Source organism: Lobosporangium transversale (genome assembly GCF_002105155.1).
Source record: "Lobosporangium transversale strain NRRL 3116 chromosome Unknown BCR41scaffold_59, whole genome shotgun sequence".
NCBI lineage: Eukaryota > Fungi > Mortierellomycota > Mortierellomycetes > Mortierellales > Mortierellaceae > Lobosporangium > Lobosporangium transversale.
This window is the reverse complement of record NW_019029037.1, coordinates 1-245,764: the sequence shown is the minus strand read 5'-3', so window position 1 is coordinate 245,764 and position 245,764 is coordinate 1. Positions and strand designations below refer to the sequence as shown.

Below are 245,764 nucleotides of genomic sequence, written 5' to 3'. Positions count from 1 at the left end.
GACCTGCCCAGGATTCCGGTGTGGAGAAGTATACGCTGTCATTTTGGACACGGTTATGACCTCCAAAACGTGATTCGTCTGTGTTTAGTAAGACCTTGTATTTTCCAGGGGCAGGAACAGCAACGCGATAGTCAGTAAAGGACTTTGAAGGGTGGAAATTAAAGATGAAGACAGCACCCGCGCGGTCAAAGGCCAGGACTTTGTCTTGCTCGTGCTTCCAGGACACGAAGCCCTAATACCATTATGGGATGTACAAGTATGTTAGTAAAAGATCGTCTGCTGAAGTGTATAGTCTTTGGTCCTTGTTGCTATTACCTGTGGGGCGCTGAGCCATCCGACTTGGGATTCGGCATTGTTCATGGCAGCGTCAAAGTCGTTGAGTTGCTTGTATCGAAGCAGGTCGTCGTCAACTACGTTCCATTGCCGACGAGCATAGTGGAATGACGAGTTGTTGCCATCTCGCGGAAAATCGAGCCACTCTGGATGACCAAACTCGTTTCCGATAAAGTTCAAATAACCCTCCCCTCCGAGAGCATGCGTAACCAACCTTTTATTATTATTTAAGAATTTAAGGAGTACTTATAACAGTTAATAAAATGAAAGGCAGGCAAACCATTCCTCTTATTGTCTTATTGCGGATTTTTTTTTAAACATTAAACTCAGTATTGTTAGTTTACCTGATCATCTTATGAAGAGCCAAACCACGGTCAATGATATGTGTGAGTTCAGTTAGAACACTCATGTGAGTGTACATCTCCTTGTCCATGAGCCAGAAAGCAATCGTCTTGTCTCCAACCAGAGCTTGGTCGTGCGACTCACAATAGGCAATGGAGGGCTCCTTGTATCTCCTATTGGTGAGAGTAAAGACAATATTACCAATGTCCCATTCATCGTCAGACTTTTCTTTTAGCAGTTTGATCCACATATCAGGGATTGCCATCGACAGGCGATAGTCAAATCCGATACCGCCCTCCGAGACAGGTCTGCAAAGCGTAGGCATTCCAGAGACATCTATCAATGAAATTGCAGACGCATCGATAAATATGAGGGAGATAGGTAAACTAAGAATCTGTGCCGATTCTATCATCAAGTTGAATTCCTGGAGCACATACCTTCAGCAACTGTGATGCAATTTGGATAGAGCTGATGCAGCATATCATTGGCGACCATCAAATACACGACGGCTTCAATGTCCACCAAGTTACCAAAGTATTCGTGGTAGTTGCCCGAGAATCCGTAACCAATACCGTGATGGACATACATCATGCTAGTCACTCCATCAAATCTGAACCCGTCAAAGGCATATCGGTCCATATAGAATCTCAAATTGCTCAACAGGAATCGCATAGTCTCATAATTGCCATAGTTGAAGAGACGAGAGTCCCAAAGCTCATGGCGTCCCTTTTCTCCCCCATGGAAGTATTGGTGATCACTTCCATCAAACTCGTTAAGTCCATCGAGAACATTCTTGCAGGCGTGGGAATGAACAACGTCCAAGAGGACAGTGATTCCCATACCATGGGCTGTGTCGATGAGCTCCATGAGTTCCTCAGGAGTACCTTTGACGGATCAATGGAAGACATTTGTAAAGATTAGTGCTTTGTTTTAACTTTTCTGAAAAGCCCTATCACGTTAAAAGCACGGTTATTGAGCATTATAGATTTGCTTACCATAACGACTGCTCGCAGCAAAGAAGCTAGTAACCTGATATCCAAAGGAGGCGTAGTAAGCGTGTTCCATAATGGCCATAAGCTGAATTGTGTTGTATCCCAGCTTTTTAATCCTGGGTAGCACATTTGCAGTGAATTCAGTAAATTGGCCAACACGACCCTCCGGAGTCGCAATACCCACTTCAGTGACAACAGAAGGTGGTAAAAAAATAAAAAAATAAAAAAAGTTATTTTCTGTTATCATTTTTCATATCCCAATCTATCTATGCCGTCTGTCTTACCATGAGCTTCGTATACTTTGATGCTCTTTGGCTTGGGTGGCGCCTTGTTTTTCCACTGATACTTCTTTGGTGGATTCCAAAAGACAGCGTCATAAGTAGGTGAAACGCTCAGATCCTGAGTGACGCGGAGAATCCACGCAGGCAAACGGTCAATACGTTCCCCATTAGGCTTGATCATGGTAATCTGTCCAAAAAAGAAGCAAATGTCATATCGCCGTAAAGGATCAAATATGTCAGATTGACATTGAGTTAAGATGAATATTGCTTAATTAAAAAAAAAGAATAAAAAGAATAATAGATAAACAATAGTAATAATAAAAATGTACCTTGACTTTGCTGTTGTGAGCAATTGCTGGTGTTCCGTCAGCCTTGTTTGGCAAAAAGATCTCAAACACGCCATATGCATCCTTCTTCATAGGGTGACTCGAAGGGTTCCATTGGTCTAGAAAGGATTAAAAAAAAAAAAAAAAAAAAAAAAAAAAAAAAAAAACACATAGCGAGGAGCGCGACAGTCAAGGCGTAATATAGTATTTACAATTGCATTTCGGTTCATTGGCCAAGAGGTATTCGAATCGAAATGAGAGAGACCAGCACATTGCATCCATTCATTCATAAATATTAACATTGCGAAAAAAAAAAAAAAAAAAAAAAAAAAAAAAACAATGCAAAGGTCAAAAACAACAACAGCAACAAAAAGCATAGATTAGGCAAGACAAGAAGTATGACACGCAAAGAGTTGATACTAAAGTCGCCAAAGAGAAAAGCTTCTTTCGCATTGGGGGCCCATTCTCTGTAAGTGATCCCTTTATCCGAGATTTGAAATCCAAGGTATTCATAGCCTCGAGTGAACTTTTCGTAACCACCATGCTGGTCGATGATATCCTTCCATTTTTTATATGCGGCATATCTGATCGAAAGAGGGAAAAAAAGTTAGGTCGTTGTTAGTTTGATCTAGGTGCCGTGGGAATCTGTTTAGAGGAGACATGAGTAGAGGAATAAACCAGGTAAAAATCATTACCTTTGCTTCAGAGATTCCTTGTAGGGTTCCAGCCATGGATCCAGCTGGATAACGCCAGTGCCATCCATGACCTGAGTGGCTGCAGCTGAATTGTTGGATAACGCCATATCAAATGCAAATGCTTATGATGAGATTGGAGTGGATGAAGAAAGTAATAGAAGAAAAGAAGAAGAAAAGAATTGAAGAAATGAAAGAAATGGGAAAGATAACAAATTAAACAATGATGATAACAAAAAAAGAAAATAGAAGTGACGATGAGGACGATCGCGCGTCATGGCTCATTTTTGGCAGATACACACATTATCTTAGTCTAACTCATGTCCCAATCTATTCAACGGGACTTGAATATAAAGCTTCGTTCACTTTCATTTTCTCATGCTCACTTCACCACTTTAATAAACTTATTCAAGTTTTAAAAATGAATTCCGATTCATTCTTTTTTTAATAACATATATTATAATACTTGCACGATGGTGGGTTATTGATTGTCATGCACATTGCTCAGCACGGCCCAGCTCTGGGTTTGCTCGACTGCTGTGCATGATTCGTCAAAAAAAAAAAAAAAAAAAAAGAAGAGATAAAGACATCTTATCTGAAAACAACAAAGTTTTGTTGGCCCCAGCAAAAATAAAACAAAACCCAAAAATATAAAGAGCACATTCCATTTAAAAAGTAATATTGGGGTTGGAATACTAACGTGGTCAGTGCTTTCACAAGCATTGGCACAAAAATATTTTTACATGTCTTCCTCACTGTCCACCACTACAAAGCAATCACTAGAGTCCTCCGACTTCTCACTTGGTGTCGCTGATTTTTCCTTTCTACGCTCGTTCGGCATCCTAGCAAGAAGCGCAGCCAGAGAACATTAAAGAAATAAGTAGCTGTCTACTGTGCATGATCCATATGAATAAAATACATAACGGAGAAAGGGTTGACTAACTTCTGCGGGCATGATGATTGGGTCTGAGACTCGGCATCACGCCTAGTTTTGCAGGCAAACGCCTTTTTCCAGACATCTTTATACATATTGGGCAAGATAGGGATTAGAAAGCCGCTGTGGCCAGCGAGAGGCTGCCGAATCTTGAGCATGATATGAGTAGGATCGTGAACAGGCTCTGGTAGAGCCTCACAGTCCCCACATAGGTCATAATCTGCACAGTTTACACACTAGACAACAGAAAAGAAATAGCTTTTTTAGCTCGATGTCTGTGAAACACGTTATATCTGGTAGTAGCGTCCACTAGCAGTGAGCAGCACGACTATATACCTTGTAACGGACGCCATAGACAGTTTCGTTACATCTATCGCATATAATGCTCATATGAGGTGTGCGGTCAACTTTGATTTGGACCTGTCCAGGATAAGTGATGAGGAAAAAGGTATGCCCTTTATGCATGGTGCCTGCTAGCGGGAGACATTCTTCGCACAGATCGTAGTTAGGACACTGAATGCACTTGTGTCTCACGCCCATGATGGTCATCATGCATATATCGCAATATGCGCCATGCTCTTGTTTCTGAGATTGTTTAGAATAGGGCGGAGGCTCAGTAGTAGGTGGTTGTTTTGGAGCTTCAATAGGCATGAAAGAATGGCCAGAGTGACGCCGACTAGCCAATGGGAGACAATTCTGGCACAAGTCGTAGTTGTCACACTCATGGCACTTCCAGCGAGTACCTCGGATATTTTTTAGGCAAATATCACAATAGACACGATCATGAACACCCTCTGCAAGTGTGAATATCCATGAATGGTTAACGATAGTCAGTGCCAAATAATAAAAGGTAAACCTTCTGATTTGGTATCCAGTTGGCAAAATAAAACGTTTCCATACCTTCAGCATGCTTTTGTTTATTGTCCTCACAGTCGGTCATTGGGCTACCTTTCTTTTCCTTTTCCCCCAAGGTTGTACTCATATCCACTAAAGAATAGGCAAAAAAAGTCAGGGTTTTTATAATGGTTGCGGTTGCTCCACAATGCAAGACACAATAAAAATACCTTTCTCACGAGGTTCAACATCAAGACGTATGACTAGCATAGTGGGGCTAGGTTGAGGCTGCTTGATAAAACTCTTGATAGCCTCGAAGACGTCGGTATCGGTTTCGATGTACTTACGAGCGCCATTGTGGTCCTCGTATGAGACGCTCATCGCCTTCTGGTTAAATAAAGTACATATCTATTTTGGCCAATTCACAAGTGTTGGATTCAAATGTGTGTTTTCAAAGATACAGTGTTGTAATACAGCAGTAAAAAGAGAATAAATACATGCCTTCAAATGCAAAGACTCGAAAGAAAGTTTGTCTGAATCCTGCTGTAGGTTATCCAGTTGGACGTTGGCGAGAGTGAAGCGTCTAAACTCCGACTTACAGGTAGCCTTCACAACGCAGAGCATATTAACAAAAAAAGGACGAGAGAAGTAAATTCAGCAAAGCAAAGCCTGCGTTACACGTAATGAAGGAAAGGAAATGAAGGTGAGAGCTTTGGCGAAAAAGGGAAAACAAAGGCGTGTAAATATAAATTACAGCAGTTGGCGGTTGGCGAAGTTGTGAAATGACTTTTTCTTCGTGTAAATGTAGACCATTACCAAGGGCGAGTGAAAAAAAAAAAAAAAAAAAAGAAACCCCGCTGAAGTAAAAGGGGCTCGAGCGAAGCACCACGTGATATGTAGACAGCCCTTAATAATATCTTCTGCCGGCGGCAAACCTAACATCATTTTATTCAACCCTGCATCTTTCTGTCAACAATCCAAGCGGCCTGAAGCCAATCAATAACAATTACAACAATTATAACGGCAACCACAACCACAACCACAACGGCATTACATTAGCTACCATTATTCCAACTTTTTGATATCTCTGTCAATAGCTTCCCAATCATGGATTTGGAGCAGTTTGAAGCACTGGAGCTGGTCAATAAGATCCGTAATGAGCTCTTGAATCACACTGGCATTGATGACAAAACTGTTGGTATGTTCTCAAAAATAAATGAAACACAGGCAATCAGAAAAAAAAAAGTTACTAATTCAACACTCCATGGTAATGTCTAAACATCTTTTCTCTGGACTTGTTGTTAATAGCCGAGTTTGTCATCAATATCCACGAAGAAGCAACAGATTATGCTACATTCAAGCAAAACATGCAGGAGATCGGCGAGTTTTCGGATTCGTTCGTTGGAAACATTGATCGCCTTATTAAGACTATGCATCCAAAATATAAAAAGGCCGCAGAACCCGTTAAAGTTGACAAGATTGCTGAGAAAGACGAAAAAACACATCGCTTCCCTGGGTTGGCGCTACCCAATAATACTGAATGGGTAAGTAATTATAGGTCTTTTTCTTTTCTTAATATGGCTATAATGTGTGTGATATATCATTTTATTTGGACAGTGGTCTTACACACGTCTCTTTATCGACTTCCTTGCTTCTTATAATTCTTGTTCTCTCAGATTGCAAAGTTGGATGAAGACGATGAGCGAACCAAAAAAGAAGGAGGAAAAGGAAAGGCTAGTGAAAGCAATGGGAACGCTACAGATAACTTCTTGTCGGAATTTGAGAGTATGATTGAAAGCGCAAAAAAAGAGTCCAGGAATAGGAGTAGGAGTCGAAGCCCCAAACGCAGAAGAGTTCGTTCAAGATCAAGGGATGGATATGGTCGCGACCGTAGTCGTAGTCGAAGCCGCAGTTATAGTCCTCCTAAGCGAGATCGAGAGCGATTTGACAGGGGTCGATCAGGACTGGATGATGCACCCATTCTTTACAAAATCTATACTGGTAGAGTAACCAACATAAAGCCTTTCGGCGCATTTGTTGCATTAGATGGTATTCGAGGCAAAGTCGAGGGTATGGTTCATATTGGTATGTTACAAGCTGGGCGAGTAAACGAAGTCGCAGATGTGGTCAAGAGAAACGACGTTGTCAAAGTCAAGGTCATGTCTGTAACTTCGACTAGAATATCCTTATCGATGAAGGATGTGGATCAAAAGACGGGAAAAGATCTATCACCTCATTTGCGTGTTAGATCAAAGGAAGAGATGGCTCAGGACGCTGCTCGCAACCCAGACCGCCCTTCCTCGACCTCAGTACCGATCATTGAAGATGCTGATTCGAGAGTCTCAAGACTTAAGCGGATGTCTTCGCCAGAGCGGTTTGAGCTCAAACAACTCATCGCTTCTGGGGCTGTAGATTCCAGAGATTATCCCGAACTCGATGAAGACTATGGTGCTGGTAATATGGAAGCAGAGGAAGACCTGGATATCGAGCTTGTAGAAGATGAACCTTTGTTTTTGAAGGGACAGGCACGCCATGCTCTAGACCTGAGTCCTATCAAGGTTGTTAAAGCGCCTGATGGGACCCTGAACCGTGCGGCCTTGTCAGGGGCAGCACTAGCAAAGGAACGAAAGGAAATGCGTCAGTCTGAGGCGAATGCAGAGTATGACTCAGTACCCAAGGACATCAACAAACCATGGCTTGACCCTATGCCAGAACCAGGAGAGCGTAATTTCGCACAAGATCTTCGAGGAAGTGCTGCCAGCAATAAAGCAGGACAGGTCCCAGAATGGAAGGCGAATACGTTCGGAAAAGCAACGACGTATGGCAGGATTACAGACTTGAGTATACAACAACAACGAGAGTCACTTCCAGTCTTCAAGTTCCGGAAGCAGTTCATAGAGGCCGTAAGGGAAAACCAAATCTTAGTTGTTGTCGGTGACACAGGGTCTGGTAAAACAACACAAATGACGCAGTATCTGGCAGAAGAAGGCTTTACAGCAAACGGGCGCATTGGATGTACGCAGCCTCGCCGCGTCGCCGCTATGTCTGTTGCCAAGCGTGTTGCCGAGGAGGTAGGATGCCGATTGGGCCAGGAGGTTGGATATACGATTCGTTTCGAGGATTGCACTAGTCCTGAGACTAAGATCAAATACATGACAGATGGAATGTTGATGAGAGAATGTCTTGTAGACCCTTACATGTCACAATACTCGATCATCATCTTGGATGAGGCCCACGAACGCACCGTCAGTACAGATGTCTTGTTCGGGCTCTTAAAACAGACAGTCCGGAAAAGAAAGGATTTAAAGATCATTGTCACATCTGCCACTCTTGATGCGGAGAAATTCTCGACATACTTTTATGATTGCCCTATTTTCACTATTCCTGGTCGTACCTATCCGGTCGAAATTCTTTATACCAAGGAGCCTGAATCAGACTATTTGGATGCTTCATTAATCACTATCATGCAGATCCATTTATCAGAGCCTGCTGGTGATATCCTCTTGTTCCTAACGGGTCAAGAAGAGATCGATACTGCGTGTGAAATTCTTTATGAGCGCATGAAGGCGTTGGGACCGATGGTACCAGAGCTGATTATCCTTCCTGTTTACAGTGCATTGCCCTCTGAAATGCAATCCAGGATTTTTGAGCCTACACCACCGGGAGCACGTAAAGTTGTTATCGCCACCAACGTTGCTGAAACCAGTATCACCATCGATGGTATCTACTATGTGGTAGATCCGGGATTTGTAAAACAGAATGCGTATGATGCCAAGCTCGGAATGGACTCTTTGATCGTTACACCTATCTCGCAGGCCCAAGCCCGCCAACGCTCTGGACGAGCAGGACGAACCGGACCTGGAAAATGCTACAGACTGTACACGGAAGCAGCCTATCGTAACGAGATGATGCCCAATCCGGTGCCTGAAATTCAACGTACCAACCTTGCCATGATTGTGCTGACACTAAAGGCTATGGGTATCAACGATTTGATCAACTTTGACTTCATGGACCCGCCTCCAGTACAGACCTTGTTGACAGCTTTGGAACAATTGTTTGCGCTGTCAGCATTGGATTCTGAGGGACTACTGACACGTCTCGGACGTAAGATGGCTGTCTTCCCTATGGAGCCTCCCTTGGCTAAAATGTTGATCTTGTCGGCGGACTTGCATTGTTCGGAAGAAATTTTAACGATCGTCTCAATGTTGAGTGTTCAAAGTGTCTTCCATCGGCCCAAGGACAAACAAGCGCTCGCAGATAGTAAGAAAGCCAAGTTCCATCAACCTGAAGGCGACCATTTGACATTGTTGACAGTATATAACGCATGGAAGGCTTCTAAATTTTCGAACCCATGGTGCTTTGAGAACTTTATTCAGGCAAGAAGCATGAAGCGCGCACAGGATGTCAGGAAACAACTTCTTGGATACATGGACAGATATAATCAGGACGTAGTTTCCTGTGGAAAGAATTACACTCAGGTCAGACGTGCTCTTTGTGGAGGATTTTTCCGCCATGCTGCCAAGAAGGACCCACAGGAAGGATATAAAACGCTTGTAGAGGGTACGCCTGTGTATATCCACCCAAGTAGCTCGCTTTTCAACAAAAATCCTGAATGGTAAGCTTTATCTATTATTATTAATCGAAAATAATAATAATAATAATAATAATAATAAGGACTGCGGGAAGAACTATATACTTCATGTATCATTTGTTAACCAATTGTTTTACAATCTATGGTTTATATCGCTAATGTGTCATTAGGGTGATCTATCACGAATTAGTCATGACAACCAAGGAGTATATGCGAGAGGTCACAGCAATTGAACCAAAGTGGCTAACAGAAGCAGCCCCAACGTTCTTCAAAGTTGCTGACGCAAACAAGATTTCTCGGCGTAAACGTCAAGAGAAGATTGAGCCGCTGTTCAATCGCTACGAGAAGCCAAACGAGTGGCGTCTCAGTCGTCTCAAAACAGGAAGCCGTGTCTCACAAACTTTTTAACTTCGTCTTTTTTATTTTATGTAATGTTCACTCATAAATGACACTAAATTGGTAATAAAATCTCTCCTCGTACACGTGACGAGTTGATCACTTACTAGCATAACCTCAAAGTCAGGGACAAACTTCAACTTCATTCTTTACCTCTTTTGCCGTTTCTCACCATGTCAAACGATCAGGCTGTGAAGGACATTATAGCGTATGTCAAGTTTTTCCAAGCTTAATTTCTCAATGACATGTTCAGCAACCACGATCATTCTAGCTCAACTTTTTTAACCTGTGGATTCACATTTAATTTCAATAGACCTTTGGAGAATGCCTCCATTGCTTCCGAGCAAAAAACTGAGCAAGTTGGTGAGTAGTGAGGAGGATTGAATTTCGATATGTTATGTCCCTTTTCTCACACCTCCCAAGCAATCCAGCATGATATGACTTTAGTGCCTTTTTTTTATTTCTTCTGACGCCTTTTGTTTCTAAAACAAATAATGATCAAAAAACAGTTGATCCCTGGAACGTTCAAGGAGCAATTGTGGATGGCAAGCAAATGGGAATCGACTATGATCGTCTAATCGAATCCTTCGGCACCCGTAAAATTGATGAAGCAATACTGCAGCGTTTGGAAACCTTAACAGGTCGCAAGCCCCATCCTATGCTCAGACGTGGTTTGTTCTTCTCGCATAGGTATTAAAAGAAGAAAAGAAAGAAAAAAAAGATATTGACTTTTTTTTATTCATGACTCGACAACAATGAAAAAAGGAGAGAAATTGTATCGACTTAACAGATGTGGACACATGGCTAACGCTTTGATTTTTTTTTTTTTTTTTTTTTTCCTCTGATTTGTGTAATCTGTAATCCTTTATACTTTATCTTATCGCAGAGAGCTAAACAAAATCTTAGATCGATATGAGCAGAAGCAGCCCTTTTACCTGTACACTGGACGTGGGCCTTCCTCGGACAGTATCCACTTGGGTCATATGATCCCCTTTATGTTTTGTCAATACTTGCAAGAGGTCTTTGACTGTCCTTTAGTTATTCAGTTGACTGGTAATGCTTTTCTTTTCTTTTTTTTCTTTTTTCTTTTTTTTTTTTTTTTTTTTTTTTTTTTTTTTTGACTTGTGCGTACTTTGCTTATAGGCAACATGATATTTTAAAACGAAAAGGCTCCAATCGCCAATTATTAATTTTTGGCCTTCTTTTCCATTTTCATTCAATGTTATGGATACAGATGATGAGAAATTCCTATTTAAGCCCAACCTCAAGCTGGAAGAGTGCATCAAATATTCGGAACAAAATGCCAAGGATATCATTGCTTGTGGTTTCAACCCAAAAAAGACTTTTATCTTTTCTAATCTCCTTTACGTTGGGTAAGTCTTCTATTATTATTTATTTTGGCGATCAGGGATATCAACAAAGAAGATACAACTAAAGCCCTTATATTGACTCGTTGTCTTTATGTCTATTTCTTATTGTTGATACCTTTTATTTCAAATAGCGGTAAATTTTATCACAATGTTGTTCGTATCTCTCGTTGCATCACCTACAGCATGTCCAAGTCAACGTTTGGATTCAATGATAGCGACAACATAGGCAAGTCTCATTTTGTCTCTATCCAGGCAGCACCTTCGTTCTCAAATTCTTTTCCCGAGATTTTCGGAGATCGTTCCGATATCCCCTGCTTGATTCCTTGTGCAATCGATCAGGATCCTTACTTCCGATTGACACGAGATGTCGCTCATAAGCTCAAGTATCCCAAACCTTCATTGATCCATGCAAAGTTTTTCCCTGCCTTGCAAGGTCCCGGTACAAAGATGAGTGCCTCTGTAGATAATTCTGCGATTTTCATGACTGATACGCCAGCTCAGATCAAGAATAAGATTAACCGCCATGCATACTCAGGCGGTGGAGCCACTCTAGAGTTGCACAAGGAGCATGGTGGCAATCCAGACGAGGACGTACCATTCCAATACCTCTCATTCTTCTTGGATGATGATGAGGAAGTGAATACAATTGAGAAAGCCTATCGTGCAGGAACTCTTTCATCTGGAGACCTCAAGAAGCGCTGTATTGAAGTCCTGCAGAAATTTGTTGGCGATTTTCAAGCTGTAAGTTTTTTCTTTCTTCTTAATATTCTTAATATTAGGCTTCAAAAAATTATGCGCTTGTGTTAACATATAGTTTTTATGTGCATATTTGATAATTTTAGCGCAAGGCTGCTGTCACTAACGAGATTTTGAAAGAGTTTATGACTCCCAAGGAGATGGGTATCACTTTTCCGACCAAGTAAACTATGAGTGTACAGATTTTAGTATTTCAGGACTAGTATGACATCTAGTACTAGTACTAGAGTTGAGTACTAAAGTTGGAAAAATTTATTGATTTTAGTACTCCTGCGTACTAATGTTGGAGAATTTAGTACTTCAGTGCGTGGCTGATTTTTTTGTCACTCTTTAGATGCATGTCACGGGAAAGATGTCTAGCAAACATACAAACCCCTTTCCACAATTGCAAAGTGTTCACAAAACCTACCTGTTGTCGAATTCTTCACACATAAACAAATTGTATATACAAACTAACTGAGGACGGTATTAACCGAACTATTTATACTTGCTATAATGATCAGAACCCAGAACCAAGTAAACGTCCGAACAGACCTATCCAAAAACGAGGGAGCTTGTCGCTCTCCTTCAAATATAAATGGTTTACTTAACAAAAATCTTATAATTGAGAAGGACCAACAAAAAAGAGCAACAAGCTGCAAATAATACAAAAAACCACTTTTCTCTCCTGGTCTAAAATTAGAAATTAAGTTTGCCGCACAAAACTAATGTAAAAAAATGGACTTACAAGACTTCGACAGCTAGATTATCGCAAATAGTAAAATAGGCTATTGCTGGATGTATATCGATTATAGAAAAAATGGATGAGGTATCGGGGGATATAAGGCTTTGGTACTTACAAAGCAAGGATTTTTTGGTCTTAATCCTTGAAGTATTTATGGAATTATTGCCGTTTAAAGGTTATAAAATGGTCGAAATGAGGTTCAATGTCAAGCCAAAGTGTCTGCCTTTCCCTCAAAAATACATCAAAGCGCTTTTCCACATAGTATATGATAGATACGTTACATAGCTTTGTATAGAGTCTTAGTTTTCCAAAATCCAAGCATTTTTCATAGACTTTACTTATAGCTGAAGAGAGAAATATATCATTTTTTAGGGATTTTTCGGTTTTATTCATTAAGGAACTTCGGATTCCTTTTATAAGAACACGTATGGTCCCTTAGTACATTATATTATGCACTACATATTCTTACTTTTTGGAAAGTTTGGTCAGTTTTGGAAATATTCTGATGGTTCTGCAATATTTTGTCTAAAAGCTAGACAATTTCCGTAGAAACCTTGACTTCAAGATGCCCTAGTTCTCAAACTTTTGAATATAAACATTTTCAATTTTTACCCAAAATACAATTTCCTGTTTTGAAAGATATATTTTCGGTTGCTTTATCGACTCTAGAAGTTTCAACACGTTTGGGGCCGAAATGAGGGACTTTACTATAGAGTATCTGGTTTTCTATGGATCCTGAGAACGCGAATATGCGTATATGGAGCACTCAGGCACTTTGGGAGATGAACCCCGTAAATGCATATTAGTATTATTTCCATCCCCGCCCCGAGCGCCCATTTTTTTTTGATAGCACATGGAAGTGATACTAGACATTCATAAACAAAGATGCAAGTGATACTAACACAAGAGTTGACATTCATAAATAAACATGCAAGTGATACTAACCTAAAACTTACCCGCACAAACCCCATGGAAAGTGATACTAAGATCTTCTTTCCATGATACTAAAATGTGGCTCGCACAAATCCAATGCAAAATGAGGTTGAATATTTTATGAGTGTACAGATTCTAGTATTTCAGGACTAGTATGACACTAGATGAAGAAGAGGGTCGACTAATAGGCGTTGTAAAATGGGTAGTAGAAGGCACATTTATGGCTCCTGCTATATATATAAAAAAAAATGGATGTTAATGGTCAGAAAAATAAATAAATAGTAAATGAAATAAGCATATGATCGCGTTATACCTGATGCCGCCGCTGCTGGTAGTTGGGCAATGACGTGAATCGTTTTTTTTGAGGAATAGCCTCGAATTTGTCCGAGACGAGGTCATCCGACTCTTCCAGTTTCTGTGGTAGCATGTTCTTCGTGTCATCGCTCGTTCGATTGTTGAGTCTAATTGTTCTTGCCGGGGAAGAAGGGGTAGCGATACGCCAGAGGATGAGGTCGCTTGCGTCTATGTCACTTAAAGTCTTTGACTTCTCCTTCTTGATGGCCTTTTGAGATCATCTACATCGTCATCTAGTGCAATTGTGACTTTAAACGCGGTTGAATCGCCGTCGAGAATGCAAAAAAGCTTAATTTCTTTGCTTGTCATCTGATGTAATTGTACGCTTATAAATTGATTTAGGTGTTATAGGCAGTGATCTGGTTATTAAATGTGGAGAGTGGAGGTACCAATGTTATTGTGATGAAGAAGAGCGAGTAGAGGAGAGAGAGAGAAGAGAGAGAAAAAAAAAAAAAAAAGGCCACAGGAATATGTTTATTTTTTTTGATTAACACGTACATCGCCTGTTACGTACGGGGCAAATTTACGTCATCATTTTGCTTTTGTCTTCACCTTTTCCATCCATCCCCTCACAGTATCTCTCTCTCTCTCTCTCTCTCTACAAAGAAAATGGCCAGTTAGGGTAAAGTAATTTGATGGTCTTCTAGTTCTTTCCAATTTGGCGTCGTACAGAGGGTAAATATACTGTGAGGCCCCGCTTCATTCACTCCAGCTGTGTACCGCTGGTCTCAGCCGAGCGGTTGAAGTGGCTGCAGCAGTGCCCATTAGTTTTTACAGGAATATTTATTATCACAATGCTTTATTACATGTACTTACTACTTTTTTACGATTAGCTACATCTTCAATTCCACAAGAACACCTGGAATGGCTCATGGAAAAATCTGAGGGCATCGAGCATGTCTCATTGGAAAACTTCGTTAATAAGTTCGAACTTAGTCATCAAGAGTCAACGACGGATGCATATCAAATACTCATATCCTATCATAATATCCGTAAAAACAGAAAACAAAGACTGCAAGAGGCCTTTGAAATTTTTCGCCAACATCACGAAGAAAGGTTTTGGGCCAAACTGGAAGTTACAGTTAACTCAGAGGTCGTAGCTAATCGGGCATTAGTCTCGGCACAAACTTTTGGTCAACGACAGTCGAAGACCATTCTTGACCAATATATATCATCATCAACAAACGACATTAAGACAAAGAGTGATTTATCAGGTATTATTATTATTATTATTATTATTATTATGTTATTATTATTATGTTATTACTATCATGTTATACATGTACTATTATGTTATTAAGTTTTTTCCTATACTTCAAATATTCTAGGTATTAATAGTAACAGCGAAAGGAAGCGCAAAACAGGTTAGTTAAATGTTTTTATCATCGTATTCTCAGTACAGCAATCAAACTAATAGTAAAAATGAACTAATATAGACAAGCTAGGAGATGATTTAGTGGCAAAGAGCGCTACAGATAGCTGTCTTGAACATTGTTCTCACAATCCTGTTATTTTCCTTTTGTAGATAATTCTGGGTCAACCACAGATCAAACGATGGGTCGTGCTCACAAGGAATCAAGAAGGGGTGAGTAACATAGTTAGCATTGTTAAGCAATCCATTGTTAGAGGTACAGATATATTAACAAGCCTTCAACGAAATTCGCCAACTTTTTATATTAGTATCCTTTGGTCGTAGTCTCACACTGGCAGATCGTAAGTAACTCTAAACTATTTTCTGATTGGATTATGTTTTTCTACTTTATGCTAATATCTGTGATTTTTATTATTTAGTTTCCACCAACAATAACTCAGCGATCAATGGTGATGAACGTTCGGAAAGATCTCTCCAGTCAACCTTTTCTCCTCGGTCCTCTTTAGCATCACACCTCATCTCCTCCGATTCCGGGGATCTAAGCTTCAGCACCCAAGAATCTACCCAATCATCATCTAGGATATTTTCGTGGGATTTTTTGGATGGTGGAGGGTGGATTGACTCAAAAGTCGACAGCCACTGGGTCCACAAGGGGATATCCATTAGTACCGACTTGATGAAGTTCAGGATACGGACTGTCCAGGACAATGGTGGGTTGACAGAGCCACACCAAAAGTTGTAAGTAAGACTGTTTTTGAAATCTCAGGGTGCTTAGGATAATTTCACTCAAGCTACCCAATTGAATACAACTAACAACCTTGTATCATTATAAACCTCTTTTAATTCTTTTTTGTAGAGCTGTAAACTTCATTTTCTTAGTTGGAGAGGAATATCAGACTGATGGTTTACAAGGGGAAGTCAAAGATAGCACTTGGGAGGCTATGTGTGATGCTATAAAAGATCCCATCCAACCACTTTCAGAGGACGTTTCTATGGAGGCCCTTAAATGGTTCCATAGGATGGCAAATAATAAGATGGAGTCATTTGAGCAGATGTTGGAAGCTTCCCTGCCTTCAGATCCTAATCTCAAGTCTGTTCTAAGAAACATTGCCAGTAATACCCAGTACTGGAGCACCCAAGCACGGAATGAAAACACATATTTGAAAGCGTTGCTTGGACCCCTCCTTGAAGCCTATTTTGGAAAAATAAAATATGCCAGAAGTGACTGGTAAGATTCTTGACTTTCATGCAGGTGACCGACAGTGTACAGGATTAAACTAATCGTGAACAATTCTTTAGGACTCCAACCCAAGATGACACAAGGGATGCAGAGACATCCACACTCATCCCAGATTATGGGACTGCTACGTCGATCGGAAAAGAGCAATATTATGCTCTGTTGCTGGAAGGAAAGATCGCAAGGAACAGTGGACAGCATCAGATGTGGGATGATCTCACAAAGTTGGGGAATGAGATGAAGCTTGCACTCAACTCAATCCTGAAGCTATCTCCTTCTGGGGAAGTTTGTGTTGTGGGGATCCTTGTACGAGGTATGCGTATCATTGTTTCTTGGTGTTTTTAAGTATCTTGTCTATTATTAATTCTCTCTGATTTATTTTTATTAATAGAACCATACATTGAGTTCTTTTCGATGCAAATTTGTGCAGAAGGTACATGTACATATATTATGCACAAATTTGCATCAGCCTTCATTCCCTCAGGGGCATCTAACCCATTCCCTCTTTTGCGTCTCATGGAGATTTGTGAGCATGCAAAGAAGAAGGTCGAGTGGTGTATCCACCAGATCCGCTTGGTCAAGTTCGAAGAAAGCTTGAATCCAAAGGTGGACCTGTCGTGGCTTCGACCCTCCTTTAACAAGCCTAAGCGCTATCAGGTCACCGACAGAGCATAGGGTCTTTTGCATGTTGTCCAGTGTCATTGTAGGTTGGTAATAGAGTGTAAGTCCTGTTCTAATATGAGATATTTTATTAAAGCATAGCAAAATTCAAAGGCATGCATTAAGCGGAGTGATTACCCTGGGTTCTTGAGTGTGATGAATACCGTGTAGACGTCATCAAGGAATATTGTATATAATAAAATATCTTTTTAATTAATACGAGCCGGAGACCGTGGCGAAGCCACGGTCGGCTCTTGCCTCGTTAGAAAATTTAATGCTTAGCCTCGTAAGACAACAAAAAGAAACATTGTCTACAGCAGCAAAAGGTTTATATTTTGACATAGGAATGAAGACAATAAACTCACGTAGGCCTTTGGCCTTTTACTACTGTAAAAATTATGTGTAAACTGCATGTTTTTTTTATTACAAAACTAAAATACAAAGCTAAAATACAGAACCAAAATACAGTAGATAAAACGCAATAAAGTAGAATACAAAATATACAAAATATACAAAATAAAATACAGACGAAACTACAATCAAGAGGGAGAATATCTGATAATCACAACATTTGATAGATTAACGACGGCGAAGAGGTAACGCAGTAAATGGCAATCAAAAGACAATGTGGCTATAAAGCATCATTGAAGACAATGTTCCGTGTGTATGTTCCTAGCCTATCTCTTACCTTGCCGTTCGCGATAAGTACCTTAAGATTATTTGGGTCTGTACACCGTGACAAAGCAACGTAGAGATGACCATGACTGAAAACATCTTGAGGAAGATAAACACCAATATGTTTGAGTGTCTGTCCCTGGGACTTGTTGATGGTCATGGCGAAGGCAGGCTTGACTGGAAATTGTCGTCTGCAGAACATGATCGGAGAAGAATGATCATCAAGTGTCGTAAGCGGTATGTGAGGAATGAAGACACACTCTCCTTGAAATTGTCCTTTCATAATGTCGACCTGGATCATTAATGCACGTACAATCATGCGAGTACCATTACATAGTCCACGCTTTGGGTTCAAATTGCGAAGAAGGATGACGGGCTGACCAACCTTTAGCTCCAGTTTAAACGGAGGCAAGCCTGGCGGGGAGAGGTTGTTCAGGTATTCCACAGGATAGTGAGCCGTAGCTGCTGCTTCGGGGTCTTGAAGGCTATCTTGACCAATATAACTGACTGACTGCTGGGTGCTACAGAGCATACTGGTGGCTAGTTGATTCAGTTTATCGACATCCTCATTAGGGGGACTTAAGATAGCGCGCTCAATGAGCATCTCAGGAAAGTGACAACAGAGACAGGGATAGTAGAGGGGCGGCAGGGACTGAAGATGTCAGCGACTTTTTTTTTTTTTTTTTTTTTTCAATCTTGAAGGACTTCTTGGTACACAATATTTCGCGTGTATTTACAAAGATCCCTTGAATCACCTTTGATAAGTACCTTCAAATGCTTGGGGTCTGTACAGCGAGAAAGAGCCACATAGAGCTGGCCATGACTAAAAACAGACCGTGGGAGGGAGGTATATGCCAACATTCTGAAGAGTTTGTCCCTGAGCCTTATTGATGGTCATGGCGAAGGCAGGTTTCAAAGGGAAATGGCGCCGCTGGAATATGACTGGAGACGATCTATCATCAGTTGCATTGATATTGATTCGAGGGATGTAATGGATCGCTCCTTTGAATATTCCCGTCATTACTTCAGCTTCGATGACTTTGTTTCCAAGTTTATGCACAATGAGACGCGTACCGTTACAGAGACCTTCCTTTGGGCTCAGGTTCCTTATGCGAATGATGGGCTGACCGATCTTTAATTGCAGTATACTGGGAGGCATTCCGGGAGGATTTAAAGAATTAAGAAATTCCACAGTGTATGTTGCTGCTGCTACTGGGTCGTCAATATCAGGGATGGAATCTTGCCCATGATAGACCTTTGGAATGGTATGACTTGAAAATATCTCTGTTGCCCAAGCATTTCGCAGAGCGTAGGCCATGTATATATGTGTTTCTCTACATTATTATTTTAGAAAACTAACACGATATGCAATGGTCCTCTTGACTTGATTATAGTCATGTTTCTTAGCACTCATGGCACAAGTTAGATTTGTCTGTAAGGGAAGAGGAGCTAAAGTGGAGAAGGAAGGTTTCTTATAGAAAAAAAGCGCGTTCCATATGAAATATCAAACATTTCACAGGAGCATTGTCATTGTCATTGCACAGACCATGTTTCTCTATGAAAATTAATTTGTTAAAAAATAAATCTCTTTGTTTTCTAACAGTCATGTTTCTGTCATATATTTTTATCATGCCACATGAATGTATCGACACTTGAAGGAATTCATGTTTGAGGTTAAAGCATATGATATGATCAAGGCTTATAGGTAGTGTTTGAAGGAGCTCAATTGTTGTTTTATTATTATTACTATTATTATTATTATTATTATTATATAAAATAAAATTCTTATTATTATTTTTATGCATCAATGGTTCAATGGCTGATGGTAGAAGCAGGCCATGATTGAAGGCTGATTATTTTTTTTTTCAATGCATCATGATTGAGATGATTGAGATGATTGAGATGATTGAGATCTGGTTGGTTATTATTTGTAATGTAAAGCCCAAAGTTGCGCTCTCATGATGATCGCTCATAATCATGATTGAGGTCACATGATGATTGGGTCACATGATTGAGGTCCGATGATTGAAGTATGTATGCTCATTTCCTGAAGGGCACATGAAAATGGAATGATATGAAATGAAAATGGAATGACATGAAATGAAAATGGAATGACATGAAATGAAAATGGAATGACATGAAATGAAATGAAATGAAATGGAATGGAATGGAATGGAATGGAATGGAATGGAATTTATTTTAGATTTATGGACGGACGTATCATAGAGCAAGAATTATGAAACTATGAAATGAAATATATCATATAATAGAGCAAGATCTATGAAATATATCATATAATAGAGCAAAGATCTATGAAACGAGTTATTACGATAAGGGAGAAACCATTTCGACTTTAGTATAAAGATACTCATACTGCGTCTAGTATCACTTCATCAGAAAAAAGAGCGCTCGGGACGAGGGTGAAATTGATATTAATATGCATTCATGGGATCCATCCCTGCAATGCTCTCAGAGTGCCTGAGTACTCTATATACGTACATCCGCGTTCTCAGGAATCATAGAGACCAGATGGTCTATACGACAGGTTTTGTGAAGAGGGATGGTGAGTTTGGATACTTTGCAGCTGTGGAAGCGGGATTGTTTTTGTTATTTTGGTACGCAGTACGAGTATGTCATACTAAATTTTCGTTATTTTGGTACGAAGTACTAGTATGCCATACTAGACACCTGATACTAAAATCAATACGATCGTAAACTATTAAAAGATTGACAGAGAAAAACAAATACGCAAGCTATTTTTTTTTTTTTTTTTTTTTTTTTTGTCTATCCATTTGTAGACGTGTAGACTAAGAGTAACAGAAGAACAGATAAACAAATAAACGTTTTAAGCATGCCCTATGATAATTTTTTTTTGTTTTTTTTTTAAAAAAAAAAAAAAAAAAGTAAAAATATTCGGTCTACTACACATCAATAGCCTTCTATTTTATTACTTCTATCCCATGCTTCCTTTTTTTTTATTTTTTTCATCCAATGGTTCTACAGACAATTTTCAACTTCCTGTTTTCGTTTCTTTACTTCTGCAACTCGCCAGCAGCAAATAGCTTTCCTAACGTTGGTCCAGCGAATTGGTTGATCTGTTTGCAGTAAGTGTCGATCTGTCCCGAAATCAGGAGATGATCCAAGCGGCTAGGCTCAGCTGGGAGCTTGAACATCGCATCCACATCCTCATTAGGAAGAGGAGCCTGACCAGCCTGAGCGCGACGTACGTTTTCAGTTTTCTTTTTTTTTTTTTTTTTTGTTAAAGTTGAAAATAGGTCATATCAAAATAAAAAGAAAGGATATTGTCAGAAGCAATAGAATAAAATTAAAAAGAATATAAATATGATAGATGTGAAAGTAATGCAATAAAAAAAAAATACATACTCTGTTGGCGAGATAAGCAGCCTTCTTCTTGTTCTCACGCTCAACACTGCGTTGCCAGTAAGCATAATTGCCCTGTTCCTGTTGATGATCTTCAATCGTATCCATCAAGTTTTCCAAGTTCTTGGCCACATAAGGATCCAAACTCAAGTCGAGCATATCGAAGCTAGGTGTCAGTACTGACTTGTTCTTCTTCTTGGTGGCGTTGGTTAGGGTGCTATTTTTGTAAGTGGTCAAGTGTGATGTTGAGATCTCTGCAGTCTCATTCGGAGTCTCAAGTTCAAAGAGGAGAGCGTTCAAGAGAGCGGTGTTGCGGATTGTAATAGGAAGTTCCTCAAAGATGTTGGAGAACGTCAACTTGGCCTTTGCAAGAGCTTCAGTGGTGAATTTCTTTTCCTTGTAAAGCTTCATGAACGAGGGAGTCAGACGAAGTGCACGAAGGTTAAGGTTACCCATGGATGAGCGAGCAACATCTATGGCATATTAATAACGATAACAGTAATAAAGGTATGATGAAAATCAGATATAAAAAAAAAAGCTATGCCTCTGAATTGCTACACTGTCGTGCCGGCGTTTTTCGTTTGTCGCTTTGTTGCTTTATCGTTTGTTGCTTGTCACTTGTTGTTTTTTTTTTTTTCTTTTTTTTTTTTGCCTACCGTGAATAATAAGGACAGACTTGTTCAAAGCCTGTTGGAACTCAAACTGATGCTCGATCAAGGATTGGTTCATAAAGTTACCCAGATGAGCCGATTGGTACCAACCAACCGAATTATCATCAACATTGACCTCACGGAGACAGCGCATCATCTGCAACTGATATTGAGATCCTTCATAAAAAAATAAAAAAAAGGGGGAAGGTCAGTCGTTCAGCTTTGCTCTCTCGCAACTAATATACATCTAATCGACTTGATCGATGCCGTTGCCCCCATTATTTTCATACCCTCAAAATCCTCGGACTCTTGGTTCTTAGGCATGGGGAACGAGTGAGTGACCTCGAGGACGCCATTGACATCCAAACCCATCAGCTGACCAGTGACAGTTGAAGGGGCAAACTCACGACAGTGCTTGACAATCTTGAGAACGACCTGAGGTTGATATGAAGTTGTATACACATTATCCGCGTAGAATAAAGCGCGTTATTGATTAGCTAAGGTTTTGTCGACAAACACAAAGTGAACAAGATCCAGCGCAAGTCCTAGCACGGATTAAATTTGCAACTCCTGATGTGGACGTGTCACTTTTTTTTCAGATCCGATCGCTAACGATTTAAAGGTGTCATCTGTCGTCACTCCCTCTGCGTTGAACTATCAAGGTTGAGATTGACGTTCGAATCCAGTAACAAAGTGGGCGAAGTATTGATTACATGCGATCGTATGACATGTCCTGTCCAGTATCGACTTTTTCTTTTTTTATTTTTTATTTTTTTTTTTTTTTTTGTTGTGATTATTATAACTGTAGAGGTCATCAAGAATCGCTCATGAAAAGCTGCTCCAGTGTAAATAATCGATTTTTTTTTTTTATTTTTTTTATTTATTTCTTTTTACCATAGCATCGAGTTGGACGCTTTGGATAGGGACGGTGCCCTCAATATCCAGGGCAGCAGACAACTCCTTGTTGGTAGGCATGGTCGATGGATGCGTGTGGAGGATGGAGAAGAGAAAGGGGTTATGAAAAAAAAAAAAAAAAAAAAAAAATCAGGACATGCAATTTGAGTTGCCCTATTAATCATCTCTCCTCTGTCTGTGCATAATGTGAAAAAATAATAACAATTGGAACGCCACGCTTTCTATATAGTCACGTTATGCATATAAAGAGGATGAACCCTTATGCAGTCACATTTGTTTGTTTTCTTAAAAAAAAAAAAAAAGTATAGACAAAGAAAGCTTCAACAAAAAAGAGACAAAGAGAACAGGTCCAAGTTAGTTTTTACACCCATCTCCTCTCCTCGCCCTCTTCCATCCTCACTTTTTTTTTTTTTCTTTCGTCTTTTCATTTTATATAATACTGATCATGGATGTCTCTGGAGTACTTGAAGCTCACAAGCAAAAGTTTAAGTCAGTGACAGTAGAAGGAAAGATCATTCCTGTCGAATATGATCTCGGTCTTCTTGCTGCATATGACCAAAACCCTGTTGATGAAGGAGAGCTCAAGTAAAGCAAAAAAAAAAAAAAAAAAAAAAAAAAATAGACGACAAAGTGGAACGTTTCGTTACTTCGCTATTGAGGATTAACTACATAATGAACTATAGAAATAACCATATCCTTTTTCACGTCTCAAAATCACCAATATTCATACATTCATAGTAAGAACAAGGATGAATATCTTCAATCCCTCTCCCGCGACAACGCTCAACTTCTTTTCAATGAGATCTTTCAACTTCCAACAATATCCGATGACAATGGCGTGATGGCAATGCTTCCAACGCCTACAACTCTCTTACCCCGTGAAAAACCCTTGCCCAAACCCAAACCCGAGACCCGTTGGGAGAAGTTTGCTAAAGCTAAAGGAATTGTCAAGCGCAAGAAAGAAAGAATGGTCTTTGATGAAACTTCAGGAGAATATAAGCCTCGATGGGGATATAAAGCCATCAATGATGACGGAACCAAGGATTGGCTTATTGAGGTCCCTGCAGGAGCCAACCCAATGGATGATCAATACGAAGCTAGGAGAGAAGCCAAAAAGGAGCGGATTGATCGGAATGAGAAGCGTCACCAACGTAATATGGAGGAGGCTGCTGTGGCTTCGAAACTGGATCGAAAAACTGTCAACAAGGGTGAGCGTCCCAACATGGACAATGCTCGCGCCATGAAACGTAAAGAGTTGGAGAGCCAGATCTTGATCACTAAAAATTCAACTGCCAGTGTTGGAAAGTTTGACAAGGCCATCGAAGGTGACTTGAAACCCAGAGGTATCAAACGTCAGTTTGCTCCTACGATCACGGATCTATCAAAGGAGAAGGCTGGAAATATGAACATTCTTGATAAGATCGTCGGTAAAAATGGCGAAGATTTGGTGAATGTTCGCAAAGTAAGCTCTTTTTTTTAATATTATAAGGTTGGCATCTTTAGTGATATGATTTCTAACTTCTGGCATGTTCTCATTTTTCTTTGTCTTAACTCAAATTTCCCAGGCAATCAAGGCAACAAAGCGTCAGTAGAAATCAGGAACCCAACTCACCATTTCATATCATTTATTTTCATTGTAATAAATATATATCACATTGCATTGCTACCATACAATTCCCGATGATCCTTTTCTGTAACCGGACAAAAAAAAATTAAATGCAAGTAACGAAGCTTTCTTTATTTCATGATGATGCAGAAAGGTCACAGGAGATGTCAATCAAAGATCAAGCACTTTTTTTTTTTTGCCTTTTTTCAGATCATGGATGATCCTGCAATTAATGCGCCTCCCAACACTACAGAAAGGCTTACAAAGGCAACATAACGCCAGTTCTGTGATTGACTTGAATCACCAACTTCGAACGTATGATCTTCTACTCTTTCTCTTGCATGTGGTTGTTTAGAACCTTGCTGTTGGTGTAAGGTCTCGGTATTATTGTTATCTGTATGATCTGGTTGTATTTGTAGAACGCTTGGCCCCTCGACTTCAGTGCCTATTTCTACTTGCTGTGTAGATACTGAGTCACCTTCCGTCGCTAGAGTTGACGATGAATGATCCTTAGGTTCTGTCAACTCAATATTTTGTACATTGCCAAAAAAGTCGGTAAGCAGTGCCTATCATATTTTGTTTGAGATCACATTTTAGCATGTATGATTTCCTCCTAGAAAAAAGAAAAAAAAAAAAAAAAAAAAAAAAATACCTGATCTAGTGGCCGGTGAAAGAGGTCGGAACGCACGCCAGGGTTCGAATAAAGCAGTTTAGGATTATAAGTATCAAACTAAGCAAGGAAAAAAAAAAAGTGTAATTAAGAGATTAATATCTCAACTTGTTAGTCTTCAATGCCTTCCTTTCATCTACCTATTACATACTAGATCTTTAAGTGTCGCCTTCGACTGCATATCGATTTTTTCAAGGACTTCCAGGACGTAATAGGTGAATCTATCAACAACTGCTACTCCAATATCTGGGTCATCGTGATGCTAAAAGATAAGAAGATGGGATCAAGTCAGCTTTTTTGAAATACCCATCCTTGTCAAAGGGGGTTTTTTTTTCCGGGAAAGTCTTTATTTTTTTTTTTTACCGAGTAAGAACTTTGGCTGAGCTCACTACTACCGGTGGCCAAAATGTTGGGAGAGTGAATCTTGGTATACATAGTATTCGCCTGGCAGGTATCGATCATAAACAAAATCTCGTTGTAGCGCTTCTTCTCGTACATCTGTTGAAAAGCATCGCCTAGATCATAAGAGCTGATTTCCTCCGCATCTTGGAACTTCAAAAAATCTTCTCCTCCATGACCGGTCATGTAGACCAAGATATTGGATTGATCATCCGTCAAAAGACGTTTTGATCGTGGAGTTTCTTTTGCAACACGACCTATTCATAATAGATGCACATTAAATATAAAAAGAGGACAGCGAATTAATGACATGAAAGCTGTTTTTCTTTTTAACTCCTAAAAAAAAAAAAAAGCTACCTGTTAATAAACGAATGAAGTTCTCGACAGTGACTTCATAACCTCGATAGTCAACTTCAACATTTTCGCCATATAAATCCAAGTATCGACCTCGATTGTTGTAGACAGTAGCGGGGAAAATGTTGCGAGAGTTGCAGGCGACATCATCTGCAAGCATCATGATAATATTTGAGTCTGGGATCCCCAGTCGTTTCACTGTCCTGTACATGGCAAGTGTGTTGGCAATGTGGCGGTAATTGAACCAAAAGCGAGAAGTACAGACCTAAGAAAGATTAAAAGTCTTAGAATTATATTGGAAAGGATCGTGGACATACTAGTTTTTTTCTTTTTTTTTTTTTTCTTCAATATGAGCTAAATATTGAAGTAAGGCTGCGCATTTCTTTCTTCATACCAAAACTGCCCAGTTATTGGTGTGTCCACTCCTGGTTTTGTTGAAGAAACCTTCTACATTTTCCGTGCTGGTGTCAGTGGTGACTGATGCTGCCAATACTGAGGTGATGAATGCACCTATAACGGTTGTGATTGTGAGATGCTTGAGTATCGCCCTGGGTCGCATTTTTTAAAAAAATGAAAAGGTGTCAAAGATGAGATGTGCACATCTCCCTGTACTTCATTTGCCCAAAATGTGGCTTTGTTTCTACTTCAACCAAAGTGTGGCAAAGCAAAGAATGCTCTTTCTACTCTGTAGGATCAGCATTGAGACCAGCAGCGGCATCAACGCCAACCATCAACATCATGAACAGGGGAATAGGATTAGTCTCGTATGGCGGTGATTCAGACTCGGAGAGCTCGGACGAGGACACCCTCATGACCCCATCGTCATCATCAACAGCAATTACTACTACTACTGCTACTACTACGGCTGGTACGACTACTTTTTTCTCTACATTAACGCGATGAAATGTTAGGCAAGTTTTTAAACCCGATAGTTTCTTTACTCATTTATCACTCGGCCAATAGCATCAAGCAATAATTCACAAAAAGGTCAAGAAACAGCAGAATCCTCAGATAAGGTGTGTATCTTGGCGGATGTATTTTCCGATCTAGGAAAAAAAAAAAAAAAAAAAAAAAAAAAAAAGGCGGCCAGTGATCTTTCGTGGGTTTGCGGTACATCTAAACTAAAGACTTGTCGGACACTTTTTTTTTATCAATTCATTTCATTTTTACCTTCTCTCATAATTATGGGGCCATTTATTTACTTTAGAACTCTGGTAAAGATAATTTACAGAAAATTAAGATCATGAATTAGCACATAGTTATGAAAGACTGATCAATGGATGTTTACCAAAGGAAAAGAAAAAAGAAAAAAATACATACTTACCATATTTCCTTATTTTGTCTCTCTGTCTGCTTTAGAACGGCCGACACTGCAAGACACTATATCAGCACGATCTCTCGTTGGATCGCGATCTTCTGGAAGTGAATCCTTAAACAAAATTGCCTCTACCAATCTTTTACGTCAAGGACTAGTTTCATTATCTTCGGAAAGCAAGCAAGGCGACGATGTATCGGCGGCGACTACAGAAGAATCTGGAGCTACATTACCTCATTCATCATTCATTAAGTCACAATCAGGGACGCCGCTTCCAGCAGACCACAGTGCAGCTGCAGATGTCTTGAATACACCGACAAATGGAATGAGTCCACAGATGTCTCAGATGGAGCGGATTCCTATCACTGGCGAAGCGCATGGTACAGAACAAAGCAAATATTCAGGTGATAATGGCGAGGATGTAGATATGGATGATCAGCAAGATATCCGCCTGGACCGAGCTGCGTTAATGAGGTCGTTGCTTCGACCAAAGCCAATCCCAGGTATTGAAAACTATGGTATTCCTCCTGAACCTGAAGGTGAAGTCAATCCAGATGTTCAGGTAAAAAAAAAAAAAAAAAAAAAAAAAAGATTTATAATGCTAAATGAAGTACCTTTACGTTATCAGCTAATTTCTTTTATATATATATATATATATATAGAGTAAAATAGAACAATATCAACATGTTAAAATGACTCGTGGGATCACCTTTAACCATTCACTGATGAAAAACAAAAACTTTCGGAACCCACATATCTATGCGACATTGGTTGATGTGGTGGCTCTGAACGAGGTTGGATCCAATTTTGACAAGGATATGGAGTTCTTTGGCTTCGAAAGTTATCCACCCGAATCATATGCCACTGGAATTGGTAAGTAAAATATCACTTATAGGTGGATTTTTTTTTTTTTTTCCCAGTTCCAAAATTTGGTCCGTTCATGGATCTTTTTTTTTTTTTTTTTTTTTTTTTGTAAAACCAATTATACTTTTGAGATTACTTTTGATTAGAGTCCTGACACTGGTGCTGGCGCTGGTGCTGGTGAAAATGTACCATCGCTCTTTGACTCGAGGAGAAACACTGGGCATCACATGGACTGCTTTATGTTTCTGCTGTGCAAAAAACTATTTTTATTTTTGTGTGTGACAAAAAAAAAGTTCCTGAAGTGCAATTGAGAGCAATGTCAGTGTTGAGAAGGGAGTCTGTCTTGTTTATGCTAAGGTTTATTTGATGTTTAAGATTGTTTTGACCGCGCATGCGCAACGCGTTTTTCCACATGGGGGTCGGGCATAAGGAGAAAACTTTAGGAAGATTTGGTAGGACACAGTGTGTATTGTTGTTAAAAGAGAGGCAGATGGGATGGCTCCCCTTTTTATTCAAGGACAAAAATAGAAAGACGATCCTTATTCTAATTATTATTATTATTATTATTATTATTTATTTTTTAATGTAACATGATAGCTGAAACACAGAAGACAGCGATGGATAAGCTGGCTCAGCAACAGGCTGCAGGGATGCGATCGCATCTTCAATTTGTATCTGGAGGAGGAGGCGGAGAAGGAGGCGGGACCAGTAGTGCAGTGGGGGGAATGATCAGGTCACAATCCAATAATGCGAACGCCCCGATATCCACAGCATCTGCTATGGCATCTGCTGCTGCTGCTGCTGCTGCATTAGCAGCGGGAATGCAGCAACGAGCACGGAAGAGCAAATGGGATGTTGCTCAGTCCAGTGGGGCGGACGATTCGAATAGTAAACGACCCCGTCATTAAAATAAACAAAAGTAACAGTACTAATAATTACAATAAAAATGTAGTAGAGTTGGGAGAGTACATGAAGGCATGTAGCGTGTAAAATGTAAAATGTATTAACGCCATTAACATGACTCTGATATGAATATGAAACAGGCGTTCGTGCCTTAATATGTAAATCTTAATTCTCTTAATTATGTGATCCAGAACAGCAAAAGATCCGATGCATCACCATCTTTGTAAATTACCTTTTTACTGGAATGCTTGGGCTTGGTGGTTTACTTGTCTGATTAATGTGCAAAAGAAGGTTGTTGAATGCTCTCTGTCTTTTTTATTTTTTATTTTCATGAGCATGATCACAAGTATGAGCACATGCAACCGTGCTTACTTGAAAACATGCTTCTATTGACCCCAATATGCTCGCAATACTGTTTCAAGGAACATTGACCTAAGAGCGCGCTTCTTTTTCTTTGTTCTTGAGAGATTACTAAGAAACCGAAAGAAAGAGGACAATGTAACAAGCACTGTTGCTATTATTGGTCGCTTTGATGCCGTGCCACATAAACCAAAACAGGATTATCGCGAATGTGTAATGATCGTATATGTACATGGTTTTTCTTTTGTCATCGAGGGCTTGCCTATGTAGAAATGTGACCCTTTTGTCTAAAATTTTAAAAATTGATAGAATTCAAAAATTCAGGAGTAAATCGTAGAGAGGTGGTACACGATCAAACATAAAATGTACTCTTTCAGCATAGCATTGCCGCCGCTTGTTGAAATATAATTAAATAGATTGCAATTACGGCTAATATGAAGGAATGGAATGGTCTTTTTTTTTTTTTTTTTGCATTTCGGGGAAACAGGACAGGGGCTTTTGAAAAGTTAAAAAGAAAGAAAAAGGTTTTGGGCCCCTCTTTTCGAATACTCACCTCCCAAACAAAGGGGAGAGTAGCATAAAGTAAGAAAGAAAGATATTTACAAATGGTTGATATAACTATTCAATATCATTGGCATAAATATCATTGGCATATAATTGCTCTGAACATCGTTCTCAAACCACATTTCATTTGAAGCACCGAATCATATCTGAATGAAAAAAGTGCAGGGAACTAGAAAAATAGAGCACGATGACCATTTCACACATTTCAGATCTATTTTTGAGGTGGTAAGACATGGATTTATTAAAAGTTAATGGAAATGATCACGTAAAACTTTTAATAAATACATTAGCATCCTAGACTGGCTCTGATGCAAATGTACATGTATATACATGGTATTTTATAATCTATACATGTTTCATCAGTCTACATGTAACTTCCAGAAGCCATGAACCTCCCAAAGTAGCCGTTGATCAAAATAAAAGCTTTGCTTGTCCTCTGTTTCCATTATAAGACCATGTAGTAGCGAAATCAAGGGCTAATCTAAGATCCACATTGAAATCTGTTCATGATCCCAAGCCCTAAAGGACTATAGGGCTACAGCGTTAAAAGGAGAAGGAAAAAGACAAAGGGGATAGGTATAATGATGAATGTATATTATCGAAAAGATAAAACTGTAAACAAACAGGACATTGACCATCAGACAAGGCCAAGAGCTGAAGAGATCATAATGAAAATGGGGAAATGGGACTACAATTAAGAGCAACGACTTGAATGTATTGTTTTCAAACAAGTACATATCATTCATTCAGTAGAGCTTTATATCCACAACAGAGTATATTAAACACAACAGAGTGTTGTAACGTTGATAATGTCTTCCACACTCTTCTCGAGAGGTAGACAGCAATAAAGATAAAAACCACCATCCGTTTCCTTCGTTTTCTTTTTTTCCATCCTTCCTTGAACTTTTCCACCTTGTCGTCTTTCTTCGATCGCTTGCCTTTTCTTCAAAACTCCCATACTTCTTCTTTGTTTCGGTGATTTAGTATTTTATTATATTTTTATAATTTGCTTTATTTTGCTATTTGTCTATTTCAAGAGCTTGTCCCCTGCCTATCCATCTCCGATTTTTCTTCCCATTTCCATTTAAAAAAAAAAAAAAAAAAAAAAAAAAGGGGGCCCATTCATATTGGTCCATACATTCATTTTACGCCCATCGAACAACCTCCTCTCTTTTTGACCTTATCAGCACATCATGCTTCACGTAGCTACACCGATTACGAGTCATCTCCAACCGGAGACTGAGCACACCTCTGCAATCGCTCATGTCTCTGCTGCTCCTGTCCCTGTCCCTGTCCCTGCCCCTGCCCCTGCCCCTGCCCCTGTCTCTGTCCCTGTGTCTATTCCTGCTACTGTTTCTAGTACCTCTAGCATCGTGACCGGGTTCACGTCTGTTTACACAACAGTTGATACTAGCAGCATATTCCAGGGCCAGGATCAGCAGCAACTTTTTCCGCATAATGTGCAAAACATGATTGCACACGATCTAGGAAATATCTTGGCACAGCATCAGCGTACCATTGCTTCCTATTTTGTCAACAAGGAATCATCCACTCTAGCTTCGACCCTAAGCAAGGATCAGAATGCAAAACTATCAGATTTTTATTCCAGTTTTAAAATTGACGCTCCAACGGTCGTTTCCCTGCCCACCGCGCCGGCCTCCCCTTCAGACTCTGATTCTTCCTTACAACTTCAGGTTGATATCGACAATAAACTATCTCTCTCCGCCGAGCTTGGATCGTTTCTTCTGGAATCTGAACCTGCTCCTTCCTCATCTTCAAGCCCAAGCCCAAGCTCAAGCCCAAGCCCAAGCTCAAGTTCAAGCCCAAGCTCAAGTTCAAGCACAGGCACAAGCTCAAGCCCAAGCTCAAGCGCGTGTCCTACGCTTTCTTCCCAGAGGTATGAAGTCTTATGATGCTTTTTGTCCTACACAATGTCTCTATTTCTAACAAAAACAAAAACACAAACACAAAAAGCACATGCACAAAAAGAGAAACAAAAAGTCAGTTTGCCACTTTGATCTCGACTCAATTGAGCACCACCACAACAATACCACAATCCAATCGCCTGTGCATGCGTGTGTGTCTGTGCCTGAAAAAAAAAAAAAAAAAAAAAAAAAAAAACTAGTATTAATAGCTAATACAAATTATATATATAATCATAATCATATAATAATAGCGACAATGTCACTCCTTCCAATCTCGGCATTGCGACAAATCCCATCTCCACTATCAGTCCTTCCGCTACCGCTGCTACCGCTATCACCGTCACTGCCACTGCTACTCTTGAAGTTTCTGCGGCCACATCGATACCAACTACGTCCGCCACTACAGCCACAGTAGCAACAACAACAGCAGCAGTTCAACCAATTTATAATGCCTTGTCCGAATCCAAAGGAATCTCTCTTTCTTCTGTTTCTCCTCAGATCGAACAAAAAAACCAGCGTCAAATTAAATTTCAACACCATCAGCTTCAACAACGCTCATTATCCTTCTCTCATATTCCGATTGTCCCAAAAGCGATTCGTAGAACTTCTCGAGCTTCTACTCACACCGCCAAAGTATATCCATCTCCACCCCTTCTTCCCACCGTGCTCTCAGATTCCTCTTCTTCTACTTCTTCCGCAATTTATACAATGACCAGCACAGCCCAACAACAACAGCAGCATCAGCAACTCATGACCCCAGTCGTTTCCTACACCACTACGACCACAATAATTACAAACAGTACTGTGACTACTGACGGTGTTGATGACAGTAACCATACTTTCAACAGCGGTCCTTCCGAACCCTCTTCTTCTTCATCCTCTACTTCTTCACCCATATCTGCCATTACTTCATCCATGGCTACTGCTACTAGTTCACCTATGGCTACAGCTACTTCGTCTATGCCAACTGCCTCAGAACCCCATAAAACTTATCAACTCTATGACAACCCATTGCCAACATCACAAAGAGCATCAACTATGACACCGCCCTTGAGTATTACTCCCGTCAGTTATGATGAGCGACTTTCTTTGAAACCGATCCCACAAAAGTCTGAGGACTGGGGTGCACTAGTTGATACTCCAGAATCTCCTGTTCAGTTGCATCATCCTCGCTCCCATCATCAACATCATCGTAGCATTTCTGCGGCATTCGCTCCTTATCAACAGCAATTTCCTAGAGGACAGATCTTTAATCAAGAAGCCTATACGGCCTCCCCAGCTCCTGATGTATCGATGCCCTCGGGCGATTACATGCAGTATCAGCCTCAATCGTATTTCCCACAGTCATTGCAGCAGCAGCAACGACCACCTATGCCTATGCATTCCCAAACAGACCCTATCGCTGTAGCCCATCAACGTCAACCATATCAGTATCATCAACAACATAACTCAATGTCGGCTGTCCCTTTGAGTAACAATGGTAAGTCGAAATCTCGGAATCCTGTTGCCGTTCCTTTTTCCTTGTTCACTCATCCAATCCGATCTCTTTTTCTGTTTCATTTCAAAATTGACCCTTATGCCTATTTTTTTTTTTTTTTTTTTTTTTTTTTTTTTTTCGCTCAATAGGAACGATGGGAGCAAATGGGGGCTCTAACAATTTGGACGCGGACTCACGCAAGGTGTTCCGCAAGTCTTGGTCTGCAAGCGAATCGCCCGCCAACAATAGCTCTGGTGGCGGTGCCATGAATTCCCACGGATATATGACACCGCCACGCATGATGAGTGATAACTATTCAAGACCAGGCCAACCTTTGAAACACTCCTCTTCGTCTAATGTAGCAACATCGGTCTCACTCTTGACAGACGCAGCCATCCTGGCCAAATACCGTGAGACAGCGAACAAGACCAATGACCCTTCTATCCAATTGTCCTTTGCGAAATACTTGCTTGAGATTGGAGAGTCTCCTAGTGCAGGAGATCACCCAAGGCCATCCTCTGCAGCATCTGATGATACCCCTCCTTCGTCCTCGCCTCCTAGTCCCACACCCGGACAGCAGGACACAGAGACGGGTAAGAAGCAGTTGACTCAAGAAGGCATCTACTGGATTGATCGATTGGCAAAGGAAGGACAACCTGAAGCCCAGTTCATCCGTGGATCATGGTATGAAGAAGGGTTGTATGGGTGCAAGCAGAGCACAGACAAGGCATTGAGATGGTATCAATCAGCGTCAAAAGGCGATTATGGCCCTGCACATTATAAAGTGGGTTACTATTGCGAGAAGAAGAAGGATAACAACAAAGCTGTGATGGTTTATAAAAAGGCAGCCGTCCATAATGATGCCCCTGCCAACCACGTAAGTTTATATATATATATCTGTATTTGTTATTTCATTTATCAGCCGAGGGCTGAGATTTTCACTAGCTCAACTCTAACTCTTTTTTTATTTTATTTTTTTTTATATAGCGCTTGGCTATGATTTACCTGTACGGAGAATTGGGTCAGGCCAAGAACATGAAGGCAGGTCTTGAATATCTCAAGCGTGCCGCAACCTATGCTACTGAATCTGCACCAATGGCACCCTATGTTTTAGGTCAGATCCTCTCGCGCGAATACACTCAGTTGGAGATCCCAGATGACATTGCTTTCCCTGACGATGGTGAAGCTCTGGAGTGGTTCCGAAAATCTGCTCAACTCGGATATGGACCAGCGAACTATAAGCTCGGATACTGCTATGAGTATGGTAGCCTGGGTTGTAAAGTCGATCCTTATCTGTCGATCCAACATTACGAACGAGCTGTTCAGGCAGGTAACAGCAATGGCGAGGCTGAGATGGCTCTAAGTGGCTGGTATTTGTCAGGAGCCGAGAACTGTTTCCCACCAAATGATCATTTAGCATTCAAATATGCATCCATGGCCGCGGAGAAGAAATTGTCCAAGGCTCAGTATGCGATGGGATATTACTATGAGACAGGTATCTCTGTCCCCTCAGACATGAACAAGGCCATGGAGTATTACAATATGGCAGCAGCGAATGGAAACAAGGATGCGGCCAAGAGAGTGGAGGAATTGAAGAGGGCTTCGGGTACGAGGTATGACAAGTTGGCTCATAAAAAGAGTATCAAAAAAATCAAGCAAAATCGAAAGGCAAAAAACCAGAGTTGCACCGTCATGTAAACCACGAAAACAAGGAAGCAAGGGTGGGGGGGAAGATCATTCCCATCCTTCCAATATTGTAGATATATACCTCTTTTTCTTTTTTCTTTTTCTTCGTAGTACAGTTAAATAAATGGAACATTAATTCTATAGTTTATTTTTTGTTTATCCTGTTTCTTATTTTTGTCCACGTATCTTCTTCCTCTTTTCGGGTGCCAAAATATATGCTCCTCGTCCTGTCCAGAACTTCTCGCCAATGATATCGATATGTTCAATGACTACGCCCTTTTTCATCCGTTTAAGTACTGGCGTATCCGTATCTAGGTTCTCTTTGTCAGTCATAGGTTTGTTTCCAACCTCATTGTCATCCTTTGCTTCGTGGTTACCATTATCACATCCTTCTTCTTCTTCTTCTTCTTCTTCTTCTTCTTCTTCTTTTCCTGTAGCTGTAGGCTTCACAGGTACTATGTTTCCATCTATATTTCGTTTTTGATGTTTAATATCACTCTCATCATTATCGTTGTCCATACTAGATCGTTTCCTTCCATTATTGGGCTCTGCTGTGGTCAAGGATATTAATGTATTGCTTGTAGCTTGTTGTTGTTGTTGTTGTTGTTGTTGTTGTTGTGATATTGATGCTGATATTGAGGTTGATAACGACGATGATGATGGTGACAATGATTCGTTTGTTGTAGAAAAAGGATCAGCAGCTAATCCTGATACTGGTATTGCATTTGCGATTGTTGATCCTGGAAGAGTCTCTGGTAATGTAGGAATGATACCATCCTTTTCTTGATCCTTGGGGATCTGTCCTCGTAAAAGTACACTCCCCTTCCTGAAAATAGCGGGTATCTTGCTATAATTTGTATTGAATTCCGTAAAAAGTATCTCATTCTTGTCCTTTGAATCCGTTCCCTAGTTTGTTTTTTAAAAAAAAAAAAAAAAAAAAAAAAAAAAAAGGCAAGCTTCAAGTATTAGTTTTGATTATATTGAGATACAACACCTAAACATCTTTTTTTTTTTTTTTTTTTTTTTATTACCGCCAGTCGATTTTCAGCGGCCTTGGGAGACAAGCCACCCTTTTCGACCAAAGCCCAAAAGGAAGTGTTGAACAAATTATTGATATGAGTATCTGCTTGGCGCCATGCGAAATAATCCTTGACTTCGATTTCAGAAGGGTAAAGTACGGCGCGTCCATCAAAGACAGGGGGATAAAGAGGCCGTTTCATCTCTGGGAAATAATCATTCCAATAATAGACAAAAGCAGAAGTGAAAAGTGACACCACTGTGGAGACAATCTTGGCTTCTCGTCGTTGATAGAGATCAGTGGATCGACGGAATAAGAATGAATATTCATCGGATTCACCAAAAGCTAACAAGATATCGTCCAGTTCATGCATAACAGCTCTTGCGGCATGGTTCATCAAGTTGAGAGCGCGAACGTCGTTTGGTTTATGAAATTCATGGGCTGCTGAAAACCTTTAGTTGGGAATTATTTTAATTGAAAACTGATCAGGGCCATGCAAGTAAAAAAAAAAAGAAAAAAAAAAAAGGTCACTATTGTTCATCATTTTAAGATCTTTTTACCTGTGGAAACCCTTTCCATCGATGCGCACGAGAATGAATACATTCCTTAGCAAGGTGTCGTCCTTTTCAAACTCCTTGACATACTCATACTTTGATTTTGCCATGCTTTCATTGAGAAGGATTTGGTTAGTTTTTTTTTTAATGCATTGTGTTTAAAAGCTCAAAATAAAACGTGATTTAAGGAATTCTATTTTCAAGTTCATGTGGCAAGCAGGTAAACAGGAGTCTCGAATGGCTTCATTTTAATTTAGTATCAGCAAAGTGCCCTTGCTGTGCCCTTGCTGTGCCCCTAGCGCTCTAGATGATGACAGTAGCCTTCTGAATGCGTGAAGTATGCATAGGATCATGTGTAATAAGTAACAAGGCGAAAGACATATGTGCTTAGTACGATAATGAAATAAAAAAGGAATTGAAGTAAAAAAAAAAAAAGGTTCAAATTGATCTGAGACAATCCCTTGCAGTAAACTGCTCTTAACAGCGCTCTCGACCGAAGACTGACTTGGTTATGTCTAAATTTCCAGTATAAGGTCAACTAAACTCCCAACTAAACGGCCCACAACAAGCCAAGCGTTGGCGTCAACATCTCCAAAGAATTTAATGGACGAAGGCAACACTTCAAGGTCTAATGACAGAAGGTCGGAAACCCTCTGGGCCAACTTATTGAAAAGAGTCATGGATATGTTGTCCAGCAGGTGCTCAGGTAAGATGGCGACCATTGGAAGAGTGATGCACCGCTTACAAGTCCTCAAGGTGTAAGCCTGAAAAAAAGCAATGGCAAAGGGTCTCGAGATGCAGATGATGTCGTATTAGTCACAACACCTGCAGATCTTTACAGAGAAGGATCATATTATTTACTCCCTGACACTGTGGACTAGAACACCATTGATAAACTCTTGATCAACGTATCTGTCTAAAAGGATTACAAAATAAGAACAGGAATCTACTTTTGTTGGATATCCGAGCAGATGCAATCAACACTTTTGACGTAATAAACAAACAAACAAACAAAAACTCGTACCTGATTCAGAAGAATGGCCTTTAACCTCCAGAAGCTCTAGGGGTGGATTTCTGCTGAATGATATTGGGTCCTAGTTAAAATGCCGCCGAGGACTCTTCAAGGACATACTGAAGGAAAACAAGGCAATGCATAGAGCAGAATGTATGCATACAAATCCTTAAAGCAATTAATGTTCAATCTCCCCGTCAATTGATAGCGACAGATTGCAACCGCGATTAGTAGTGGTGTTAGTAGTTGATATTAAATGAGAAGCAAAGACAGCAGGAAGAACTATTTCTTGTTCCTTCATCAAGAACACCAACATGAGACCGTTTTGCCAACATTTTAACGACGTATTTCAATCACCTTTGTGCTATATCAGTAACTAGTCTCAATGATTGCTTTTTCTTCCTGTTTCACGCAGCAAAAAAAGATGTCTTTACAATTACCATACCATTTTGTAAACCAGGAGTGCATTAAACCGGCGCAGGAACAAGCAAAAAAAAAAAAAAAAAAAAAAAAGGGGGGGGCGAGGATGACTGGAAAAAAAAAAATAAAAAAAAGGGGTGAACATGGTAATGTGCAGCTGTTATGTCAAAGAACAAACTGTGTGTACCTGGTTCTGCAACGAAAGCAATGAGGCGGTGAGTATGTCATGGTTTGAATGATATTCATGTTCAAAAAGATGTAGCTCCTATGTCAACTGACGGGTGACATTGGACCTCTCCCCCTTTTTTTTTCTTTACCTTGCTAATCATAGGAAGAGAGGAGTGACCTTCACACGCTCACACTCTAAACTCGTTTTCGTTATTCAAGAAGAAGAGACATTCGGATCTGCCACTTTTTTTTTTTTTTTTTTTTTTTTCTTTTTGTTGTCTTACTCCTTCCTTTGCCATATTTCCCTACCCATCTCAATCTCTAACTTTCTGCTACCCGATCTATTGTTATTCAATCTTTTTCTCTTCAAATTCTTTCCTTTCTCTTCACGTCCTAATGTTTCTCTATTCATATCAACAACGGCTGTTAATAATTGTATAACATTGCACATTAGGAAATCATTCTGTTGCCCTTCCATTTATATTTTATTTTTATTTTTTTTTCGTTTCATCAAAAACGCCCTTTTCCTCTTCCTTAAAACTTTCCTTCTCTTATATTCGTTATGAACCACAACTCACACACTTACTATCAAAACCATCACGACGACGACGAAGGGTACGACCAACTAGTTGTTGATGAAGATGAAGAATATCAAGAAGACTTATTCCTCCAGAAACACTACGGTCCTCCTCGAACCATTGGAGGGCTCGGACTCGTCCATGATGATGATGACGATGAATCTGATGAAGATGAAGATGTTTATAACGCCAACCACAGCTATCATGCCGCCCAGAATCCCTACCATGGCAATGCTCAATCCAATAACTTCCATCATGGTCAAAGTGCATTGAGCGACAGTGGAGAGGAAGAGGTAGAAATTTATATTGAGGATGAGTATAATGAGATGGATATGGATCATCACAATATCCAGCTTTTGAATGGATCCTTGTCTGTTCGGAGTCCCTTCCTGGATGCAATTCGTGAAGAAGAGGATGAAGAACCTGTGTTCGCAAATCCATCAAGTTACCCTAGTCTTGGTTCAGGACGACACTTCCAGCGTCTTAGCAATGGTGGGCTCAAAAATGGTCAGATAAACGATGGAAGTGGTGGTTTTAATCCATGGAACAATAATAATAGTCGCCAAAGCTCTTTAAGCATGGCGCTTGCAGAGAAACACTTGCAACAGAAACAGGAACAACAACAGCAGCAGCAACAACAACAACAAAAACAAGTGCGAGAACAAGGGGCGATGATGATCGAGCAGCAGCAAGCAAATTTCAACAGTATGAACCAAAACGACGACAGCAAACCACGAGGCCCAAGGCCGCCCCTAATGTTAGGAAGACCACGGTCGAACACCTCATCTCTGCCAAGGCTCACGACTGGATTTGATGTGCCTTCATCTACAACGTCGACGGCAGCAGTGGCCTCCAGTACTATTGACCAAGATACTATGGATGTAACCACTATGGACTTGGTAGCCAAGCAGAACAAGGCCAAAGATGCATTGCGTGAGAGCCAGATGTCTCCAGAGAATGCGATTCAAGACTTGGAGGTCAAGCGTGTACTCGAAGGTTCTGCAGCTTTAGCTTCCGCAACCGCAGCTGCGTCGCTGTCTAAAACGGCGGTGCCAGCAGTAGCAGCTTCCTTCTCCTCCTCCTCTTCTTCTCCAAGTCACGGTGGTCCCCAATCCACAGATTCCACTCCGCTACCATCATCTGCCGCGCTAGCTGTAAACGCTGCTACGATTACCTCCACATCGGATAGTAAACCATTTTCCTCTTCCAACGGTGCAGATGATAAACAAGTCGCTACAGCTTCGTTCGGTCAAGATACCCAAAGGTCTATTGATGACTTTTTTGGAATGGTAAAGTCTGATTTGGACAAACGTATCCAAGAGGCTATTCAAGAGGTTGAGCAAAAGTTCCTGAATCGTGTTCAAAGATTGGAACAGCATACTGCAACCCTTACGGGTATGCCACCACCTAACATTAACGGCGATACTACGGGCGATGGCAGTAACAATGGTGATATTATTGATTTGGCATCCTTGCCCAAGTCGACTATGGATGTCATGACCCAAAATCCAAAAGGGTCATTGGCACTGAGGAAAGAGATCCTGTCTCATGTGACCGAGAAAGTTGGAGACCTTGATCTTCGAGTGAATCAGATGGAAGTTTTAGTCTCGTACAAGTTAGTTGACATTGAATCAAAGGTAAATAATAACAATGACAAAAAGAGGCGCGTGAGGTATGGAAAAGAAGAAGAAGAAGAAAAAAAAAAAAAAAAAAAAAAAAACTCATGATACAATTCTTTTTTAGGTCCAAGATCTACATGGTGCCCACAATTCAATTGCTCAAAAGGTGCATCAAGTGGCAAAGTCCCACAAATCCAACATGCAAGGCGTGCGCGCAGGCGATGGTGTCGGTGAGGACACGATCGCTGCAGAAGAGGCCCGTATCAGTGCTGCGATGCAACCCTATCGTGAGATTGATGCTCAAGGTAACGAGGCAGAAGCCTTCTTGGAGCCAATTGACAGTGATGTCGACGAGAATAGTAGCAACAGTCATGAGGGCGTTGTTAGCATTCGAGAACGATCCGCAAGAGCCGGTGGCAGCGCAAATGGCTCAAGTGAGCTTGTGGACGCCTCTACAGCAATAGTAGATCTTCGAAAAGAACTGCGGGAGTTGGGAATGCGGTATCAGGAGCTTAATGACGGATTGCTTACGGACTTGATGGGCCAGATGAGAGATGCCAAGCTGATGCTTTTCCAGACTGTGGACGAGGTGGATGGTCGGATCAGTAAAAGAGTGGACCGGATCGAAGCCGAAATGCATTCAAAGCTGCTAAGTGAAATTGAAGGTCGGATGCAAGAGCGCGTGCGTGCTATGGAACAGACATCGGCGAGATTAGAAAAGTGTTTTGATCGAATGGAAGGCCGTTTAGGAGCTTTGGAGACTGTCCTAGCATCACGACGACCAAGACCAGAGAGCATGTACCAGCTCATGCAGCAACAGTTTCAACAACATCAGCATCAGCACCAGCATCAGTCAGATAGTGGCGTAAGCGGCAGTTTTCCTCAACGTGCGGGCACATTCTCGGGATTCCCATCCAGTCCCCCATCCTCGGGTCATATGTCTGTAACTTCAGTGCTATTTTCAGCGGAAGCAGATATTAATGGTGATCAGGGAGCTTTATCAACGACTTTAACAAACGGCTACAACCCAAGCAGAGGGGCGATTGTATCGAGTCCTACGGAGAGCATTTATAATTCTTCACAAGTCAAGCCTATTTGGATGCCTTCACATAATACTTCAACATCCTCATCATCTTCCTATGCTTACAAGAATCTTAGTACCAGTGTTCCTCTGGTGGCATCCCCCTTGGAACGTGGCACGGTGATTGGGGACAGGATAGGCACCATTCATCCAGAGAATATCTCCAAGGTAAATCATACGCCCACGACACCTGTCAAGGATAAGTTCCAGAACAGTATACCCATTACACCGATTAAAGAGAGGTTTCAGAACCTACTTGCTGCTTCCTCGTCATCAATGACAACACCGTCAGGATCAACGCCTTCGTCCTCAGCAGCAGCAGCAGCAGTAACAACAACAACAACAACAGCAGACCAAAGATCGGTCGGTCAGGCATCAAGGCTACGCCGAGTGTCATTGTCGAGTTTTGATGCTAATAGTCTTTCGGCATTGAAGCCAGTTCGACCGACGACGGCAACTTGCTCAACAACGGCGACAGCAGTTACAGCAACGCCTGCAGCGCTGTCGATCATTACAACTACGACCGCAAATACTACATCATCCCATACACCACGCAGCAGCAACGGTAGCAGCGCTAGCACAAGAAGTAATAGCAGTAGTAGTATTAGTAGTAAGGGCACAAGTGTTTCTGAAAGTAGTCGAAGCAAGAGTCCTGAGGTTAAGAGACCTTCATCTGCGTCCTCTACAAGATCTACATCCTCGTTGTTGACTGCAAAGTTGAACAGTGTTGGCAGCAACGCAGGCATTGGTTCTGGTTCTGGTTCTGGTTCTAGTGCTGGCCATAGTACAACGAGGACAATGCAACGTGCCATGACCTTTGATACATTGCAGTCCAAATCATCGATAAGCAATTCATTATCATCATCTGTATCATCGTCAATGTCATCACCGGTGATGATCAAGACCAATGGCAATAGCAGTAATAGTAAACCAACACAAGGACCATCCTCATATAGAGATTTGCTCCACTTTTGGAAAGCAGGTGGCAGTGCCAATGCTAAAGTTAGTCAAGGAGCAGCAGCTTAAGAGGAAAGAAGAGAGAGAGAGTACAGTACATGTAGCATATACATTGATAAAGTAAAAATACTTGAACTATTAATGAAAAAAATGATATACCTCATTGTGTCTCTTTACCAATTATGAGTGTCGTGTGTAATAATAATAAATATAAAAGGATCTACAAACAAGAGCGAGAGCAGGTGTAAGGTAAGGAGGAAAAGGAAGAGGAATAGGTCTCAATGTTTCGGATAATTGCCATGAAAAAGGGCTTCTTTCTATCTCTATCCATCTCCTCTGTCTCTCTCTGTTTTTCATGAGCAAACTCCTTGTTGTCTTTGCTCAAGAATGATCTCTATCGTAAAGGATAAATAGACATTCTTGGATGAATGAGTATAAAAGTCTTACATTATGGTTCGGCAGGCAAAAAAAAAAAAAAAAGCTCATTTTTTAAAAAAAAAAGCGCGCGTTTTTAGTGTGTGACCATGTACGAGGTATGAAGTACTTTTTTTTTTTTTTTTTTTTTTTGGCATTTCTTTTCACTAGGTGAGGTTTGCTCATGAATAGGTCGAGTGACATGGACAAAGTATGAACAGTTTTAATGTCGCTCTGTCGCTTTATGATCTGCCTTTTCTAAAGAGCAAACGACATCACGATACTTGTCCGTCCTCAGTCTTATTTTTATATATTTTATACAGGAAGTCTATGTCTACAACGACAAGAACAAGAACCATATATACCATGCAATGCAATGCAACAACAAAAAAAAAAAAAAAAAAAAAAAAAAAAAACATGCGCTGTCTCCTATTGAACAAAAAGGAGAGAGAGAGAGAATGCTGACGAAATGGGCAGTTGGATCAGTATCAGTTTGGGGAATACAGTTTACGGTTAGACTACAAGAGTAAATCATTAGTGTCGTTGGTTTAGCATTAATGTTTTGAATGCAATTCAGTCATGTTGAGGAAGCAGCCAAAAGAGGCTCTTCTCTATGCTGCCCTGCCCTCGCCCTTTGTTGCCTGTTGTCTTGTTCTTTTAAACATGTATGCATGTATAGATATATACATGTTATATAGATTTATGTATGGGTTACTCTGTCCTCTGTCCTCTGATCTGGATCTGGTCAATCATTTTAAGCATGTACATGTGCAAGTACTCTTTCTTTTTTTCCCCCCCTTTTTATTTAAACTTTTACTTTCTTTATTTGCCCTTTTATATTTCAATAAGATTAAAAAGAAAAAAAAGGCACTAAGGCTTTTTTCCGATTCATTGTTTCTCTCTCTCTCTTCTCCTTCGTTTTTTTATACCCCACTCTTTTTTCCCTTTTTGTGTGTGTACGCTTTCTCTTTCCATTCAGATTCATGGTCATTCCTTCATCCCTCCATTCTCCATTCTCCCCTCTCCCTTCACTCTGATTAATTTATACAACCCTCCCCCAAAGTCTGTGCGGCGTCCGACCGCTCATTGTCCTCTCTCTTCTTTCTCCACATCCCCCCCTGTCACACACATCAACATCCTTTGTATCTCGTCCTTTTCCATTCTCTCTCTCTCTCTCTCTCTCCTCTCTCTCTCTCTCCTTCCTTCATGACTTGCTCATTGACCGGGCCATACGCTTGATTCTACTTTAATTCATTCACAATTCATTTCTCCATTCTATTCTATTTCCATTTCATTCCATTCCATTCATTTTTATTTCTATTTTTATTCTATTTTTTTCCTCATTCATTTATACTATTCCATATATTAATTCTCCATAATCATGAGCACGTTTGACGGAAAAGCTCCCATGAAGTACATGCCCGACACTGTCGAGTCATTATCACTCTTCTTCTCGCTTTCATGTATCACCCTTATGTCAGCACTCTTTGGCCGCAAGACTGCAGGAACTCAATTTAGTAATATCAACTATGCACGTGGTCTCGTCGTCAGTCTATATCTGGTCTCATGGCTGTTCTCAATCATGGCAGCCATGTTAGTCCAGACCAACAATTTCAACCTATTATCCTGTCAAATGTCCATCTTCATCTGTATTATCCTCTACGGATCATGCAAACTCGTGATCTACTTGTTCCTGATCGAGCGTGTACATATTGTTACCGCTGTAGGGATCAGGCGATGGAATTGCCCCATGTTTAAATTCAACATGTTCCTACTCACTCCCTACGCGGTTGTCTTTGTATTGGCCGTCCTATTCCGTGTCGCTGTTATCACAGACGAAGGCGAATGTCAGGTAAATTTTTTTTTTTTTTTTTTTTTTTTTTTTTTTGGATCAGTGGACAGGCCAGGAGGCGAGACACACACAGACCCTGCACAATATGTCACACAGCATCTGTTCAAAAAAAAAAAAAAAAAAAAAATAGTAAACTCATCATGCCTTTTTTGTTTTACTACTTCCAACTGCCTCTGCCTACTTCTACAACTACCATAGATTGGACTACAGGGTGCAGCAGCGATCCCTTATATCATTTATGATGTCCTCTTGTCTTGCTGGCTCACAGCGCTCTTTTTACGGTCCTTGGTTTCCTCTACTTCCATGCTTCAGGGTCCTACAAAGAGCAAGCTTCGAGATGTAGCCCGCAGGACCTTAATTGGATCAGTTTTTGCTCTGATCCTCTCCTGTGCCAACATTTCAACCCTTGTCTATTTTCAAGGCACTGAACGAGGGCTGTTCTGTCTAGCCTCTTGTACCTTGGATGTCACACTCAATGCAATCACAATCCATTGGGTGACATCAAGTGGTAAAAGTAAAAGATATGCAAGAGTCGGTGGAGGTTATCGAGGTGGTTCAAGTAGTAATGGTGAGCAAAGACTCTCCAGGGTTGGAGCTCAATTTGCAATGCCCGGCTTTGGAGCTTACCGTAAAGATTTGTCACCACGCGACTCACATATCTCAGTATCGATTGAGTCTTATGTAGAAGAATATCATCAAATGCACATTGCCAGCAAAGTACAACCACCCGAACCAGCGCGATACGAATAATAGCATAATAAATATACAATAGCATTTTTTTTCAACTGAACCAAAAAAGCCAAAAAAGCCAAAAAAGCCAAAAAAAAAAAAAAAAAAAGTACAAAACCTTCCTCTGCCCAATCAAAAGGTACTAAAATCATCAAGTGAGATAGTGAAGAAGGGGGGGACACTCTCCACCAATCGAAGGTTAGGGGACTACGTCTCGACCAGTGCTTCTATTCGAACTGAAATTTTGTCAATTATGATGTTTCAGATTAAAAAAATAAATGTCAATTGACAAAATTTCAGCTCGAATAGGAGCACTGGTCTCGACTGACTAAAAAAGTAAAAGTACAGTCCAAACACTTTCTAGATGTTCCAGTGTGTTCATCTCGTAACTGTCAATGGATCAATTAGTGGAAAAAAACGTGTTTTATTGATTTGTTCTACCATATTCATGAATGTGGTAAAAATTTCACTTCCTTGGAAAATAAAAAAAATATATATACAAAAAGGAGAAAAAAAAGAAAGTCCCGACCGTAGAAGCAAAAAAACTGATTATCTTGGGATGCAGCAACGTTGGCCTCTGCAGCAAGGAAAAGGATCATCATAGAAAACGGCACGGTAACCGCTGGGGCAAGGAGTTCTGATAGTGGTACAGTAGACATGCCTGTGGGACTGGGCTCCACAAGTAATGGCCTCGACAGACGTCATGGCAACGAGAGCAAAGACAGCGAGAGCGACAAGTTGGCGAAGCATGTTTGTTTGTTGTTGTTTTTTTTTTCTTAAATCTGGAGTAGAGAAACTTGAGATGGAATGAAGTGGAGTGGGGTCAGAAAATGATCCTTCCTTTTTATAACCAATTTTTTTGAAGCGAGTTTTTGATTGTTCTCTAACAGAACATAGCAGAGAAGGTTAAAGATAGGTCTATAGTAAAATTAGCAAGACTTCTTTGGCACGTTTGCAAGTAGTTAGTCAAGTAAAAACAACAACAACAAGTAACAACATTCAACAGCAAGAAGAATAAAGAAACTCACAACTTCATTGACCCTTTGTTCCAACAGTTGCCCATCCATCTTTCGACTTTCCTTGTTTCAGCTATATTAATAGCACTTTGTTGATGTTCCCAAAATTTTCCCCTCCCAAATGATTTGTTGAAGCATGATCGGTAGCCCTTACTCGTTGATATGAATAGAGTGGAGTAAGCTGATGATGGCATATAACGGAAATCAGGCATGATGCATGATACAACGTCAAAAGTAAAAACGTCTGCCGTGCAGAAATGATAAACAACGCCAAGGAAACCAAAAAAAAAAAAAAAAAAAAAAAAAAAGAGAGGGGAAAAACAGGAAAAGGAAAGCGCCGCATATGCGTGACAAGCCAATCAGAGCACTACGAGAGTGCGAGAGACGTGTTGAGCTTTTTCCTGCACAGCCCACGCGAACAACAATGATAGATTTCAGATCAAAGCATTGGCCACTTTCATCCTTTATAAAATCCAGAAAAAGTCGAGGCCCAAAAATGCTTAAATGTTCATTGCACTTTACACTTTCCTACTCTTCTATATCCATGATCCACTAAACGGCGCTTCATTTTTCTCTTTCCATGTCTCTCTCTCGCTCCCATGACTTTTTTTGGTTGACCAGTCCCTTTCAGGAGATATTACCTGGTAAAGGAAGGGGGAAAAAAAATCTAGCTCTTAGGAGAGTATTTTTCTTTATTTATTTACGCGTTTGTCATCATGGTCAGACTATGTCTCCAAAGATGGTTCAAACCAAAACATTCAAATAATGAGCGAGACCATCGATACGACATTCGTTCCAAAAGATTATTTACCACTGCGAACAATCATTGGTCTGGGTCTGTTTTCTCTGTGGGCATTTATGTCCATTAGTGTTATGCAGCCTTGGTATGAATAGTCGCTGACCCTTGACATCATGCCCGTCATGCCACCATTACTAACGCGACCATCAATTACCACCATACCATGCTCAAGGAAAAAAAAAAAAAAAAAAAAAAAAAAAAAAAAAGAAAGTTCATCATGCAGCTCTAGCATTGACTCTGTATTTGTCCTGCAAGTGTTGTCAATGTTCTGTACAGGCCTTATTTGTCTCTTCTGTACGCAGTTATGTAGGTGATGCGATGTATACTTCGGGACAAACTGATGACCTGTTAATTCCCCTTTCGTGCTACTGCTACCACTGCTTGATAGAATGCGATGGGAGAGCTTCATTTGGGCCTGGGCTTAGTATATCGGACACGGGCATGCATATACTTATACCCATACCTATACTCACACACATACTCATACTCATACTCATGATGGTAGCCATCACACATACGACTATAGAGTTAATCGAGAATACTGAAGTGAACATATTGCGGGCTTCATACTTTTATGTTTTCATTTTTATACGACTGGATCCTTTTGAGGCAACTATAGAGAAAAATGAATGTGAAGAAAAAAGGAAAAGAAAAAGAGGATGTCCCCACAGATACCTTAATGCCACTTCAAGTACTGCCTTTGACGATATCCAAGTTAGTGACTATTGTCGATTCATAGTTGTCGACACCATCCTCGTCTCTCTTTGGTTCCTCAAAAGACTCGAGACGACGTTGCTTCCATAGCTCTTACGTGTTGTCAAAATCCATTTTTATTGCAATATCACTTGAAAATAATGGTCGGTTTACAGCAGCCATAGTTCTTATCATTATTCATACTGCATCACCCTGATCAACTGAAGAGAAACAGTAATAATAATAATAATAAAAAAGTCGTATATGGATGGATGGACGGTCAGAGCTCTGCACAACCCAATCTTTGGTTTACTGACTTTAAAAAAATCAATCATCTTTAATAATGGTAAAACAGACATCAATCTATGATGGTTCTTATATGTCTATCAACTCTAAAAATGGCTTTGATGTAAATCGACGAAAGCTTGAGTGCAATACTTAGCAACCGCTAGGCTTGGGAGAGATTCCACTACGTAACATGGAATCCAAAATGATTAGAATACATATGCATAATTAAGAGAAAGTAAACTCGTCCGATTCAAGAGAGGAACAGCGAAGAAGGTAAAAGTTAAAAGAAAGAAAGAAAGAAAGAAGAGAAGAAGAAAAAAAAAAAAAAAAGTGACTTACGTGCATTTAGGCGATGCTCCAGTAATGTTAATCTTTTGGAAATTGAACTTGTCGCACTTGGCACAGAGGATGTAGACATTGTTTCTTCCTTTCTTGCTCATGGTACCACGGATGTTGTTGAGGTTCACATTGGTGATAGGAGCGGCCCCACCAGGCTTTCCAGTGGGTCCTTCATTGGTGTAATCCTGTTGGATAATAACACCATACTTGTGAATGTTGGACATTGTAATGTCTGTATAGGTAATATTGTTGACTTTACCGCCCGTCGCGTTGGCATAGGCCTTGATACGGACAGCGTTGTCAGAGTTCACAATGTTACAGCGAGCGATTGAAACACCATCAACCACTCCACCAGCCTTGATAGAACCCTGTTTTTTTAATGGCGATGTTTTTTTTGTAAAAGAGGTAGGAGCGTATGAGTAAAAAAAAAAAAAAAAAAAAAAAAAAAGAAGCTCTGTTTGCATATTCACAGACAGCAATACTCTCTTAAAGTCTTTCTTTTTCTTTTTTTTTTTACTGCTTATACGTACAATTGAAACACCATGACCACCATCGCAAAGATTGTCGTTGAAGACGATGTTGGAGCCGCTGTTGACAGCAAGGCAATCGTCGTTATTGTACACTTTGGCACCTACAATTGTGATACCTTTGGAGTCACCAGAGATATCAAAGCCATCTGTATTGTGGCCAAGACTATAGCTGGGTCCGCCTTTTTTTTTTTTTTTTTTTTTTTTTTTCGTGAATTCAAAAGAAATAAAAAAAAAAAAAAAAAGGAAATAAAAGCATCGTAAGAAAAAAAAAAAAGATTGAGTCATATCCAGAAACCACCATATTGAAAGTGCGTAAGGATTAACAGATCCCTCCTGAAAATATATGTAACGATACAAGGCATTTGAGCAACTTACGGTTATCAATGGTAATGTCCTTAAGAATAAGTCCATTACAGTTATTGACAGAGAAGGTGTGGACAGGCGATCTAAGGATAGTCAGTCCAGTAATTGAACCACTCATTTTGCGGAGTCTGACAAACTTGGGCTTATTGACACCACCATTGCCTCCTTTGCCATCCCAATATGCCTTTGTCAGGAGTAGTAGTAAAAAAAAAAAAAAAAAAAAAAAAAAAGGGTTAACGGTTAAGACGATGTTTCATTCGTGCCACTCAATAAACTAAAATGAAGTAGCAAAAAAAGAAAAAAAAAAAAAAAAAAGACACTTACTGGACCGTTGCCATCGAAAACTCCCTTGGTGCCATCAATGTTAATGTTCGAACCACCAATGGTGACGAGGTCGTGGTCCTTTCCAAGATTCCCTTTGGCGAACGTGATAGTGCCAGCTAATGAAGATCAGAGTGGTTGTTGTAAGCTTCGACGTTGACCTCTGTTGAGAGCAGGAACAATTATGAGACTGAGGAAAACAAAGAAAAAAAAAAAGTGTGGGATAAAGAAAAACATACTAATCTTGATTGTGGTGCCGGTCTTGAGTCCAGTGAGATCAATCTTTTTGTTAGCAGGCACGGTAAATGGGCCTTGGATGACAATCGCACTACAACCTTTGGTCCCTGCGATTTGCTCGTAAGATGTAGCGGTGCATCCGGCACGTGTCTAAAGGGTGCAAAAGAATAGTATGAGACAGTTCGAAGGTTAAGTTGGTAAGGAAGGTCTCACAGCCATGTTCTTCTCGTTCACTTAGCGACCCTCACCTGGACAGGCCCAGCAATGACGGTAGTGGCCAAAATGGCGGGAACGATAAGAGAAATTCTCATGATGGAGAGTAGGAAGCAATTCTGAGTAAGGGTTGAGGATTTGGAGTGCTTGTTGTTTTGGATGGGTGTTTTGTTTCCTACAACGGCAGACATATCGCCCTTTTTATACTGTCGAGAGTCCTTTGTCGAGGATGATGGCATGTGCATGCCTATAGTCTTCTGTTTGTGGAGTAGCGATGCTATTCAGCTCTAGAAGACAGCAATCCTCAATTGGATATAATATGGATCCAAGAAGCTGCCATTACACAAATTAACATTTCAATGAAATTATTACCTTGTGCAACCGCCAGAGCCATGGACGTTGTACTAGAAGAAAAGTACCAAAGACAGGGCATATGTTATGAAAAGGATCCCCACGGTCAATTGTGGAGCAGTTTATTTAAGGGAAGGTACTGACATGCAGCTAGAGTTTAGGGTCCAGGTTCTCAAACATAGTGGCGGGTAATAGCATGGGAAATTAGGAAATTAACATGGTCAATGTGTCACAGTCATTTGTTTGTATCTCATGGAATTTATTTTAAATTGCCTGAACCTTGTCATATTAAATGCAGGAAGGTGTACACCCGTGGGATACATCCACATTGAATAAAAAAAAAAGCTCTTCTTGATCGAAGTTTGGCAGCCTATAGTTTATAAGACCGATCCAAGAGAGGAATGGTATCTGGCTGTTATGGTCAATTAACAACACGAGTCGCGTAATGTTGCTTTGTCTGCAAGTGTGAATGTGAATGTGAATGTGAGCACAGGCATAAATGGGATATTTGAAGCCAATTGGGATGACCGTGGCTTGTGCTTATCATCTGCAAATAAACCTTAAGAGCTTTTTATTAATGACCTAACCATTGTTCTAACATCAATTACAATGAAAGGAACAAATTTAATAGAGTCCGATAAGCGCTCTTAATCTTCTGAATTCTGAGGCACATTTGCATCAAATAATGGATAATTTTGACTTTGGATACGTCAGCTAAATCATTTTCAGTTTCCGCCCGTAGGCGCCTAGGACAAAGCAGCACGAAAGCTCAAACTGAAAACCGAATATGCGTTTGAGAGGAACGGTGGGACCACAGACTGCCACATTGATATCAGATTCAAGCTTGGGGTCTTTTATTATTATTATTATTAACCCTTTTTCCATGGTAGAATTATACAATAAATGGTAGAAACAAGGTCCGTAAAAGATTAAATATATCTATTGCAGGTGACGCCTCCAAGTGATAGAGATGAACCAAACAGTTTGCTCCATCTAAGGTAGTCTAGGTGCAGCAGTGCTGAATGTCAAGTCACAAGGAGATGGCACGGGCTACTATAAATGGCGGAGCGGTAACTAGTAGAACGGAAAATTGGAGTGTTGACGTAGCGGACGCGTTCATGACGTCTACTCCATGAAATTAACCGTAGCAGGAAACTCAAGGTGTCTCCTTTTTCCTCAACTGCGGACTTTGTGAGTTATGCATCACATCACGTCTAGAGCTTTAGTTGCTGAAACTGGAGTTAAAGATAAAGTGGTAACACAGAGGTCAATGATGTCAATTGACAGATATGGTGAATACAGTAAGTGCTGTAAGTCGACATGGATTGCTCATGTAGAGTTCATTTAGGATTTTAATCTTTGTCTTTACTCTTCTCATGACTTGAGAAACAAACGCTATCAGTATATCGTTTCCCTAGAGATATGGCTGCTATTGGGCCATGGTAGTGTAACAGCAGCATAACAATGGTTTTATGTATAAAGATATTTTGAACCAAAGGTTGACCTCGATTTCAGGCTAACCCGAATTACTAAGTGAGGGAAGGAGGTTCACAAGGAGCAGTGGGTATATTGTGAAAGAAGCAAAACAAAGGGCATTGAAAAATTTACTAGAAGGCATAACAAGAGAATAACAAGATATCCAAAAAAAAAAAAAAAAAAAAAAAAAAAGATCCTTCTGGAGCAAGCAAATGACCCCTCAATTTTGCAATCCTCTCAAAACTGAATTCTGGACCCATACCAACAGTAAAAGCACTCATATTCAAAAAAATTTAATTATGGGGACTATGCCATTGAGAGACCAGAATTTGTATATAGACTTTTTTTTCTCCCAACGCATAGACCAATGCCAAAAGAGATCCTCCCCAAAATCTCTTTTTTTAGATTTATTCCAGTGGCAAGCGACGCATCTGAAAATCAAGCCTTTTTTTGGTTGCTCAACACCAAAATGGCTCTTTTTTTACTATAAAAAAGAACTTCTTTCCTTAACAAAAAAAAAAAAAAGATTGAAATCACTTACACATTCACCTCTGCCTCCATCTCCACCTAATTCAAGACAAAGCCAACTTTTCAAGCCATGCGATCCGCCGTGTCAGCTGTCATCCTTCTTATTTCTCTCGTGGCCATGACTATGGTTATCTCGGTATCAGCAAGTCCGCTTCCTGTTGTTAAGATGGATCTCCTGTCTCGCGCCGATCCTGTATACCCTGGCTCTAACTCGTCGGGATGCCCCCAGGCGTGTGGTATGGTCCACGACCCACGTTGCGCTACTTCCCAAAATGGCACACCAAGGACATTTAGCAACCAATGTGAAATGGATAAGCACAACTGCGAGAACCCAGAAGATACCTACGCGCCCACAAAGAAGGGCTGCTAAATAATCCATATTCCTTTGTACAACAAAAATAAATAACCTTTTAATACACATAATGTACATAAACATGCCTTCCTTCCTTCCTTTACCCTAAGTAACGAAGATGTGTTTTTTTATTTATTTTTTATTTGTATACATGGATGCACGCAGAAAATCATTACAAAACATAATTCAGTGGGCTTTCAGGTAGGTAAGATTAATTAAGGTACTGAGAGGTGTTGGCACCAGATGAGGATTATTACAAGGATGTCCATTTATAATTACTCTCAAAATGCGATACAAAATAACGCCTTAAGACACTTCAATAGAATTACGGTAGCTACTGAGAGGCAGAGTAGATATTCTCGTCTCTGAGCTAAGCTTTTTGAAGTTACGCCAGTTATCAGTAGATACACATATTGTCCCGCTTTTCACATATCCCCTCCACTCTCTCGATGCAAGGACTGTGACATAGCCATTAAGGGATACATATTTGTCAAAGCACTGATACATTCCTTGGGATAGTGCAGGAATATGTTAAAAGTATTATTCAAGGAGCGCAGTGAAGCTAATAGCATGCATGTGGTAGTATTTAGATGTTTATACGGTTTCATAGTGGGCCCGAAGAGTCGCCTACATAAAAATCGAAGAGTCCGTGGAGCCTTCAGCAGTCTGGGCATTGAAGGTAAGTCTATTAATTGAGAGCAGTTAAAGTGACGAGCCCAATATGAGGAAATAGGTAGCAGAGTCCTCGCCAGAAAGTCGTCGACAAATATTTTTAAAATACTGTCTTTGAATCAAAAAGCGATGATTTGGTGGCTGATTGGCTGATTGGCTGAAATGGAGGACATTTTATCCAATTTAAAATTTGAAAATACATTTGTTGACGGTGTTATTCATATTGATGCCAACCTATGCAATACATTTACATACTTGTATTTGAGACGGAATTGTCATACACATCTTCTTCGAGCGCTATTTTGGTCATACCGTTTGAGCAAATGTCAACAAAGCTTAAAATAAATATCAAAACTCGGCACCACTCATTTTCCTAAATACGAAATGTTTGTGTGTGCGAGCGATTATAAGAAACCACATTTTAATAAATGCAAATAGCGTAAACATTATTAAATTATTACTGTTGGCTTTTACGAGTCATGAGTTGATCCTGGTGAGAGTACTCCGAGCGTTTGAAAATGAGAACTGTGGTAGTTCTTAGAACATACAACTTTATACGCTGAAATTCAGACTCCTTCATGCAATCCAGAAGAAAAGGCGCATATTCAGCCTTCGGGCGAGATGACTTCCTGCCAGCATTTGTAGTTTGTAATATGTCCGCTTTCATATAGTTAATTAGTAGCGCAGAGTTTAATCTCGTACAAAAAAAAAAAGATTCTCTTTATAACGTTAGGCTGTAGCGCAAGGGAGAGAGACAGAAATAAAAGAGAATTTTCTTGGATGCGAATCTACCATTTTGTGACAGTTTTTATTTCATCGCTTATATCCATAAAAAGGCCCCATGTCATCTTCGTACATCGAATGATTAATGAGCTTAGACCCAGGTATATTTGCGTAAAGTCCGAAATACATTCGATGGCTACTTAGCGCATATTATCGATTATGCTTGAGAATAGGAAAATGGATTGAATCATTGATCAGCAGGTAGGGGTTTACACATGGGTTTCACCCTCTTGTTTATTCCAAGGAAGATACGGAAGGAAGATTGCCTCCTTCCTACTGCTGGCTTTCATCAGCTTCCTGACTGCTTCTAGAGACCTTAAGCAACCAACAAAGACTTTCATAATTCATTGCTTTGCTCTTAGGTTCTCGCCGCAACGCTCGAGCCCTTTGCCTTCCCAACTATCGCTCTATTTTCTATGTCAGTCCGCATCTTCGCCTCCCTCAGCAGCGCTACTGCAAATTCAAGCATAAAACATCTTGGAAACTAAATGTGTCCGCTTTTATTTTATTTTTTTCTTCCTCAGTCCAACTAATGAACACATCACCCCCCTTTTGAATTATCTTTTGTAGCCTCATTTAGATAAAAGCTTTGAGAGAATCCGCAATACACTTACTTTGGTGGGACAGATGTTGTCCTAATACCTTCAATGGCCCCAATCAAATAAATGGAGCCTCCAACATTCATTCTTTTGATCTGCCTGTTTGACATCCGCTCGTTGTTCCAAATGAACGTCCGTTGCCCATACACGAAAAGACAAAAGTCAGTCCACATTCTTCCTGACAAGAAGACCAAGGTACCACGTAAGTAAATTGCTTGGAAAGATGATAGGATCGGAACACCTATCAGGGCAAATATTCATTATCACAAAAATTAAGCGTGCTGCAGGAAAAAAAAAAAAAAAAAAAAAAAAAAAAAAACGTTACCATAACACTCCATAGTTGTGTTTGTGGCCATGAGCAACAACATGAGTATGAGTATGAGCATGGTATAAGTATGCCTGCAAACTTTATCCCAGCCGATGCTCTTTATCAATTAGCGCTATAGCAATACGAAAATGGAGTCATCAAATTAGCAGTTTGCCCCCGAAGTATCCATTAGACACTATGTCACTGACTCTGTGCGGCAAAGGCAGAAGAGTCAAGTACAAAGTCATCACCAGTGCTACACACTGAACAATGTTTTTGAATACACTATAGTGGTGAAGAGATGGTCCTGATAGTGGCATAGTGTTTAAGATTTCAAGGAGCAATGATTATTCATATCAGGATTGCATAAGCCAAGAGAGTACAAATATCCAACGCGAAGGCTGCTCAAAAAAAGCAATCTCTGTCCAGCTTTGCCTTAATAGTTCCAACAGGTATATCTTGCTATCGTGTGAGTGTTGGATTATATGTCTGTTACTGTGTAATTGGATGAATGGCATACTGGTGGCCCGATTTAATTTGGAGGCCATCTCTCTTCTGCAGTAACAGTGTAGGAAGCAATTTGTTCATGTGGGGAAAAGCCAGTAGACTGAGCCTCTTACTGACTTTGTCAATCACAGAGACATGCGTGAGAGGAAGTACCGTTATAAAGGCGCTGAAAATCTATTTGATTGGCGGTGTATCTCAGAGGACTTGTCAGATTGGCCATAGTCCACAATACAGGACTAGAACGGCCTGAAACACAAGGACGCCACTTTCTACTTCATACCGTTGCCCGAAACCCATGCCCATAGACAATAGATGTTTACTTCTGAACAGAGATATTTAACATTATATCAATCATCACGTAATTCGCACTTTTCATTTCTTCCCTTACTGGATTAATAATAAAGCAAAAGCCAACACCTTAACCAAAGTCGCTCCGTTCATGCTTATGAGCACAGATAAGGAAATAAAGACCAAGACTAAGGCCAAAAACGTAGCTAAACAGTAAGGAGAGAATAAGACATGTTAGTAGTGGGACAAACCATGGCCCTCGTGACTGACGTACTGACGTACTGATGTAGTTCTGTTTTCATGTTCTAAAGACAGAGCAGCAGTCCTCTTCTGTATGCCGAAACTCGCTAGTTGTCCCTTCACTCACTATGAAAGGAGGTTCGCACTCATTCCAGACAACTATAAATGGTTATCTCCATCTTCCATTGATCTATTCAAGTCCACCAAGAACTACAAGCAAATACCACCCAAGCCAAAAATGTTTCGCCAACTCGTTACTCTCGTTATCGTCGCGGCTGCCGCTATGACCTCTGTTGAAGCCCTCACCTGTGGAGGGTCTGCTATCAAGGGTATCCACTGCGTCGGTGGCGCTACCCCTTGCCCTGCTGGTTACCAGTCCATTTTCCGCGAAGACACCTCTCCATGCTCCTATACCGAACGCTGCTGCATTTAAAGCGCCGCACAGCGAAGGTATGCTACAGATACTTCTTGTGGTGCTTTGGGGAAATCCCTATCGCCTACTAGAGCTTGCTTATTAGCAGTGTACAAACATTCCAAGCAATAAACCTACAGATCGAAAAATGAGCTTTAGAATGAATCATCCTTGAATAACGAGCCGAGCCAATATAAGATTGCTTTGTCAGCAAATGTTTAAATACCCATCCTTAATAATCTAAACCCCTTCATATACTTTCGCCATCAAAAACACTCAAGGAGAAAGCTTGTACTATAATACATATATGGAGCATCTTTGGAACAAGAGCTTTTATATAGGCGAGCCAGACTGTTAGAATCCAAAGGTCCGATTTGTCCGATTTGCACTTCCAGAACTAAGTAAGTATACTTTTCTCACTAATATCACAATAACGATGATAGACCATACCCTCCTAAGCTAGCGGTCCTTCTACCAAGATCAAAGGATACCATACAGCCAACATCCATTGTGATGAGGCAAGCCCTCGTTGAGATATTAAAGTAAAGTATGAACAAAATTAAAACATTCACTTACTGTATTGTTGTGGCTGGTGGACATCCTGTCAAGCCACAGTTTATGGAATCTTTGCGCAAAGCCTTTTAAGTCTAGAGAGCACCAGAGTCAGACCTGTAGGCTAGATTATAAAAGCCAAAGAAACTTCCTTTTCAATAAAGCCTTCAGTTTGTTCTTCACCTACAGTTCATCTTGCCATTTATCTTTTTTCCCTTTTTCACAACAAGTATTTATCTTCCAGTAACTCAGTTTGTGAGCTCACCAATAAAGCTTCCACCTTTTCTTTTGGTATCCTATGGTGCTGTTTGTCGTCAAGGTTATTTTTGCCTCCATTTTCTCTTTTTGACACTCTTTGTCCTTGATTTTGTGTCTATCTTTTGGCCCCTTAAGCAAGATATACCTATTATTAACAACTAAGGACATGCATGTCTTTGCAAGTAAATGACTAATAATTAAAAACTGGTAAAAACCCTAGTAAATATTATTTAACAAGGAAAATCTACAGCAAATGTTGATACAAAATTAAAACAGACTGAAACAAGGACGCAGAGTAAAGGGCATGTGAGCGTGTCAAGTAAGTTTGGTATAGATAGTATTTATTCAGGCCCAAGGTGCTAAAAGATTCAGCAAGTTCCTACTCAGACTTGTATATATACTCTATATGCCTTGGATGTACTCAAGTGGACTATAGGCCTCCAGGAGAGACGCTATCAAGCGATAGAAAACGTCTCATCTTGTCTTGCCTCGTGTCCTGTCTCGAGGACACTTTAGATGCAGCAGCGCTGACCAGAGCGGCAGGGGTAGGGGGTATCGTAGAAGACGGGACGGAAGCCAGAGGGGCAGCTTGTGCCTTTGGCGACGCAGCGGACGCCCTTGCTGCCGGCTTGGTCCTGGCAGGAGATGGCCTCAACAGAGGTCATGGCGACGACAGCGACGAGAGCGAGAGCAACGAGTTGGCGGAACATGTTTGGCTTGAGTGGTTTGCTTGAGTGGTTCTTGAAGAGAAACTGAAGAGCGAATGAAGGTCAATGGAGGAGGGGAAACGACTCTCTTTTATACTAGAGAAGACAGGACAAACAGCCTCTCACTCAACTCTTGGCTGCAACCACCAATGAAGGATAAGTCTTTGTTCTTCAACAATTGCCAATGACATACAGATACTTCAATCATATCCGGTTACTAATGCGATCGAAGTCACTGTAGCCAGCAAAAAGAAAAAAAGAAAGCGGCGTCTTTGCGCCACAGTGCACACAAGCCGTTAGTAGTCATTATAATATAATAGAAATACTATACATCCATCAGATCAAAGAGTCAAAGAAGCACACATGTTTATTCAGATAGCGGTAAAAGCAGAGTAATGGGCTTGAGGGGAAAGAAAGCCAAGGGTTCAGTCAATGGTATGATGATGACATATTACGCTAGTCTACAGTGGCAATATTGTCTCGCACTACGATCGTTGCAACGGTCAAGTCATAGAATGGCGTGGGTGCACACAATAAAGTGCGGCGTCTCTGATTTTACTGAGATGTGCATGTGCGCTACATGCTATCACAGGGAGAGAGGAGAGAGCAACAGAAAGGTCAAGCCAATCATGATGCTATGCAGGACAGGGACAGGTAGAGAGAGACAGGGACAAACTATATTGGGCAAGGGAAAAAGTAAAAAAAAATTCAGTGCACGCTGTACCGTACACAGACGGCGCAAACATACAAACATGCATCTAATTTATCAAGTACGCCTTTCACATCGAGGGAATAAAATGATAGAGCGCAACCGATTCACTGGCCGGATAGTGTCACACTAAATGGTTAGGTTGCATGAATGAGAAGATAAATAAAATAAACTATGATTGTGTATGTTTACATCCTGTTAAGCATATTAACGGTCGCAGGCCTAACGCCTCCTGCCCGCGGATCATTTCTCTAGACAGACAAGCAAGGGCGAAGGACTAATATATCTTTTATACCTGTATCTTATTCTAATTACTCAACTAACTTATACTATTTATAATACACATACTACAACGATAAGTATATATATATATATATTTATCTATATGGTCTTGGCCCATCTGCATGATCGTATCAGATGGAAAAGCAGCATGAGAAGAAAAAACAAAAAAAGAAATGGCTCTTGTGTGCAGACGAAGCATAATCCTTTCTAGTGCGCAGAATACATGCACGAACGAAACGCACTATGTAATTCCCAGAAACCTATCGTTGACCAACTCGATGCATTATGCATCGATCATTCTTTCCCTCTTCTCCCTCAACCGAGCATTAAAATATCCATTCACTTTCTGGTCTGGCTCCTGGCATTGAACCAATTAAATCTTTGCTCTCCTTCTCGAGCACTATACAACTATAGCACCACTCTCCATGATCCGGTTAAGTGTCAACTCTAGTGATATTTGTACACATTAGTTTACGCCCATAGATGTGAGGTGGATCTGGCGTAGCATTACTCAGTTTATCGATGTCGGAGTATGTTCTCTCGTTTCTAATGTCTCATGTTCTGTTCCAAGGCTGCCACGCTAAACAGTAGGGACATGCAAAGAGAGAGGGGGAGAAGAGGGAAAAGAAGGAAATAAAGGCTAGTGCAGTGGACGATGTTCACATCTGTCCCCTCCTATTTCCTGTCCCCTAGGTTCTTGCTCTTGCAGTTAGGCTGGACTAAGCACTGTTCAGCTGAACATTATCTGTTTGCTCCCTAACATACCATAACAACTGTTGAAAGAAAGAGTGGTCTCCTTTTTTCTAGCATTACGCTGGTGAGAGAAAACAACTAATTGTGTGTACTCAGCGGGTAAAAAGGGAAAAATGGAAAAAAAGAAAACAGAAATAATACGGAAATAAAAGAATAATGATAAGATCGAGTTAACCGCCATCAATGCCTTGGAGCGCATGAAGAAAAGGTCGCTTGAGCAACGAACATCGCAGCAATGTGTTCATATAAAATCGCACGAACCACATTTTAACCTTAAAAAAACCTTAAAGCTTGATTCAAATGTTTTCGCTACAGAGATGAGCCAGGTAAACATAGAATGAGGAAGGCTCTTTTTTCTTTCCCTTGCTGCCGATACTATGGCGAGCTATTGCATGGCATACTGAAAGTTTATGGGGGTGTATGGTACTTAGTATATACTTGTGCGGTGGAGGTAGAGCTGTGGGAGGGTGGAGCAATGGGAGAGTAAGATGGCAATACAAGCTGCTTAATAGCAAGGCGAGAAAAGAGAGAGAGAGAGAAAGGGAGGTGAGTAGAGGGAGAGAGGGAGAAGGAGAAGGAAAGAGGAAGAAAAAAAGCAAGAGCAGAGGATCGTGAGAAAAGCAACCAGGTATGAGGGCATAGAGAGGTTCTCATCATACACTGCACACACAGCTGAGTAAAATTCGAACTTCCTACAATGCTCCATCTTCTCACTCACCATTTCCAAGTCAGATATCCATCCCAATCATCTTCATAACAAGCCATATTGTATAACTACTATATCCGGGCAGGCAAGTAAAAAGGCTGCAGCAGAAGAAAAGCAGAGTAGTTTTTGTTTATAGTATTTCTTTTATTTCAAATGAGATATCAACTGTCTTGTACTTTCTCAGCCTTGCTTAGGGTATGTGCATATACACTAAGTGATCTGGCGAGGCCTTGAGTCTTGCTCATTCCAGTAACCAGCACTGGAGCTCTTTAGATGCAGCAGCGCTGGCCAGAGCGGCAGGGGTAGGGGGTATCGTAGAAGACGGGACGGTAGCCAGAGGGGCAGCTTGTGCCTCTGGCGACGCAGCGGACGCCCCTGCTGCCGGCTTGGTCCTGGCAGGAGATGGCCTCAACAGAGGTCATGGCGACGACAGCGACGAGAGCGAGAGCAACGAGTTGGCGGAACATGTTTGGCTTGAGTGATGTTTGTTTGTAGTTCTTGAAGTGACACTTGAGAGCGGATGGGGACCAACGAAGATAGAGAAACGAGCTTCTTATATATTTGTCGAAGCGTAGGAGATGACAAGGTATTAAGGTATTAACATAGTATATTCTTGCCTGACTGGCAGTGTTATCAACTGCGTGTATGAAGCTTGATCGCCACTTACTGTCTTCTAAAAGCAGTGCCCTAAACAGTTAAGTTGACACGAGTCGTCACTACTCTATTCTTGATCTTTTTCTGCATGCATACCCGAACTGATACAGGTATCTCACTTGGATATGCTCACATAGCTGATTTGATTTGGTGTCGGCCAGTGCATTGAGTTACTCAAATATATAATATATGGAGTCGTGACTAAAAGACTGGAACTAGTATGAACTACACCCGTGACTAAAAGACTGGAACTAGTATGAACTACGATAACCATAGCATTTAACACCAACGGTTGAAATCTAGCTTTGAAACAGACCCGTTTCCCTGATATAGGAGCTAAAATCTACGATTAAGTCAAATAGGGTGTGATATCTACTTATCCTCTGCTATACAGGGACAGGTGGCGTGTTCTTTTGTCTCTCATACGCACACATGTACAGGCATGGATGATGCGTGTTATATATACATATACATATATGTTTATTAGTATATGTCTATTCTACAAATCTATTGGAGCATACAACCAAGCGATATCTGTACCTGATACAGCCTACTAAACAGGCAAGCAATCCTTTCTTTGTTCCATGAGTGGACACGATTTATTCTATTACTATTATAGCTATTGGCACAATTGTCGTTATTACTTGTATTATTTGCTGTCATTAAGTATTTACTAGAGACTTTGTTCCTCCGTAAAATTTGGGCTCCAGATTGTTCCTTGTAGAAAGGCTACATCTAGTAGAGATATATATTCCTGTTCGTAGTTCTAGTCCTTCATTTCCAACAATAAAAAACCTACTATCACAACTTAGTTCCATCAGAGCATTCACAAATATTAGAGCCTTAATGTTTTCAGTAATAGCCTGCTTCCAAGATGAAGTTACACGTTAAAAATGCATGTCTCTAATAAATAAATTCTCTTAATGTCCGTTAATCAAAGCCAGAAAACCCTTTATGCTGTTCTACGTTCACTTAAGTACTGGTCATGACTTTGGAGCAGGCAAACCTAAATAGAAATGCATAAACACTGTGAATAGAGACAACTTCTAAGTCATGACCCCCTTTTTTTTCTTAGGCACCTCCTATCCTCATAGGACATGATATTATTGCACCCACTATATTAATGTATGGATTGGCACAATCATCTTTTTCTAGAATCCCTTCAGGCCGCTCAGCAAAGCCCACAAGTGGCATTACAGGAGTCGCCCTACAAATACAGCTTTTTCGTATTAAGCAAAGAAAATAATATCTTTAATTTCTACAAAGGGTCTATAATGCATTCCAATGTAAGGATGTGATATCAAGAGGCCAATGGGTCGACTGCACGCGCGTTAGCTCACTCATGAGGATTGCTTGCCTGTTTAGTAGGCTGTATCAGGTACAGATATCGCTTGGTTGTATGCTCCAATAGATTTGTAGAATAGACATATACTAATAAACATATATGTATATGTATATATAACACGCATCATCCATGCCTGTACATGTGTGCGTATGAGAGACAAAAGAACACGCCACCTGTCCCTGTATAGCAGAGGATAAGTAGATATCACACCCTATTTGACTTAATCGTAGATTTTAGCTCCTATATCAGGGAAACGGGTCTGTTTCAAAGCTAGATTTCAACCGTTGGTGTTAAATGCTATGGTTATCGTAGTTCATACTAGTTCCAGTCTTTTAGTCACGGGTGTAGTTCATACTAGTTCCAGTCTTTTAGTCACGACTCCATATATTATATATTTGAGTAACTCAATGCACTGGCCGACACCAAATCAAATCAGCTATGTGAGCATATCCAAGTGAGATACCTGTATCAGTTCGGGTATGCATGCAGAAAAAGATCAAGAATAGAGTAGTGACGACTCGTGTCAACTTAACTGTTTAGGGCACTGCTTTTAGAAGACAGTAAGTGGCGATCAAGCTTCATACACGCAGTTGATAACACTGCCAGTCAGGCAAGAATATACTATGTTAATACCTTAATACCTTGTCATCTCCTACGCTTCGACAAATATATAAGAAGCTCGTTTCTCTATCTTCGTTGGTCCCCATCCGCTCTCAAGTGTCACTTCAAGAACTACAAACAAACATCACTCAAGCCAAACATGTTCCGCCAACTCGTTGCTCTCGCTCTCGTCGCTGTCGTCGCCATGACCTCTGTTGAGGCCATCTCCTGCCAGGACCAAGCCGGCAGCAGGGGCGTCCGCTGCGTCGCCAGAGGCACAAGCTGCCCCTCTGGCTACCGTCCCGTCTTCTACGATACCCCCTACCCCTGCCGCTCTGGCCAGCGCTGCTGCATCTAAAGAGCTCCAGTGCTGGTTACTGGAATGAGCAAGACTCAAGGCCTCGCCAGATCACTTAGTGTATATGCACATACCCTAAGCAAGGCTGAGAAAGTACAAGACAGTTGATATCTCATTTGAAATAAAAGAAATACTATAAACAAAAACTACTCTGCTTTTCTTCTGCTGCAGCCTTTTTACTTGCCTGCCCGGATATAGTAGTTATACAATATGGCTTGTTATGAAGATGATTGGGATGGATATCTGACTTGGAAATGGTGAGTGAGAAGATGGAGCATTGTAGGAAGTTCGAATTTTACTCAGCTGTGTGTGCAGTGTATGATGAGAACCTCTCTATGCCCTCATACCTGGTTGCTTTTCTCACGATCCTCTGCTCTTGCTTTTTTTCTTCCTCTTTCCTTCTCCTTCTCCCTCTCTCCCTCTACTCACCTCCCTTTCTCTCTCTCTCTCTTTTCTCGCCTTGCTATTAAGCAGCTTGTATTGCCATCTTACTCTCCCATTGCTCCACCCTCCCACAGCTCTACCTCCACCGCACAAGTATATACTAAGTACCATACACCCCCATAAACTTTCAGTATGCCATGCAATAGCTCGCCATAGTATCGGCAGCAAGGGAAAGAAAAAAGAGCCTTCCTCATTCTATGTTTACCTGGCTCATCTCTGTAGCGAAAACATTTGAATCAAGCTTTAAGGTTTTTTTAAGGTTAAAATGTGGTTCGTGCGATTTTATATGAACACATTGCTGCGATGTTCGTTGCTCAAGCGACCTTTTCTTCATGCGCTCCAAGGCATTGATGGCGGTTAACTCGATCTTATCATTATTCTTTTATTTCCGTATTATTTCTGTTTTCTTTTTTTCCATTTTTCCCTTTTTACCCGCTGAGTACACACAATTAGTTGTTTTCTCTCACCAGCGTAATGCTAGAAAAAAGGAGACCACTCTTTCTTTCAACAGTTGTTATGGTATGTTAGGGAGCAAACAGATAATGTTCAGCTGAACAGTGCTTAGTCCAGCCTAACTGCAAGAGCAAGAACCTAGGGGACAGGAAATAGGAGGGGACAGATGTGAACATCGTCCACTGCACTAGCCTTTATTTCCTTCTTTTCCCTCTTCTCCCCCTCTCTCTTTGCATGTCCCTACTGTTTAGCGTGGCAGCCTTGGAACAGAACATGAGACATTAGAAACGAGAGAACATACTCCGACATCGATAAACTGAGTAATGCTACGCCAGATCCACCTCACATCTATGGGCGTAAACTAATGTGTACAAATATCACTAGAGTTGACACTTAACCGGATCATGGAGAGTGGTGCTATAGTTGTATAGTGCTCGAGAAGGAGAGCAAAGATTTAATTGGTTCAATGCCAGGAGCCAGACCAGAAAGTGAATGGATATTTTAATGCTCGGTTGAGGGAGAAGAGGGAAAGAATGATCGATGCATAATGCATCGAGTTGGTCAACGATAGGTTTCTGGGAATTACATAGTGCGTTTCGTTCGTGCATGTATTCTGCGCACTAGAAAGGATTATGCTTCGTCTGCACACAAGAGCCATTTCTTTTTTTGTTTTTTCTTCTCATGCTGCTTTTCCATCTGATACGATCATGCAGATGGGCCAAGACCATATAGATAAATATATATATATATATACTTATCGTTGTAGTATGTGTATTATAAATAGTATAAGTTAGTTGAGTAATTAGAATAAGATACAGGTATAAAAGATATATTAGTCCTTCGCCCTTGCTTGTCTGTCTAGAGAAATGATCCGCGGGCAGGAGGCGTTAGGCCTGCGACCGTTAATATGCTTAACAGGATGTAAACATACACAATCATAGTTTATTTTATTTATCTTCTCATTCATGCAACCTAACCATTTAGTGTGACACTATCCGGCCAGTGAATCGGTTGCGCTCTATCATTTTATTCCCTCGATGTGAAAGGCGTACTTGATAAATTAGATGCATGTTTGTATGTTTGCGCCGTCTGTGTACGGTACAGCGTGCACTGAATTTTTTTTTACTTTTTCCCTTGCCCAATATAGTTTGTCCCTGTCTCTCTCTACCTGTCCCTGTCCTGCATAGCATCATGATTGGCTTGACCTTTCTGTTGCTCTCTCCTCTCTCCCTGTGATAGCATGTAGCGCACATGCACATCTCAGTAAAATCAGAGACGCCGCACTTTATTGTGTGCACCCACGCCATTCTATGACTTGACCGTTGCAACGATCGTAGTGCGAGACAATATTGCCACTGTAGACTAGCGTAATATGTCATCATCATACCATTGACTGAACCCTTGGCTTTCTTTCCCCTCAAGCCCATTACTCTGCTTTTACCGCTATCTGAATAAACATGTGTGCTTCTTTGACTCTTTGATCTGATGGATGTATAGTATTTCTATTATATTATAATGACTACTAACGGCTTGTGTGCACTGTGGCGCAAAGACGCCGCTTTCTTTTTTTCTTTTTGCTGGCTACAGTGACTTCGATCGCATTAGTAACCGGATATGATTGAAGTATCTGTATGTCATTGGCAATTGTTGAAGAACAAAGACTTATCCTTCATTGGTGGTTGCAGCCAAGAGTTGAGTGAGAGGCTGTTTGTCCTGTCTTCTCTAGTATAAAAGAGAGTCGTTTCCCCTCCTCCATTGACCTTCATTCGCTCTTCAGTTTCTCTTCAAGAACCACTCAAGCAAACCACTCAAGCCAAACATGTTCCGCCAACTCGTTGCTCTCGCTCTCGTCGCTGTCGTCGCCATGACCTCTGTTGAGGCCATCTCCTGCCAGGACCAAGCCGGCAGCAAGGGCGTCCGCTGCGTCGCCAAAGGCACAAGCTGCCCCTCTGGCTTCCGTCCCGTCTTCTACGATACCCCCTACCCCTGCCGCTCTGGTCAGCGCTGCTGCATCTAAAGTGTCCTCGAGACAGGACACGAGGCAAGACAAGATGAGACGTTTTCTATCGCTTGATAGCGTCTCTCCTGGAGGCCTATAGTCCACTTGAGTACATCCAAGGCATATAGAGTATATATACAAGTCTGAGCAGGAATCCGCTGAATCTTTTAGCATCTTAGGCCTGAATAAATACTACATATATCACTATAATTTTTTTTTTTTTTACGCGAGACTTGTGCTTATCTGCAACGAAGTATCGATATACATTTATTTCATTTTATTCTTACGCTTCGTCTTCGTTTTCATCATTATCCAAAGACAGTACGATTTTTCCTGTTTATCGCCACTGCATTACGCCAATGGCCTTCTAAATAGAACGACTAGGGGGATGCGAAGATGGGAACAGTGTTTTTCCCCATGCCCATCATGTATCTGCTTTATTTTCCTCTGTATAAATAGAAGACAAGGAGATGCAAGCCATTTTTCTTTCCTTAATCCCAACACCTATTTATCTCAAACCCGTTGATACCCTTCAAGTGCTTCAACCAATTCAAGCAAAGAGCCGAGGAAGCCTACAAATTTTCGATTTTCCTTTCCACACTTTACATCGACGTAAAAATGTTCAGTAACAATACTATCACCGTTGTTATCATCATCGCCCTGACTGCCATGACTTCTGTTTCATCCATCTCTTGTCAAGATCAAGCATCTCCTAGCCGTGGTGTATTCTGCGTCGGCGCCTCAGATCCCTGCCCACGTGGATATCGTACCATAGCTATTGATTATGATGACCCATCGCCTTGCCTTAAGGGGGAACGTTGCTGCATATAAGAAAGACTGATCAGGAGGAGGGATGCAACATCGTCACATCTTAGCAGTATCGAAGCTATTGTTTAATCTATTTAGCTTGATAATGCACTTCAAGTTGATGAATAAAATAAGACAGAAAGTCAACCCAATTTAAACATATCGCATACACTTCCTACACCCTACCCATGTTTCTGGGAACCCAAAAAACAGTTCTGCTGATTCCATTAATCTCATTCGGTTCTGATCAGAGACAATCAATGGTATTATATTGCCTTCTGTCCAAGTACTATGGAATTGGCGCGTTCCATCTTGGAAATGAGGGTAGAACACCAGCTTCCCTCTCTTTCGCTCTCTTTTGCTCTACTTCCTTAGAATTTATGATGACCCTGGTCTTGCTTAGAATGTGGTTAAAATAGATGAACTGGTAACTATCGTGCCCTAGATCAAAGTCGTATTTATAATTGATACCAAGCTGCCTGATGAAAACAAGATTTTTTCTTGTTTGTATTTAATCATAACAAGCTGCCCATTTGTTAAGCAAAAGAAATAGCTAATTAACGACGACATTGGGAGCGATGAATCAATCTTTCTTGAATAGAGTGCAACAAGACTACAAGACTTATAAGAAATGTAGGAATGGCTCAGAACCGGCAAGTGAAATAGCAGAATAGACTCGTCCTTACGGCTCTTATTTATTTTGCAAAAAAGTCATCTCATCCCTTCCTTTACCCTCAGAACTGTATTGTATTAAAGGCGAACCAGGTCTTTAATAGGTTGGCAGGTTTTGTTTCCACTTTGTGCTAAGCTGTAGCACACACGACTGTATTTTTTTAATTTCTTTTCTCCTTAACATTCCTCGGACAATAAAGGCTCTCCAGGTGGTCGAAAGGGGGTGTCATTGGCTGTAAGCCTGCCTCACCATCAACAATGTCTTAATTTCCCGCAAACCATTCACTGTGGGACGCAGGCTAAGGTTTCGATCAGAACATTTCTTCAGAAGTTCATTAAAGTACTTCGACAATTGGTAGGTTGTAAGCAGATGTGATTATAGTTAATACTGACAAAAAGCACCTCCCCATATCTCACATCAACAGAAGCCATGCGATGATTGATATTGCCCACGTGCTATTGCCATGCTTTTCCAGCTCATACCAGCCTCGCTCATCGCTATTCAATATTTTGGTTCCCGATAGTCTAAAAGACGCTCGTTTCTGTCTTCATTGATCCTTATTCACTCACAAGTCCCACTACAAGGATCATAGGCAAATATCACTATATCATTCAAATCAAACATGATCCGTCAACTCATTGCTCTTACCCTTGTCGCCTATCGCTGCCATATCCTCTGTTGAGGCCGTCACCCGCGGACGCATCACCTGCGGAGCCCAGGCCAGCAAGGACAAGGGCGTCCGCTGAGTCAGCCCGAATGATCCTTGCCCTTACCGTTATCGCCCCGTCTTCTACGATAACCCCTACCCCTGCCGCTTTGGTCAGCGCTGCTGCACCTAAAGTGTACTTCAGACGGGACAGGACACAAGACAAGATATCGTTCTCCTACCCTTTGTTGACCTCTCCTTGAGTATATATATACTTGTCTGAGCAGGAACCAGCTAAATATTTTAGCATCTTAGACCTGAATAAATAAATACTACATGTCAACTTTTTTAATTACAAAAAAAAAAATGTAGGGAAAGACATGGTGAACTCCTATGCAATTTAAGTCATGTGTGTGCTAAGGCGAGGTTTGTTGTCAGCCTTGGGAATGTGCTCCAGACTAGGCTCGTCACCAGCCTGCACATGCATGTGCTGAAAGGCAAATGTGGCTTGCTCTCGCCGCCGGACACACTTTTTTTTCTATGAATGTCCAAACTTTTTTCTAAGTCATTTTTCCTACAGATCACAGGAAAATGGTCTACGTGTGAAGCATGCTACTGTTTTTCTTGCTCTCATTTCACAATTCATTTATTCATCCGATTACCACTACGAAATATACCTCTCACCACTCTCATCCTAAAAACTAAACGAAATTATATATAAAAAAAAAAATGTCTGCACAAAACCTTTTAACCTCTGGTTACAAGAGAAAAAAGTGTGATACCAAGCGAATGGTATTAGAGAGGCAGGGATTTCTTACGATAGAAGATCAAACAACTCCCATGTCCCTCGAGATTATCAACCGAAAGGCCTATGAAGCTTTTAGGTTTTATCCGAAACCAGAGCAGCTCCAGATCGTAACGAGGATCGGGGAGCGCCAAGATTGCATCCTAATTGCTGGTACTAGCTGAGGGAAGACAATGGTCTATTTTCTGCCCCTGATACTTTGGCCACATACCTATATACTCATTATTACGCTACTGAAGGTGTTGGGTAACGAGCAGGTCGAAAAACTGGCGTCAGTAGGCATTCGAAGGGTGCTATCGAGCTGTATTCGTTTCACCAGAGCTCTTTGCGAGTACGAAGCTGAGTTTAATTTAGGCCCGTCCGGGCTGGAGATACCAGTTGATCGCGGTGGTTGTGGATGAAGCGCACTGTATTGGAGCATGGGTGGCAAGTTCAGAAAGGGCTATAAGAAACTTGGCTACCTCCGCTCTTATGTTAGTCCAGACACCTGCTTTGTCGCAGTATCTGCCACCTTGCCTCCTCCGCTTCTATTGGAGGTTATTAGTGTGATGCGCTTCAAAGACGTGAAGGAAATGAACATTGGCAACGATAGGAAAAATGTCGAATACGTTGTGAGGCGGTTGAAACATGCGGTAACGTTATTTAAGGATCTCCACTTTTTAATAGACAGGAAGAAAACGATCGTGTATTTTCAGACGAGAGATGAAGCCGACTCTGCTGCTATCTACCTCAGGAACATAATTGGTCCCAACAAAGTCGCCTTGTATCATTCTAACAAGTCAAGTGATAGAAAGAAGGAACTAATGGAGCAATTCAAAAGTGGCGACATCGACGTTCTGATGTCAACCGAGGCGGTGGGCATGGGGTGTGATATCAGTGACGTTCTGCGCGTGGTGCAGTACGGCTATCCTGACAATATATCATCTCTGGTCCAGCGCCTTGGTCGAGCGGTGCGTAACCCAGAGCTTCACGGCGAAGGTATAGTCCCTATCTCATCCAGAGCTTTAGGTAAAGTTGACAAAGATATCAAGGCCTTTGTCAACACTCAGTGCTGTCGTCGAGCATTTTAAAATTAATTTTTCGGAAATGTCCACCAAAATGTTGAAAGACGCTGCGACAATTGTAATCCCGAAATGCATGAGTCTTCACCACCAGATACTGCACAAGACAAGGAGACGGGCAGATGCAAGATCCAATGCAGGTGTTAATCAACGCGGAATGTGGCGAACGGCGGCTGAAAAAGAGAGCATGTTACAAGCGATCACTGAATGAAAAGATCATACATTCCACACCGAGGTCAGTGACATATACTTTATGTGTGATCAAGATGCTGTAATGTCAGACAATATGATAAAGAAGATTGTCAGTAAGAGCGTTTGGATTACAACGCCCGAATCGATCTCGTCCTCTATTGATTGGACACCTCTTATACCGAAGCATGCATCAGACTTGTGCAAGATCTTAGTAAATTTGAACGCCGACATCATGTAAAAGAGGCAGCAGCCAAGTGATCACCAGATGTCCAAGGGATAAATATTACAATAATTAATGATGCAGTTACACCGGAATCCAAGCCTTCATTTAACACAGCCGAGGGAAGTCCAATCATTGCAACACTCTATAAAGCTGCTACTAGAAGCTTCTCCGTCAGTGCAAAATCGACTTCAACAGTCATCGCTGCAAGAGCTACTACCACAAGCTCCAGAACCACTGGCATGGCAAGATTCAGAACCACTGACGAGACGAGCACCACAGGGTCAACAGCCACGGGCACAGCTAATACTATCAAGGATTCGCCAAAATTTAGCAGTGTCATGTCAACTGAACCATAACATAGAGATGGAGAGGCTGGAAAGCATGCAGCGGAAAGTGGTAGAGCTGGAGTTAGAGGAACAGAAGAGGGAGTTTCTACAAAGCTTCGGAACGCCGCAAGTAAATCAACAGCAGCAAGTCAACCATGCATAGACAATAGTTTTAGAATCTCCTTTGAGGAACCCTTTGGTAAATGTGTTGTTACAGCAGCCATCATTGCAGGAGATGCTGCCGAGGCTGTCGAAGCAGTAGTGTTATAAAGCATACGATTTATAACTTAAGTAGTGATTGTGGTTTGTACACGCTTGACTAAGCTTCTCAATAGAGAAAAAGGAACGGCTATAGAGGCAGCATTTGAGCTATATATAAATCACTTATTGCAGCATCCATTAGGGCTTCATAAGCCATTCTCTTATCTTTTGCACTTCGCCAGCCCAGAGGCGAAGAAGAATTCTTTTTGCAAGGCATTTTACTCGATTTTAAGTCTATACGGGGTTTTAGGAAAGGTGCATGCACAGCAACTGGATTGTAGCAGCCAAAAAGCGACCTTGCTTTTGATTCTTCGATATCAATCTCCCTCTGTTTTTATTTGTCTTGAATTATTTTTTGGGCCTTCGCTGCATTCGCTGTTCCACGACTGGATTTTTTTTTTTTTTTTTTTTTTTTTTTTTTGATAACAAGGACCCACAGGGTCATGGAATGGAGGGATTGGATTGATGATTTGATTTGATGATTAGAAAAAATGTTCGCGCGAAACCAAGGGGCTCCGTTAGGCTCGTCACCAGCCTGAGAGAGAAGTGTCTGCAAGAGCAAACCACATTTGCCTTTCAGCACGTACATGTGCACATGAACTTCGTCCTCAGGCTGGTGACGAGCCTACTCCAGATATCAGCTTTTGCTGGAGAGGAAAAAAGAAAAAATGCTATGGCCATTAGCTAGGTAGAAATCATCAATAAGTTTGTGTATTTCGCGGTGGCTCAAAGTCTTGTCTTTTCCCATATATTAGCAATGTCAACATGCTTGCAGATCATAAAAACGACTGTGTCTAACTCTAAACCAACACTATCATACTATCATAGTTCTTTTTCTCATTGTGCGGCACTGGGATGTAAAATGGTGTAGGCTTACCGTGGCATTATATTGTGTTGAGAAGAACTGGACAATAGCTGATTTACGGACTTGCAGCCTGATCAGTCAATCGGTTGCGCCAACCTCTGGTTTTGCTCCGGCCCCCAACTCATTGGCTCAGTGGACTGTAGCGTTTGTAGCGTGATTATGGCTAGAAACAGATATATCGCTTTTCTGATCGCAAAGAATGATCGTTTATATCACAAGATATATATGAGTTTCGGACAGAACGACCTTCGTTGCCATGGCACTTATTCTCAAAAAGCCGCCACATCCATTGAAATTTCGCCTCAGAACGTACATCATCTGAACGTTGAAAGCATAGTTTGCATCATCAGCGAAAGATAGAATGTCTTATACGAGAAGAGAGCAAGTATTAATTTTTCCCTCGTATATCAACTAAGCCAATTCCGGTGAATACTTTCGAGTGTCCAAGACCGGGCAAGGTTTTAGGAAGAGATATTTATATAACTTGTCCTGACCTGCAGAACCTGAACCAAAATTTTTTGTATTGACCCTCTCCCCACATCTGTTTCTTCATCAACATGCCTTTAATGAAAAGTGCCTTTGTCCCGCACATACCGCTCACCACCATGCTCATTGTCATTTTCATAATCACGATCATGACCATGAAAATGGCTGTTAAGGCAAGTCCTACACCAATCAATGCCCTCGACTCCCAGCGCCAGGCAGAGCAGTGGCGCCACCAACACGAGGGTATAGTCAAGCGTCGAATTTGCCCAGAGGCATGTACTCGAATCTACCAGCCTGTGTGTGGTCAGCAGAGAAGCGGTCGTCGCCGGACATTTGGCAACAGATGTGAATTGACCATTTTCAATTGCAAGAACCCTAGTAACAGGTATAATGTTGTCGCCAATAGACCATGCTAAGCAGGAATGCTTAATCAGAAAACATCGTTTGGTGTAATCAACAAATATGGACGTGATTTTACAAATAAGATTTGCAATGCCAGCAGAGCTTGCACATTGCCTTAGCACAATAAAGGAACAAGAACTATATCCATTTCCTTAATTTAGTACTTTTCTAATCTTTACCAAGGCGGCATATTTATCTTGCTCTCTTTTACAAAAGATACAAAGCATAAGCTTCATCTGAGCGAAGTGCAAAAGGGTGAATACGCCTTTCCTGCTCAAAAAATATATTGCCACACATTCGTCCTCTCTTCTTTCAAGTGTACAAACTTCTCGAGTGCTATCATTAGCCCTAGAAAATTAAGCAATAGAAGGCCAGTTCTGCAGATACACCAATGAATAATCATGTTTATGCCTCGCGAGAGCGTTTATATTATTGTTAGTTCAAATTCGGCTACATTTGGTTGCGCGGGGATATACGAAAATTAACATCATATACGAATGCCTATTTTGGTCGTTTTACGTGAAATGCTAACATCAATTAAAACAAACAAAAAAATAAGCCTCCATCGCGCAAGTATTCCTTTTATTGAGATCTTGCTGGTGCACTCGTTGCACAGCTCCTGTCGTTCGTGTTCTATACTGAAAAGATCCAAGATTGTGTTGTTGAGAGAGACCAAGAATGGCCAATAACTGCACCCATGGGGTTCAGCTGTAGGAAAATATGATATTGGTCCTAGACATACTACCCTCGTCTATTTTAAAACTGGGCATATTATTTTAACCTGTCGCTATAACCTGAACCGAAGCTCCTTCATGTCAGGACTAGCCTAGTATGGGCCCCAGCTGCATCAGTATCTCGAATTGTTATCCTTCTGGGTGCTGTCCCATCCTCTGTAATAATTGATATCTCTTTCGCCCTGTCTAGCGCTGTTGCTTGACTAGAACGAGTCGCTGAATGCCTGAAAGCGTCTATAGAGGCTTTCAAGAGAATCCAAAATAAGTTGAGCCAATGATTTCTTGAGATAAGCTGCATTCTCCAGACAACGCAATTAACAAGAACGAATAACAGGCCATTGTTTATTTATTTCTATCATACTGTTACTTTATTAAACTCATGAGTCTAAAGATGAATACCAATGTAAATTTATTTTATCTTCTCTTAATCTGTTTTTCTATCTGATACTGAGCGGACACCAAAGTAGCGACTTCCAAAGCAGCCGAGATAAAGTAAACTTTTCTGTGAGGTGGAAGTTAGTAAAGCAGGGGTTGACAGAAGACATAACAATTTACATGATATGCTATATGCGTCTTCTGAAGCTAGCTTAGCAACTAAAACGGTGCTGCAGTGAAGAGTTACAGCAGGGTTTTATTTTATTTTATTTTTTTGGAGAGTGCATATTTTACTTAGATCACGTAGCCAATAATGTGCTCCGCTCCGACCGCTCCGACCGCTCCTTTGTCTTTTTTTATTGTTTTGTGCAGCTACATCCCAATAGCTTTTATCTGCGGTAATACTAAGTATAATATCATAAAAATCATAATATATCACTGCAACTAGCATAGAATTAGAATAGGAACTCTCTCACTGATATTGAGCATAAACGTGAGAAAAAAAGAAGAGATGAGTTCAATCCTAGTATGAAGTTGAGGCAAAGCTTTACTCACTCTCCCTTCATTTTACTACAACTACAGTGCTTGGTTTAGACTTTTTGACAGGAGCACATCAACCGATCACTCGTCTACTTTCACCAAACCATGGGGCTAGGGTAATCATTTCTTTGTATATACATGTTGATGGCACACAATCATATTTCGACTACTCATATAGAGCAAAGAGAAACAGCTATCATAAAAAGCGGCGCGTTTATTGTTTCTAGAGTAGCAAGGATGTTTGTAGGGTGTCAACAAAAAAATCTCCTAACCAATCATTCTCCATGACAATGTTTGTATTTAAAAAAAAAAAGAGCAAGGTGATGTGCTTATAGGACATTGACATTGACAATTATCAAGGCTCAAGCCGGCTTAGCTGCAAGCATCTATTAGCAATGACGGCGTCAACGGCATTGTTGCCTTAGTAGCGTGGCCCTCGCAGGTGTTTTGATTCTGTCCCTAGAGTGTTTTGCTTCGGACAAGATGAGTAATCATCAATTGGTCGAGAGGCTTTCTTTCAAGTATAAAAAGATTAACTCTGATGGGTCAATACCTTCTTTTTACCTATTGCATTTTAGAACCCATTACTCTACTCCTCCGACCTTTACGAAAAACGCAACAAAAATGCACTTCTCCCTCCCAACTGCTACTGTATTCCTAGCCTCTACTGTGGCTATAATCATGACCATGATCGAGTCTGTCGTTGCAAGCCCACTTCCTCCTTCTGAGCAACCCGAGGCAGCAGTTGAATGTCCTGTTGGCTGCCCTACACTCTATGATCCTGTCTGTGCAGCCGGCATGAGCGGCAGGCAAAAAACATTTGAAAACTCGTGCTATTTGGATTTACATAACTGCAAGTACCCATACGATCCCTATCAGTTCATCCGTGATGGAGCCTGTTAATAAGGGCAATGATTACAAAGGCATCTGCTTTACAAGCGCAAGCGCTAGTTAGCTTGATTTTATCACTGAATTAATAAAAATAAAAGCTAAGCAGTTGTTTTTTATTCCATTCGCTTCTGCGAGAGCTTCCAAAACATGAGAAATATGAAAAATGGATAATTGAGATTAGTCTAGTTAGGACCTTGCATCCTTTGAGTATTTGTCTCATGAGTCTTATAGAAATATATGCTACTATTGCATTCTCTCTTTGAATAGCTTTCCGCGCTAGCTGCTAAGGTTTTATGCATGATTCATGTCAATGCACCCAAGTATCGTATGAAGCTGGAAGCTTTGGGGTTACTCCATCTTGGATTGGCATTGTCCCTTCGGAGGGTCGGTATTCATTAAGGACCAATGGGCTGTCAGCAGTTTACTTCGCTCGAATACTGAGGATGTGAGCTTCCTCGTTGTATCAGCCACTTCAAGGGCTAAAAGCAATTACCAATTAAATTAGGAACTTGGCGCTGTGGTCACCATAATCTCTGATGAGGCCGCTGCATGTCAGCGCCAGTCAGGAAATATACCTGTCGCGTCAGCATCTCAATTGCCTATCCTATTAGTTACCGGCCCATCTCCTACGGAAATCTATGTTCTCTTTTCCAACATTCAGCGCTACTGCGCCTGGACCACTCTACATGAGACAGATCACTTGATCCACTTCAATCATCTGGAGATATGTCTGGTCTTATATGAAATTTATTCTTACCATTTTATTTTTTGTTGCCACTGTGAAAAAGATTTCCGGTTAACTTTACTTGTTAAATCTGTTGTCGACCTGGTAGTGTGTGCCCCCATTGTACTGTAACTCAGTCAGAAGGTCTCTCTTGAATGCGCATTCGGCCTTCAGTTTGGGCTCTCGTGTTGCTTAATCCTGGGTGTCTATGAGTGCTAATTAAAAACGATTTAACAAGCCAAGACCATCCATATTTTATTTGCAGATAATAAGCACAAGCCACGGTCATCCCAATTGGCTTCAAATATCCCATTTATGCCTGTGCTCACATTCACATTCACATTCACACTTGCAGACAAAGCAACATTACGCGACTCGTGTTGTTAATTGACCATAACAGCCAGATACCATTCCTCTCTTGGATCGGTCTTATAAACTATAGGCTGCCAAACTTCGATCAAGAAGAGCTTTTTTTTTTATTCAATGTGGATGTATCCCACGGGTGTACACCTTCCTGCATTTAATATGACAAGGTTCAGGCAATTTAAAATAAATTCCATGAGATACAAACAAATGACTGTGACACATTGACCATGTTAATTTCCTAATTTCCCATGCTATTACCCGCCACTATGTTTGAGAACCTGGACCCTAAACTCTAGCTGCATGTCAGTACCTTCCCTTAAATAAACTGCTCCACAATTGACCGTGGGGATCCTTTTCATAACATATGCCCTGTCTTTGGTACTTTTCTTCTAGTACAACGTCCATGGCTCTGGCGGTTGCACAAGGTAATAATTTCATTGAAATGTTAATTTGTGTAATGGCAGCTTCTTGGATCCATATTATATCCAATTGAGGATTGCTGTCTTCTAGAGCTGAATAGCATCGCTACTCCACAAACAGAAGACTATAGGCATGCACATGCCATCATCCTCGACAAAGGACTCTCGACAGTATAAAAAGGGCGATATGTCTGCCGTTGTAGGAAACAAAACACCCATCCAAAACAACAAGCACTCCAAATCCTCAACCCTTACTCAGAATTGCTTCCTACTCTCCATCATGAGAATTTCTCTTATCGTTCCCGCCATTTTGGCCACTACCGTCATTGCTGGGCCTGTCCAGGTGAGGGTCGCTAAGTGAACGAGAAGAACATGGCTGTGAGACCTTCCTTACCAACTTAACCTTCGAACTGTCTCATACTATTCTTTTGCACCCTTTAGACACGTGCCGGATGCACCGCTACATCTTACGAGCAAATCGCAGGGACCAAAGGTTGTAGTGCGATTGTCATCCAAGGCCCATTTACCGTGCCTGCTAACAAAAAGATTGATCTCACTGGACTCAAGACCGGCACCACAATCAAGATTAGTATGTTTTTCTTTATCCCACACTTTTTTTTTTTCTTTGTTTTCCTCAGTCTCATAATTGTTCCTGCTCTCAACAGAGGTCAACGTCGAAGCTTACAACAACCACTCTGATCTTCATTAGCTGGCACTATCACGTTCGCCAAAGGGAATCTTGGAAAGGACCACGACCTCGTCACCATTGGTGGTTCGAACATTAACATTGATGGCACCAAGGGAGTTTTCGATGGCAACGGTCCAGTAAGTGTCTTTTTTTTTTTTTTTTTTCTTTTTTTGCTACTTCATTTTAGTTTATTGAGTGGCACGAATGAAACATCGTCTTAACCGTTAACCCTTTTTTTTTTTTTTTTTTTTTTTTTTTTACTACTACTCCTGACAAAGGCATATTGGGATGGCAAAGGAGGCAATGGTGGTGTCAATAAGCCCAAGTTTGTCAGACTCCGCAAAATGAGTGGTTCAATTACTGGACTGACTATCCTTAGATCGCCTGTCCACACCTTCTCTGTCAATAACTGTAATGGACTTATTCTTAAGGACATTACCATTGATAACCGTAAGTTGCTCAAATGCCTTGTATCGTTACATATATTTTCAGGAGGGATCTGTTAATCCTTACGCACTTTCAATATGGTGGTTTCTGGATATGACTCAATCTTTTTTTTTTTTCTTACGATGCTTTTATTTCCTTTTTTTTTTTTTTTTTATTTCTTTTGAATTCACGAAAAAAAAAAAAAAAAAAAAAAAAAAAAGGCGGACCCAGCTATAGTCTTGGCCACAATACAGATGGCTTTGATATCTCTGGTGACTCCAAAGGTATCACAATTGTAGGTGCCAAAGTGTACAATAACGACGATTGCCTTGCTGTCAACAGCGGCTCCAACATCGTCTTCAACGACAATCTTTGCGATGGTGGTCATGGTGTTTCAATTGTACGTATAAGCAGTAAAAAAAAAAAGAAAAAGAAAGACTTTAAGAGAGTATTGCTGTCTGTGAATATGCAAACAGAGCTTCTTTTTTTTTTTTTTTTTTTTTTACTCATACGCTCCTACCTCTTTTACAAAAAAAACATCGCCATTAAAAAAACAGGGTTCTATCAAGGCTGGTGGAGTGGTTGATGGTGTTTCAATCGCTCGCTGTAACATTGTGAACTCTGACAACGCTGTCCGTATCAAGGCCTATGCCAACGCGACGGGCGGTAAAGTCAACAATATTACCTATACAGACATTACAATGTCCAACATTCACAAGTATGGTGTTATTATCCAACAGGATTACACCAATGAAGGACCCACTGGAAAGCCTGGTGGGGCCGCTCCTATCACCAATGTGAACCTCAACAACATCCGTGGTACCATGAGCAAGAAAGGAAGAAACAATGTCTACATCCTCTGTGCCAAGTGCGACAAGTTCAATTTCCAAAAGATTAACATTACTGGAGCATCGCCTAAATGCACGTAAGTCACTTTTTTTTTTTTTTTTCTTCTTCTCTTCTTTCTTTCTTTCTTTCTTTTAACTTTTACCTTCTTCGCTGTTCCTCTCTTGAATCGGACGAGTTTACTTTCTCTTAATTATGCATATGTATTCTAATCATTTTGGATTCCATGTTACGTAGTGGAATCTCTCCCAAGCCTAGCGGTTGCTAAGTATTGCACTCAAGCTTTCGTCGATTTACATCAAAGCCATTTTTAGAGTTGATAGACATATAAGAATTATGATAGACTGGTGGTATACCACCATTAAAAAGTATTGAAATAATCAATATGTTATATTGTTATTTCTCTTTTACCTTGAGTTACCACACCATCGCTGATGTAGTGATGTGCGAGCGAAAAGTCAACCCTCTAAACACAGGAATGTCTATGCAATCCTACAGGACACCGTGTCTAATTAGAGCAGTTTTTTTTTTCAGTGTTTTTATTTTGTGCATAACAGAATCGGTGGAATAACAAAAATGAACGACTCTTCTTTTTATTAATGTCTATTCAAACTGATAGAAAGAAACATCTGTAAAAATAGTTATGGCTGCAATGTGTGTGATCCCTGAGGCGCCAACATTTTCAAAAAAAAAAAAAAAAAAAAAAAGAAACGCCGTGAATACGGAGACAGACTTTCTGGACCAACAGTGTTCAACCTATTTTTGACACGCATTCGCCGACGTGCATCGGTTTCAAGATGCTTCGTTACTTTTTTTTTTTTGTTTTTGTTTTTGTTTTTTGGTCACCCGTCATTCTAGACACCAAATCTTGCACTGTCGTCTGTTCTTGCGGCTGTGAAAGGCAGTTATTTCAAGAACGACAAAGATATGGCTGAAACTCGATGGGTCCTTTCTTTTTTGTATAAAAGCCTTTCATTTCTTCATCAAAACCTGTTCGTCATCAAGCAATCACCTCGTCTTTAAAATCCTCTCGCTCTGTCAAAATGCAACCTTTTCCCTCAAGCACTGTTGCTCTTCTTGTCGCTCTTGTGGCATTGATTATGCCCTCCTCTGTGCAAACTGCACCAACCAAGTGCCCTCATTCTTGTATAACGATATATGATCCTGTCTGTGCAAAATCTACGTTAACTGGAGTCATGCGAACATTTGGAAACCCTTGTGAGCTGAACAAGTATAACTGCATGCACCCGAACTCCTACGTGTTCGTTTACAAGGGAGTCTGCTTCGAACCTTGATAACGCTCTGGAGCTTTTTTCCAAGACCATGTCGTTCTCCTTTGTTTAATAACGATGTAATAAATAAATAAAAAATAAAATACTGATAGAAGAGTAGACACTAGCGTACTGCAATTTGATTTGCATTGATTCAATTTTATTGATAAAGCGATTTACACTGTTGTATTCCTAAAGCATCAAGAAAAATGGACTGATATTGTAAATGTACAAAAAAGATGTTTGCTTGTTGCGGTTGGATGATTTTTTGATGTGTCATGATAGCAAACTCCTTGACTCTGTCTTCTCTCTTTCTTTCCTTTAAGAATAAAGGTCATCGTCTGCAGTGTTGTCTTGACCAAATGCTTGGTTCGACTCGGACTGTGCAGGTGCTGATCCACCGACACCTCCTTCTGGGAACTTGAACGTCCCAAATCCACGTGAGTTCTGCAAGTTCTGTGCAAACATCTCATACCGACGAATGTCACTATCCTGCACTGATCGACGTGCAAACTTCATCGCCTCCTCAAAGTGGGCACGCGTGATTTCAGGGACAAGATCGTCTTCATCCTCATCCATCGCTGCATCCTCTCCACGTTCCTTACGCTCACGCTCCCTGCGCATGTCTGCTTCAATATTCTCACGAATAGCAAGCTTGCAAGCACGTTGGCAAATCTCTGTCAAATCAGCACCAGAGAATCCGTGCGTTGATTTTGCAATGAAGCTGAGGTCAATCTCGGTTGAAACTGGTGACTTGCGCAATGTTGACTTCAACACTGCAAGACGCGATGCTTCATCAGGCAGAGGAATATAAATCAGTTGATCCAAACGTCCAGGACGCAACAATGCTCCATCAATCTGATCAGGTCTGTTAGTAGCACCAATCACAAACACGTTCTTCTTGGCGTTCATTCCATCCATCTCAGTCAAAATTTGATTGAGAACTCGGTCCCCTGCACCACCTGCGTCTCCACCACCGCCACCACGAGCCTTGGCAATTGAGTCCAGCTCGTCAAAGAACATTACACAGGGTGCAGCAGCACGAGCCTTGTCAAATACATCACGAACGTTGGCCTCAGACTCTCCAAACCACATGGTGAGCAATTCAGGTCCTTTGATCGAAATAAAGTTAGCTTGGCACTCGTTGGCAATAGCCTTTGCCAACAAGGTCTTGCCGCATCCAGGAGGACCATAGAACAAGACTCCACGTGAAGGTGACATACCGAACTTGAGGAACTTTTCGGGATGCTCGACAGGGTATTGAACAGTCTCCTGGAGCTCTTGCTTGACCTTTTCCAAACCACCAATGTCGTTCCAAGTAATAGTAGGAACCTCGACGACAGTCTCGCGAAGCGCTGATGGGTTTGAGATACCCAAAGCATATCGGAAGTTCTCCATTGTAACTGCCAATGAATCGAGGACCTCCGCATCAATAGTTTCGTCGTCTAAATCAAAGAGATCCATCTTTTCACGAATTTGCTGCATGGCAGCTTCAGAACACAAGCTAGCAACATCAGATCCGACGTAACCGTGAGTTTCGGAAGCAATCTGCTCCAAATCAACATCGTCGTCCAACTTCATATTTTTAGTGTGAATGCGGAGGATCTCGAGACGGCCTGTTGGATCGGGGATACCAATATCAATCTCGCGATCAAAGCGTCCGAAACGACGAAGGGCAGGGTCAATAGAGTTGGGACGATTTGTGGCAGCCATGACAACAATATTGGAGCGAGCTTTCAGTCCATCCATAAGAGTCAACAACTGTGAGACAACACGTCTCTCAACCTCTCCGTTTGTCTTTTCACGCTTGGGCGCGATCGAATCGATCTCATCGATGAAAATGATGGCAGGACTGTTCTTTTCAGCTTCCTCAAAGGCCTTGCGCAGGTTACTCTCACTCTCTCCGGCCATCTTGGACATGATTTCAGGTCCATTAATGAGGAAGAAGAAGGCGCCAGTTTCATTGGCAACAGCACGGGCCATCAAAGTCTTTCCTGTTCCTGGAGGCCCAAACATCAAAATACCACGTGGAGGCTTGATACCAATCGACTTGAAGAGCTGAGGGTGACGAAGAGGAAGCTCGACCAATTCACGGATCTGAGCCATCTGCTTTCTGCATCCTCCGATATCATCATAACCAACATCAGCCAGATTGGACTCCTCATCCTCACGTTTGATGGGCTCACCCTCGCAATGGATCACAGTGTCTTGCGCAACCTATTTATAATGGAAGATGGAAGAAGTCAGATAATTGTCATTAAAGCATTTAATCTGCAATCGAATGAAGAAAAAAAAAAAAAAAAAACTTACAATACAGTATTCTGCAGGATCAGTCTCGACGACCTTGAACTCGACAGCTCTCATACCTCCACGAACAAGGAATAGATCGCCCTTGCGGACAGGTCTGTATGCTTCGAGGAAGTAAGGCTTGAGATAAACCTCAAACAAATTGCCAGTAACGCCCTCGACAGTGTCATCCACAGGGAGGACATGAATGCGCTTGCCGTACTTGATGTCTGTGCAGGTGTGAAGCGAAACGACATCACCAAGGCGAACACGCAAGTTGTTGCGGACGACTGCGGCAAGGAAAGTATAAAAAAAATAATGATAATAATGAAGTGGTGGCCATAAAGAACAATGAGGTTAGCATCTTTGATCGACTTTTTACTTCTTCAGCCAAAGCATAGCCCCCCTCTCTTTTTTTATTATCCGATCAAATCCTTCGTTAGTTTACTTACCCTTGTTGATACGAACTTTCGAGTCTTCGATACTATCATCAGCCAAGACAATCAAAACGGTGTCACGACGCTTCTTTCCTTTGACGAGAACCATATCTCCACGGAAGAACTGGAGCCTCTCCATGGTGGCAGTCGAGAGAGCAAGAACTGAGTTGTCGTCATTGGTGGCATCGTCGACAATGAGCTTGTTGGGAGCAGCCTTCTTTCTCAGAATGGCGGTGGCGGGGTCATGCTCAGGGTCAACATTAGGTGCAGAAATCGAGGCATTCTCGCTTCATTATTTGAAGGTAAGAAAGCAAAATGTAATAAAAAAAAGTCAGTTTCTAGGTGCAAATAAATGAAAGTAATGGAAAATGTTGCTTTTGCGAAGCAGCTTTATGACTATAAACTTACACAAGCTTTGCTTTGCCCTTTCCGTCAGCCATAGTTATAATAGTAGTTGTAGTGGTAAATACGAGACTTGGATGTAAGTAAAACTAAGAGTGTACAGGCGAATATACAACAAGAATGAGTAAAAAAAAAAAGGAAAAGGAAAAGGATGCGTAATGGATTGAGAAGCGAGTACAAGACACTTTGTGTTCAATGCTGGTAGAAACGACGCGTAATCACGTACATTGTGTGATCACGGGCCTGATCATGTGACATAAACAAGTTAAGGGTAGTGCACAATCCCCACATTCTATTCTGGTCTACTGGTTTCATCTTCCGCGTTTCTGTGGACTCTTCCTCTCTGACCATATCAACATGATGCTATCCATTCCGTGAAACACCATCAAGTGGCCCCAGGGGATATTTCAATCCGCACTTGAACAAGATCAGATGGATGTCGTCAGGCATATCAGTTGCGAAGACTATCCTTGTTGCTTGGGGAATTCAATGATGGCATTCGCTTAGACGATAGGGATGAAATGTGGCATCAAAAACATCGAATATATCGCTCAATATGCATTCTTAATACAATGATTCAATGTCATGGGCATGTAGTTCGCACAACGGTTGCTAAATTCTGACTTTTCACAAAGAATTGTCACGGAGATGTTCCGAATAAAGCAATCGGTAACGAACATCAGGGAAACAGAGACTTTTACAGTCATTACCTTAAAGCGCCAGAGATGGCCTATTACTGTCAGGTACAGCTTTCAAAAAGGTTTGTAGCGATGTGGCGCTAGGGAATCTGATTCCAACATGCATACCACCATAGAAAGAATGCGCCAAGAAGACAACATGAGTTGGGGTAGAACCTACTTTTTTTTTTTTTGTTCCTAAACATACTGTAGCACAGGTTTTTTTGTTGGTCAACTTTGCATTTGTCGTCTCGTTAAAAATATATATACATATATTAAATGGGGTTAATATGGGGAAGCAAGTTGTTCGTTTCAAGTAGGACATCTTTATTTTTCTTGGCAGAATGTAACTATCTTTTGTCATATAATTTTAATTGTTGCTTAACATGCTTGTGTTAAAATGATTTAGAGATCGAAACGCGTTGAAACATACTTTAATGAAGTCAAAAAAAAAGTGTTTGTTACTACTGCAAACAAGAAGAAGCAAATTTCAATTTCAGGGACCAGACCTTATTCTTCTATTTCATATTTCATATTTCATGTGCAAATCCATAAACAAATGATACACACTACGGCAATGCTCTTTTTTTATGATTACTTTCACGTTGAACTTTGCGGGGAATATGGTGCTCTCTTTTCTTGTAATCGAATCTCAAATGTCAATTTGAAATTGCATCCTCCTCATCTTTCAATTACCTTCTTCACACACACCCTCTCCTCTTCAATTTATTTTATTTTTATTTTTTATTTTTATTTTTTATTTTTTATTTTTTATTTTTTATTTTTTTGCATCAATCCAATGACACTATGAAGTCATTTCACCACCACCACACTCTTAACGCCAACGACAGCAATGATAATACCGACAATAACGACAACAACGTCAACAACGACAGCAAACACAGCATCAATAACATCAATACCACTAACCCTTGGTCTTTTCAACAGTCTAATGCCTATGATACAGATAACGATAGCGACCATGAATTAAAACAAACCCTTGCACATCAATTGCGCTTCAGACGCAACTCTGCCGACCGACGTCATTATTCCTACGCAAGCTCAACCACCATTGCGCCCGAGTCCTTTGACTTTGATGATAATGATTATGATCAAAACCACAGTGGTGAAGATAGTGTCACCTCTAATCAAACCTCATATGCAGAGAGTAAACAGCATCGTTTCGCATATCTGGCTATCAGTCCACCCAATACGGAAACCACAACAGTACCAGCAGAAGTAGCAGAAACGATAGTATCAACAGATCCTGAATTATCAGAGCTAGGCACAAATAACGATACACACGATACTGATCCATCCTTATCCAATGATCACAGCACAATGATCAATACTCAACAGTCAACGACTCCTATCACAACGCAGTCTGTTGCTGAGGAGCACATTCATAATCATGTTGAGCCATCCTCACAATTAGCATCAATGACAGAAGTAGCAATAAGGTCTCTTTCCGACTCTGGATTCGGGCCGGAGGTAAAAAGCAAAAAAAAAAAAAAAAAAAAAAAAATACGCATACTCCTTCCTCCGATCGGAAAAATTTGTATCTTTATCTTGCCATTTCCTGTAATCTTGAACCCTTGTTCTTTTTTTTTTTTTCGCCCGAACCGTGTCTTTTTTTTTTTTTTTTTTTTTTTTTTTTTTTCCTTTCTCCACTTTCTCCACACTCGACTTCCGGCCCCGTGCGTCATCATTTTTCTTTTTCCAAGCGAAGAAAAAAAAAGTTTTTTTTTTTTTTTTTTTTTTTTTAGTTTTCGTGCAGATGTACATTTTATTGGGCGGAGTCATAAGCTATTGGGCCATTTTTTTCAATTTGCTCTCTACATACTATGGGCCATAGACACTCCCAAAGCATCTTCATGAACATGACATTCTTCTTTCTCATATCCCCCTATTTATCCTCTCAGTTGCTCCACATCTTTTTCTCCTTCTTCTCATTTTACAACTCACATGTTATTCTATTCTTATGGCAACATCACATTACCTTAAAAAAAAATACTCGTGTCTTATTTAGGGCGATGTACTTGAGCATCTTGTACAACGATTGCAATCCGAGGTTGCTGATACTCGCGCCATTGTCTTTGACCTAGAAAACAGACTTAACGCGTAAGGAGAAGGAGTTTTTTTTTGTTATTGTTATTGTTGTTATTGAAAACCAAGTCATATGCTTAGCAAGAGATGTCCTGACCCGACTTGGCTCTATTTTGTCTGTTTATTTGTTTGTATTTTCTATTGTAGGGCAGAGAGTTCGAACAGGCATATTGTGGACGAACTCAAGGTCTTGTTGGCAGAGTAAGATTACGGTTTAAGTGACCACATGAGAATTCTTGGCTTTGGAATGAAACGCGTATACCCTTCCCACTCACCCCGAGAGACAGTAAATTTTGATTTGGTGGAACAATCTTGAGCAGCTCAAAAAAAAAAAGGAAAATGCTATGACAAATCAGCAATCCACTTTAAATAATTATGGGAGATATCGTGGTCTTGGCACGAAGCATCTGAACGGAACGACCAGTTATCTACTACAATGTTCCAACTAAAATACTTGTCAAACTGACACTAGTTCGCCTTTTTTTTTTTTTTTTTTTTTTTTGATATAGTGCTGAAGAAACATTGGTTGACTCTGATGAATCGGATAGTGAGCAGGAATCTGTAGCTCCTAGCTCAAAACCTGGATCTGGATCTGGCAGCGAAGAGGATTCAAATATTGTTTACAATCGGATATGCGGCGCCCTTCAAACCCTCATCACAGAGGCGCAATCCGCTCTTTCACGCACAAGCACTGCTCCTTCCGTCTCGTCCTCCATTATCCCTAATTTAGATAGAAGACGGCCTTGTCGCCATCTTATGCCTCGTTTACTCTTACAATCTTCAGCAGGACAACAACAATCATCCACTGATTCAGTAGCAGAGTTCACAGACGATGGCGAATGCAGCTGTAGCTGTATCAGCCATTCCTCCCCTCGAACTTCTCGTAGAAGCTCTATCTCACATACAAGACCCGATAGAGATAAGGCAGGGCCGTATCAGTCATTATCATCATCAGCACCCTTACCATCATCATCCTATATGACGAAGTGGCAGCAGCCCCGTCCTGGAAGAAATGTATATTCGAAAATGATGTGGAGAGAGAAGCAATCAGAGCAATATGAACGCTACAGAAGGTCGTGTGATCGAGTCTCGCTGGAGCTGGAGATGCTCTTTAATGACACTATTCTGGACACCGAAGAACCAATGGACGACTGCCTATTTCTATCCCCTATATCAACAACAGCAACGTCATCAGTGCCCCTCAATTCTGCCTCATCGATAGCTGATCAAGATGCCTCGCAGCCAACAGTACCATTCACAGGAAGCAATTTAAGATCCACTGTTGGCGCAGATAGGATTTCGTCATCATCACATCCAAGGAGCAGGGCGGAGCGATTTCAGAGGATATATCAGACACAGCTGTTAGGTCCGCAGGTCCGGACACAGCAGCTACAATTTCACCAGCAACAACGACAACGACTGGGTGGAAGAACTAACTCCTACACAAGGTCACGGCTTTCCCCTTCATCTCCACGCTCAATGACAATATCTTCATCACACAGAACCTTATCATCGTCATCTCAGTCCCGTCGATTCAGGAGTCAGGGAGTAGGTTCCAGTCGGCCACAGAGCATTTTCATGCAGTTGTACTCACTCTGGAAGCATACATGGCTCCGAAGACGGATGATGCATGTGTTGACAGAGTCTCTGGAGCTAATGTTGATCCTATGGGTAGTCCTTAAGCTCAGTGAGGCATCTCTGGCATGGATGGGCATTCAAATGACGAAGGGTGGTCCTCGAGTTTGGTTAACATACATTTATGGCGATCGTGAAAGCGCAGGCGCTTCGGTCGCTAAAGAATTGTACGAGAAAATCAAGCGAGATGGTTTCCGTCTGAAACAATCTCAATTACAGGATCGGCGAGAAAAACAGGTTGTTAGCAATGAGTTTGCAACAACTGAAGCGGCCATGAAGGCCGTAGGACTCTTGCCGAGCACACCATTCACTCCAGCAGGGATGGTATGGGCTCCTGTCGGGAAGATGCTTGAGCATGCTGTCTCTGGACTGGTACTTGCCTATTTATCAGACTATGTCCGACGCATAGTCAAAAAACTGTAGTATTATCTTTCATTTCGATTTCTCCATCTCACATACTCTCCCAATCTCGAAGCTTTTTTTTTTTTTTTTTTTTTTTTTTTTATCTTTTTCATACTCACCTTTGTTGTTATATCTTTTTGATCCCATGTTGCATCAACCCTTTCCGACCTTCATCTTGTTAATTAATACAATGCATCTTTTCGTCCTTCAGGCTTCTTAACAGCTTCATATACCCTCGCTACTACCCATTATCTTTTTTTTTATTTTTTATTTTACTTTGCACACAAAAAAGTACACTAACATGTTAATGGTTCTCACTATGAGACACAATTATGGACAAAAGAATTGAACAAAAACTTTTTAATTATTATTACTATTTGTAAAATAAAATACACCTGCATTCCCATGCATCTACCCAATTACTTTTCCAACAAACTAAAATCCTGCGCTCTTCATCAACTCTGCTCCACTGGCAGCGGGCTTTGGAGGCTTCATCTTGGACAATAGCCCTTTTTTCTTGTCCTTATCACTGCCCTGGCTCTTGACACTCATAGCTTTACCGCTGCTGTTACTGGATTTCTGAGATGTGACCGTTTCACTCGTTGTCTCGACTGTCATGTGGCTAGGCGCATATCCACTGCTACCCTTTGATGATTTATAACTAGACATTCCTCCTGCATGATACTCCAATGCTCCCATGGTCGCTGCTGCAGAATTATGATACACAACCGGCTGTTCTACGTCCGCTATTTTGGGTTGCTGTTGCTGTCGCTGTTGCTGTTGCTGTTGTTGTTGCTGTTGCTGTTGCTGTTGCTGTTGCTGCTGTCTCATCCGCTGTTGATGTTGTTGCAACATAATTTCTTCATCTCTCATTTGCTGTTGCTCTAACAATATCTGCTGCTGTCTCGTGAATTCGACTTGTTGAGGATCAACAGAAGCATCAGAATACATCTGCATCTGCATCTGAAGCCGTCTCTTTGCTTGCTGAGCCCGTAGTTGATGCTGTTGATTTTGTCCTTGGTATCCTGAATACATGGATGATCCATCGTCTTGATCCTCAAAGCCTAAAACACTGTGGGCACCAACATCAAAGCCACGAAGATTTACTCCCTGTGAAGCGAAGGATGAGATCGAATGGCTATTAGGGGATAACGGTGAAGGATAAGCTAGCTGATGTTGTTGCTGTTGCTGTTGCTGTTGATACTGTTGGTAAAGTTGCTGTCCACTACCTACACCTCTGAGGTGAATTGGAGACGAAACTGGGCTCTCATAGGATCCTCCAGAACCTGTACTGATCACTGACAGTGGATGAGGATGACCCAAGGATGTAGGATGTTGTAAATGGGGTGGAAGAGGTGGCGATCGCACCTTACGTTGTCTAGATGCGGAACGAGAAGGAGTATACGGCGAAACATCTTGGGATGACGACACATTGGCTGTCCCTGATGGTTGGCTGTTGTTGCTGACGTTGCTGCCATCTATTACGTTAGCCGCGTCGGGATTATACTGCTGTAGGAGAGTCTCGCCCACAACGCTGAAGCCACCATCGGTGCTCATGCTATCTCGAGGGCCTTCATGCCGCTCCGGTGCCTGAGGAGGTCGAATTGATGGTGGTGGGACTCGATTACTATAGCCCCTGCTCAAGCTGGTATCAACTAACTGGCGAGGTTGCGTAGATGGCCTTCTTCTGGGTGGTATTGCCAGTCTAGGATCTGAGAATGACAATCCCGGCATATCTGAGTTCTGAGGTGCTGCATTAGATGATGATGGTGGTCGTGGTGGGGCTATAGTGGGGCCATTCGTAGGCAATGCAGCCATTGCTAACCCAATTGCTCTTGCTTGAAGTCCAAGTTCCCCTGCCATCAACGCAGAGCTGTATATCCGTACAGGGTTATGGACAACGCTTTGGTGCAAAAGATCAACTGTCAATGCATGGAGCCCATTGAGCTGATACCGTCTTGCAAGAATAAGCAAGTAATCAGCCATACCTGGAGTGATCACCGTTTTGGCAGGTAACGCTCCTGTATAAAGGTAATGTAAGAAAACCGGCACTACCTCGTCAGGTACTGGCAAGGTCAGGATTAGCGGCGTTACATACGGTGGAGACAGCAGCATGGATGAGAATTCAGGCCATCTGGCTCCTAGAATGGTCGAATTGGCGTCAAAGAGTGTACCAGATATTGAAGCAACATGCATATCGTTCAATCCAGGTCCCCGTAACAAATCCTGGCCTAAGTCCTGTGCTGGGACAGAAAACGAAGGGATGGGTCGCTCATATAATCCAAACGCTTGCAAATTGATCATCATCAGATGTTCATGGTGCTGGATTCGACTCGTATAATCTGTCTCTGCATCAGAATCACGGCGACCAAAAATAAGCAGTGTTCCCGTGGCAGGATGGAGGACTGTCCTACTCCATGAACCCGTCAGCAATGTTTTATCCATGTCCAGTGGCTCCCATTTTTCTAACAACAAGTTGTAGGAATAGATGGCGAGCGTAGGAGCCTTTCCTGGGACAATTAACGTTCCTGTGAGGATGAGCTGGTTCTGGTATATATGCCCTTGAGGGAACCTTAGACCTGAGGGGAGTTCAGATTGCATCTTGTCTAGTGTTTGTGTTTTATCGACCAAGGTGAATACAGGTGTTGAGGACGATGGAATGTATCGAGGCAGGATGACCTTGAATTCCCTTTGCAGATTTTGAAAGTTGTAATTAGAGTAGAGATAGATGGAAGGTAAATCTTTTCCAGCTTTAAATGCTGGTGTCAGTTCACTGCTCTTTAGTCGTTCAGACGTCTTCCTGCTACTGCTGCTGCTGGTGTTGCTCTTTTTAATCTGCTCTTCTGTCTCAACGTGATTAATATCTGACGATGTAGTAGAGCTAGGAGCAGATATACGGCCGCTATTAAGGACTAATGAAATACTGGCCATAGCGTCTATCAGTGTACCTTCTTCTTCTGCTATTGATGATGATGATGATGATGATGTTGATGTGGTTGTTGCTACGGGCCACGAAAGATTAGATGAGAAGAACTGAGGAGAATTAAACGCATCTACAGATGGGAATGAATGAGTCGATGGTGTATATTCATTATAGGATTCCGTACTAGGACCTGTTGCTGCCACGGTTCGATAAGTCCCACATTGCCCAATGTTTTGGACCGACGCAACCCACTCCCAGGTATGAAGATCAAGGACGCATGCATCCTCGACATAGGCCTTGTTCGTGTCCGTTCCACCAATGACTACCAAGAAATGGTCCAGAATCGTCGCCATGTGGGCCCAACGTGCACGGGGTGAATGCTGATTGACAGGTGGATGTTTTTGTTGCCACCGTTGTGTCACAATATCAAACACATGCAGATCGTCCAATGCAGCTAAATGTGAGGTTGACTGTTGCTCTTGTCTCATATTTCCCTCATTGTCACTATCTTCGCCCTCTGTCCGTGTTCGTAAACCCATGCCGCCAAAGAGAATTAAGGACGTCCCATATGCATTTAAGGTGTGAAAGTAGCGAGGGCACGGTGAAATTGAGAGGGCGTCAGATAAGGAACCGGAGTTAGTATCGACGGGATCAGTGGTAAGCGAGAGCGACATGAGAGCCGCTGTGGGATCGATTGTGTTTTTGATACTGCTGTTGTTGTGAGTTGTGTTATTAGAGTTGCTTGAAGGGCTAGATGCCAGTTGGATTGCCTGCCAGTACCCAGTATTGATATCGAATACATAGTGACAGTTGACAAGTTCCCGGGTTTCAAGACGCCCACCAAATAAATGCAGTGCAGAGTTATTGACAAGGACAGTTGCAGGGCCCATCAAAGGAGGGGGATGTGTACCTCGTGTTGCCCGAGAAGTTGTGGCGAGGGACTTTGTGGAGGGTTGCTGAGTCTGACCACTCTGTATCTTTGAAGCCTGGACTATCTCATCTTTTAGTGTAGACTGATGTTGATTAAGATCTGTGTTTTGTAAGTGTGAGATGGGAGTTGTCATTTTCGATGTCTCTTTTTTTCTTTTCCTTTCTTTCTTTCTTTTTTTTTTTTTTTTTTTATATATATATGTTACAAGGGAAGTGTTGCTGTTGTTGCCAGATGGGTTGTTTTGACAGATGAATGAATGTTAATGGCGAATCTTTTTTTTTTTTTTTTTTTTTTTTTTTTTTCGGTACGATGATGATCCCGATCTGATTTTTGTTTTTCCCCTTTGAAAAGGACAAAAGGGATAAAGTAAAATAATGTGAATGAATTACAAAGGAAATCTGATTATGAAGAATTAAAAAGCGTAAATTTAACGTTTGAATTATATGTAACAACCCCCAAAATGAGTAAAAAAAAAAATATTGAGTGTTAAAAGATAAAAAACCAGAGATGGACGTCGGGACGGACGGACGGACAGACTTGGATCGATGACTCCTTTTTAAGGTTCGCCTCAACCGGTCGAGATGCTGTTAGACAATTATATTAAAAATGGCACGATTACCCAATGCGTCTTTTTTAGTCCTTAGTGGTCGACATGATATGATATTTAAAAAAAAAAAATAAAAAAAAAAAGGAAAACTGAAGAGCAAAAAGAGCAAGAAAACTTGTAGAGAGTAAGTCTTCTTTCTTATTTGTTTTTCATTACCCTGAAAGTGCGTTGTGATTGTAATATACAAAAGTACGCCGGAGAGAGATAGAGTAAGCGAAAACAAGGGGAAGTTGAAGATGTAGTGAAAGGAGAGAGGGTTGAAAGAGGTCGACTTAAAAAGGTACTCGAGTACAATGACAGGAGTTACACATGCGAAGAATTTTTCCGATTTGCGGGGAAGGATTTGTACAAAGTCGGTGTAGAGAGTTTTAGTGAAAGGAAGAAAGGGGAAAGAGAGGGGAGAGAGAGTTGAGGATGTACAATTGAATTAAATGTGGAGAAAGAGAAAGAAAGAGAGAGGGAAAGAGGGAAAAGGAAGATACAAAGGACGGGAAATGAAAGACAAAAAAGAAAAAGAGGAAACGAAGGAAAAGAGAGCCGAAAGAACGGGTTTTTTTTTTATTACTTGTTTTGGTTGGCTACTTTGCTCGCATGGTCATTGTTCATTGGATCCCCCCAAGTACAAAAACTTAAAGTTGAATGGAAAACACCCCTCTCTTTCATTTCCACTTCTTCACAGCTTAATAAACCTGTGCTACGTTCTGGAGACATGGGGCTGCACTCTAGCAACATGGGGCTATAGAAGATATGAATCAAATAACACCCAGGCGAACATCTGTATGTGTGTTTTTTTTTAACATTCATATATACTTTAGCTGCGGGTTCAAAGAGGGACAATAGATCTTTCGCACAGGCATTAATAAGTGAAGTATAATCAATATTCAGTTAATTACTGGATGCAGCTAGCAAGCCCCACAATTGTCCCAACCAACAGAACTGACTATTTGAATGATTAGGCATTTAAAATGACAAAATTAGATTTATTTTACGTCTTTCTAGACCATGGATCGTACAAACTTTTTTTTTTTTTTTTTTTTTTTTTTTTTTTTTTTTTTTTTTAATTCTCTTATCCTTCCGCACTTTCTTCACAAAGTGGATTACAACTGAAAGCAGAGTGGATGTTCATTTCAAGAAATACTGCAGTCAGTTTATGTATATCGGATCATGTACAATTCATTGTCCTCCATTGCTCTATTAAAAAAAAAAAAAAAAAAAAAAAGAGCAGGCTTGCATGACAAACTTGTCAAAGAAAAAAAACGCTCTACATGTACTCTTTAGCAGTGCCCAATATGAAAAGCTGGTTTGTTGTTGTTTATCGTTTATTCTTGAAGGTAGGACTCTTTAAAATGTTAAATATATATATAAAAACCAAAGAAAAGGAATTGATCATCAGTGTGGCATCACAATATTCAACTACAGTGGCAATTTCAGTAACAGCTTCATGGTTACATGGTTACATGGTTACATGGATCCATATATTAGGGTCACAACGGTATTGATATATCATCTGCGTGCAATGTACTTTATTATTTTTCTCCGAGGAGATTTGTTGGAATGTTGCAATTGCTGCAGCTTCATTCTTGTTTGACCTGATTGACTGGTCTGTATCACCTTCGACATTAATGCTGTTCATTTAATGTATAACTTCTTGTTTATCTGTTCACTTCACATGCATCTTCCTGTGCAACCTTGCATCAAACTCATACTTCTTCCAACAAAGCCCCTCTCTTTCTCATGCAACCTTGCAACCTTGATGTTCTGGGCGCAAACAGGTTCTGAAGAACAACAATACCAACAAAAAAAAAAAAAAAAAAAAAAAAAAAAGAGTGAGCAAATAAGATGAGCCTCCGCTTTCCTTAATCGAATGCATGCCAGAGACTTGGAAATATGATTATAGATATGCAAAACATAGCCGCTACACTTATTTCTAATTCAATCGCCGTTGCAAAACTTTAAGATTTAATGGCCAGCGCGTATGAGAAACTCAGCATCCATTTTTCTTTCTTTTTTTGATTTTTTTATTTTCGTTATAACCACGCGTTTGATGTTTTACTGGCTATGGCCACATTGCTCATTATCCATCATTCATCATCTATGTCCTCATCCTCTTCCTCCTCCACATAATCTTCATCTTCATCATTATCCTGTCCGTCATTCTCTTCCGCCTTCACTTCCCACTTTCCTTGCAGCCTTTTCCTTTCTTCCTCTCTTCCCTCCTCCTCTTCAAAGCCCTTCATCTTCTCCCTGACTTTTCTCTCTTCCGTTAACGCGTTTACTGCCGCCTGTGCAGCCTCACGCTCTCGTTTGATCGTAATTTGCACCCATCGTGTTCGACATTGTCGTTGTGTCCGACCTGGAATCCCATCCGCAATCCAGATCCAACACTTTTGATGCTTTTCCACCCCTTCCATTAACTTTGTATCCTCCTCAGCCGTCCAAGGCTCCTTCTTCACTCTTGGATCCAGCGCTTCAGACCATCTTGCCTGGGCTTGCACTCCATTCCGTCCAGGGATGGCCTTTTGAGTGATATAGCTCCAGGGGCAAGTCGTCATCGCTCGAGAGATAGCAAGGCTGTAGGCTTCACGTGTCTTGAGAGGAGGTCTATCACCCAAATGTGGTTGAGGTTTGTTTCGTGCCGAAGCTGTTGGGAATTGGGGGACAGAAGATGTTGATGTTGATGTTGATTGAGAGTTAGATTCTGTTGTTGTATTCATGGCAGTATTAATATTGTCGGTGTTGGTGATGCTATTAGTTTTGTTTGTAAAAGTACTAGTATTAGAGGTACCACTAGAGGTAGTATTAGCAGCAGTTATGGCGTCGTCTCTGATATCGTTCATAAGTGGACTAAAGATGCCCTTTGTAATGGAGTCGTTAAGAAATTCATTATTGATCGTGAAAAAGTTGATACCGTCCAAGTCGATATCACCAGGGAAGCCATTACTGGCCATAATGTCGTCGAATGAAAAGAATGGAGCCCTACTGTCGAAAGCTCCCTCCTTTTCCTTCATGTCCTCCAGGTTGCTCTTGGGATCCTTGGTGCTGATATTGAAATTGATGTTGGTGATGGTGTTGTTGATAATGCTGTCGGTAGTATTGTTGGTAACACTGTTCATGGTATTGCAGTTGCTGTTGGAACTGATGCTGGAGCTGCTGCTTGAGTTTGAGCTTGAGCTTAATTTTGAGTCGCGTAGCCTGTTGTAGGACCTGCTGCTGCTGCTGCTGCTGATGTTATTATGGAATAGACAAGGATGATCGGAAACAAAAAGAGAATGAGATGATGAAAAGGATGCAGGAGTAAACATGTCAAATAAAGCCAATGGTTCGAATCCAAGCAATGTGGAATCAAATGTAGAATGCATAGAAGACATAGTAAACGGGGTTAAAGGTTGACCAGGATCAGCTATTAAAGGAGGCTGAGAATCACAAAGGGTGCCAGAATGAGCCTGGGCCTGAGGATAGGGAATCAAAGAAGGATCCAATTTCTCGAGTCCAAGAATATAATCAAGACCGGTGTGCGTCCAAGGTGTCAAAGATCCACCTTTCTCGCCATCCAAAAAAGTCCAATCCCAATTCCATATAAAATCATCATCGCTTAGTCCAGTATCGCCATTCTTGTCATTGTCACCACCATCAGCATCGAGCCATGGTCCAAGAGGATGGTGATGCCATTCCTGGTTCTGCTGTTGCTGGTTTAATGCGTTCATATCCTGGGACGTATCATTGCTCATAAGCGGAAGCTTTACCTCGATGTTGACCATCTCTTCGTTCCTGTCAGGCTCGCGAGGCATATTGCTACCATTGTGGTTACTCTCTACAGTGGCCAGTTGGCTGTTCATCTGAGCCCGGTGGAAAGGAATCGCTGATGCAGCGTGAGAAAACACTAATGTATTACTTGATGCTTGATTCTGATGCTCCACAGAATAGGTCGCCATAGCCTGGGATGCGTTATCAAAGTACAAAGTTGAGCCTGTTGCGGAAATATTGTCACTCTGGGGAAGCATAAATTGCTGCTCGAGAAGGAGACCAGTCGATGGTGTTGGTATACCCTCTGATACAATCGCTTGAGGGTTCGCTGCTGGGGTCGATTGATGGTTCGCAAGTACCTTTGTGGCTGGCAGGAACGGGGAAGCCGCCGTAGTGTGGAAACCACCGTCGTACCTCAAGTGATAGCCTTGTGTCTGATATTCCTTGTAGTAGTCTTGATGAGCTTGCTGCGGCACCTGGTTGTCATCTCTAGTTTCGACGAAGGGCTGAGTTAGATCGTTGCTTGAGGATCTAGCTACTAAATGTGGGCTCTGTTCACAGCTGGTGCCATTGACTTCTTGTGGGCTGTAAAATTGACGCGGCTCCCCTGCCATTGACAGGGCCTCGCAAAGCGCTTCCGCTAAATCAGTGTCACACTTGGCGCCTGACCCGCTGCTTGGATTAACTGATGCATTATTGGATGATGAAGCACTTGCAATGGATATTGGAGTGTTAGACAAGCTCTGATAAGAAGAAGCACTTGAATAATATTCGTCGTCGTTATGGACGTAATGAGATGACCGCATGTTCCTGTAAATGCGTGAACCGACGACTGTAGTCCCCGTGCGTGTACTCGTATTAGAAGAAGTATCCTGGGCGGATACAGCAGCCGTAAGGGAGCCCAAAGAGGATGGCGAGCTCTCAACAGCATTAGCAGCCTCATTGCCGAGTCCTCCATTGCCGTTGCTGGCTTTATATGACAGATCAACCATAGAATTGAACAGCTCCGCCTCCTCTGCAGGACCAAGTCCGCTTCCGCTCCAAGGCTGCTGATACTGTGCCAAAAGCTGTATTCGTTGCTGTGCCTGGTATTGCGCATGGAGCTGGAGCTGCTGATAGTGATGCAGCTCGAGCTGTAGCATTAACTGTTGCTGTTGATGCAGCAGCTGTGGTTGCTGGGACTGTTGGCTCCGCTGAAGCATGAGATGCTGCTGTTGCAAATGCTGATGCTGGTACTGATGCGTCTGTTGCATCGTGTACGCAGGCTGATTTTGTACGGAGGTGATAGGGTAGGCATTAGCGCCCTGTCTTTGAATGGCTGCCAAGATGGTGGTTGCATCTCGTTGATTCTGCTCTTCTTGTAGCTGTCTCTTCTGCAGCTGGAGCTCTTGTTCTGTTGGGAGATGGGCTGGGGGCTGGGCCTCCAAGCCGCGCGATGCCAGGTAAGCGTTAACTCCTTCCATTAGGGCCTTATCTTCACCTGCTCTCCAACGGCCAGAAGCCGCATTATGTTTTTTTGGACGTGACCCTTGGTCAGGTTGGCGTCCGGTGCTTTGGAGAGACTTCTGGATCGAAGGCCCAGTCGAAGGCCCAGGCAGTGCTTCGATGACAGCAACCAGGTCTGAGTTTGCAGCTGGGCCCTTAGCTGGACTAATGGCTAGACTTGTACCCGAATTTTCAATTGGCGGCAAGGGCACGGTCTGGATCATGGTTGGGTGTGAAAATGGAATGATGGCCACGTCCTTGGGCATTTCCTTGGTCGAGGCTGCAATTAGATTTGAAGCTACACCCGAAACCATGCTCGAGACTGTAGGTGGAGTCATGGTAGGGGCCATAGTTGCGTCCTTGGCTCGAGCTTCGATTAGGGCTGGAGCCGTAGGTGGAGCCATGGTGATGATCATGTTGGGCGGAAGGTTTTCAATGACGGTTGCTGCTGCGGCAAGTGTAAACAAAGGATCTGCAAATCTGTCGCTGGCTCTCTCTTTGCCTTTACTCTGGCCTCGGGGAAAAGCAACTACGTCCGAACTGGTATGCTGCTGCTGTCGTTGTTTTTCGGCCTTGTACCGTACCCACCGCAGCTTGCAGCTTTGGGTAGATCGGCCAGGCATGCGACTTGCCACGGAGTGCCAGTCATCTTCACCATACTGCTCCACAAGGCGGTGCAAGGACTTGGTTTCACATGAGGACCAATGCTTCAAATGCTCATCGTAGGCAAAGACTGGGGACGATGGTGGACTAGGTGACCCCCCTCGATCAAGATAAGAGTCAGCGGAAGGGCGAAAGGGTCCAGCAGTGGTGGCAGGGGTGGCCCAGTGGGCTCGTTCCCCAGGCTCATGAACGTCAACGGTCTGTTGAGCCTGGCGAACTGAAAGGATAGGCTGATTCGCAGCAACCTTTTGACGCTTCTCATGAGGTTGAAGCTCGGAAGCGTCTCGCGTTAGGCCTATCAAGTCCAAAGAGGCCCTTCTCACAGAAACAGGTGAAGGAGCATCGGACCTCTATCGAGCGGGACATTATTTTTTTTTTTTAAAAAAAAAAAAAAAAAAAAAAAAAAAAAGAAAGAAAGAAAGAGAGACCATACTTTTTAATATACAAGGTTGAAGACTCTAGATGCAACTGCTAATACCATCTTGATATAGTTGAATAGGCTTATATTACCTTTCGGCGGCTACGGGGGTACTGCTGTTGTTCAGGTACGCGAACCAGAGGGGGACGCCCACGTCTGGCAGATCTAGGTGCAGTAAGCTGAGTTGGGCCAGCATCGGTCTCCATGATCGGGCTGTAGTGACCAGGAAGATGGTCAACACCACGGTAGTCTCGACTGTTGGAGGTTCCAGAGCCAGTACGCGTTTTCACCTTTGTCATTTCCCTGTTTCTAAGCCTGGTTGACACAAAGGAAGTGGCGGTTAAAAAAATAAAAATAAAAAAAAATAAAGTGGGGAAAAAGGTTAATGCTGTATCAATGTGATTTTCACCATACTAAAAGAGGAATCAGGGTGCGTGTTCTACTGATAGGAAGCGTAATACATGATAATACGTATAACATAGGCATAACCCCCAACAGAAAAAAAAAGGGTAGAGTACTTAATTGATTGTTGATGGTTTTATGAGACCTCGAATGAGCGCTTTGGGTGATGCCTCACTTTAAAAAAAAAAAAAAAAAAAAAAAAAAAAGGAAAAGAAAAGTGTATCAAGAATAACGGGTTCGTCATCGACAATTATCCTCCAGTGGATAAGCTGCCAAGCGAGACTTCCCAATTGATGCAAGCAGAAAAAAAGCAACAGATCAGTAATGCCAACGATAGTAAAAAAAACTTGCTTTCTCCTTTAATGTATCTATTTATTATTCTCTTAAAAGGCATTCACCCTCTAGGACGGCCTATGTCCTCTTTGACAATATGAATGATGAGTCATTCAATCGAGTACCATTGCCATGGAAGCGACTAAAGTATCAAGGGAGATTGGTACTTTCAAGCAATGCCTTCATGGCTTTTTTTTGCCTTTTCTTTTCTTTTTTTTTTTAACATTACGGATCATAACCAGCCAAAGGCGCTGGCAACAACGCTATCAGCCATGCCCAGATATCTTTCCTCACTTCCCTTTACTCTCGGGATCCATGCTTTTTTTTCATTTTTTTTTTTTTTTTTTTTTTTTTGTCCAATATTTCGTAGGATATCTGAAAATGACAAAGAAAGAGAAGCTAATATAGTATAGCGTGATGTAAAATAAACCTGATAGACTAGGAAACCCCTTCTCTCTCCCATCTCTCGCTCTCTTTCTCTCTCTTCCCTTCTCTTTCGCTTCTTTCTCTTTCTCTTTAATAGATAGTGCCTAATTCTTTAGCTCAGTCTTTGAAAGTAGAAGAAAACATGACGCGTAAAAATAAAAAGAGGGATGCCTCGAAAATAAAGGAAGAATGGAGGAAAAAAAAAAAAAAAAGCCAGGAACCATCAAGAAAAAAAAAAATACTGTGAAGTACAGGGGTGACATAGATAGCAAGAAAAAGCAAAACGTTGGGGGAGAGACAGAGTGAGGGATTGCTAGATCTTTTTTCAATTCACTCCTAACATTACCTGAAATATAGAAAAAAACCCTTTTTTTTTTTTGTTACTGTAAAACGCCTGTTTTACGCGCCTTAATCTTTTTTTTTGTGTGTGTGTGTGTTATATCCCCCTTTTGATTTATCGAAGGGCTCGCGAAGGCCTTTGTGAGTGAGAGATAAAGAAAGAAAGGAGGGAGAACGAGTGATAAGTACGAAGAGATTAGTTTGAAAGAGTAAAAGCGAAAGGAAGGTGAGAGAGAGACACAAGAGCCTTGAAAGGTGCGGATCAAAAACAGAAGAGAGAAAAGAAAGAAAAAAACATCTCAAGGAAGCTTTTCGAGCCTCATTTTAAATTGGTGGAAGAAGCTGAAAAAGCAGAGGATATTCGAAAGTGGAGTCATTGGACTACTCACCATCACTCTTTTCCTGTGCCTTGAGGATCGACTAGCTGCATATCCCAGCTAGGGGTTATGACTGATTTGGAAAATAAATAAAGCCGTTGCATTTTTTTTGTATGCTTTATTACCAACACTATTATTACTTGTCTGCTTCTAACTTAAACGCCCGATGCCAAAGAGGATAAAACTACAAAAGGTGTGTAGAATGGAGGGAGAGGAGGGGATGGGTAAGAAGATAAATAGGATATATGATGTCCTCTATTTGTATATGTAGCTGCTATCCTTGTACTGTAGTCTACTATATCCGTTTGTCGATGTGGTTTATGATCTATTCCATCGTCCCTCGAAGCATTCGTACCATTTGCTTTATCCTTTAGCGCACTCGATAGTGTTGCCGCCAAAGCTGGCTGAGGGACAAGCGGACAAAAAGAAAAAAGTGGTAACCTGTCTATATCAAGCCAAAAATTTACTCTAAAGGTACGCTTTCTTATTTTCCTCCGCTCATACGACCACAAAGGCATGTCCTTAGATACTTTCTATATATATTGACCATTACTACAGATTTTCAAGACTATATATATATATATATTATGTTGAAATAATAATAATAATAATAATAATAATAATAATAATAATAATAATAATAATAATTATAAATAAATAAATAAAAGTCTATGACCTCGCTTGAGAACCAGCCAGCATCGCCTTTGTCTTTCGAAGACTTGGTTGATCAATAACTGGAACCGTTCCCTTATCCTCTGCTGGAGGCAAAAACGATACTTGAGGTCGATTGCTAATCATCCTCATCATAGCAAACTTCTGGAACCAATCTGGCATATATCTTGCAAACAGTCTGCTCACTGTTCCCACCCAGTTCTAGAAAAACAAAGTCCCCCAGATATTCAATATGCAATGTCCGTGTTGAAGTATTAGTTAAAAAAAAAAATAAACTAAAATAAAATAAAATAAATAAATAAATAGATAAACAAGCTTTGCCATATCTTCACTTTCATTTTAATAGAGTACCATTTCCTTCCTTTAACAAAGAAAAAAAAAAAAAAAAAAAGTTCACTTACCCCAAGTGTCTGTTTGCCCATGAACTGGCTCACCTCAAAAGACTGTGTAGCTAATGGATGGCGTTCATCTTGGTATTCTTTCCACGCAGATTGATAACCATCCTTAGAGGAGGTCTTTTCCAAAACACTGATCCAGTTAGCTAACGCTACAGCATCCTGCATCGCATTCACCGCTCCCTGAGCCCCTGATGGAATCATCTTGTGGCATGCGTCTCCCAATAGGACCACTCGTCCGCCGTACCATGTATCAAAAACTTTTTCTTCCAACATCACTTTGGAAATTAACTCTTTAGGTGTACGATCGATCATGTCGCCTATTGTCAGAGTGTTATGGAGTCCACCTCGGATAGGGAAATCGCGCGAAAGGTTGCACATCGCCTCTGCTCCTTTGGGGCCCCAATCCTTATCAGAACTAGTTGCCTCTTGCTTTGTAGAATACTCGTTCAAATATTCTGTCACGCCCCAGCAAAACGTATTTCCCTTCATGGGGAACACTATCCACTGATAAAAATGTGCCAAAGACAGGAAAGTTCTTTAGAAAAGATATAAAAAAAATCAATGAATGACCATATTGATGGGATAGCTTACAGTGTATGGTACGCCATTGATATGCTTCAGAAAAATCTGTGGGTTGCTCTCATCGCTGTTCAGTTCTGGAAACTCTTCAGGACTCAATTCGTTAGTTGTACCCAATACCAAAACGCTATTGAACGGCAATGGCTCTGAATCGCCCTTGGGTAATGTGCCCTGCGCTTCCAACTCCTTGTACAGGCACTCTCTCACAGTGCTATAGGCACCATCGGCACCCACTAGGATATCTCCTACATAGGAGGATCCATCTGCACATTGGACCGTGACCACATTGGAGTCTGTAGTTTGATCAAACGAGATCATTTTTTTCGAAAGGTGAACTTTGGAAGAGGGTATTTGACGAAGTAACAGATCATAGAGATCCTTGCGCGTACAGATAGTACCATGGAATCCACCCCTATCATTTAAAATCAGAAATGTGTGTTTCAGGTCAATAGATCCGCTCTACCTGGCAAAAACGTAGGCTTAAAAAAGGAAAGCAATAAAAAGGCGAGAGGAGAAAGAGCAGGACGTACATGTCTTTGACAAATCCTTGCTCAAGAACATAATCAACCCCTCGTTCTTGGTTGCACATGAAAATACGAACAGAGGGTTTAGAAAATGCCAAAAACTCATCCAACAAACCCAGCTGGTTGAACACATGCAAGATATTGGAGCCTAGTGAAATAGCCGCTCCTAGGAAAAATACAAATTGTTTATTGTCAGTTGCTTGCTTGACTCTTAAAAAATATTTTTTTTTCTCTAAAACTTACCTAATGGCTTGATGGCAGCAGCCCGCTCTAGGACTTCATAAGGTACGCCAGCGCGCTCGAGCAGAATCGCAAGTAAGAGTCCACCCAAGCCTGCGCCCACAATAAGTACCTTTGGTTTATTTGTATCAGGCTCTGTCATGACGTTGTCCAAGTATTTTTTTTTTTTTTTTTTTTTTTTTTTTCAATTTGTTTACTGTAACTCTTTACAACTGGTACAGTGGTGAATGTACACTGTTGCTTGTGTGCTTAGGAAAGATCAATGAAGAAAGACAAAAAGAGAATGAATGGAGAAAAAGATGAAATGAGGTTTGTAGGACCGCACTTTTGGATCAAAAAGTGCTCATGGGCGCAACACTTTATTTCATTTTGTGGGTGCATGTTTTTCTTGCGGCTACTTTTAGTTCCGAAAGGTTATAAAAAAAGGATAATAAAACTTCCTAGGATTGCTTGCAAAAAAACAAGTTATCTGTGTGGTAGGGCAATTCTCGGGCACCACATTGAATCAACTCATCCACACCTTCTCCCTTGGCTGCTTTTTCTAATGGTAGTAGCATAACAAAAATAAGATTTTTTTAAATCGGTCTTTTTCTTTTTTAGAATAAAAATACAAGTTTTATGAACAAAAAGGTATAAAGAAAAAGGAGTATAAAGGAATCAAATGAAAAAGAGATGTGGATAATCTAGTCTAGCTCTTCTTTTTCGTTGCTACTGCTTAAATGCTCATGTTGGAAGGGATAGATATCATGTGTCTCATCCTTTCGACCTTGACCTTCAAGTATCTATCCAGCTCTTTGCCCTTCACTACCTTGTTCTCTACTGCACCTTCTTTGACCTCAAATTCCATTTCTCTGCCTAGCTCAATCGCCTCCCAGGACTTGGGCATCATTGGCACACGCTCAACCACTCTGATCTGGCTGTCTTTCTCAATCTGCTCAATCTTATCAGGGTTATTTGTCAATAGCCGGATCTGGTTTAGTCCCAAATCCTCAAGAATCGCCTGAGCAACATCATAGGTACGTTCATCTGCTCCACGGTCCAACATCAAGTTTGCCATTACTGTATCATATCCTAGATCTTGAAGATTGTATGCCCTAGATTGATATTGATTAGTTTTCAAGAAAGAAAAAGGAGGTCAGAGCACAGCACATGGGCAAATGCACACAAAGTGACTAATCGAATTTTTTTTTAAAGATATCGGCATTTGTCGGTTGATCGGTTAAGGGAAAATTTCCCAGAAAGAAAAAAAAAAAAAAAAACTCTCAAAGCTCAGAAATATCACATGTGGAGTAAAGGTGGGGAAGGTGGAAAGAGAGATATTGGCTTTCGCAAATGTTTTTTTTTTTTTTTTATTTTTTTTTTTTACCTTAATTTTTCCGCAAGACCAATGCCGCGACCTTCCTGACGAAGATAGACCACAACACCGGATCCTTCGGCCTTCATCAATCGGATGGCCTCGTCCAATTGCTCTCCACAGTCGCAACGGGCCGAGTGCCCGATCTCACCTGTGAAGCATTCAGAATGAATACGTACTAAGGGAATCAAAGATGCTGTTGATCCTGTTGTCTCAGTTGAGGCTGTGGTGAACTCAGTGCCCAATGAAGAAGAGTCCTTTTGTTGTTGCTGTTGCTGTTGCTGTTCTTCTTCTGCCACTGTGTTGCGCAAACGCCCGGTATATGCCCCACGCTTGATCCTATCCATCTCTGTCTCGTTCCAGCGAACCTTGTCTAAACTCTTGCTTCGGATCGCATCCCCAAAGACAAAGGCCAGATGCTCTTTCTTGTCCTTGGAGTTTTCATAGATATGCAAGAAATATTCAGATCCATCGGGTGTAGGGATTCTAGCCCTAGCGGTGCACCAAGCAATGCCAGTAGGTTCTTCGTCTTTTGCCAATGGCGGAGTGGCAGGAGGAGTGTTGTATGAAACGATTGTTGGAACGGCGGATGTTGAAAGGGACGAAGCCATTGGTACTGGCTTTGAAGGAGAAGGATTGTCGATCTGGATTGATGGTCGACGAGGAACAGGAGTCTGTAGGCTGTCAGAAGTATCAGGGTAAGCATGGTGAGCATGTTTGCTTCCATGATGGCGAGAGTGAGAGTGAGAGTGAGCATGGGCATGGCTTCTAAAGAAGAATGGGTTCATATGGTCGATAGCATTTCTAGGAACATAGCGACTCTGTGCAGCGGCAGGAAGGGCTTCAGTCATGGAGATATCACAAGCCATTTGTTATACAAAAGAGGGAGAAAAAGAAAGAAAGAGAGAGAGACTGTGAGAGAAATAGTAAGAGAAAAAGAGAAAGAGAGAGAAGGGTGAGTGGAGAGGAATGTGGTTGAACCAGAATGAGGAAGAAAGACAAGAAAGTCTAGGAGGGGAAGGAAAGGTTGGAAGGACAAGAGAGAACGATTGAAGAAGAGGGAGAAAGAGAAAGAGAAAGAGAAAAGAAGGGAAAGGAAAAGAAAAAAAAAGAAAAAAGAAAAAAGAAAAGTGCGATAAGGAATGTACAACGCTATGCAAAGTAGACAAATCAATCAGGACAAACATTTGTCAGACTGTGGCTCAAAATGGAGTTTTAGTCATCGTTAATTTCTAACTTCTTTACTTTTACACAATACAGTTACATGTTCATATTTATGCATTCTCATTACATGTCAAAGCCGATTCACTACCAACCACCAAAAAAAATAAAAATAAAATAAAATAAAATAAAACTGCCTTTGAGAGAAAGCGAGATTTCGCCATGTTGTCCATGTTGTCTTGCAATTGAACTCGAGATACAGTGTATACATCCCGCAGCCGCATCTTGTTTGTCGCTGATTTGTGTTGGAGATATACTTTTTTTTGCCCAGGCACTCGCACAATTGCCTGCTTTTCTTTTCCACCTTCGCAATTCGTTTGCTCTAGAGTTCTGTGATTCAGACTTGTATCATTATACTCATTACATGTACGCACTTGCACATGAAAGAAATATGACCGATCAAATAGCCAAAGCACCTGTATGCACTTCAAGCTTGTTCCTTGAACTTTACACCCACTCTAATCAGGCACAAAATAACCAAATATAAAAAAAGCCGTCTTCTCCCCTTACTCTCCTCTCTCTTCATTTATTTATTTATCTTTCTCCTTTTTCCTTTTGACCAAGACACTTGGCCAACCAAATGAGTCTTTTGGGCATTAATCTTTTAGTCTGTATGAATAAATAAATACACATAAAACTTTTAGTTCACTTAGACTGAACAATTGATGAATACACATGTGGCTTTGGACTCAGAAGACGAAAATCAAATTCGCAACTTGCACGTGATTCCAAACTGCTCAACCTTTATGTCAACCAAGTAATCCTTTTGGGCGCGACACTCCCTCCGAAAAGAGAAAACTTTTTACATTTCCTCTTCCAACATACATTAACTTCAACTGACATCATAATTACCATGAACCGCATTACTGCCATTTCTCGTCCTCTTGCTGCTGCTGCTCGCATTCAGGTTGCTCGCTCTGCTGTTGCCACCCGCTCTGCTATCCAGAGTATGTTTATTCTTTTATTTATCTATTTTAAATTTTTTCCGCGATCTCGGATCGATTCACTCGGAAAGAAAAGGAAAAAAGAAATATTCATTCATCCATCCATTGAAGCAAAAAAAAAAAAAAAAAAAAGAAAGAAAAAACATGAACATACACCTGTAAAATAAAAAAAAAAAAAAAAAAAAAAAAAAAAAAAAAAAGCATTTTTATGTCTTTGCATTTTACAACACGCTCATCTCTTTACGGGAAAAAGTCTGGCATTATTGCTCTTGAAGGAAATTTAAAGATGATCATCCTATGGATCCGAGAAATACGTCACAAATCTGATCCAGTACATTGGAAAGTGGGCAAACAACCAGGACAACACGAGTGCAGATCGAAAAACAGGTCAACAAGGAAGACTAGAGAATATTACGATAAACAACAACAGCAACAAAAAAAAAAAAAAAAAAAAAAAAAAAAAAAGTTGATTCAGATGAAGGAACCAAAGGAGCTAAAATACCATACGCTCGTTTATTTTTAATTATCGATGGACCAAGTTTTTAATGAACTTGTTTTTTTTTTTTTTTTTTTTTTTTTTTTTGCTTGGAGTTTTTCTCAGCATGCAGAGGATAAATTTGCAGGGATAGTAACAATGGTTAAGAGACGAACAGTTGAGTAAAGAGAGAGGCGAACAATTGGGAAAGGAATCATCAGACACTTTCAGCAGATTCCTCCTCCCTCACTTATCTCGACTAATCTTAACAATACGTTATTATTTTCTATGGCTAACTAATTTTTCTCCTTTCATATCTAGTTCGCAACTACTCCTCAGAGCACGGCGAGGAATCCTTTGAGCACTTCACGGAACGTTTTGTCAAGTTCTTTGACAATGTGGATGATGTCTTTGAGCTTCAACGTGGATTGAACAACGCCTTTGGTTACGATTTGGTCCCTTCGCCCTCCGTCATTGCCGCAGCCCTCAAGGCTTCTAGACGTGTCGATGACTATGCCACTGCTGTCCGTGTCTTTGAAGGCTTGAAGGTCAAGACTGGATCTGATGCCCTTTACAAGCAGTACTTGGATGAGCTTGCCCCTCTCAAGGCCGAGCTGGGTGTCCAGACCAAGGAGGAATTGGGACTTTAAACCTCTTGATCATTAAAACATTTTAGAAAACATGGGCAAGATGCAAAGATATAGATCATTCATGTTTGTTCATAAATTAAAACGAAGTTTGAGGAATCGATCAAAACGGAAAAGAAAAAAAAATAAAAAAAAATAAAATAAAGACTGGGGAGAGAGAGATAATTGATAGAAGAGGTATTATTGAATTAAACATAATTTATCTTCATAAAAAAAAAAAAAAAAAAAAAAAAAGTCCTTATTTGTTTAATGCAATCAATCGAGTGTTGCCTTTTGAACCTACAGACTCGTACTAAATATTGACTGGGATAGGGATGCTGTGTTTGTGCTTTGTTGATCCATCGGAATTTTCTGCACCCTCCCACAAGATCTCCTTGGTTTTCCTCACCCCAAAAAAAAAAAAAAAAAAAAAAAAAAAACACAGTCCACTTCTGGAGGCATCCAAATCCAAATTCAAAATCAAATTCGAGCAGAAATCAAATTAGTCCCCATAGGCAACTCTCTGTCGACATAGCCAGTCCCATTTTGTCTCTCGTACCCTTGAAGTTGCTTAAAAGGAATGGCAGTCCGAGAGCCTTGTTGGCTTCTTCAGAATCAAAAGAGACCCGAGTATATATGTCTGAGTTCCTCCCGTTTAATCCATGGGTGTGTTCGTCTACTTCCATTCGGAAGAAAGAAGCTTTTCTTGAAAACAATCCCTCTTCCACACCAAGTTCGTAGATTCTGATGCGAGCGAGGTACTATATGGGGGCAACATCTTCTCTACTTCACAAATCAAATCAAATTAAAAAAAAAAAGCGTAGCATTGCATGCAACAATCATCAACAACCGCACATCTCTACTATTGTAAAAGTGAGAGAGAGGTTTTTTTTTTTTTTTTTTTTGTATATTTTTTTTTATTGCGCAAAAGGCAAAATGCAAGAAATATGTATGAATGCAAAAAAAAAATAAAAAAAATAAAATTAAACAAAAACTAATGGAAAGATAGATAGATAATATAATAAATATGTGAAACTTATGAGAGATCGTGGAAGGTCTTGCCGCTCAAAGTTGCTTTGATAATGCCAACACGAATCACAAAGTCACCAAAGTGTTCACCCTCAAGACGCTCTGCTGCCCACCTACGCAACATTGGCGTGATTTCTGCAACAATTTCTGGTTCTGTCAACGACTCCTTGTACAACTTGTTCAAACGCTCTCCGTGATGTCCTCCTCCCAGGTAGACATTGTAAGCTCCATAGGCCTTACCCACAAATGCAATCTCAGCCACATATGGACGAGCACATCCGTTAGGACATCCTGTCATACGAATCGTCACCGCATCATCCCTCAATCCGACCTCCTCCAACGTTGACTCAAACTTCTCGACCAACGAAGGCAAGTATCGCTCAGACTCTGCCATAGCCAATGAGCAAGTTGGGAAGGCTACACAGGCCATCGAATTGAGCATAGCACCAGTGTAGTTGAGCTTGTCCAACTTATACTTCTCCAACAACTCCTGGATACGTGCCTTCTCAGACTCCTTGACGTTAGCAATAATCAAATGCTGGTTAGGTGTCAATCTGAACTCTCCATTATGGACCTTCGCAATCTCGCGCAGTCCAGTCTTGTGAGGCTCAGCTGGAGTGTCCTTCACACGACCGTTCTCAATGTAGCAGCAGTAGTGCCACAACTTGTCCTGACCCTGGGTCCATCCATAACGGTCTGCATTATCCAGGAACTTGAAGGGACGGGGCTCTTGAAGCTGGAAGGGCAAGCGGGATTGAACTTCAGTCTTGAACCACTCAATACCACGGTCATCGATGGTGTACTTCAGACGGGCGTGCTTACGGTTCATACGGTCACCAAAGTCACGTTGCACCAACATGACCTTCTCACCAGTCTCAATGGCCTGCTCGGGAGTACAGAAACCAATGATATCTGCAAGACGAGGATAGGTCTTCTTGTTACCGTGAGTCATACCCATACCACCCCCAACAGTGACGTTGAATCCAGCGAGGGAACCATCCTTGTTGGTGATGGCAATGAAGCCGAGATCGTGAGCAAATACATCAACATCGTTGTTAGGAGGAACAGCAACAACTATTTAAGAGAATAAAGAGAAAAAAAAAAAGTTAGGGTTGGTTGATGTTAAAAGACTAGTAGAAAAAAAAAAAAAAAGAATGAAAGAAAAAGAAAAGACATACCAATCTTGAACTTGCGTGGCAAGTAAGTAGGTCCATAAAGGGGCTCGTGATCAACTACAGCTTCTCCCTTGACAAGCTTCTGATCAAGCCAAATCTCACGATAAGCGGAGGTCTTGGGCAGCAAATGAGCCGAAAGATTGGTTGCAAAGTCATTGACCTGCTTATGAAGATCCGACTGATGAGGATTGGGGTTGCACATGATGTTACGGTTGACATCACCGCAAGCTGCAATAGTGTCTAAGAGTGACTTGTTAATAAGTTGAATGTTCTTCTTGAGGTTGCGCTTCAAAACTCCATGGAACTGGAAGGCCTGACGGGTAGTCAACTTCAAGGTACCGTTGGCAGTGACATCCGAAATACTGTCCATTGCCAACCATTGAGCAGGTGTGGCCACACCTCCTGGAACACGGACACGAACCATGAACGAGAAGGCCTTCTCCAACCCCTGTGCCTTGCGCTCTTCACGGAGGTCACGATCGTCTTGCTGGTAGATACCGTGGAACTTTGTCAACTTTGTGTCAGCCTCCGCACGAAGTTGGCCAGTGGTGGTGTCCAAGAGACCCTCGGCAATGGTACCACGAAGGTAGTTGGAGGCAATCTTCATAGCATCATCAGCAGATTGCTTAGGCTCCTCAACAACGCCCTCTAAAGGCTTGCATCCGAGAGACTCCCAGAGAAGAGGCTCCCACACAGCCCAAGCGGTCTCGAACGAATCGGCATCTTGATCGTTGCCTTGACCGAGTTCGAGTAAGGGTTGAGCACCAAGATCGACCAGCTTGGCATGAAGATCTCTCGAAGGACGATTGTAAAAGATAGCATCCTCCTCGCGCGGCCAGTAGTGTGAATCACCAAGACCAAAGATACCAAACTTGGTCTCCGACACAGCCAGCTCTGTAGCTGCATCCAAAGATTTCCAGAACTCACGAGCATTGACAGGGAATTCTCCTTGACCGGCAGTACTGACAATAAAGATGACATGCTTCTCCAGTGTCAAATCCTCGATCGAAACATCATCCATGGCGCAGTAACGGGCAGAGAGATTGCGCAGCTTTGCGCCCTTGATTAAGCGCTTGCAGAGACCTTCGGCATTGCTTCCATCGGAACCAAAGAGGATCAACAGTGGTGGGCCTCCAAGGCCACCCATCAGCTTTGCAAAGTCATCCTTGGCCTTTCTCTTGAGAGCGGAATCACGGGCTTTGGCCTCAGATTCGACGGAGTGAGTCAAGGTACGAGCAATGTCAGGGTTCTGCTTGATGATCAAGGACAAGTGATTCTCACGCTCGAGGAACTGCTGAAGATCCAACTTGATGCGCTCGGAATCCAGGCGGAAAGGCTCCTCGCCCTTCTCTTCGAGCGAAGGGTTCCAGCGGTACAAGGGCCAGTAACCAGAGTCGACTGCAAGCTTGGTTTCTTTTAAAACTGTAATGGGTGAAACCTTCTCCTCGTCAGGATGAGGCAAGTATGCAAGAACGATCGAAGGCCCCTGGAACTGGTCAGCCTCAATCAAAGCGTGGAGGACATGAGAATAGCTAGAGTAGACAGCGACTGAGGCAACGAAAACAGAGCCGTAATTCATGGCATAGAGACCAATGTCCTTCTTGCGGTTCTCAGGGTTCTTAGTACGGGCAGTGTAGGGCTCAGTATCAAGGATCAAGAGGTTGATGTCAGCATCAGAAGAGATGACATGATGGACACCAGAGTCGGCAATATCAAAGGCCCAAGAATCAGCACCCACTAACCAGTGCGAAGGCTTGGCAAAGTGAGCAGATTGAGACGCAATCTCAGCAAGGGATCCGACAAGACCATCTTTGACCTCTTGGAGCAATGCAATGGCCTCATCACCATATCGCTTGGCTGATTTGCTATCTGCACGGTTCAAATGCCACTGAGTCAGAGCCTTGCGGAGAGGCTCAGAGATCTTGAGGGAAGAGTCCTGAACAGTCTTGGAGACAAGCTCAGCAAAACGAGCACGAGCATTTACCTTGGTGATCAATGAACCGTAACCAAACTCGGGCAATTGTTGCGAAGATCCCCAGACAGAGTTCGACTTGACGCCGTTCTCAATATTCAATCGATCCTGGAAGACTTGGTTCAACATCTGAATGTAGGGCGTATCAATGTCCGAGTCTTGAAGAGGAGTAGCATGAGAGGTAGCATGAGCGACATAATTGGGGTTGATGACAAACGAAGGTTGCTCGGAGGCCAGGGCACCCTTGATATCGCCCTCTGAGAGGTCAGCTCCAGATCCACGGTAACGGGCGCTGATAATCTTGGGGACCTGACCTTCCCAAGCAGCCTCAGTGCTGTGGAAGGAAGCAGAAACATCGAGGAAGAGAGGAGTCCAGGCAGTGTGGGCAGCAGGGGCCTGCTCAAAGACAATGACACGCTCGACAGACTTTGGCAAAGCCTGAATGAAGTGACGTTCAGACCAGGGGCGGTAAAGATAGACCTTGATGATGCCGACATCCTTGCTGTGATGCTTCTCGAGAATTTGCTCAAGAGTTGAAGCACCAATAGCTAGGGTGACAAAGACAGTCTTTGGATTGGCAGAGCCTATCAAGATCAGATCACACAATTTTTGCACAACGTTAGTAAGCAATTTAAAGGTGACTTTTTTTTTTTTTTTTTTTTTTTTTTTTTGGAAACAGCGGACCGAGAGGAAAAAGAAAAAGCGAAATCCTCAGTGCAAATGACGAATCGCTCGCCATCAAAATCTTATTTTGAAATCTGTTAAAGTTCCCCTCTCGAATTTACTTACCATGATACTCAATAGGGCGATACGAGCGGCCAGTTTGCTTCTGGAACACAGACAAGAGCTCCTCGACCTTGGTGTAGACTTCCTCAGGTGATGCCGAAGTCTGTACATTACTGTTGGCAGAGTCTTTAGGATTCAAGTAGAGCGAGGAGAGCGAGATCTCGCTTACGGCCTGCTGACGCTCCTTGTGTGCTGTCAGATCTTTCTCAGACAACAATGTAGGGGCAACCTTCTGATGATCCAATACAATCTGTTGCTTCTGCTGCTCTGAAATATTAGCATTGTTCACGGCATTCAAGAAGGGGGTGCTTGTCTGGACTGCAGCTGCCTGTGCCACCAAAGCCAGATCAAAGGCCGTTTGAGCATTGTCCGAGGTCAAGACTGCGAATCCTGTTTGACGGACAGCCATCAAATCAGAATATGAGGGGACAACGCCACCATTGCTTCCCTTATGCTCTTTGCCATTGGCATGACCATTAGCATGGTTATGATTGTTGGAATCCCGTTCCTTAGTCTCCACATGAACAACAACTGCGGATCGCTGAGCAGCCACCTTGAAGAGATGAGGAATTGCAGGCAAGAGTGCGTCCGAGGTAGTGAGGACCGATGTCAGGTCCTTGTTGGCAGCAGCCGACTCTTGGACCTTTTGAAATGGATCAGCATTGGCCTGGAGAGTTGTGATTTCAGGCGATGTGTTGTTAATGTTGTACCTGTCCGAGAGGCGATCCAAGGCGTGAGCGGGCTGTGACGAAGGTGAGTTGACAGCAAAGATGGACTCTGCGGAAGCAAAGGCAGCCTGTGCTAAGAAATCAAAGGTAGACGAAACCATTTTTCTACTTTCTTTCTTTCTCTTTCTTTGATATACAACAAAATGGAATGACAAAGATTACAAAGGCAACAAAAAACAGCAAAGAAATGAAAATGAGAATGAACAATAAAATTATGATACAGGATATATATTAAAAAGAGAGTAGACGAAAGGGGAGAAAAAGAAAGAAAGAAAAAGGATTGCGGGTAAAAGGAAGAGGAAGAGAGGAAGTAAAGAACCAATGTCTACTGAAAAGAGAAAGAGAAAAGAAAGGGAGAAAAGATAGAAAGAGAAAAAAAAAAAATGGATGAAGGGTCCGCGTTTAAATGTTGTTTCTCCGAGATCAAAAAGAGTCAACCAGGCACAGTGCACACTCTTTATTTTTTAATTGCATGCACTATCTGCCCAATTCACCCAGTGCGCGTCTGCTCCACCCAGTGTGCTCCGCAATGGCGAAATGCATTCGATTTGTGTAGGATAGATAGAGTCTCAAAAATATGTTTCCATGCATTTAACACTGAAACAGTCACACAAAAGCACACAAATTGCACCATCGATCGCATCAGCACCGATCCACGCGCCTTGATTGGACATGTTATCTCAATATCCATCAATAAAAAAAAAAAAAAAAAAAAAAATCAATGTTCTTAATCTCATAGATACTCAAATGTTGTTGTTAATGACAACAGTTGAATGAAAGTAAGGGTCTTGGATGATGAAGAATATCATCCTTCCCTTGCTAATTCTGGCTTCACCATCCTTTAGAGATAACTGTAGAGTTACAAAGATGATAGTGATCTTGGAATGTTTTTTTCAGTCAGTTTGCCGCTTAAGAGAGTTTGAGAGGAAAAAAGATCCTCACCCGTCAACCATCGTCAGATCGCGCCATCCGATCTGCAGTCCAGTCTGCCTGCGTCTTTTCCGGCTTTTTCTCTCGGAGCTCTCCATCCTCCTATTTTCTTGTACTCCAATCAGTCAGCTTTTTATATTTCCACGCTCATACCTTCCTTATTTTCCGAAATCTCCTTATTTTTTTTTTTTTTTTTTTTTTTTTTTTTTCATATTTTAATCGTACTGTCGATCTTCACACGCTAAAACCAAACGAAGCATAAAAAACAATGCTGATAAATCTCTTTAATACTAAACATTACAGTTATCAAAGAAGGCATTTCCTATAACTAATTCTATCTGAGACCTAGAAATAGCTATATAAGAAGGAAAAAAAGGGCTCTAGATCTTGAACATGCTCACGTTAAATTGGTCGCCGGCCCACTTGGAAACCTCTATCATCATCTGCTGTTTCCTCCGGAGTGAACCCTCTGTCCGGAGTTCATAAAGTGTAGCCATATTAAACACCAATGGCTCACTTGTGCCTGCAGATGTGGGGTATGCAAACATGAGTCTCTCAAGCCTTGGAATAGCCTCATTTAGTTGGCCAGCATACAACTCACAGACAGCCAAGTTGTTGGCAGCCTAAAACGAAAAGAAAGAGAAGGAAATTAGGAAATTAACGACAATAATAAAGACGAGAAAAAAAGAAAAAAAAAAAAAAAAAAAAAAAAAAAACAACTAACCACAAGATTTTCAGGCTCTTGAGTAAGTACTTCTTCGAAAGCAGCCTTTGCTACAGCCCATTGTCCTTGAGCTACAGCAAGCAACGCTCTATTTGTCGTCACTTGAAGTTTCAAGTGGGTCAATGCTGGGATCTGCTCCTTTGGCGTCTCTGTTTCTTCTGATGATTGACTCGAATGGCAATTCGTCTTCTTTGCAACCATTTCCTCTACTTCCTTAAACACTTTCTCTGCTCTCTCGAGATCCCCGAGTTGCAAGTACAGTCGGCCCAACCCAGAGTGGAAATTAATGTCTTGCGGATACGCCCTGGCCAAGTCACGCCCATACCGTGTTGCTGCGGAATAATCCTTGAGCTCAATCAAGTAATTTAACACAATAAGATGTAACTGGCCTGTCAAACTATGCCATTGCCTTGCGCCAACAGTATCTTTCCCCACATGGCAGATTGCCTCGAACTATGAAACCAATAAAAACCATTTAGACATCAGGCCATCCTATTTTGCCATTTTCATCTCTCAGAAATGACAAATGTATCTTTTTGTTCGTTTTTACCTTTTTACAGTTCATGATCAGATCATAGAGCTGATCGATTGCCTCATACACATCTCCAAGATATCCCTGCAATCGCGCCTTTAGGACAAACAATTCAAATGGTACCATGCTACCTGTCCTGGATGCGCCATTCCGTAGCTGCTCTTGCGTTTGAAACTCATTATCCACGAACATATCTGCAGGATAACTTTCATAACGATACTGTGCTCCTCGCAAATCACCCAATTGATCTAGTTCTGCCTGTGCCATTTCATATTGTCCCAACTTGGTCAATGCTAGCAATCGTGCATACCACAACTAGAAAAAAAAAAAAAAAAAAAAAAAAAAAAAATTGAGATTTAGTACCATCTTCATTCTCACAGCTTTTCAACTTTTTTTTTTTTTTTTTTTTTTTTAATTTCGCAGTCTCTAATGGTTACATTGATCAACTCTGGGATACGTTCCGGTGGGCTATTGAGGATCTGTGATCGGGTATATCTCGCCATTGCCCTCCAAGAATTATTGACGGTAAGCTCATGCAAAATTTCTGGCCTCGACGCCTGTTGTTGTTCCGCCTTGGTCAATGCATTCCAATCTCTCAGCACACGCTGTTCCGCAGGAATATGTCTGATCATCAAGTCATTCAACGCATCCGACTTTTCTTATCATGATCCAATATTGTAAAAATAATAACAATAATAACAATAATAATAATAATAATAATAATAATAATAATAATAATAACAGTCAATTGGTTACTTTTGGAATGAAAAGAAAAAAAAGAAAAAGAGAAATAAAAGGTTAAATACAAACTTGAAGCGAAATGACTCTGGGCCATAACAGGCGTGAGCATACCATCGTAATCTCATGAAACATGCTTGGGGTATTCAATACGGGGAACCCTTCCTGTCGCATAGGTCTCTGAGGTACTGCAAAAACTGGAGATCGGATGCTATTAGATAAGTTTAGTAGTTAAAATAACAATAATAATAATATGATTATGTCAGTCTCCAGATCCTTCCATGACTTATCCTCTGTCTCTGCCTCTTTCCCTTGTTTTCCTTTTTTTGCTGTCCTTCTGCCACTCTATCTCCCTGTCTTCCTGTTTCTCTGCCTTCCTATCTTTTCCTTACCCAACATATTGCTCCCGGCCTTGCTCAACCAACTTAATAGTCATTTGGCTGTTACGTTCAGTGCGATGCTGTGGTTGTTGTTGTTGGTGCTGTTGCTGCTGTTGTTCCTGCTGCTGCTCTAATGCATGATGCTGCTGTTCAGGACTCCTTAATTCTTGGTGCACCATATCCGACTGATCCTGAATACTACCTATTCCAGTCCCTGCAATGTTGGCGGTGGATATCCCGATGGGGTTCTGCTTCGCCCGTTGCTGCTGCTGTGCTGCAGTAGTTGTAGAAGTATCATTCCTGGCCTTGTCCTTTGCTTCATCTCCTTGTTGACTTTCCTTAAAACTGAGTCCAATACTTCCGCCAACTATTGAGCCTAATCCTGAACTCAGATCAGTTGAAACTGGAGCCTCTGACGCTGAAGGAGGCTGTAGAGCTGATGAAAAACTCTGGAAGGCTGCAAATGGTGTTCCTCCTCTCGAAGATGGTCGTTGAGGTAATGGCGGAGATGCTAAATGTGTAGGATATTCTGTTGGGATGTTGTTATGACCAGTCGGGATACTGATATTGGGCAGCGGTGCTGATCCCTGTGTAGATGGAGATGAGGGAACTGAAGCTATGCTCGTGTTCATAGTCGTAGTCTCGGTCGTAGCGGCCTTATTCACAGTACTCTCAATGCTGCCAGTACCTTCAATGTTCTGTTCAAGAGCTGCTGCTGTTAAAGGATCAACAAATTTAGGTAGCGAGGCAGCTTCGGTTTCGGATGCGTTGCCAACAGCGCTTGCCTTTACAGGAACAGTATTGGGCTTGCTTAATGGTTGTGCTTGTATAGGCGCAAAGATGGATGTGTTCTTTGCGGTCGCCTCTGTTGAAGAAGTGGTTTGAAAAGGGATGGGGCCATCATCAAATTGAAGCGATGACCTTGGTTGTTCAGTCCTATCCTGTTTTTGTTCTGTCTGTTCCGCTTGGATGGGCGGTGTTGGTGGATGTAGTAATGGATCTTCAATAGGCACACTTCGAGACATGATTGGATCAATTTAAGGAAATGAGTTTACAATTAACATCACTTTTTTTTCGGCAAAGCGCGCTTTAAGGACGTGCTATCCGTCACGTTTTTTTTTTTTTTTTTTTTTTTTTTTGCCTCCACGGCAATGAAAGTTTGAATTTTATATTACATGTTGAAAAAATGCTGGATATGAAATCTATATGATGATCTTATGCAAAACGACGTGAAAGCAGTTCCTATGAAAATAAAAAATAAAATAAATCGGTTGTTAGGATCCAGAATAGCATGACAACCTCCGATTGAACATAAAAAGATAACTGCCATTAAAAAGCTTACATAGGTCATGAAAATGATGGCACTAGAAGGCGCCGATCGAGCCACAGTGATACCGCAGCCACGGTACAACCCCCGAATTCCTTCTGAGCGGAAAATCTCTTTGCCAGTGGCGATGAAACCCTTATTAGCTGCTGTACTACCGCCACTACCACCAACTCCCGAACCGGATCGTTGATGACTCCGAAGAACATCCTGGGTCTGCATATGACTCTTGATACAGTCTGCTGGGAATAGAATAAAGTTGTATGCCATGCCTGCTAGCGCGCCAGCGAACATCAAATGGGGCGCCTGCAGATCTGCCTGGGTTATGATCTTGCCCTCGGGTGCAGCCAATTGTTCACGCGTGATAAGGAAGCGACAGACTGCTTCATATGATCCGAACCAAGCGGCACCACCACCCGTCTCACGCAAAAATGTTGGGAAATGGCCCAAATAAAATCCACGAAGGCCGTGCTGGGTATAGATTTGTTTGATGACACTGAGAGGTCCACTGTGAAGGGCTTTGGGGACGGGACCAGTCTTGGAGTCCTTAGTGTAGAGGTGACCAATCTGTTGCACCTGCAATTTACACTTGACAAGCTCGACGGGAGTTAACACCATCGAGGCAAACACACCAGAGATACCTCCTGAGAGACACAGCATTGGGATACTGAGGGGAGCTGGGGTAGAGCCATGAGTATCAGGAACAGCGACCAAATCTCGCAGCATGTCCTGTGCACGCCTGTAACCAACAAAGAGTACAGCGTTCTCAAGCATGGCACCAACGAGTGGAGACGAAAGGCCCTATTACAAATTTGGGAATGATCGAGAGAATTAATTTCCGACCATTCACATCGACTCATGATGTATAAACAAATCAAAATTTTTTGTTTGGTAAAGAAGGGACTGAATGGAGGGTAAGTGCACGCCATAGGTTGCTTTACTTACATTATAAAGACCGAGGAAACCTTCGTTCCTGACTGTTTGCCTGAAGCAATCGAATGGACCCTTGAAAATTGGATGATCTAAGGGCTGAGTTTGTAGGCGAACCTTGACAGTGTCAAAGGGAAATTCCACAAACTTGCCTGCTACTCCAGCAAGCTTAAATAGGGAAAAAAATAAAAATAAAAAAAAAGGAACGTGTGAGCTGGTAGTGAATATACAACATAGTCCAAAGAGGAACCTCCAATGTTGAAGAAAACAGGGTGAGTCAAGTAAGAAAGGTGAAAGGGACAAGACACCTACAGAGCCAAAGGCAAGGTCTTTAAGGGATTGTTCGTTCTTCTCCGAGATAACCACTTTGGTCTCTTGGGCGGTTGCTGCCAGATCAGAAAGCTTTCCTTCTGAGAAAGGGCTGTAAGAATGAGCCATTACGATATATGTTTTACAAGTATGGAATAAGGGAAGAGTGGGGAATGGAGAGTGGGGAGTGGTGGTAGAAAGAGCTTTCAAAGATAAACGGCAAGAATAATTTTATTTTGATAAAAAAAATATGTTTTCAACAGAGTACGCCACAGTGAGGCAATTTAAAAAAAAAAATAAAAAAAAAAAAAAAAAAAAAAAAAGACGCAGAGGTTGAGAAACGATAGAACGAGAAAAGGGGGGAAGGACTGTCAACTTTCTGACCACATGGTAGGCCGAGTAAGGGGAAAAGGGTGAATGAAGAAGGTGAAGGAGAAGGTGAATGAGAATGATTGAGGTTCATTTAAAAAAATATTGTCTAAACTCTTTTTTGTGGCATGCAGACATTTTTTGGATAATCTTTTTTTTTTTTTTTTTTGCAGGTGCGAATGAGATCAGCTCGGGACCATCCCACTAATTTACACCCAACAGCATTGTGCGGAATGGATGATAATGCCCAAAAAAGATGAGTTCCAATTTCAGACATGGTCCTCAAAAGAAAGATCAATAACCAAGGGGCATCTCTTTTGATCACTACGACTATAAGATACTTGGTCGTTGTCGATATAGGCTATCAGTAGGAGTCTTTGTCTCTTGATCAATTGCATTTCATAGTATTCTTGATCATCACTGCTCCAACGGGTGCATCGCATCAATTGTGCCCATAGCCATTAAGCATACTTTTTTTTTGTCCCCACATGTTAAAGGCTCAAATGGCACCAAAAGATTTGATTACTTTTGCCAGTCACTCATCATGTTTTTTTTTTTTTTGTTTTTTGGATCAATGCATGAACAAGTGGACCGAGCGTCGATGCAGTTTTTTTTCTGACTCTGGACCTTTTTGCACAGACTGGCCCGACAATTTATATACACAACAACACAAACAACACAAACAATAAACACAACCCTTTTCTAAGATCTCATTTTCTAAACATGTCTGATTCAGATTCATCAGAAGGAGAGATGGGTGGAATGTTTGACTTGCCTAAAGACTACAGTCCACCTCCTCCAGAGCCCTCCTTTGAAACCTTTACCCGTGCTTGCAATGATAAAGAACCACAAGCGATCAAACTTCGTCTAGTTGGCTCTCACCCACTTTGGGGACATCATCTGTGGAACGCTGCAAAAATGTTTGCAAATTGGTTAGATAACCGTCCAGAACACTGCCTTGGCAAGAATGTGCTCGAATTGGGTGCCGGAGCTGCCTTACCAAGCTTTGTCGCAGCTGTCAATGGCGCTTCCAAGGTATATCAAAAGGAAGAAGATGGCTTTTTTTTTTTTATTTTATTTTATTTTATTTTATTTTATTTTATTTTACACTTTTATCCTGTAAAGAAAAATTGCGTATCGATCATTATCAAAACGAACAAAATCCACAATACATTTTTAATCGAGGTTTCATAATTAAATGTGATTTTTTATTTTAGGTGGTCATTACGGACTATCCAGATAGCGACCTCATTTCCAACATCCAATACAATGCTGAACAAAATGTACCAAAGCAAATTCAGGAAGGCAAAGTGATTGTTCAAGGATACCTATGGGGATCCAATACTCGCCCCTTGCTCGCCCATCTTAACCCGTCCTCGTCTTCTACTTCTACATCAGCGACCACAGAACCAGCAACATCATCATCAACACCAGTGGCACCATTAGCTGAACCCAAAGAACTCTTTGACACAATCATTTTGTCCGATCTTCTCTTCAACCACTCACAACATCGCTCTATGCTCAAGACCTGTAAAGAAACTCTCAAACCAGTCACGGGACGCGTCTTTGTGTTCTTCACGCATCATCGCCCTTGGCTTGCACATGCAGACAACAAGTTCTTTGAGATCGCAGCTGCACCAGTGATTGACCCCAAAGAAGGAGCAGAGTCTTCAGATGATGAAAAAGATCTTGGTGGATTCGGTTTCAAGGTTGAGAAGGTGTTGGAAGAGAAGATGACTCCCATGTTCTTGGAAGACCCGGGTAGTGAGGAAGTGCGCGCTACAGTACATGGATACGTTATGTGGTTGGAATAAGCTTTTTTCTTCCTTTATTCTCATATAGACTGGATTATTTTGCATAAAAAAATGTACTATGTATTATTATAATCTAATATTTATTGTTCTAAAGACGTTTACAAACTTATGAGCAAGCATTATGAGACCCACTCACTCACTCGTCCATCGAATATTCCTCTTCAATTCGCTTCACAAATTCGACCATGAGGTCATGGCGCTTCTCAACCATCTTGATAGCTGAAGGTGTCTTCATCATGTCCTTGAGACGAAACAGCTTTTCATGAAAGTGACTAATAGCACATCCAGTGTTGGCCTTTGTCTGCGCTTGGTACTGTTCATACGTCATGTCCAATTGAGCCTTCTCCGCTGGATCATATAACGGACGGTTCTTATAACCGCTGTAAGCTGCACAGCGCATGATACCTGTATCAAAAATGAGGGTTAAAGTCCAATAAATAAAAGATTACTTTTTTTTTTTTTTTTTTTTTTTTTTTTTTTAGCTTAATGCTTCATTTGAATCAAATGTCAAATGAAGCTTATTCATCCTTTCTTGCTTCCTTTTCTTTTTTCAATCTTATTTCTTTTACCAAATGCTCCAATGGCATCCAACTTATCTGCATCTTGAACACTATGATCATTAAGGAGAATAATTTACATTTAGGAGGAGATCTTACAAAAAAAAAAAAAAAAAAAAAAACGGATGTAAACCGAGAAATGGTCTCTGATTCCTTTTTGCATGTTATAAATCAAAAATATTACATGTGTAATTCAATACAAGATTGAGTCCATTCGTCCTTGTTCCCTGCAAGCTCCTTTCTGAAGGACACATTCTCAACGATCCTAGCAACAAGATCAGCTTTCTCGTACTTGTACTTGGACAAGAATCCCATTACAATCTCGCGTCCTGAAGGTTGGCCCTCCTTCTGGAACTTGGCATCACCAATGTCATGGAACAGCGCAGCAAGCTCAACAAGCTCCACATCAATTGATTTGCCTTGACTACTTTCCTCTTTTGCAATCTTTAATGCTGTTGATTAAAACATTGAACATGACATATAAAGAGATAAAATAAAAATGACAAGAAGAAATGTGTTTTAGCACAACATAAACAGACTCGCTATAATGAAAACTGAATAAGACAACCTAAATGTCCGAGATGTCCAAACCTTGTCTACGAACACGATCGACATGCAACCAATCATGAGAGGGATCGTAGGCTGCCATTTGCTCCTTAACGAGCTCCTCAGCCTCTTTACGAAATGTTGGATCGAGTGACATGTTGAATTGGCTTGCGCTGTGAATGCTAGGGAAAGAATCAAGATGTGTGTGGGTTTGCTGCAAACATTTCAAACAAAAAAAAAAAGAAAAAATGTAAAAAACGCCACCAAAAATAATACAATATCACTTTGCTTTCTCCGCCAATCAGAATGTGCTGTAACGGAATTTTTCCGAGCCTAAACTTTCAGGAACAGTCCATAACGTTCTTTAATCAACTAGCTTTTTCATTTTATTTCGCTTTTGCTCGGATATCAGAATAAAAAAAAAAAAAAAAAAAAAAAAAAAAAAAATTACATCCTTTTACTGGAAACCAGCACGCACATTGTCATAGACGCTGGTTGGGTAGTTCAGATGATTTGGACTACTGTCCAAGGGAGCATGTCTTCTGAGTCCTTTGCTAACAGCTCCAATCAATGATCGATCGTGATCATGTGGGTGATCTCCACTCGACTCCCAAAACATAGCTCCCCCCAGTTGATGCTTCGCAATATACTCAGCCTTACGATCAATCACCAACGGCGAGTCATAGGTGATCAACTCACGCTTGACAGGATCGTATGAATAGCTTGACACTGCTTCAGAGTCATAGTACTCCACAGCTCCTTGCAAAGGCAACTTCTTAAAGTCATAAACACCTTGCTCCCAAGTACCCTCTCCAATTCCCTGGAATGGATGCCCAATACCATTGGTGTTTTGGAAAGCTCGCCCATAGATGGGCATCCCCACAACAATCTTATGAGAGGGAATACCCTGTGAAAGATAGTGCTTCACAGCCTTACTGACACTGAGCTGACCTCCATGCAAATTACTTTGATGTCCTGCCACATCTGACCATGATCCAGCCAAGTCGTAGGCCATCAAGTAGAATGCATCCATGTATTGATTCATCTCACTCAAACGCAACAGCGAGTACTGAGTCTCGCCGCAAGGCATGGCACCTGTAAGAAGATAAGGGATGGGATCTCCTTTTGCAGCCGCATACTGATCCAATCCCTGACGTAATTCGCGAAGCAAGGACACATAGTTGACAGCATCCTCAGATGTCTTGGGGTATTCCTAACCAAGGGAAGATTATGAATATCTCCTTTCAGTGATTTGTGTTTTATTTTCTTCAAGCATAACTATTAATTATGGACGAGTAAAAAAAAAAAACATTTACCCAATCGATATCTAGTCCATCCAGACCCAAGTTATTCAATAATTCAATCGAAGTCTTGACAAAGTTCTAAAGTGGGAGAATGACATAAACATTGATCAGTTTGAGGGTGATTTTTATCTTAATAATAATAATAATAATAATAATAATAATAAAGGACACTACCGCACGCTTTTGAGGACAAGCAGCCACGCCGGCAAAATTGGTTGACCAAGTCCATCCACCAATACTAAGCGATACTTTCAAATGACGATTTCGCCTCTTCAAAAGTCCGAGTCGCTTGAAATTACCGTACAAATTATTTCCAGTATCATTCCAAGAGTCGTCTTCATAATGCTGAAGATGGGCAATTATGAAAAAGAATAACAAGTCAATGATTTATTTGTAGGACAAGAATGGAATAACATGAAGGTAAAAAAAAAAAAAAAAAAAAAAAAAAGTTTTTTCTTACCTTGTCGGTATCTGCCCAGGGGTCACCAAGGAATACGCGACCATCAGCATCGAGATTTGCAAACGCGTACAGAACATGGGTCAAATTTTGGACTGGCAGGTCAAAGACATTATGGTTCCTGGCATAGATAGCCCAGGCCACAAAATAAGAGCACACAATAAATGTGCCAGGATGAGAATATGTCATGAGCGACGTTTGAGGATTATAATTGGAGTCATGAATAAGAACGTCCATTTCAGAGTCTTTTTATGTTACTTTTTTTTTAAGAGTGAATTGAATTGGTTGAATGGAATTGAAAGGAAATGTGGAACAAATAAAGAGAGATGAGAAACATGTCCAACACAGCTTGGCTTTGTCTTCGCCAAGGCCATCTATTTTTGGTGGTAGGAAATTAAAAAATGACACAGGGGACACCATACCATTTAGTAGATACATGCACATATTTGAAATAGACTAGGCGTTGGTATAGCTCAAGCTTAAATAAAAGACATGGAAGTATAGAGGCAAGTCTTGGAGAACTGTGTTTATTACTACTATCTGTATTATTATCAAACAAAGATTCAAATAAGGACATGGTCATAGCTTCATGTCCTTTGGATAGACTTGAGAATTAAAACTTAAAAAATAAACGGCATTGAGAAATAGATAACAACTACAACAGAGTGGAAAAGTGAAGGAATAAGAATCATAAAATTACGGATAAAAGGAATGGAATGATTGAACGGCGTCTAGTTGGTCGTGCAGCTTATACCATTCATATCTCATTGGCTTGTCAAGTTTAAAAGAAACCTGTTCAAGAAAAATAAGGGAGGACCTGAGGTATGACCGTGGCAGCTGCAAGACCCACTGCAACAGTGACCAGGCCTCGCAACTTCTTCTTGTCTCTCGAAACTTGGTTCTCTAGTTCCTCAATTCGACGCTTCATCCCTGCGACATCTTCGGCTGTCAGACCCTCCGAATCGTCTGTCATTTTCCTCTTTCCTAAAGCAACAGCCTCTAAATCTTCAATCTCACTATCCGCTGTAGTAGTAGTTTGCACTGTCGTGACCTCGGTGACAACGACTTTCTCAATAACCTCCTCTCCCTCTGATAGAGACGCAATCTTGGCGATAGGTGCTTCCAACAGTGGACGCATAAATTGATCAATTCCGTACTCCTTGGCAAGTTCCTTGGCTGTTAAAACAAAAAAAAAAGGTTCAACTTTCATGAACTTTACAACATAACTGTTTTAATCATGCAATTACAATATCGAAAAACATGAATGGAATGCACCCTTACCTTGCGCAACGGTAATCCTACAGAATTACAAAATATAGTATCTCAATGAATTAGCCACATGGCACATGAAATTTTTTTTTTTTTTTTCTCACTTCTCGAGGTCACACAGTCGCTCTAATTTCTGTTGCACACTCCCCCACAGATTTTTCTTTATTCGTTCAGGAACCAGAAATGACTACTCGAGAAATAAAGAAAAAAAAAGGTTTTCCCCGATTGAAAGTCATAACCCATCTGTTTTCTGCGCCCTCTTCTCTCTGTCCCTCTTCATATTCGAATACATGAGAAAGATAAATCCCACCTGGAGGGAGATATTGAATGACTCTACTTACCAGACCCCACTCAGAGCTCCTGACTTCTCCATATGCCCTTGATATTTACGCATAATAAATTGATTTTCCTTGCTATTCATCTTTTCAGAAATAGCAGGGTAGGCGGCGTTGAACATTGATGTAGCATTAACCAGGTCCTGGTCCAGCCTACGCATCACCACAACATAACCATCGACCTTGGGCGCATTAATCCTGAGGACAGAAATGGCTTTGCCTCCAGAAGACTTCACGCGGCCTGCCTTGGGCTTCACAGGAACTGAGTTTGCCTGTGTAGCATTTGCCAAAAGTGGATTGCTGAAAATGGGAAGTGTACGATGTTGATTGGCTCCATCAGAAGTGGCGCCGTTGGCTTTGGCAATGGCCTTTCTAGGGGATGCTGTTGGAGTGACAGGAGTAGACTTTGTAGATTCTTCTGTAAACTCTAACGTCGCAACTGTTTCCTCGACTGAAACAGACGTGGTGGATGTGGTGAAATTCTCGATGTTCTTTTCGAGAACAATTCCTTTAGCGCTAATTTCGGACACGGTGATTTGATTAGACATGGGTGCGATTGTGTAAAGGAAAGTAAAAAAAAGTTGTGAATTTTTTTTTTCGAGCTGAATGAACGAAAAAAAAAAAAAAAAAAAGAAAAAAAAAAAAAAAGCAAACCGTTGACACGCATTCGTACTCAAAATAAAAAAGAGCCAGGAGCTCGTTTCGCTCTTGTCGTTGTGCTCTCTTACTGCATGTGCCTTTTTTGCAGCCAATTAAAATTTAGGAAATGCCATCCTTCATTCTTTCCTTCACTCTCTTTGACTCAGAAATTCCTCCACACTCACAAGCACCCGTGACACAATCAGCATTTTCATTTATACAAATGAGCAACTATACACTTTAACTACGCTTCATTGAAATCAATAAACTATAGTACATATCCGTGGTCGCGCTTTGACTTTTTGCTTGGAAGGATCCCCTGCGCTCCACTCATGCTTTTTTTTTTTTTATTCTATCCCCTGTGGTATTTTTTGAATTAAAACCCAGGAGGAACAATACCAGCCTGCTTCTTCTGCTGCTGTGTTTGTTGACCACTAGGTTGAGAAAGCAACTGTATAAAAATAATAAAAAAAAAAAAACGTTAAGAAGAAGTTGATGATCTTGACCACTGAATATCGAATGAGAGATTTATAGTAGCAAACATGCATAGCATTTCAATAAAAATATATGAGATTAAAAAAAAAAAAAAAAAAAAAAAAGACTTGCCTGACTACCCTGTTGTTGCATTTTCTCATATTCGATCAGCCCTTGCTCGTGTTCAAGCTCAATCATGAGTGGTAAGACAAGAAGCAATGCGCTCGTGGTAAGAACCCAGGCTGAATTGCCCAAGAACTTTGCGCCATACTTGCCCCAAGAATAAATAGACGAACACCTCTCCGAGATCGACTTGCGAGTCTTTGCAGGAATGACATCTTGCAATGCCCAGATTCTGTCCATGATCGACTCAATGTTGTCAACATCGTCCTCGTCCTCATCAGAAGAATAAACAGAGGAAGAGTCGGTATCAGTGTATTCTTCCTCGACGTGATCAAGACCAACTTCTTCCAGTTTAACCATGATTGCTGTCTTTTTTTTTCTTTTTCTTTTTCTTTTTTTTTTTTTTGTAAGGTTGTAATGAGAAGACAAGATTAGGGGGAAAAAAAAGAAAAAAAACTCTCAGATAAAACCCATTATGACTTCATTACGATCGTCGGGACAAAGCGTCTCAGTCTTTCATCTCGGACTGCTTTTTTTCAAGTTGGGAATGATCGACAGTTTATTCAATGTTCATCTAACAGAGCTAATAAGATCGCTTCAATAAATTGCCACTACTTGAGCTATTACTACTCCTAGCTATTGAAGCTGTATTACACGCGTAACTATGTACGCTTACTCTGACTTTTTAGACTTAATAGATCTAAGATAACGCTTACGCTGGCCGATCATGTGAGTATACATCACAAAGAAACCTTTGTTAAAAAAAAAAAAAAAAAGGTTAACAAACAAAGCACTCGATATCAATACATAAAAAAAAAAAAGAAAGGCTCAATGATCATACCTGGAGGGTAAATGCAAAGTATAGCAGCCAAAACATAGTAGTATGCGGGATTGACATTGCTTGCAAAAGGAAGAGCCTGGTAGATCTCAATAGCCTCGCTACCAGCACCAACAATATAAAGGACATAGAAGAAAGTATAACTGAAAAGAATAAAAATATATATAAATAAGCTGAGTTGCTCGGTCCGACAATCCATTGGGTGTGATGTGCAACATTTTGTTGCTCCACCCTTTCAAATCCAATATGCAAGCGTTAAAAATGACACATACCGGCACCAGGTTAACCATGAGGGACCCATGTTGGTGAGATTAAGGGCATAGTAAGCATAGCGGATGCACTCCGTAATGCTCCAGGCGATGGTCATGGTAGTGAAAGCCCAGTGTTGGCGAACCTTTTTTTTTTCATTACAAGTAGAAAATAAGGCTTTTTGTTAGTTGCAACCTTTAGAAAGTAATTGGAACAATCGACTCTAAAGCATGCTTACCTCTGGGATTGGGAACATGGTGCAAATACCCCAGACGAGCAAAAGACGTGAAGCGACCTGCATAGTAGTGGTACCAACAGGCGACTTGACAAACCCAAAGAGAGAATGGAAAACCTCGAGAAGTGCAGCAGTTTGGACCCAGACGAGCTGATCACCCACGGCAGCATAGACTTTGGTGTAATCATTTCCAGTAGCAAGTAGAGCTCTGATAGTTTGGACAAGTACCCAGGACCAACCAGCGAAGGAGGCCCAGTTATAAGCAATCAAATACAGATTGACAACTGGGTTGACAGGTTTAACAGCCTTCACTTTTTTACCCGGAGCTGGTTAAAGTGAAATCAAAAGAATCGGTTAGTGAACTAGCCGATAAGCAAACACTAAAAAAAAAAAAAAACAGGAGACGATGAATCCTATGTGGTCCATAAAGTGGAAGTGATGAAGAACATACTGGTAGCGGGGACTTGCTTGGTTGCGGTAGTCATGAGGAAAAGTGAAGAGAAAGAATGAAAGAGATCAATTCGGTGGGTTTCCCTCTCTACCCCCCAACAACCAATTTATTCAAATCGTCTAAACAATTTGAAATTAAAATTAAAATCATAAACCCATTGGATCAAACACGTCAACAAAAAATCCCCAACTCTTTTATTATCACCATGTCTATGAAGTTCTGATTTCTACCAAGCGATAGAATGGTAGCTGAATAACTTGGGCGGTAGATAGTGGACGTAACCATATAACATCGGGAGTATGAATGCTACATGTTCTGCGATTGATATTTTGTATAAAACACTTGTATGTTTGCCTGCCTGTTTACGACTTCACCAGCCAACGGGAACTCGAGAATATTTTAGACGCGAAGCATGTGTGAAGCGTAAAAGACACGAAAAAAAAAAAAAAAAAAAAAAAAAAAAAGTCACCCTTTCCTGTGAGAAGTTGGTTCCCCTGCTCCTCTCATCGGTCTCGTGTGTCTCTTTGCGTGTATATGTGAATGTGTATGCACCTTTCCTTCTTTCCCTCTTTCTTTCATTCCCAGTTCCTTTCTTCCTACGCGCATCATCTTTCGACATCGCCCAAGGAAGTAGACGACTGCGACGTCCCTTTCCTCTCTTTCCTTTTTACACTTCACCCTCCCCACTCTACTCCTTGCAACAATCAGTAACCAACCATGTACCGGATCACTCCTCAGCTTTCCGAAAGGATCAAGCACTTTGCAACATTTCCTCAAACAGGCGTCTCATTAAGACAGATGGTCATGTTTGGTAAGAGCCACTCCCCCTCCCTTTCGAATACGAAATGCAATTTAAAATAGACATGACTTGCTCAAGCTTTATAACTCCATTATGTTTTCTTAGGTCAAAATCCAACTCAGGGGACATTGTTTAAAGCCAGCCAATTCTTATCAGAGGAACTACCTATCCGTCTTGCCCACAGAGTCAAGGAACTCGAAAACCTTCCTTATAACCTCAGTGATATGCCCTCAATCGTCCGTGTCAAGAACTGGTATGCCCAATCTTTCCAGGTACCATTCTTCATCATCTACAAATAGCTTTTTCATGAACAATACCCTTTAATTTGTTTTCAGAGGCTGGGAAATTTGCGGAACTAACACTTGCCATCTTTTTAAATTTGCTTATTCCATGGATATACAGGACATTGTTGAATTCCCTAACCGTGAGATGTCCTCTTCACTCAAGGATTTGGCCAAAAATATGAATAAGCAGGCAGACATGCAGGCCTTACCAGGGAATTCTCCAAATTTGGCCATGCCCAATGGCAGCAACCAGAACGGCCGTCGAGCAGTTTCGTTATCGCACAGGTAAAGAAAGACTTTTTTTTTTTTTCCTTCTCCTTCCGCATGTCCGTATGATGTGATGTTTGAGAAAGATTAAATTAGTAAAAGCTACATGATCTTATCTGATCTCATGGAAATGGAACCCATTGGACATGGATGGGCAATCTTTTTGTTTTCATCGCTAAAGATATCATAGTGCTATGGACGGAACTGAGTGGCCTGCAGAAATGCATGCATACAACGAAAAGTTTACAAAGATGATTGAAGCCGTAAAGCGTAGACACGATCCTGTCGTCACTACAGTTGGTAAGTAAGGGATACTAAAGATCTATGGATCACAAGTCTATGCCTAAAATGGTCGGTGAGCAAGGCGGGAGGAACTTTACTCAAGCAGTGGCGCAACCTTGTCTTCATTTCGGTCTTTGGTTTTTTAAGGCTATCATATTCAATCGGGCATTGATTTTATTTTATTTTTATTTTTTTTCCTTCTCGAAAAGCTGTCTAATTCTCGTTAATTGCATATCAATCGCTTATAGCTCAAGGAATTCTCGAATTCAAACAGCAAAAAACATCACCTACTGTTGACACGGACGTACAGGCGTTCCTGGATCGATTCTATATGTCTCGTATTGGAATCCGTATGCTGATTGGTATGTTCTTTGATCTCTTACCGCCGACCAGTTGATTGTTAAACAGCAGTAAGGCACCAACACTTCTTTACTATGGTATATATAGGTCAGCATATTGCTCTGAACAAAGGACCATCACGTAAAGATTATGTGGGCATTATTTGTACGAGGACAAACCTTGCGGATATGGCGCAGGAGGCTATCGATAATGCCAAATTCATCTGTGAGGATTACTATGGTTTGTTCCGTGGGCCAGAAGTCCACCTTCATTGCAAGAAGGACCTTGAGTTTATGTATGTTCCTTCCCATTTGAGCCACATGCTCTTTGAACTGCTTAAGAACTCCCTCCGTGCAGTCGTGGAGCAATATGGAACAGAATGCGAGGAATTTCCACCCATTAAACTTATTGTTGCGCAAGGAAAAGAAGTAGGCTGTTTGTCATTTTGAAAAAAAAAGAAAAAATAACAAAAGAAAAAGCAAAAAAAGAAAAGAAAGGAAAAAAAAAAAAAAAAAAAAAAAAAAAAAAGTCTCATGTTTTATTGGTCTTTTTACAACAGGATATTGCGATCAAGATTTCTGATGAAGGAGGTGGGATCCCTAGAAGCGGCGTCCCATTAGTCTGGACATATATGTATACAACTGCACCGTCGCAGCATCTGGATCCAACTTTCGATAAGTCAGACTTCAAGGCCCCTATGGCAGGCTTTGGTTACGGACTTCCTATTAGTCGTCTGTATGCAAGATACTTTGGAGGCGACTTGAAGCTGATTTCTATGGAGGGGTATGCACAAACCTAATGGCCTTTTTTAGGAGATGACTCTCCAATAGTTCTATATTCTTACTACAGTAATGCTAATGAAAACTAACTTTTAATCCGTATACTTTCACTTGATCATCTTTTGGTTTGTTTAGATACGGCACAGATGTCTATTTGCATTTGAACAGAATCTCTAACAGCGATGAGCCATTGCCATAAGCGTGGAATATCTTCTGACTAGGCACTTTTTTTTCGGACTAAATCTCGTTAATAAAAAAATGTATTTTATTATTATAGAATAGTCACAAGTAAACAGTGTGGCTTAACAGAAAGGGTTCTCTGTTGTAGACAGACAAGGGAGCCCGCACCCATTCATGCGCTTGCACTGTCCCTGCTTGTCCATCACTGCAGCCTTCAACCTGAAACTTCAAGTAATATAAAAACAGACAGTCATGCTTCAGAGAGTATCCGTTATTAAGCCAACTCGATTGGTCACCAATGTCAATCGATGTAAGCAATTGAAATGTTGGCACAAGGAGCTTATAAAGATCAGCTCGGAAGCTTTTATTTTTATTTTTCTATTGACGAGAGAATAAAAAGAGAGGGGCAAATTTGTCATGCTAAGTCGACCATAGGAGTGAAGCGCCAGCAAAGACGACTAAAGAGTGGGCTTTAAGAGGCGATATGAAAATGAGGGGAAGATGTAGATGCAAATAGGAACAGAACAGGAAACAGGAACATCATTGGATCGAAAGACATCAGTTCTAAAGGCTATGGCGTCTTTCTACCTCCCAATATAATGTTTAGACATCAATCATGAGGCTCGTGCTTATCTCTCTACTAAACCAACTTCTCAGGAGGATACCGTAAAAGCTAGTGCAGTCTATAAGCGTCTCGGCATTGAACTTTCGGACCCAGAACTTATGACCCAATCTATTACACATAAATCATTTGCTCACGCCACTGTACCCACGAATGAGAGACTTGGGGCCCTAGGTAAGGGATATATACGGCATAAATATTGCTGTACCTCATAAAAATAAATAAACAAAAAAAAAAAAAAAGATCTGTCAGAAGCAAACGAAGGACTCGAAAGAAAGTATGCTAGACCTTGAATAGGTTTGGACTAATACTCATCATTACTGCTATCTCTTTCTTTCTTAGGGCGTACATTTTTGGAGCTTCATGTCACTGAACAGAACTGGGACAAGACTAAGTCTAACGACACGTTGAAAGCATCAGTCTCACATTCACTTAGGATGGACACATTAGCCAAGATTGCACGGTCGATGGGTGTGGATGAAGCAATGCGCTGGAAATCACCGTCGGTAAAGAAGCAACGCAGGATATATCTCATAATTTTGCATCATCTTTTTATTGAACTTTTCCTCCTATTACTTTTTTTTTTTTTTTTTTTTTTTTTTTTTGGTGGTTTTGTGGCGTTTAATTTACTGATTATGATTTATTTCTATTCTGATTTTTTCTATCTTGTCTTTCTTTTTGTTTTTGTTATTTTAGTCAGCACCAGGGGCAAAAGTCGGAGAAACTACAGTCTTGGCGCAAACGATGGAAGCCATTGTCGGGGCAGTATACCACGACCAGGGATCAAAGGCAGCAAGAGAGTTTGTGTCGAAACACATTTATACTTATTAGAAAGTGAAAGGAGGATAAGGGCAAGGCAGGGGGAGAGGTAATCGAATCGAGTAAAGGATTAAAAAAAAAAAAAAAAAAAAAAAAAAAAACTGGCGTGATTTTGATTTCCAAATATTTTAGACATTAAACAAGAATTATTAAAATTTGGCGTAGAGCAAACTTTTTCAGCTGAACATTGAACTCAAAAGTAGGACGTATGCGCTGCATGGCGTAAAATAAACATTATAGTCGCGCCATGTCGCATTATAGGGCTATATACTGAGAATGTGCATCCTATCCGATCCACGGATGGTGCCATATGTAAACTAGGGAGAAGGACAAGGGGAAAGTGAGGGAATATGAAGAGATGTTTATATCCATTATTCATCGTTTCGACAGACGCGTCTATAGTCACTTTAGGATATAGAAAAAGACGTGAATAAGCCATTTTGAGGGTCATCAGAATTATTAACAAAAAAAATTTGATGGATCTCGCCGCCTCTCTTGCTTGGATGCATGTATTGCAACCGTGGAATACACGATTAGAAATGATGTTTACTGCTCTCAACTTTTTTATCGGATGACTCCCTCTTTTTCTTTCTCCACATTTGCCACATTTGCTTGTGTCCAGAAAGACATTGAGTAATGGTACGAAAGAGAGACGGGGGGAAAGCTGATTACTGATGAATATGCGAGAAAGCAGATTCAGATTAATTGCCTCCACAACTTGAACAGAGCTATAGTATAGTAATGAGTGATGACTCTGCTTCATTTTTTATTTTACTTCTTTTCTCTTTTTTTTTAAATATTCGCTTTTATCAACTTTGCCATCTATACTGACGTCCCTGCATCATGGAGGGGGAGGCTGAAGTCATCTGTGGCTCTCTGTCAGGATCCCTGGGAAGCACGAAACTATAAAATGCACGCAAATGCCACAAACTATGCTCAGCATGGTGCAAGCGCTGCTCTCGCTGCTGTCAAGACGTGTGTGTCTTGTGGTTGATGCATGTATGGTGTGGAGCATAGATAACAGGAAACGCAAGCATGTGTTGAGAGCCATTGAATTTCATTTGATTCTGCCATGGCCTGAACTTTGGGACTTTGGAATGTTTGTATTTCAATGGCTATTGTTTTTGTTTGTACTCTCTGTCGACTTCCCTTTGTAACAAAAGCTAAATTAGTGAGAATGCAACATGCAAATCAGATATCTCCAAAACTCTGTGCTGATGCTTGGACCCCATCTCCTACTCCAGAGCGGTGTAGATCCCACCTCCCATTTTTCACAAACACTACAACGCAATATCGTACAAATCACAAAACAGGCTTTCACGTTCGTTTCTTTGTATAGACACACAGATACAAAGAGTCAAGTTGCTGCTAAACAGTATAAAAACGAGGCAATGTTCCAACCGGATTTCTACTTTCCTCAGATCTTTACATCTCTCAGCCTCGCTTCCCTACATTCATCTTCATCCCCCTTTTATCCACTCCTTTCTGCCCCTACTCTGGTACAATCATGAAGCTCTCTTTGAAAGCTGTCGTCGCAGTAAGCGCACTCTTGGCCACAGCTGCCGTCGCCGCCCCAATCGAGAAACGTGATGCCACTTCTGATCGCATTGCCGCGTGCTTTGTTGGGTATTTACCCCCTTTTATCTGAACTAATCCGTCGCGAAAGCTTACTTTGTGTCTCATCGGAACAAACGCTCATGATCCTATCTTTTCTCGATCATTCAACATAGCCTTCTCCTTACTGGAGCCTGGCCAGGATCCTGTCAAGCAGCCGTTGCTGTATGCCCTTTTATGATTTGCGACTATTTTACTTGTCATTACCTAGCTTTATTCCTCTCGAAATACGTACAACTAACACGGGATGCATATATATATATATATATTTTTTTTTTAAAAAAATGTATTAGGTGGATATGGGTTTGATTAAAAGCATTGAGGTCAATCAAATGTCTATGGATTTCACACCATCTAACCCATGGGCACCTACTACGTCCTCCAGCAGCATTGTCGCCACAATGCTTGGTATCCCTGGTATTTCTCTCCCTATTACCTCTATCCGCCAGCACATTATTATCGTTGTATGTGTGTTTTATTTTTTATTTTTATTTTTATTTTTTTTTATTTTTTCCCTCTTATTGCCGCTATAAAATTTGCTCTAAATGTTTTTTTTTTTTTTTTTTTGTGCCATTGCTAGGACAATGGTGTTGAGATTGGCAACATCGAAACCCCATGGTCCCCTGCCAGCGTCAGTGGCTCTAAGCTGACGAGCTCCTTCGCTTCCTCAACCCTGAATGTTTTCTCATCGTCACACGCGGCCTTCTCGGGCTTTATTAGCTCCCTGTCTACCAAGGCGTCCCATCCCGTGACACTCAAAGGATCCGTGGATGCTCAAATGAACTTGGGTCCCCTTGGCAAAAGAACTATTTCAGGCATTGGCTTCAAGGCAACTGTCCCATTCTTAGGCCTCGATAACTTGAAGCAGGTCAAGTACGTCTACATGGTTGATACAGATATGGCGACCCAGCCTGGCTTCATGCGTTTGTCCTCCATCATCAACATCGTAAACCCCAGCAAGCTGACCTTGTCACTCGGTGACGTTGGATTCAGTACTTCCTATAAAGGCCAACCTGCTGGTATTTCAACCGTCAGCGGCTTGACTTTGAAACCTGGTGACAATTATTTGCTCTCGCTCACCTCCTTGGATACAAAACTTTCCGCTGCTCAGCAACTTATGCTTGATCTCCCCAATGCTGATGTCCCACTCACTTTGACAGGTTATGCATCATCTTCTCAGAACCCTGCTCTCAATGCGGGCTTGGCTACTGTGTCGAGCCAGATGGTCGTGCCTCAGAACTTCCAAGGTTTAACCATGTCGCAACCACCCCATAAGGACTGGTCTCTGAAGACGCTCCCAAACACTAACACTGATGGTGTGGTCCAAGTCACTGCCACCTTCCAGTCACCCTACTATGGACTCCCTCTGGAATTCAAGGATGCTCAAACTGTAGGTTATGATAGCATGGCAATAATCGGCAGCGCCGCCGGTATCAGTGGAGTCAACCTGTTCCGTTTCATGGACAATTTGACCTTCTCAGTCTCAGGTACTGGCTCGACTACAATTTCATTCAATGTAGGCCTTGTCACTGATTTTGGTGCCGGTTCTAAAGCTCAGTGGACTGATATTGTGAACTATGCTAAGGCCAATGGACACCTCCCCATCCAATTCGACTGGATTGCCGGCATTGTCCTCAACAACGACAGCACCTATCGCTACGTTGACTGGGGCAGCATCGGTACTGGCTTGGGTGATGTCAACATTGCCGTCGGTCGTGACTTTGAATCTATCCTTGGTGCCTTCCCTTAAATACAAATGTAGTCAAAGATGTTGGATAAAGAACGAAAGAAGCCCAAAATATATATCTATCTATCAGCAATAAATAGTAAAACGACCTGTTTCATAAAACTACTCCTGCCAGCTTCTTATTTTGTTTATTTTGTTGCTTTTCAGTACATCTTTGTTAAAGCTTTATGCTGATTTGACTATCGATGACAAAGATTGAGAAGGGCCACGCCAAAAAAGAACGCGGTTCATACCTTCAAAATTTAACCATGTCGTTTCGATATTAGGATGGAGCATCGATAGCCAAGCTACAAAATCATCATAAGATGTCACTGGGCGGGTCAAACGTCTGTAGGTATCACTTTGGCCTTCGTCTTCATTCTTTGTCCGCTCAGTGCGAAGAGAAGGCGTATCTGCATCTATTGGAGGCTCGGGTAGCCGACGATGAGGATTATCACGTCCAAAGACACAACAAGGGATAACCGCAAAAGGTTTACCAAGCTTGAGCGCTACTCTTACGATCGGCTCTGTTGCCTGATCAGGATGGAGGCCAATCATGATGGAGGCTTCCGTGACCAGCTGCTGGTGAGTCTCCAGGAATTCGTCGTTTAACATCGCTTGAATCCGTGAAGGCTCTGTCAACTGAAGAGGAGGATATACTAATGTGGTAGGAATGAAGTCACCTAAGTTCTCTAGGGCTTTCCCGCCGTCTGGCTCCTTCTCGTCCGCATCGTTGTTTTCGTCTTCAAGTATTTCTTTCTTGGTCCTAACTACCTTAGAACCTGACACATCTTTCTCTGTTACCGTTGATTCAGCTCCTGTGATATGTTGCTGTTGCTGTTGTTGTAATGGTGATGTTGGCGACATAGACGGTATGCTATTTGCCTTAAAATTTTCCAACCACTTGCGCTGCCATTTGCGCATTCCTTTCCCTCGTCGAGGCTCAACGATAGTGGACTTGATGCCTTGTCTCGTTTGGAGTTCCCAGGATAAATCGCCTCTGCCTCCAGCAATGTCCAGTACACCAGTTCCAGAGTTCAAAAATTCACGAGAAAAAGTCTTGATGAGCCAGTGAGCAAAATACAACGCTCTTTCGCGATGTTGGTTTTTGGTTGTTTTTTGATGCGGATCAGAGATATGATGCGAGATCTGACGTTTAGCTTGGATGCGCTGTTTGTAGTAGTAAACGTTATTTTCTCAGCGGATATGTCAGTAAAAAATTAATAAAAAAAAATTCACTAGTCTACGATTATTATTATTTTTTACCTCTTCAACCCATCTCCGTCGCTCAGCTTTGAGTTTCACTGGATTGGTCTCATGCCAGAATAAGCACTGTTCCTTATTGCATTTGCCAGAATTGAGCCAGAATTTACAATGTGGCTGTGATTCATCACCCCTTTGTTGCTGTTTTTCCACTGTCTCTCCAGCTGCACCTTTGGGCCGAGATGCCTTCATATCTCGCTCTCTCAATAATTCATCCCCCTTTCGCTTCCGTCCTTCTTGTTCTAAAGCACTTGAACTACTGCTATTTTCACGGTGACCACTGTCTTTAACATTAGATGACGATGAGGGCGGTGAACCAGAGATCGGCTCGAATGACATGCTGCCTTGCCAAAGCTCTAATACCTCAAATTCTAAGCAATGTAAAATTGCAGACCACTTCTTTTTCCATCCATCGTGCGCCTCCCGACTGTCTTGTGCATGAGTACTATCATTCATATTATTGTGATGTCTTCCTGAAAGCTCAATATCACCAATGACTCTGACAACTGATCCTAACTGAACTCTACGCCATAAATCGTCCAGTCCTTTCAACGAGTGGACAGGAAAGCGTGCAATCACTTCCATTCTGATACGGCCTTTGCTGTCGCTGCGATAATGATCCACAACTTCAATATCCTCCCATTCGCTCAGGGCGAATCCATCTGTTTTCGAATCACTTGATGCTGTCGTTTCACCTGCTACAATATCTAATTTTCTTGACGTTGGAGACTGCTCTGGTTCGTTGGCCATGATATCTATGATCGGATCGTCATTCTCTTGGCCTTCTTTCTTATTTCCATTCAGGTCTACAGTCTTTTCTTTACGACGTACTAATGATACATCCAAGAAAAATAGCTTTCGTGAGAGCTTTCTCTTGTGGATAACCCGAGCTTCCAAATAGTATTTCGGTTGTGGTTCAAAGGCCAGTTTAGTAAATGTTTTTTTGTCGTGAGTGCTATTACTCGGAACTACTATCAATTCATCTTTATTTTGTGATGTTGAATGAGGATCCTGTTCACCATGCTCGCTGGTTGTTGATGTCTCCGCTTGCATCAGCATCTCGAGGAGCGCTGGATCGATTTTGATTGGACCTTCAGTAGGCATAGTGGAATAGAAGCACAAGAACAAAAAAAAAAAAAAAAAAAAATAGAATTAGTAAAATAATAATAGCTTATTTGCCTGGTATTTTCTTGGTTGGTGCTTCTAATCTATTGATATCCATAGCGAGAAACGATAGTCTCCTTCACTATTGGCCCTATAGGGCTTCGTTCCACGCTTAGGTCTTCTTTTTTAGTACATTGCAACTGAATACACAAAAGAACAATATATACTTCTATTTTTTAGCATTCTCTATCGCACATTTCAAAGCAAGGGCGTGAACTATAAAACTAACATGGATGATGGAGGTTAATGTCTGTTTCGCCTAGCGTTCGGTCGTTCTTTCGAGGTCGTTCCACGCGCATTCCGTGAGACTCATCACCTCTAGACCATAGAGCAAGCCCCATCACCCAACTTCTTCCCTCGAGGTATTGGCTCAATTTTGGAGTAGTAAACTTGCCCTTTCGCAGGGAATTGAGCCGAAAACCTTCAGTTGTTAGTCTGGAAGCCTTTTTTTTTTTTTTTTTTTTTTTTTTTTTGATAACAAGGACCCACGAGGTCATGTAGGATTTATTTTGATGTTAGCTCTATAAATGGGTTGCCCCATTACTGGGGTCGCAAATAAAGCGGTATCCAATAATCGGCCGAAGCCGCATCGTTATACTGCCACAGTACTACATCCTGTTCATAAACCACGTCAGCATTGAGTAGACTTCCTTGGTCCCAGAGGACCTGTGGCACGGCTCTACTCCCTACTTGGCCTGTTGTGCGCGAAGGTCATCCTTTAGCCGCTGTCCTCAATCATCAAAAATTTACAGCTTTCCAGGCGCTCCATAATCGCCAATTCCACCTGCTGCCGGTAGCTTGCCACCACTCGCCGGTCTGCCTCAGTCCTGATCGCCTTCACATCTGCTGTTCGTCGTTGTCCCTGGTGAGAGCCAAAGAATTCACCTCTGCTACGTCTGTGCCTCCCAACACAGTTGCGTCCCCTGGCGCGTTTGCTCACAGAGGTGATACCATTTTCTCTTTCCCAGTTGACGGTGACTTTGCAGCGTCTGTTCCAGATTTCAGTCCTGCCGAGTTCCTCGATTGACTTGACAAAGCGGCAAACAATGTACCTTGAGATCGATGCTGTGGTTCTGAAGATCGTCTTCCATTTTTGTATCAGTTCCTTCGGCACCAAACCGTGGTACAAGTCTTGGACAGTCCAGTGGGCATCCTCACCCTCGTTCCTCCGTCCCATATCCACATCTTCCTCACCAAACAGAGTGCTCGCATGTCGAATCTCTCTGACGCCCTTGAACATCGCTTCCAAAGAGCCCCAAATCACGTTGTCGGCTACAGGTGTAAACGAGGGGCCTCCTTTATTCAGGTTTGGCTCCTGTGTTTTCCCTTGTTTGTCTTCCCAGAGTTTCTTCTCCTTCACTAATGCTCTTTTGCCATCCTTCGTGATGAGTTCTATGGCCTGCTTCCAACCTTTCAATTGCTCGTCCAGTGTCATGGGACATCGCCAGAGGTGTTCTATGTCCTCCTGCTCCTGTTCACACATCCTGCAGATGTCAGTCTCATACAGGTCCGGTCGCCACTGCCTCATATAAGTGAGTGTAGGAAGCATACCATGGACCTTCTTTATTCTGTGCGCTCTCTTGTGACAATCTGCTGGGCTGGTGAAGAGGCCTCTAGGCGTGTTGCCATCGTGAAGAATATGCAGGCTTGCTTTCCATTCTACTTCTCGCCAGTCTGCAATATAATTCCTGACTCTGTTCTGAGACGCCCACAAGTAATGTGTTCTCACTGCTGATTGGAGTTTTAGCAGGTGTCTAAGATCATCCTCCACCACCTCGTTCTCGAAAATAGCGTGGCAGCGCAGATCGTTGTGTTCCAGTACTTTGATTGTCCACATTTCGCTAAAATGAGCATCTTTGGCGGCTTGGTCTGCCCTTATATTGCCTCTATTCCCAGCATGGCCCTTGACCCATTTCACAGTTACCTTCCCGCCCTGCTTAAAGAGCGCTCTCGAAATGGCTGCCCACCACACTGCGTACTTGGATCGCAATCGCTGCCGTTCAGTGCTTGCTTCTCGCTTTTGAGCAAGGTCCTTGAACTGAACCACTACCGCCATGTTGTCTATGTAGACAGTCGTTGGAACGTTACGGGGACTGACTAGAATGGCTGCGTACAGTCCTACTAGCTCTGCCTTGGTGGATGAAGCATACCCATCGACTCTACCTGAAACTACATTTGAGAAGCTTTCTGGGCCTATCTGAGCCACCACCCCGAAAGCCATCCGCGCCGCCCTTCTTCCTGCCTCTTCAAGGGACCCATCGGAGTAAAGTGTTAGCTGACTCATCGTTGATAGTTTCTCTCTTTGACGCAGTATATTGTCCATGTCAACCTGTGGGATCTCTACACCTAGGCACTCAGAGGAGCCAAACCACCGATGATGACCCTCTGGGATTTTATTATTCCTTGTTCTTGAGGAGTCCATCTCTTCTTGCGCTTTCGTCCTGAGCCTCCTATCGAGAGCTTGTTCATCGAGTTCATGGCGTCCACGTATCTTGTTTCGCTCTTGTGCTCTACGTCTTGCTCGGTTGAAAGCCGCTCGTCGTCGCTGTTCTCTTCTTCCTTGTTCATCGAGCCTTTGAAACCTAGCCTGTAACCGTAGGCGTTCTTGACGGCGAGCTCTTTCGATAGCCTTCGAGTGTGCGGCTTCTTGCTTGGCTTGCACCCACTGTTCACGTCGCCACACTCTCCTTCTCTCCACCTCTTCTTTTTTCCTCTCTTGCTCTATTTTTCTTAGCAACCATTGCTCCCTCTTCCCTCTTTCCAAACGGTCGCGAAATTGTAACATTTTCCTTCCTTGAGGATCTTTCCACAGCCTATGCCTCTCGTTAGCTTCGCGCTCTTTTTCTCTCAAACGCTCTCTTTTTTCAAAATTTTCTCGCAAGTATTCTTTTTGGAGTTCGCGATCAGACTCAGTGTATCCTTCATACTCCTGCATACCCTCTTGTATGTAACACTGTGCTCTTCTTTCTCTTTCCTCCCGCTGTTCTACACTTAGGGGATCAAGTGGCTCTCTGGGGTCTTCTTCCACGTCACTGAGGTAACTTATATATCCAACGTCATCATCCTCATCATCCTCAGTGGGCTGCTCCTCCAACATATTGTCTTCTGTGAGTAGTTCATCTGCTCTCTCATTGTTTTCAGCCTCATTTAGCTGTTGGAGCTCCCTTAAATCTCTCTCTTCCTCTTCGTCTAGTCTCTGAAGAATGTTCTTTTTGTCTCTACACCATACTTCGATAAAGTTGTGTGTGTAAAGGGACTCATGAAGGGCATTTTGAACATTGTGGAACCATGCTGGAGATGCCTTTGGGTCTCTCCTTTTCGTACGTACCTCATTCCAGGATTTGAGTGACGAATCCTCGTCTAGAGTTTGCTCAGCATAATATATTCCTCTTGCTGCTAATTCCCGCACAGGCTGGTCATCCACAATGCCATGAAGCATGTCTGCTATATTGAGAGCATTTCCAGGGAGCCCAAAATCGTTTGCTAGTTGCAAGTCAAACTTCACTTGTCGATCGGCCATTAGTTTACAGACGCTTGATGCGAAGTTGTGTTTGTATGCTTTTATTTTGTGTGGCTCTGCAGTTGGGAGCTTGCTCGTCCTAAGGCGCTTCTGGAGGGCAATGAGACGTGCTCTACAGATACGTCCCATCAACCCATTGTCATTTAGGCGTAGGAACAGGGTTGATATCTGCTCCTCTGTCTGTGCGTCTTCTAAGTTTTTAATTGCATAGAATCTAGGGTGATGCATTATGCTGTTGGGTGTGGTTGACGGCATACGTGCTTTGCTCTTACATAGCTTCATATACTTACCTGTCATTCGTCTCACAAAAGAAGGGGGAAGTATCTGTGCCGAAATCCTATAAAGCACCTTGGGTATGAGGACGTTATTGATGAGATATGCTGTCTGTTTGTCGGTTACTGCTTTTGAGGAGAGAATACTACACATTGACGTGACTTCTCTTTCTACAATGTTCTCTGTTGTCTTCACCGACCCTCTGGCTGTTACCCAGACACCTAGTATCCGGACAGGGTCATCTTTGCCCAGCGGGCGGATTTCTTCTGCCGGTGTACCAAAATGGAGATTACTGTTATCGTTGAGCTTGCTGTTTAGTGTTAGCACCTGCGTCTTTTTCGCATTGATTTCGACCCCGTTAAGAACAAAAAAGGACGTGGCGACATCTAGTATATCCTGTACATGTTGCTTGGAGTCAGATATCCATGTCGTGTCGTCCACAAAAGCCAGACATGCGAGCTGAGGTGTATCTGGAGGGCCCTCTATTCTGTATCCCTTCATGTGGTCCATAACTTCACATAGTAGTGGATCATAAGCTATTCGCCAGAGTAAAGGGCACTCTACGCCTCCTTGATCCAGACCGCATTCTGGGCGGTACTCTTTCGTAAGCCCGTATTCTGTAATAACTCTATTGACCTTGGTAACAGCGATGTTCTCACACAACCTGATAAATGCCTCTGGAACTCGTAAGCGACGTAGTCCTCTGGACAACATACCATCGGAAGCACAATTGACCGAATCAAAACACCTTTTCATATCTTGGAACACTATCCATTGCTCCTTGCGAAACTCTCTAGCATCTTCCATTGCTGCTTGGAGGATATGAATTGGGTCCTTTGTCGTCGTTCCTTTTAAGACAGAAAAGTTAGGCCCCCGCAAGATGTTATGACGCCGCATCATTTCACTAAGTCTATTGGTTAGAACTGTGAACATGATTTTTCTTGCATGTTCTAGAAGCGCAATCGGCCTGACTTCCGCCATGCTTCCTGACCATTCTGCTGCCTTTGGGATGCAATACAATAGTCCAGTTTTCCAATCCTTTGGTATTGTTTCTTGGACTATTGTGGCACCAACAATCTGGAAAAGAATGTTATGTCCGACTTGGCCTTGATGTTGAAATAAATCGTTCGTGGTGCCTGATACTCCTGGTGCTTTGTTCTTTGGTGTCTCTTGGATCACTACCATAAATTCCTCCCATGAAGGTGGGCTCATGAGCCCATCATACCATTCTTCCTTGATCCTTTCGTGTGGTGCGTATTGTCTTTCCCAGCGTGTTCCTTGTTCCAGAGGTTTTGCAGGCCTGGGACCGTGCCACTTTTGAAACCATTCTCTGACGTGCCTTTTAATACCTTCTGGCTCAAGAATGTTGAAAGTGTCACCGTCCTCCTGTACTTGAATCCTGTCCAGTATGACTCTTCCATGTCCTCTACCTAACAACTTATCAATCATCCGACCTGTCGCCGTAAGCAGCTGTCCGCATCTCTGTTCAATCCACTCTGTCATCTTCGATGCTTTTTCTAAACGCCTCTCTGTCTGCATCTCCGATATTGCCTGTACCCATCTTTTCTTGATACCCTTGCTCCATGTCTCCCATTCTTCTTCATCTGCGTTCCACCCAGGCACCTCGCCTAGATCCTCCATTCCTCTTTCCGTTTCTTCCCTCATCCATTTCGCGTGGTTGTTGAATTTGATCCGCTCCGCCTCTAGATATTCTCTTGCACTATCCTCTAGATCGGTTCGTCTTCTCCGTCTAATTGCCACCGTTGCTTGCTTGATCTTGCTTAGGTCCCGCACTAAGTGTAAGATCGAGAGTTCTGCTTGAGGTTTCACCCCTGATCTACCTACTGTTTTACCTGGTAGGGTCGCTTTTGCACAGCGAAGCACTGTTTTTGAGTACCAGCGCCACGCTTGTTCCACCTTTACCTTCTCTAATTCTTCTGGAGTTATTCTGCCTTCATTTTGGTTCTCATATTTGAGTCCAAGATTCCTCATTTTCTCCTGATCGTCGAGAGCCATGTTTAAGGCATTTTCAAAATCATCCCACTGTGTCTTGTTAATGTCTCGAAATTGAAAGCGGAAGCCTTTGGGTTTCTTGTACTTAAGAGGATCTGCCTTGTGGATGAGTGCTTGGATTGTGATATTGGCCGTCACCATTTTATGGTCCGACGAGACTCCATCAACCGAACTGTGATCAACATACACAAGCTTGCCCACCAACAAGCTATCTGTAAAGATCATGTCAATTCGGCTGACACCTTGGCATGTAAAGTCTTGTGTTGTTGGGTGTAACGCCCTGTAGGTGTCGTAGAATTGCTCTGTTTGTAGCCATTTTAGGATATCGGTTTCTGGATTGGTGCTGGTCCTTGTGCAGTTTTTTCTGTCAATCCTGGGATTGCATACCCCATTGAAATCTCCCATAATAATTACCTCCCTGCGTTCTGCTCTTGCACTAATACATTCTCCTTTGAGCCACTCGCTTAATTCTCTGCGCTGCTTTTCCTTTTCACGATTCGTTCTATCTTCACTGGGTACATAACAATTAATCACCCGAAGCTTTAATTGTCCTTTGAAATTAAAATCTCTAGACTGCCCTCTGCTTCCACATGAGGATATTCTCCCAGCATGTACCCATAGCCACTTGTGGATAATGAGGCCGACTCCCGTACCTCGCGTTTTCCCTTCCTCACCTGTTAACCACCAAAATTTATAACTTTCTTGTTTTATATAGTCTGCTGCTATTTTCGCACCATGATTCATATTTGTCTCTTGTAACGCAATAACATCATACTCTTCTGACTCTCCCCAATGACAAAGTGTTTCCAATTTTCCAGCTGTTAAAATTCCCTGTGTATTGAAGGTTCCTAACTTCAATCTATCATTCTTTCCATCTCTATTTACTGTCCTACATGTTACTATGTTAGGCGTATTACTCATTTAAGGAAGGTTTTGAGGATTGTCCAATTATCACTACAGGCTTTGATGGCAATGGTACTGTTTTTTCAGCAGCCCTGGGTGGGCCCATTAGCGCCATAATAGCGGCCAAAGTCTCGTTCGTGTCTGGGATAGCTAGTCCACTGGAGTTCTGGCCTTTCTTTGACTTCATCGCGCTGCGACTTGTGTCTGCGCTCAGACCGACTGCCATTAGCTGTTCCTTAGGGACAGTGATGCCCATATTCTTTGAGAGCATTTGAATCACTATAGACATCAACATCTGATTGGTCTGCGCAAGCTGTAATTGCTCCTGTTGCATTCTAACGATAGTCTCTTGAAGCTGTCCAATCTTCTTTTCCAATACATTTTGCATAGCTTTATTTTGTCCATTATGCTGCTGTCCAGGCTGTTGTTGCTTATTTTGTTGTGGTCCGCTGTTTTGTCCATTCTGCAGTCCATTTTGCGGTCCATTTTGCGGTCCATTTTGCAATTCGCTTTGTCTCTGTGTCTGTTCTCCATTTTGGCTGCTACTTCCAATGATCTGTGCAAATGTACGGTTAGCCGTGACCTTAAGCGCTCCACCTCTTTGGTACTCTTTCACTGCCTGGATGTGGGCCTTAGTCTTCATTCTTTCAATGTAAATTGTGCACACCCTTTGAATATGGCCTAGTTCACCGCACTCTCTACATCTTTTGTCTTCTTTATCTCCCCACATAGTTTCTTTCCCACCTACTTTAATGGAAATCTCCATGCAGCTAACCATGTCTGCTTCTGATGAGAAATAAACGAATGCTTCACGTAACGTCTTTGTGTATTTACCCTCTTTCGAGAAAATCCTTGGGATAATTAAAAACTCAGCCTTATTTTCGCCCAGGATCTCTTTCAAGTCCAAAGGCGTTGTTCCCATAGGGAGTTGAGACAGCTTTGCGACATAACGCAGTTCCCACACTACTTTCTCCTTTCCAATTGTACTTAAACGAGCAAGATCTCTACCAACGAAAACCCACTTTTTCTTTTCCGCTTGGATTTTCTTTACACTCTCCTCTTGTCTAAAGAGAACTCTTGCCACAATTTTGATACCATTTTTGCATGGACGAGTTACAATTTTTTCCACTTCGCCAAACTGAGCCATCGCTGATTTGATCCTGAAATCATCAGTCCTGGGATGAAGACCGTAAATTTCAACTGATCTATCCTGTTCTGTGATGCGTTGGTCCTGATCGACTCTGGTGAAGATAGGCTGCTCCGAAGATGTTCCGTTTTCTTCGTCTTCTTTATGGTGAGTGAGTTCCAGCAGGTTCTCTAGGTCACCCAGCGTTTCAACGGCGACGCGAAAAACTTTTTGTCCGTCCTTATTCTTGATACGGGTTGGTCCCTCCGTGCAGTGGATGCCTTGGTGAATGAGGATCTGCTGGAGTTCATCTCTTTTCATAGCGTAGGTGTCGCCATAGATCAGATCCACAGGAGCCGTGGCCACGAAAAACCTTTCCTTAGTTCTTTGAACTTCGATCCACTCTGTTTCGTCATCCATTTCTTCGTCGTCTTCGTCAATTGCTGTCTCGGTAGCAGCGCGCTCTTGATCAACTTGCATTTGTTTTAGTCCCTTTTTGGGATTATAAGAACAGCGTTGAGTGGAATTCATTGCAATTGGGGTGGTAGCCCCAATACTTTGGCTTGGTTTTTGCGCGTCTTGGCCGTCAAGGGGAAGTTTTTGTTTTTTGAAATTGTTCATTCTGCTTGATTCTCCATCATCTTGTCGATGATGGAGTTGAATTTTTTCAGCCCCAGACATCTTGGGTTGATAAATACTTTTGCACTCTTGTGCGCTAACGTAGGGTGTGTAAGGGGTGTTAAGAGAGGGGCAGTGTTAATGTAGCGTCCGACTTGATGGATCGGAGAAGAGTTTTTTGCCTTTTTTTTTTTTTTTTTTTTTTTTTTTTTGATAGCTGAAAAGGTCGTTGTAGTCTGGAAGCTTTGAGTTCGATCACCTACTTTATCAAATTTTGATTGCTCTTAGTATCATGTGAGTTAGCTCACGTGACTGTAGATAATTTATCTAGTATTAAATCCAATGCCTCCGGCAAGGAAGGTTTCGTGTTGTAATTGGTTAGCAATCAAGACTCTGAATCTTGCAATCCGAGTTCGAGTCTCGGCGAGACCTCTTTTTGAATGTTGATCATATTTTTTTTACCCAAGTGACAAGTGATAAACACCAACAATGGTACTATTTTTTCTTTAAAAATTTGATGAATAGATAGACTATGTATATATATATATATATAATATTAATACATATATTTTATATAAGGAGCTCAATGATATTTGTATAATATATACGTATTATATATATATAAATATAAATAAATATATATATTTGTCTATATTTTTTTTTTTGCTGTGCATTATATGGAAGAACAAAAAAAAAAAAAAAAAAGAAAGTGTGCTCTCCCCCCCCATTCTCCTTTTCTTTTGCTCTCAGACTGATATACATGACATGTGTTCATGCATGCAATGAATAGCTATCCATGGAAAGTGGTCGCAGAACAGTACACCATATTAATAGAATCGATTATGTTACTGATAAAATTGTACCTGAACTAAAAGACTAAAAGGAGAATAGGGGAAAAGAACATGTCTTTGCGTTGCATTGTAGATCCACAAATTCGAGTAATTAAATGAGCTCAGTAACAAAAAAAGAAAGAAAAGAAAGTGGGGGGGGAGATAGGGATATATTTGTGTATACATTTATATATATTTATATTTATATCTCTTGTTTGACCAGGGTAGGGAACCAAAGGTTCATGTACAAGGTATACTTTTGAGGGCAAAGAAGGGATGTGTTAGTTCAGACACTACAATTACCACCTCTGTTTTCTTTTTTGGACATTGAAAGATGTAAAGAGATGAATGTACGTTATGTATACAGTATACATGTTCAAAGATAACACAACGTTGATAACCCTGTGTGTTTCGTTGGATGAGTTGATCCGGACAGAACACAGAGATTTTCTTCAATGTCAAACTATGAAAGAAAAAAAAAAAATCCCTCACTCTTCTTTCACAAGGGTTCAAAACAATAAACAAAATGACATGACATATGACATGTCTGTGGCTGGCTTCTAGTGTGGAACTGTAACTGAAAAGGTCTTTAAGCTTGTCCATGATAATTCAATGATGGTAAGGTAAAGAAGAAAGAAGAGAATGCACATGTGTATGTTGTACATGTATATCATGTATATGCTTGAGTGCATCGATCAGTCTAGCCTGCCTTGATTGTGGCCCCTACTTTGTGTAATCTTATCCACGTTTTCGGTGTTTGCTCTTTGAACATGCCACAAACAAACAAAAAAAAAAAAAAAACTAAACGCCGATAAAAAAAAAAATCCCTCACAGGACTCACAGACAGAAAATGCTCCGTGCTTTTTTTTTTATCTTTTTCATTTATATATGCTTCTTTCCTTCCTTCCTTCTTTCTTTTCTTTTGCTCATTCTCTTCTTCATCTCTCTTCGATCCTCTCTCCTCTCTCTTTTTCTTCCTTCTTCATCTGCTTGTCCGTCCATTTATTCTGCTCTTATTAGCAATCACCTAAAAGCGACTCAAACCTCAACTCCCAAAAAAAAAAATTCATCATATTCTCCACACATTCACATCCTCGGTTTAGCATGTTGGGTCGCAAGGAATAACATTACGCCCCCTTTTTTCTCTCTTTCTCTGTCTTTCTCGTTTCTATCGCTATTGCTGATCCATTCGATCTGTTCAGCAAGGCATTAAAAGAAATAAGAAAATTATTCTTACAAAAAAAACCTTTATAGCCAACTGTATCAACAATTTTTTTTTGTTCTCTTTTGTATCACATCCTATTTTTATTGCTTTTTTTTTTTTTTTGCTTTGCCCATTTATCTTTGTACATTTATTTAGCCATAGTCTTCTTGCTACATTAGAAAGAACAAACTCCTTTTGTACTGTACACTATTATATTCTTATATTCTTCATCTCCATTCAAAAAAAAAAACATCCTATCATGGTCACTTTCTCCACTGATTATTGGGCCCCTGCCATGGAGTCCAACGTTCGACGACGTCAAGACATGATCAAAGATTCAAAGAGTCATTCGCTTCATAATGACGACCACTGGAACACTCTCCGTCAAGTCCCAACAGTCGACTCCTCCTCTGTTTCTTCCGCCTCCTCCTCTGAATCTCAGGTGGCTGCATTAAAGAAAGCCTCGTATCTCCGACCTCCGCCTATGGCCATCACCAACAAGAAACAAACCCTAATTCACAAGATCTTCCACCATGAACCCAAGTCTGCCTCAATTAGCCCCCCTACCTCTCCCATCTTCATCAATAGCCCTAACCCAGAGCAGGACCCTTACCTTTCGAACCCTGTCACCCCCTCGCTAGAAAAGAAAACCATCTTCAACTTTGCAAACGTCCTCGGACGTGCCTCCTCCTTCACAGGACTCAACAGTAGCAGCGATCGTCATAGCGAGAGTAAAAAACCCGAGTGTACCTTGTTGAAAAAGTATGGCGTTTGTGAGAAGGGTAGCATTGGACAGGGCGCTACCGCCGTTGTTCGATTGGCACATAAGCTCTCGGCTGAATCCGAATCTGGTGAGAAGCTCTTTGCTGTCAAGGAGTTCAGGAAACGAAGAAAGGACGAGACTGAGAAGGAATATGTAAAGAAGTTGACAAGCGAGTTCTGTATCTCTTCCACCCTTCATCATGAGAACATTGTCGAGACCGTCGATCTGGTACAAGATGAACATCAACACTGGTGCGAGGTCATGGTATGTTTTTTTCTATTTTATGCCCTCTTCTCCTTCTCATTCCACTCATTTCGCTTGCTGCCAATTTTTTTTTTATATTTATTTATTACCATACGCAACACCGAGGGAATTGGTATTACAAAACATTCCTCTGAATGGCATATAGAATACTAATCAATCTAAAATTTCCTCACATCGCATCGTTTTTCAACTAATCATAGGAATATTGCTCTGGAGGAGATCTATACAACATTATTAAGCAAGGCCACATGTCAAGGGTTGAGATCAACTGCTGCTTCAAGCAGCTCATCCACGGTGTAGCCTACTTACACTCCATGGGTGTGGCCCATCGTGATATCAAGCCCGAAAATCTTCTTCTCGACGATCAATCTCGCCTCAAAATCACAGACTTCGGAGTCTCGGATGTCTTCCGTATGTGCTGGGAGAAAACCACTCATTTATCCAAGGGTCTCTGCGGGTCGGAGCCCTACATTGCCCCAGAAGAGTTCACCCAAAAGGAGTACGATGCGCGCCGAGTCGATGTCTGGGCCTGTGGTATCGTTTATTACTGCATGGTCTATCAAGGCATTCCTTTCCGTGCCGCAACAAAACAAGATCCCAACTACCAACACTTTCTGGAAATGAGAGCTGTGAACGCCTATGAGCCATTCGAGAAGCTATCCCTTGGAACCAGAAATCTGCTAAAGAATATCTTGGATCCCAATCCAGAGACTCGTATTACTATCGAGGGGATATTGGAGGATGAATGGTTCAAGAGCATTGAAACATGCATCCATGGCGAAAATCAGGACCCCCATCGTCACTTTGAGCCCAGCCTTTAAGGAGAGATTCTTACATACACATACACAAGCATAGGATCATCAATCGTCCATTATAAAAAAAAAAAAATAAAAAAAAAAATGCATAGTCAAATTTTTTTGTGTCAGAATTTTGTTGTTTGTTTTGTTTGTTTGTTTACTTGTGAAAATGATAGAAGGATCTGCATCTTGCGTCGTGCATCGTGCACCGCGCATCGTGCATGGTATAACTGCGACAACCGATTCTTTTTTTTTTTCTTTTTTTTATTATTTTCAATTAGTCACAATTTCGAACACTCAGCGGAGACAAAGCTCTTCCACCATGATCGCAGCCTCAATAATGTTCTCAAGGAGCCCCCATCGGATTTTCAATGTTCCTCCAATCTTATCCAACAGATTAGACATCGCCACCCATCCTGAAATCGACTTTTCCTGATCCCTAGTTAATCTTTGACTCTCGCGAGGCTCGTTTGGATAGAGCACCTGCTCCAATCCAGTACCTTCGATCTCATCTCGCCTAATTCCTCGAGCCTCGATCCAGGACTCCACAAGTACCTCGATCATCATCACTGTCCACTCAATCTGCTCTAGATCCTTTGCATTCCATTGTTCATGCCCCTCCGGCTCAGTATCCATTGTGGGTGAAATAATACTTGCCAATAACAATTCTGCCTCTTCCTCTTCTGATATTAAAGATGCTTTACGCCGTCTCACCGAGCTTCGCGTCCCTGCTTTTTTTCCCTTTTCAGTCTTATTGCTTGATGTCAATCCTATAGATGTATTAGAAGATGAGGTACCAGCCGGACGCACACGAATTGGCATCGCATATTCCTCTATGACTCGTCGGAAACTTAGCTGTGCTCCCCCACCACTCATTGCCGATCCCCCACCACTATAAATTGTCTTGGACCGGAACCAAAAGTCAACCAGTACCATCACAAATGCACTTGATCCCATGCATATCCCAGTCTGACTTTTGAAGATTGTGTTGTAATCATCTGCTTCATCAAAATTGAACGAAATATCCATTCCCCCCTCCTCTGCTCCTGGCGATATGTTATCCAATATGAGAGAAGCCAGAGCATTTTTCTTTTCTCTCTTCATTTTTACACCAGCCCCAGACCCTGTCCCTGAATCCAATAGACATGGTCCTTGAATCAGAGCTTTCAAAAAAATCTCTGTCTGATCCAAACTATACCTCTCGAGCGTAAACGGCATGGCTGTCGATGTGGCAGTAGAAGGTCGGCTTGATGACGATCCAGTCGATACTTTAGAACCATGGCTCAGAAGCTTTCTATCCTTATTCATTTTACTTAACCTAGATAAGACCTCGCGCGCTAGTTCTTCCAGGCCCTTGCCTGGTAAGAGCACTCCACCTTCTGTAAAACGGATTAAAAGTAACAGAAGTTGTTGGCCAAGCTGCAAGATCTCCATTCCTGACGAGTTCAATGTGCACCGTATATTTAGCGGCCATGAGCCCCCTGCCCGAGATCCAGTCGTTACAGCTGGAGCAGGAGCCGGATAGACAGGTAACTCCAAGTACCTTGAGCTCATAGCAAGAGAAATAATTTGGAAAATAACATCAAGTGCCTGTCGCACAGTCTGAGCTGGTGAAAACGGATCAAGCATGAGGACGTTTCGGCAAAAAAATGTTTCCGCGGAAACTAACTCAATGACACAGAAAAGCAAAACTAATAAGAACCTACAGGCTTGGTTTACCATAGATTGAGTACCAACTGGGAATGGGTTCATCTAAGCATACCATTCTTTAGGACCGCATCCTGTTCCAAGACCCTTAAAAGAAACCCTACAATAGCTCGTCCAATCTCGTCTCGCACTTCTCGCTCCTCTCTGATCCCCTGGATCTCGTCTCCCACGCCATCATCTTCTCCGACACCCTGGATAGTTGTGTCTCCTTGAAGCCTTGTACGGATCTGATGCTCCTGGAGTGCAATATGTTGCCTAGATTCAGGCTTCGTATCCAATCCAAATTCAGCCCTAATCAAATCCCAGATGTTGTTCCAGCTGGGCAGACGGCCTGTGAAAACTGGTGTTGTAGATAATTTACTGAAAGTAGTATCTCCACTGCTGCCTTCATTAATACAGGCTCTTATGTTTGATTCTATTTCTGATCCTGATCCTGAAGATGTTGGAAAGAATTGTCGTGAAAATGGGCTAGTCCCGTCTGCAAATTCGCGTCGCCGCTTTTGTACATCCCAAATATCTTGAAAAGGCTCTGGTCCATGAAGAGTGAATGTACGGTCGAGGACATGGATAGCAGCTTCGATGGTTGCGGGCTCCGTCAGCGGCGAGAGGACAACCGCGTAAAAGAAAGAAGCTATGAACTCTCTTGAAAGAAAAAAAAACAAAAAAACAAAAAATGCATTTTTAAAGGTATGAGAATCTCAACTGTCCAAGCGTCAACACAATTAATAGTTTAGAGTCAAGCATGTTTACTTTGTGGGTCGACGGTAAGGTCCCAGTAGAGTATCAAACATCTCGACACCAGAAGCATCTGTAGAAATGGATGGACAATAAGGTTTTTAATACTTCGAGTAGCGCTTGTTATAACAAGTTTATTTCAGCGATGACACCTGCTTCTTACCCATTCCTTCTTTGAAATAGACTTCAATCATCTGCTCTGTATTCCTGTTGAACTCCTTCAGAAGTTGCTTTTCTTCGTCCCTAGATTTAATTCCAGCATCCTCTAGTATCGTAGTAAATTCATTCAGGCTCGATGACTCTGTTTTTATAGGTACTATTCGTTCGGAATGTGGCTGTGAAATGGACAATTGATCCAATTTGTCCTCGACAAAGCTTCCATCTAAACGTTGCTTCTTAATTCTTCCATGACCATCCTCCTCCTGAGGCTCATCCTTAATTTTAGGAGCATCGTTATTCCTTGATATTCCAGCACTCTCTGGAGTTTCTTTTTTTACCAGTGTATCATCATTACAGTCATTAGCATTTTTATTTGTATTCGATGTTGATATTGACGTCTCTGCCGTTATTTCTGTTGCCGGATATGACGTAGTCGCTATCGACGATGTCGACGACGATTGCTGTCGTTTCCTTGTGCTCTTAATGGATGTAACATGTGATTTGTAGGTCGTGGCAAAAACACTGGTGCCCTCACGGTATCCAGAATTGAGGAGCCATTCATAAAGTTCAACAAGTTCTGGGTTAATGAGCCGGCTAGTGGATGATAAGACCCATTCTTGTGTGGTTGAAATCAGATATTCCGTCGTCCCACTCTATTTTTTCGTGTAGTGTTTGATGATAAGGCCCAGTGCCATCAATATATCGTACGTCAAAGCTTTACTTATTTTATCGAACAGAGGTATGCAGGCGATGATAAAATACTTTACGATGGTCTTTCGCTTATCGACAATCCTGGGTTGCTCTAGCCTCAGAGACATGAGAAATGAAAGGAATGAATTTGAAAGTGTTTAGAGGAATGAAAAAAAAAAAAAAAAAAAAAAAAAAAAAAAAAAAAAAATGGTGGCGCTTTTTGTATTGAGCAGCCACCATTTTTTTAATGATCTTTTTAGAATGCTTTACTTCTGTCTCCAATCCAACTTGGTCAAGGAATTTCACAAATCAACCCTAATCTTTAAAATCATGGAAGACATACAAATGGAGACATCAAAGTCATTGCCTATGTTGACGGATCCATTAGCCGTGACCTCACAAACAGAATCGATATCGGGAAACGAAACTATTCGGAGCAGTCTAGGGGTTTCTATCGCGAACGACTTTAGCATTTATCGCGATATTCTAGAGGCTCACGTATGTCATTGTCGCATGTTCAACTTTGAGTCATTTAATAACGCGTGCTATCCTATTTGACGGTAGAGATATCATTAATCAATTTCAATCACACCGTTAGCACGATAGAAGGGAGCGAATCATTAAAGTATCAAGGTAAAAAGAGAATGCGCCAAACAAGAGTTTGTTGGATGGACAAGGCTCTTTAACGAAAAGTGCCTTTTTTTTAAAAAAAAAAAAAAAAAAAAAAAAGAGATATCACCAACGTTAGCAAGAAAATGATCTTTGCTCTTCACCGTGCAGAGCCCAAAGACTTCCTTTCTCAAGACTCAAGCACATCTGAGGCATTAATGGAGTTTAAGGAAAAGCATGCTACAGTATTGAAGCTTTTCCACCGGGCTGCTGTTGATCTTCAAGGTTCCAATTATTATCGCTATCAACGAAGCATTTCTGGCGCTATGCAGGAATATGTAAATATATGCTTGTATATTTTCAACGGTAACTTGGATCTAGCACTGGCATGATTCGTCATGCGAGACGCCATACGCGCCTAACTCTCCCTGTTTTCTCTGGTCCATGGCTTGTATGACTAGATCGAGGCTATGACACTACAGTACTATATGGTCCATGGAAAGCTAATCCCAAAGGAAACTCTTGAAGCGGATCTTGTTTTCATGACTAGCCAAGAACAGCTAAATAATCTTGATTCAATCATTACTATCGGTCAAACAGGACTGCCTGGTAGCGGCGGCAGTGGTGGGGGACAGCGAGGAAAATTCATCAAAGATAATCGAAAAGTATCATACAACAGAGATGACAAAAAGCTAGGAAAGAAGATAGCTCCAGCATCAGAATCACTGACAACAACGACCCCTGCTGCGTCAACCAACCCCATATCAGCACCGCCTGTGCCGATCAACATAGATGAGCCTGCTAATAGAGCAACGATAGCACCACCATCAACAACTACAACGATGCAAATGGATGATCCATTAGTAGTAATACCGGTAGTACTAGAGACCAAGTTGATCAGACATACATTAGAGATCACAGATGAGGACTACCTCCTTGGTATTGCAGACCTAACAGGTGAGCTAATGCGCCTTGCTATCAACACATTGGGTCAATCTTTAATGACACCAGCTACTCAGGACACGAATATTGCTACAGGAGCTTCATATTCCTTATCAACGCCAGAGAAACGTGTCCAGCATATCTTGTCGTTTTTGCGGGATATCAAGAGTGGCTTTGATGGCCTGTCTCTCACAAAAATGTCACCTATCTCGAAAAAAATGGGGACATTAAAGCAGTCTCTTAACAAGATTGAAATGGCGTGCTATAATGTCAAAGTGCGCGGCGCTGAGTACCCTCCAGAGATCTTGAGACAGATGCTCATGAGTGGGGGTGCTAGTGGGCAGGACGTTGGGGGCGTGGAAGCTGGAAATGGTGAGGAGGAACAGTAGCTTAAAACAAAAGACAAATATTGATTTTATTATACTATTGACAGATTTTGGGAAATATAATGTCAATTATGGTAAAGCCTATCTGTCAGCATTCTCCATCTCTATCCATCCGCTTTCTTTTTTTGTTTTTAATTCCCTTCTTGGTACATTCGCTCAATTTCTACATTGAATTTCTCCTTTGCAGTATGTCTCTTCAGCTTGAATGTTGGTGTCAAGAGGTCGTTCTCAATCGTGAACTGCTCCGAGGTGACATGAATGTTCTTTGGGATCTCAAAGCCCTTCAGATCTACCTCACGTCCAAATGCATTTAATTCCTTGAGAAGTGTCTCTCTAACCTTGGGCAGGGCGCAAAGTTCCTCGAAGCTCTTATTACCCAGTCCATTATCATTCGCCCATGTCTTGAGTGTTTCTGCATCAGGAACAACAATGGCTACCAATGTTGATTTGAGCGAATGACCATAGACAAAGATTTGAGCAACCAAGTAATGCTTAGCAAGGGCGGACTCGATCTTCTCTGGTGCGATGTACTCGCCCTGAGCCAACTTGAAAATATTCTTTACACGATCAATCACAACCAAACGTCCACGATCATCCCATTGACCGACATCTCCAGTGCTAAAAGTTTGTGAACAGGGAGAGATGTTGATGAGACTATAGTTTAGTACCAGCTATATAACCATCGTATCATGCGTTTTATATAATATAAACCATTAAAAATCACCTGGCCCATCCATCTGCATCTAAGACCTCTGCAGTTTGCTCCGGATTCTTATAGTATCCAGTGAAGACAGAATAGCCGCGGAGCATGATCTCACCACGAGGGAATGGCTTGTCCTGACTAGTGTAATTCATAGAGGGGATATCTCTCAGTTTGACTTCAACACACAATTGCGGAGGGCCAACCTGACCGGGAGTCAGGTCGCCACGATAGCTTATGGCCAAGCCGGCGGCCTGTTCAGTTTGACCGTAGCCTTCGTAGACATCAGCGCTAAAGCAGATACGTAGGAAATCAATGACATCGGGAGCGATAGGAGCAGAGCCGGAAACAATATGCTTGACCTTGCCCCCGAGGCGAGCCCGGATTGCACCAAAGACCAGGCGGTCCCATAGAGGGTGCTCTACAGTGCCGCGTTTCATATTGGCCTTTTTAGCTTGATATGCACGGTTGAAGAGAAAAGCCGCAATACCTCCCTTGGCTTTAACGCCCGACAATACTTTGTCATAAATTCTGTTGAAAAGACGGGGCACAGATATAAAAATAGTTGGCTGTAAGACAGCAACATCGTCCAAGAGTTTGAGGGTATCACCTTGATAATATCCAATACGTGCTGCCCCCGAGATCATAATGCTTTGACTGATGCGCTCAAAAACGTGAGCCAATGGGAGGTATGAGATATGGGTGTCAGCGGTAGAAGGTATAAAGAACTTTTGATGCTTGGACAACAGTTGGAATGAGCTTAAGGCCGCAACAAAGTTTCTGTGAGTCAAAACCGCGCCCCTATCATAAACAATAAAATATATACAAATGTCAGTTGAATAAACGAGTGATAGGATGCAACGATGTGTTTGTCAAGAAGAGCACCCGTTGTATGTACAACCTTTATTGGTAAGGTTCTTGCTTTGTTTTATCTACAAAGCATGTCAATCATATGCTCCACTTTCTCCGGAAGAAGGGAAGAATTGCGGTTGTGATTATGTTTGGTGGAAGCAAGGACCAACTGACACCCCAAAGAAAAATCTTAACGCTCGAGCATCTTTTTTTTTCCTTTTTTTTTTTTTTTTTTTTTTTTTTGTACGCCCTCATAAATGAAACTCTAGATAGTCTACAAACACATTTCTCCAAAATAAAATAAAATAAAATAAAATAAAACAAAGAGCAAATGCAGGCAATATCCAACAACTTACTTTGGTACGCCAGTGGTGCCAGAGGTGTAACAGATGGTCGCAATATCATCGGCCGTAGGAGGGTTGACGGGAACGGGTTTCTCTCGTCCGTTTCGCTCCACATCGGTCCAGACCACTATTTGAACACCCAACTCCTTGCCTTCGGCCACGAGAGCATCGTCAATTGCGCCCATGACCACAATATTCTTGAGGGTGGGAAGAGACGACTTGATATGCAGGAGGATCGAGGCCTTGTCGGCGGATGCAATGATGGTCTCCATCTCAGTCTGATTGACAATGAATTCAATGGCTGCAACCCCAAGGGTGTCATAAAGTGGAACAGACTTGTAGTTGTACATGTATCCTGCAAGCTCACTCATCGTCTATGAAAAACATGCATACATGTCCATAGGAGGTGATTTTATGTTAAGAGAAAATTCTTTATCTGTGCGAGAAACTGGAGACAGGACAGGATAGTCGTCAAAGGAAAGAGAGATTCTAGATCTTCTTTCTTTTTTTTGTGTTCACCCACCCATTCAGCTCGATTGATAGAAAAGATGCCGAAATTCGACTGGCTGGTCACTCCCAGGTGGGCCAGGCCTGCCCCAAAATGCGTCACGCGCTCCTGCACGCGAGTATAGGACATCCATTCGTATGGTTTAGCGACACCATCAACAATAGGGCGCGTTCCCAAAAAGGAGCCACCCTCTAATGACCAAGCATGGTAACCATACAACCAAAGTAAATGACAATACCAACGTTATTAGATTATGCTACAAAAGGACAGATGTTGAATATTGTTGCCCATTGAAAGGTATACAAAGCAAATCACTGCGCCCACAATAACCTAAAAACTCAGCAATTCAGCAGTTTTAAGCATTGAAGTAAAACCATGAAATATTTATTTTAAACTTAGATAGGTACCTGAACGCTGGACGCCTTCCAGGAAATTCTCATAAAGAGTAGTGATCTGGTTGGTGCCTTTGTGAGACTGATAGCTCTGAACTAACTTTTCAGGACAGAGGATGCTACGTCTGGGCTTTCCTTCCCCAGGAATATCCGGACTGTTTGGCACCTCGGCGGAGTACATCTGTGCAGTCATAGCTATTATGGTAGAGGAAGGATGAATGAGATGAGAGAATTAAGAAAAGAAAAGATTGATGTCGTTTGGAATGAAGAAGCGAATGAAAAGAGTAATAAAATAGCAAAAGGGATTTTGCAGGAAGATTAAGCTTAAATAAAAAAATGAATGAAGAGTAAGGCATGGTGACTTGGCAGTGAACTTTCTTTTTTTGATCGTCGTACTGTATTTCATGTAACTTTCTTACTTATTGATCCCTTCAGAATCTGCTGCTCCCCTACTTGACCTGTTGTGCACTAGGTTCATCTTGCCGTATCAAAAAACCATCTCGAATTACTGCTAATAACTCTCTGCCCGGTCCTAATCGGCTGTGCGTCGCTGTCTTGGGATAGGCCCTTAGAAACCATCTCTACTGCATCTGTGCTGCATAGCACAGCACAGCTGCGTCCCCTGGCGTGTTTACTCAAGGAGATGATGCATCTAGTTCTTTCCTAGTTGATTGTCTGTTCTGGATCTTAGCTCCTCCGATTCCCTCGATAATCTTGAAAAATCTGAAGACCACATTTCTTGGGATTGATGCGGATGACTCGCACATTCTGGTGCTTGTGTCTATATATATGCCAGCGTTGGGAGTATACTATAGCTTCGTCATTGGGATGATGTGCGGAATCCTTTCCAATCGACCTATTGCCACTTGTGATGTAACCGTTGGTTCTGTTCTGTACATGTAAACCCCCACTATGTAGTACAGGTAGAGCGGAGCCGTTGTCGTTCCTCTCTTCCACTCACCAAGGTGTAACTGTCATATTGTCAATTGATAGGCGAAATAAAGATACATTTGACTCCAGGACGAGAGACCAATCAATATTGAGTAAAATTGAGTATCATCCTTGGTGTTGGCCTATCAAATGTCGAACCCAAATTTCTATCAACGCCCACAGCTTATAACTTAACTTGTATATGTATTAACTTCTTTTTAACAAGATATCCCTCCCTAGTTGAATAACGCATATAGCACTGAAAAATATCTAGAGATATCTGACTTTATTGAATCGAATTCTGAGTTGAAACAACATTGTATGCGCATTGTAATACTGAAATATATGTTGGGGAATAACGATTCTTTGACTAGTGTCCGATCCCTTTAGGATCCGCTCCGCGCGGTACTTAGAGAGGCTGACCACGTCTAGATCATGTAGCAGGCCACACTCACTGTGATGCATTGTGTCAAGGTTACCTTTTTTTTTTTTTTTTTTTTTTTTTTTTGAGGCGAGGACTAGCTCTGCTGTGTAGTAAACTGCTCGATTATGCTGCGGAAGCTTTGTTGGTAATAAATCAGACAATTAGACAAATTAGCTAACTAGCTCTTTTTTTTTATGTCACAATTTGTCTTTCTAAACGAACAACGCTATAAAACTGATGAACTATCCAGTCCACAGTCTACTTGATGTCACATCCCCCGGAGAGGATCGCTTCACAGTCGCCATAAGTCTAGTCACATCCCCTCGGTAAGCCCTTCGGATGCCGTGCGACTATTGCCACAGCTTATTACTGTGCTTAACGTCGAAAACATACTGTTACAAGAAAAAATCATCCCATCTTTTCCATGATTGTCAACTGCCGCTTTCCTAACAAGCTCTGCAACAAAGTCTTGTTTATGCGGATGGGCCTAGCGTTGATTCTGGACAGCATCTGTCGCGATGTGCATCCATTGCCGTATCACAAGGACATAAGCCATCTATTGTCATAAATCCATATGCGCTGCTCCAGTTACCTCTTGGTCCAGTGTGTGGCGCACACCTCTGCCTCTGTTTCACACCTCGATCCTTCTCTTTGTCGATGGTTTTCTTATAGCGTGGCTTCCAATCAACTCCGTAGCCTACTGCTCAAGGTAGCCAACGAACTTGGGGATCACTTTACGAGCGATAGATCGCGCTGTGCGGAATACAGGACCCCCTTCGTTGATCAAACTAAGCGGTGCAATACCTCGGTAGAGATCACTGAAGCTCTATTTGAGACCAGGAGCACGATTGATTTTGTTGTCTATGCTTAAAACCGTACGCACTCCACTGATGCATGTGAATGCAGTTCTCGATCAAGGCTGACCCAACTCAGGCTCGTGCTCCTGTGGTTCTTGTTGTATTTGGTGGTGGCTGCGCCACCCCAGCGATCTATGGCGACAGAGCCTCCTCCAAATGTTACTGTGGGTCTCACCAAGGGCACTACAAGTCCATACATGGCTGTTATCTTCGACTTTGACCTCACAGACGCAGTAAATTCGACCTAGGTAAAGAAGGAGTTGTCTAGCTTGCATGACATTGAGGATAGGTAACATAACATGTAGCTTCTTGAGGCTGCAGTATCCTTGGCATTAATGTAAAAAGAGCGCACAGGGCGTTTATTATGGATATGACCCAGCGTTGATCATCACTCCACATCGACAAGGGCACAGATCGCTCTCTTTGTCGTCATTGGGTTATCCATGCTTGGTGCCATCGAATGGTTAACTTTAGTTCTACCTGTTGTAAATAGTAGATGTATCTTTGCTTAAGGGCAAAAAGATAGACATGAGTCAGAACAGGATGGGACAGGACAAAAAGTGTACCAAGAATAACAAAAGAAAATAGAGGCAAATAACCTTGCCAACAAATAGCACCATAGGATGCCAAAAGGAATGAAGGGAGCTTTATAGGTGAGCTCACAAACTAAGTTACCCAAAGTCAAAGGCTTGCTGTAAAAAGGGTAAGATGTGAAAACTGAAGACTTTATTGAGAGAGAAGTTTCTTTAGCATTTATAGTACTAGCCTACTGGCCTGGCTGTGGTAGTTTCTAGGCGAGGCCTCAAGAGGTGGATTCGCCTTCGACTATTAAAACGCTTTACACAAAGAATCATCCTAACCATGGATCAACAAAATATCCCGATTAGTGGATACTGAATGAAATGAAAATTAAATAATTAATCTCTAAACGAACAACGCTATAAAACTAAAGAACTATCTAGTCTCGAATGTACTCAATGCCTCATCCTCCGAAGAAGATTGCTTTACAGTCGCCACCCTTCGGATGCCGCGCAACTATTGTCACGGCTCGTCACCGTGTTTAATTTTTTTTTTTTTTTTTTTTTTTTTTTTGATAACAAGGACCCTCAGGGCTTTTCGCTCGTTACCATGTTTAATGTCGAAACATACACTCAGTAGTCAACCACTGCATATCAGTATAGTGTGGATGACTGCATGTGATAATAATCACAATATGTAGCTTCAAATCCCAGGCTTCAACTGACGTGGAAAGATCCGTCAATGATCCCAAAGATTGACAGAAAATGAACAAAATGATAATAAAAAATTGGACGAAGTGCCAAAAGATAAATTCATAAATGGACAAAGTGCCAAAGGAGGATAATCTGACAAATAGATCACTAAAGGATCATAAATCAACAATGATAGTCCTGGAGAATGCTGCAAAATAGCATCAAAAGTGAAAAGAGGATCTTTAATAAATACTGATAAGAACGAGCTTGACTTAGTAAAACTACAAATAATAATAAAAGTCGCTCACCTGCAAAATAGCATCAAAAGTGAAAAGAGGGATGCTGTTTTGCAAAGAAGCCAAAGTGATTTAAATACTAGGATTGATAAAGGAAATAATGATAAAAGTACTGAATGATGATGGAAATAATGAAGAAGAGGATACGTAAATAGCAGATTTACGACACAACTGTCGTAGAGCATCTACTAGTGATCTCTGGAAACTAGTAGGTAATGATGAAAAATGAAGAATTGGGCAAGAGCCTCGTGGTTTTGGGATACGATAGTGATCCTAAGTAATGCTTTGAATGATTTTGAGGATGCTGCAAAAGGGCATCGATAATAAGAAGAGAGATCTTTAATAACTGCTAATTTTCTGAGAATTCATAATGAGAATAATGAAGATAAACTCACCTGCAAAAGGGCATCGATAATAAGAAGAGAGATCTTTAATAACTGCTAATTTTCTGAGAATTCATAATGAGAATAATGAAGATAAACTCACCTGCAAAAGGGCATCGATAATAAGAAGAGAGATGCCGTTTTTGCAGTGAAGGAAAAAGCTACTTAAATACTATTTAAAAATGGTAGAAAATAGGATGATAGGAAATAAATAAATTGAAAGGAAATACATATTTAGGTAAATGAATAGGCGTCATTTACGACACAACGAAGAAAGGTTTCGTGTTGTAATTGGTTAGCAATCAAGACTCTGAATCTTGCAATCCGAGTTCGAGTCTCGGCGAGACCTCTTCTTTTGTATTTTTCGAGAACATGAACTGTGTTGCAGTCAGAATCTTGAGCAAGGATTCAAGTATGATTTAATTGGCATCCCAGGTGCCATATATTATTTGGCAGCCCATACTAAGTATACTAAGGAAAAAGATGAAGTTATTTGCACGGGCCCGTATACCCCTTATTTGTACGGCCCCGTGCAAATAAATTTTAACTTATAATAAAAAAAATTATTTGCACTGCCCCATACACGCCTTATTTACACTGCTCTACCCGTGCAAATAAAAAAAAATTATTTGCATGGGGTCTCTATTTCAGCAACGTGTATCCTACAGATTACCTGATTCTAGCTTTTTATTTCGAAGGAGATAAGCGAAGCAGTGCTCCTATTCGACTGAAACTCTGTCAATTGATATTTATTTTTTAATTTGAAACATCATAATTGACAAAGTTTCAGTTCGAATAGGAGCACTGAAGCGAAGGTCAGTCTAGAGTAGAGGGGAGTCTGGAATTATTACTTTTGGGAGTTGCAGCGCCGTGGGAGCTGTAATACTCATCGCGCCCTGTTGCATATTCCACAGTATGCAATATTATGATTCTACAGATAGGTACGTAGTTACCTGGTATGTCCCTCTAGTAGAAAATGAACAAATACTCTATGGATGTGGTGTGGGCCCATATCTTATTCTCACTTACTTTTCTACTGCTTACTATCTATCTACAAAATATTTTTCACGCTCTATTCCGCTCTACAGTCACTCAAAAGAAAGTTTGGTCAAAGTGGGCTATTTATTATTTTTTATTTTGAATCTCTGACAAACAGCTCATTTGTGACATACAAAAATACTTCATCAACCAAGATGGAAATTTACGTTTTTATTAATGAGGCCAATGTGGATAATCACTGAAGTTTTTGGACAGTACATGCTGATGGAAAACAGCAAGAAATAGGATTGAAGGCAGTGCTTCTCTTCATAACCATTTGAAAATTTTATTTTTTTGACCTAACTTTCTTTCAGGTGGTTGTACAATATGAAGCTAGTCCCTAGACGCAGTGAGCATCTACATACGCTGCTGAGTATGCGGCACTGCGTGCTAAAGACGACTCGAGGTAAGTTCTGGCTATTATTGGTGAAAAATCAACCCTGATTGAACATGGTAACAAACTTGAAATGCAATGAGACAAAAATAAGGATCTTTATCAATGTAACAGAAAAGAGTATTTATGCCTCTTTTCTATCACTATAAGTCACGGCTATGCTATTAAAGTATTTTAGCTATTTAGATATGGGTATGGTAGTATGATTGTTTGAATATCTACCAAAACAAATTACACATTAGAGGTTCCTAATAACTGAACTCATCGTTGTGTGCTTAATAGTGTACGGAAATACTAGAGATGTATGCACGCGCTAAATGAAAGAAAGTATCGGGGAACCATCCACAATCTATAGTAACACGGCCAACAAAAGTTCAAAGTAGAGTGGCATAGTATGTTTCAATTATAGATAAATCATTTGTAATTCTGTATTTAGTCCCAGAGTCGCATAAAGAATGCCAACATCTACTCTGAGCTACATACGAACTTGATAAGATATTCTGGTCAGTATTTGATGCTTAGGCAGAGGCTCTAGATCTAAGCCTGTGTCGTGTTATGGTATTTAGGGCTGAAATAAAGACCCCGTACAAATAAAAAAAAGACCCCCGTGCAATAAGGTGTGTACGGGGCAGTGCAAATAAGAGGTGCACGGCCCCGTACACACCTTATTTACACTGCTCCCCAGGGGAGATTAAGCGCAGGAAGGGTATAGTGGAGGCATGAATGAAGTAGAGAATGGACTCAACGACTAGCTTTAAGATGAACTGTCTCGAATGCTCAAGTGGATGAGCTCATGAGTGCAATGATTGGTAATTAATCCTTACTTTGTGCGGAATTCAGCTAATGACCAATGTGGCAACATTTTGCGTACTTTCTTTTGGGGTATATAGATGGAGAGATGACTAATAATTTAAAAAACATAGAAAAAATCACTTCCTAGCAAATTTTGCCAGATGGACCAAAGAATATTGTGGTATTTATCTTCTGGGTGATGGTCGGAGAAATGTGTTACTTGTGGGGATCCGTAAATCAGATTTGAAATAAGGAAAGACAAGTTCGAGAATAGTAAGTGTGGACAGCATTTAAGAAGTTTGTAAGTGCAATTGATGATGCTTGTTCAGGGAATTCTTTAGACCTACGACCAAGAGCATCTCGCTAACCGTTACCGTCGCGTGTCGAACACTGAATGTAGTTTAACAAGTCTTTTTTTTTTTTTTTTTTTTTTTTTCAGCACTACTAACAAACAACACTTTGATGCGTGGACTATTTTTTCTACCAATAATAAATGCCCATGTATTTTATTAATTAATCCGTCTATTTTATTAATCCGCCCAAATATTTTAGGACTTTTCTTTTTGGTGGTGATAGTAGACTGGTTGCATCCCACTGGAGCGCTCATGTCGTGGAGGGATTCAAGGGATATTACACACAGCACTGACGTGTTTAAGGCAGTGTCTATTTAGGACAAATCCAAGTTTCAAATTAATCGTCTCGTTACTTCCCCTGTTTCATTTTCAGACGCTTGTCGCATTAGCTTAAATAAATACTCCGAGAGACGACAAAAGGACGAAAAGTTAAAAGATTGTTTCCTCAATGCTTTATGTAGCTTTAGAAATAAAAAAGTAGCTAAGCGTCCAGCACGTCGCTACTAGTTCTATATAGTCTCTTTTTTTTCTTTTTTTTTTTTTTTTTTTTTTTTTTACTTGGCGATGGCAGCATAGACGGCCTTGTAGATACGGGCACGGTCTGGGATGGTTTCGAGGCCTCCATTAATGCAACCCTTCTCCCAAGCAACAAAGCTATCTTCGGAGGCACGAAGTCCAGCAGCGACCTTGGCACAACCAGGACCAGCGACGGTCCACCAAGCACCGGGCTCAAAGTCGAGTTTCCTCTTGATCAAGACACCAACGATGGAGTCATTGTTAATGTTGGGATAGCCAGGGAAGAGCTTTTGAACAGGCTTATTGGCGTCAACAAAAATTCGTAGTGAGACCGCAGGCATAATTGAGCGGGCTTTAATTGTTTGATGATCAAATCAGGAAAAAAAGATATTATTGCATAAGTCCTCTAATAACGGTATTGTAATAACTTCTGATTCGAGAGCATTCTTTTTTTTCTTTTTTTTTTTTTTCCTGAATGTTATCACTTACTGCCTTGGGTAGGGTTGACAAGATTGTGGTTGTATTTCAAATAGCCACCCTCATATGCCATGTTAGCGATATAAGCAGCCTGTTGACCCTTGGTCTTAAGCTTATACTTCTTGATAGCAGCATTGATATAAGGGAGGGCATCTTTGCAAGTGATCGCATCGCCGACAGTCTTGGGAGGGCAATTGCCAGCAAAGGCTTTTGTTAGCTGCTTAAGAGTGATGAGGCCACGAGCTGGTTTAGGCTTGGGGGTGGGCTTTTTAGTTGGAGCAGAGGAGACAGTTTCTGAGAGGAAAAGAGTCACAATGAAGGCGACGAGGACCATCAGGACCGAGAAAGAAGAACGTCCACGCATAGTTGAAGTTAAGGTGAATGTAGTAGGAGGGGGTGTTGTGGGGAAGACGAAATGATGAAGTGAAAGAGGTAAAAGAAAAGAGTTGCGTAAAAAAAGGACACTTTTATACTATTTCAAAAAAATCCTTAGCTCTTTACTTAGTTGCTGAAGCATGGCTCATCTTTGCACTGATTTGGATCAGGGTTTATCTCTCCCGTCCCTGTTTGTCCATCAAATGCCATAAATGCCCTCATTTATTTGTGTTATTGTGACACAAGCAATCATGATTGACAAAGGATGAAACGTTAATTCCCTTAATTTGTCACACTGGGGAGTTTACTTACCATTCATTGCCACAAATCATTAAAGAGGCGAGTGCAAGTGGCCCCTACATCTGCCATTCAGTTGTCTGTTAAAGCCACCATCTTTTGCAATCAATGTTAGACTACCAATGGTGGGGGCTTGGGAAATTAGTTGATTGGGTCTATTTTCCCGGAGACTCGGAGACTTACATGTAATAGACTTAAGTATTCAATATAAACATGGATGATAATCACCACACATTGAACTCATATATATAGTCAACCTCGACCTCTCTTTCATGGTCTCAACAATCTATTGAGAAGCATTGAATGTATTGTACTGTTCATGTATAATGTTTATGCGTGTGCATAAAAAATTGCTCGGCGCAGCGACAGAGCGAATTATTAGTTCAATACATTTAAGCGTTGGGAGGACACACAGTCGATCTCCAAATTGTCTTCCTGAAATAGTTCTTTATACATAAATGAATTGTATTGTCCTCGTCATTTGGTCACGAACATATTCTAAAAGCATATAATTATTCGCTGGCTCCGAATTTTGAATAATCCTAAATGAGCTGGTGGCCAAATTCAGCCACCGATTCAATACTCAAACTCCATTCAATGTGGCGCGCTTTCCTGGGACCAATTCAATCAATATATTTTTACAATACGTTCGTGACCAAATGACGAGGACAATATATATTGGTTGATCTTTCTTTTCATGGCCACTGTTTTCCAAGAAGATTATCTGGATACGGAGTTACATCTGGCTTGCTGTGATGGTAAGAGCTACAAAGGGTTTCATTCCTTTCTAGTTTGCCTTTAGACAAAAACTTTTTTTTTGATATGTAGGAGTGAACATGGGCTCATGTATAGATGATGACGGCTATTTATGTCGCAGATACCTTCGGCCTACTCAGTGTATATTTTGAGCAGTCTTTTTGCTCATGCTCAATTAGACTGGCAGAAGTTTGCCCAACGTGAATAAGTGAGATTGAGAGGAGTATTGGACACAAAAATAAACACAAGGAAATGGGTCTGAATGCCTCCATTTCTCGTGTGATCATTTCCAAGTTGAACATAAACAAGGGGAGTTTGAAATAATAGGCGATGAAATCTGACTGGACACCCCTGCACGCGACGGGACATGGTGCGTAGAATACTCCATAGAATATGCGGCCAAAGATACACACACATGCAAAAGAAAAACATACAGAACTTGACGCAGGGGAGTGTTTATTCATCACTTTCTATTTATTTATTGTTTTCAATTGGTTAGCTGCTGTTTTGTAAACCCTCCCAGTCATCTTGCTGCATTCTCCCCAATAAGGACACCAAACCTCGGAGGACACGCGACTTTTGGATAAAAAAGGCAGGGAAATAAACACAAAATAAATGTGGTCATCTGGCGTGATTACTGGGCTTGCTTCCACACACTGCAAATGATATTTTGCTATTCATATTTTCGGTTATGATGTTTGTATATTTTGTTGGGAAATGTAATGCGACCCTGCTGTTGAGCAACGAACAAATGGTCTGATGGATTTGATGCGCCCTCATTTTTGCTCTGTAAGGGTTATGGGCGCTATCCACGATGCTCACCGATCTCCGACTTTAGCGTCAACAATCTCATGTTTCTTTTTTTGAAAGTGATGATGAAAAACCAGATTCTGCGCCGTTTAGACTTGATCGCATGTGCCTTGTGTAATGTTGGTGTCTCCGAGATCCATGGTCAGCAATTAATTCAGTTATTGTTGTTAATAAAAGTAATCAGGATATTCATTTCCAAGAAAGAGACAGTGCCTTTGCTCTCGTTGTTGGCATACCCTTGGGGGTCGTTCTTTTCATTCCACGCCAAGGAGCCTTCAAGATGTCACTTCTTCATCATCGCTTTTAAAACCCCTTTTTATATCTTCACCTTCTCTCCCTTCTCGCTCAGTCTTTTTCTCCCTTTCGCATTACTTCTGTTGTTTGCCGTTATTTTGACCACATCAAAGATCGCACTGGATACCCTTATTTCTGTTACTCACAAACAAAGAGTTATAAAAAAGGCGGTTTCTTTTTTTTCTTTTTTTTTTTCTTGTTTCTCATTTCACATTTGCTTTCCTCTTTCCTCTTTTGGACCTCGCTGTCATCACTGCTATCATTACCCATCACACATATTACAAGCTGCCATCACTAACAGCACCAACATTCAAACGTCCGAGAGCACCTTTGAATTTTCCCGTGCTTCCATTTAGTCTTATTACTCCTTTTATTACCTTTTTTTTTTGTCATTTTTCTTTTCTCCTCATTCTTAGTGTGGACACCTGCATCCTTTCTGCAGCTCCTTATTCCTTTCTACCACAACCTGCAATTCAAAAAGGAATACTTTTTTTTTTTCTTTCTTTCTTTCTTCTTTTCCTTTTTTCTTTCTTTTGTTTCCTCTTGATAACTGTCTGTTACCAACTGCCACTTTATATATATATATATATTTTTTTTTACCTATTTTCCCGTTTGGTTGAAGGGCTCACAGACCCTCCATCTAACACTTCTCTTTTGTTATTCCTGCCCATCTTTACTCCGGGGCAACGTTTTTTTCGTTGCGTTTATATTTACCCAAAATCCTAAAATGGTATTCCTGCAACAGCAGCCAGACAAACTGAACCTGTTATTATGCAGTTGTTGCGGTTATGGCTGCGGCGAATGCAGATCCACAAAGATCAACACGTCGCCGAAGTCCCACATACCCTTTCTGGCCACACCTACCCAGTTTCTCGATGATAGTTTTGTGGATGCTGCGCCCTTGACCATCTCACGCACACATTTGTCCACGAACCTCTCGAGCGCAGAGGAATATTTAGCAAGTATTACATTTGTGAACACAATCTCAGACAATAAACGTCCAAAGAGCAAACGAGTCAGCGGAGCGGATACAAATGTGGTCATAGCTGAGAGCGCAATGGCCATGGAGGATCGGCTCCGTCGTCCTCCTAATTCCGCCAAGAACCGTTTTGATAATGGTTCGACGTCAGACTGCGCGCAGAAACAGTTGAGTATGACCCCTGCTGACGAGGCAGCAGACGATGCCAAGCATTCAGAGTCGACAGCTAAAAACAGTTTCACTTCCAGTCCTAGTCCACCTTCTTCATCATCTTCTTTATCCTCCTTGACTTCCACTTCTTCCTCAACTTCATCCACTTTTTCTTCCTCTTCTCTTCCTGCACTCTCATCCTCGGCTTCGTCAGATTCGTCATCATCATCCTCTTCTGCTGTTTCCTCTCCTCAATCCTCTGTTCCTGGTGCTCATTCTCTACATTGTCATTCTTCGCCTCAGAAGCCACAGGACCAGAACCAGGACCAGCACTTGAACCAAAATTATCCAGCTCCTTCACATAATCATCATTCACGTTACGCGAGCTGTCCACGTCTCTGTATAGTTCTCCCTGATAAGCACTACTCTTCACCACAGCCTGCGTCTGCTAATAATCTCCACAGCCAGCGTCAAAGATCATTGACATCGTCGAAACCATCCTCTCCCATAGTCCTCTATCGTTCAAAGTCTATAGTTGACCTCTCTACCGCTCCTTCGTCTGCCCTCAACATCTCACCTGCTGAGTGTATCTCGCTCTCGCCCTCGACTGCTAGTCCTGCAGACGCTGCTTACTTTGCGACCCGTGCACCCCGTGCTTCCAGCTATAGGCCTGCTGCACTCAAAAAGCGTTCGTCCTTGTTCTTTGCTTCGCTTTCCCCATCTTCTGCTTCACTCTCTCCGCCTGCCTCCACTACTATCGTCAGAAGTCGTCCTAGTACCCCGCCTGCGCAGGAACCCAGTAGAACTTACCAGGCGCCTGACTACCTTACTGCATTTTTTGCAGAGACAACAGCACCGCCTGTCCCTATCCATCCGCCTTCGTCAGCGGTATCTCCCTCAAAGGCGGCGGTCCGTCGTGCATTCGCTTTTGCGAAACAAGACAGGTTTCGCCCATTGACTATTGCTCGCGCAACTATTACTGCATCTGTGTCTGCTCCCACTTCGCCGCTCGCCCGTGATCCGTCATTCCCGCAGTCAGAATCTACTGTGGTCAGTGCATCAACCTCATTGGAATCGTCATTTGACTCCACAAGTACCAGAGCCGACAATAACATTGGCAGCAATCATAACAGTAACAACAGCGGCTCATTACGATCGACCATCAGTCACCCTCACTACCAACACCATTCTCGTCACATTTCGCTTGATCCAAAAAGTCAAGCTTCCTGTGCTACTGGAACTCGATACCGTTCACGACATAACACTTCTTCATCAATTTATCAGCCTATTATGATCCCTCGAAAAGCAAAGCAGGCGGTCCTCTCGCTTGTGACCACCGAGCAACCCAAGTACGGACCGCCTCGATCCACACAATCAACAGTCAACGGCGGAGACTGGGGAGAATCCATGTCTTCAGCCGTAAGCGATGATCACCATCATACGCACGACATTGAGCCCAACTCGGCAAGTTCAGGCCAAGATCCGTGGATGCTGGTTAATGCATCTGGAGTGAGTAATGCCAGCAACGTTAGCCATATAAACAACACAGATTCTCTGCCAGCCAATGTGACAGCCCCCATTTTGGCACGCGATGATCAGATGAGCGCGCTGCCCCCTCTTTTATTATTGGACCGATATGATGATACAGATCCAGTGCTTGAACCGGAGATTGCTCAGCAGGTAGGAATTCCTCCCTTTTTTTAACCGTTTTGTCATGCTGAATATGACACTAAGCAGAAAGAGGTCATATGAAGTTATCCTGGAATGATTTCGCCCTAATTTAACATGAATATCATCTTAACTTGCTAGATTCGCATGCAACTGCCGCGGAAATTGAGAAACGCGACAAAGTGGAACCTCGTCTACTCATCGGATCAGCATGGAATCAGTATGACAACGCTTTTCCACCGCTGTCGTGGCAAGGGTCCTATGGTTATGGCTATCAAGGATAGCACAGGTTGTGTAAGTTTCTTAGCTTACGACGACTGTAAAGATGGTTTCAGTTTTTGATTATGCAAATCATGTTTCTTATTTTAACACTCGCAAATGTTCGTTTTTGTCGCTCTATTACTAGGTCTTTGGTGCGTTCATCACCGAGGAATTAAAGCCAAATCTGTCATACTATGGAACTGGGGAGTGGTATGTAGACTTGTGCAGTATCTCTGTGGTTGACATCAGTTTGATGTATACCATTTGTTAACCCTCTTTTTTTTTTTTTTTTTTTTTGGTTTAGCTTCCTTTGGAGTGTGACAACGTTAGCCAACCTACAAGCGCCATCTTCGCCCTCTCCTCTGGCATCACCTTCGCCTCTGCAGCTTTCCACACCGCAGATTGCCCGTTCACCTTCACCAACACCCAGTAGCAACGCTGAAGGTCGTCACCGTGATCTCTATGCTGCCATGAATGATCGTCTAACCGCTGGAGAAAGACGTTCACCGTCACCACTGTTAATTTCTACGCATCAGCACTTAGAAAATTCGCCATCGAATTCACCATCGCTGCGACCGATAAACTCTGCGCCTGCTTCTTCAATACCAAGTTCTGGGCCGTCTAGCGGCCGGAGGAAACGGAAGCAAAAAGTGGTTCAATTCTGGAAATGGACAGGAAAGAACGATTATATGGTGTTGTCCGAGCCTGGATTTATTGGTCTAGGCGGTGGTGATGGCAAGTTTGGACTTTGGTTACATTCTGACTTAGAGATGGGGCATTCAGCAAAGTGCGCGACATTTGATAACGAGCCTCTCGCTGCTGCCTGCCGACATCCTATCATCATTGGCCCTAATGGCGAACAGCAGCGTGCACCGACGCTGATCAAGCCGTCAGTAGCAGCTGATAGACCATATAGTCGAAGCAGCAGCCCCAAGAATGACAAGGAAGAGTTTTATTGCCAAACCGTTGAGATTTGGGCCATGGCTTTGTAAGACCGCTAAAGTCACAATGAACTACGTACTATCATTATCATATCAACATCGCAAAGAAAAAAAAAAAAAATGCATGCCACCTTTTCAACATTATTTTTAATATTTTGTAGTAACATTAGTATAGCTATTTCATTGTATTTTTCTTATAAATTTGCACCCTTAATTAAAACATACTGATTTTTGTTACGATTGTTAGTACCTTGCTTTCATTGAGGTACAAAAAGAGGGTTAAAGACAGGAGGGTCGAGGTTCTGAAGTACTTTAAGGTCTATCTCAAGTCCGTTCTGTGCATCCTCTGCGATTTTAGGTTGACATATCTGTTTGATGAGCCCCATTGCATCGACAAGACTTTGATCCAGACGAGCTTGAGCATCTTTAAGAGATTCTGAGGAAAGAGCATCAGAATAAGTACGAGAGTTGGCCCAACAGCTCGCAAGAGCCGCTAAAATCTTGCCACGATACCGCGGGATTCTATCATTATTAAAAAAAAAAAAAAAAAAAAAAAAAAAAAAAGTTGTCAAGCAAGCCCCTCTGGAACACCCATAGTTAATCATACTATCTTCTTGGGAGGAGCTTTACCTTGACTTTGAAACTAGCATGATCATATACAAGGCCTTTGAAGATATCCAAGCCAGATCCAAGCTCTTAATGCGTTCCTCAGGAGGTGAGGACGGGAAATAAAGATCCAAAATGCCACAAATGTATGGGATTAATGTTGGGAGGTACTTGATTGTTATAATACCCATGCCATATATTCCCTGGAAACTCTGTTGCGGAATATCCGAATTTGACACTTCGAGGCTGAAAGAACCCTTTTCCGGGTTAGTCCTCTGTTGATTTTGCGTTTTATGTTTTTTCTGATCATTTCTCTGCCGAGAGTATCCATCCTTTGATACAAGCTCTTCCCGAATAAAATCAAATGAAATAATTGGTTGGATCAAAACAGTTGCCCATCGCAACACCACGGTTTTGTATTCTCTGGAAGGGTTCGCTCTACGGAAACTCGCTAACACTGCATGAACAAACAAGTTCTCAACCGTCAGTCCGCCCTTATTCGATTCTTTGAGAGATACTGTATAGGAATCATCAGTGACTGATACGGGCTTGTAAGCTGGCTCAGTGTTCACGAGGATTAAAGTTAAATACGCCCTAAAGGCTGCCGAAATCGCTTCTAATTCCTCACTGTCTCCAATCGGGAGTAAACTATCCTGTTGCTGCTGTTGTGGCGTCAACGTGAGCCCTGCTTGTATAGGGACCAGTAGTGGCTTCAAGGAGCGTTCCAAAACCTGGTCTAAACCTGTACGAGTAAAAATCTTGATCCAAATCTTGGAATCCATTTGTGGTGTCCCTGTTTTTGCTTTTGCCGCGGTTGAAGGCTGCTTCTGATGGTAGTCCTGATCATGATACTGGATTAAGAATCTTGTCAACATATCTAACCCTCTTATTCGGTATTGGTATTGTAATGAGTCTGTCATGGCTAAGATAGGTCCAACAAGGAGCATAAACACCTCATGAATTCGATTCATATCTTGAATCGGCTGCTGGGCGCACCATTCCACAACAGGAACGGATCCCAAAAACGTTTTGTCCCAGCGCCTAGATTGAGATGGCAAGCCGCTTGAGCCGCTCACACAAGTTATTGAAGGGCCTTCATCTTCGCCGGTATCCATAGCCGCCCAGTTTTCCTCTTCATCATTTGGTGTGTCTGTCACAGGAGCGATCAAAATACGGTTTTGGTTGGCAGCGATGGGTTGCCTTGATCGCTGTTGTGAATGGGGAATGAGCAATTCTCTATTTTCACCAGCTGTTATATAGCCATTCCCATTCTTTGAACTTGGTATAACACTGTTATTGCTAATGTCCTCAACCATTCGTCCTGATTCTTTCCTTATTTTATCCTGATGTAAAGTGATTGTAGTTTTGGCACGATCAACTAGTTTTTGTGCTTTGACATGCGTAAAGCAAGGTCTGAGTTCTTTCTCGATAATCTGGATGATATGATCTGAGAAGCTTCCCGGGACCATAACCCTATTGATGCGATGGTTGTTTCTGTCTCCAGATAAAGAATTCGGCTCCGTTGCAGGGATGATAGAACCATCGGAGCTAATGGACCAAGGTGTTTTTTCACGAATGATCGTCAGATTGTTCCAGGCCTCGGTAATTGTTTGCTTTGAGATAGATTTACTCAGCCTATTCCAAAGGTCATTGTCGTTGGTATGAGAGGCACAAGCAATAATTAAGCGATGAATAGTGTATGTATTATCGACCTACACACATAAGCAGTATGAAAAAGTGAGGGTGACAGTAGTTAGTTGCCTAGCTGTTAGCTAAATGTGCCGTTCCGTTTGTAAAAAAAAAAAAAAAAAAAAAGCGCGCCTTACGGTTTGAATCCTCAGTATATAACCGATACATTTCATGATCAATGCCGCTGCCTCTACAAATGCTTTCGCGATTGTCTGACTTGCCGAGGATTCCCTGACGGATTCCACAGATGCAAATACTGACGGTATCCAGAGTTGATCACACATCCAGTGCGTTAGCACCCAATCCTTAGTGCTGGGGATTTCACAGCCTTGGAGATAGATCACCGAATGGTCCATATCTTCCGTAATGTCCACCCATTGCAATATCGTTTCACAAAACTCCGCGAATTGGTATATCTATGTGCAATGTTTGAGGTAGGGTTAGCTTTGTGCTTTATATTAACGTTTTGAAAGCATAATGTAAAATTACAACCATTCATTTGATGATTACCTGCTGAGGACTAGTTAGTTGAGGTGTAGCCAGTACTCCTAATGCTTTAATGACCTGTAAGCCCGTGAACGATTCTGCCAATAGTTTCGAGAGACTTAGATGTCATAAAAAGCGATAAATATTTCGTGTGTTAGGTATATCTGTTGGTCAATCGCTTGAGACTTGCAACATCATTGACTGTGATATGTACCTCGTTTTCTGCACCTCCTCTTGAGTACTCGTCCATATGCTCTTTGCAATCTTAATAACAGTTATAACGCTCTTCATATCCCAAGTGTTGCTTGGTGCTACTTTTATTTCTGTACCATCCGCTTCCTTGAATATGATGCCTGTCAAGGATAGTACACCTGACAAGGTACGTATCCTATCCTTGATTTCGGTCTGGCGTCTTTCGATATCTAACAAGATCTACAAAAGCGTTAATGTTAAGGCAATACTTAAAAGCCATGTCTAGCGTCCCATTTCTTAGTGCCTCTGGCATTTTTACCTGATCTATGAATCCTGGTTGCTGGAAGACCTTTCTAAGAGTGTCGGATCCTTGAAGTGTTTTCACGAGTTGCTCCTGAAATGTTTCCCTTACAAGCGGCCATTCATCCGTCAAACTGCGTGTAATGCAGTCCCATACATCGTCCCAGAGTTGCAGATCATTAGTGCTGTTTTTGGTGTTGCCTAGATCCTCGATTTTAATAATTGTACTCTAAATAGAAATCAATGTTTATTTAAAATCAAACGGTTTAATAGGATCATATACTAAGGAAAGCAATGAGCCTTGGGCAAGGAATGTTTAACAGAGGCCTTTACCAGCTCGGAGACAACGGACAGGAGACCTATGGAGCTTTTTGCGCGGATTTCTGGTCGATCTGAGCGCTGGCTCTCAGATATAAGCACGTTGATATGCTCTACTGGAAGTATTCGAATAAGAGTAACAATAAAAACTAGTGGTTATCCTTTCTGCTACAAGCTCAGGAAGAGTTCGTTCATTATGCTTTAGCCAAGGCACATGTGCTGGCATTCCACGGCACTTTTCTTCTACCTCGAGGATCCATTTCGCTTTTATAAAACATTGCATTGCAGCCAGGCTAAAGATCATTGATGTTCCTTCACATAGTATAACCCTTAAGGATTTTGCCTCATTTTGGCGGCGCAGCACAGAGGCGCAGAAGCGCATCAATACATTTATGCCCTGAACCTGAACGTTGACATCTTGGAAGAAAAAAAGCCATGGTAGACAACATGACCACTGATGCAGTTGCAACCAGTACTTCTGGTAATTCACAATACAGCATTCCAACAAGTCTCCAAAAGCAAGAATGGGCCAAGTAGGATTTTCTAAGCGGACTTTGTACTTTAAGAAAATAATATTTTCTAACTGAACAATCCTTTGTCTAACTTTAAAATTGGGGATAGACAGCAATCCATCCTCAAGCAGAATCTGATTGAGACAGACGACCATCCGGACTGGACACTTGAACTCAGCCCTGATGATACGTATCATATTGAAAGCACAGAGGGATTAAAGTACATTGGCGGTGTTGATCTAAGTTTTATTGTTGGCAACAATGAAGACGCTATTGCATCCTTGATTGTTCTTTCATATCCTGAACTTGAAGTAAGTTTTGAAAAGAATCAGGACAGAAATGATTGGCGTCAACCGTTCAAGTTACCTAAAAAAGTCTGATTTCTCTCTTTTTATTTTGAACTCACAGGTTGTGTATGAGGATCATGCAAAAGTCAAATTAACGCTTCCATACATAGCAGGTTACCTCGCTTTCCGTGAAGTAGAGCCTCTTCTGTCTTTGATCCAAACTCTTCGTAGTAACCATCCAGAACTGGTGCCTCAAATCATTTTGGTTGATGGCTGTGGTATCCTTCATCCCCGTGGTTTCGGTCTAGCCTCTCATTTGGGCCTTGTCTCTCATATCCCAACTATTGGCTGTTCCAAAAACTACCTTGTCATCGATAATGATGGCCCCATCCTGGGGGCTCAACCGACAGCGCTAAAGTACATTTTCAGGGATTATGTCCAGCAACATCCAGAAACTAAGGGCATGATGTTGTTGAAGGGTACAGTCACAGGGAAGACATATGGAGCAGCTCTTTCTGCAGCTACTCGTGCAAATGACAAAAAGATTATAGAAGCGGGAATACAGAATCCTATTTTTGTGTCTATTGGACATAAAGTCTCATTAGCGACCGCAGTAGCCTTGGTCAGACAGTGTTCGTTATATAGAGTACCAGAGCCGATTCGACAAGCGGATCTGAAGAGTCGGACTGAAATCAAAAAATGGATTCGCCAGCAAAATGAAGATAAGCAAGCAGACAATCTTCAATAGACTAGATCGCATGTCTTCAATACAAATATCATCTGTCCAAGTCAAAATAGCTTTCTCCATTACTCCTTAGCATGTGTAAGAACTGTCAAAAAGCGCGTATATTTGTCAAGGACATAGAAGTGCCCACTAACACTACAGATGAAAATGTGCTGATTTGTGTCGCCTCTATCTCATCTCAGAGCCATGACTGTGGTAAGCACATCAGCCTCTTGTCTTGAGTAAGCATTTGAAAGATCCAAATTTGGAAAAATATAATCTCTTTCTTCTTTCACAAAAAAGAATTAAAATTCTCATCAACATCCCAACTATGATCTCCAAGATTGTCCACTACACTGCCGACGCTGTCCTTGTTTCTGCTGTACTTGCGGGCATCAAGCGTAGCACTGTAAGGAGGGACGGAAGGAAGAATGCTTATGCTTATGTTTATGTTTATGCTCATGCTCAAAAAAAGATAAAGAAAAGAAAGTTGACAACCTCATTTCTTGGACTTCAGGAAAGGAGCTTAACTGATGAAGGATGGTTCAGATCCAGATGCCATTGATTCGTTTGCTCATTCATATACTTATTTCTCTTTTTTTTTTTCTTCCTTCTTTTCTATCATTCCAGGGTTTGAGGTAAGGTATTTTTTTTATAACAGTCTTTTTTTTGTGAATTGAGCTAGATAATTGTGCAATCAAGGAGGTTTCATTCATAGCAATTGCATTGACATAATATATTTGATATACAACAGTGTCGCCACACACAAGATTGAGAGCGAGGATGTTCGTACCTACGTTGATAAATACCTGACAGTTGGCGAGTGGGTCGTTGACCAAGGAGCTGCATTTTTGTCCACTTCTCAGTACTTTGAGCGCAAGCGGTAGAAAAGCGAAATAGATACAAGACTAAATGTAATTTTTCAATGAGATAAAGAACTTTTTTTTTTTCTTCGTGTGCTTGTATTGGATGGAAAGAATGGTATATTCTGGGTACCTGTGACCTTGTCCTGTTAAGCTTTCCTATTAAGATTCTACCCAGTTCTTGATCCTTGAATACATTAAGTTAGAGATATATATTCGCTACCTACCACTCTCCTGTAGCAGCAAACACGACTCTTGCACGTTCGGAATCCACAAATCGTCAATAAACAATAGAGAATGGCTCCATTAGAAGTAAAGTGTATATAAATATCTCTTTTTTTTCTTTTCTTCGTGCTAAATATTTCAGCGAAAGCATGTTCGCAGTAGTATATGTCAGTTACAAATAAATATTTTGTCTGGCCTCACATCGGGAGGTCTCGTCTTAGAATATCGAGCACAAATTTACTTCTTCGTCAGATCAGGCTATCCCTGTTTAACGTATGGGCCTCCATCGTCTTGCTCAAAGGGCCTCTTAAATTTATTAGAAACTTTGCAAGATCAACTCCTTTTCAACACTGAGTGTTTACTTTGTCACTTTTCCTTGTTCTTTTGACTGAAACAACAGGCATCCCTAAATCCTTTGAAGCTTTCCCGGAGGGGTCTTCCCTGATGAATCTGAAAGGTGCATTTTGGCTAGTTGATTTGTGTAATGGCTTCATATTAGGAGTACGCCAAGATTTTAGAACGTTGCTCGAGCCTGCTGATCTTGCAACTGCTGCCTAACCTGAACCATCTCAAATTGTACTTTATAGGATAGTGAAATAGAATAATAAGTTATTGTTTTAACCGCACGATCTATTCTTCAAAACACGTGAAGCGCTTCACTAAAAGCAAATACATCACTGTTTAAAGGTTCGTTTGCTTCAGCAATCATCAGGAATATTTCTTTTCTTTCTTTCCTTTAATTTATCTGAGGATGAAGTTTTTTTTTTTTTTTTTTTTTTTTATTCTCTGGAACCTGCAGAAAATTCGTGACAGCGCTGGGCCTGCCGAGTGGTGCCACTTTTTTTTTTTTTTTTTTTTTTTTTATAAATCAATCAATCAATAAAAAAAAGGCCACAAAATGACAAAGCAAATATGGCTCCTTTACTTCTGGCACTGAGCTGCAATGACAATGTCAAAGCTAGCCAGAGATGGATTTTCGTCTGAATCTCCCTGGAGCTTGATAGTGAACACGTACGGCGCGCTTCCTTCAACACCGTTAGGAATCTTTACAGCTAGTGTAGGGGTAGCTGCCGAGACCTTGATCGTTGTGGTCAATGCAGGGACAGGTGCTTGGGCTCCGCGCATGGGAACCTTAGGGAGAGTCCAAGCAGGCTTGGCCACAGTAGAGAGTTTCACGTTGGATGGAGTGAGACTTGGGGCATCGGCTCTAGGTGCAAGTTCCGATTTTCTAGGCTCAATAGCAGCAGCAACTAAAGACCCATGTAGGTACTGAGCAGCAGCGGCAGCTAGACCAGACTTGAAAGCTACGCCAGCATCCCACATCATGACACCACCAAAGTTGGAATAGGTACGGATGCTGGCCAAGATTGTTTTAAGCCTGTTGGCATCGATCACGCCAGATCCTGCGGCGTCAGGGCCCCCAGGGACACCGAGGAGAATGCGGACGTTCTTGTTCTGCGAGACAGTCGTGGCCCAATTATTCCATGTGTTAAAATTGAAGTTGCTGGTGCCGAAACTCTGAACACCGCAGTAATTGTTATAGAACTGGACCCAGACCAGATCAAACCAGGACTGCGCCAAAGCTTCCTTAGTCGCTTGATCAGGATAGGGGCATTGAGGAGCGGCAGTGATGTAGAAGCGCTTGGATGAGCTAGCAAACTTTTGACGCAATGTCGCAATGAAAGCTACGTAACCTGCATTCTGACCGGATTCCAAATCTAGGTCAACGCCATCGAGGATTGCATCACCAAATGGGCGTGTTGTGGACGATCCACCTAAAAACATGTCCCAGACCTTTTCAGCAAATGCACGGCCAGATGTGGCATCGGGTAAGGAGTATGAGCCTGAGGCGCCACCAATCGAGATCACTACAGCTTTACCCCTAGCTTGGCAAGCTTTAATGTCACGACCAATCTTGGGACAGTTAAGGAGGTTCGAACCAGGGAACTTATCCCAACAGTGATTTGCAAGGTTCAGCACTGGAGCACCGTTCTGGATCGAAGAGATGAAGGCGACAGCGAAGACATCCACCGTATTATCTTGACAGTAATCAATCAGATCAGTCTCTGTGCCTCCGGTAAATGATACTGAGCTAGCAGATCCCGCGAAAAAGATAGGAGAATGTCACGGTCAGTATATAGGAGCAGAGATTGCCAATTCGGGTCGGTGATATCTTTTATAGCTCGCACTCACTTTTGGCCCCAGTAGTTGACAACATTGTTCTTGGCGAGAGGGTTAAAGGCGGAGACTACATGCTGGGTAGATAGGGTTGCGCCCAAAAGAGCAGAGACTAGGATATGGAGGGGCTTCATTACGCGGAGCAAAACTTGATCTATATCTGAGGACTTAAAGGACTACTTGAGGTTTGGCTGAAACACCGGAAAGGCAAGGATCGTTAATTATGGAAGGCTAAAGTATGTCAATAAAGGAATGGGTCATAAAATGCGTGGTGAAATAGAAAGAGAAGACGATCGAGGCAATAAGGGCCTGGAGCTGGGTTTTTATACCATGTCCTTGGAGCCTTTCAACTCCCTGACTTTTTCTCCCTCTTTAGATTGTACAAGTGCTGAGAATGAATAAATGAGTCTCCCTGGAGGAAGGAGGATAGCAGCACGGAGTAGGATAAGTGAAATAACATTGATAGTAAGAACAAGGCTCATGTTTTGATGCCTTTAATCGATTCTGAAAGCGCTTTGCATGCAAAAACTCTCTTTAACAGTTTAACAGAGCCTTAATTCCTTAATTATTTCACTTTAATCCATCTTGGGTGCCCTATCTTTTTTTGTCCAATGAAGAGTCATCCTTATTTTCGGCGTAATGCTTCAGCACCAAGTGATGTTCATTGGTTTGTGAAACCATTGAAGTAATGAGCAGATGAAATGCATTATAGGCTCGTCCAGGACTCCTAGTACTATGCTGTTATGTTGGCGCCAAATCTCTGGTAAGTTCATAGGGATTGATTAATCCTTAAGCCATATTTTCTACAAGACCCGGAGCTTTGCTTTTATCATTTTCAGGAGCATTTCAAGCCAATTGTTTGTTTAGCTTCATCGTCCTGTGCGTTAGGCGTGGTGTGTGTGCCTGAAAAAAAGAAAAAAGTGAAGGGGAAAGAGAATCTAACCTCGTGCGCATCTTGCTTTAATTGCTCAAAAAATTAAGGAGCGCTCGGAATGAAATTCACGGGGACGTACTTTCTAACCCGCAGAGTAAGAGGAAAAAGGGTATGTGTACAACATGAGGAAGTAAAGTCGCTTAGAGATAGCAGTTGAAATCAGTTCTGAATGAGGTCTTCTCAATAAACATGATTTGTGATCCTATGGAGTATATGCTCTTCCGATTAATCTTATCTAATGTTAGTCCTGAGCAAATCAAGGGTTCAACCTGTGTCTGAGCGCCGTTATAGGGGCTCTCAGTCTCCTTCACTCTCAAATTGTTGTAAACAACTCAAGACGTAAAATCTTGGATGAACACAATCGATGTTCTATATTTTTTTCCTCCTTTATAGAGCAAGGAACGGTACGTTTCCAGTGTGCTCTTTGTAACCTTTGTTCTTGTCCTGCAAAAAGAAAGGAAAAGGAGGGAAATGGGAGATAGAAAGTATAACGATGATACTTGTTTTATTGAGTTATCGATCTTAATGGACATTGATCGATAAAACAAAAAAAGTACAAGAGTGTTCATGCCATGCTTTATTCTAATATCAAGAGATCTTTATCTAGTAAAAACTGGTAGGATGGATGCAAATGAAAATTTTATGATGCCGTTTTTTTTTTTTCGCTTTTTCGCCTTGACAAGAAATCAATTCAAACATGTTCTTCCTTTCTGCCAATTTATTTTTTGCGATCAAGGACCTTCTCCGTTAATTGAATGAGTGCCACCTTGGCCAAGGAGTCTGGCAATTGATTGACAGCGGCAATTGCTTTTTGACAATGACTTTGAGCCAACATACGGGTCTGAGCTAGACCCCGACTCTTCAAAACCAAGTCCCATGCTGTCTCGACATCTCCCTCCTGATCAAAATTCCGTTTGATCAACTTGCCCAACTCAGGATATTCTTCCCATGCAAATAGCACAGGCGCTGTAGCTAGACCAAGCTTCAAATCTGCACCAGCAGGCTTGCCAAACTCATCTGAGCTTACTGTGAAATCTAACATGTCGTCGACAAGCTATTTTGCGTGAAACAAGTATGCGAATGAGCCAAAGAGGGTTGCATAACAACAACAACAACAACAAAAAAGAATAATATATATATTGATCAGGATACTGCACAAATAAAAGAAGCAGTAAGAAATAAAGAGCATAGTCTTTACCTGGAAAGCCATTCCAATGTTTTTGCCATATGTGTAGGCGATGTCACATACTTCATCCGACGCGCCTCCCAGAACCGCAGAGGATCGACAGCTTTTGGAGATCAGACTTGCAGTTTTCATGTAAGTCTTCTCCATGTAGTATTCAAATGTCGTCATCCTACCATTGCCATTTTTACGTTGCCTGCCATTTTCAACCTGCCCGTTGCGAAGCTGCATAAACTCGCCCTCTACCAGATTGGCAATGACAGTTGAAATTAGCTCTGTGACTTCGTGGTTCCTAAGTCTTGCCAATGCAATGGAGGCACGTGCCAGCAAGAAATCACCTCCCAAGACAGCCATCTTGTTGCCGAAACTCTCATTAGCGGAGAGCAGATTTCTACGCTTGTCCGCCATATCGATCACATCATCGTGCAGTAATGAGGCAGTATGAATCATCTCTACAATCTCACCCAGACGACGCTGTGATGGAAGGATAAAGGTCTGATCTGCATCGTTATATTTAGGAGCGTAGACACCGTTACTGATAGTGGCTTTACTGTCGCCAATGCTGCCTAATGTTGGGATAGGAAAGCTGCTCAATTCTGAAATGGGCGTGTCAATCTCCTCATATGAGTCTTTGACGCTGACATGAACTTTTTTGGGAGCTAAAGACGTAGCCTGAGCAATCAGCAAGATGATCAGTGGACGAATATGCTTGCCATCAGCTTGGAAATAGTATTTGCTGACAGTGTCCAGCATGGGATGCCCACTTCCCAAGAGATTCATGATGTTGTGTTTGAGGTCTTTGAGATCATCACCGACCAATTGCTTTGTATCAACAACAGGTCCGCCTCTCTTTTCTACTACCAAGGCTTCTGCTTCCTTGAGGGCTTCATTCCATGTTGTTGCTTTTCCAAAGTCTGCGGCTGGTGTGGAGTACGATCCTGGCGTGAAAGTTGATTTAACAGCATTGGCAACTCGTGTTAGGACGCCAACAGTTGGCGGGTCCTTATCAGCAGCGGTTTGAACAGAGGAGTAGAGGCGTGCTGTGGCAGGGTAATAGAATTGTTGCAATGTGCGCTTTGACAGCATATTCCTTCTGAGCCCAGTCGATGTGTTCCATGCCGTTCGTGAGAGTAGGAGTGATGCCATTCTTATTTGTCTGCTTATCGCTTCTGGAATATGAGGAAAGAAGTGAAAAATTTCGTTCATCTGTTATTTATTTTATTAACCAAGATCCAATGGCAGCAAGGCAATTCAAAGATACAGATGATGCGTAAAGTTTAAAAGAGTACATATCTCTTGTCCTCCTTTCCAAAAAAAAAAGAAAAAAAAGAAAAAAAAAGAAAAAGAAAACTAAAAAGCCTGAGTCTGCGAGTGATTATTTACCAAAAGTGTCAGAGTGATATGAGGTGTTGCTTTGAGGAAAGTTCAAAAAAAAAGAGGAATTACCAAGAATGAAGAAAAATGGAGCAGAGTCGTGCTGAATTGTTGAAATCAAAATGCTTTTAATGAAAAGAGGAAAAGCAACTCACTCAGCAAAAAGGTACCTGTGAAGGAAAAAAGGGGGCAGCGGACGGAAGGGCACGGACGAAGAAGGTAGCGCAGAACATTACCATTACCACATTCAGAATGTTTACCTAGGTCCGATCATATTCACGTGACTATCGGGTCTTTAATCTGTAGGCAATATCCGAGCCACATTGGCTGGTAAACTTATTATAAATTTTGATTATGAATTCCTGATTCCATCACTGCCATCACTGTATAGCCAACTGCAAGCGTGGCGTGGTTTTTCTAATTAGCTTCCCATCATCTCTTCTCATAAAGTTCATCCATCAAAAGCGCTCCAATACCAAGTCCAAATCATGGCTGTACAACAATCACCTAGCTATTTTGGGAAACTTGCGTGTCTCTTTGGATTTCTTCTCTTGTTCCATTCAGGATATTCAACCTTTGAGCGTAAGCGTTGCTCATTAAACAATTGTCCATATATTTATTACGAAGAGAGACTCCATGACCTCTCAACAGAGCCTTGTTATATCTCCATCTGATATATAGCTTGAAATGTTCATTTTTTTATATCTAGACCTGTCATATCTTAAGGCAGTTGATGGACACGAAAGTGGCTTGCCTACTGATGTAAGTCAATCAAAGTAGAGATGGAAAGGAGTCGCGACAGTTATTTTTACTCGAAATAACGCCTTTTTTTTTTTTTTTTTTTTTTTTTTTCCGGGTTAGATCGTAGTTGAACTACTTGTGTCTGTAGCCATTTTTGGGTTGGGCATTGTACTAGTAGCAGACAACTTCAAGGAGATTCTCATGGAGACAGAGATGGCAAAACAGTATGGATATTCCAATGAAATCTCGTTTCTCGTTATAAGCCTTAGAACCTCAAAAATGTACAAAGTGGCTGACCAAGTTATTCTCATTGTTATAATTATAGGTCCATTGAGTCACTTGACGCACGCCCTTCATTTTATTCATTTAATCATCGTGGAAGAGCGGTATTCAGGAATGTCGTTTTGAAGAAATAGGACGAAGGGAGCAGTAGGAAAAGAAAAAAAAAAAAAAAAAAAAAAAAAAACGAGGGCCATGTACGATATCAGAGCTTAGAAGATGGAGACAGCCTATGGCTTTTTATGAGCTCCTATCATACTTTCAATAAATTCTGTACGCGAAAAAAAAAGGACATAAAGTCAGTCAATCAAGACCGCCTTCGATTATGCTTCATTACTATTCTGGCTAGTGTTGTTGTTTTTCAAGATTATTAAAGAGATGATACATATATACGGTGCTAGATCTGCAGGAGAGGGATATTAGTAGTTAGATTTAGCGGCTAAAAGTTTAAAGATGAGATGGGATAATGTACAAGGCCTCAAAAGGTTGATAATTTACAAACAAAAAGGGAGCGTGGCATGGATAAATTATTCAGCCAAGAGTATTGAAGCTCTTACGCGCCAGTGAATGTGGTGGGCGGCTTATTATGGTAGTGGCTGTATGCGTGCTTGAGCCTTGATCCTGATTAGATTCAGTATCCTTTTCATCGACCGTATCTAGTCGACAGGATGGATTCAAGTCCAGAGAACGCATGATCGAGTCTTTGGAGGGTGACCACTGTGTGAAGTCAATGTCTAATCCAGTTGGATTCGTCCGATGAAGCTCAAAGAGATAGGAATCGCTAATGGGACGATTGGGTCGTATGTTTGGTACATGTACCATCGGCGGTCGAGGCACAGAATACACTTCACGCAATCGAGGAGGACCAGTGTTGATATGGTACAGAATGGAGAAGATGAAGTAGGCAAAGATCGTGGGTGTACCTGGGTCCAGATTGAAGACGACACAGAAGAGGACATTCCAGGCAACATGTGTATGGATCAAGGGCCGTGTTATACCATAGATTAGGTAGATTACGGTGTAGAAGCATAGCATTATGGTTCCTGCGTTGCGAATGTTGATGAGCTATTTATGTGAGCGATGGTCGAGAGAAGGAGATAAACGTTGAGATCGACAGATATTAGATTAAGACTTTTTTTTTTTTTTTTTTTTTTTTTTTTGTTAGACACATCAACGATTGGTTTATCCCCATACACTATTAAACGTACTCTGTGACGGACTTTGGCCAAACTGTTGTCCCACAGCTCGCTATCTTCCTTCTCAGCTTCTGAAAGTGGACTCAATGTGAATGTCTGACCACCAGCAATGTCTGCTGTAGGGGAAACACCGACATGAACCAAGGTTAGGTCAGATGGTACTGTATATTCTTCAATTGCCTTTGCCAGTTGATTCAGAGTGAAATAAAAGATAGCTGTAGCAAAAGTAAGGACGGCTCCCAGAGTGGTGAAATGGACTGCAATGGCAATATTGGTTTTCGTATACTGTCGACGTGCAAGAAACGTTCCGGAGCTGATCACACTGGGTAGGTCGAGAAAGAAAGGTCCAAAGAATAGAAAGAAGAAGATGACATTGATTATCCTGGGTCGTGGTACCCTGATTTTCAAGTTATCTCCAGGCACAGACTGTGGATTGTTAAAGCAAGGGCCAAGAAACACTGAAGTAAGCATTAAATATTATTTTTCACTCCCTTGCCTTTTTATTTTAAAAGATAAGGAACTTACAAGTTTCGGCGTTGCATACCATACACCGATCACAAAGCAGGCCCAGCATGGAAAGCTACAACACACTGCTATTTCGGACTAAAAAGCGATGGAAAACAGAAAACCATAATTTAAGTTTGAGCTTTTTTTTTTTTTTTTTTTTTTTTTCTAAAAAAAATTTTATGGCATATCGTCTTAACAACTCACAATCAGTTCCTGAACAGTCGTCGAGTGTGGGAAAGCATCAATGATGACAAGGAAGATGGAAATTGAGCGAACTAGTTTTGAGCAGACCAAAAGAATGTTGATTAATAAAAGAGACTTGGGATGAAAAATATAAAATGTTGCTTTTGTTATTGATCGTTGTCTGGATATCACATTGGGCCTACTCGAAGGTAGGCAGTCTTCATTGATAGGTTTGGAGTGGAGTGTGTGCTAACTATCCTGACCAAATTTTAGATCAAAGTTAGGCCGCCATCAAAGATACATCAGCTTGATCTAGTCGCAGCTGGCGAGGTGTCCAATACCAAGTCATATGATGGAAAGATGGCTCATGTCACACCCGGACCGTCAAGGTTGGCGAAATATTGATTCTGATAATTCTAAAGAAGCCCAAGTAGCTTAAGCTGAGTGACCTTAAAATGAGACAGTCTGAATGGTCGACTGCCAGCCAAAGAGGTTGTTTAGATGCGTGAACGTGTTTATTTTCTGAATGTGTGTGGGCAAAAAAAAAAGAAGAACAAACGTAGGTAGCACGAGATCGCGTGGATCGAGTGATGGGTTTGTGGACTTTGGGTAGATCGGTGTGTTGAGGAACATTTGTGTCTCCTGCCTTTACACAGATACTGCGGGTAATATGCAGTGATATGCGTCTTGAGATAGCCTTTTTTCTCTGTTGTTTGTGAGCGATTGCATGCCTTTCCCAACGGTCAACAAAAGGAAAAATAGCAATGATAACGACAAGCATGCAGCTTATGATGTTCACAAGTTTTTTTTTTGTGATCCCAAAGGGCTCGGACTGTAGCAATAGGACGGGAGTATTGATGCGTCTGTTTGTTTGTCAAACAGTCCACATTTTCATCTTGGTCTTCCTCATTTCCCATGCAGGTTCCCTCCTCTATTCCTTCTTTGTACATCTCTGCCCCTCATCACGCATTTCTCAGCAGCCAATGAGCTGTAGCTTACATCCGAGAATAAAACGTTATGAGGAGGCTTCAAACCCTGTAATCATTTCAGTTTTTGATTCCCCTGCTTAAAAATTGCAACCAGTCAACGGTTTTCTATTAAACCAGGGACGATATTGTTTTTTTTTTTTTTTTTTTTTTTTTTTTACATACCAATAAGACCTGCGATTGAAAGAGCGCAGAAAGATTCGATTGGTTTTGGACGAATGCCTCCGTCCGGATGATGGAAATCAATGATGGGGCCTGGAGGACTGAGCTTATACCGATTACGTGCCCAGAGAATGCCATAGCCCACGACTGCAAGGACAAGATAGCAACACACACATACGATCAGCACGATCTTGATCACCATCCTTTCATGGTCTGTTCTGCACGATGTGATATCAACTCTCCAGTCGCAATCGACCAGCCCATCCGCCACATCCATAGAAATAAATTATATAAAATGTGTTTTCTGTCGAATTGTAGTCGTCCGTTAAGAAAATAATTAAGGATATGTAGAAAAGAAGAGATGGCAGAGATAGAGGAGTGGAGTCTATTTAAAGTAAAAAAAAAAAAAAAAAAAGATGTGCAGAAGAAAGAGGAGAAAGCAAAGTGGAAAGCGTATGTTTTTTTATTTTTTTTTTTTTTGAGATAAGGAACGGAGGCTGCTGGGTGTGGAGCAATAGAAAGTGGATGATTTAGTCCCTTGGCCTCATTGCTTTGATATTGAGAAGGATAGGACGATAAGCAGATTGTGGAGAAGGTGCGGATGAATGAATGAATGTTTGTTTGTCTGTGTGTATTTATGTGTCTCCTGAGAAGAAGAAGGATCGATCAAGAGCAAGAGAATTTGAAAAAGAAGTTTGCTTTCTAATGAACAGGATAGGGGTTAGAAGGCAAAAGGCTCAAAAGAAGTAAAGCAAAGAAAGAAAGAAAGAAAGAAAGAAAGAAAGAAAGAATGAAAGAATGAATGAATGAAGCAAGAAAGAAAAAAGGAAAGGAAGAAAGAATGATTTTTGGGGTGATCCAAAAGAAAAAGTAAACTGTTTGGGCATGCGTTGTTTATTTTACTCTTTGATTAACATTTTGTAAAAGATTATTAGCATTCTTAGCCTATCTTGTGTTCTCCAGTGAACACTAATTGTCTGTTAGTTCCTGTACATGTACACGCGAAAGGTATTCCGGATGATGTTATAGTGGCGAGCAATTGGACAGGGACTTATCAACATTGACAATCAACAGGACAGCTTTTATGGAAAAAAGGAGTTGTCATCCAGAAGAACATTGAATATGAAATAAGAACCACTTTTCCTTTTCTTACACATGTAGCACACGCCGTCGGCTTATTTGTTCTTTCAAAATTTTACTATCCTCAACATAGTCAACAGAGCACCCTGGTTTCATTAAACTTGCAGCACAAATGAAAGAAGTATTTTTTTTTTTTTTTTTCTTTATAAAAAAAAAGAGCGCACTAGCCTCGAAGATTCTTCAAATCATTGAATGAAATGATTTTATCTACTTGTCATTTACGATTGTAACCGCAGAGGTATAGATACTTCTCATGTTTATAAATTATAGACATTATGAGGATAGAAGGTAAGGAAACGAGATGAATAGATGAAGTAAAGTAAAATAAATAATACGTCTTTATTGAATAGTTTGCAGTGCCACCGACATTACTACGACTATGACTGTCATTATGACCGCTTCCAACTTTGGCTGACTAACACAGTCGATCATCAGTCTTCTTTGTCTCACTCTCCCGCCTTTGACTCCCTCCCCTCGGAATGAAAAAGCGTGAGAAGAAACAAGGCAAATGATGTAAAAACATAGCATGTTTTCCTAGCCCTGAAAACAATTATTTTCAGAGACGGAAAACTCTGCTTCAAACCCTTATAGCATCTTCTACAGCTCGTTGTGGAAGTTTGAGTGCTTGCCAGTCCTTGACTCTACCACAAACCTGGCCTTAATCCAAAGCCATGAGCATTGTACCTTCTCATTGGCGGCGAAGGAATCAAGAACTCAATTACAAAAATTCTCCGGCACAGAGTTCTTTGTATGTAACTGAAGGATGATAGACACCCGCCAAAAATCAATCAGTCTTGGCCGATCTCCCATAAATTGGACTGTGGCGTGTGAATCTTTATGTATATACCATATCCAAACCAAGTACGCGAAAGATGATGCTGCGTGACCTCAATAGTTATTGTTTATTTGCTTTGAAGAACAATAAAGTGACCAACTTTAGAGAGATTAGATGGTCGGATGTATTATTTACATTGTCCTCCATCCTTTTTCTTTATATTCGCGTCCGAAGCACCTCCATCTTCGATATACTACGGGCAGCAATCAATGAGTATTCGAGCAACAGAATATCTATTCGGCAGTTTCAAGAGTTAATGTGTTACTAACACTAGGATGTTCAACTTTAGAGCAAAATCACCTTTATTAAGATGTTTAATTCTAGTGTGTTTATGAAAGATATGTGAACTAGTAAACTAGTAAAGTTCAATCATTAAGATGCTTTTCTATGCCCTTAGAGCCAATTCTCAGTCGTGATCTCCTTGGGTGGAAAAGTACCGAATATAAAAAATCATAAGGTCCACCAAAAGTAGTTCATGGCAAAAAAAAAAAAAGTGAGAGTGAGTTTATTCAAATATTCTAACACATTCTTGAAATGATTATGAGGTAGGTACGGAAAAGAACGTTGCATGCTTAAGCCTTAGGAGTTTCGGGTTCAGGAAGAGCAGGCTTGTCATCACGACCAGGTCTATATGTATATAAAATAAGCATTAGTGAAGATTCATATGGAATTAAATCATTCATGATATCTGTCAAAAAGTAAGTCTTTTTTTTTTTTTTTTTTTTTTATAGCATACCCGACTTGCTCCCAAGGAGAAGCAGCGCCCTCAAAGTTACGGAAAGCCTGTGCCAACTCCACGGGCTCAACGATAACACGCTTCTTTTCGTCATCATATCTGACCTCGACATAGCCGGTCAGAGGGAAATCTTTCCTGAGAGGATGACCTTCAAATCCATAGTCGGTCAAGATACGTCTAAGATCAGGGTGTCCAGTGAAAAAGATTCCGTACATGTCCCAAGCCTCACGCTCAAACCAGTTGACGCCGTTGAACAATCCAGTCAGCGAGGGGACAGGCGAGACCTCGTTGGCGTAAGTCTTCACGCGAATGCGAGAGTTATATCGGATTGAAAGGCAGTTGTAAACGACCTCGAATCGGTTAGGACGTGAAGGATAATCAACACCACAGACGTCCATAACCTGTTTGAATTGAGAATTGGTGTGATCGCGCAAAAACTCCATGACAGGCAAGAGTGCATTGGGAGCGACATAGATAGTAAGCTCATCCTTGTAGACAGAGAACTGCTGAATGTATTTGGGGAGGACTGAGGTCAAGTATTTACCGTACTCATGCAGTTCAGTAACAGTGGTTTTGACGCCGGGATTCGCCTTCTCGAAAATCCTTGGTCCTTTAGCTACATTGTGTGTATTACAGGTGGTAAGAGTGGGCAACGTTAGAGCGAAAAGTCGGGGGAGATAAAATAGGATGTAATGAACAATGTGTTGAGTAAAGTAAAAGACATAATTCATGCTTATTTATCTTGAGTGGTTTTTGCCATTGAAAAAGCTTGTCCTTTCTTACCAGTGTGGGCTACAGAGGAAGTATGAAAGGTGGAGCGAGCTATCAAAGTAGTGGGGACCCTGGCAGAGATCGCTATAAAAGCATAGTTGGAAAAAATGGAAAAAGATACGAAAACCGTATTTAAAAATAAAGATGTGGAATTCCAACGCGATATTGTCATTGTTGAAGTTTAGTAGGTGCAAGAGATTTTGCGTGATTTTTTTGAAAACATGTTGATCCAGTGCATGATTTCCGAGAATGTTTTATGTGTGTTTTCGAACGCTTCCTGTCCTTTCTATGATAAATAAGAGATCACTATGTGAAAGTACCTCTTGTAGAAGCGATACGAAGTGCAGCCGGAGCGATGCGCGAGGTCATCATGGTTCTAATATATGTATAAGAAGACAAAGGAGTGGAGAAGGGCCAAAAGAAAAATGGAATAAGAGATGAGAGGAAACTTTTTTTTTCCTGCTCGGGAATTCCGATCTTGCTTACATGCTTTCGTGGAAGGAAGAATTGCAGAAAAGGAAGTACAAGTCCATCTGTGGCTTCTACAGCACGTGATTTGACGCAATGGCAAAGCAACTTCTTGTTTGACGGCCCTACATCGTCTAATGTCGTCTTGTCTGGGTCTGAATGTCCTACTTTACACACATTGGACCATTCTTCTTACGCGCATTCTCCTTACGCCCATTCTTCTTCAGAGTACCTGTCCTTAGTGTTTCTAGTAGAGTTCCATTGAGACCTTATCCTTCACGATCGCTTTATACTTCCTCTGTCCAACTTGCTAAACGCGCGAACGCAACTTCTACTGTCTCTATAGTCATAAGGACGACATTTACTAGAACAAACAAGAGAAAAACTAAGTGTTCGATGGCTGAAAAATCCCTTTCTTCAACTCAGCCCGTCCTCGGAAGGCGTCGAAGCGGATCGATTCAGGATACATCAGGATCTTCTGCGCCTCCTACGAAAAAGGCATTGTTCTCTATCTTTGAAAAGAAGCATGGGCCGTTGCAACCAGCTAGTATTTGTTGGGAAACATACGGGTCAAGCTTCATCGTGGGCAGAGCGTTTGAACCCAAAGCAGGAGCGAAAGTCGCGGCATTTGATTTGGTACGACGTTTGAAACTTAAATTAGTCAGTTTCCATCAAAGATGAAAACAGCCTACTATTATTATTATTGTTTTTATTACTTTCTGAACCACATTAAGGATCACACGCTTATTAAGGTCAATGGAAAGCATAAATGGCCCAAGAATGCGGACGACTGGGTCTGGTGGACGCCTTGTGTTCCGACACAATTGAAAGAAGTGGCAGATGCTGGGTAAGGCTTTTAAATCGGTATTCATATACATAAAGTAGAGTGCTGCTCGATCAATAGCATGAACTGACCTGAGATATATAATTATTAGGTACATACTTGTTGTGATCACTAACCAAAATGGTCTTGATGGAAATGTACAAAAGCAGAATGAGATGCGGAGCAAATTTGAGAAAATCTGTGCTTGCCTGGGTCTGCCCATGTGGGTCCTGATCAGTATGCAAAAGGATCAAAATAGGAAACCTATGACCGGACTGTGGCACTGGCTCGAATCTAGATTTTTAGGAGATGGAGTTGAGATTGGTAAGAGTCTTTCCTGGCTTAGAGCTCAGTAGTAGGTTGACTAAAAAAACAGCAAATCTTGAATACTAATACTTAAATAACTGCTGCTGCTTCGGATCTCAGATTACACTGTTAGCTATTACGTGGGAGATGCCGCAGGGCGCCATGATGGATGGAAGGCTGGGGCCATTAAGGATTTCAACAATACCGACCGGTAAGGCTTTTTTTTTTTGCCCTTTTTTTTCTAGAGGAGCGGAGGATTATATCATGTTAACATTATAGAGCCTAATTGCAACCAAGTTACTAATCGTATCTATCAATACTCTAACAGCAAATTCGCAGCGACGCTCGGTATTCAGTTTCATACACCAGAACACTTCTTTTTGGGCCAAGCTTGTCCGGATAATAAATGGTCATACGGTTCATTTGATCCCAAGGCTTGGCCCAAGGACGGTACTGCCAGTATTTGTTTTAACTATTATATTTTATCGTTATCGTAAAAATGTTTTCTGATACTGATTACTTGCTCCATACTATAGCCCCATTGTTCTCGCCGTCATCGACGCCTCTTCTACCGAATCCGGGGACTGTTGAGGTGATTGTCTTCTGTGGGTACCCTGCATCTGGCAAATCATCCTTTGCGCGCAAGTACATCCTTTCCACTGGACAATATGACTATATAAACCAAGATACACTTAAAACCAAAGAAAAATGCATAAAGGCAACAGAGGAGAGCTTACAAAAGAACAGGGCGGTTGTTGTAGACAACACTAACCCAGATAGGCCTACTCGAGAGTCCTACATCAATTTAGCCAAGAAGTATAATGTGCCCGTTAGATGCTTTTTATTTATGGCAAACAAGGATCTTGCAATGCACAACAATTACTTTAGAGCGTTTCACCGTCCATTGCTTGAAGCTATGAGAAACGTAGAAGACAAAAAGTCGCTGATTACGACCCAAAGCACGGCTACACCTGTGGCGGATTCTTCTACGGAGATGACTTCGTCGAATGACAATGATGGAGGGCAAACACACAACCCCAGTTCAGTAACCGTGACACTAACAAAAGTCAGAGAGGAACCAGTTCGTGAGCGACTACCCGATATGGTCTTTTCATCATACGCAAAGCGATATCAAGAACCAACAGTGGCAGAGGGCTTTTCTGAGATAAAGAAAATCAATTTTATCCCAGATAAGGATATTAAAGATGCTTGGGAGCGATGGTACTTTTAAGTCATAGATGTGTATATTAAATAAATTATAAATAATATATTGCTAAAAATGTGCGTACACTCGCGATGGTAATAGCAGAAATCGCCATTAACGGGCAGGGTTTTTTCCTTTGTCTGAAGAAGAGGTGGAGTGGCGGCTACGCAAGCGATTAAAGAAAGATTTGGAACTGGAACTGCTATGGCGTCTAGAGGTATGGTCCTGTGTCTCCGATGGCACTGCGGTATCTTCTGGCTCGTCATATATTTCAGTCTGGGTAGTCTTCTTCACCCAGACAACCTGCTCACCCGGTCCCGCCTGCGGAATAGGACCTTCGTAGCCAGCTGGAACATCGGTCGAAAGCTCTGACGGCAAGGCTGTGCTGTTTACTATGTCTGGAGCTCTACCTTTGCCCTTACCAGCGCTGATAGAGCTTTGTGTAGCAGGGATGTCTGAACTCTTGACAGAACTACGCCTGTGGAAGACGCCCTTGACTTTGTCAAAGATACTTTCATGGTCACCATCAAGGTAGTGCCTCTCACTCGAGGCAACAGACGTGCTATCTCTCGCCATGTTTTTAGTCTCACCAGCGTGTGTGTTTTTGGATCCAAAACAAACGGAGGACGCTATTTCATGGGAAGCGAGAGCAGGGGCGTCAACACCCATGCCGCAATGCTTACGGTCAAGCGACCCCGCTCTGTCGACATTAATAGCAGAATTACGCACACCTTCGGGCCTATCGTGGTTTGTATTATCAGTTGATCCCGATCCAGCCAAGTTAGCGGTTGGGATGGCAGGGTAATCCACGTTCAATCCAGAGGAATATGAGGCACGACGATGACTCATATGAGCCTCAAACGGGTTTTTGCGAATAGCGGCCACTGCCTCTGGAAGAGTATTCTGGGTCCTATGATGTACATTACCATGGATCACCTTGCTATTGTCTCTAGATGTCTGAATGGGGGCACCTAGCTTTGTACCTTGCGTGAGCGAATCATGGTTATAGTGGGGGACGTGAATAGAGTGGCCGTGATAGTCAGGGTGATGAGGGTCTCGTATTAAGTCATCTTTGCCATCGACATGGAGGCTTCCTCTGCGGTAATTAATGGGATGCTCGGAATGACCCACAATGCGAGGGATATCTACACCGAGTGCAGAATAGTTGGTCTCGGGATTTTCGATATGAGATATCGCTGGCTTATCTACGTGCATGGCGTGATGACGGGCGCTTTCGGGTCCGTGGCCTGTAACATATAGAGTACGAAGAGTTGTATTTCGAGGCTCCATATTAGTGGTAGTGGGCCCCTGTAGGGGGCCATTCTCTGCAGGAGGCCGCTGTTTGTCTTCATTAATGATTACATTAGTACTGTTGGGAGGCGTGCTAGTGCTGGCTGTATTAACTCGGGTCTTCTCATGGCTGTTGAGATCATTGATTCCAGATAAGGGTTCGTCCTGTTACCAAAGACAAATGCAAGGCAAAATAAGCACGTTGGTCATAAAAAACAAAAAAATCGTGCATGAATGATATTCGATGATAAACATACCGAATGTTTTGAGTCTTCCTGCGAGTTGGATGGCCGTATTGCGCCGGAGAAATCCTCATTGTATGGCTTTGTGGTACCTACGGAAGTGGTGGAGACTGTCGCAGGGAGATGTTCAGACTGAACTTTTTCTTTATTGGGCCCGGTCAATGGAAGCGACATCTTGCGGTGTGAAAATTCAAGGCCGTGATGATCCGTGGCTGATATACCCTTTGAACTGCTCAACGACTCTTCGTCTCCGTCACGGATGACTAATTTCCTTGCAGCTTCGACTACTGAGGATGCAGCCGTTGCGGCTGTGTGAGCTGCTGTAGCTGCACCTGCCAGGACTGCTTCAGCGATCGAAGTTCTTCGACCTACATTCGATGTTATAGCATCGGTATCCTTGGTAGTAGAGGCGTTATTAAAGTCTTTGATGGACTCTTTGGCATGATTGTTGGGAGCGATATTGTTGTTTGAAGGATTGTGCACTTGTGAAGGCAAAGGCAAAGGCATTCTGCCGATGATAGGCCCGGCCACATTACTAACGGAGCCATCGTGGACATTATTAGGGACAGCTGTGGCTGCTACCTTCAAAGGTGTAGCACTGGATGAATTTGATTGATATGAAGGCTGGAGAGCAACTTCAGGATGGATGTTGCAGGCATTTTCGCTGTTGTTGATATTCTGTAGTCGCTCTGGCAATTGCTTTGTATTGAGATATGAGTCCGTACTGCTAATCTGATCCATAGCTGTAGTAACAAATCGAATGCGTAGAGTTAGGTTGGAAATGGGTCAAGGCGTTGAGAGAAAGAGAGACTTTTTTCGTTTTATCCTGTGGAGGAAATGAGATCATGGCTTTTTGAGTTTAATATTTTTAGCAATTGCATTATTTCATGTGTTCAGATGATTCCGTTTCACCAAATGTCTCTGTTGCGTTGTTGCGTTCAATGAGAAGAATGTCTGATAATTAAAAGGCCAGCATCAGAGGTATTCATCGTCGAATACCAGATTGGGAATTATGGTAACCACGAACGAGTTGTTTTATACATGATTGTACCTTAAGGTCCGAAAAGGACTTGCTTTAAAACTCAAGATCACATATTTATCATCCATAATACAAAAGCAGAGATGTATACTAGAGTTGGGACGAGGCACTTGGTCAATATGGCATCATCGAATGATATGGAAGAACAGTAACTTAGGCTGCAAATAATTGCGAGTAGAATCCAGTGCACAAGGCTGTTCAGCGGGATTAGTGCTACGTTTGTTTCGATCGTTTTACCTCCACTTAATGTTTAAAGACACGTCCTAATGGACTTTGGGATATAAAAAAATATAATTGGTAATAGAAAAGTTGGTAGAACGAATTGTCATAACCTTGAAATTGATATGAAACCCGGATACCGAGAGATGAACTTGATTGTTGTAGACTTTCAACATGAAGTCTAGGTTACCTGGTAGGATGCTCCAACCTTTCTACCTTGCAAATCTGGCCATGTTTAGTTTAGTAAGGTAAAGCTCTATTCGCATTCACTCAAAAACTGGGATAATCGGTATTCGGGCTCGCCTGCAGATAGTGATGACCTGAAAGTATTATTTCATCAGCAGGGGTAAAGTGGTAAAATTAACTCGTCTCATGTCAAAAATACAAATGCAGTGCAGTGGAAGAGCCGTCTTTACTTTGTGTGGCATCATCATCCTTTCTTACTTTTTCACCCACCATCCACCATCCATTCAACTTTCCCTCTCATCAATACTACTAACTTTATTGGGTTTCCATCTTTCATACTTATTTTACATATTTGATTTCCCATCCCTTTTATTCTCGTTCTTTTTCTCTCATTCCCACACAACATCTCGTTCTTACAATGACGGTCAGCCTCGAAACCGCTAGGCCTATTGAGGAAGCCCCAAAGCAACTCTCAGTTGACACTGCCTCCACCAACCCCTCTTCTTCGCCTGACCATATAATATCGCCGGTATCCTCTCCCCTCTCTAATAAGGCTGTTGCCCTGGCTGTCGACAAATTCAAGGGCTTGAAGACAAAGTCGCCAACACGCACAGAGTTTCCTTCTATTCACCAGCCTGAGCAACATTTTCAATCTCATCATGAAGAGACGGACCATCCTTCACCTGTGGATAATAATGACTTTGATATCAAAAGGCCAACGACGTGGTTTCTTAATGGATACCGAAAGAGTCTTGACCAACGAAATTCGGGTGTCCCGACTAATTCTCCCACTGCAGGTGTTGAAGCTTTGACAGACGAAGACAGGCGTATGATGCATATCAAGACCGTATTCAACAAACTATTCAAACGCAAGAAAGACAAGAAGGGCAAAGACACTGACCAGATTGCTCTTGACGCCGAAGAATTACAACTCTGGAGGAATATCGCCCCCTTGGTTCACCAACCGTCTGCAGTTTTCATGGGACTCTCGTTTATTAGTGAAGACAAAGGAAGTGCATTGAGTGGCAGGAGCGATGTTGATTGGAATATGAATGTGATTCTTGCCCTTGTAAAGGTAAACCAGCAACCAGGCTATCGGTGTAGGGAATAAAATGTCGATGATCTCCTTGGTTGTGACAATTGTTGAATTGCTTTTCCACAGCCCATACGCCCATTCAATAAAAAAAGGCCATGATCTTTCATATCGGTTTGAAAGTGTGGAAATGAATAGGGAGCAAAAGGACGGAGAGCGGTAGAAGCCTTGCGATCTCGAGCTACGAGAAGCCGGCTGTCCTCTATTGTCTTTGTCATTTCGCAATTCGCCCAATGTCTTACAAATGTATTTGTACTCACTTTTAATCTTTTTGGTCATTAGGTCGTCATTCTACCATATACTTATACTTCCAAGGATACCAAAATTAGAAACAGGGAAAAGAAGGAAAGTAAGGCGCCTAAGGACAAGCTTTCTGCCAAAGAAAAAGAGGAGAAAGATGCTAAAGAACAGAAACGGTTCCTAGTCATCAAGGTTCAATACGGAGACTTTTTACCCAGCTGGTTGATTGAGCGCAGCCTTGACGATTTTGTAAATCTTTACGAATCATATCACCCTCCAATCCCAGAGACTCCTCTCTTATCTAAATCAATTAAAGTACCTAAACCCCCAGCTTGTATCCGCTCTCGCTTCAGAATTAGTAGCAGTAGCAGCAAATCTGCAGCGGCTTTGGCGGACGGCACGGATGCGGTTGATCCAGCGGATGGAAGCGATCCGACAGCTGAGGATGGGGGTTTAGTTGATGCTTTTGATCCAAAGTCGGCACGCAAATTGACACGTGAGCTGCAGACATTCCTTCAAGACATGATCCGATATGCAATGTATCTTCCAGATGCGGAGCGAATGTGTAATTTCTTGGAGCTTTCTGCATTGACCTTGGCCCATGTCCCTGATGGAGGTTATCAAGGCAAAGAGGGTTACTTAACCGTATTGAAGCAAAAGCGACTGATGGATGAAGGCCCATTGACTAATGCCGTCAAGAAAGTCTACCGTAAACCTGTTTCAAAGTATTTTGTAGTCCGCGATTCGTTCATTATCGTTGCTATGAGCCATAAGAATGTAAGAAGACGATGGTCCTTCATAACTATTTTTAAAACAATTGGATGCCTTTCTTTTTCTTTTTTAATTCTTTTAATTAACTCTACCATTTCTTTCTTCTTATTCTCGATCCATCGTCGCTCAGACTGAGATTCAGGACGTCATTTTACTAGACTCATCTTTTAAGGCCGCTAAATCTCCTCGCCATCTCCATGCACCCCACACGTTCGATATCATTAACTCGGAACTAAAGTTTCATGTCATGGCTAAATCTGACCATCGACGACGTCAGTTCATTGATAGTATCCGTAAGATGCCGGCTCTGTGGAAAGAACCAAAGCGATTTAACAGTTTTGCGCCTGTACGGAAGAACGTCAGTGCTCAGTGGTTGGTAGATGGCCGTGATTACTTTTGGAATGTCAGTAAGGCGCTTGACATGGCCAGAGAAAGCATCTACATTCTGGACTGGATGCTCTCACCCGAAATTCTGCTCCGTCGTCTGCAGCATGATGGAATGGAGTGGTGTCTGAAGGACCTCCTGGGTCGTAAGGCCAAGGAAGGTGTGAAGATTTACATTGTCATGTATAGTGAGGTAGACGCGGCATTACATCTTGCCTCGCTACGAGCCAAGAGACTCCTTCGCAAGATATGTCCGGAGAACATTCTAATTCAGCGTCATGGACCTAATTTAAAGACTGCTTGGTGGGCACATCATGAAAAACTTATTGTAGTCGATAACATGATCGCTTTTATCGGAGGACTTGATTTATGCTTCGGTCGTTGGGATACTGCAGAACACACACTGACTGACCTCAATGAAAGTGAGCTAGGACACTGCTGGCCAGGCCAAGACTATTCTAATCCTCGCATCAAGGATTTTTGTGATCTCTCAAAGCCTGAAGTGGATATGATTGATCGCTCTGAGAACCCCCGCATGCCCTGGCACGATGTTGGTCTTCAGATATTAGGTCAGCCCGCTAGAGATGTGGCTCGTCATTTTATACAACGATGGAACTTTTTGTGCAGGACCAAGCCCAAGCAAAAGAAGATTCCTTTCTTGTTGCCAAAACCAGACATTCCATTGTCAAAACTTAAGGAGATGGGTTTGGAGGGTACATGTGAACTCCAAATCTTACGGTCTGTGTCATCCTGGTCCATGGGCCTCAAAGATCCTGAGTGTAGTATTTTGACTGCGTATATTGCTGCCATTGAGCGTGCAGAGCACTTTATTTACATTGGTAAGTCTATAGAATGGGTATATGCGCATTCGCAGTTTTGTTCTCATACCGTTTGTCACTGTGACTAATATAATACACCATTTTTGCCGTGTTTTCATACTTTTTTTTTTTTTTTTTTTTTTTTTTAAAAAAAAAAAGAGAACCAATTCTTTATCACTTCAACTAATGTTAACAAGACCATTGTCCATAACGGTATCGGTCGCGCTTTAACAGACAGGATCATCAGGGCTCATAAGGCTAACGAAAAGTTCCGTGTGATCGTGGTGCTACCTCTTGTGCCTGGATTTGAAGGGGGTATCAACACTCCTGCAGCTACATCGGTGCGCATGGTTATGTTGAGTATCTATGAGACGATTTGCCACGGCAAGAACTCCATCTACGGGCGTCTAGCCACTGCTGGTGTAGTCAAGCCCCACAAGTACATTTCATTTTATGGGCTTCGAAATTGGGCCAAGATCGGAGAGAAGTTTATTACGGAACAAGTTTATATCCATGCCAAAATGATGATTGTGGACGATCGCATCGCCATCATTGGTTCTGGTGAGTTTTAGTTATTTCTAGTAAAAGTCTTTATACTTTCGATTCTGATTTACTAACAGTACGTATTATATATGAGTGTAGCCAACATTAATGAGCGTTCGATGCTGGGCAATCGTGACTCTGAGATTGCCGCGGTGGTACGAGACTTAGATTACATTGACTCTACTATGAACGGTATTCCATACAAGGTGTCTCGATTTGCACACACGTTGCGCATGAACCTGATGATGGAGCATCTAGGCCTTCCAGTGGGCCATGGCCATGATCATGATCATGACCAAACGGTTAGTCAATTGAGAGATGCGCCGTTTACAGAGCTTGATTTTGTGGACCCGGTGCATCCTGCGTTCTATGACGATATCTGGAAACACTATGCAGAAGCCAACACTGTTATTTTCCGAGAGATGTTCAAATGTATTCCAGATAGTACAGTCAGGTCGTGGTCACAATACATGAAGTTTAATGCAGAATCAAACGTGGATGACCCTCGCATGAAGGAGGAGAGGACGCTCAAAGATAAAGCCATGGACAAGATTTTAGGGCCGGCTATGGCTGAGCATTTCAAGCATACAGGGGATAATAGCGATGAAGAAGACGAGGAAAACGATCTGAACAAAGGAGTAACGAGCAATCTAGGCCGACGTCTTCGCAGCCATGGGGAGAAGCACAGCGTTGCAGACAAGGCAGCTGCTAGAAAGGCGCTGGCAGAAGATGATTCTGGTGATGATGAGGACCCAGTCCGAGATAGAGTCAAGGATGAGTACATTATTCAACATGACTTTTCAAGCGAGGATCTCCGAAAGCAGCGCAAGAGCAATAACAGTAGCCAAAAACGCCATGCAAATAGGCGTGATAACAACAATGATATGCAAAGCTTGTCTCAATCTGCGAAGGAGCTACGCACAAACGAGGAGATGACGCCTCAAGACAAAGCCATTGAAAAGGAGTTAGAGGAGGATGAGCGACTGGTCAGTCACGATAAGCAGAAAGAGAAGATGGGAGAGCAATCTCCTCAGGAGACCGAGGCTTTATCCGCTCAACGCCAGAGGAACGCTGTTAAACGTACTGCCAGTGCAATGGCGAAGTCCAAAGATGTGAGGATGGCGATGGAAAATGATTTGAGCAAAGTGCGGGGTCATCTTGTTGAGTGGCCTCTCGATTTTTTGAGAGATGAGATTGAAAATCACAACTTTTGCTATCCAAAGGATTACAATCATCCCATCGATCTTTACACGTGAAAAAATATACCCAATATTTAACGTATTTGATTAATGGAATAACTTATTCTATGAAGTAATAAAACGATGTCTATGAATGTGATCTCTGCTCTGCGACAGAGATTCGGATCATGTCTTGGACCTCCTTGCAGAGGCCTATAACATTTTCGCTGTTGATGACCTTGGTCTGTTGCATCTTTTTGTCTAGCGTACCTATCAAATCTAAGGTACTCAGCAACTCAATGCCCGAAAAGCTTTCTTCTTTGTATATGAAGTTAGCCACAGATGCTATAAGACGATGCAGAATATCCTCCGAGCCCTCCTTCTCAATGGCATTTACAATAGCACTCAAGCATTCTATGGTCCAATCCCCCTCTAGTCCCTCCAAAAGAAGGCCACCCCCGAAGACAGGCGGATTATGAGAAGCTTCCTTTACGTTCGTAATCTTGTCTCTAGCTTCCGCAATCTTGACTCCGATATTAAACGCCAATGATGCTGCAGTCTGACGGTGCTGATCCACAGAGGACAGAAGCATGTTGACCAACAGATGCTTGAGAGACTCGCGTGTTTTTGAAGAGAGAACATAGGTTCCGAGGAGGGGATCGCCAAAGGCGTTACAGGCAAGCCGAAGCGTAAGAGTGAGAGTAGATTTCGATAGCTCTGCTGATTGAGTTGCAGCAGCATCAAAGGCCTTGACTAATGTCAAGTTTCCATCCTTGGAATACACCTCTGCCACACGATCGTGAATAATCAGCATGCGGATGATATCCAGAACTGGGAATTGATTTTCATAGGGTAATAGTCCGATGATCTTCGTCAATAATGGTTTCCATGTTGCACCCAGCTCTCCTAATGAAGGCTCTGTAGTGTTATTCTTTTTCGCCTCGGCCAGTTTCTTAAGCCAAGCTTGGATCTTGTCCAGCTGCTTGAGCTCTGACTCTGAAAGACCGTTCCCTGAGGTCAAAAGTGATCTAAGCTTTGTAAACGGTGGATCCAAGTTATCGAGTGAGAGGAAAAGAATAGGTGTTCCTGAGAGATTATTGTAATTTTTGAATTCACGACGAGCATGCGGATGAGCTATTATTATGGATTTTCATGGTATAAGAAGAGGAAAAAAAAAAAAAACGAGCATAGATCAGCATCATGTCAAAATGTCAATATGAACTTTTTTTTTTTTTTTTTTTTTTTTTTACCTGGATGAACAGCATAGATCAGTGAGTCGATACTACTCCTCAACTCTGCCTGATTTGCGCCCGAAAACTCTGAATCCTTATCCCCTTTCAAGAAGAACATAAATGTTGGTGTCAATTGAATTCCATACGCTCTTTTAATCTCCTGAGTCATGGGCATACTAACATCCACTTTAACGCCCTTGATCTGACCATTCTTCAATAAGATCATCTCGTCAAAAATGGGAGCAATAGTATGACAAGGAGGGCATGTTGCTGAAGTAAAAAAGACTGCTACTGCGGCGTTATCTCGAATCAAGTTTTGAAGCTGCGTTAAATCTGTTGCGTAAGAGAGGATGGCGGTTCCTGATGCTCCTGCAGATGCAATGTTTGCTGCCAATGCATTAGCAGCAGGAGACCCAGAGGCTGCTGCAGCAACAGCTGCAGCTACAGAAAGAGGAGCTTGTTGATGTCGACTTGGACCAAACATATTTTCAATCATCGGTCTCAAGGACTGTCCAAAGGGGGTGCTCAAAAAGTCTGTTGGAAGAGATGTAATATGAGCTGGAATAGATTTCCCTACTAAAAATTGGCATACATCATTCGAGAAGTTGTTGCAATTGTTATCTACTCGTCATCATAAAAATTACAAGTGTAAAAAACATGAAAGTTATTACTTCATAATCGACTAGAACTTTAACAGTATTATGAAAGATGTTTTTTTTTTTTGCCATGACCCTTTCTTGAAAGAGAGCTTTGAGTACCAAGGAGATGATAGGCATCTGCAGTATAGGTTTGTCGCATCTCATCCATGAACTCCATAAAGACTTCCTGAGGAATCTCGGTTGTGCCCATATCAATACGCTCCATGGGCTGTCCATGATGTGTTGTTCCAGGAATAGCGCTCATGATGCCCTGGCCATAAAAGAATTCATGTCCGAATACAACAACAGAGGTATGATAAATGGCATCTAATTGAAAAGCATGGAAAATTTTGATTAATGTGCGTCAATTTTTTATATTTTATTAAAGAGACATTTGATATATATGAAAAAAAAGGAGAAGAGTAATACCGATCTGTCGACCCATAAGACCCATGGACATGGCTCGAGCCATGCCCTGAGACAGGTCATATACAAAAAGAGTAACTTTCTCGGGCATAGTATAAAGTGATATGACAGTCGAGTGTGGTCTACAATGAGTATGAACGTGCACAAAAAAAAAAAAAAAAAAAAAAAAGAGAAGGGAAATGAGGAGAAAGAGAGAAGGAGAGATTGGATTTTGGAAAAAAAGAAAAGAGGTTCAGTAGGATGCAAAAGCATGGAATGAAATGGAACGAAATGACGACCCGAAAAAGGGAAATAAATAAAAATTGTGCACAGCAAAATGGATACACGTATGCACCCACATGCCTGCCTGTGCATGTCCCGATCGCAAACAAACATTTCGCCCAATCCATAACACAGTTAATTGACTCTACAAAGTAAAGCTCATAGTCTCGAATTGGTATTGTTATATTTAATAATATCAAGCTATCATTGTCATCATACATTTATCGCTATCTTTTGTGGCATCTACCCTTTTTTCTTTTTCTTTTTCTTTTTTTAAGCAGCGCCTTTCTTCTTGCCCTTCTTCGACACTACCTTGAACGAAGTGTCAGATGAACCTCCAGCTCCGGTGCCGGATGTTGTAGCCGTGTTCATCGATGCAGGCGCCCCATTCGGATAAGCATCGGCTTTGCGACGCTTGATGAACTCGTCTGCGAATTGACGGCCATTCATCGACTTGGAGTTGGCATAAATTGATTCCGAAATGATCTCCACTGTCAATGGATCATGATTCAAAGGAAATGTCAACAGCATCTGGATAAAATCTTCCAATACAACATTTTGAAGATCTTTCAAGGCCTGTCGACACCAGCGCAAAAACTCCTCAGAAGGAGGGCGAGGCTCGTTCGAGTTAGAAGAGGTTGGCTTTACGGAAGTCGAGGCACTGACAGTCGGGGCAGCGGCGCGATTAATAGCTGCTGATGAAGAAGGGTTGCTTGAATGTTTAGATCCAACTTCGATCCAACTGTCCGAGTTTCTCGAGGCAGAGTGAGTAGGTGAGTTAAGCGAGGGATTTGAAGCAAAAACAGCCGAGCTGCGTGTCATCAGAGTGGGTTTGGATGCAGTAGCTCCTGAAGAAACTGTACCCCATGCTCCAGCTGAAGCCGGCACAGTAGCAGGCTAAAATCATTTAAAAAAATTTTAGTTGGTATATAAACTTGAAAACAACCGTCACTATCGTTCAAAGAAAGAAAGAAAGAAAAAAAAAAAGTCACCTTGGGGCTGATAGTATCGGCATATCGTCTGCCGATGGATCCGGTACCCGATGCAATAATTGCAGCTAATCCAGTGCTCTGGTTTCCGCTAGGAGTAGCAGAGACATTCGACTGCTGAGTAGCGGCACGAGCACGCTTCAGAGCAGCCTCTTCCTCTTGTTGAATCTCTTTCAAAGTCTTCTTCTTGGGGGTATTTGTGGCACCGCTACTCCAGGCTGGGGCACCAAGCATGCCCTTGGTGAAATCTAAGACATTGCTGCCAGTAGTAGTAACAGTACTTAACTGAGCTTGGCGTTCAGCCTTAGCTTCCTCAGCCTTCTTAGCTTCCATCTCCTGAATCTCGCGCAGTGTAGGGCCGCGTCTCTCTGGTGCATCATCATCAGCATTAATAGGCTTTGCCCAAGGCGCGGGACTGGCTTTGGTAATGCGATGTGTCGACTCTGTACCAGTAGAAAACGACGTTGCCTCGGACGAATTATCTTCGGCATACTCCTGGTCTTGACGTTCTTCTTCCTGATCAGCCTGATGGTGCCATTGTTCTTGCTCAGGCTCAACAGTAGCGACGGGCTCTGGTTCCTCTTCCTTCATGACTTCTTTAACAGGTTTGACAACATGGTTATCCATCTCTTTCTCCTCAACGTCAATTTGTTCGGCTGCGGCATTGCTGGTTTCAATGGACTGCTTTTCTTCTACCGCACTCTCAACAAGCTGCTGTTCCTTTTTATTATTATCATGAATCTCAAGACTTTCAAGGCGTTCTGCAAGAGATTGGGCAGCGGCACTGTCGTGTTGCGAAGGCAAACCATCCTGGGAGATAGGATGGTCATTGGAAACAGCTAAATTATCGTGATGTTGTTGATGTAGGGGTTGTTGTAGAGAGTCCTGCTGGAAGGGTTGGAACTGTTGTTGTTGCATCTGCATCTGAGGTAGCTGTTGCTGCTGTTGCTGAGGTTGCTGTTGCTGTGGTTGAGCTTGCAAGGGGTGAGAAGTCTGACTTCCATCTGTTTTATTAAAGTCAAAGTAGTTGTCAGAACTAGAGGGGATAATCGTAGTTGTCCAGGGACTCGAAGGTTGACCCATGCCCACCCCCATTCCTCCCCAAGGGATCGCAGTGCCTCCAGGTGTAGACGCCGTCTGTGCATGGAGCCCTGCAAATTGAATCTGTTGGTAACGCAGCTGTAACTGACGCTGTTGTGCCTGCTGTCGAGCAAGTAGCGCGGCAAGTGCATGTGGATCATTTCCAAGCTGTTGAGCTGCCATAAACTGTTGTTGATGCAATATTGCCTGCATCTGGCTTTGGCGTTGCAAAAGTTGCATGTACTGCTGCCGCTCAAGCTCTTGACTGTGCAAGCGTTGCTGCTGATCCATGTAATGAGGCCCTCCTAAAGGAGTATGGACGGCAGGCATGCTGGATGCAGATGATCTAGAGAAGGAATCAATACCCCAACCGCCACCTGACTCAACGTTTTGACCTCGACCACCGAAAAAGTTGGAACTCCATCTGGACTCTAACCCAGCTATATTGCCAGAAGGATCTTGGGTTGAATTTAACCCACTTCGTTGTTGATTAAGGCTGCTGGTGCTGCTAAACAGGTCCCCAGACGAATGTTGTTGTTGCTGCTGAAGTTGTTGCTGCATCAGCAGACGATCAACACCAAAGTTAGGGGTGCTGGGTGTTGTGGGAGCGCTCATGCCAACCCATCCAGAGCTCAGATTCATTTGCGATCCAGGTTGGCGAGTTTGAGCAAGCGAGGGAATGGAAGGTCGTAACGAGGTAGCAGAATGCACAGGTTGTTCCTGGCGAATTGCACCTGCTAACAAAAATGGCTTATCTTCTGACCCAACCATCCTGATCAAGGACCCAAGCGGCTCAAATGTTGGATCATGTTCACGCTTGACCAAAAGATCTGGTGTGAAAAAGCCTCCTTTATACCACTCATGCATCTCCTCGCTGGAAAAAGGGCCTTGGATGCTCCCGCTTGGATCTCTGTATAACCATTTGCTCAATTCAATTGGCCCGGATTCGAAGGGAGGTTCAGAAATTGCGGTCGGATTCGAATTTGAGGATTGATTGTTATCAAATGGCGCAAATTCAGCATCCTCTCGCACAGGACCAGTTCCTAAACCCTTGCCCGAGAGCAATGAGCTGGGGAAGAAAATGTCTGCAGACGATTCTTGGGGCTTTTGTTGCTGTGGCGTTGGCGAAGATTGGTCTACCTTGGCAGAGCTAGCTTCAGAAATAGAATCTTGAAGTCGTGAGGAAGAAGTAGTATTGCCTCCTGGTTGCGGTTCCTCTGTGGTCTTTAAACTTATGCTTTGGATATCATCAGAAGGGCGCTTTGAAGTCGAATCCTGTAGTCCTGCTAATGGTTGGAGCTCGTCTCCGTCACCAATGATACGAAAAACACCATTGGCATCGAATGACCCTACGGAGTTGCCGATAGGTGAGTTCCAAAGACCGTCGTCTTCTGGTTCGCGTTCGCGTTCGCGCTCACGTTCAATTTGCTCTGTGCGTCTGAAGGAATGACTACGACCTTCGCTGTTCAAATCTGTAGAATCGAAAAAGCAACATCATGGTTTTTTTTAGAGCTTCCTTTTTTTAAAAGAAATTCAATGGACGAGGTGCGCTAGAAAAATATATCAAACTCTGTTCTTACTTCTTGGCCTTGCACTTGCACCATGGCTCCTAGACTCATAATTGCGAGAATGGGAAGTCGCTTTATCAGACCGATCATAGCGACCACTGGAATGCTCACCTGCGTTAGAGAAGCTCTCGCGCCGTTGTCCGGGTGTTCTTTCTTGACCACCCTCTGCTGGTTGCGCGGTCCGGCGTGCCACTTCGCTGTTCACACTTCCAGCAAGAAGCTAATGCAGATCATAACAGCAAAAATGGGTTCTGTAAGCCTAACAAATTACATGTCATATAATAGAGCCCCAAATTAGAAAGAATTAACTTAATCCATTGTTTACCTTAATCTCCTGTTCAGAAAATGGAAGTGAGGACATTGGTGGTAAGGACTCTTCGCTGGTCATGTACTCGTGCCTTTCAAATTCGATTGGAAGTCCCGTGGGACGATACAGTGACAACATCAATTCCTTTGAATACTTAAAAGGGTTCAAAGAGTCCGCTGCGAAGGCACCAGTATTTGCGCCGCTATTGCTGCCACTTGCACCATCAAGCACGGTGGCCTCGAGGGCGGAACTCTGACTAGAGGATCCGTTTTGAGAGCGGACGTTGCTAGCAGCAATGGATGAATAACTAAAGACAGGCATAGCAGCCGTAGAAGTGGTGGCGGGCGTAGACTGATTCCAGTCCTGAAGAGGAGAAGCAGGAGGAGAAGATGCCTTAGCACTCTGGTCGGTGTTAGATTGGTTCGACTTTGGAAAGCGTCTCATCCTACGAGCGAGAACATGTGGGGATTAGCACCAGGAGATTCCATGATCGAAATGGATGCATTTAGCACGTGTGGATCAATGCCGTCAAAAGAGTCGCGTGTGTACCATTCAGGACCAAAGTTCATTGTATTAGAAGCCATGGTTGTTCAATTACTTGTTAGAGGGGATATGTGTATGTTTCTTGTTACTTTTTGCCGTTTGCCGAGTTGCGAATGCAAATTTAGCCAAAAGCAATACGTTTTCTGCGTGCTTTTCTGAAGGAGGATTTATATATTTCTTCTCGACGAAGGATGATTCAATGGCAGGATTGAAGCAGAAGGAAAAAGAAAAAAGAAGAGAAAAGATTTCAGAAAAGCAACGTTTGTTATTGTGTTTGTATTTTACGAAACCGAGTCAAGTGACGTCTTGAGGCTCCTTTTTTTGGTTCCTCAATCAACCTCATCTCACTTCCATTTACCTTCCATGTCTCTGCAGTCAAGATGTCGCGGGCAGGGATGATACGGAAAACTGCAGACACTGCCGCAAGAACTCTCGATGCTCCAGTGAATTCACAAAGCAGCTCGCCTTTATTGGCTCCACATTCTGACAGTCGAGATCTACGAATGGATCAGTCAACAGCTTTAGCCGGGAATACATCTGATCAAGGCTATCAACAGGACCAGGACCGGGAGCGTGAAGACCGAGAGCACACTGAAGCGCGGCGATTGAAACTAGCCTCAATCATTCTTTTCATCTGCATCATCTCATTTGTGCTCCAAACAGTACGTGTCAAATCCTGTTGAATCGCAGCTTTTTTTTTTATGAATGCTTCTGGAAGTCTATGATAACATTTCTCATCTCACAATTGCGCATAATGAATAGGAGCTTACAAAATTTGTGCAAACATCCATGGGCTATCAGAAGCCATACTTTATCCTTTATATATCCCATTCCTTTTGGGCTATTGCTCTCCCACTACAGTTCATATATTCTACCTATCTTTCACCCGGCGCTCCAGGATCGCATCTGACATTGCAAGAGCGCATCAGCTATTTTGCGAAACTAGTACGGCATTCCACACACGATCTCTATCACAGGAAGTCTGAGTACATTTTAGTTGGACAAGCAACAGTAACAGACCCTACAATACCGTCATCAACACCCTTTTCTCATGCAGGGCAAGAGGCAAAGAGTTTATGGAAATACCTCTTTTATGTCACATTTGGGATGACTATTCTATTCATGGTTCCTTCGTATCTGTGGTACTCATGTGTGGCTATGACCTCAATGGCGAATTTAACTGCTATCTACAACACAGCCTGTTTCTTTGCCTACTTGTTCTCAGTCGTGCTATTGAATGAAAAGATTGTGGTAAACAAAGTTATTGCTGTCATCCTTTCCTTGCTTGGAGTCGCCATTATCAGCTTAACCGTTGAGGATACCACTGTCCCAGATGACCAAGGAAAAAAACATTCGACTGTCGCCCTTGTGGGAGATTTTCTAGCTCTTATTGGTGCAGCTCTCTATGGCTTTGAAGAGGTACATTCATAAAAATAGAAGATAGCGATGATGACAAGGCGCCGCATACTAATTTGTCGTTTCTATATCCCATATATCGACTAGGTTGTCTACAAAAAATACGCATCCTCAAAGATTCAACCAGTTGTTTTTGCTAATACATTGACAGGGCTAATGGGTGTAGTCACATGCACAATGCTTTGGATACCAATCCCTCTACTCCACTGGATGGGCCATGAAGTTTTCGAGTTGCCGACACTGAACGAATTTTCATCAATTCTAATGATTGCAACACTGGGACTAGTTTACAATGGTTGCTTTATGATTGTGGTCTCGCAGACAAGTCCGGTGTTTGCTGCAGTAGGTGTGATGGCTACAATCCCTTTGGTGGCACTTACAGACTGGTTACTTTTTAATGAGACCATTGGTTGGGGTGATATCGTCGGTGGGTTAAGCATCATTGCAGGATTTGCTATCCTAATGCGCGAGAATCACAAGGCTCTTTAAATTTGTACGTATTATTTGTATGTTTATATTTATTTTTAAAGCATAGAACTTTAGAGGGATAGTTCCGTTATAAACGCCACTAATAAACGCACTCCATAGAAAAAATTAAGGAACTTGTTTGCCACCGTATTTTCAATCTAATCTGTCTTTTTCTGATCCTCTTGGAGCATGAAATGTTCAGGGTAGAATAATGTTTGAGGCAAGCGCATCGTTTTACTTCATTTTCCGTAAGCTGCGATCGTCGTTGTACGGAATTTTGCTAAACATTGCCTCTTTTTAACCATTTAGACTCTTGCACCAAAACTCGGTAGTAAGCCTCCGTTGCAGCAAGGCGCGTTAGGCAACAACAGCAGCGCAAATAATACCGATCAGGGTCGCAGGAACATCAATGCAACACCATCTACAGTTGCAAACCTTCATTCAACTGTAAATAACATTACCATTCCACATGTAGTCAGACCTGGCGATGTTTCGCAGACAGGGCAGGGATCTTCCCTATCACGCCAAACCAACCCTTTTGCTAAAGGATTCATAGGGACACGTTCCACCAACTCACCCTCCACAAAATCTTCTACAGCCCCTATCAATAACACAGTACATCAACCAGTGATTGAGATGGCTAGAAACACCTCTAGCGATCGCAGAAATCAACAAGTTACTATTGCAGTGAAAGGTGGACATGTGTCAAGTGTACAACAGAAACCAGAAAATCTTACCAAGCAGTCTATGGGCTCGAAAACTCCACCTTCAGATCCGGATGCCTCCTTTAATGCTGATGACTTCCTTTTAGGAAGCGATGGATTGGCACTGACAGACCTTATAGATGGTTTGCATGAAAATAAAGATGAGGTATCATTAAGCTGGACACCCACACCTCCTCGGATCCAGAAACCATCACTCTCCGGAACAATACAACCATTGTCGATACCAAAAGGTGACATAGTCCTCCGGTCCTCTACCTCGCCAACAAGTACTGGAGCATCTGTCAGGAGTGCAAACCTCATGGGATCGACTTCTGATATTGTGCCAGAGAAAGAAAATCACACATCAACAGGTTCCTCTTCTACTCACTCACTGTCTTCACCATCAGGATCTGTTGGGCTACCTATTATTAGCGATATTGGCAGACGGACAACATACTCTAATCGATCCAGCACACCACGGGTTTTGGCTCCTAATTCACAGGAGCATCCAAGTAATCGGCCGAACGAGGAAGATACAATTGATCATCGATTAGTACAAAAAAATGAGAGACAGTTAGTCCTTGCTGCCAGGAACCTTCAGGACCACGAACGACGTGGGCTCATGAGGAGCCAAAGCTCGCCATCAACTGGAAGTAATCCTTCTCCTCTTCCTATGCGTAGCAGGCGGAGATTGCCTGGTCCTGCTGGAGAGCTTCCTGTGTTGGTACGTAGCGATTATCCATGGTAGTTTTTAAGGATTTTCATGAAACGCACTCCCAATTATGTTAAGTCCTTGTAACCCATACATGTCGCCTCCAAGTAGAGTGAAGAGGAAAAAAGGCAGTTATTTCAGTCCCGCGGGACACCTTTTAATAAGGAGGCTTCGACGACTGCTGCTGGAAGCATCAGTCCAAATTCTTCGATCAAGAAAAAGATGAAAGCTGCTGTATACAATGGGCCTGTCGATAGTATGTTTACCACTGCCGCGTGGGAACAGATGTTGAGGACTTATGGCCTTCCGGACTATAAACGTAAATATTCTCGGATAAACCTCTATCAAATTAAATTCCAAAATACTGATGTTTCAATACGATCGATCAAGTTGGCCTTTTGACAAATTTTTTATTTTTTTTTCCTGCCATAACACAGCATCAACGCTAGCGAAGTTTAAAGGGATTACACCATTAGTGGAACACACTTTATCAGACATCGAGAACCGCCAAGAACTCCATCGTGGCAAGATATCATCACTTGTAGTCATGATTAAGGATGTGGTGCTTACAGAAATTGATGCGTCAGTGACGCTGCTTGACCCCTCGGGCGAGATGCGAGGTACTGTGCATCGGACAGTCCTTGAACAATACAAAAACAATGAGATCAGAGCAGGCACAGTTTTGGCATTGAAAAATGTAGGTCTTCTAATGGATACCATCGAATTCCTTGGAATAAAAATAGCTATAATAACTTGCATTTTTAATCAACTTTTATAGGTATCTGTATTCTCGCCAACGCCGATATCGCACTACTTGATTATCACTTCCCGAAATATAGTTGGGATGTTTTTACCGCAGCCAGCCGCAATCATCCTTTCACAAGGCTCAACACAGGAACGGTTTTCACAGAAGAGAAAAAGAGGGCAAGGCAGTCAGGAATCCGATAGCAGTAGGGGCTCTTGGGTTGGAAGCTCTCCGGGGATCCTCAATGGCAATGGTATTTCGCAGTCGTTGGGAGGGAAAAATGACACGCAGCAACCATTGACTATAAACTCTTCATCAGCATCGAATGCCTCGAATCTGTCAAGTGCCTCTCTTTCACTCCAAATATCTACAGCTGAGTCTATGAGTCAGCGAAGTATTTCATGGTCTGCAACTCCAGAGGATACTGGTACGGTTCTTGAGAATGCTGGTAGTATGAATTCAGTCCCACTGGGGCAGAATAGAACCATAGTGAAAGCAGAAGGTACAATATCTGTGGCAACAAGACGAGCTACGGATATCATTGCGGCTTCATCTCTGCCCACTGCTCAGGAGCAAACGAAGGATGAATCATCCTTGTCGTCACCACGAGTGTCGCAAACTCAAGAGGTTCAATTTCAGAGTTTACGACAGACAATTGGTGATGCGAGTGCGCAACCTGTGGTACATGGTCAGACTCAATCGGAGGATATTACGGCCACGCCTTTGATTTCATTAGGCGTTATGACGCCAAACGTATTGAGAGCTGAAACTCCAAATATAGCAAAGGGGGAGAGCCGAAGGGTTTTGTCATCTTTCGCAGCGCCACCAAGTCTAAGGAAACGATCCTCGCATTCGAATGCAAGTCAAAAGTCGGATTCTGCAACCTCAAGCAGTTCAACTTCAGCAGTAGTTGCAGATGTGAGTGCATCTACCAACGCGTCCAAAAAATCTATCCGATCTAAAAGTCACTTGACGCCAACACCATCCAGAAAGGCAATATTGAGGCGTCAACCTAGTTCATCTGATTGGTTAGATGATCTTGGCGAAGATGATTTAGCGGGAGCTCTTGATGATGATCGTAATTTGAGCTTAACAGAACCGCCGGCGCCTGTCGTCCACCGTGTACAGGAAACTGCATCGGTCGTAGCTACTACAACAACTACTACTATTAATGCTACCGCTACTACTGCAGCTAAACCCTCCATTGAGCAAGATGAGGATGATGACGATGATTTGGATAATTTGCTAGATGGCCTAGATGATTATGAATTGTTTGATATTTAGTTTTTCTCTAAGTAATAAAGTACCACTCTTGATTATGTCTGCTCTGGAAGAAAGAGGAGGTTGGAGAATAGGAAGGAGAGGAGAAACACGCCCAGGGTCCATGACTTGCAACCTGAAGGCATGTCATGAAAAGTATAGAGTGAGCGGATTTTAAATAATTTGCTCCAAGGTGGATCGACAAAAGTCCCTGTTCCTAGGCAATGGTGATTTAAAATTTTAGATTCTCGATGCAGATGTCATGATGCACAAAAGTTGTGCTATACACATTCTCCTCAAGAAGTATCTTATAGCAGACCAAAAGCCAAAAAAAAAAAAAAAAAAAAAAAAAAAAAAGTTTCATTGCTTTCCTTTCACTTTATGTTACTCCGTCGACTATGTCCCTGGGCTCGATATTCCGATGATCAAACTCATTCTTGCTCAACCACTCAAACTAAAGTAACTTCGAGCTGCGTTTTACATACTTTAAATATCCCTTTTTTTTGTTTTTATTTAAAAATAGAAATAAAAGTATGACGTTACCATATCCCGCAGTGGAAAGCCCTGTCAAAGCTCCAAGGTAAAGGAAACATGCCTATGAAGAAATAAATCGTCAGTGTTTTATCAAAGACACTATTGATTCCGCATATTTGAATATTCTTCCTGTAGGTGTCGAAAGGCCCGATGTCTTTTTTGAGAAACAGAAAGTCATTACTGAATCATTTATTCTGTCGGAGATAATCTTATTTTACATACATCTACGCTGTGTGTGTTAACGGAAGAAGAAAAAGTTGAAAGACTTCTCGGTCACCCGGGATCGATATCGCTATTCAAAAGACCGACAAGACTTTCAACGTCACTTCAGATTAAACCAGGGCCTTCTTCAGTGAACGATGCCTTTTTACCATGCGCACACACATACACTATTTATATATATATATATATATATATATATATATATATATATTAAGCAATAAAATAGCTATTATTTATTACTTTAAAGTGAGACTTGATCGTGGCTGAGTTCCTCTCCGAAGGGATGGATAACATTGATCCATGTATACTGCACTGCGCACAGACCAGATCAAGCTTCCCCCTTTCCAAAGAAAGTTTTAGGCTAAAATAATTTTTCACTAAGGACAAACAGATCATACACAGACCTTGTACACAGACATATCAAAATTCTTGGTGGACGTCACCTGAGTCTCCAAGGTCGCCAACGTTACCGAAAATTTATAATCATGAAGACCTCACCTGAGTTTTCTTGGTCGCCAACGTTGCAACCTTGGAAAAGCTGGCTTTTTTATTTTATTTTTTTTTTATCCTTCGTAAAAAAGAAATTCCATTCCAAGAAAAGTAAAGATTCATACCGCTGGCTTCTGGTCCATATGCGGCTAGATTTCATCTTTTTTTTTTTTTTTTTTCTTTTTTTTTACTTTTGCGGAAACCATGCACAACAGATTAACATTTATACATACAAACATTCAGGTAGAACTTTACCATATTAGAATAGGATAACGTTCCGGAGGAAAAAAAATAAGAACATTTATTCAATTGCTACCTTGTTTAAGCTATGAAAACAATAACGAGTGTTACATTTATTTGATACATACAAAGATACAAATTGAAAGAGGTGGGGCAGGATCTGAGATCGTAAATCAAGCGATATAAGGCATGAACAAGGTCTCAACAGATACAATACATCAACTGGCGAGGTTCCCTTCGGATATTGATATCCAGATAGTCAAAGGCAGCATGGCTAATAGGCATCTAAAACGTGCCAATGGAATCCCACAGAAAGAAAAAAAAACTCAGATTGGCTCTCTATACATGACTATTGTTCGGTTTTATTTGAGCTTCCGCCCATGTCCCCTTTGGAAACTTTTCTTCTCCGCTCTCACACATTTGTAATTCACTTTGTGACAACAATATACATGTACCTTACAATAACTCGATTGTCTACCAGATTAAGGCGAATGAACAAACCTATAAAATGATGCGCATCTCCACTTTTCACTTTCTTTCTCTCTTTTCTTCCACAACACTCAGTATCCTTTCTCAAAAAAAAAAAAAAAAAAAAAACTCCATCTACACGAAATTTATCGTTATGGACAATACCTTTACCCTCTTCCACATCTAGAATTATCCCTCCACCTTTGTTTTCCTCTCCAAGAAGAACAAATTAACCTCACATGCAACCAGTTGCTGCCCATGAAAACGCCGTAAATCTTTCCACAGGAAACCCTTGTGACGCAGATCGTGCAATTCATTCCACAGGCAACACCAACAACACTACCACACTCACACTCACACCCACCAACTCTTTAGCTTTCAACCCCAAACACGAGTCTGGTATCATTAACAATGATGACAACAACGATGTCGACTCCCTAAACATCCTTGAAAGGGGTCCTGTCCCCAGTACTCTCGGCGCTCCCGACCAGGTCTCACCATATACTGAACCGGTGACTGAAATGCCGAATAGGCCTTTTTTGTTTGGACTTCGTACCTCGAAGAACTTCATTACTCTGACCATCCTCCTTGCTCTCTTCACGGACATGGTCACTTATGGCATCATCATCCCTATTATGCCTTCTATTATCAAGGAAATGAATGGTGACTCGACTATGACCGGTGTCCTTGTTGCCGTTTATGCTGCTGGTATCATGTCCGCTTCACCTCTCTTTGGTACTCTCTCCGATAAGATGGCCTCGCGTCGTCTACCTATGATAATTGGCCTTTCTGGTATGCTGATTGCAACTATTATTTTCATGTTGGCCAGAACTTACTGGCTCTTGATCATCGCTCGTTTCTGTCAAGGCGTTTCTGGAGGCGCTGTCTGGACCTTGGGGCTGGCTTTGATGACGGACTCGTTCCCGGCCAACCAGATGGGCGTTCAAATGGGCAAATCACTTATTGGACATACAATGGGCCTCCTAGGTGGGCCCCCAATTGGTGGAGTTCTTCACGATGCATTCGGAGCCAAGGCACCATTTTACTTCTGCATCGCCTTTGCAGCCCTGGACATCTTTTGCCTCTCCATACTGATCGAAATGCGCGCAGATGAAGTACTCTTAATCCGCCAATTTGAACCCGAGCTCCGGGAACGTGCCATAGCTAGAGGCGAGGAGATCGAGGAACCCAAACAGACCTCTATTTGGAGGCTGATAATCACTCCTCGTTTGCTTGCCGCTGTATGTGTCACCACGCTCGAAGCCTTTGATCTAGCTTCTCTCGAACCCACACTCCCTTACTACCTTAATGCTCGTTTTGGCATGACTGAAGGTCAGATTGGTCTTGTCTTTATTGCTTTTACTATGCCGACCATTGTTTCTCCCTTGGCTGGATGGATATCGGACCGCTATGGTGCTCGCTATCTCTGCGCTGGCGCCGTGGCTTGTTGTGCCAGCTTTATGCTTATCCTCAGTATCGAAAGTAAGCCGCTGTGGGGTATTATCCTAAATCTGATCTGTATTGGTCTTTCAACCTCCAGTTTCATTGCCCCAGTTTTGGGCGAGATTTCAGCCGTGGTACGACGAACGGGAGACAAGAATGCATATGCGAGAGCGTTCGCGATCTTCAATATAGCGTTCAGTTTTGGAATGTTGATCGGACCGATCTTGGCAGGGTTTGTTTATCAAAAGCATGGCTTCAAATGGAATTGCATCGTCATTGCCTGTGTTCTGTACTTTTTTGTGCCCATGCTGTTGCTTTGGATGGGCGATCGTAAGGCGAAGATGGAGGACGTGGCTTTGTATGAGCGTGAAGAGCAGGAACGCAAGAGGCAGCTTCATGAAATCGAAATCATCAAAGCAGAGAGAAAGGCTGCTGAAGAACTCAACCAGAAAACATTAGTTTAAAAGGCATGTCAAACAGTTGTTCCTTCATTTGACACTCAGTATTAGTTCCTTGGATTCAACTTCTTTGCCATATACATATATATATTTTTAATAAAAGATCAGAGACCTGGCTTCATGATTATTGTCGTGAAGATTTTGCCTTTGAACTTGAGTCGTTCTGTTCTTCAATAATGGCCTTCCATTCATTCATCTGATCAAGGATCTTGCGCTCTTTACGTCTCATCTTTTTTTTTTTTTTTTTTTTTTTTTTTAGTGAAAGTAGTTGTAGATATAATAAAAAAGAAGTTAAGCTTGTATACATGCTTGAAGTTCGCGATTTTAATGGTAATGAGGAAAAAATAATAAAAAACATGCCTTCAAGTAATCCTTTTTGTTCTCATGATCGTATCCAAGCAAATGGCATATTCCATGAGCATAGAGGACTGGTAGTCGATCATTAATGTCAACACCGTGTTCTCCACACCAGCGATCGAGATAGCGCATTGATATAACAATATCGCCCAAATTTCTTTCATCAACCGACTGTGGTTTTGGTAGCTTTCCCGGTTTTAGTGCCTATCCACAATAGACGAGAAAATAAAAATCTCCACAAGCTCAATATGACAATACTCATACATAATCTCATGTTAACATATTCGAAGAGTGTAGTATTGTACCTCTACAAAAGGAAACGATAGAATGTCTGTAGGTTTATCTTTCCCTCTGTACTCTCTATTCAACTTGCGTATTGTCTTGTCAACAGTAAACATGACGCCAATGTCATAATTGGGATATCCTGCTGCAGTTATGAGCATCTGAATTGTCTTTTTGATACTCGGCTTGTCCAAACGGAATATGTATTGTTTGTTTATCAATCGAATCATAGCGATGAGTCAGGTTTAACATGAAGCCATGTCTCATTCTTTTTGAAGATTCATTTATTGTTTATTGCCTTCATTTTGGAATCAACGCTCCGCCACGCGTTCAGCCACACAAAAACTCACCACGGCAATTTAGAGGCATTTGTTATTTAAAGGCATTTGTTATTTAAAGGCAGTTCTATGACAACTAACCTATGACATGCCTGTAAAATCAAGCCGGCGAGCGAGTCTCTTGCCATCTTCTGATGTTAAATCATATGCGTCTAGTATTTCAAAATCATATTTGCATAGAAGGAAAGAATAACGTTTTGAATTTGAGGCAATAAAAGAGTTAGATTGGATTGTACTCACTCTCTCCATGGAGCCCTTTTTTTTCGCCATGTTCATAGCACGTACCGAGAGCTTCTGCTTTTCGCTTGAGTTTAGCTGCTTCTGGGGTCTCACGTACATGTTTGGGTAAATTTTCCAAGGGTGTTGGCCTTGGCTTGTTGAAGAAGTAAGGATGAAGCAGTGCCTAAAGATTGTGAAAAAGGTGGTGAATATTACAATAGTTGCGAGCTATTTCTCTCAATGCAGCTGTATATATGGACATATTGGTTGGTTATAACCACATACTTCTCGTGCTGATATACGGCGGTTAGGATCATAAATTAACATGCTTTCTAAGAGTTCAAGTGTATCCGCTCCTGCCGCTGTGAATAAAAGCCTAAGAGGCGTTTTTGGATATTGTTTAAACTTAATGTAGTTAGGTAAGGACTCCATTCCCTGAAGAAGAAGATATTTAGATGAAATGATATAGGCGGTTTAGTGGGGTATTCGCTTCTCTGATCATGCCATTAGATAACATATTGCAAAGCTATAGTCACTCAGCATACAGGCCAATCTGCTTCTGTAGGAGTTCCCAATGCCCTGAACATCGTATCCAGCTGATCCATATCGGTATTACCAGGTAAGTATGGGTTTCGAAGCAAAAGTTCAGCAAAAATGCACCCAATAGCCCAAATATCTACACCGTATCCGTATTCCCTAGCACCGAAAAGTAGCTCTGGCGCTCGATACCATCTATTAAATAAAAGAAAAGATGAAAGAATAGAACATTTAATCCAAGGTTGGGCTGAAGCCACAAAGTTACTTAGTAATCAATTCCTTAACTGTCATTCTAACCTGGTGACAACTTGTGCGGTTAATTGCCGATTGCGATCTCCAAAGTCTCGAGCTAAACCAAAATCTGCAAGTTTGAGCTGTCCATCTCGCCCCAAAAGCAAGTTGTTTGGTTTCATATCCTATATTGAAATAATAAGAAGAACAAATGAAAACAGCATAAGTATTTTTCTTCTTCTTCCGCGATAGGCCTTCACTTTAAACCGTAATGCGCTTCATACCCTATGAAGGATCCAATTTCTGTGACAGTGGTCAAGGCCACGGAGAGTCATGAGCATCCAGTGCTTAACATCTCCCGGCATGAACACGATGCTTTTATCTTTGATGATCATCTCCAGATCAGATTCCAAGAATTCAAGGACAAGGTTGAGATTTGTCTTGTGAAAGTAAACTTCCATCAGCTATAAATCATTCATATTACAAAGGGTTTATTCCAAGGTTAATGGCTCATAATTTCATGTAAGGTTTTGAAGGGAAAAAAAATAGTTATAATAAACGTGCCTCAATCACATTTGGATGCCGCAGTTCCTGTAAGGTCTTGACCTCACGAATAGCACTCATATCAAGCCCATCTTTAAACTGACCAATCTTGATCTTTTTGATAGCTACTACCTTCTTTGTTGATAGTTGTCGCCCTATGAGTACATTTTTTTAAATGTTGTTTTGCGTATGTTGATGAGTTCACTGTTATCGATAGTACATGTCCTATTCTCCTGATATGCCATTTTTTTTTCTCAACATAGTCATCGACCACGTTGTTGCATAGAGCTATGGTCATACCAACATATACAACGGCATAAGCACCCTCTCCAACCTTCTTATCTTTCTTGTAGTCCCTGTAGATGTCTGCATTATGTTGTTCTGCGTGATTTCTGATGGATGCCATTGCGGAAGAGAAGGCGTGGTGTGAATGAATGCAGAAAGGTCTTGCCACCATTTCACTCCTATAGCCACAAGCCACATTCCAACAGCAATGTCAAAAAGAAAAGAAAAACTCCACACTCCGAACTCTTTTCTTCTTTTTCATTCCATTGACCTCGCTTTCCATTCAGCTTAGATCACTGTTCAATTTGCATAGTATAACATGAGCAATGAAGGCGAGTGGACCACTGTTACTTCCAAGCACTCGACAGGTCATAAACCACAGCGCCCCTTTTCCACTGCTGGAGGCTCTGCTACACCCTTGTCCTCCAAACCCGAGTCGTTGCGAAGCGCTGCAGCAGACAAATATGCAGGGAGCAGTAGCAACAGGACCGGACACCACAACCATCACCATCACAGCAACAAGAAGGCAACTAGAAAGGATGCGTCTTCTACATCTACTAATGTAGCCACAACAAAGGCAAACGTTGGTGGTGGTGGTAATGGTAGTAGTAGCAAGCAAATGAGCCGCTCTCGCTCCAGTTCTATCTCTAGTGGCTCTGATTCTTCTCAATCAGACGATTTGGCCTCTGCTTCAGGATCTGGATCGAACCGTCTTCCATACCATATTACGATCATGATCCATTGCCCTTTCCAATCCTGTGATATGACAGATCCTCTTACAGACTCGACCTCGCTCGTTCTCCATTTGAAGGAAGCACACAAGATTGTGTTCAAGAACATTCATCATATGTTTATTATGCTAGATCGATATCTGAACCATTGGGCTAATGAGATCGAAGCCAAGGGTATTGAGAATGTGGCGGCGAAAGAGAATGAGGCGGACGAATTTTATACAATTGATCCGTTGGTTTTGGCTTCGGATCGAGTTTTGAGAGATGTGATTCAACGCGAAAAGTTGAATGAAATTTTAAAACTCCAGGAGAAGGAGCGACATGAGGATGCTAAACTGAAACGAAAGTGTCTCTTCTGCAAGAACATCTGCGATAACAGGCAAGTCTCTGTTCTAGTTATTTTTTTTTTCTCCTATTCTTTTCTTTTTCTAATTGCTTGCTTTTGCTTTCCCCTATCTTTTTTCTTTCTTCTATTTAGATCGATTTTGTTTAAACATATGTTTGCTGAACATAATTTCAACATTGGTCTACCAGATAATCTTGTCAATGTGAATGAGTTTCTGGATATGCTAGAAGCCAAGCTGACTAGGTGAGACCTATACTCAGCAACATGTCTCATAGCCATTTAATTTCTTTTAAATGAATGACACAACTAACTTTTTTTTCTTTATTTTTTTTTATTTTTATTTTTTTTTTACAAGCCTTCAATGCCTTTACTGCGAAAAGACATTTACATCGCCAGCGGTTCTCCGGAAGCACATGCGTAAGAAGAAGCACTTCAAAATCAGCGCCCGCAATCGTCTCTATGACCAGTTTTACGTGATTAATTATTTGGAACCTGGCAAAAACTGGGAGAACTTTGAGCATGATCGGTACGACTCGGATGATGACCGTAGAGATGACTCATGGGCTGACTGGGACGATGCATTAGAGGAGGAAAAGACAAAGTGTTTGTTTGAAGATCAATATTTCGACTCAGCACAACAGGCACGTGAACATATGAAGGTGGCCCATGGGTTTGATCTGGAAGGAGAGAGGCGCCGGCTAGGACTGGACTTTTATCAGACCATCACACTGATCAACTACATCCGTCGTCAAACAATGTTGGGTTTATGCTTCTACTGTTTAACAAAGGATCCTCGGAATATGGACAATAATAATCAACAGGCAGATCTCCAGAGTGAGAGGGAAGAGGATCAGGATAGTGGGGATTGGTTGGTAAAGCATTTGCAGGAGGCAGGTTGTGGAAGCAAGGTACCAAGCATGGATGCAGATTTCTGGAAGGATGCGCAGTTCCTGCTGCCTATGCTTGAGAACGATCCTCTGCTAATGATTTTTGGAGAGGAAGATTCGGAGGACGATATTGCAGAGTCGAATCCTGGAGTGATATCTTCTGAAGAAAATGACAGCGATGAGGGTGATGACTAATATAATTTAGATAATTAAAGTTTTTCTTTTAAACAATTTTTATTGCAGGTACTTTGGGCACTTTTGTCTATTCTTGTTTGCTATGTGAATTTTTACGCTTGGAAGAAGAGGCCTTGGGCTTGATAACTGGTGGTGGTGGCGGATCGGCGAGTGATTGGAGAACGAATGCAGAAGATGCTTGAGCCAGACCATAGATGGCTACACCAATGAGAGGGATACTGCATCCAATATAGAACACGACACCAAATCCTAGGAGAACACTCTTTCTGTAATTGAACCACTTCCGTTTCTGGTAATGTGACATTCCCACACGAATGAAGTAAGGATCCAATAGCTCGCGTGTCAGAGCCCTGCATGCAAAGAAACCTTTCAAGATATAGATAGAGACGCTTCGCGGCAACATGAATGACATGAGTGCAAAGACAATGGCCAAAGGTTTCGAACCGATGGATTGGATAGTCGACAGAAAGGAAGCAATAGGGAATGCAAAACGACCCACGACAGGTACCCAAGATAGAACCAAGAATAATAATGCCCATTTGAGACGTCTCCAGGTTCGGCGGACATATCGCCACATTTCCTGCCAATGTCGTACACGATAAGGATAGGCTAATAAAGCTGGTGTGAAGGGTCCACGATGATCCATGATGTAAATCGACGGGGAGGTAGGGTCAACTGCTGTGGGGTCCCTGGCCTGTTGCTGCTTTGCATGCTCATGTTCCTGTATCAATAAATGATCCGAATACATCAATGCATCCACAAAGATGTCATCAAGATACTGTGGATACAGGTATCTCAAAAATAACAAGCCAAGTAATGGGATTGAGCTCATCAACTCGTGTGCCTTATTTGAAAAAACCTCTATTCCTCGCTGAGATTCCGTCGTATCCGTATCCGCTGCAAAGCTGAAGACTCGCAGTAGTGCTCCCATTGCGGCCATGGGCAAGAAGAACAAGATTTGTGTCACAAGATGAGCCACCATTGTAAAGACCAGCAATCGAAGAAGAGTCTTGTAGAGACGCCCATTCTTGAAATCAGGGTTGGTTAAGGCGATAAAACAACCTTGGAGGGCCAAGCGAACACCTCTGATAAACTCTTTTGGTTGAATCGGTAAACGAAGCTTGTAGCTTTGAGTAGATTTTGATCCAATCTTGTTCCCAAGTTTGACGGGTGTTTGCGAGGCGTTGACACCTTGAATGTGTTGTTTATGCGCCTTTGTGCTTGGACGAAAGCCGCCAATCATTGGGTTTTCCTCCTCTTGGTTCTGGTATGAGTCCTGCTGTTCCTGTAAGGCACTATTTTCTACTTTGTCCTCTTGAGCTTCCTCCAAGTCAGAAATATCACCAATGTCGGGTGCTGTGCCTGTTCGTACACGCGAGGGTGGAGGGTATTGTAGAGGATTGTAGTCGTCAGGCAGGCAAAGTTGAGTGGAGGAGGAGGAGGAAGAAGCAGTTGATGACCTGCGTGAGACATGAGAAGACAATGGTGACGATGGAGATGTCGGCCATGTCGGTGAACCAGGTGTTGGCCGCGAATGAGTTGTAGACTGATGTTGGAACTGCTGGTAAGGTGGTGGTTGCGTTGGCGGTATATTATTCTGCATGGTGAGCTTGATAGTCTGTAATCTATTGAAACTGCAAGCTTTTATAGGCCTTCGATATCAAGAATGTGAAAAAAAAGTTGTGAAGTGACATCAATGCAGTATAAATACGCACAGCTGCCAAGCCATGAGCACACACATCGATGTTTAATAGCTTATTACACAAAGTTTAATTCCAACATTCATTTTATATCTGCCAAGGAATGACACTTTATGAAGTGCTAAATGAAATATCAAAGTTTCATATTTCATATGTCTATGTTTTGAAATTGAGTGCCAAGGAAGCCAAGCTGCAAATCTTCATGCTTTTCTTGATAAGAAGCCTTTCGAGGCTTCTAACCTTCATGTTTCAGGTTCCTTGCTTGTACTTTTTGGCCTTCTTGGTCGTTCGTTTTCTTACCTTCGTTTTTTGGCAGCAAATGTCACTTTTGAGAAATTTGTCAGATGCCTTTGACGCTCCTTTCATCAAGCCTAACTTTATTTCTAGTTGATCTATTGACAAAAAGAAGTACTTTCGATGGCCTTCGTGTGCCGCATGTTCTTAGCCCTCTGCTGGCTGCTGTGATCTGTATTGATTTTGCATTATATGGTACATATTGTAAAGAAATTGGGTCGGCCATCCAGGGATGTCACCTTTGCAATGAACTTGTCGCGTGGGGAAGGAGGGGAGCTTGGTCTTCTCTTTCCCCTGCTATTGCCTGTGATGATGTTGTCTGCTTGACCACAATTATCTCTTTATCTTGTTCAAGTAAGGTAGCAGTGTTAACTCCGAAAAATCCTGCTAGCACTAATCCTGCTCCAATCCAGTAGCCGGTACCGAGGATGCGGCCACGGCCAATAGTATCACCCAGCAATGCTAACGGAATGGTCAGGGATAACCCAAGAGTGACGACTAAAGGCGAAGTCATTAGCATACTCAACAACCAGAGATAGTCAGATCTAAAGAAGATGAGAAAAAGAGGAGACATTACAGTGTTTATGAGTCCAAAGTACAGATAAACGCGCAGGTCTTTACATCATCACACACACTATCTGCCGAAGAGACATACACAAATGTTCCAACGAAAGCATTGACCACAATCATTAGTATAATGCGCGGGTCACTTGGAAGTTCGAACGACTCAACCCCTGTCCAATGCAGCACAGCAAATATCGGCCAAAGGAGCAGCAAGTTGAATAATCCAACAAACCCAAAGAAAAGTGACATGTTGATCCGGTTCTCATTCTGGATCTTGAGTTTGAGCAAGACAATATAACATCCATAGAAGAAGGCAGACATGAGAGCTAAGAAATCTCCAAATAACGGCGCTGCAGGGGCTGTGGGCTCAATATTAGAACTACCACGGTCAGATCCGCTTACGAGCGCTACACCCAGTACGCTCCCGCAGACTGCAACAAACTTGATAATACTGAAGGATTCGGTCTTTAAAAGCGCTCCTATCGCGAGTGTGAAGAAACCAGACATGGAGGCGAGGATGGTCGAGCTGGCGACAGTGGTATACGCTAATGAGGCATTTGTAGCCCAATTGGCTGCAAACCAAAGAATACAGAAAGCAAAGCTGAGCTGAGCTATTTCGCGATGTGAAAGAGGAATATTAGCAGAGTCAATGGCTCTTGGTCCCTGTTCCATTGTAGAGTCAGTCGACATAGTCGTGTCTACAGATCCTGAGCCGAGACTTCCATAAGAGTAATCCCTACTGAAGGGTATTATAGAATTGTGATAGATGTAAAAGAGAAATGGGTCAGATCATACCATGAAGAAATGTCCCTGTGCGAAAACAACAGATCTAGACTGGGATTATGCACCTTTTGATAACCGCTTTATTAGCACTTGGTCCTGCCAGAGCTTTATCTTTCTCATCTGTACACTGTCTCCACCATCGCTTGAAGAGCGGCCTCAGCAGGTAGAGTGAAAAACTGGCGGTATTGACGTAGGTAACAAAGAAGGGCTTGTTATAATTTTTATCAGCAAAGATGTTCTACAAATTTGAAGCGAGTCAGGAAACATTGGATGTCAGTATGTGGTATATGCTGAATGTGTGTAATGCATATAATTAGCACCATCCGTTGTAATGATGGCGTGATAGAGTCAGGCGCAGCAAGGGATGGGAGGTGTCAAAAGGGGCGAGGAAATATTGGGTGATTTAATCAAAACGCGACATGAAGACTAAAGGGGGGATTAATTTAAAATGAATACATGCTTTGCATCAGTCACACAATAAGGGGTGGATCACACAATATCTGAACGCCTGGACAAGCACAGGAATAGATCAAGTGTTCACCAGTTCATTAAATGACAAAAAAAATCTTCTGATTACGAGTTCATCCTTGAAGCTTGTTAATCTTTTTAGAAAATAGGTGGTTATTGCTTACATTCATCAAGAAGCTGGAAGACACCCAAATGCAGACTACAGATAACAAAGCAAAAATTCCGATAGTGTATCGAGTTACTTCCATGGTTGCGCCCATGATTACTCTAAAGCAGAGCCGTTGGCTCAGATTGGGTTAGCTGTGTGTCTTGAAAGAGTTCAATATTGGAAGGTTAACGGAAAGATGAGATGGAGTGTATTGAGCAGACTAGTACGATGATCAGTAAGAAACGGGAAGTATCAAACAGCTTATCAATTATTTGGCTGTAATCATGAAGCGTTGCTGCTGTTATAACTATTGCTATCTATGAAATCAATTGCTAGGGCGAATGAGTGCTCAAAGTGACTGAGAATATCTTGCTGTAGCAGTAGGATCAAAAAGTAAAGTGGAATAGAGTGGAGTGGAGGTGTGAAAAGGAAGAAGTTATGAAGTCAATGATATTACACGTGACTCGAACTTCCCATGACGTTTGGTTTTTTTTTTTCGGCGGTTTGAGTATTTTCGGAGAAGGGAATTTGTTTCCATATCTGATTCCGTTCATCTGCATTTACTCTCCACTCTTCTTTCTAATCAAACTATGTCTTCTCTTCCACGTACAATCAAGGGCTTCTTTGCCCTTGGGCCTTCTCGTTTCATGCGCCAGCTCAACAACATTGGCGATACCAAAGTCGGAACGCTCGTCGGCACTGACCAATTCGGCAACAAATATTATGAGAATCTTGACGAGAGTTATGGTACGGATGCAACTGAATGATGAATACGCACTCATCAAACATACATTTATCTTATTTACTCTAGCATCCTCTATTTATGAGATGTTGATTCAGTGGCAAATTTCGCCTATCTTACCCAACCCGAGGACCACTTTTTTTTGTTTTTTTTTACAGAGGACACTTCAGCAATAACATCTATGATCTCAGGATTTGGCGCACAATCTTGGCAGTGACCAATTTGGTGTATCAGGAAAACTTGGATAGATCATAGAGGAACTTGAGTTGATACAAAACGCCACCTTCAACACTCTTATTCTTTATCTGAAGAGTAGTCTTTTTTTTTAAATGTCTACCAACAATGCCTAAATTCCGGCTCTTATCGTATTATAATTAGGTCGTAACCGCTGGGTTCAGTTTGCAAAGGAGGACACATACTTCTCAAGGGCCGAGATGAACGCCTCGCAGGTTCCAGCTGAATGGTAGACTTCATAATTCGTTTGGCTCATCATCAACAGGAACTTACGATAGGAGTAGAACTATATTGAAATCAACTCGACTTGTAATCTAAAATTTAGGCACGGCTGGCTGCACAGAATGTTGGATGCCCCCCCTACTGTCGACAAGACTATGGCCGCTCCAAAGTGGGGTGTAGAATTCACAGAGAATTTAACTGGTGGTTCAAAGGGTAATTGTTTTTGTTGAAATTTTTTGATAATCGCCAGTCAAATGAAGGTACGTTAAATTCACATATTAATTAAATCGCTTGCTTTTCAATGAAATAGCCTATAAGACCTACAATACTACCCGTGTTAAAGTCCAGGCTTGGGAACCTAAGGTTGCTCCTCGCGGTTAGAGAATACAGAAAATTGGAAAAAAAGGTCTTTTTTTTTTTTAGTAGCAAGCAAGGAAAGAGTAGCATAGACATCCATCAATGAATAAAAATAAATATTTCTTCCCCTATTTTGACTTATTTTGACTGCAAGATTCATATCTAAATAACCCACACTATTTTTCAATAAAAGACTTTCATGGAGATAGTGCGCCTTCCTTTTCTGGGTTACATTTTATTTTATTATAAAAAATTACCAACATTTAGATTTACATACTCGTTCATTCCTAACAACATCTCCATAGTAGCCTGAAGTCATGTCTGAAATATCAGCATCCATCGAAGAGACCAAGTAAGTTTACCGATAATGAATCTGAAGGATGTGCATGCTCCTAATCGATTGTCCCTTCGAAATTACAATTCTGATCATATTACTTCCTTTGATGTCAACAACCTCAAATAGTGCGATGCGTGCAAGGCTGGGTCTTGCGCCTCTTAAAGAAGGCCGAGACACAAGTAGCAGCAAAATTGCAGAAGATAATTTGAAACGACAGCGTGAAGAAGAGGCGAGGAAGGCGCGCGACGAAGAGGTCAAAAGCAGGATCGCAAAGTCACGAAACAAAAGGGAACTTAACAAAGCTAGAGTAGGAAAGGGACTTGGCGAAGCCAGCGATGAAGATGTGGATGATGTTTACAAATGGACTATGAAATCTAGAAGCAAGGAAAAAGAACGACAGGCTGCAGAGGCTGCCAGACGTGAAAAGGAACTTCAGGAATTAGATGAGGCTTATCAAGCAGAATATGGAGAAGATCAACTTGCGGGACTTCGTGTTGGCCATGATATAGCAGATTTTCAAGAAGGAGAAGAGCGTATTTTGACACTTAAGGACAGCACTATTCTCGGGAATGAGGAAGAAGGCGACGAGCTGATCAACATTCAGCTGAGCGAACGGCAAAGGCTTGAGAAGAATCAGGAAAACAAAAAGAAAGTTAAGCAGCCTGTATATTCTGGATACGACGACGACGAATTTACACTCGGGAAAAAGAAGAGTATTTTATCTCAATATGATGAAGTCTTAGGGCTAGAAGCAGGGCACGAGACCTTTGTCCTTGGGGAGACCAATCGGTTAAAGCGTGGTGGAGGACAAGATGGATCAGGCTCACATTCTGTTCAAGGAGGATTTAGCACCAAAGACAAAATGAGTCAGAAGCTGAAAGAAGCAGCGATTGCATTGACCTATAACAGTATGTAGTCCATTTGCATTTTTTTTTTTTTTTTTTTTTTTTTTTTAAAAAAAAAGAGAGCATCTTGTATTTTCATTTATACTGATCTCCCTTTTTGCTCATTTCTCTTATTAGAAACCCTGCAAGCGCAAGACTACTATACCAAAGAGGAGGCGGAGGTTACATTTAAGAAATCAAAAGTAAGAGGAAAAGTGCTGTCTACTGTCACTCGGTTTAATTTGATATGAGGCGATATTTCTATAAGATGTTGACTTAGTTACGTATATATAATTATGCCCTTACGAACTTTAGAAGAAGAAGAAATCGAGATCCAGAAAACCCGATAGCTGGGAAGAAGATGGAAATCAAGAAGAAAGTGCAATGGAGGTAGAAAGACCGGAACCTACCGACATTTCCGAGCTCAACTTTGTAGATGATGAGGATCTCCAAGCTTCACTTGCAAAGGCACGTCGACTCGCAACCAAGAAGGCTGTAAAAACGTTAACACCGGAACAAATTGCCAAAAACCGTAAGTGATATCGGCCTAACTCATTAACTTTTGCATTCAATCAATAAGACGTGCTCGACTCTGTCTAAACTTGTTTCCACTATTTCGTTTGTCATGGACTTTAGTTGCAGAAAGTAAGGCGATGGAAGTGGAAGAGGATCTCACTCAGAAAGGCGGATTAATCATTTCGGATGTATCAGAGTTTGTGTCAAATCTTTCATCTTCCGCAATTCATATCCCTTCTTCACGGGCAAAGGGAAAAGAACAAAGCTCTGAAGCAGCAGGCACTTCGACATCCACATCTATAAATGTTTCCAAAGAGGACACCGACATGGAAAATGCTAAAGATGCTGAGGAAGAAAACGAAACCCATGATCTCAAATCCAGAACTCGGGCAGAGTCAGAAGCAGCTGAGGATCAAGATGTAGACATGAATGAATCTAAATCGGAGGAGCACAAACCGACAGTAATTTTACCCTTGCGCGTGAAACATGCCTTCATTTCCCAAGTACATTTAGAGCAGTCCGACATGATACTTTTTAACCTACTAACTTGCGGCTTCATGTTTTTATGTATCTCATTTATTCTTATAGGATAATCCTCTTGAAGATGAACCATTAGTTAGTAGAGGATTGGGATCAACTCTTGCCTTGCTAAAGCAAAAAGGCGCATACAAAGTAGGGTCAGCAGAGCAGGAGGAAAGAGCCAGAATTCAGGCTGAAAGAGCCAATTGGCTTGCCGAGGCCAGGCTCAGAGAGGCAAAACTGGCAAGAGAATTGGCTAGAGAGAAGGAGCGTGAAAAGGAGAAATCTAGAGACAAAAATTATTCCATTAGAGACCGTGAGAAGGATCGCGAATATGAGAACCAGAGGCGGGAGCAGATGCTTATGGACGAACGTGAAGCCCGAATGAAGAACTACAAGCCTGATATCAAGTTGGAATACATCGATGAAAGCGGCAACCGCCTTAGTACGAAGGAAGCCTTCCGTCAATTAAGCCATGCTTTTCATGGGAAGACATCAGGCAAGATGAAAACAGAAAAACGTATGAAGAAATTGGAGGATGAAAAGCGCTTGCTGGGTATGAGCAGTACCGATACGCCTCTAAACATGGTCTCGGCCTTTCAAGAACGTCAGAAAGCTGCAGGGTCTGCTCACCTTGTGCTAGCTGTCGGAAACCGCAAGTATGTATTAAATGCCTGTAAACGTACATGTGAATACTATCAATGAAGCATTGATACTAACCTATTTACTCTGGGCTTTTCTTCCTTGTGCTCTAGCACTGTTCCTTCTACTTTAACGTCTACCATGGTTGGCGGTACCATTTCGACGATCGCAACAGGGGGGAGATCAGGAACAACATCGACCAGCAGTGCAGCGGCGCATACGTCAACATTTGCAGCTCCTAACCATACAGTGCAGACAAACCTGTCAATTTCAGGTGTACATGCCCCGAATCGTGAGAAAGTTGCTTTTGGTTTGAAGCGCAAGGCAGATCCTGCACCCGGTGCAACGCAGGACGAAACGGTGACGAAAAAGAGTCGAAATGACGCGTAGACTGACATTATTTGAATTGAAGCAGGAAATAAAAATCATAAAAAAAAATGCACCAATGACGCGCTGCGGTGGCTCAGTAAATGCCATCAAAAATGAATGAGGGAGACATTTCCTATTCGTTTGCTCACACACTTGCACTTCCATCTCTTATACTTCATTCACCCCTACTTCTCTCTCCGAATAATCAATAAGCTACATTTTTTTTTTTTTTTTTTTTATTTTTTTTTTATTAAATATGGCAGCAAGATTCCTTGACATGGCGTTGGACGATATCGCCAAGTCTCGTTCCTCCAACAATGGAAGTCCTAATCCCCGCCGTGGAGGCCGTAGTGGTGGGCCAACTGGACGGGACAGTCCCAGCCGCTCTAACCGCGCATCACCCTACGGAGTAAGCAAGGATTGTATACACTAGCCATAAGATCCAGGAATGACGAAACATAGCGGAACCCAATGTTCATGTCCATCCAACCTGCAAAATAGCGCAATTCAGCCGATGATCGCTGGACTCATGACAAGTATGACGAAGGAGCTCAGAACAATGGTACTGAAGGGCGTGGTGGTGCTGGCCCCCGCCCCCAGAGTAACGAAGGAAACGCAAAGATCACTGTCGAAAACTTGCACTATGCTGTCACGTTGGAAGATATTAAGGTGCGTCTAAATTTGGGTCATAACCTTACTGAAAAGTGGAGGAGATTGTTGAAGGCTGAAAAAGCAATATGACCTAGGATATCTTTTACTTATTATTACCCTTTTTTTTTTTTTTTTTTTTTTTTTTTTTGATATCGGTTATCTATTGCAGGAATTATTCGAGACACACGCAGGCCCTGTCAAGGTACAAGCATGATATAAGCTCATATCAACTATTCTTATTGTGTTACCGTCTGTGATGGATATATCAGCATTTCGGCAGAATTGATGAGGATATGCCTGGAGCAAAAAAAAAAAAAAAAAAAAAAAAAAAAAAAAGAAAAAAAAGAAAGAAAGAAAGAAAGAAAAGGATCCTATATATTAGTGGGGAAGAATACGGATGGCCATGACCGACTCTTGCCTCTATCCTCTCCTACTGTGTTGTGGTTGCTCAAATTTTCCCCCCCACTTTTCCGGTTTTATTTTATTTTTTATTGCTTTTATTATTTATTACCTCTTATCATCTCGCCATCCATGGGAATTAAATTAAATATGTAATTAGTTGGCGAACCTCAAGTACGATCTATCTGGAAGATCTACCGGCGTGGCTACAGTACTATTCAATTCAGCAGACGATGCCGCATCGGCTATCAAGAAACTGCATGGAATCCCTCTTGATGGTAAGTTTCTATTTAGTGTTTTTTTTTTTTTTTTTTTTTTTTTTTTCCTCATAATATAATATTTTACATTGCTAATGCACGTTATCACGTTCTGTTTAGGTCAACCCATGAAGATTACATACGCTCCACTTCCTCCATCTCGTTTTAATCGTGGCCAGGAGAAGCGATCAAAGGAAGCACCCAAGAGAGATGTGTTTTCTCGTCTTGGATCAAGGTCAGTGTAAGAGTAATATATATTTTATGGAGTTTCCCGAGCGTTCATAGTAAAGTGAACGATTTTTTTATTTCTTTTGTTTTTACACCTATGATGATAGTGAGGCAGATATTGCATCTCGTCTTGGCAAACCCAATACAGTCCCAAAGGTCTCTCCAGTTCAGAATCAAAATCAAAATCAGAACCGTAGATCCTCAGGAAGGGGCCACAATGGTACTAGACAGGGGCAAAAGGAGAAGAAAGTGCAGGTCAAGACCGCTGAAGAACTTGATGCAGAGATGGACACATACATGGGCGAGGTAAAGAGAAAAGATTTTATTAATATGATTTTTAAATGATGCTCAAACAGGGCAGGAGTAATTAACTTTTTCATTTTAATACGCTTAATTGTTCACATAGGCATAAGCAAATGCATGATCCTTTTCTTTTATTTTTGAATTTTTTTTTTAAAAAAAAAAAAAAAAAAAAAAGAGAGAGAGAGAGAGAGAGAGAAGAAAGAAGAAGGAAGAAAAGAAAGAAAGGGAGAAAGGAAAGACGGAAGAGAAAATTAGCTTTTTTTTTTTTTTTTTTTTTTTTTTCTTTTTATTTTTGTAGATGGATATATTTTTTAGTAAATAGTTGAATATTTGAGGATTTGTAACTTTGTTTGTAACTTTGTTTGTGATGATGTGATGGCTGTGATATTACAGAAATCATGCACTCATGGATATAAGTTTTATTACTTTAAATTACATGGTGGATAATCAACAGAAAACGATTCAGAGGCGGGGTACAATGCACTCCTTTCCTTCAATCACAACGTTGCAGAGTTGCATTGAGGTCATGACAAGGGTGCAGGAGCCATTTGTTGGACAAACAAACACGACCATCTACCGGGAGAAAAGACTGGGTGTGCACTCTGTAATCTGCCCATCTATTTCTGGAAACATGTATATTTAAAAAAAAAAAAAAAGTCGACATCGCGCTGAACAATGAGCCTTTTTTTTTTTTTTTTTTTTTTACTTTCCATCTTTCCTTTTCATTTGCTTGCTTGTCTTTCCTCTTTCTTTCTTGCCTTTCCTCGTTTCTCTCCCGTCTTGGTTGCTATTCGGCACTTCATCCCTTTCGGAACAACTGGACGTATTTACACATTACCCATTCATTCAATTTTATATTGATCCTTCTTTTTATTAGTGTGTAATACCCAACAGTCCTCCCTCTTGTTTCTCCCCTCTCACTCTCTCTCTCTTCCCTTCTCTAGTCAACTTTAATATTTGGTCTCCCCTCAGGTACACTTTTTTTAATTTCACTTTTCAATTGCCAATCTTTTGGAACACGGTTTTGATGGATGTTTCCAAATAGCTTTTTTTTTTTTTTTTTTTTTTTTTTTTTTTTAAAAAAAAAAATAAAAAGTGCCCTCTTTCCTAGTCTTTCTGCTGATAGCACTTCATCCTCTTCTTTTTATCCTAGGCATAGCGTGTTGCCAAAGCTCTATCAACATGGCGGTAAGTCTTATCAGTCTCGAAAACAAAGTGATAAAACGATAACCTGCCAATACCAATTATACTTTATACCAACAGCTTCAGTATGCAAAAAGGAATGGCGCCATGGGTTTCCAATTATTTATGTTTCTGACTCTTATATATTGACAATTGCTTTCTATAAAAAAAAATAGGATAACTTCCAGAGCCGCATCCAAGAGATGACGCGAAAGCTACAGACGGAGCAACGTGTCAAGGATGCCACCACAGTGATGCGAACACGGCATACCAACCCAGTAAATATACATGGGCCTTTTTTTTTTTTTTTTTTTTTTTTTTTTTTTTGCCTTCTTATCTCTGTGTTCTGATAGTGTGCTTACTTTCCCCTACTCCGTTCACAGACCTTTTTTTTTTTTTTTTTTTTTTTTTCTCACTTTATTAATTTAATGTTTTATTTTAATTTTTTAGGCCGCCATCGCCCAATGTGAGATTACCCTGCAAGAATCTCAGAAGCGTATTGATTATCTTACAAAGGAGATTGAAAGGTTGCAGATCCGTCAGTCGCATCAACAACAGCAACAGCGTATTCAACAACAACAGCATCAGCAGCATCAACAACAGCAACAACAGCAACAACAGCAACAGCAGAAAAGTCTTAATCAATCGCATAGCTTTGACTATGCATCGGTCTCTGACTCGAGTATGGATCCTATCCTGACAGGCGAGGACGAGTACAAAGATCGAGACCTAGTATCCAACTCGGGTCAATATCTAGCAGGTGACTTTGGCCCAGTTCCGCTGATCATGCCACAGTCTCAACCACTGACGGTATCGACAGTATCGCTTGCTTCAGGGACCACATTGAATTCCCCTCAACTGGAATCAGCCATGCTGGAGCTACCAAAGAAACCAGCTTACACTAATCTAGGCAAGTACTCTTTAATAATATATTGTCAATGTGGAATCTTTACTTGCAAATGGTATCGATAATAGTATGCGACAGAATATTACCCTCCTCATGCAAAAAAAAAAAAAAAAAAAAAAAAAAAGCTGAGATCTTGCAAAGGACAATAATGTGTTTTTGTCAGAAATGAACAGTCGACCAAGTGGATGGGCGTGCATTAGATCTCCACTGGACAGCCACAGTGGGAACCTGAAGTTTACATGGTCTTGAGAAAGACACCTTTTAGAAACTATTGAAAATGCTCACTTGACTAATCTTTACATCCAATAAATCTTGATCTGCAGATCTCTTAAAGTCAAGTACGCCTATTACGACGGCAAAGATTTCCAACAAGTTACGAGACCTCGCATTCAAACTTGATGTTGAAAAGAAATTGAAGGCAGGCTCAGAACGTTTGGCAGTGCTATATAAGAATGACCCGTCTATGGGAGACAAAAAAAATAGGGCTGGCGTCAACGGGGAACTATTGGAGAGCAACGAAAAAATCGTACTCCTGAAGCGGGCCCTCCAAAAGTACCAGCAGCTGTTTGTACCAGGCATGGAAGATGATGGTATGCTACACCGATTTGCTGCTGTATAATCATCGTTCATATGATTGCGCCTATATCTGCTATGTATGACTCATTGTCTACTAAATGTATCCATGACCAAATAGACGACAGTGAGCCTAAGGCACTCAACAGAGTAGGTGCAGGTTTACGCAAGCCTAACACCGGTACACTCAAGATCCGTGTGATAGCAGTCAAGCAACAGAATAATGCACCTATTAGAACGGTGAAGATACCAGAAACGTTGTGCATGATTAAAGTGGATGGTGTTCCCCGTGCTAAGACCCGACCAGCCCGATCTGGGCCTCAGGGTGCACGATGGAACGAGGATTTTGATATTCCCGTGGAGAAGGCCAGTGAACTTGAGCTAACCCTTTATGACAGAGCAGAAAATCATCTTATTCCCATCGGCTGTCTCTGGGTCAAAATCTCAGATATTACAGATGAATTACGTCGTATGAAAGTCAAGCTCGAGAGTGGTCCTGGTTGGGCACCAGCAGGAGTGGCAGGGCAGATGAATACAGACGAAAACGGACAATTGCCTGACCCATCTACTGGCACCTCAGGATATGGAGCCAATAACAACAATAATCCCTCTGTTATAGTTGATGGCATCGAAACATGGTTCGATCTAGAGCCAGTTGGCCAGATCTGCCTCAAACTGAACTTTGGTAAGATATGGAGAAAAAAAAAAAAAGAAAAAGACGCGTGATTTTGATTTGAAATACCCTTACTCAGCGCTCGCATTTAGCTGATACGGATATATTTTCATTATTTTTTTTACAGTCAAGGACACAGTAGGTGTCAAGCGTTACCCATCCCGACTTGGTCGTGCCGGTGCTGTTCGAAAGAAAAAAGGCGAAGTCAAAGAAGTCAATGGGCACCAATTTGCTGTCCAGCAGTTTTATCAGATCATGCGATGTGCTCTTTGCTCCGATCTCTTTTCAGGAGCGGGAGCTCAGTGTGAAGGTATTATCTATATCATACCTTATGAGGATACTGTACATTTTCCAGGAACATGTAGGACAGTCATGTCGCTGACACTTTTTTTTAATACCTTTTCAAATCCAAGACTGCAAATACACATGCCACCGCAAGTGCTTTGAGAAGGTCGTTACAAAATGTATATCGAAATCTAAGGCAGACAAGGATCCTGATGAGGAAAAGCTTAACCACCGTATTCCCCATCGCTTTGAGGCGTTCACCAATTTGTCTGCATCATGGTGCTGCCACTGTGGATATATTCTGCCGTTGGGCAAGAAAGGAGCTAAGAGATGCACAGGTACACCGAGCACCATTTGTAAGGCCCCACCGCGCCCATCTTGTCGTTACTTGTTTCTAATTTCTCTCTCTCTTTTTTTTTTTTTTTTTATTATTATTATTATTATTATTATTATTATTATTATTATTATTATTATTATTATTATTATTATTATTATTATTATTATTATTATTATTATTATTATTATTATTATTATTATTATTATTATTATTATTATTATTATTATTATTATTATTATTATTATTATTATTATTATTATTATTATTATTATTATTTCTTTCTGGCCCTTCGCTTGCATTTATATAGAGTGCAGTATCACTAGTCATGCGACTTGCTCACACTTGGTCCCCGATTTCTGCGGTATGGATATGGAGAAAGCAAACATGATTTTAATGGAGATCAAACGTGCAAAGAGACATACAGCCGACAGCCGACTAAACCCTGCCTCAAACAAGCACCCGGCCATTCGCCCCGGTCAATTAGAATCTGGTCAATCTTCACCTGTGGATGGCCGATTCCCACCTGGCTCGCCAGACTCTCGTGGCTCTCATAGACAGCCAACATCACCACACTCTCCATCTTCGAAATACGCGTCTTTACCTATCCAGCCGCAACAGCCATCTTCGCCTCGTCAACCTCCTCCAAAACTACAAATGCCATCGCACATATCCAGTTCTGGAGATACATTTATGGAGGGAACCACTGGTTTTAGCTCTTCTACTACCCTTGGATCACTTTCTTTAAAACACGAATACGAGGTAGATGAGCCTGGTCAACTACAATATGAAATTGAGCAGCAGATGATGCAGCAGCGACAGCAGGACCAACAGCAGCAGCAGTATCAGCAACAGCAGCAGCGCCAGAAGCACGAGATGCATGATATGATGCAGCAACCGCATTATCAGCAGCAACAACAACAACTCCAGGAGCATCAGCACCATCTCCAACAACAGGAGCTTGCACATCAGCAACGTCTTCAGCAGGAGCATCAGGTGCAGCTCCAGCAGCAGCAGCAAATACAAATGCAACAGCAGCAACAGCAATACCAGAACTATCAGCAACAACAGCAGTATTATCCTCAACAGCAGCAGCAGCAGCAGCAATATCAGCAGTCGCCTTATGGCCAACAACCATCACTCAACATGCAGCAACAAAGACAGCAGCATCAACAGCAGGCGGAACAGACGCCCAATCAGCTGGTGGTAATATTTTATTTTCAGATTTTGAATTTCACATGGAGGTATGTCATAAAAGTAACAACTTTTTTTTTTTTTTTACTTTTTTATGTAATGTTATCATTAGAAAAACTCAAACCCGCTGCAGGTTGGTCACAAACCTCGTAAGGTTGGACTGGATGATTTCAACTTCTTGGCGGTTCTTGGAAAAGGCAATTTTGGAAAGGTATTTGGATTGATCGCATTATTTACTGACATTGCCATTTAGGTACCGATAAATATACGTACACTCTTCTGTACATTACTAATCATATCATGTTTTGTTTCCTGTAGGTCATGTTAGCGGAGGACAAGCTCACAAAGGGTCTTTATGCTATCAAAGTATTGAAGAAAGAATTCATTATTGAGCATGATGAAGTAGCGAGCACTCGATCAGAGAAGCGCGTTTTTATGACCGCGAACAAGGAGCGCCACCCATTCTTGGTGGGTCTACATTCATGCTTCCAGACAGAGACACGTATTTATTTTGTAATGGATTACGTCTCTGGAGGCGACTTGATGTTGCATATTCAGCGTGAGCAGTTTTCGGAAAGACAAGCTAAATTCTATGCATGTCAAGTTCTTCTTGCCCTCGAATACTTCCACAAGAACAACATCATTTACCGGTAAGGAATTTTTTGAAGTTATTTTATTTCTTTTATTTTTTGCTTGATTGACTGAGTTTTTCTTTTTTTTTTTTTTTTTTTTTTTTTTTTTGGACATGATCTCTTGGTTATATAGTGATTTGAAATTGGATAATATCTTGTTGGCTTTGGATGGACATATTAAGATTGCTGATTATGGTCTTTGCAAGGAAGACATGTACTATGGATCGACTACCAATACGTTCTGTGGTACTCCCGAATTCATGGCGCCTGAGATTTTGAGCGAGCAAAAGTATGGTCGTGCTGTGGATTGGTGGGCTTTCGGTGTTCTTATCTATGAGATGTTACTGGGTCAATCACCATTCATTGGTAATGATGAGGACGAGATTTTCGAAGCCATTCTGGAGGACGAGATCTTGTACCCTATCAATATGTCACGCGATTCCGTTTCAATCTTACAAAAGGTAAAACTAAAGCATTCTTCTTGAAGACATCTTTTAATGTTATCGATAAGCTATTAGGTTCACTCAATCTTTACATTTCCATTTGCTTTAGCTTTTGACGCGTGATCCAGAGAAGCGACTTGGAAGCGGCAAATCAGACGCAGAGGAGATCAAGCGTCACCCATTTTTTAAGGGTGTGAACTGGCAAGACATATTGGAGAAGAAGGTCCCGCCTCCCTTCTTCCCCAAGGTCCGAGGTCCAACCGACACATCTAACTTTGATGTTGAATTCACTCGCGAGATTCCTGTACTCACCCCTGTACATAGCCATCTCACCGCGCAAGATCAAGCCAACTTCCAGGGCTTTTCGTATGTCGCCGAGTGGGTTTAGAGGCAACGTCTAGAGAAATTCCTTCTTTGAAGGGGGGAAAAAAAAGAAAAAAAGAAAAAAAAATAATATATCTAGTATAATACAATAAACTAAACATCTACCAAATGAACTGATGACATTAACGAATCACTTGGATGAACGAATATTCAAGCAAAGGTAATAAAGTAATTGAGGGTATTGTAGACCATGAATGTCGGGCTGTAGGCCCCCCAATGACCAATAAAGGTTCCATGAAGCATTTACAACGGATCTCTCCCACAATATTTATCGTCTATGGGTCTACAGCCTTTCACCATCTTTTATAACTTACTGTCATAAGATATAGTCCATCCCATCAAAAAACAGGACATTTCATCTGGATTAAGGATATTGTAAAAAGAACAAGAATATTGTAAAAAGAACAAATACATTAGTGCAGCATTACATGTAAATAAATTAACCATAAAAGTACTGTCAAGCCAACACTTGCTTTTTTAAGACGAAGGCCTTTCAGGGCCTAGTCGTATTTGTAGTAGACCAAATCCTATTGTTGCTGCTGGCTCGATGTCTCTCCTCCTCCTGGACTCAGCAAAGGTCTTTTTGGTATCTCGAGTTTGGACCCAGCCCGTCAGTAAGCGTTAGCGCAATGCACATAAGTCCTTCAACCATTGATACACGCGTATAATTAAATTGATTGTACATTTAAAGGCATAGAATATTTCTATGCCATGAGTGTTGAAAAACATGACCATTGACATTGATACAATTGATGGGCTTCTTTTAAATTGTTCATGAGTCCGATCCGTCTATGCGTTCCAAAAAAAAAAGGTTGCCCGATTCTGGCAACACACAATACTACACATTGAAAGCAAATCTGCGGTAAATTCATCAGCATTTTGTTTCGCTCTCCTCCATATACCTACAAACACACCCTGCCTCTCTCGTCCTCTCTCGTCCTCTCTCTCATTTCACGCTGATACAACGACATTTATCTCTCGCTCCCTCACACTCTCACCTCATACTCTCACACCCTCACAAATTACATTCTTTTGCTTTCTTAAAGTAAATCATGTCTACTCTAACAACTTCAACTTCAATCTATAGCTGCATAAACTAACATTGCTTGCTGTTTTATAATATACTTTCTCTAGATGGGTATAGAAAACCTCTATTCCTGCCTTTCAAGGAGAGGTCTGCCACCAAAGAAGATTGATGTACATGAGGTTGCTGCTGAACCCGATTCATCTCTTGAGTTGGGTCTGCTTGGCACTTTCTACAGCGATATACGCAATATCATCCTAATGAAATTCAACCGGCAGAGCTCATTCACTGCCTGTGGCCACATTATGGCTAATATCATTCTAAAGATCTTTGGTCCCCTTGCCACAGTGACGATACACATTGATGGACCTCGCTCCAATGAAAAGTCCGCGCTTATAGGGACCGAGGTGCTAAGCGTATAACAGCTGACGCAAAACTCGGTACATCCATAGCCAGCATGGAAACCAAGCCCAATAAATATAATATTTTGAAGGTGTCTTATAACATGTTCATAGAAATTTTCCTATATGTATACTAGTCATTTCCTTCAATATAATGTCTAGTTTAACATAGTTAACCTAGACGATGGAAGGAGCTCCATCCACTTCTTTTTTGAGCAAAATGCTACTACTAAAAAATATCTGGGTTTCCCTACATCCGCTTTCTCACCTCGATCCCTCTGCTTAACTGAAGCCCTTCTGGATATATTATAGTCTGATTCCACAGCACAAGAGGATATAGTCCAGTTGTTGGAATTAGGATAGGTACTGAAGGAAGCACAGAAGACAAGATCCTCTGTCAAAAGGGGATATTGTTACAAGAATTGTTTTCCTTGAAAGGATACAAGGGCGTTGGACTGCAATCTGGTGATACTAGCCCTATGAGGGGACTACGAAAATCACTCTTTACAAATAGCCTCACCCTTACTCTTGTCTACAATACATCAAAGCAAAAAAGAGGTAGAGGCTCACAAATTGCTCTACCTTCGAATACTCAGATATCTCAAGCAGCCCAGACTTCTTCAAGTGCTAAGCAGGGATCCTCATCTTCAAGTGCTCAGCAGGGACTCCTGTCTTCAAGCTATGGTGCAGGCGATGGCGGTAACGATGGAGGCGATGATGGAGATGAGGATGATACCCTTCTGGGTGTCAACGATATTGACTTGCTAGAAGTTGATGAAGCATTCTTAGATGGCGACGAAGGAGAAGAAGCAGCTGAAGAAAGTACACCGAGTACAAATCTGCTCTCTCCAGTGAACCCCAGTCCTCGGCGCGAGACCAACCAGAAGCAGAGATCCCGTCTTCCCGAGAGTATAGAAGTTAAATATGACGCTCAGGCAACATGCCCTCTCCCTGGAAATACCGTTATTATTGGGATCTATCCAGGCGGAAGGTACTCATGACAATTGCAAAGTTGGATCCAAGGAAACCCAACGGACGTGAGATCTTCTGGCTTTCTAGAGCGTATCTTTACAAACCATCCAAGAAGCTCCGAGGTGAGCTAGAGAGGCGGAAGCTTGGTAGAGGAATTACAATAATTGAAAGCAACATGCCACCATTCTCAAGGCCCACTCTAACGCAGTATTTTGCTTATGGGAGCGTACCGTCGAATCAAGCTTTATCAAGCAGTGAGGGTAGCTTCGCCGGCAGTAGAGCTGGAACTAATAGTATCAGCGGAGCTGGAGCCAGTAGCAGCAATAGAGAGATTATATAAAGAACGCTAGTCGGTTTCTATAATGATGGCTGGTTTGTTCGAAATATCTGGGATAGTAGAAAAGCACAGAATGAATACATTGATTATGTGGTCAAGGCAATTCTGAAACTTGCAGGCGGAGGTAATAGAGAAAGAAGAAGCGCCAATACGAAAGCGGTGATCTGTATTTGACCTGGATCATTTAAGACAATCGAGGGTAAGTATCGAAGCATGGAATATTGATAAAGAAGCTTGACCATCGAAAGGACCTTTGCGGAGTCCAGGAGAAGAAACAAGCCGGCAGCAACAGTAGGATTTGGTCTACTACAAATATGACTAGGTCCTAAAAGGCCTTCGTCTTAAATTGTAAGATTGGCTTGACAATACTTTTTTTGGTTAATTTATTTGATCTTGATAGCGTTTTTTTATGGCGGACTATTGACTACGTGTAGACCTCCCCAATGATTGAGTTGGTTTGGTGAGATCTCACTACGTGACGGACTTGCC

General features: G+C 41.8%; 78 protein-coding genes and 2 non-coding genes across 80 annotated transcripts; 39 read left to right on the top strand and 41 right to left on the bottom strand.

Annotated features, from left to right (window-relative positions):
• On the bottom strand, nt 1-3,208 carry BCR41DRAFT_363070 (putative glycogen branching enzyme GbeA; the record flags this gene model as incomplete). The annotated part of the gene is made up of 9 exons (XM_022025833.1): nt 2,970-3,208; nt 2,695-2,858; nt 2,278-2,393; nt 1,952-2,135; nt 1,671-1,850; nt 1,113-1,559; nt 678-1,011; nt 316-547; nt 1-232 (listed from the first exon to the last, which is right to left on the bottom strand). Coding segments are annotated over exons 1-9 (1,996 nt in total), but the record flags the coding sequence as incomplete, so codon positions are not given.
• Nucleotides 3,209-3,549: 341 nt separating this feature from the next.
• Nucleotides 3,550-5,365, bottom strand: BCR41DRAFT_363067 (hypothetical protein). The gene is made up of 5 exons (XM_022025832.1): nt 4,965-5,365; nt 4,801-4,887; nt 4,237-4,694; nt 3,910-4,136; nt 3,550-3,808 (listed from the first exon to the last, which is right to left on the bottom strand). The coding sequence occupies exons 1-5, from the start codon at nt 5,113-5,115 to the stop codon at nt 3,706-3,708; spliced, it is 1,026 nt and encodes a 341-aa protein (XP_021876443.1). The 5' UTR covers nt 5,116-5,365; the 3' UTR covers nt 3,550-3,705.
• A 2,296-nt stretch (nt 5,366-7,661) lies between these two features.
• On the top strand, nt 7,662-9,852 carry BCR41DRAFT_201122 (P-loop containing nucleoside triphosphate hydrolase protein). The gene is made up of 3 exons (XM_022019884.1): nt 7,662-7,805; nt 7,894-9,349; nt 9,496-9,852. Exons 1-3 carry the CDS (start codon nt 7,748-7,750, stop codon nt 9,731-9,733), a joined length of 1,752 nt encoding a protein of 583 aa, XP_021876442.1. The 5' UTR covers nt 7,662-7,747; the 3' UTR covers nt 9,734-9,852.
• Nucleotides 9,853-9,894: 42 nt separating this feature from the next.
• Nucleotides 9,895-12,014, top strand: BCR41DRAFT_375035 (hypothetical protein; the record flags this gene model as incomplete). Its single annotated transcript, XM_022026912.1, has 7 exons — nt 9,895-9,929; nt 10,035-10,084; nt 10,231-10,411; nt 10,608-10,774; nt 10,956-11,094; nt 11,223-11,832; nt 11,934-12,014. 7 exons carry the CDS (start codon nt 9,895-9,897, stop codon nt 12,012-12,014), a joined length of 1,263 nt encoding a protein of 420 aa, XP_021876441.1.
• Nucleotides 12,015-13,001: 987 nt separating this feature from the next.
• BCR41DRAFT_363064 (hypothetical protein) lies at nt 13,002-14,285 on the bottom strand. Its single transcript, XM_022025831.1, has 2 exons — nt 13,818-14,285; nt 13,002-13,734 (listed from the first exon to the last, which is right to left on the bottom strand). Exon 2 carries the CDS (start codon nt 13,540-13,542, stop codon nt 13,279-13,281), a length of 264 nt encoding a protein of 87 aa, XP_021876440.1. The 5' UTR covers nt 13,543-13,734; nt 13,818-14,285; the 3' UTR covers nt 13,002-13,278.
• Nucleotides 14,286-14,456: 171 nt separating this feature from the next.
• On the top strand, nt 14,457-17,309 carry BCR41DRAFT_363062 (hypothetical protein). Its single transcript, XM_022025830.1, has 8 exons — nt 14,457-14,480; nt 14,692-15,072; nt 15,187-15,222; nt 15,384-15,443; nt 15,539-15,571; nt 15,650-15,968; nt 16,087-16,458; nt 16,530-17,309. Exons 2-8 carry the CDS (start codon nt 14,730-14,732, stop codon nt 16,810-16,812), a joined length of 1,446 nt encoding a protein of 481 aa, XP_021876439.1. The 5' UTR covers nt 14,457-14,480; nt 14,692-14,729; the 3' UTR covers nt 16,813-17,309.
• Nucleotides 17,310-20,720: 3,411 nt separating this feature from the next.
• On the bottom strand, nt 20,721-22,861 carry BCR41DRAFT_363058 (hypothetical protein). Its single transcript, XM_022025829.1, has 5 exons — nt 22,728-22,861; nt 22,124-22,268; nt 21,840-22,010; nt 21,187-21,656; nt 20,721-21,041 (listed from the first exon to the last, which is right to left on the bottom strand). The coding sequence occupies exons 1-5, from the start codon at nt 22,806-22,808 to the stop codon at nt 20,835-20,837; spliced, it is 1,074 nt and encodes a 357-aa protein (XP_021876438.1). The 5' UTR covers nt 22,809-22,861; the 3' UTR covers nt 20,721-20,834.
• Nucleotides 22,862-23,143: 282 nt separating this feature from the next.
• On the top strand, nt 23,144-24,416 carry BCR41DRAFT_363056 (ribosome biogenesis regulatory protein-domain-containing protein). Its single transcript, XM_022025828.1, has 3 exons — nt 23,144-23,333; nt 23,487-24,210; nt 24,314-24,416. The coding sequence occupies exons 1-3, from the start codon at nt 23,194-23,196 to the stop codon at nt 24,338-24,340; spliced, it is 891 nt and encodes a 296-aa protein (XP_021876437.1). The 5' UTR covers nt 23,144-23,193; the 3' UTR covers nt 24,341-24,416.
• Nucleotides 24,417-24,467: 51 nt separating this feature from the next.
• Nucleotides 24,468-26,645, bottom strand: BCR41DRAFT_342246 (peptidase C13 family-domain-containing protein). Its single transcript, XM_022022277.1, has 6 exons — nt 26,172-26,645; nt 25,781-26,042; nt 25,388-25,680; nt 25,176-25,286; nt 25,007-25,084; nt 24,468-24,920 (listed from the first exon to the last, which is right to left on the bottom strand). Exons 1-6 carry the CDS (start codon nt 26,334-26,336, stop codon nt 24,561-24,563), a joined length of 1,269 nt encoding a protein of 422 aa, XP_021876436.1. The 5' UTR covers nt 26,337-26,645; the 3' UTR covers nt 24,468-24,560.
• On the top strand, nt 26,460-28,918 carry BCR41DRAFT_363053 (HCNGP-like protein-domain-containing protein). Its single transcript, XM_022025827.1, has 6 exons — nt 26,460-26,645; nt 26,741-26,793; nt 26,985-26,991; nt 27,137-27,654; nt 27,755-27,965; nt 28,554-28,918. Exons 1-6 carry the CDS (start codon nt 26,516-26,518, stop codon nt 28,862-28,864), a joined length of 1,230 nt encoding a protein of 409 aa, XP_021876435.1. The 5' UTR covers nt 26,460-26,515; the 3' UTR covers nt 28,865-28,918.
• Nucleotides 28,919-31,970: 3,052 nt separating this feature from the next.
• BCR41DRAFT_363051 (hypothetical protein) lies at nt 31,971-34,987 on the top strand. The gene is made up of 3 exons (XM_022025826.1): nt 31,971-33,188; nt 33,335-34,062; nt 34,173-34,987. Exons 1-3 carry the CDS (start codon nt 32,417-32,419, stop codon nt 34,881-34,883), a joined length of 2,211 nt encoding a protein of 736 aa, XP_021876434.1. The 5' UTR covers nt 31,971-32,416; the 3' UTR covers nt 34,884-34,987.
• A 592-nt stretch (nt 34,988-35,579) lies between these two features.
• Nucleotides 35,580-36,553, bottom strand: BCR41DRAFT_293302 (tRNAHis guanylyltransferase-domain-containing protein; the record flags this gene model as incomplete). Its single annotated transcript, XM_022020381.1, has 3 exons — nt 35,580-35,777; nt 35,903-36,341; nt 36,450-36,553. Coding segments are annotated over 3 exons (741 nt in total), but the record flags the coding sequence as incomplete, so codon positions are not given.
• A 1,793-nt stretch (nt 36,554-38,346) lies between these two features.
• Nucleotides 38,347-42,399, top strand: BCR41DRAFT_426054 (hypothetical protein). Its single transcript, XM_022030672.1, has 2 exons — nt 38,347-40,258; nt 40,365-42,399. Exons 1-2 carry the CDS (start codon nt 38,606-38,608, stop codon nt 42,345-42,347), a joined length of 3,636 nt encoding a protein of 1,211 aa, XP_021876432.1. The 5' UTR covers nt 38,347-38,605; the 3' UTR covers nt 42,348-42,399.
• Nucleotides 42,400-43,683: 1,284 nt separating this feature from the next.
• Nucleotides 43,684-45,294, top strand: BCR41DRAFT_328517 (hypothetical protein; the record flags this gene model as incomplete). The annotated part of the gene is made up of 2 exons (XM_022021699.1): nt 43,684-44,544; nt 44,743-45,294. Exons 1-2 carry the CDS (start codon nt 44,074-44,076, stop codon nt 45,292-45,294), a joined length of 1,023 nt encoding a protein of 340 aa, XP_021876431.1. The 5' UTR covers nt 43,684-44,073.
• Nucleotides 45,295-45,694: 400 nt separating this feature from the next.
• BCR41DRAFT_363047 (hypothetical protein) lies at nt 45,695-46,075 on the bottom strand. Its single transcript, XM_022025825.1, has one exon. The coding sequence runs from the start codon at nt 45,930-45,932 to the stop codon at nt 45,720-45,722; it is 213 nt and encodes a 70-aa protein (XP_021876430.1). The 5' UTR covers nt 45,933-46,075; the 3' UTR covers nt 45,695-45,719.
• Nucleotides 46,076-48,219: 2,144 nt separating this feature from the next.
• On the bottom strand, nt 48,220-50,170 carry BCR41DRAFT_375025 (endopolygalacturonase precursor; the record flags this gene model as incomplete). Its single annotated transcript, XM_022026911.1, has 7 exons — nt 48,220-48,250; nt 48,409-48,776; nt 48,939-49,117; nt 49,314-49,485; nt 49,626-49,717; nt 49,862-50,009; nt 50,108-50,170. 7 exons carry the CDS (start codon nt 50,168-50,170, stop codon nt 48,220-48,222), a joined length of 1,053 nt encoding a protein of 350 aa, XP_021876429.1.
• Nucleotides 50,171-52,430: 2,260 nt separating this feature from the next.
• On the top strand, nt 52,431-52,822 carry BCR41DRAFT_363045 (hypothetical protein). Its single transcript, XM_022025824.1, has one exon. It carries the CDS (start codon nt 52,498-52,500, stop codon nt 52,795-52,797), a length of 300 nt encoding a protein of 99 aa, XP_021876428.1. The 5' UTR covers nt 52,431-52,497; the 3' UTR covers nt 52,798-52,822.
• A 5,583-nt stretch (nt 52,823-58,405) lies between these two features.
• On the top strand, nt 58,406-59,099 carry BCR41DRAFT_200775 (hypothetical protein). Its single transcript, XM_022019883.1, has one exon. It carries the CDS (start codon nt 58,500-58,502, stop codon nt 58,944-58,946), a length of 447 nt encoding a protein of 148 aa, XP_021876427.1. The 5' UTR covers nt 58,406-58,499; the 3' UTR covers nt 58,947-59,099.
• Nucleotides 59,100-65,202: 6,103 nt separating this feature from the next.
• On the bottom strand, nt 65,203-65,929 carry BCR41DRAFT_200666 (hypothetical protein). Its single transcript, XM_022019882.1, has one exon. The coding sequence runs from the start codon at nt 65,833-65,835 to the stop codon at nt 65,389-65,391; it is 447 nt and encodes a 148-aa protein (XP_021876426.1). The 5' UTR covers nt 65,836-65,929; the 3' UTR covers nt 65,203-65,388.
• An 806-nt stretch (nt 65,930-66,735) lies between these two features.
• BCR41DRAFT_363038 (hypothetical protein) lies at nt 66,736-67,383 on the top strand. Its single transcript, XM_022025823.1, has one exon. The coding sequence runs from the start codon at nt 67,026-67,028 to the stop codon at nt 67,236-67,238; it is 213 nt and encodes a 70-aa protein (XP_021876425.1). The 5' UTR covers nt 66,736-67,025; the 3' UTR covers nt 67,239-67,383.
• Nucleotides 67,384-69,502: 2,119 nt separating this feature from the next.
• On the top strand, nt 69,503-69,739 carry BCR41DRAFT_313331 (hypothetical protein; the record flags this gene model as incomplete). The annotated part of the gene is made up of 1 exon (XM_022021127.1): nt 69,503-69,739. A coding segment is annotated over one exon (237 nt), but the record flags the coding sequence as incomplete, so codon positions are not given.
• Nucleotides 69,631-70,647, top strand: BCR41DRAFT_200658 (P-loop containing nucleoside triphosphate hydrolase protein). The gene has a single exon (XM_022019881.1). The coding sequence runs from the start codon at nt 69,758-69,760 to the stop codon at nt 70,406-70,408; it is 651 nt and encodes a 216-aa protein (XP_021876423.1). The 5' UTR covers nt 69,631-69,757; the 3' UTR covers nt 70,409-70,647.
• A 6,836-nt stretch (nt 70,648-77,483) lies between these two features.
• Nucleotides 77,484-79,431, top strand: BCR41DRAFT_375024 (endopolygalacturonase precursor; the record flags this gene model as incomplete). Its single annotated transcript, XM_022026910.1, has 7 exons — nt 77,484-77,546; nt 77,645-77,792; nt 77,937-78,028; nt 78,170-78,341; nt 78,539-78,717; nt 78,875-79,242; nt 79,401-79,431. The coding sequence occupies 7 exons, from the start codon at nt 77,484-77,486 to the stop codon at nt 79,429-79,431; spliced, it is 1,053 nt and encodes a 350-aa protein (XP_021876422.1).
• Nucleotides 79,432-80,155: 724 nt separating this feature from the next.
• On the top strand, nt 80,156-80,483 carry BCR41DRAFT_363034 (hypothetical protein). The gene has a single exon (XM_022025822.1). The coding sequence runs from the start codon at nt 80,207-80,209 to the stop codon at nt 80,456-80,458; it is 252 nt and encodes an 83-aa protein (XP_021876421.1). The 5' UTR covers nt 80,156-80,206; the 3' UTR covers nt 80,459-80,483.
• Nucleotides 80,484-80,572: 89 nt separating this feature from the next.
• Nucleotides 80,573-83,723, bottom strand: BCR41DRAFT_426046 (transitional endoplasmic reticulum ATPase). The gene is made up of 4 exons (XM_022030671.1): nt 83,566-83,723; nt 83,173-83,444; nt 82,745-83,010; nt 80,573-82,651 (listed from the first exon to the last, which is right to left on the bottom strand). The coding sequence occupies exons 1-4, from the start codon at nt 83,595-83,597 to the stop codon at nt 80,756-80,758; spliced, it is 2,466 nt and encodes an 821-aa protein (XP_021876420.1). The 5' UTR covers nt 83,598-83,723; the 3' UTR covers nt 80,573-80,755.
• Nucleotides 83,724-85,042: 1,319 nt separating this feature from the next.
• On the top strand, nt 85,043-88,452 carry BCR41DRAFT_363031 (hypothetical protein; the record flags this gene model as incomplete). Its single annotated transcript, XM_022025821.1, has 4 exons — nt 85,043-85,727; nt 86,266-86,357; nt 86,490-86,543; nt 86,852-88,452. Coding segments are annotated over 4 exons (2,380 nt in total), but the record flags the coding sequence as incomplete, so codon positions are not given.
• A 341-nt stretch (nt 88,453-88,793) lies between these two features.
• Nucleotides 88,794-91,537, bottom strand: BCR41DRAFT_363030 (hypothetical protein). Its single transcript, XM_022025820.1, has one exon. The coding sequence runs from the start codon at nt 91,308-91,310 to the stop codon at nt 88,815-88,817; it is 2,496 nt and encodes an 831-aa protein (XP_021876418.1). The 5' UTR covers nt 91,311-91,537; the 3' UTR covers nt 88,794-88,814.
• A 3,384-nt stretch (nt 91,538-94,921) lies between these two features.
• On the bottom strand, nt 94,922-99,449 carry BCR41DRAFT_401243 (hypothetical protein; the record flags this gene model as incomplete). Its single annotated transcript, XM_022029209.1, has 2 exons — nt 94,922-99,082; nt 99,243-99,449. 2 exons carry the CDS (start codon nt 99,447-99,449, stop codon nt 94,922-94,924), a joined length of 4,368 nt encoding a protein of 1,455 aa, XP_021876417.1.
• A 2,167-nt stretch (nt 99,450-101,616) lies between these two features.
• On the bottom strand, nt 101,617-103,623 carry BCR41DRAFT_426043 (hypothetical protein). The gene is made up of 5 exons (XM_022030670.1): nt 103,444-103,623; nt 103,207-103,366; nt 102,689-103,088; nt 102,101-102,601; nt 101,617-101,900 (listed from the first exon to the last, which is right to left on the bottom strand). Exons 1-5 carry the CDS (start codon nt 103,580-103,582, stop codon nt 101,697-101,699), a joined length of 1,404 nt encoding a protein of 467 aa, XP_021876416.1. The 5' UTR covers nt 103,583-103,623; the 3' UTR covers nt 101,617-101,696.
• A 532-nt stretch (nt 103,624-104,155) lies between these two features.
• On the bottom strand, nt 104,156-105,582 carry BCR41DRAFT_313287 (GTP cyclohydrolase II-domain-containing protein; the record flags this gene model as incomplete). Its single annotated transcript, XM_022021123.1, has 3 exons — nt 104,156-104,534; nt 104,807-105,051; nt 105,094-105,582. 3 exons carry the CDS (start codon nt 105,580-105,582, stop codon nt 104,156-104,158), a joined length of 1,113 nt encoding a protein of 370 aa, XP_021876415.1.
• A 2,172-nt stretch (nt 105,583-107,754) lies between these two features.
• Nucleotides 107,755-108,084, top strand: BCR41DRAFT_313319 (cytochrome c oxidase, subunit VA/VI; the record flags this gene model as incomplete). The annotated part of the gene is made up of 1 exon (XM_022021125.1): nt 107,755-108,084. A coding segment is annotated over one exon (330 nt), but the record flags the coding sequence as incomplete, so codon positions are not given.
• Nucleotides 108,085-109,015: 931 nt separating this feature from the next.
• BCR41DRAFT_390067 (hypothetical protein) lies at nt 109,016-114,069 on the bottom strand. The gene is made up of 3 exons (XM_022028191.1): nt 113,026-114,069; nt 110,268-112,820; nt 109,016-110,163 (listed from the first exon to the last, which is right to left on the bottom strand). The coding sequence occupies exons 1-3, from the start codon at nt 113,849-113,851 to the stop codon at nt 109,097-109,099; spliced, it is 4,446 nt and encodes a 1,481-aa protein (XP_021876413.1). The 5' UTR covers nt 113,852-114,069; the 3' UTR covers nt 109,016-109,096.
• An 814-nt stretch (nt 114,070-114,883) lies between these two features.
• Nucleotides 114,884-116,853, bottom strand: BCR41DRAFT_200503 (hypothetical protein). Its single transcript, XM_022019879.1, has 5 exons — nt 116,789-116,853; nt 116,374-116,691; nt 115,955-116,251; nt 115,405-115,857; nt 114,884-115,303 (listed from the first exon to the last, which is right to left on the bottom strand). The coding sequence occupies exons 2-5, from the start codon at nt 116,566-116,568 to the stop codon at nt 115,061-115,063; spliced, it is 1,188 nt and encodes a 395-aa protein (XP_021876412.1). The 5' UTR covers nt 116,569-116,691; nt 116,789-116,853; the 3' UTR covers nt 114,884-115,060.
• Nucleotides 116,854-116,932: 79 nt separating this feature from the next.
• Nucleotides 116,933-118,165, bottom strand: BCR41DRAFT_200529 (hypothetical protein). The gene has a single exon (XM_022019880.1). The coding sequence runs from the start codon at nt 118,077-118,079 to the stop codon at nt 117,063-117,065; it is 1,017 nt and encodes a 338-aa protein (XP_021876411.1). The 5' UTR covers nt 118,080-118,165; the 3' UTR covers nt 116,933-117,062.
• Nucleotides 118,166-118,231: 66 nt separating this feature from the next.
• BCR41DRAFT_328488 (mitochondrial carrier domain-containing protein) lies at nt 118,232-119,906 on the bottom strand. Its single transcript, XM_022021698.1, has 4 exons — nt 119,621-119,906; nt 119,324-119,476; nt 118,397-119,179; nt 118,232-118,296 (listed from the first exon to the last, which is right to left on the bottom strand). Exons 1-4 carry the CDS (start codon nt 119,744-119,746, stop codon nt 118,270-118,272), a joined length of 1,089 nt encoding a protein of 362 aa, XP_021876410.1. The 5' UTR covers nt 119,747-119,906; the 3' UTR covers nt 118,232-118,269.
• A 699-nt stretch (nt 119,907-120,605) lies between these two features.
• On the top strand, nt 120,606-122,005 carry BCR41DRAFT_426037 (hypothetical protein). Its single transcript, XM_022030669.1, has 2 exons — nt 120,606-121,021; nt 121,204-122,005. Exons 1-2 carry the CDS (start codon nt 120,710-120,712, stop codon nt 121,798-121,800), a joined length of 909 nt encoding a protein of 302 aa, XP_021876409.1. The 5' UTR covers nt 120,606-120,709; the 3' UTR covers nt 121,801-122,005.
• On the bottom strand, nt 121,889-123,107 carry BCR41DRAFT_328481 (metal dependent phosphohydrolase). Its single transcript, XM_022021697.1, has 4 exons — nt 122,949-123,107; nt 122,542-122,809; nt 122,370-122,410; nt 121,889-122,205 (listed from the first exon to the last, which is right to left on the bottom strand). Exons 1-4 carry the CDS (start codon nt 123,058-123,060, stop codon nt 121,937-121,939), a joined length of 690 nt encoding a protein of 229 aa, XP_021876408.1. The 5' UTR covers nt 123,061-123,107; the 3' UTR covers nt 121,889-121,936.
• A 246-nt stretch (nt 123,108-123,353) lies between these two features.
• On the bottom strand, nt 123,354-124,995 carry BCR41DRAFT_363018 (chitinase 18-7). Its single transcript, XM_022025819.1, has 4 exons — nt 124,668-124,995; nt 124,382-124,552; nt 124,220-124,285; nt 123,354-124,116 (listed from the first exon to the last, which is right to left on the bottom strand). Exons 1-4 carry the CDS (start codon nt 124,899-124,901, stop codon nt 123,361-123,363), a joined length of 1,227 nt encoding a protein of 408 aa, XP_021876407.1. The 5' UTR covers nt 124,902-124,995; the 3' UTR covers nt 123,354-123,360.
• Nucleotides 124,996-125,175: 180 nt separating this feature from the next.
• On the bottom strand, nt 125,176-126,871 carry BCR41DRAFT_200457 (hypothetical protein). The gene is made up of 3 exons (XM_022019878.1): nt 126,275-126,871; nt 125,946-125,962; nt 125,176-125,867 (listed from the first exon to the last, which is right to left on the bottom strand). Exons 1-3 carry the CDS (start codon nt 126,814-126,816, stop codon nt 125,461-125,463), a joined length of 966 nt encoding a protein of 321 aa, XP_021876406.1. The 5' UTR covers nt 126,817-126,871; the 3' UTR covers nt 125,176-125,460.
• Nucleotides 126,872-127,283: 412 nt separating this feature from the next.
• BCR41DRAFT_401233 (mitochondrial import receptor subunit Tom22-domain-containing protein) lies at nt 127,284-127,864 on the bottom strand (the record flags this gene model as incomplete). The annotated part of the gene is made up of 2 exons (XM_022029208.1): nt 127,284-127,358; nt 127,619-127,864. The coding sequence occupies 2 exons, from the start codon at nt 127,862-127,864 to the stop codon at nt 127,284-127,286; spliced, it is 321 nt and encodes a 106-aa protein (XP_021876405.1).
• Nucleotides 127,865-128,176: 312 nt separating this feature from the next.
• Nucleotides 128,177-129,311, bottom strand: BCR41DRAFT_379117 (tyrosine phosphatase-like protein; the record flags this gene model as incomplete). The annotated part of the gene is made up of 5 exons (XM_022027196.1): nt 128,177-128,256; nt 128,346-128,485; nt 128,615-128,736; nt 128,830-129,137; nt 129,278-129,311. 5 exons carry the CDS (start codon nt 129,309-129,311, stop codon nt 128,177-128,179), a joined length of 684 nt encoding a protein of 227 aa, XP_021876404.1.
• Nucleotides 129,312-129,774: 463 nt separating this feature from the next.
• On the top strand, nt 129,775-132,285 carry BCR41DRAFT_363011 (mitochondrial pyruvate dehydrogenase). Its single transcript, XM_022025818.1, has 8 exons — nt 129,775-130,088; nt 130,182-130,348; nt 130,479-130,645; nt 130,809-130,927; nt 131,158-131,271; nt 131,357-131,676; nt 131,808-132,031; nt 132,163-132,285. Exons 1-8 carry the CDS (start codon nt 129,995-129,997, stop codon nt 132,224-132,226), a joined length of 1,269 nt encoding a protein of 422 aa, XP_021876403.1. The 5' UTR covers nt 129,775-129,994; the 3' UTR covers nt 132,227-132,285.
• Nucleotides 132,286-132,370: 85 nt separating this feature from the next.
• Nucleotides 132,371-133,716, top strand: BCR41DRAFT_363010 (ribonuclease-III-like-domain-containing protein). Its single transcript, XM_022025817.1, has 4 exons — nt 132,371-132,517; nt 132,815-133,003; nt 133,172-133,335; nt 133,526-133,716. Exons 1-4 carry the CDS (start codon nt 132,460-132,462, stop codon nt 133,658-133,660), a joined length of 546 nt encoding a protein of 181 aa, XP_021876402.1. The 5' UTR covers nt 132,371-132,459; the 3' UTR covers nt 133,661-133,716.
• A 1,363-nt stretch (nt 133,717-135,079) lies between these two features.
• Nucleotides 135,080-137,012, top strand: BCR41DRAFT_390058 (hypothetical protein; the record flags this gene model as incomplete). The annotated part of the gene is made up of 4 exons (XM_022028190.1): nt 135,080-135,274; nt 135,379-135,427; nt 135,556-135,726; nt 135,843-137,012. Exons 1-4 carry the CDS (start codon nt 135,156-135,158, stop codon nt 137,010-137,012), a joined length of 1,509 nt encoding a protein of 502 aa, XP_021876401.1. The 5' UTR covers nt 135,080-135,155.
• A 132-nt stretch (nt 137,013-137,144) lies between these two features.
• Nucleotides 137,145-139,354, bottom strand: BCR41DRAFT_363007 (hypothetical protein). Its single transcript, XM_022025816.1, has 2 exons — nt 138,255-139,354; nt 137,145-138,158 (listed from the first exon to the last, which is right to left on the bottom strand). Exons 1-2 carry the CDS (start codon nt 139,308-139,310, stop codon nt 137,175-137,177), a joined length of 2,040 nt encoding a protein of 679 aa, XP_021876400.1. The 5' UTR covers nt 139,311-139,354; the 3' UTR covers nt 137,145-137,174.
• An 8,873-nt stretch (nt 139,355-148,227) lies between these two features.
• Nucleotides 148,228-148,300, top strand: BCR41DRAFT_t137. The gene has a single exon. It is a non-coding gene; the product is annotated as a tRNA-Gln (tRNA).
• Nucleotides 148,301-150,386: 2,086 nt separating this feature from the next.
• Nucleotides 150,387-151,750, top strand: BCR41DRAFT_313324 (kinase-like domain-containing protein; the record flags this gene model as incomplete). Its single annotated transcript, XM_022021126.1, has 2 exons — nt 150,387-150,929; nt 151,130-151,750. The coding sequence occupies 2 exons, from the start codon at nt 150,387-150,389 to the stop codon at nt 151,748-151,750; spliced, it is 1,164 nt and encodes a 387-aa protein (XP_021876399.1).
• A 256-nt stretch (nt 151,751-152,006) lies between these two features.
• Nucleotides 152,007-155,174, bottom strand: BCR41DRAFT_390056 (hypothetical protein). The gene is made up of 5 exons (XM_022028189.1): nt 155,095-155,174; nt 154,332-154,980; nt 154,184-154,241; nt 153,489-154,075; nt 152,007-153,390 (listed from the first exon to the last, which is right to left on the bottom strand). The coding sequence occupies exons 1-5, from the start codon at nt 155,143-155,145 to the stop codon at nt 152,024-152,026; spliced, it is 2,712 nt and encodes a 903-aa protein (XP_021876398.1). The 5' UTR covers nt 155,146-155,174; the 3' UTR covers nt 152,007-152,023.
• A 112-nt stretch (nt 155,175-155,286) lies between these two features.
• Nucleotides 155,287-157,085, top strand: BCR41DRAFT_200217 (Translin family-domain-containing protein). Its single transcript, XM_022019877.1, has 4 exons — nt 155,287-155,515; nt 155,616-155,650; nt 155,748-155,964; nt 156,088-157,085. Exons 1-4 carry the CDS (start codon nt 155,348-155,350, stop codon nt 156,955-156,957), a joined length of 1,290 nt encoding a protein of 429 aa, XP_021876397.1. The 5' UTR covers nt 155,287-155,347; the 3' UTR covers nt 156,958-157,085.
• Nucleotides 157,002-160,089, bottom strand: BCR41DRAFT_362997 (hypothetical protein). Its single transcript, XM_022025815.1, has 5 exons — nt 159,766-160,089; nt 159,374-159,549; nt 158,863-159,224; nt 157,679-158,455; nt 157,002-157,572 (listed from the first exon to the last, which is right to left on the bottom strand). The coding sequence occupies exons 1-5, from the start codon at nt 159,941-159,943 to the stop codon at nt 157,086-157,088; spliced, it is 1,980 nt and encodes a 659-aa protein (XP_021876396.1). The 5' UTR covers nt 159,944-160,089; the 3' UTR covers nt 157,002-157,085.
• A 4,038-nt stretch (nt 160,090-164,127) lies between these two features.
• BCR41DRAFT_t138 lies at nt 164,128-164,200 on the top strand. Its single transcript has one exon. It is a non-coding gene; the product is annotated as a tRNA-Gln (tRNA).
• Nucleotides 164,201-166,982: 2,782 nt separating this feature from the next.
• Nucleotides 166,983-167,851, bottom strand: BCR41DRAFT_426024 (hypothetical protein; the record flags this gene model as incomplete). Its single annotated transcript, XM_022030668.1, has 2 exons — nt 167,434-167,851; nt 166,983-167,296 (listed from the first exon to the last, which is right to left on the bottom strand). Exons 1-2 carry the CDS (start codon nt 167,783-167,785, stop codon nt 166,983-166,985), a joined length of 666 nt encoding a protein of 221 aa, XP_021876395.1. The 5' UTR covers nt 167,786-167,851.
• Nucleotides 167,852-172,681: 4,830 nt separating this feature from the next.
• On the top strand, nt 172,682-174,003 carry BCR41DRAFT_313282 (TLD-domain-containing protein; the record flags this gene model as incomplete). The annotated part of the gene is made up of 4 exons (XM_022021122.1): nt 172,682-172,762; nt 172,892-173,044; nt 173,157-173,233; nt 173,646-174,003. The coding sequence occupies 4 exons, from the start codon at nt 172,682-172,684 to the stop codon at nt 174,001-174,003; spliced, it is 669 nt and encodes a 222-aa protein (XP_021876394.1).
• A 206-nt stretch (nt 174,004-174,209) lies between these two features.
• Nucleotides 174,210-176,420, bottom strand: BCR41DRAFT_375002 (hypothetical protein; the record flags this gene model as incomplete). Its single annotated transcript, XM_022026909.1, has 3 exons — nt 174,210-174,474; nt 174,583-176,270; nt 176,385-176,420. 3 exons carry the CDS (start codon nt 176,418-176,420, stop codon nt 174,210-174,212), a joined length of 1,989 nt encoding a protein of 662 aa, XP_021876393.1.
• A 1,558-nt stretch (nt 176,421-177,978) lies between these two features.
• On the top strand, nt 177,979-179,090 carry BCR41DRAFT_401217 (endonuclease V-domain-containing protein; the record flags this gene model as incomplete). The annotated part of the gene is made up of 3 exons (XM_022029207.1): nt 177,979-178,076; nt 178,165-178,366; nt 178,464-179,090. The coding sequence occupies 3 exons, from the start codon at nt 177,979-177,981 to the stop codon at nt 179,088-179,090; spliced, it is 927 nt and encodes a 308-aa protein (XP_021876392.1).
• A 307-nt stretch (nt 179,091-179,397) lies between these two features.
• BCR41DRAFT_401216 (hypothetical protein) lies at nt 179,398-179,953 on the top strand (the record flags this gene model as incomplete). The annotated part of the gene is made up of 3 exons (XM_022029206.1): nt 179,398-179,475; nt 179,697-179,704; nt 179,821-179,953. The coding sequence occupies 3 exons, from the start codon at nt 179,398-179,400 to the stop codon at nt 179,951-179,953; spliced, it is 219 nt and encodes a 72-aa protein (XP_021876391.1).
• Nucleotides 179,954-181,075: 1,122 nt separating this feature from the next.
• Nucleotides 181,076-182,466, bottom strand: BCR41DRAFT_390050 (glycoside hydrolase superfamily; the record flags this gene model as incomplete). The annotated part of the gene is made up of 2 exons (XM_022028188.1): nt 181,076-182,246; nt 182,348-182,466. The coding sequence occupies 2 exons, from the start codon at nt 182,464-182,466 to the stop codon at nt 181,076-181,078; spliced, it is 1,290 nt and encodes a 429-aa protein (XP_021876390.1).
• Nucleotides 182,467-183,984: 1,518 nt separating this feature from the next.
• BCR41DRAFT_313398 (hexaprenyl pyrophosphate synthase) lies at nt 183,985-185,535 on the bottom strand (the record flags this gene model as incomplete). The annotated part of the gene is made up of 2 exons (XM_022021130.1): nt 183,985-184,320; nt 184,465-185,535. The coding sequence occupies 2 exons, from the start codon at nt 185,533-185,535 to the stop codon at nt 183,985-183,987; spliced, it is 1,407 nt and encodes a 468-aa protein (XP_021876389.1).
• A 649-nt stretch (nt 185,536-186,184) lies between these two features.
• BCR41DRAFT_362989 (membrane magnesium transporter-domain-containing protein) lies at nt 186,185-187,006 on the top strand. Its single transcript, XM_022025814.1, has 4 exons — nt 186,185-186,405; nt 186,533-186,585; nt 186,685-186,788; nt 186,890-187,006. Exons 1-4 carry the CDS (start codon nt 186,312-186,314, stop codon nt 186,978-186,980), a joined length of 342 nt encoding a protein of 113 aa, XP_021876388.1. The 5' UTR covers nt 186,185-186,311; the 3' UTR covers nt 186,981-187,006.
• A 118-nt stretch (nt 187,007-187,124) lies between these two features.
• BCR41DRAFT_200044 (hypothetical protein) lies at nt 187,125-188,161 on the bottom strand. Its single transcript, XM_022019876.1, has 2 exons — nt 188,052-188,161; nt 187,125-187,908 (listed from the first exon to the last, which is right to left on the bottom strand). The coding sequence occupies exon 2, from the start codon at nt 187,876-187,878 to the stop codon at nt 187,375-187,377; it is 504 nt and encodes a 167-aa protein (XP_021876387.1). The 5' UTR covers nt 187,879-187,908; nt 188,052-188,161; the 3' UTR covers nt 187,125-187,374.
• Nucleotides 188,162-188,975: 814 nt separating this feature from the next.
• On the bottom strand, nt 188,976-190,151 carry BCR41DRAFT_362986 (hypothetical protein). Its single transcript, XM_022025813.1, has 2 exons — nt 189,881-190,151; nt 188,976-189,206 (listed from the first exon to the last, which is right to left on the bottom strand). The coding sequence occupies exons 1-2, from the start codon at nt 190,077-190,079 to the stop codon at nt 189,100-189,102; spliced, it is 306 nt and encodes a 101-aa protein (XP_021876386.1). The 5' UTR covers nt 190,080-190,151; the 3' UTR covers nt 188,976-189,099.
• Nucleotides 190,152-192,424: 2,273 nt separating this feature from the next.
• BCR41DRAFT_313308 (hypothetical protein) lies at nt 192,425-193,319 on the bottom strand (the record flags this gene model as incomplete). The annotated part of the gene is made up of 2 exons (XM_022021124.1): nt 192,425-192,479; nt 192,589-193,319. The coding sequence occupies 2 exons, from the start codon at nt 193,317-193,319 to the stop codon at nt 192,425-192,427; spliced, it is 786 nt and encodes a 261-aa protein (XP_021876385.1).
• Nucleotides 193,320-193,980: 661 nt separating this feature from the next.
• Nucleotides 193,981-196,199, top strand: BCR41DRAFT_362982 (polynucleotide kinase 3 phosphatase-domain-containing protein). The gene is made up of 6 exons (XM_022025812.1): nt 193,981-194,463; nt 194,562-194,674; nt 194,763-194,974; nt 195,077-195,167; nt 195,285-195,406; nt 195,493-196,199. Exons 1-6 carry the CDS (start codon nt 193,987-193,989, stop codon nt 196,185-196,187), a joined length of 1,710 nt encoding a protein of 569 aa, XP_021876384.1. The 5' UTR covers nt 193,981-193,986; the 3' UTR covers nt 196,188-196,199.
• Nucleotides 196,200-196,216: 17 nt separating this feature from the next.
• BCR41DRAFT_199906 (hypothetical protein) lies at nt 196,217-197,616 on the bottom strand. The gene has a single exon (XM_022019875.1). The coding sequence runs from the start codon at nt 197,448-197,450 to the stop codon at nt 196,275-196,277; it is 1,176 nt and encodes a 391-aa protein (XP_021876383.1). The 5' UTR covers nt 197,451-197,616; the 3' UTR covers nt 196,217-196,274.
• Nucleotides 197,617-199,375: 1,759 nt separating this feature from the next.
• BCR41DRAFT_362978 (hypothetical protein) lies at nt 199,376-204,327 on the top strand. Its single transcript, XM_022025811.1, has 5 exons — nt 199,376-200,211; nt 200,512-201,246; nt 201,371-202,463; nt 202,602-203,003; nt 203,085-204,327. The coding sequence occupies exons 1-5, from the start codon at nt 199,555-199,557 to the stop codon at nt 204,239-204,241; spliced, it is 4,044 nt and encodes a 1,347-aa protein (XP_021876382.1). The 5' UTR covers nt 199,376-199,554; the 3' UTR covers nt 204,242-204,327.
• On the bottom strand, nt 204,248-206,612 carry BCR41DRAFT_362976 (PPPDE putative peptidase domain-domain-containing protein). The gene is made up of 4 exons (XM_022025810.1): nt 206,463-206,612; nt 206,154-206,360; nt 205,414-206,016; nt 204,248-205,297 (listed from the first exon to the last, which is right to left on the bottom strand). The coding sequence occupies exons 1-4, from the start codon at nt 206,548-206,550 to the stop codon at nt 204,312-204,314; spliced, it is 1,884 nt and encodes a 627-aa protein (XP_021876381.1). The 5' UTR covers nt 206,551-206,612; the 3' UTR covers nt 204,248-204,311.
• A 2,990-nt stretch (nt 206,613-209,602) lies between these two features.
• Nucleotides 209,603-209,797, bottom strand: BCR41DRAFT_290221 (hypothetical protein; the record flags this gene model as incomplete). The annotated part of the gene is made up of 1 exon (XM_022020343.1): nt 209,603-209,797. A coding segment is annotated over one exon (195 nt), but the record flags the coding sequence as incomplete, so codon positions are not given.
• A 207-nt stretch (nt 209,798-210,004) lies between these two features.
• Nucleotides 210,005-211,593, bottom strand: BCR41DRAFT_199828 (hypothetical protein). The gene is made up of 4 exons (XM_022019874.1): nt 211,566-211,593; nt 211,214-211,384; nt 210,683-211,109; nt 210,005-210,577 (listed from the first exon to the last, which is right to left on the bottom strand). Exons 2-4 carry the CDS (start codon nt 211,246-211,248, stop codon nt 210,353-210,355), a joined length of 687 nt encoding a protein of 228 aa, XP_021876379.1. The 5' UTR covers nt 211,249-211,384; nt 211,566-211,593; the 3' UTR covers nt 210,005-210,352.
• A 117-nt stretch (nt 211,594-211,710) lies between these two features.
• Nucleotides 211,711-213,112, top strand: BCR41DRAFT_313279 (hypothetical protein; the record flags this gene model as incomplete). Its single annotated transcript, XM_022021121.1, has 3 exons — nt 211,711-211,869; nt 211,970-212,626; nt 212,711-213,112. 3 exons carry the CDS (start codon nt 211,711-211,713, stop codon nt 213,110-213,112), a joined length of 1,218 nt encoding a protein of 405 aa, XP_021876378.1.
• A 99-nt stretch (nt 213,113-213,211) lies between these two features.
• BCR41DRAFT_362972 (hypothetical protein) lies at nt 213,212-216,557 on the top strand. Its single transcript, XM_022025809.1, has 5 exons — nt 213,212-213,311; nt 213,401-214,519; nt 214,619-214,826; nt 214,945-215,204; nt 215,286-216,557. Exons 1-5 carry the CDS (start codon nt 213,303-213,305, stop codon nt 216,534-216,536), a joined length of 2,847 nt encoding a protein of 948 aa, XP_021876377.1. The 5' UTR covers nt 213,212-213,302; the 3' UTR covers nt 216,537-216,557.
• Nucleotides 216,558-219,070: 2,513 nt separating this feature from the next.
• On the top strand, nt 219,071-220,372 carry BCR41DRAFT_313341 (major facilitator superfamily domain-containing protein; the record flags this gene model as incomplete). The annotated part of the gene is made up of 1 exon (XM_022021128.1): nt 219,071-220,372. The coding sequence occupies one exon, from the start codon at nt 219,071-219,073 to the stop codon at nt 220,370-220,372; it is 1,302 nt and encodes a 433-aa protein (XP_021876376.1).
• Nucleotides 220,373-220,431: 59 nt separating this feature from the next.
• On the bottom strand, nt 220,432-221,285 carry BCR41DRAFT_199748 (metalloprotease C21orf57). The gene is made up of 3 exons (XM_022019873.1): nt 221,029-221,285; nt 220,727-220,927; nt 220,432-220,595 (listed from the first exon to the last, which is right to left on the bottom strand). The coding sequence occupies exons 1-3, from the start codon at nt 221,233-221,235 to the stop codon at nt 220,491-220,493; spliced, it is 513 nt and encodes a 170-aa protein (XP_021876375.1). The 5' UTR covers nt 221,236-221,285; the 3' UTR covers nt 220,432-220,490.
• Nucleotides 221,286-221,303: 18 nt separating this feature from the next.
• Nucleotides 221,304-223,297, bottom strand: BCR41DRAFT_362968 (kinase-like domain-containing protein). The gene is made up of 8 exons (XM_022025808.1): nt 223,174-223,297; nt 222,895-223,028; nt 222,615-222,794; nt 222,397-222,515; nt 222,108-222,294; nt 221,848-221,997; nt 221,629-221,746; nt 221,304-221,495 (listed from the first exon to the last, which is right to left on the bottom strand). The coding sequence occupies exons 1-8, from the start codon at nt 223,277-223,279 to the stop codon at nt 221,425-221,427; spliced, it is 1,065 nt and encodes a 354-aa protein (XP_021876374.1). The 5' UTR covers nt 223,280-223,297; the 3' UTR covers nt 221,304-221,424.
• A 119-nt stretch (nt 223,298-223,416) lies between these two features.
• On the top strand, nt 223,417-225,317 carry BCR41DRAFT_426005 (hypothetical protein; the record flags this gene model as incomplete). The annotated part of the gene is made up of 3 exons (XM_022030667.1): nt 223,417-224,268; nt 224,368-224,478; nt 224,591-225,317. Exons 1-3 carry the CDS (start codon nt 223,478-223,480, stop codon nt 225,315-225,317), a joined length of 1,629 nt encoding a protein of 542 aa, XP_021876373.1. The 5' UTR covers nt 223,417-223,477.
• Nucleotides 225,318-225,358: 41 nt separating this feature from the next.
• BCR41DRAFT_362966 (hypothetical protein) lies at nt 225,359-227,002 on the bottom strand. The gene has a single exon (XM_022025807.1). It carries the CDS (start codon nt 226,918-226,920, stop codon nt 225,385-225,387), a length of 1,536 nt encoding a protein of 511 aa, XP_021876372.1. The 5' UTR covers nt 226,921-227,002; the 3' UTR covers nt 225,359-225,384.
• A 428-nt stretch (nt 227,003-227,430) lies between these two features.
• Nucleotides 227,431-229,673, bottom strand: BCR41DRAFT_362964 (hypothetical protein). The gene is made up of 4 exons (XM_022025806.1): nt 229,291-229,673; nt 228,724-228,896; nt 227,967-228,614; nt 227,431-227,856 (listed from the first exon to the last, which is right to left on the bottom strand). Exons 1-4 carry the CDS (start codon nt 229,384-229,386, stop codon nt 227,547-227,549), a joined length of 1,227 nt encoding a protein of 408 aa, XP_021876371.1. The 5' UTR covers nt 229,387-229,673; the 3' UTR covers nt 227,431-227,546.
• A 141-nt stretch (nt 229,674-229,814) lies between these two features.
• BCR41DRAFT_362960 (NADH ubiquinone oxidoreductase subunit NDUFA12-domain-containing protein) lies at nt 229,815-230,934 on the top strand. Its single transcript, XM_022025805.1, has 4 exons — nt 229,815-230,021; nt 230,395-230,479; nt 230,576-230,685; nt 230,783-230,934. The coding sequence occupies exons 1-4, from the start codon at nt 229,865-229,867 to the stop codon at nt 230,851-230,853; spliced, it is 423 nt and encodes a 140-aa protein (XP_021876370.1). The 5' UTR covers nt 229,815-229,864; the 3' UTR covers nt 230,854-230,934.
• A 152-nt stretch (nt 230,935-231,086) lies between these two features.
• BCR41DRAFT_362958 (SART-1 protein) lies at nt 231,087-234,144 on the top strand. The gene is made up of 7 exons (XM_022025804.1): nt 231,087-231,181; nt 231,293-232,074; nt 232,189-232,253; nt 232,366-232,582; nt 232,687-233,027; nt 233,155-233,744; nt 233,841-234,144. The coding sequence occupies exons 1-7, from the start codon at nt 231,147-231,149 to the stop codon at nt 234,115-234,117; spliced, it is 2,307 nt and encodes a 768-aa protein (XP_021876369.1). The 5' UTR covers nt 231,087-231,146; the 3' UTR covers nt 234,118-234,144.
• A 182-nt stretch (nt 234,145-234,326) lies between these two features.
• BCR41DRAFT_362957 (hypothetical protein) lies at nt 234,327-236,058 on the top strand. Its single transcript, XM_022025803.1, has 7 exons — nt 234,327-234,505; nt 234,598-234,765; nt 234,917-234,949; nt 235,307-235,424; nt 235,524-235,644; nt 235,739-235,937; nt 236,038-236,058. The coding sequence occupies exons 1-7, from the start codon at nt 234,353-234,355 to the stop codon at nt 236,041-236,043; spliced, it is 798 nt and encodes a 265-aa protein (XP_021876368.1). The 5' UTR covers nt 234,327-234,352; the 3' UTR covers nt 236,044-236,058.
• A 596-nt stretch (nt 236,059-236,654) lies between these two features.
• Nucleotides 236,655-242,646, top strand: BCR41DRAFT_390031 (hypothetical protein). The gene is made up of 13 exons (XM_022028187.1): nt 236,655-236,906; nt 237,088-237,122; nt 237,293-237,394; nt 237,567-238,026; nt 238,347-238,613; nt 238,718-239,281; nt 239,397-239,579; nt 239,683-239,892; nt 240,199-241,094; nt 241,195-241,293; nt 241,401-241,732; nt 241,848-242,175; nt 242,267-242,646. The coding sequence occupies exons 2-13, from the start codon at nt 237,117-237,119 to the stop codon at nt 242,543-242,545; spliced, it is 3,726 nt and encodes a 1,241-aa protein (XP_021876367.1). The 5' UTR covers nt 236,655-236,906; nt 237,088-237,116; the 3' UTR covers nt 242,546-242,646.
• Nucleotides 242,647-245,764: the final 3,118 nt, after the last annotated feature.

What these genes read in the sequence shown, in the direction of transcription:
- BCR41DRAFT_363067 (XM_022025832.1), bottom strand. Translation starts at nt 5,115, where the DNA reads ATGAGCGTCTCATACGAGGACCACAATGGCGCTCGTAAGTACATCGAA. An exon ending in TCTATGGCGTCCGTTACAAG is followed by an intron (nt 4,137 to 4,236) that starts GTATATAGTCGT and finishes TCTGTTGTCTAG; the next exon opens with TGTGTAAACTGTGCAGATTA. An exon ending in CAATCATCATGCCCGCAGAA is followed by an intron (nt 3,809 to 3,909) that starts GTTAGTCAACCC and finishes GCTTCTTGCTAG; the next exon opens with GATGCCGAACGAGCGTAGAA.
- BCR41DRAFT_201122 (XM_022019884.1), top strand. Translation starts at nt 7,748, where the DNA reads ATGTACGCAGCCTCGCCGCGTCGCCGCTATGTCTGTTGCCAAGCGTGT. An exon ending in CCAAGCGTGTTGCCGAGGAG is followed by an intron (nt 7,806 to 7,893) that starts GTAGGATGCCGA and finishes AATACATGACAG; the next exon opens with ATGGAATGTTGATGAGAGAA. An exon ending in TTCAACAAAAATCCTGAATG is followed by an intron (nt 9,350 to 9,495) that starts GTAAGCTTTATC and finishes ATGTGTCATTAG; the next exon opens with GGTGATCTATCACGAATTAG.
- BCR41DRAFT_363064 (XM_022025831.1), bottom strand. Translation starts at nt 13,542, where the DNA reads ATGGGGTTTGTGCGGGTAAGTTTTAGGTTAGTATCACTTGCATGTTTA.
- BCR41DRAFT_363062 (XM_022025830.1), top strand. Translation starts at nt 14,730, where the DNA reads ATGGAAAAATCTGAGGGCATCGAGCATGTCTCATTGGAAAACTTCGTT. An exon ending in TAGTCTCACACTGGCAGATC is followed by an intron (nt 15,572 to 15,649) that starts GTAAGTAACTCT and finishes TTTATTATTTAG; the next exon opens with TTTCCACCAACAATAACTCA. An exon ending in ACAGAGCCACACCAAAAGTT is followed by an intron (nt 15,969 to 16,086) that starts GTAAGTAAGACT and finishes TCTTTTTTGTAG; the next exon opens with AGCTGTAAACTTCATTTTCT.
- BCR41DRAFT_363058 (XM_022025829.1), bottom strand. Translation starts at nt 22,808, where the DNA reads ATGCCTACCAACAAGGAGTTGTCTGCTGCCCTGGATATTGAGGGCACC. An exon ending in GCGTCCAACTCGATGCTATG is followed by an intron (nt 22,269 to 22,727) that starts GTAAAAAGAAAT and finishes TATCAACCTCAG; the next exon opens with GTCGTTCTCAAGATTGTCAA. An exon ending in AGAGTCCGAGGATTTTGAGG is followed by an intron (nt 22,011 to 22,123) that starts GTATGAAAATAA and finishes TTTTTTATGAAG; the next exon opens with GATCTCAATATCAGTTGCAG.
- BCR41DRAFT_363056 (XM_022025828.1), top strand. Translation starts at nt 23,194, where the DNA reads ATGGATGTCTCTGGAGTACTTGAAGCTCACAAGCAAAAGTTTAAGTCA. An exon ending in GTTGATGAAGGAGAGCTCAA is followed by an intron (nt 23,334 to 23,486) that starts GTAAAGCAAAAA and finishes ATACATTCATAG; the next exon opens with TAAGAACAAGGATGAATATC. An exon ending in ATTTGGTGAATGTTCGCAAA is followed by an intron (nt 24,211 to 24,313) that starts GTAAGCTCTTTT and finishes CAAATTTCCCAG; the next exon opens with GCAATCAAGGCAACAAAGCG.
- BCR41DRAFT_342246 (XM_022022277.1), bottom strand. Translation starts at nt 26,336, where the DNA reads ATGCGACCCAGGGCGATACTCAAGCATCTCACAATCACAACCGTTATA. An exon ending in AGGCGACACTTAAAGATCTA is followed by an intron (nt 25,085 to 25,175) that starts GTATGTAATAGG and finishes TTCCTTGCTTAG; the next exon opens with TTTGATACTTATAATCCTAA. An exon ending in TTCACCGGCCACTAGATCAG is followed by an intron (nt 24,921 to 25,006) that starts GTATTTTTTTTT and finishes AAAATATGATAG; the next exon opens with GCACTGCTTACCGACTTTTT.
- BCR41DRAFT_363053 (XM_022025827.1), top strand. Translation starts at nt 26,516, where the DNA reads ATGAACAGGGGAATAGGATTAGTCTCGTATGGCGGTGATTCAGACTCG. An exon ending in TACTGCTACTACTACGGCTG is followed by an intron (nt 26,646 to 26,740) that starts GTACGACTACTT and finishes CTCGGCCAATAG; the next exon opens with CATCAAGCAATAATTCACAA. An exon ending in AAGTCAATCCAGATGTTCAG is followed by an intron (nt 27,655 to 27,754) that starts GTAAAAAAAAAA and finishes ATATATATATAG; the next exon opens with AGTAAAATAGAACAATATCA.
- BCR41DRAFT_363051 (XM_022025826.1), top strand. Translation starts at nt 32,417, where the DNA reads ATGACCAGCACAGCCCAACAACAACAGCAGCATCAGCAACTCATGACC. An exon ending in TGTCCCTTTGAGTAACAATG is followed by an intron (nt 33,189 to 33,334) that starts GTAAGTCGAAAT and finishes TTCGCTCAATAG; the next exon opens with GAACGATGGGAGCAAATGGG. An exon ending in ATGATGCCCCTGCCAACCAC is followed by an intron (nt 34,063 to 34,172) that starts GTAAGTTTATAT and finishes TTTTTTATATAG; the next exon opens with CGCTTGGCTATGATTTACCT.
- BCR41DRAFT_426054 (XM_022030672.1), top strand. Translation starts at nt 38,606, where the DNA reads ATGAACCACAACTCACACACTTACTATCAAAACCATCACGACGACGAC. An exon ending in TAGTTGACATTGAATCAAAG is followed by an intron (nt 40,259 to 40,364) that starts GTAAATAATAAC and finishes ATTCTTTTTTAG; the next exon opens with GTCCAAGATCTACATGGTGC.
- BCR41DRAFT_363047 (XM_022025825.1), bottom strand. Translation starts at nt 45,932, where the DNA reads ATGTCTACTGTACCACTATCAGAACTCCTTGCCCCAGCGGTTACCGTG.
- BCR41DRAFT_363045 (XM_022025824.1), top strand. Translation starts at nt 52,498, where the DNA reads ATGCGATCCGCCGTGTCAGCTGTCATCCTTCTTATTTCTCTCGTGGCC.
- BCR41DRAFT_200775 (XM_022019883.1), top strand. Translation starts at nt 58,500, where the DNA reads ATGGGCTTGAGGGGAAAGAAAGCCAAGGGTTCAGTCAATGGTATGATG.
- BCR41DRAFT_200666 (XM_022019882.1), bottom strand. Translation starts at nt 65,835, where the DNA reads ATGGGCTTGAGGGGAAAGAAAGCCAAGGGTTCAGTCAATGGTATGATG.
- BCR41DRAFT_363038 (XM_022025823.1), top strand. Translation starts at nt 67,026, where the DNA reads ATGTTCAGTAACAATACTATCACCGTTGTTATCATCATCGCCCTGACT.
- BCR41DRAFT_200658 (XM_022019881.1), top strand. Translation starts at nt 69,758, where the DNA reads ATGGGTGGCAAGTTCAGAAAGGGCTATAAGAAACTTGGCTACCTCCGC.
- BCR41DRAFT_363034 (XM_022025822.1), top strand. Translation starts at nt 80,207, where the DNA reads ATGCAACCTTTTCCCTCAAGCACTGTTGCTCTTCTTGTCGCTCTTGTG.
- BCR41DRAFT_426046 (XM_022030671.1), bottom strand. Translation starts at nt 83,597, where the DNA reads ATGGCTGACGGAAAGGGCAAAGCAAAGCTTGT. An exon ending in GAAAGTTCGTATCAACAAGG is followed by an intron (nt 83,011 to 83,172) that starts GTAAGTAAACTA and finishes TCCTTGCCGCAG; the next exon opens with TCGTCCGCAACAACTTGCGT. An exon ending in ATCCTGCAGAATACTGTATT is followed by an intron (nt 82,652 to 82,744) that starts GTAAGTTTTTTT and finishes CATTATAAATAG; the next exon opens with GTTGCGCAAGACACTGTGAT.
- BCR41DRAFT_363030 (XM_022025820.1), bottom strand. Translation starts at nt 91,310, where the DNA reads ATGGCCAGTATTTCATTAGTCCTTAATAGCGGCCGTATATCTGCTCCT.
- BCR41DRAFT_426043 (XM_022030670.1), bottom strand. Translation starts at nt 103,582, where the DNA reads ATGACAGAGCCTGATACAAATAAACCAAAGGTACTTATTGTGGGCGCA. An exon ending in CAAGGATTTGTCAAAGACAT is followed by an intron (nt 103,089 to 103,206) that starts GTACGTCCTGCT and finishes TTTAAATGATAG; the next exon opens with GGGTGGATTCCATGGTACTA. An exon ending in TGGGCAAACAGACACTTGGG is followed by an intron (nt 101,901 to 102,100) that starts GTAAGTGAACTT and finishes TTGTTTTTCTAG; the next exon opens with AACTGGGTGGGAACAGTGAG.
- BCR41DRAFT_390067 (XM_022028191.1), bottom strand. Translation starts at nt 113,851, where the DNA reads ATGGTTTCGTCTACCTTTGATTTCTTAGCACAGGCTGCCTTTGCTTCC. An exon ending in TCGCCCTATTGAGTATCATG is followed by an intron (nt 112,821 to 113,025) that starts GTAAGTAAATTC and finishes TGATCTTGATAG; the next exon opens with GCTCTGCCAATCCAAAGACT. An exon ending in GCCACGCAAGTTCAAGATTG is followed by an intron (nt 110,164 to 110,267) that starts GTATGTCTTTTC and finishes TCTCTTAAATAG; the next exon opens with TTGTTGCTGTTCCTCCTAAC.
- BCR41DRAFT_200503 (XM_022019879.1), bottom strand. Translation starts at nt 116,568, where the DNA reads ATGATCAGACATATTCCTGCGGAACAGCGTGTGCTGAGAGATTGGAAT. An exon ending in GTATCCCAGAGTTGATCAAT is followed by an intron (nt 116,252 to 116,373) that starts GTAACCATTAGA and finishes TTTTTTTTCTAG; the next exon opens with TTGTGGTATGCACGATTGCT. An exon ending in TGATCATGAACTGTAAAAAG is followed by an intron (nt 115,858 to 115,954) that starts GTAAAAACGAAC and finishes TTGGTTTCATAG; the next exon opens with TTCGAGGCAATCTGCCATGT.
- BCR41DRAFT_200529 (XM_022019880.1), bottom strand. Translation starts at nt 118,079, where the DNA reads ATGTCTCGAAGTGTGCCTATTGAAGATCCATTACTACATCCACCAACA.
- BCR41DRAFT_328488 (XM_022021698.1), bottom strand. Translation starts at nt 119,746, where the DNA reads ATGGCTCATTCTTACAGCCCTTTCTCAGAAGGAAAGCTTTCTGATCTG. An exon ending in GTTTCCTCGGTCTTTATAAT is followed by an intron (nt 119,180 to 119,323) that starts GTAAGTAAAGCA and finishes AATTTGTAATAG; the next exon opens with GGCCTTTCGTCTCCACTCGT. An exon ending in CCATCATTTTCATGACCTAT is followed by an intron (nt 118,297 to 118,396) that starts GTAAGCTTTTTA and finishes TTATTTTCATAG; the next exon opens with GAACTGCTTTCACGTCGTTT.
- BCR41DRAFT_426037 (XM_022030669.1), top strand. Translation starts at nt 120,710, where the DNA reads ATGTCTGATTCAGATTCATCAGAAGGAGAGATGGGTGGAATGTTTGAC. An exon ending in CTGTCAATGGCGCTTCCAAG is followed by an intron (nt 121,022 to 121,203) that starts GTATATCAAAAG and finishes TTTTTATTTTAG; the next exon opens with GTGGTCATTACGGACTATCC.
- BCR41DRAFT_328481 (XM_022021697.1), bottom strand. Translation starts at nt 123,060, where the DNA reads ATGTCACTCGATCCAACATTTCGTAAAGAGGCTGAGGAGCTCGTTAAG. An exon ending in TCTTGTATTGAATTACACAT is followed by an intron (nt 122,411 to 122,541) that starts GTAATATTTTTG and finishes TAATGATCATAG; the next exon opens with TGTTCAAGATGCAGATAAGT. An exon ending in GGATGCCATTGGAGCATTTG is followed by an intron (nt 122,206 to 122,369) that starts GTAAAAGAAATA and finishes TTTTTGATACAG; the next exon opens with GTATCATGCGCTGTGCAGCT.
- BCR41DRAFT_363018 (XM_022025819.1), bottom strand. Translation starts at nt 124,901, where the DNA reads ATGGACGTTCTTATTCATGACTCCAATTATAATCCTCAAACGTCGCTC. An exon ending in CTTGTCCTCAAAAGCGTGCG is followed by an intron (nt 124,286 to 124,381) that starts GTAGTGTCCTTT and finishes CTCCCACTTTAG; the next exon opens with AACTTTGTCAAGACTTCGAT. An exon ending in ATGGACTAGATATCGATTGG is followed by an intron (nt 124,117 to 124,219) that starts GTAAATGTTTTT and finishes TCCCTTGGTTAG; the next exon opens with GAATACCCCAAGACATCTGA.
- BCR41DRAFT_200457 (XM_022019878.1), bottom strand. Translation starts at nt 126,816, where the DNA reads ATGTCTAATCAAATCACCGTGTCCGAAATTAGCGCTAAAGGAATTGTT.
- BCR41DRAFT_363011 (XM_022025818.1), top strand. Translation starts at nt 129,995, where the DNA reads ATGTACCGGATCACTCCTCAGCTTTCCGAAAGGATCAAGCACTTTGCA. An exon ending in TCCTGTCGTCACTACAGTTG is followed by an intron (nt 130,928 to 131,157) that starts GTAAGTAAGGGA and finishes AATCGCTTATAG; the next exon opens with CTCAAGGAATTCTCGAATTC. An exon ending in TTGTTGCGCAAGGAAAAGAA is followed by an intron (nt 131,677 to 131,807) that starts GTAGGCTGTTTG and finishes TTTTTACAACAG; the next exon opens with GATATTGCGATCAAGATTTC.
- BCR41DRAFT_363010 (XM_022025817.1), top strand. Translation starts at nt 132,460, where the DNA reads ATGCTTCAGAGAGTATCCGTTATTAAGCCAACTCGATTGGTCACCAAT. An exon ending in GGTCACCAATGTCAATCGAT is followed by an intron (nt 132,518 to 132,814) that starts GTAAGCAATTGA and finishes TATAATGTTTAG; the next exon opens with ACATCAATCATGAGGCTCGT. An exon ending in TGCGCTGGAAATCACCGTCG is followed by an intron (nt 133,336 to 133,525) that starts GTAAAGAAGCAA and finishes TTGTTATTTTAG; the next exon opens with TCAGCACCAGGGGCAAAAGT.
- BCR41DRAFT_363007 (XM_022025816.1), bottom strand. Translation starts at nt 139,310, where the DNA reads ATGCTGATGCAAGCGGAGACATCAACAACCAGCGAGCATGGTGAACAG. An exon ending in GACGGAGATGGGTTGAAGAG is followed by an intron (nt 138,159 to 138,254) that starts GTAAAAAATAAT and finishes TACTACAAACAG; the next exon opens with CGCATCCAAGCTAAACGTCA.
- BCR41DRAFT_390056 (XM_022028189.1), bottom strand. Translation starts at nt 155,145, where the DNA reads ATGTCTCTGAGGCTAGAGCAACCCAGGATTGTCGATAAGCGAAAGACC. An exon ending in TCGATAAGCGAAAGACCATC is followed by an intron (nt 154,981 to 155,094) that starts GTAAAGTATTTT and finishes ACGAAAAAATAG; the next exon opens with AGTGGGACGACGGAATATCT. An exon ending in GGATGCGGTCCTAAAGAATG is followed by an intron (nt 153,391 to 153,488) that starts GTATGCTTAGAT and finishes TCATTGAGTTAG; the next exon opens with TTTCCGCGGAAACATTTTTT.
- BCR41DRAFT_200217 (XM_022019877.1), top strand. Translation starts at nt 155,348, where the DNA reads ATGGAAGACATACAAATGGAGACATCAAAGTCATTGCCTATGTTGACG. An exon ending in GCGATATTCTAGAGGCTCAC is followed by an intron (nt 155,516 to 155,615) that starts GTATGTCATTGT and finishes TCACACCGTTAG; the next exon opens with CACGATAGAAGGGAGCGAAT. An exon ending in CTGGCGCTATGCAGGAATAT is followed by an intron (nt 155,965 to 156,087) that starts GTAAATATATGC and finishes TTGTATGACTAG; the next exon opens with ATCGAGGCTATGACACTACA.
- BCR41DRAFT_362997 (XM_022025815.1), bottom strand. Translation starts at nt 159,943, where the DNA reads ATGACTGCACAGATGTACTCCGCCGAGGTGCCAAACAGTCCGGATATT. An exon ending in GGAAGGCGTCCAGCGTTCAG is followed by an intron (nt 159,550 to 159,765) that starts GTACCTATCTAA and finishes CTTGGTCATTAG; the next exon opens with AGGGTGGCTCCTTTTTGGGA. An exon ending in GGCACCACTGGCGTACCAAA is followed by an intron (nt 158,456 to 158,862) that starts GTAAGTTGTTGG and finishes TGTTTATGATAG; the next exon opens with GGGCGCGGTTTTGACTCACA.
- BCR41DRAFT_362989 (XM_022025814.1), top strand. Translation starts at nt 186,312, where the DNA reads ATGGCTGTACAACAATCACCTAGCTATTTTGGGAAACTTGCGTGTCTC. An exon ending in AAAGTGGCTTGCCTACTGAT is followed by an intron (nt 186,586 to 186,684) that starts GTAAGTCAATCA and finishes TTTCCGGGTTAG; the next exon opens with ATCGTAGTTGAACTACTTGT. An exon ending in GAGACAGAGATGGCAAAACA is followed by an intron (nt 186,789 to 186,889) that starts GTATGGATATTC and finishes TTATAATTATAG; the next exon opens with GTCCATTGAGTCACTTGACG.
- BCR41DRAFT_200044 (XM_022019876.1), bottom strand. Translation starts at nt 187,878, where the DNA reads ATGCTATGCTTCTACACCGTAATCTACCTAATCTATGGTATAACACGG.
- BCR41DRAFT_362986 (XM_022025813.1), bottom strand. Translation starts at nt 190,079, where the DNA reads ATGGTGATCAAGATCGTGCTGATCGTATGTGTGTGTTGCTATCTTGTC. An exon ending in TTCAATCGCAGGTCTTATTG is followed by an intron (nt 189,207 to 189,880) that starts GTATGTAAAAAA and finishes TTTGGCTGGCAG; the next exon opens with TCGACCATTCAGACTGTCTC.
- BCR41DRAFT_362982 (XM_022025812.1), top strand. Translation starts at nt 193,987, where the DNA reads ATGTCCTACTTTACACACATTGGACCATTCTTCTTACGCGCATTCTCC. An exon ending in AGGAGATGGAGTTGAGATTG is followed by an intron (nt 194,975 to 195,076) that starts GTAAGAGTCTTT and finishes TTCGGATCTCAG; the next exon opens with ATTACACTGTTAGCTATTAC. An exon ending in GATTTCAACAATACCGACCG is followed by an intron (nt 195,168 to 195,284) that starts GTAAGGCTTTTT and finishes ATACTCTAACAG; the next exon opens with CAAATTCGCAGCGACGCTCG.
- BCR41DRAFT_199906 (XM_022019875.1), bottom strand. Translation starts at nt 197,450, where the DNA reads ATGGAGCCTCGAAATACAACTCTTCGTACTCTATATGTTACAGGCCAC.
- BCR41DRAFT_362978 (XM_022025811.1), top strand. Translation starts at nt 199,555, where the DNA reads ATGACGGTCAGCCTCGAAACCGCTAGGCCTATTGAGGAAGCCCCAAAG. An exon ending in AGAGCACTTTATTTACATTG is followed by an intron (nt 202,464 to 202,601) that starts GTAAGTCTATAG and finishes AAAAAAAAAAAG; the next exon opens with AGAACCAATTCTTTATCACT. An exon ending in CATCGCCATCATTGGTTCTG is followed by an intron (nt 203,004 to 203,084) that starts GTGAGTTTTAGT and finishes ATATGAGTGTAG; the next exon opens with CCAACATTAATGAGCGTTCG.
- BCR41DRAFT_362976 (XM_022025810.1), bottom strand. Translation starts at nt 206,550, where the DNA reads ATGCCCGAGAAAGTTACTCTTTTTGTATATGACCTGTCTCAGGGCATG. An exon ending in AGATGCCTATCATCTCCTTG is followed by an intron (nt 206,017 to 206,153) that starts GTACTCAAAGCT and finishes GATGACGAGTAG; the next exon opens with ATAACAATTGCAACAACTTC. An exon ending in GATCTATGCTGTTCATCCAG is followed by an intron (nt 205,298 to 205,413) that starts GTAAAAAAAAAA and finishes CCATAATAATAG; the next exon opens with CTCATCCGCATGCTCGTCGT.
- BCR41DRAFT_199828 (XM_022019874.1), bottom strand. Translation starts at nt 211,248, where the DNA reads ATGGCTTCTAATACAATGAACTTTGGTCCTGAATG. An exon ending in ATGAACTTTGGTCCTGAATG is followed by an intron (nt 211,110 to 211,213) that starts GTACACACGCGA and finishes TCTCGCTCGTAG; the next exon opens with GATGAGACGCTTTCCAAAGT. An exon ending in TTTCTGAACAGGAGATTAAG is followed by an intron (nt 210,578 to 210,682) that starts GTAAACAATGGA and finishes GATCTGCATTAG; the next exon opens with CTTCTTGCTGGAAGTGTGAA.
- BCR41DRAFT_362972 (XM_022025809.1), top strand. An exon ending in CTGGAGAGCTTCCTGTGTTG is followed by an intron (nt 214,520 to 214,618) that starts GTACGTAGCGAT and finishes GCCTCCAAGTAG; the next exon opens with AGTGAAGAGGAAAAAAGGCA. An exon ending in TGGCCTTCCGGACTATAAAC is followed by an intron (nt 214,827 to 214,944) that starts GTAAATATTCTC and finishes GCCATAACACAG; the next exon opens with CATCAACGCTAGCGAAGTTT.
- BCR41DRAFT_199748 (XM_022019873.1), bottom strand. Translation starts at nt 221,235, where the DNA reads ATGATTCGATTGATAAACAAACAATACATATTCCGTTTGGACAAGCCG. An exon ending in TATCGTTTCCTTTTGTAGAG is followed by an intron (nt 220,928 to 221,028) that starts GTACAATACTAC and finishes TATTGTGGATAG; the next exon opens with GCACTAAAACCGGGAAAGCT. An exon ending in ACAAAAAGGATTACTTGAAG is followed by an intron (nt 220,596 to 220,726) that starts GCATGTTTTTTA and finishes AAAAAAAAAAAG; the next exon opens with ATGAGACGTAAAGAGCGCAA.
- BCR41DRAFT_362968 (XM_022025808.1), bottom strand. Translation starts at nt 223,279, where the DNA reads ATGGCATCCATCAGAAATCACGCAGAACAACATAATGCAGACATCTAC. An exon ending in GGCATCCAAATGTGATTGAG is followed by an intron (nt 222,795 to 222,894) that starts GCACGTTTATTA and finishes AATGATTTATAG; the next exon opens with CTGATGGAAGTTTACTTTCA. An exon ending in ACCGCACAAGTTGTCACCAG is followed by an intron (nt 222,295 to 222,396) that starts GTTAGAATGACA and finishes TTTATTTAATAG; the next exon opens with ATGGTATCGAGCGCCAGAGC.
- BCR41DRAFT_362966 (XM_022025807.1), bottom strand. Translation starts at nt 226,920, where the DNA reads ATGCAGAATAATATACCGCCAACGCAACCACCACCTTACCAGCAGTTC.
- BCR41DRAFT_362964 (XM_022025806.1), bottom strand. Translation starts at nt 229,386, where the DNA reads ATGGGCGCAACCATGGAAGTAACTCGATACACTATCGGAATTTTTGCT. An exon ending in CTTCCAGCTTCTTGATGAAT is followed by an intron (nt 228,897 to 229,290) that starts GTAAGCAATAAC and finishes TCAAATTTGTAG; the next exon opens with AACATCTTTGCTGATAAAAA. An exon ending in GCTTTCGTTGGAACATTTGT is followed by an intron (nt 227,857 to 227,966) that starts GTATGTCTCTTC and finishes CATCTTCTTTAG; the next exon opens with ATCTGACTATCTCTGGTTGT.
- BCR41DRAFT_362960 (XM_022025805.1), top strand. Translation starts at nt 229,865, where the DNA reads ATGTCTTCTCTTCCACGTACAATCAAGGGCTTCTTTGCCCTTGGGCCT. An exon ending in TCGCAGGTTCCAGCTGAATG is followed by an intron (nt 230,480 to 230,575) that starts GTAGACTTCATA and finishes TCTAAAATTTAG; the next exon opens with GCACGGCTGGCTGCACAGAA. An exon ending in TTTAACTGGTGGTTCAAAGG is followed by an intron (nt 230,686 to 230,782) that starts GTAATTGTTTTT and finishes TCAATGAAATAG; the next exon opens with CCTATAAGACCTACAATACT.
- BCR41DRAFT_362958 (XM_022025804.1), top strand. Translation starts at nt 231,147, where the DNA reads ATGTCTGAAATATCAGCATCCATCGAAGAGACCAA. An exon ending in GATTGCATTGACCTATAACA is followed by an intron (nt 232,075 to 232,188) that starts GTATGTAGTCCA and finishes TTCTCTTATTAG; the next exon opens with AAACCCTGCAAGCGCAAGAC. An exon ending in TTACATTTAAGAAATCAAAA is followed by an intron (nt 232,254 to 232,365) that starts GTAAGAGGAAAA and finishes TACGAACTTTAG; the next exon opens with AAGAAGAAGAAATCGAGATC.
- BCR41DRAFT_362957 (XM_022025803.1), top strand. Translation starts at nt 234,353, where the DNA reads ATGGCAGCAAGATTCCTTGACATGGCGTTGGACGATATCGCCAAGTCT. An exon ending in GCATGGAATCCCTCTTGATG is followed by an intron (nt 235,425 to 235,523) that starts GTAAGTTTCTAT and finishes CGTTCTGTTTAG; the next exon opens with GTCAACCCATGAAGATTACA. An exon ending in CGTCTTGGATCAAGGTCAGT is followed by an intron (nt 235,645 to 235,738) that starts GTAAGAGTAATA and finishes CTATGATGATAG; the next exon opens with TGAGGCAGATATTGCATCTC.
- BCR41DRAFT_390031 (XM_022028187.1), top strand. An exon ending in GAACACGGCATACCAACCCA is followed by an intron (nt 237,395 to 237,566) that starts GTAAATATACAT and finishes TTAATTTTTTAG; the next exon opens with GCCGCCATCGCCCAATGTGA. An exon ending in AGCGGGAGCTCAGTGTGAAG is followed by an intron (nt 239,580 to 239,682) that starts GTATTATCTATA and finishes TTCAAATCCAAG; the next exon opens with ACTGCAAATACACATGCCAC.